Genomic DNA, 265782 nt, shown 5'->3' on the forward strand with positions numbered 1-265782 from the left:
GGTCAATATTGGATATATCGGCAGACTGGCTAATTAGATATACATGCTCACTTTACTTATTTTTACCTTTGTCAACTTCAAATGCACACTTAACATGAATCTTTAAAAACACCAATAATTTAATAACGCTGTTAAATGTAATTTTTTATCAGATCTCAAAATGAATGTTTTTCTTACTGTAATTTTAAAGTTTGGGATGCCTAAATTCACTTGTTGCATTTAAAATTTTCTATTTGACTTTTAAAGCTGCAGTCTGTACGTTTTGCCTCTTTGTCGCCATCTCTGTTCAAAGCCTGCAATTGCAGTTATTTGAGGAATCATCTTTACATGAGTTGCGCATCGGCACGACTCCTCAGCACGGATAAATCTAATGTTTTGAGGAGAATGTGTGGATACTTTGGAATCACAAATTGTAGTCTTGGAAGTATGACTGAAAAAAAAATTTTCACTGGAGAATGTCATCTGAGCAAGTAACAAATCTGCCACTTTTGTTCAGATCAACTGAGGAGAAAATGCATTACAATAAATCATGCTACCAATAGTGATTAAATCTAATGATCGCTTAGCTCATATCACATCAAACCGTGCAAATTATTATTATTGTTATACTTTGTTCTCAAATTGTTAATGTTAACAACATCAGTATTGCATGACTATGTGTAATTAGTGTGTATTAGTTATAATTTCTGTTCATATATCATCATACATGAACATACTCAAAACCAGATTCAAAAATAAATCTATATAAAAATATAAATAATTAGCGCTAGAAGTGATATTGAAATATTAGTTGCTAAACTTAAAAAATGTTCAGTTTTAATTTCAGAACTCTGAGGAAATCAACATATGATGTACTATAACACAATCCTGCACCAGATTAGCTTGGCACAAACAGTCATTACAGTGTTTGCAGCCTTCCAAGCTTGTCTTTACACTACCTTCAAATGTCAGTCATCAGGTTTAGATAGCACACTCTACTCAACACACTGATGGTATGACATACGGTGCATTCTACACATTTCCCTCACTTATATTTGTAGCTAATATGCCGTTAGCGCTCTTAAGATTGATGGGTGTGCTTATCTTGGAGTGGTGCCTGGTATAAAAATGGTTTGGGTGCGAGTCGAGAGAAGTGTGAATGGCGTGATAGAGAGAAAAATGAATCACGAGGGGTGACGATCGCTTTGGGATTTTTTTTTTTTTTTCCCCATCAGAACTGTTGGAACATTAATTAGAGCCCTTGTAAGTGGTGTGTTGAGCACTAGTGGAAAACATATTATAAATCAGCTATCTTCCATAATTTGGTTAGAAATGCTAGCAATTACTGCACAGATGTGCACAATATGGAAATTTTACATCAATTAACTGTTCAGTTGATGTGATTCACTCACCAAATTGAGTGAGAGAGTGTGTAATGTCAATGGCAATCTGGACGTCCTTTTAATAGTGTTAATAGCTGGGAGCAGCTTGTTGTTTCAGTACAAGCTGGAGAGGCTGTAGTGTACTTCATCACTCAATCCCGTTCTAGTCTGGAGCCAGAGACGTATGAATAAGAAACGAGAGCTGGCTGCTGCTGTCTTTCAGAGCTGTTGTGCATGGTAGGCGTGTGTATAATGTGCCTATAGTGTTTGTAGAGGGAAATCTGGACCCCTGAATTCTCATTTGAGCTAAAATATTGAGACTGTGCCAAGATCTGTTCTGTGCTTGACATATCCTATTCGCTTTGGATTTGATCGGATGTTGGGAAGACATTCAAAATGTTCAGAGACAATCTGGCTTTTTCATGAGACTTCTAACATCTGTTTGAATGTGTTTTTACATAATGCATCTGCGTGTCCACAGGGATTCCCCCTCGCTCGCATATTCGGCTCTCATTCAAGCTGTCAGACTTCTCTGAACAATTCAATGCGAGTACATTTAAGGACACCGTAACTATGTGGGAGCAACTGTTTGTGGATCAGAAATGGACTTGTTTTATTGACTGCCAGCCTTTCTGGTTCTGTCTGTCTGGTTGTAGTTTCTCTTAAATTAAGTTTATGGTCTGCCTGTCCCCGTAGGGTTTCCCAGGGAGTTGATGAAAAGCTAATAATTAATTACATCATAAATTGTAAATTAAAAATAAAAAGGCTGCACAATTAATTAGGATAACGCTGAAATTGCGATTTGGCTAAGCTGCTGCCTCTTTCATAGTGAAACATCGCACTGTGTTTATTTACACGGAAGCAACTCTGTAATTATTGAAACAGTTATTGAACTGAATTATTGCTGTAATTATTGCTCTCTGTATGGATCTTATAATGTGCATTTGAGAATGCAGCATGCATCAGGATCACTTTCTTTTTACATTTGCATGATTTTGAACATTTGTCTGGACATACTGTATGTTTTCAGCATTTTATCAGATTTGGAATGGAAAGCATTTATAAACCTGTTACACACTTGAAGGTCACCCTGCAGTTTTCGAACAAAAATAAAAATTTTGAACATCTGAGAGAAAAGAATTTTAGACATTAATATTGTAACTTGTAGTATACAATAAAATTATTATAATAATTATACATTTTTTATTTTAAAGTTCTATTGTATTATTACAATAGTAATATATTTGTCTTTACTTTTTAGAATTACAGTTAAAAAGTAATATTTTCTTATGACATAAAATCACAACATATGACAAAATGATCAAAATATCATTTTTGACTTGACAAATTGTGCATCATACACTGTAAATAAATAATTAAACAAACAAACAAAAACACTCCAAAATATGACAATTAATTTATTAAAATTATAATAGTAATATTATTTACTATACCACATTGGTGTTATTGTGTAAAAATAATATTAAATTACTTCACAGAACATAGTATGTTGCAACAATCCTTATCCTTTATAATATCTATCTATCTATCTATCTATCTATCTATCTATATATATATATATATATATATTTTTTTTTTTTTTTTTTTTCAAGCATGTTGTTTGTGCACTCAATGTAATAAACATTATACAACAGTGAAATAGGTTACAATTAGTCAAGACATCACGATAACAACTTTTGATCAGGCATTGCAGCCTGGTCCTAAAGAAGAACCAATTCCTGGGGGGGACTCGATTTCTCATGACACCAGCCCCCGGGAACACCGGCCATGCTGGGCTGCTTTAGAGAAGATGAAGAGTTGTTGTAGTAGAGTGTTGTTGCCATGCCGTCATTTTACGCCGAACTGCAAACGAGGGTCAATTCAATGCTGAATTTGCACAAAAGATTAACATGACAGCACATGCTAGTCGATGAGTTGAATCAACTCCACAGCAACTACATTAATTTATCCACTAACCATTCAGAAACATCCAGATGCATTCTTAAAGTTGTAACTTCTTCTTGAGTCTTTCCATCAGTGTCCGACTCCGGTTTGAACAATGTAAGGCTGAAAGCCGTTACTGACAATCATTATTTTGGCTGCGTGAGATTCTCCAGTTTTGTTGTTGTTGAGAAACCGAAGCGCGAGCTGTTAAAGCTTTGAAAATGGGACGGGAGCAGCAGCTCATTTGCATTTAAAGGGACACACACAAAAACAGTTTTTACTCATGTCCAAATAGGGGCAAATCTGACAGGCTATAATAAATGATCTGTGGGGTATTTTGGCTGAATCTTCACAGACTCATTCTGGGACACCAGAGACTTGTATTATACAGTATCTTGTAAAAAGGGGCATAATAGGTCCCCTTTAAAATCTCAGGGGTATTTAAAGAACTTGTTTTATTTTAAAGGAGTTCACCTGTCCATGTGTGTGTAGCCGGTGTGGGAGTACTGTATAAATGTTAAATGTAAACAGTCGCTGAGTGTCTATGTCGCTATTGTAAACAGCGTTTACTGTAATTAGAGATTACAATTAGAACACAAAGGCTCCAGCCCCATTACTACTGTTGAGCTACTAACAATTAAAAAAAACACACAACCTTTGCATCCACCTTCTGCTGATGAGGCAGCTAATGATGGAAGGCTAAATGTGCGCATGAATCACCAGCGGCAGGTGCACATTATAGGATTACCTCGCTCTATCTTTCTGACTCTAGGGTGTAATTATGTCAATCACCCTGCGGCTAACGAACATGGGGCTCATCTTAGAATGTCTCATCCTTGTGCTGATGATGCTTGTTTTGAGTGAGGATCCGTTTGACTGTTTGCTGTACCGGTGGGAGCGAAGATACAGATTCATTAGCATGTTTGTGATGAGAATGGTTGCTTTGCCATCGGGGGGGATGGGATCTAAGGTGCTGTAACAGATGGCATAGAAATGTAATGAGTGATGGGAAATGCGAGTGCTGGAATTTCTAAACCAATGCCTTAGCAACAGCTCTACCGATCGTTTTTATGTATTTTTGTGTGGCTTTGTTCAAAACGATGCTTTGCGTTGTGTGAAACGCATATGTGTGGGTGGGTGGCTGTGAGTGAGATATGGGGTCTGGCAGTGGGATCTGTACAAATGAGCTCCAGACACTCACAATCGACACTGCGATGTTTTAGTTGTAACCTAGCAACAACATATTTGGGGTTAAATGGCAAATATAACATAAACACACCTATCTTGCAACTCTTCCATTTCTAAATCAGTCACTTTCCCAGCTAAAGTGGACTTCATTTGTCCCCCTCTCTCTTTCCATTAGTCCCGAAGTACATCTCTTTCCCCGTCCACCCCATGACGGCACGTCACCTCCTCGGCACCCAGCGTGCCTCATCTTAGCACCATCGCTAGTCTTTTTCCTGCTCGTATATCACCATAAATCTCACTCTTGGCACAGAGAGGAGGCATGGGTCAGAAATCAGACTGAGAGAATCATGCCTAGAGGACAGATGAAATGGAAAAATCTTTCTACTTTCACGCTCCTCATGCACTTAGTGCTAGACTAGTTCTTCCTCCAGGCTGTATCTCAGAGTAAGCGTTCTAAGTCTTAATTTATGCCTGAAGATATTCAAGACAGTATATTCTTAAAACCCCTTTCTATCTGAAAATTTCCTGATTGAAACATAAAGGCTTCAACTTCACCCTCCGTCACAGAAAGCTTTTTGAGCCCTTACAATTATTAGGTCGGCTTTGCTGAGGCTATCACTACAGCTTTAGGGATAAGCTGCTTGCTTGTTTATAAAATATGGAGATCTAACAAAGAATTATAGAGCAGTGACATTGCTGTGTCTTTTAGTGCATGGTTTTTGTGGAAATTGATTTAGCTAAAGTCGAAAATGCATTTTTCGTCTAGTCAGTAGATAAAAACATGTTTAGAGGCGGTTCGAAGGTGTCACGGTTCACACTGCGGTTATTAATCACTGTCAACTTCAGGATCTTGCTTGTGCCAAATGTCAGGTGGTGCTGATTTCAACATAAAACATTTCTGGTGCCAAAAAGTCGCCCAATGGAAATATTCACCCAAAATCAATTGATAATGGAATTCATTTATGAACCGAAATATATGCAAAGTATGCATTGTCAGTGCCATGATTCATTTGTCACACAGTAATGCTGAAAGACTGCAGTTATACTATTTATATTGAAAAAACCTAGATGTTAAGTTGCTAGTTTATGGGCATGTCAAACTGTGTCGCATTGAGGCAGAGTTTTTCCAGGCTTAGGTTGTGTGTCACAAGCTGGGAGGAAATGGTCCAAGCAGAACCTGATAGCTCTCCGCTCAAGTTACGCAGCCCCTGTGTGCTGTCCCGGTGCACATTAGGAGCTCGGGGTTCAGAGGAGGCCAGTCGTTACAGATCTTGAGCTCGCTCCCTGGAGGAAAACAATGAGTGATACTGCCCTGAGGAGCGCCTCAAGCCCCAGCCAACAGAGAGATGGAGAGGAGAGAGAATAGACAGAGTGCCCAGAGGAAAATAATTTAGCTTAGAGGTTAGACATCTCTATGTTTCAGTTACGTATCATCTCCGATTTTTTTTTTTTTTTTCCAGGTATCATCTCAGATTTTTTTCCCCTGAAATTGCTTTCAATAAATAAAAAAGACAGTACATGTTGACTACTTTTATAAAGTAAAATTAGACAAGTGTTCACTAAGAGTAGAGAGCTAAAAAGTGGATGTAGTTAACAGGGTTTTTCCTGCATTGAAAATATTTTGGCAGCCGCAAAAATGAATCTTTGTCCTGCCAAACTTTTATTTGATCATTTAATTTATCTAAATGCCGTTCTGCAACTTGGCTGCTTTAAAATGCTCCTGTGACGGCGAATGTCTGCTACAATGGCAGAACTTTGCTCAGTGCTGCTGACAAGGCTGAAATGTCTATACACGGGCAAAATAATCATCAAAGATACAAGTGATTACAGTTGGAAAGAACGAAGCAAGCTTTGTTTCTGAATGCCCTAAGTAAAGATATGCAGCCAATTTCATAAACTTTTGTAAAAGTCATCAGTAGAGCTGCACGATTAATTGTTAAACACCCACGCGATCTCATTTCTAAATGACAATGTTTCACATGTGTCTATTAATCCTTTGACAAAATCACACTGGTACGTTCAAATCTGTGTTCGCGCTGCTGCAGAGCCAGAGAAAGCCGTTGTCATAGGTATGAAACAGCTTCACAAATAGTCTTTTCAACCACACGTATTGTTATTTCTGTGTTACAACAATTATGACAGAACAAAATAGAGCGAATATTCCTTTGGAAATAACTTCACGCTTCAAATAATGATTGTATCGATTACATTGTTATGCCACTAGGTCACGAGAAGTGACTGTTAAAAATTTTATTTCTCATTGAATCATTCAGTCAAGAGATTCATTCAAAATAACTGATTCATCCAGCAATGAAACAATGAAACATCATTTATTCAAACCGATTTTTTAAAATAATTTATTCAAATAATTAAACATTTAAAAAAAAATGCAGCAATTAACATTTTGTCAGAGCCTCTAGTAAATTACATGTTATTTTGTTTAGTTGTCGTGATCAAGAATTTATCCAGTACCTTCTATCTATCTATCTATCTATCTATCTATCTATCTATCTATCTCAGTTTTCATTTAAATTTTTGTTAGTTTTGGTATTTTTTTGTCAATTTTATTCATTTTTTTTTTATATGCCTATATAGCTTATATTATTTATTTATTTATTTTTGTAGTTTATTATTTTAGTAATATGACAATATTTACAGCGGTAATTGTCCAGAATTAGTATTGTTGCATTCCTAAAATATCAATAAATCAAAACCAGAGCATTGCCATAAGTAATTAGTTTACAGTGAGTCAGACTATACTATTTATAGGAGTCTACTTTCGTGCATATTCATCACTCTCTGTGTAGAGATGGCAGGCGAACGCTGTCGCACCAAGCGTTCTCTCATTTAACAGCTCCAGATCATTGCAAACCCTGTCAGTCAGTGAGATGGACATCATGGCCTCTCATTAAAGAAGGGATCTCTCCCACTCATCTCCGAGGCACAGTGCTTTCACACTGATTTAGCTGGCTTGTCATATGTGTTATTGCCATGGGACCGAAGTGCAGTGATCACCAGGCCGTTTTTGGTATCGTATGCATTTCAAGAAAGTCGCTAAAATGAATGTGGTTCTAAAGAGTGGGTTGAAGAAATGTTTAAGCTCATGCAGTTCAGGATTCATATTATTCGTATAGTGTCAGTTAATACTTGCTTTTTTCCATCGTATAAACCCAGAGGGCATTGGACTGTGAATTCCTAATAAACTTTAATGGTGTGACGTGAATATCCGGCAGTGCAAATTAATTCTACATCTGCTTCTCTTGCTAAACATCAAATAGGCAAGTGGGAGATAAAGTTTAAAACAAACATGAGACAGTGTCCACTGATCTAGTCATTTATCACCATGAGGGATCATTTCATTTCATAGCTGGAAGAGCAGAGCAAGAAACATAGCAACATCCCAAAGGCTTCGCTTTTTCACACAGAAACCTTTGCTGTTGTCAGGCGATAAATGAAAAGTATTACTTTTATTATGTTTGCAAAGCACTTCACAACCTGGGGGATGGATTTTTGCCACCTCTTTTAAGGGTTTAATAATCAATTGATAGCTCAAAGATCAGTAAATACCTGGAAACATATCTCCTGAGTGTCTGCGGGTGTGTGTATGCTTTTACTCGTGGCAGTGTGACCAATCTGTCCTTATTTGACTAAGCAAATATTGCAATGTGCTGTGGTGATAAAGATAAATGAAGACTGTGAATCAGAATGCAGCCTGGTTGGTCATTTGTATTCTTGCTCCCCTGACCTGAATTTAATCCCGACAGAGAGAGGAGAGAGAGAGAGGTCATTACAGAGGCTTCTTATTCAGCACTGTTCATATGGCTTAGCTTATCTCCTGCAGGCCTGCCACTGAGCCGCTGTGTACTGTATTTCTAAGAGAAATAAAGAAATAAGGTGCAAACACATCAAACAACTTCCTCTCTTGTGTCCTCACCTGAATTATACATGGCCAGTGTGGAGTATTAACCCAATTTTGAATGCAAATAATGGAAATTATTTAGTATTATAGGAAAGAAATGCTTTTTAGCCTTTTTGCCACTTTTATTGATACAAGAGAACAAGAGGGAACGGGAGAAAATGCAAGCTGGATTCAGACTTGATACAAATGAGCAGCACTTCTAAGGGGGTCAGGGTTTGGCTGGTTAGCTTTGGCAGCACTTGGTGCACATTTACCATTATGGAGGGAAAAGACATTGCAATTTAATCCATCGATGTCCTTGTCCATTCAAAAGTAGTGTTCTGATGAAATCAATGTATTTTTTTTTTTCCATGAAAAAAATATCAAGATAATGTTGTAGTAGATTTTGTGGAGGGCTCTTAAAAGCATGAAATTGATTTATGTATGGACCTAGGGAAAGCTATCCATTAGCATTCCATTCATCTCAAAAAACAGTTGCTTGACACTGTAGGATCACCAAAAAGTACTAACCAAACCTTCAACACTCAGTCTTGTGCAAGGTGGTTTTTGGTGATTTGATCATTCAATTTCTGTATTTCTTCTGTTACACTCAAAAAAGTCTGGTCCATTCCCTTGTTTCATTAAGATTTATACAAAATGTTTTAAACTCTTTTGACTCATTTAAAATTCTTAATTTATAATATGAATAATATGTAAGAATTATTCAATTCAATTTAATGGAATTTTACTATACACTCATAAATCTTAAAAAAAAAAAAAAAAAAAAAAAGGCTTATTTTTTTAGTGTAGATAGACCACCTGATAAACTTAAAGGGTTAGTTCACCCAAAAATTAAATTTCTGTCATTAATTACTCACCCTCATGTCATTCTACACCCGTAAGACCTTCGTTCATCTTCAGAACACAAATTAAGATATTTTTGATAAAATCCGATGGCTCAGTGAGGCCTGCATTGACAGCAAGATAATTAACACTTTCAAATGCCCAGAAAGCTACTAAAGTCATATTTAAAACAGTTCATGTGACTACAGTGGTTCAACCTTAATATTATAAAGTGACTAGAATACTTTTTGTTTGCCAAAAAAACTAAATAATGACTTCATTCAACAATATGATGGGCAATTTCAAAACACTGATTCATGAAGCTTCAAAGCTTTACGTATCTTTTGTTTCGAATCAGTGGTTCGGAGCGTGTATCAAACTGCCAGAGTCACGCCCCCCAGTGGTGAACCATTGAAATTTCGAAACACTTATGACATAACAAAGCCTTGTTTACCGAAATCACGTGACTTTGGCTAACCACTGATTTGAAACAAAAGATAAACGAAAGTCTTACGGGTGTGGAACGACATGAGGGTGAGTAATTAATGACAGAATTTTCATTTTTGGGTGAACTAACCCTTTAAAGCACTGTTTATTTCTATCTTTTTCTTGTTGTCTATTTTTGTTGTTGTTGTTCTTTTGCTTTTAATTAGTCTCTTTGTTCTTTTTTATTACTGGCTGTTTGTCTACAGTAAGCTTGAGAATGTTTTACTTATATTAGTGTGGCTAGTATTGTGTAGCATGATTAATTCTGAAATTTTCATGTAATCTAAAATGTTGACGTCATAACAACCTCATTCATTAGTTCGTTAGTTTGTTCCCATAGTTACTGATTTCATTCACCTGTTGTTTAATTAGTATCTTCATTACTTCCCATGTATTTCTCCTTAGTTCTTTGTCCTGTATCGTTTATGGAAGAGTGGTTGTGTTTCTCCATAATTTCTCCTGTGAACTCATACATGTTTGTTTTCTTTTATAATATAGTGTTTCTTTTGGGTTCTCCATAATCATGCGATCTGTATACAGCCACCGCGTGACAATAATGATACAGGCTATATCATTATTGTGAAATAAAATGACTTATATCGTGATATAAGAGTTTGGTCAAATCTAGTTTGAGGTTTGTCAGTTAAAAAGCATGTCATGGAAGCAAATTGATCATAAAATTTTGTATTTATGAATGTTAATGGTACGAATTAGTTTGTTTTCATTTTGTGTAGTGTTGCTAACGAATAGTGATAAAGCTTGCCAGAAAACATTGCTCATGTAGCTGGTTTATGAGGAGGCAGACTTGTGACGCAAGTCTAACAAATCTCCCATCATCCCATCATGAAAATGCATAGGTAAAGCATGAATTACTGCACACTTAATGCACATCTTTTTCTCTTCATTATGGATTTCATTATGCATTAAAAGAGCTAATGTGATTGACAGAAATGCAATATAATATACACAATATTCAGTGGTGTATAAAGACCTTATATAATGAACTGTTATGTTTTTATTACCTTAGAATGAGCCATTTCTATCTCATACACTGCGGGTCCCCTTACATGTTAAGTCACCATTTTGTGCCGGCATGTATCTACAGAAGCCCTAAATGGACAAAAACTGCACAGAGAGCGTTTGCTTGACTGGCTACTCTCTGCTGTCTCAGACGACAACATATTTGTCCTGTGTTCGCCACCGTAGCTTCTCTATTTTGCAATTTGCAACCTCACCGCTAGATGCCACTAAAATTTACATACTGCACCTTTAACAGCTTCCTGCTAGGAAAAGTTCAACAAGGCCACTTGAAGTTTAATGCTGCCTTCGCGAGCTATTAGAAATTTGATAAATCCCACTTCTGAAGTTGATTACGAGCTCATCGAAATGGAAGGGCGTTCATGTGCAATTTTTACCTAGGAAACTCGCATTTATGATAATTCCGAGAGCACATGAAGGCGGCATAACTTTCATCTTGGAAATCCCAACCCGACCTAATGAGAAAAATTATTCTATTCTATGTCTTGGTGAATTCTTGGCGAATTTGCATGAACTTATGTGATTTGAGTTATACAAAAACGCATGATTGTTAGGAAAACAAATATGCATTAAAGTCCACCCTTAAATTTAATCCTCATTGGGATATAAGCAGATTGCCCAAAAACATGCAACATTTCACCAAAAATATTTACTTATTGCAATGAGAGTGTGTTGGAAATCCACAAATCACCGCCTTGCGTCTAGGGAGATATACACAGAATGAGCATGTGCCATAGAGATGAATGGGGATGCTAACAGATTACTAATTCCTGGTTCATTATGATTCCTGGACCTCCTTGGCTCAGTGTGTGGCACTTGCGTGCTCACGCTTATCCCACAGCCCTGCCATATTTGGATGTTGAAATGTTCATTACTGACTCATTATTCTTTCGAATCCTAACTGGAATATAAAACATGTAGCCTACAGCTGATGCTATTGGGATGATAAAAAATCAAATGATTTGGTGCAGTGCTCTCTTGCCTGCAGTGTGCTCCACTCGCTCTTCTCAATACAGCACAATTCAGTTAGTGTGTAAAAACAATGCATTGTATCGATTCTTCAATGCAATAATACATCCGCCAACTATTATAAATCTCTTTTGTAATGGCTGAATGTAAGTGCTTTTTGGTGAAGGATTCTAACATCCGAATGTCCTTGATACCTCCTTCCTGTAAAGGATGTCCTATAGATTACTGCTAAGTTGAAATTTTCAACAGTCACTAATAAATCAATCCATTCTCCTTGAAAGATCGAAGCAGTCAAGAAGCTGATAAATCCATACACATTTATGTTTGCGTCTCAATGAATAATGAGGCCGTTATGAATATTCTCCACTGCATGATGTGAAATCAGATGAATCATAATTTGTGTCCTTGGGAATAAGACCTAAGTGCCTCTTCTAATCGTACACATTCATGTCAACTCAAACAGGAATGGTTTGTGTTGACATGAATGTGTACTATTACAATGTTCAATCTTGTATAAGGAGGACAGAACTGGCGCTTTGTTTTTTTTGTTTTTTATTATTACATTTTTTTTTTCAGAGTGAGGCCAAGTAAATATTGTCCTCAAGGCTCTTATTCCACATAAACGCTGCCCTTCAACTAGAAAGCCCTCATAACACAAATGTCTTTCATATCAGCCGGTTGTTGGGCGCCTGCATCAAATCAATGAGGCCATCAGAGGTGAAGCCTGCAGGAAGCCTCTGTTTAAAGGCCAAAATCGTGAGCACAGGCCTAGCATTTTTCAGACCCCCTCTTCCCCACTTTAAAGTAGTGGTCCATCATCCTCATTAAAGTATGCGAGTAATTGAGGATTTTGGCAAATTATCTGCTCCTGTGGTTTTCTTAAAGTCTGTTTTCGCTAATGGTTATATTTTATTCTGCTTGTTAGCAGCCTTTATAGCCTGCAAATCATGTAAATATTCTGCATTATGTATAACATTTTATCATATGCAAATGAAGTGATTAACTGTTAACTGCTTAATAAAGATAGTCAAATCTATTTTCTTTTGCACAATTTTTGAGGATTAGTATGGACATCATTTATGCACTTTTTGTCATGGCCCCACCACTTTAAAGTCCCCCTGTAGTCAATAATTTTATCCTTTAAAACTCATCTTTGATCACCAAAATTACATATAAATGTTTTTTCTTTTGAAAATGCCTTAAAATAGCTTGAATGTAACTCTACACCCTTGCTTCAATTAGTATACGCAAAAAAACAAAACAAAAATGAGCAAGCTGAAATACTGATTTTATTCAGCCATATATGTTTTAACCAGAAACTGATTCAGAAGAAGTCAAGTCACCTATATTTATACAGTGCTTTTTACAATGCAGATTGTGTCAAAGCAGCTTTACAGTGATAACTGGTATATAATTTTGGCTGCACAGCAGCTCTTAAAGAATGGTGTCAATGCAGGCAGATCAAAGCACTGTTGAATATCAAATGTCAAGTCAAATGTCAAGTGTCCCCAACTAAGCAAGCCAAAGGTGACAGCGGCAAGGAACCCAAACTCCAACAGGTGACATCAGGTGGCAAATAGGTGTTAAAATTTAGAAAAAAACCTTGGGAGAAACCAGGCTTAGTCGGGGGGCCAGTTCTCCTCTGGTGGAGTGGAAGTGGAAGTGGAAGAATGAATTATACAGGCTCGTCTACAAGTCGATGTATCAGAATGGTAATGCGTTTTATTGCTCTCTACAACGTCGGACACATAACGGTAATTAATAATAAGCTAATAATGTGTTGCTAATGTTACACAAACTATGTTCCCGTTCACCATCTCAGTCTGCCTTCTAAAAATTAGAATCCTTAGAAACGCTTTGAACACTCATATATGTAATTCACCCGTTATATTGCTAAATGTACCAGATTTTTCAGATCAACAGAAAAATATACAGAGATAACCTGGCCTCTTGAGACCCCCCTGTTTCGCAGCATACCCTGCGTTCCATTCGGAAGGGCTCATCCCTATGCCCTAATCTCTTCAAAGGGTTTACCCTCCGGAGTGAGAGCTTCGAAGGGATGAAGGGTGTAAGGGGACAAAAAAACTATTTTTTTGGAACGCACTTCTGCGTCATCTTAACAAGACAATCAAGGGCCCTGTCCCAAATGGCACACTTCATGTGCACTTTCGGTCTTGTGGACTTACCGTAGACTTACCACAAGACCGTAGGGTGTCCCATTCATCATTTAAGCTTAAAGAAGGCTGCTCGTGAGCGCCCCCTTTGCGGCTGCTATGCGCCCTCGATGCCCACTTCTGCTGAGCCCGCAAGACTGTGAGCTACGCAGAGGACTTTACCCTGGCAGTCAAAGCAGCATTACGTCGTGAAAGTGCGGACTCAGAGGAAGACCGTGAGGGTTTAGGGTGCCATTTGGGACAGGGCCAAGGAGGCGCCTTCGTCGCACATTTTGTACGCTCTCTGAGCGATTGTGCAAGCTACACCTTTTGTTTAACTTTCGTTTATTTATTTTTGGTTTATCGCACCATATTGTATATTGTGTCTATGTATTTGATTTTGAAATATTTGAATGGAATGATAAAGGTAGCTGTAAAGTATTTTTGTTGAAGTACAGTCATTTTGACCATAATAATGTACCAAATCTAAGTTGTATAAATTACAGTAGTATAGAAAAATACTATACATATATATATAGGTAAAATCGAACTCTGAGCATCCTGTACCCATTCTGTGACGCCAAACAACTCCTGTGCAAAGGATCTTTTGGGCCAGAAGTGTCCATCAGTTGTACCCTTCGAAATCCTTCATTCCAAAGGGCCCTTTGAAGTGGCCAGTTTTGAGCACTTCGGTTTGGAACGACCTTTCAATATGGCGACCATGATTGTTTTCACTCCGAAGTGCCCTACGGAGGGCGATAAATCCTGTTTGGAATGCACTGATAGTTATTGATATGCTAAAGCCTGCCCCCACATTGACGAGATTGGTTACAAAATATTTGTGACTTATTTTGAGAACAAGGGCGATTTTCAAACCTCGTTTTTGAGACTGTCTTTGGTTCACTGCAGTTTTAACAAGAAAATACTCAGCAATGGTGTTGACTTATGAATTTGCACATGGTTTGTCTTAAAGCATATTAAAAACACCACATAGACATATAAACAACTTTAAAAACTTGATTTTCACCACAATTTTGTTTTGTTTCTTCCCAATTCACTATTTAAACTGAAAACATTAGTACTAGACAAATGCATCATACTTAACAATCGATTGCCGCATATATTTATCCACTGACCTACAAAATATCAGAACTGAGAGTGACAGATATAGGAACAGTTTTCAAATTAAATATCATTTTGGCACACTAGGTCAGCAAGAATGACTGCTCCCTCAACTAACTGTCTAATGAAAACGTACAGTACAATAAAACTAACAACTAAGATTAAATTATTTTTGAAAATATCTAATCATAATGTTATAGTTGACCTTTTATTTTTGACTTAGAATTGTGCAATACTTGTAAGCGACATCTTATCCCACAGGTTATTTTCAAAACTGTTAAAAATCAAGACAAAGTGAAGCTCATGAGAGAGTCTACATGCACTTTCGTAATATAGTGTGAGAAGTCTCACATTCACAAAATCGTCTCCTCTGTTGAGCTGTTCCAGTGATTGCTTTTTAGCAGGCAATTGTAACACTAAATTTCTTCAATCACAAACAAGCTAGAGTGATGATACCTATTTAGCATATGCTCAGTAGAGTTTCCTTCTGCTGGAGGAAAAGTAGAATGGTCGTATAATTTTGTGTGAAATTCTCAACAAGAAAAACACTTGTGTTTTAAAAGTGATTTTTATGCAGAATATTTTTTTTTCTTTGTAAAGTTTTGATGCATTTGTATTCCAAGTAATATTTATTTTATCTGAAGTTGTTTAAGAAGTAATTTAAATGACAGAAGTAACAATAAAATATATTTTTTTAATACTGACATTTGAATAATGAGCATTATTGATTTAGGCTCAAACAGCATATTATTAGTAGTAGTAGTAGTAGTAGGTAGTAGTGGTACTGTATATTGCTTTAGGGTGTGCATTTATTTTAGATACAGTGGGTTAACATTCTTCTTATTATTATTTTTAACTGTTACAATTAGCTTCAACCAGTCTCCCCATAAATTAGAAATGTGGTCCAATCAACATTTCCTCAGTAGACTCTCTCCATGTAACAGCTGGCTTGTTATTTTTAACCAAGATTCAAACACCCCCCTGATCTAAATAGCCTGGACACGACGTATTGGAAACAGATTTGTTCAGCTGATAGGTCTCGCATAGATGAGCTGCCTCCACTCCCCTCAGCCATGAAAATGTTAGTAAATGTTTCATTAGCTTAGAATGCAGTTTTAGGGCTCCTGTCTCAGCAGTTTCTCAAGCAGTTTTCAGGTGAAAGCCCAATGCATGGAATAAAACCATGTTTGATTAATTTCTTTAAAGTTCAAGCAGTGTAATCGTAAGAAAAAGCTGCACCTTTTTAATGAGCTATGATATTTTAATATATTGAACAGAGAGATTTTTCATACAGCCCTAGCCTAGTGGTTTTTATGCATAAAGAATAATAGGAGAGGGACTTAGTTGCAGTTAATGCTTGTTTGACCCTATTGTGGTGCTCGATTCTGGATCTTGGGCTTGTAGGAGCCCAGTGCACAGTGCATATCATTGATTTTCAGGTTTTAAAGTGAGAATTCTTTTGATGAATCATAATTGCATAATTGAGGGAGTTGGACTCCTCCCTAGGTCGCATAAGTCCGCTTCTCAGCACATTTGCATTCACAATTGATTTAGTCATGCATAAATCTTACTCTCTTTCTCTTCTCACGGCCCTCTCTCTCCATCCGTCCTGCTGACACCTTGCCAACAGCCCAATAGCTTTTCCATTTTAATGATTTGTGGACGTAGAACAAACGTTGACCTTATTTGATCCTTTGGAAACATACGGCATCACTGGGGTTGGGTGTTTGCTCTATTTATGAGACTGAAGTTGCATATGTCACATAGTAATCTATAATCCCATTAAACGTATCACGCCAATCATTCCCCTCTCCGTGTGTCTGACTGACTCACAGGGAGCCCCTGGCAGAATTTAAGCTGCCTGCGGATTGGAGCAGGGTGGTGTTTTGAAGAGCCTTGCTGTTGCTGTGCAACTGTGTGGTCTCGACCTGAAAAGAGGGCAAAGGCTTATCACTCCACCCTTGTGATCCTAGTGCCGCCCCTATCTGTCTGAGAGTGGCTGCATTACTTCTCTCTCCACTGTGACCCTCTCTGAGCTGCCATCGATCACCTCTCTATGGTAGCACTCTGAAATTTTTCAGAATCTCAGCTGTGCTGAAACGTTTTCTTGCCGACCTCCTATCTCCTCGTTCCATCTTAAACACGTGTCATAAATTCCCTGACGGCGATAATGCGATTTAGAGTCCAAGATGGGTTTTTTTTTTCATCTACACCCTGGATGGAAAATAAAATAAAGTGTGTAATTGCATAGTCATGCCCACTCTCTTATCTCCGGCCCCACAATCTCTGAGCAGAGGTGAAAGCTCCCCAGATTGATGGACGCAGAATAGAGCTCATTCATAGGTAATCCGCTGATAAGGAAGAGCTGCGTTTCTGGCAAATGAAAACACAGTGTCGATTTAATGAAATTCCATGCGTGTGTGCTTCCGCTATCTCCTCTTCATCACAGTGCTCTCAAAGTTGAATTCCCCACATAGCCAAAGAGTGGGCAAATCAAAGCCTGCAAATTGCAGCAAGTTCAACAACAGCTCTTTACAGGAGGTATGTAGGCAAGTAATTCAGCTTCTCACTGGGTGCACTGCATTTAAAAAAAAGAAAGAAAAAGGACTATTGATCTTGGAGGAAAGTGCTAAACAGAAACTCAATGTCTAACGTATGATATTTCTTTATCCACTGCTGATAGCAACAGTTACAATCATGAATACCCAGTTCAATGACAAATAGTACTGAAGATAAAGAAAAGACAAAATCTTTTAAACATATGATGTAGAATGTACTTGTAATTTTGGTTTTATATTTCAAAAAAGTGGACCAAATTCTAGCAAAAAAATTAAAAATAATTCAATTTTCAGCAAAAGTTAAAATGTCATGTGGTTTATATAAGTTTATATATTGTGCTATATATATATATATATATATATATATATATATATATATGTGTGTGTGTACAGTGCTGCTTGAAAGTTTGTGAACCCCTTGCAGAATCTCTAAAAATGTGAATAATTTTAACAAAATAAGAGGGATCATGCAATATGCATGTTATTTTTTATTTAGTACTGTCCTGAGTAAGATATTTTACATAAAAAATGTTTACATATGGTCCACAAGACAAAAAAGATAGCTGAATTTATAAAAATGACCTGCTCAAAGGCCTTTGATTCTTAATACTGTGTTTCGTTACCTGGATGATCTACGACCGTTTTTTTTATTTTGTGATTGTTGTTCATGAGTCCCTTGTTTGTTCTGCCCAATATTCTTCAGAAAAATCCTCCAGGTCCTGAAAATTCTTCAGATTTCCTGCATCTTTTGCATATTTCTCAGTCCATCTTTTCACACTGAGGACAACTGAGGGACTCAAACACAACTATTAAAAAAGGTTCAAACATTCACTGATGCTCCAGAAGGAAACACAATGCATTAAGAGTCAGGGGTGAGAACTTTTGAACAAGATAAAGATGTCCAAATTTTTCTTATTTTGTTTAAATATCTTTTTTTTTCATTTAGTACTGCCCTTCGGAAGGAACAGAAGACACATAAATGTTTGCCAGAAGACAAATTAAGTACAATATTCCTTGATCTACAAATTCAGAAGGTTTTCACCTTTATTTATATATCTATATAAATTATATAATTAATTTAAAATCATGTTTTATGCATAGACTATTCCAAATATTTTTAATATTTTAAAAAAATTACAGTACTTTACTGCATTAGTAATTTACATTAGAAATAATGAAAGATTGTCAAACATTTTTTAAGCTTTTTCTTCATTTAAATATTTTGGGGGGCATAAAGTCATCTCATAATGATATATTTTTTTATTCTAAAATTAAAAACATTCATCATAGAATATGTGTATTCAAGTCTAGGTGTCTGAGTATGTATGAATTGCTTTTGTAAATGTATTTTTTAATTAGTAGAATTAATAGAAATATTTTTGCTATGTACTTATTGCCTCACAGTGTCCTTCTTTAGCTAGATCACATGACCTACATGGTGATAAGAAGGCCTTGTGTTGCTCTTAGCATGTCCAATCAGGAGACGGTCATATCTTTCTGCAGCTGTATTGATTATGATCATGATAATACACTCCTATTCTGAGCCCCTGTAGAAGGGTCAATACCATCTCTGGCAGCAGTCAGGAGAAAATGAGAGTCTACTGTATGTCCTAGGGTGTAAAGGTGTTAGGCTTCTCCTTCGTCTTGGCTACTTGATTGAAGACAGGATCAGAAGCTCTGGAAAGAGCCGTCTGTATTAGAGGCCTCTGATGTTTGATGTTATAGGTCTGCTGGGTTTTCATAAAAGAGGCTCTGCACATGTATTGTAACAAGTCCGCCTGGGCTCACTCATACAGTCCCAGTCATTGGCATTTCACTCTAAATAAACAGTTTAATTTAATCTCACATTTGAAGTTGCAGGTTGTGCTTCCCATCAAAATTTCCTCACCCTCTTGAATATAAATAGGCTTTTTAACTCGAGCTCAATACAAATATAATGCTTTGGGTGTTATCTTCATGCTGTGGTAGATATCAATTAGGTGAACCAGGCATGTAATTGATTTTCACCCCGTTAACTCTGCATCGGTAACCTTTGACGCAATGATGCCCGAGCTGTAGTCTGGTCCTTTTTGAGCCTAATTTATCTCAAACAGTGCACGGATTTACTACTTTCCCTCCAACTTTAGGGCACTTTACCTGGGGGAATGGACATAGTGCATTCTGAACTGTTCTTTAGTGTCAGGGGACAAACCAGCATGCAGTTTTCTTTTCCCTGCTAGCACGAAAGTAATTTTGGAAGGTGAGTTGCCAAATGGCCGCAGGGTCAGGAGAGTCGGACAGGGGAAGGAGAGTTCAGCTAGCATGATGAAAAGAGCCCCACAAAAATATTGGAACAAAGAAAACATCAACAATGCTGATATGCCCAACATTGACATTTACACAGCTATGTCATTTTACTTAGTTGCACAAGTGGTTTTCGAGCAATGGTCGGAGGTTGCAGAGGGGACTTCAGGCAGCCAGATGTATTTCTGACCAGTTAAGCACAGTGGTATTAGTAATAATAAGCTATGTGCACCGCTGGAAGGGTCAACTGTCAGGCAACCGCCAAAAGCTGGAGTTTTTATGACGCTAGGGATATCATATCATAAGCCCTACTGAGAGCAGTGTTTCAGCTTGGATGAATTTAATGTGTTTTATCAGCCTTTCGGAAAGCTGTTTATCAACTCTTGTTTTTCCCCATACAACTCTAAAATGCAGAAAATTAGATTTCACACAAGTTCACACAACAGCGATTCCAGACGTGCAAACGCGATAACAGGCAAAAGAAAGCACAGATAGTCTGCCTGATAAATGTGACAGCCTGCGACTCCCATTCGATCACATCAGGTGTCAGAGAGGAGGATACATACACACATAAACCTTATCCAGGTGCGGATCAATAAAAAGCCAATAAGCTTTATTAGCCTGCATACATGTCTAAGATGAAGACTATAAAAGAGAGAATCAAACCCGAGTAAAGAGGCCTGGGGAGAAAAGAGACAGGAGAGATAAATATGCCTTTTCCCTCCAGTCTCTCTCTTCCTCTGCCTTAATTTGCTGTCATTATAACCTATTGGGGGTTTGCTCTTGGCAATAAAGACAGAGAAGACAGACAATTTTGCTGTCAGCCCCCCAGCACAGTAATTTGATTTGTAGCTCCAGCAGATCGTGGAGTGTAGACTGAGTCAGTGGTGCTCGGTGTTTCAAGGTTACTGTGGGAGGCCTGCTTAATCTCCTACGGAGAGCTGCATCTCATCTTCCACTCTTCAAATGCTTGCATTCTGTCGTTCTAGTCTTACTCTCCACTTCTGCTTCTGTTTACACACACAATTCAACAGAGCCATCCTGAGTGGCACTTGCCTCCCTCTGAGATCTTCCAAATCACTACAATAAAGACAGACTGCTGCAAACAAAGCTACAGAAGCCGACTTTAAACAATTGGATAATGAATGCCAAGAACTCATTGCTCATTTCGTGCTTTCCAATTACTTTTTTAAAAAGGCCAGCTTTGAATTTCCAGGATGGTCCAGGCTAGTTCATGATGGTTTGGTGCTGGTCAAGCCATTGACAGGGTTGGGCAAAATTGTTTTACTATCTGTCTTTCTGTCTGTTGTTCCTTTCATCCATCCATCTTTACTTTTTCAAAGTTTTTAGACAAGGCTTTGTCAAGCCAACATTCAAAGTTTGTCTAAAGACAGGCTCACACTACACAATGTTTTGTTGGATTTTGCTGTCGCAGACAGATTTCCAAGGTCTGCGACAAAACCCCTGGGTCGTGGCCAAATCGGTGCTCTTTGCAGTCACCATTGCTTGTTAAGTATGAGCAGGTCATTGACGTGATCTGAGCCTGTCTCAGGCAGTCACAAGCCAGGTTTCCATTAATGATTTACGCAAAACTTTTACGATTTTTTCTAAACGCAAATAAAAAACTATTGCGAAATGACGGCGTTTCCATTAAATGGCTAGTTCTGTTATGAAACTCTAGATGGCGCAGGCTGATGAGCCCTTAACGCAAACTGATGATATTCTCAGCGTTAACTACTTGGCACAAGCTGATTGGTTCATGTCGCATTTGCAGCCAATGAGCTTGCTGCTCACAACATTTAAAGGGATAGTTCACCCAAAAATAAAAATTATCCCATGATTTACTCACCCTCAAGCCATCCTAGGTTTATATGACAATCTTCTTTCAGACGAACACAATCCGAGAAATATTTAAAAATATCCTTAGTCCTCCAAGGTTTATAATGGTTGTGAATGGTAACCCACATTCTGAAGACAGAAAAAATGCATCCATCCATAAAAAAAAGTAATCCATACGGCTCCAGGGGGTTAATAAAGGCCTTTTGAAGCGAAGGGATGTGTTTTTGTAAGACAAATATCCATATGTAAAACTTTATAAATTCGAATAACGAGCTTCCGGTGGACGACCGTACGCATATTGCGCACGTCAATTTGGGCGGAAGAGCAACCTTTGACCCGAATGCAATGACGCAATGACGAACATGGAGGCGAAAAGGAGAGAGCAAAACAAAACACTGGTCACAAATTAGAAGTTTAAAATTAGAAATTTTGAAGAGAAATGTCAGAGGATTTCGATATAAGAGAAGAGGAGCTTGAGTTGGTTGCCCAGCCATTTTTGTTTGAACCGTGAGAAGCTTACGATACTCCTACATCCTGCGTCATACATCGCGTCAGAGGATTACTCATTTGGCGCAAGTCAACTTGTGCATTCTGCGTGCGGTCGTCCACCGGAAGCTCGTTATTCGAATTTATAAAGTTTTACATATGGATATTTTTCTTACAAAAACACATCCCTTCGCTTCAAAAGGCCTTTATTAACCCCCTGGAGCCGTATGGATTACTTTTTTTTATGGATGGATGCATTTGTTCTGTCTTCAGAATGTGAGTTACCATTCACAACCATTATAAACCTTGGAGGACTAAGGATATTTTTTAAATATATCTCGGATTGTGTTCGTCTGAAAGAAGATTGTCATATAAACCTAGGATGGCTTGAGGGTGAGTAAATCATAGGATATTTGGATTTTTGGGTGAACTATCCCTTTAAATGGCTGTTTAGCATTCACTATAGCAGTTTGCAGCACACTTTCAGAGATCCTCTGAAACCCTCCACCTTCCCCAGCTCCACCTGTATAGATCGGCTATGGTAATTTTATATATGTTATTTGTGCAGCAGCAGCATGTCCTTGCATATGTTATCCAAGCATCAATGGCAAGGAAAGCCCCTTATACTTGGGAGCGGCCACGAATGAGGTGATTCTGGGGGTTTCTCCCTCATATCTGCTTCAAGGTCTTGATAAATTGTGGCATTTCTTTGTTGTTTAGAATGCAATATTCCCGTAATTCTTTTGTCTTTTATCAGTTTAATAAAGAACTCTGTCTTGTCTTCTGTCCAAACATACTGCACCATCTTTAAAGAATGATCGACTTTTACGTATGCCAGGTGACTTGTAAATGCGAAAAAACTGTTTCCATTGCAGTTTTGCAAAATATTCCTTTTTCAAATTGCCTGAAAAACCACCTCATGTGAGCAGAAAAACTTTTTTGCGATATATAGGAGTTTTTGCAAAATTGACGTCAGCAGGTGCTTTAACTGGTTTTTAGCTGTGTTACCAGGCCACACAGTCTGCACGGTGATATTGCAATATTGCAAGGCGAGCTGATATTTATCCAGACTGTGACTGAATCATATCTCATTGAAGCCATCAGCATGTTCAAGGAAGAACCTCCATTGTGCAAAATGTCAAAGTGTGGGAGGATCAGCACATGCACAATGCCACACAGACACACACACATTCTCAAAACGCATAGAAATGTCGCCCATATGTTTGCTAGCGTTGCCTGAGAAACTCGATGAATAAACGCACAGACCACAAGCAGGATTTTATGTTCAGGGGTTGCAGAAGGACGTCGTATAGCTTTATTCAAATTCCACACCCGACTCAGGCTTTTGAGCAATTCACACAAAAGAGAGTGAATCATCTGTCATAATAAATGGCTTAAAGCTCAAGCCGGAAATAAATAAATAAAGACATGAAAAGGAAAAAAAAAGAAGCTGTTTTTCCCCTTCTGTTCGTAATTGCCGACTGGCAATGCTCTGTATGAGCCAGGGAGTTTGTATGAATGTTGAACGTAGTGGTTGGCCAGGTGAAGGTTGAGTCGATCGAGGTGAATACAGCTCGGCTGGGGGGGCGAATGCAGTTCAAGCTGCTCTCTGTGGTGGCAGGGAGGGCTCTGATGAAGATGCCTAGATAAAGACTGTCTGCTGGTATGGCCGCTAATGTGAGTCATTACTCAGTGGCACTCTGCTCCTGTTCTCCTGTCTTATTGAGAAAATTACTTCTCGCGGCATGTGAAGAAACAGCTAGGAGGACAAAAGGGATACCTCATGCAAAACAGTGTTGTTTCTTTTGTAACGAGTTGAGAAAGTAATTTGCACATTGGCTAAAGGAATAAAACTTGTGGTTATTTCATGGCTGGTTATTTAAGTTTTAACCAATTTGTATAATGTAATGGTTTTGTAAGGTCTATAGGAATCTAATGGAGGTCTGAGCATTGTACTTGTCTGATCAGACAAGAGTGAAAATCAATTACTTTTTCATTCTCCTTCCAAACTTGTTATCAATTTGAGAAGGGTGAACTGGTGCAGAACTCTCATGGTTATCCAAGGACATGTCCTTTAGTACGTCTCTCTCTGTGTGTGTATATGTGTGTGTGTGTGTGGTGTTTGTTGTCAGCAAGTACACACATATGTGTAGAAAATGTGTATTTTATTATATGTTGGTCTTGACACTGACAGGGCAAAGAAGCTGTAAAATTGTGAAGAGATAATAAAGCAGCAGCTTTGGATTAAGATGAAGCTAGACATTACAACCAATGTGCACTCAGTATTTTTTTCCCTCATTCAAAATGTTTTTACACTATAAATGAACAGTACTTTTGAGAAACTCAACTGATCTTGGTAACCCCCCTGTCTGAAATAAATGAATAATGCGAAAAAAAAGATCTGTCAAAAATAGCTGCATTTCTGATTCTAAATTAAGATTAAAGATTGCAGCTATCAACAGCTTTAAGCACATGCTTAAGCTGATCATGTGATCACTGTTGTTTGGTAATGTTATTACCATAAATGAAGCTCTGTATGCTTTCGAATTGCTCGTGCGAAACTTTGATGTCATACACCGATCATTCTGCACAGCGGCGCTTCAAGTCAAACACACCTTAAATCTGCAGTGGTCAGGTTGTACAGGGTCCACAAGTCGTAGCTTTCAGAAAATTATGAATTTACATTATGTAATTACAAGTTCTACAAGCACGTGAAGGCTTTTTACAGTTCAGAAACGTTACTGAAATTATGACATGGCGTCAACGCACCTTTACACTCAAGGTCTGCTTATCAAAATAGAGATGCTTGAAAGTCAAGCCTACTTTGTTGTTTTGGAAGATAAACATTTAGGGGAAATATCCTCAGTGTCCCATAGTGCCCAACTACAAAACGAAGACATCTGTACTATCAAGGGTACCATATGGTTTAAATGACCCTCTAACTGAAAGGATGTGTTCACTCTGGAGAACAAGTCTCTACATCTAACCCTCCCCTTCATGCACGCATACAGACTATCGGAAGCTGCATTAGTGAGGAATTCTCATAGAAGCAATGATAGTCATACTAAGAGGGAAGTAGTACATCCTGATATTTCAAGTTAATATTTCAGTAATTTAACAACACATCTGCATGCTCATGGTTGTCCATTGTGGGTTAATGATCATGTGATTTGCTGGCAAGCAAATAGAATATTTAATGTTTTTTAGTGTTTTATTTTGATTTATTTCAAAATATTTTATGAAAACTTTATTTTACTTTTTTTTTTATTTTATGATTTAATTTATTAGCTTATCATTAGCTTTTCAGACTGCTGGTAATGCACTGGCGTGATCGAGTTGGGTTCTGTGGAAAAGTAGTAATGCCTCAAAATCAAAAGAAAAGACTTTCAGCAATTTAATTAATGTCAGTGTGAATGAAGCTTTAGATTTGAAGCAGAACATGATTTGGCAGATTTATGAGCATTTCCAATAGTTTACCACTTCAAATGCCCTCAAGTCATTTTTTGATATGTTTCATGTTGTTTGTGAGGGCATTTCTCAGTTTCGGCCCTTAAAAGCAGAGCCAAATGTGCACACATTTACTTATTGCGTGCGTGTGTGTTTGTGTGTGTGTATGTGTTTGCATATATATATATATATATATATATATATATATATGCACAATACCACTAATATATATATATATATATATATATAAGCTTTTTGGGGGCTACTGTAGCTTAAACATTTTTATTTATTGATTTAAAGAGTAGTAAAATAGGCATTATTCATTAAATTATTTATTTCATTGTAGTATTGGATGAGTGACCACAAGACTCTCTCTCTCTCTCTCTCTCTCTCTCTCTCTCTCTCTTTCTCTTACACACACACACACACACACACACACACAGTATTTTAAATATGAGGACTCATGAAATGTCCTCATATTTAATGTTTACGTCATAATACCAGTGTCATTATTCAAATTTGTGTCCGCATAAATCACAAAACGCACACACACACACACACACACACACACACACACACACACACACACACACACACACACAACACTCTTCCTAATGATTGTTTTTAATGTCAAAATGAGTGTTTTAATGTGTTTTTTAATCACCAATGTTATTATTTCCAGGATAAATGCAATTAGTATGATGATAAATAAAAAAACAGGAAATTAGAAAACTTGATTTTAAATGTTCTAGCAGCCTCAGATGAGAGAAAACTTAGATAAGTCAGTAATAAGCAGTGCTTGTAGTGCTCTGAAGATGGCAATGCATTTTATGAAAGCTTGCCTTTTTAAATAGTAGAAGCGAAAAGAGCGCTTCACCCTTGAAGAAAGTAAGGTCGATCAACTCCACATGAGTACTGAGGTATATCTGAAAGTGAGTGAATGATACAACATCATTCTCAGGGATTCTCTGTAAGCTAGCTTTTACATTTGGGAAAGGGAACTGGAATTGATTTAGTCGCTTGTTCTGCCGCATTGACCACCACCATGCTGTTTGTTTTTTTTCACCCCTCAACTACTCAAATCAATGTTAGCATATGTAAGAAATGTGCTGAGAGACCGATATGTGACTCTCTTTTTTTCATTGATAAACTAGTCTCTAGAAGAGACAGTTATCACTGCATTTGTGAACAGTAAACAAAATAACAAAGACAGCAGGCCTGCATACAGTGCGGGTAAAAACAAGCATTGTTTGTTCTCCCACAGGCTGTGTGTTGCACATGTTTGTGTGCTCTTGAGCTCTGAATAGCATGTGTATGTCTATGGATATGTGTGAGTCTATGCGTTCGTCTAGCTTGTGTGAAGGCCATGAAACTTTCAATGATATGACCATATCATTCAAGGGAATCTGAATAATCATACATTTAGACTTATAGATCCCATCAGTTTGTTTGTTGTCATTTGCAAAGGTCTGCTGAATGTGTTTGATTCGTTGTCTCTACCAATGTAAAGAGACTAATGAATAATCGCCAATTCTTCTGATCGCAGTTGTAATATTTGTATTGTATGCTATTGTACGCTTTGATAAAAATTAAAGCATGTAACTTCCTTTTATCAATCAAATGAACAGTTACTTCAGATAGCACAGCAAATTTTGCAAGCTTTGCCAGCAGTTTTAGAAATTTCTTTTCCTGTTCAAGTAGATAGAGGCTGTACTTACATTAGTATTGCATTTGGGTTGTAATACTTTTTATACCATTATAATAGTATACACTGTACCGTTCAAAAAAATTTGGGGTCAGTAAGCATTTTTTTTGGCATTAAATGAATTAAAAGTGACCATAAATACTTTTACATTGTTACAAAAAAAAATCATATTTAAAATAAATGCTGTAAAAATAAACTCTCTATTCATCACTGTCACAGTCCCCTCTGTCCCTGGACTCCATTTCCCATGATCCTCCTGTTTCAACACCTGCACTCACTTCCTCATCATCTCCCCATCATCACTCATCACCTGCACCTGGACTTGATCTTCTGCACTCCCTTTATAATGGACTCACTCCCTGCACTCCTTGTCTGATCTTATTGTTGGTATAGTGTGTAATGGTTGTGTTTTTCTCCTTCGTATCATTAAAATACCCTTTATTGTGGAAGTCCGTGTGTACCTCGTCTCTGCAGCAACCAACACCGTAACAATCACAGAATCCTGAATGAATGTATCAGTTTCCCCAAAAATATTAAGCAACACAACAGTTTTCAACATCGATAAAAATAAGAAATGTTGAATTGAGTTCTCTTTCGCATCTTGAGCTCAAATGATTACAAATCCTTTGAATGTTTAAACTGACAAGACCTAAAACATGTTCAAATGATAAACTTTAACTCTATGATGTTTAAACTTTGCAGTTAATCCATGAATTATGTGCGTTTTGAATTGTGGTGCTTGGTTCTTATGGATCACGGATTAATTACGATCCCTATATATCACACATCCTGCAATGTGACTATCGCGGATGCGCACATCATGATATTGATGCTAAAATGATATATTGTACAGTCCTAAAGACACAGAAGACTGGCGTAACAGCTTTAGCATCACAGGAATAAATTACATTTTAAAATATATTAAAATGTAAAACGATTTTATTGTTTTTTTTATCAAATAAATAAATAAATATCAGCTGCAATTAAAGTCTGATAAATCATTGATGCAACTTAAAACAATTACATTTTCTGAACGAGAAGTTTAGTTTTATTTTTTGTGTAGCTCAACATTTTTGAGTAAATTATTATTTTTAAGTTTACTGAGTGATATAAAGTGAAGTCATCCATGTTACGTCGTTGCTGATGTTATTAGCAATATTATTAGAAGAATCCATTCAACATTAAACTGAGTTGCAGCAGATTTCAAGTTCCCAGCATGCTTTGAGTCACACTCTGTGTTATTATTAACATTGCCAGTGTGTTATTGTTCTGTTATTTTGGTATTTAAAGGTGTTTCTGTGATATTGAAGTTTTGTAGGGTTATCATTGTGGTGAAGAGTAGTGCTGCAAATGGGCTGCAAAACTTCAAGGTTATAAATACTGCATGTTGATTAACAGTTCATGCAAGTAAATAGTCTCTTTGATGGTTACATTAGCGCATGCTGGTGCGCTGTTGCCAACTAAAACTTAAAGGGCACCTATTATGCCCATTTTTACAAGATGTAATTTAAGTCTGTCCCCAGAATGTGTCTGTTAAGTTTCAGCTTAAAATACCTCACAGATAATTTATAAATCCATGTTGTAAATACCCATTTCTGACTACAGTCAAGAACAGGCTGTTTTCGTGCATGTGCCTTTAAATGCAAATGAGCTGCTGTGCCCCGCCCCCTCTCTGCGATCACAGTTCCTGCCTCAATCGGATTCTCTGCCAAATATTAACAAGACATCTGCTTGGTTTTGATTATCATCTATATCGCGATCACTCTCACGGATAGCATAGTTCTTCTTTCATCATTGAAGTTTATTATTTCCACGCGTTTTAAAGCTATATCAGTTTAAACATCTAATGGTTCGTTTTCTGAGTGCACTTATCTGAAGCGCACATATACAGACAGCTGGCTGTCAGAAGTCAAGTCTCGTGAGTAACTTCTCTTTCACATTTTTTGTTTAGTTTGAACTGTCAAATACACACAAGGTTCTTTCAAAAACACACACATAACACACATAAACAGTCAGTTATGTCTGTGAACGTAAATAGCAGGCAACGTTACAGAAATCGTATGTGTATATTAGATCTGTGGTACATTCCCTTCAAAAATAAAACTAATCCACTGCGTTCAGCGTCTCAGATGTAGGTAAATGAAGACTGTTATGTTCACTCTTATATCCAACAACAAAACATCTCAATTACTTACCAGACATGTTGTCGCTACCATAGATATACATAATAAAGGCTAGATGTCTTACGGCGGAGTCTCTAACGTCATCACCGGCGGCCATCTTGTCACAGGCAAGCTTTCTGGCGGGCTCTGTGGTACCTGATGTAAGGTGAGTGATCTGCACGAACACAAATACTCTTATCTCGCTGAAATCTTGACGGATTTACAAATGGTTTTGTTTCTTACAAACGTTATTAACGTTGCTATAATTCTGGATGCTTGAACATGTTGAAATTGCAGCTTTTCTTTTCGAAAAACGACTTAATCTTGCACCATAGTTGTGTATCACGGCTACTTGCGCAAGTTATCAAGGCTGAGACCACAATCGAGCTGTTCAATTATATAGGTTTTACTGACACCAATAACGATTTTATGACAACTAATCTTTTGTCTAAATTACAATCTTTGTGGATGTGGTTGTAGTTATTAGCTGGCTAATAACAAGAAGATGTGAGTGTGGTTGTAGTTATTAGCTGGCTAATAACAAGAAGCTTTGAGTGAGACCTAGTAACATTAGTTAAAGTGCTGCTACCCAGCAATTTTACATCTGTGGGAGAGGCAGAATTGCTCTTTCTTTTCAATATAACTTAAGTTGCACATTGGTTTGTTAAAAACATCTTATATTATGATACAGGAAATTGCTGGCTTTATAGGAGAAGATGCCAGACTTTTGTGCAGCCTACGGATGCTCCAATTGCCATAGTCTCAAAAGGAGAGCCCGTGGGATCTCCTTTCACCTGTAAGATATGACAATATTATGATTATATTTGGGATAATCGTTAGTTACTTAGTGGATGTATATACAATACAAGTCCTGTTACACAGGAACAGCGGGGCTATGCCATTATTACAAGATTGATGTTGACCCAAAGCTTTTTACAAGTTTGTTTACACAATCGCAGAATGTTTCTTTTGGACACCTTTTTTTTTTTTGGAACAGTGATCTCTGAAGTAGGCACAATGCAATGTCGAGGGGAAAAGCCTATTAAATGGCCCAACCCTGAAGAAGTTAAAATAAACATGTAATAATTCAAATTATGTTATTATTATAGTAATATTCATATTATAAAAGTGTATATATATCTCATGTTGCCATTATGTACACTGAGTTTTAGTAGCCTATATATTGATTTAACATAAATACGTTGTGTGTGTGTATATTCATTGCACCTATCTGTTCTGTTCAATGTTATTTTCATATGGAAGTCCATGGTTATAATTATTCATAAGTATGCAGTGTCATAAGTACATCTCTGACGTTTATAACAAACCAAACAGTCGGTAGAAAATCGGTAGAAAATTGAGCAAGTTATGGTTATTTAAAAAGTACATGCACCATTAAAACACAATGTTACGAGTGAGCGAGCTGACTGTTACAAGATGGCCGCCAGGTGCGGACATCGACCTCCATTGGCCAGCAGCGTGGACGAGACATCTAGCCTTTATTATGTATATCTATGGTCACTACAGCTGCTCGAGTGCGGAGAAAATGGCGGACAGCGTACAGCTCGCTGAGGGCAAAGAATATACACTGACAAGAAGCGAAACTCAATAGAACGTTCCATTGCAACACCGGCGCCCCAGCAGCAGCCCTGCGTTTCCGCCATTTTGGGGTGAAAGCGACTCGGCATTCCACTAGTTTCTATCGCAATATCAGCTGCTTTGTTAAAACAAAAAAAACGTACATTAAAGCTAAAATCCAACTTGAATGATAACAACACAGAATAAAAATTGTAAGCAGAAGCCCAGATAGTAAGATCAGATTTCCAGATATCGGAATTCACTCACCTTCGGACCACCATCATATATTAAACTTGCCTGAGCACTGGGACCATTTTAGGGATTTCCGCCTGGATTTTGGCGTACCCAAACTGAAAAGCTTTCCATACCCACATACAATGTTCTAAATACAAAATCTTGGTGTCATTTTGCAGGAAGCCCTTTGAAGTTACATAAAACACTCCTAAAAGTGATTAAAAAAAAAATGATAGTATATATTGTATATAGTATACCTAAATAAAAAGTCTCCCCATACCATTTACAGTGGTATAAATCCAATATCGCAGTGTTATTTTACAGAAAACCCTTTGAAAATACATAAACACTGCTGAAAGTGATATATATATATATATATATATATATATATATATATATATATATATATATATATATATATATTATAGTATATTTTGTCTGTGCTATAATAAACAAACAAACAAACAAAAAAGAGACGTTTTATGATTTTGATCAGTTTTATTCTTTCAGGAGACACAAGACTCTATTACAATCTAGAACATCCTCCAGATTTGTATAATTCCTTATATGTGCATCATTTTTTGTCACCTGTGTTGAGCATCACCTCAGCATCACCTGTCTGCCTCCTGGAGATGTGATGCTGGCTGTGCCAGCTGCTGCTGCTACTCACTAATCTTCAACAGAAACTGAAACAAAGAAATTACTGTTTATACACAGTTTTTGCACTGTAATAATACCAATTTCACAATATCAACATGTAGATTTACTGAAATGGCAATTCTATTCAAGTTTGCATACTTGCAGACAGCTGTGCAGTGTGCAAGTAGCCTTGCCATATCCCAAACGTATAGTTTTGACATTTTTTTTTGGTCAAATAATAGTTTATCATATTGGTTGCTGTTCTTTCACATTTTAAAATAATAATAATTCAATCAAAAATGAGTATAAGCATTGTAAATGCAGTAATACAGTTTATACATACCAAACGCAGACGCTCTCATGCGTCCTCCCCATCCGATTGTTAAGTCGTGACGTAAGGAACGTCGTTTCTGGGTCCAAGCCTCGACTCGTTCACTTGAGAATAGCATCTCCACCGCCGTTTATGAGCGCTATTTATTCATATTAAACATTTAACATTTTAAAGTTAAACATTTAAAATACTTACAGTCTACACAACAGTCTCTGTGCTCACAGCGTCACAGACATTAATATTTTAACGATTTATAAAAGATGAATCACTGTCTGGCCATCTGGGATTTTGGTATGGAGATAAAGGTTATGATTATAATTTTTTGGAAGTATTACCACATCGTGTGTGTATATTAGCACCGTTTGTTGTTTTCTTGTGGTATGAGATAGAGCGTTTGGACCCAGAAGCGCTGCAGCGTGACGTCAGACTTAACAACCGAATTGTGTCGCTGGCCGAGGCAATAATCACTTTAGTTTCGCTTTCAAAGATCTCTTTTATATATGCCATCTATGCTTTTCCGTTGCTAGATGTGATTATCGAAATCAAAACAGTCCATAAACTATAAATCCTCACGAAAACTCGCAAATACTTCAGTCAAGCCAGCTCGCACGTCAACTGGAACTGAATGTGAGAGATCAGCCTGTGTCAAATTTCTCGGTTTCTGCATGGACGGTTGGCTTGATTGACATGTCCCCACGAACGCTAACTTTCGGGCATGATTTATATACCATCGACATGTCCTCAGAAAATGTTAGCACGCTTTGATCGATGGTTTGGAGATTGAGTTTCTTCGAGAGCGCATTTCCTGTTCTGCACATCCGCGACAAAACAGTTGATTATTTACTAACGAAAGCTCACAGAAACGTGAAAATGGTCTCATTTGAAAGAAAATATCCTAAGCTAGTTTGTAGCTTTTTTGATACTGTTTTAGTTTGATACTGACTTAAGCAGCCCTTATCAAAAGTGCGGGGGTCAATTTCTGTCTTTTTAAAACTGCAGGGGTCCTGACCCCCTGTCCCCCATGCCAATGGCGTGCCTGCCAACATATGAAATTAAATTAAGGACATGCATCAGAAAAATTGGGAATGTTGGACAATAAATATATAACAGAATATAACAGCTTGACAGTAAACTGTTTTTGCAGTGTTGTCTTATGTTAATGTCCGTTAAAGCAAGGCTATTTAAACAAAAAAACACAGCCACTGTGTGCACAAGTGGCAATTATGGGATAACAGACACAGCAATGCATCATGTTCTATAAGATCATTATGTTTGTAGCGTGATCCAGGGGATTAAAACGTATTTCAGACCTAGTGGAGTAATTTACTATTACTATATTACTCCACTAAGTCTGCCCATATGTTTTAATCCCCTGGATCATGCTACAAACATGATGATTTTCACCTTATTAATTATTAATTTATTATTAATAGTAAATATGTAAAGTTGCATAAAATGGAAATAAAGTAGGCTGACTACGTTACCTCAGATATGTAATGGTTGGATTCCACAACTGATCAACATATATAGGCTAAGACAATACATTTACTGTAGGTGTCATAAAATTTACTGAATTTGAGAAATTTTCTATTGCGTTTCTGATTTGGCTGTGAGATTCGCCGATTTTGGGTGCGTAAGATGTGATGGATTCTATTGTCCAGTTGGAATTTTCACCCCAAAATGGCTGCCGCGCTACCGAAGCGCCACCTCGTGGCTGTTACCCAAAAAGCATCAGAGTTTCGCCTCTTGGGTTCTATACTCTTTGCTGAGGGCGGAAACTATGGTAATACAGGACTGTCAGTCAGCGGTCGTGGATGGGGCCCACAATAGCACCATGGCTGAAAACAGGTCGTTGGGAGACACTGCTTATGATTTATAGGGATTAAAAAAAAAAGAGTGGGTGGATTTTTATCACTATAGGGTGGTTGTGTACACACACTGCCAATGCACATTTATGTCCAAACACCATGCGAAAGTGAATTTTGCATAATAGGTCCCTTATAACCGTAAAGATTAGGTGTTATTCAATATTTCAATTAAATTGTAATTACTGAATTTGTGTAGTATAAAATATTTTTTTTTAAGTTCTACTAAAATAATCTTTGAGTTGTTTACTTAAATGTTTTGAGTATTCTGAACTTATTGGGTTTTACAACCACTGCATCAAAATAATTGAAAAATAAGGAACATTACGTATGGTAAACAATAGTTTTAAGTACAGTGGACTTAAACATTAAATACAATTAAAATTAAATTTTTAAATTTTTTAGTTTGATTTAATTGTTATTTATAATTATTGTTTACTTTAAAAATTTGAGTTGCTTTACTTACATTTTTTGAGGTAATCAGTGTCTACAATAATTTTGAGTATTCTGAACTTATCAGGTTTTACAGTGCACTAGAGGCTTAGTAACTTCTAACTAGTTTGTAACGAACTCGGTACTTTATTCGGATGCACCATTTGTTCTTAAGGCAGGATGTAGCTAGTAGGTCATAAGCTTTCCATAAATTAATGTGTAGCATAATATGATGTTTACCCTCAATGATCTAATAGCAGCCTTCAAATACATGAGCAGAAGTTGTTGAAATGCTGAAACTTATTTTGCCTCACGTAACTAATGGTAAAAATAAGTTTCCATTAAATACAGTACTACTTAATCATGAATAACATAAGTGTTTTTATATATAAATAACATTCAGAAACTGTATTTGAAACAAAATTAATAAGGATCAATAAATAAATACTGATACAAAAAAAAAAAAACCCTTAGAAATGACATTGATTGATTAGTTTATACGTAGAGTTACGCTTCAACTAAGTTTAGTGCCCATTTACGTCAAAAATAGGCTACATTGTAACTTACGCACAGCTGGTGCAACCGGCCTCTAAAGTGTACACGTTAGTACCTAAACGTTACATATTTATAGTCTTGAATGGGTACTGCCCCAGTGACAGGTTTTGGCCTATTTTTTTTTCTGAGAGTGTACAAGAACCTATATAAATAATAATAATAATAATAATCAATAATAAGTGTGTAAAAGTAAGTTACGGTGGAAAAGACTATGCCAACTACTTATATCATATAAAAATATAAAACCTTTTTCTAAACGAGAACCAACTGCTACAGGCGGATTCACTGTGTAGGTGAAAACATGGTGTATCTGTATACTTTGATTTGATTTTAATATGTCCCTAACAATGTTAAAACCAAACCTACGCCTTTGTATACCACACAGGGCTTTGTTTCATGAGGCGAACGATTTTGTGTGGAGATCATTTGTATTCAGACTCTTTCATAAGGCTTTCTGTTTTTGTGGATTTTAAATTGAGAGTCACAATGGCTGAATGGGTTTCAAGTATATTCAGTGTTTGAGACTCATAATTTAGTCATTTCCAATGTGAGAATTTTCTGTAACACCAAAACACAGATGAAAGATGAATCCTCAATTTTCATTCAGCAGATGAAACACGAATTCTCAAGGGAAACCTTCATGCTTCTGTCCTACATTAATTCTGCATGTATGGCCGCTCTCATAGAGTGTAGGCAGTCTTTTATGATGCTAGAGAAAAATCTTCCTCATGTTCCCCAGCTGTAGCATGCTTGGTCTTATTGACTACTACTGCATTGACTATACAGTGCAAACATTAAGACTAAACATAAAAGATGAAACACTTTTTTGGGCTTTGGTTAGAAAGCAGCAGAAAGTGTAATGATTTAGCCATATTGCTAACTTGTGCCTATATGAATGCTAAATTACAGAAATCACTTATAAGTGGAGTTTGAAGTAAAGATTATTTCATGAATGACTGTTTTACTTTGTTATTGAGTTCAAAACTTATTAACATCAGTGTTATCACAGCTGGGACCACTCAGACACACACAGTATGCAATTAGCATAATATGTGCTGTGGAAAATTCAACCTCTGTATCGACTGCAGTTGTGCACGACTCTTTCTGCTATTAACACAGCACTCGTGGTAATAGTGGCGATTTTCAGTGAGGAGAGGAAAGCTAAATTAAACGAGAGACTGTTAATAAAACTCAAAAAGCCAGGTGACTCTGACTCATTTCAACCGATTTCTCATTTTGCTAATTCGTGTTTTTTTTTTTTTTTTTTTGTCTTTCATCTTTTTGATCGTTTAAATGTCTTTTGCTATATTGTCCGGGCTTTTAGTGAAATATTCTTAGAGTTCAGTTTGAAGTCTTTTTCAATTCAGCAATAGCCCGAAGGGGGCATTGGTTTTAGACAGTTTTGGACTCTCAGTTTTGAGCTGTCTATACCTGTCAGGCGTATCTGGCTAAGTTAGACACAAGAGCACAGTCTTTGCGCATAAATCTTTTGAAGAGATTCCTTTTATCCTCCCATTAGAGATATACAGATCAAGACCTCAGGAACTTCATGACCTCATTGCAAGTCAGTATTATTTCTTTGCACTTCATCTATATGTGTGAAGTATAAAGAGTTGTGCTCAAACACGCATTGTTTTGAATAGGCCTACACTCTCTGCTGTGTTCTGACATTTATGTTGCCACAGGGAGCCACTTTCCCTCAGGCCCTGAGATATCTGATGTTTGTTTGCAACTTTCTTTGAATAACTTAGAATATTTAAATAATAAAATATATTTTGCACTAGGGCTGAGTTGAAAATATTGATTTCTGTATATTAATCGATTCTCAATTGAACACTAAAGCTATTAAAATGGTTTTCATTAATTGAAATAAAGCTGAAATAAAATATATATGTAAGATATTGAATTTAAGCTTTGAATTTTTGTTTCAGTTAAATGCCAAGGCAGCATTTCAAAAAGTTAAATTGAAATTAAAATACTAAAATCAATAGTATATAAATAATGCCAAAATAACAATAATTATTTTCATAATTTAGGGTGCATTCACACTTGGTGTGATTGTTGAGAGTTTGATTGCCTCCCCTCCCTCTTCCCCGGCTGATCTCTGTTCACGTTATATTATTTGGGTCCGAACCACGGGTACTCTTGCGTCAGAAAGCTGCAACCGTGTACCAATATTGCTAGGTAACGGCTTTGAAGGAGAAGGCACCGAAATCTGCTGCGAATGTACTGCAAATGTTCTAAAGAACTTGGGAGTCCATTTCTGCTTAAGGCGAGCAGAAATGAAATCTAAATTCTCTCTGTTTTCCAGTCACGCTTGTCAGGAAAGTGAGTAAGAACACACATAAACACACAGTTTTATCGAATCATACGTGATTAGTAGCGGTTCACTTCTGCAATTTAAAATGATTACACAATCATACTAAATCGCAGAAGTGAACCGTATCATCAGCGAACCGTACCAGAGTTCACATGAACTGTACCCCAGACCAACTATTTTAGGCAGACTCTGATACGGTTTGTGAGTGCGCACTTAAGTTCAGAAAACAGTGTTTACATCATCCAAACGAACTAAACTCTGACGTCAATCGAATCCGGGTGCGCTCCAGAAGTGCTAGTTTGAGTGCACCATTAGTGGATTCTGATCCATTTAGACATCTTATTTAGGTTTTTAAATAGATATTTAGAAGTACAATTAAAGCATATGGTTAAGTGATTAAAACAGTTTTTTAACAGTAAATTTAAAGTCCCCCTGTAGTCAATAATTTTATCCCTTAAAACTCATCTTTGATTACCAAAATGAAACATTTAAACATTTTTTCCTGTGACGGAAAAAAAAAAAAAACTTCATGGCTTAAAATAGCTTGAATGTAACTCCACACCCTTGCTTCATTTATTATATGCGGATCTATGAATATGCTAATTAGCCCCGCCTCCACGCACTCGCACAAGCTCAGAGATCCACTCGGTCAACTTACACCGTGTCTACACCGGACGTGAGCAGTGCGATGTGACGAGTCAAAAGGCAGTAGAACCCATTATAATCAGTGATATTATCTAAACTGGATGCGGCGCGGTGAGATGTGATGCAACACAACAAATTTCCAACAGTAAATGGATTCCCTGTTCTATTTCTGACATAGTCCAAGTGTTTTGTAACGGTTGGTTTGTCACATTCAGTCTAGACAGCTTTTAGCTGTTGCGGCGCAGCGCAATGCGATGCGACAGCAGTTGCGTCTGGTGTAGACACGGTGTTACTGAGGTAAACGCTACGCAATGGTATCGCTTTTTACAATGTCGGACACATGACGGAAATTAAAATGATTAGCCTTTTGCTTGACTATATTATCAAACAGCTGCTAATAATGATTTGCTAATGTTACACAAACCATGTTCCCATTCGCGAGTCAGACAGCTGTCTTCTAAAAAAAGAGTATCCTTAGAAATGCTTTGAACACCTTAGAACGTCAGTGGAGAATGGCATATAGTTTATCATCACAAGGTTATATACATCATACACCCGCTATATTACTAAATCTACCTGATTTTTTTTATATCAACAGAAAAATATACTGGGATGGCTTCTTGAGACTATCGTTCTTCAGAGCGCTCATGGTTAATGATATGCTAAAGCCCGCCGGCACGTTGATGTGACTGGTCACAAGGTAGTTTGTGATGTCACAGACACCAGCGATTTCAAACTCGTGTTTTTTTCACTGCAGTTTTAAATAGAAAATACTCAGCAGTGGTGTTGACTTATGAATTTGCATGTGGTTTGTCTTAAAAACACCATATAGACATATAAACAACATTAAAAACTTAATTTTCACCACAGGGGGACTTAAAGTGCTTGATGAATCTATAATGAATAGTTTCATATTATGCACTTTTCATTTACAGTCTTAATAGTCAACTTAAAGCAAATATATTCATGTATAGTTAACATTGTATAAGTTTCTAAGTTAGACGAAACTGTGTCCATGTGCATCCAGGTGTGATGGTGGTCTAGTAGTCAGAGTTTCTCCAAATCTGGGACACAGGATAAATAACATACGCAGGGAGTTGACTCCTGAGGGAACTCAGTGGGAGCTGAGCAGGTCATGGATGTGGCATGCCGAGTTGTTCAGTGCTGCAGTTACTTTCTCAGGGACTCTAGTATTTCTCGTTGAAATCTCTTGCTCTATACTATAAGCCTCCATCACAGAGGTAAGCTGTGACTTTAAATCAGAGCTCTGCAGTGTCACACATTTGATGCCCTGTGAGTGTTTGGCTTCTAAGCTCCTGCGTCAGGATGGTGAAATTCTGGGACGTGGTTGAGCAATGGCTGAGTCAGAGGGGCTGGCGAACATGGTTTTTGGGAAGACTGACATTGGACAGTATGAGGCTGAGGACTTAGGAGACAAATAGTGCTGTGTGTTTCAGTCTGTTCTCTCAGTAACATGCAGATTTTATGTAAGGAATTAAAGTACCTTGATTTTCTGATTTTTGGTTTAGGAGAGTAGATTTCTCAGTAGCCTATTATTAGAATGGTCTATGCAATCAACAGAAAGTAGGATTTCAGGATTTCTCATTAACACTATTCGATGCCTCTCTTTATATTAACCATTCTGCCATTAATCATAAGATTCTTTTGTGTGTGTGTGTGTGTGTGTGTGTATGGTCCCTTTCTTTCTTAGGGCATCAGATATGCTTGGATTTGTTCTTTCCAAAGTATTTGTTGGATTACAGGCTTGTCAAATGGAACTGTTAATTTAGATGTTTTTTTCTATTTGGTTGTTATTGAAAAAGTTCATATTAATGCGGCTGATGTAAATGTGCAATCAATAAATTTGTTCTTGGTCAAAGAACAGATTTACAGTGAAAGGTTCTGCATAGTCATTTAATGCCATGATTTTATTGCACTCATTTAAGAACTGTATTGGTTTTATTGGTAACACATTACAATAAGGGTGCACTAATATGCATTAATTCATGCTTAACTAATGCACAGATAATCATGCGTTAATGTAAGAACTAAACCATTAATTAATGATTACTGCATCAGCAACTAATAAAGAGTCTATATGATTAATAGATTAAGTAATATGTGGATGTGACATTAGTAATTTTCAATACTATTTAGGGCAGATAGGGTGAATAGTATGCACATTGGGACACAGGGCTTTTTAGTTTCTATAGATACCCTTGTTTATCACCATGACAACTAATCACCATCACCTCTCTTTCATTACCCCCTTGCTATGACTGTGCATTTAAACAAAGCCACTGGAAGGCAAGCCTGCAACCTTTAGCCAAAAAAGCATAACGGCTAATGCTAACTGGCAGTGTGGGCGGTAGGAAGTTTTGAATGGCGACGCAATAAGCTGAGAGGTGCCGCATGTGATTAAGTTAGCCGTTACGCTTTCTCCAATGGTAAGAGATACAGACCCTCTCTCTGATTTAAACCTTTCAGTTATCTTCTGTTCATTGTCTTGTGTTGAAGTGATGTGCTGGTGCTCTCTGTATCGATCTTGGTGTTTATTAAATGTCATTTCATCGGTTTTCTGCATCAAGCATCTTTGTTGTGGATTATCAAGTCAAGCCAGTGTGTGACAGTTATATTGTTTACATCTTAGCAATAGAAATTTTACTAAGTACCTATTTAAACAAATGAAGACTTCAGATGCAAACGGCGCTAAATGCCACCACCGTTAAAAGTTAGATAACAATATTGAGTGAATGCTCTCCGCATATAGTATATGTTCATCAAATACTTTCACTTCAAACCCGCTTAATCCCAGCCTCAGCCCATTCAGAAATACCAGTTTGTTGGCAGAAACCTCTAAACGCCACTTCCCTTTACCAGCAAAAACCTCTAAGTTCATAGAACCAATCAGAAGACGCAAATCGAATCATATGATTTCAAGATGAATGATGGGGTGCGTATGAGCTGGCTTTCAATTATTGACCTGCAATTTTTTACCATGTTTAAAGAGATTTTTAATGATAAAAAATGCTCATTTAATAGGAAAATTTCAGACGGACTTCAGATATTTCCAGCATTATGCAAGTAACCAACTTTTTCCAGCTAGTATAAAATGAGATGATGCTGCCAGAATAAATCAGATCAGAAATCCTTAATAATTTAAGATTCATTTAAGATGAACTCTTGAGAGTAACTGCAGAGTTTAAATAAATCTAAATAAGTTGCTTTTAAATACTTAACATCCAAATGACAAGACCAAATTATAGCATCTGAGATTCTGTAAGATCTGTAAGAATCTTTGCAGAACTTAAAATGTGTTTAATTTAGTCCACATCTTTACAAAACAGCAACAACAAAAAACAATTCTAAAAACAATTCTGTCACAGCGTGAGCTTCTTCAGTGCCTAATACAGGCCATGTTTTGACTGAAACGTGCTGTGTTTTGCCATTTTTCAGGTAAAGCTGTGGTTATTCTGCATTTGGAGTAACCTTCTTTTATCCTTATAGTGTGCAGGCCTTTTTTTGCGATTTTGGGCCAGTGGTTTTAATGTGTAGCAAGTACTATATGTGTGCTAGAACAGTTTAGAATTGTTGTCTTATTTGCCAAGTGAGATGTTTTAATCACACTTTTTTTTGTCAAATTTGTCTATATGCCTCCTGGAAAAATCATGTCATATTTTAAGGTGATCAAGCATGTTTGTGGACTATGATAGCTCTACAAGTCATAACAAGCTTGATCAAGGTCTAGAGAAGGTCTATCTAATCTAGTCTAGCTAATCTATCATCTACAGTAGATCAAATTAGACCAGTTAAAGGTTTAGTTCACTTTGAAATGAAAATGACCCCAAGCTTTACTCACCCTCAAGCCATCCTAGGTGCATATGACTTTCTTCTTTCTGATGAACACAATTGGAGATATATTAATAAATATCCTGATGCATCCAAGCTTTATAATGCCAGTGAGCGTTACCAAACGAGTATGAACTGAAGAAAGTGCTTCCATCCACATCCATCACAGCTCCGGGGGGGTTAATAAAATCCTTCTGAAGAGAAGCGATGCGTTTGTGTAAAAAAAATATGAAGTAAAATATCTAGCTTCCGCCAGACCGTCTTCCGTATTCAACTTACGAAGAAAGTGTAAAATTTTTGCAGTTCAAAAAGCTTACACTACGTCCTACGCCTTCCCTATTCAACTTACGGAAAAAGCTTAACTGACACGACGCCAGTTTACACTTTCTTCGTAAGTTGAATACGGAAGGCTGTCTGGTGGAAGCTAGATATTTTACTTCATAATTTGTTAAATATGGATGGCTTGAGAGTGAGTAAAGCTTGGGGTAATTTTCTTTTGAAAGTGAACTAATCCTTTAACGACCATGAATGGTGCCATCAGAACGAGATGGTACAACTATTCTATACAGAGGCTGTTACAGAAGAGCATTTTCATTTTCCAGTGCGTTTGACAATATTTGGCATTTTAACCAGATCTAGATGAGAAGGAAAAAAATCAAAAACAAAAAACAAAAAATATGAATAAAATAAAAATTATTAAAAATAAATTTAAATTATTATTATTAGGGCCTGAGCACCGATGGTGTGAGGACCCTATTGTAATTGCTCAGTCAATTATTCTTCTTCTCCAAAATGAATCGCATTTTTGAGGGCCTAAACGTGCTCGAAAACTCATGAAACTTTGCACACGCATCAGAAGTGGTGAAAATTTACGTCAGATATGGGTTTCTGAATTAGGTGTGGCAAAATGGCTCAATAGCGCCACCTAAAAAAATTAAGTGCCTTTCACGCTATGTTTCACGTACAGGTATGAAATTCGGTAGACAGATGTAACAGCCCAATACCTACAAAAAAGTCCCGGGTGCAAAATCTGTAAACCCAACAGGAAGTGAGATATCTTGATTTTTCTCTGCACAATTTTTGCAGTTTTTGCCATTTCCAGATGTTGTACTTTACCAAACTCCTCCTAGAGCTTTAATCAGAAAAACGTCACATTTGGTCAGTCTAATCTAAAGGCCTTTGTGACGTTAAATTGCGAAGATCCTGAGTTTTGGCTGAAGGGCATGTCCGTGGTGGCCTGACAAATTTCGATGTTTCGTCATTCTGGCCTGAAGAAATCAGTTACAGTCATAGCACCACCTGCTGGCAACAGGAAATCATGCAACACTTGGCTAAGTGTTAATGTATGTGATTAACGCCACAAAACAGGAAGTTGTTGTAACTCAGGCATACAATGTTAGATCTGCTGCAAACTTCACATGTTTGATAATAGTCCTTGCCTTCCTTGCCACCTGCTGGCAGCAGGAACTGTGGTGCATCAAAATGACTTTGCCATATTTCTCCTCTATTTATCCGCTTAAATGAATATCGCCCACTGTTCAGTTTTCCTAAGGCCACCGGGTGGCGGTAAACCCGGGCGCGAGGGCCCTTTCATCGCTGCTTGCAGCTTTAATTAGTATTATTATATTAAAAACACAACAATTAGACTGCTAAGAGTGCTGTTAATAGTTAATGTTTGTCTTTTTGTCAGGCCTTTTCCACATTGGTGTAAATATGTGCAGCTGCTGTTGCCTAAACCGCTGGATGCAGTTTAGCACTACTGTGCTTCAGTGCTTCATTACAGGTGACAGATTTCACAGACACCACTCTGAGCACTCAGCATTGCATTTTATTCATTTATACAGTTCTCCCTCACAAGCTACTGTATTATTTAACACATTCATCTCACTGTGATACAAATTGTACCTCTCTCATCCAGGAGTGGCAGCCTCTCAAGGTAGCGTTTATGGTTCATTCTGGCAAACGCTTCTGTAGTCTTTATCTCACAGTTGTGAACAGAACTATGCCAAAAATCCTTTTCAAATCAGAAATCAAAAATCAAATCCCTATCAATGATGCTGGTGTGAAACTCTGTCTCATCTAGTCCAGTTCACAGTGGAGGCTGTATGTCCTATATCTCTTAGTAGTACAGCAGGGACAATGGTCGCCTTGTTAACATTAAGGATTTGAGATTTGTGACATATGTTTGTGTGTTTCTGTGTGTAATGGTGCTGCTGATGTGTGTGTGAATTTATGTTTGTGGTAGAAGTGTGACAAACACTAGGGATGCACACTCCTGTGGCTGTGTTGAGGGCCTGCAGGGACATGCATGTGTGAAATGCCACTTTGAATCACATTCTAATCTAATAACGCCAGCACGTTCAGTCACTAGGACGTCTACAGAGACAGATACAGTGAGAGAGAGAGACAAAGGAGATATATGAGCAGTGTTGTTGTGTTTGTGTGTGTACTGCACAACGTAGGACTGGTGTGTCCTCCCATGTCTTTTGGGTCTGTGTACTCAGTCTCAGAGGTTATGCTCATGGGTTTGCAAGAATATATCTATCTAAAGTTGTTTGTCAGGATTTTGTCTACACATTTTTTCTACACATTTGTGCCAGTGTAAATGGATCAGGGCACAAAGCATCCTCACCTGCAGTACATCATTTGGCACAGCGTTTCTCAACTGGTGGGTCACAAGTAGAGCTGTACAATTAATCGTTAAAAGATTGTGATCTCGATTCAAACACCCACAGGATCTCATTCCTAAATGACGATTCGTCTGGAGTATTCAAATATGTGTCACCACTGCTGCTGAGCCAGAGAGAGCAGTTGTCATGTACAACATGTACAAAACAGTTTCATAAGATTCCTAGACTGTTGGTCTGATTTTCACGAAAATCGGCTCAATCATCTTCAGACCATGCCAGCAAAAAGTTATTAAAAGTTTTTTTATTGACCTAACCGTTCTCGCATAACGAATCGTCAAATTTGATGGATTGGTGCCAAGCTGATTCTGAGGCTGTAACTCTACAACTCTTTGGCATATTGACACCAAACTTTGTATGTGTCATTGTTACCTCACACTGATTATTACACACCATAATAATTTGGTAACAGCGCCACCTATTGGTCAAGACTGATAATAAAATTAAATCATATTACTAGTGAATGTATTAATGATTTTTCATCCATTTTGCATAAAGTAATGAAGGTTCCAGCCATGCTTGTGTAATGTAGGCCAGCTAGTCTCTAGCATCCTTGTTAGTGTGCCCGCCTCCTATGCCAGCGACCCCGGTTTGAGTCCCCCTTGGAGCGGGGTGAGTAGGACCGGAGGGGTTACATTGGTGCCGTGACCCGGATGGGAGTTAGGTTTGGGGGGGTGAGTGTAACAGAAGCCAGCTGTGAGAACCGTTTTGAGCGAGGCAAGTAGGACTGGAGGGGTTACGCCTGCATAACTCGTTGTGCTTTTTTGTGCTTGGCCCCGATAATTGCTGCTTGCAGCTATATTTTTAATTGTTACTGTCCTACAGCTATGATGTTATTTCTACTACACCAAATAAAACAGCTTGTAAACAACATGTCACGTAATGTTACATTTACCTTAGGAAAGCCATTCAATGTCCATATCTCTTTTATTAGTTAGAAAATTAATTCTAGAAGGAAACATATTGCTAAATTAATGTTCTATATTATATATTCATATTCATTTTGACCTGTTAGTGATGTGTTAGTTATTTAATGTATGCTTTAATAAATCTGTCATCCAAACAAGTTTTTATGACAGCCACTGTTTAATGTTTATAGTTCAACAAATTAGAGTGGATACATAATTATATCATTGGAAAGTTGATATAAAAACTACATTATATGCAGTTTAAACGTTTGTATAGAACATTTTATATAAGGGTGTTTTCACACCTAGTTCGTTTGAGCCTTCCAAACGTTATCGGAGCAGTTCAGCGTGTATATGTGAACAAACCAAGTGATCTCAGACCCCCCTAAAAGGACACAAAAGCGAACTGTACTCAGACCACCTCCGGAGGTGGTCTGAGTACGGTTAGTTGTACCTGGAGGCTTGCCATACCCGTTGTTCCGTCTTTTCTGTCACTGCTGAAAACAAGGTCCATTCGCGGTCGCGTTCCAGGGGGAATGCTTAATATATTTGCAATATAATATAAAATATTGCATGTCTTTGCTACAATATAAACTAATATAAATCACTAGAAACATATAATCTTGGTTAATGTCAACATTTACTAAACCATTCTGTTTATATTTTTATATAGTAACAAGTTCCATAGTTTTTTTTTTTTTTTTGCATAGTAAAAGTTGTTTTAGCAATATTCAGCCACTGAATATTTTGTTTCAACTTCCATGTTCTCTAATCAGCTATTTACAGAGTCCAACTCTTATTTGAGTTTGTAGATGATTGTCCTGACATAACTGTACCCTAAGTCTGAGTTCTTATGAAGTTGTGGTGTGAACAAGAACGGGTCTGAGATCACTTCAGTTCTGAAGAGGACCAAAATAAGAACTTCCTTTCTGATTCACTCGAACAATGTAAAAACATGTAAAAACACACTGAGTGAGAGATATCTAAAAAAAAAAAAAAAAGAAAAAAAAAAGGAAATCAATTTAATCATTTGGGCTGTGTTGTTCAGTTTTCTCTGTATAGTTTACAGCTTATTCGAGGGAGATTGTCTTTCCTTAAGAAAAAATGTACATGTACCTGAATTATTTCTAAATAAATCGGTATACCAACACCCAGCCGTAGTATCCACATTTTTAGTAGACAAATTACACTGTGTTTTAACAATTTTCTTAAAGCTTACAGGGCTAAAAATGCAGAAACACGTATAAAATCAGTATATTAAATATATTTGATTTGCAAATATTATACTTGATATTATAAATCTTTTGCATCGCCTCTTCTTTTTTAGTGCCATCAGCACAGGCATATTTGATATCCTTTGTGTAAGTAGCACATATTTATTTCTCCTCCCATATAGCTACACTTTAAACAGGGGTTCTGCTCCATGGAGATTATTAAATGTGTATATTAAATTTCCTCCATGTATGTTAAATCTCATGACTATACATTTTTTTTTTTTTTTTAAATTTGCAGTTGCCCACCCCTAATAAGCATCACATAATTTCAAACGACATATCAAAAATTCCTTAAGTATGAGATCTACAGAGTAGAACACAAGTGGATGAATTTTAGTCTGCTCTTTGTGGAGATCAGCATGTGGCAAGTGTGTGGCAAAAAAAAAAAAAACTAAAAAAAAAAAAAATGAAATAAAATAAAATAAAAAATATTAAATGGTTGTTGACAGGTTAGAGGTCGAACCGGGAGTAGACTATTCATGAGAGGCTTGAGAATAGTGACACTATATTTAGGGAGACGCAGTGAAGTAAGTTGCAACTCACTGAACAGTTCTTGACAGCTCCTGCTTTCTGTTATTGCAGTACTTACAGTTGAGAATTTGTGATGTTTCCTTTTAAAGGTAAAATAAAAAACAGAGGCACTCAGACTTTTATATAGTAGGTGCTCTTTGATGCTTTTTTTTTTTTTTTTTTACAATTTGACTTTCAGTGTCTTTGCCTGCAGAACATTCAGCCTTCCAGAAGTCAGATGCATAGAGCAGTTTGTCATTCTTTCTCCCCAAATAGACCTATTTTTCTCCCTTTTGTCATTTGTTTAGTTATTTTATGGCAAGCAGGCCAACACTGCACTACAAAAACAAAACACTGTAACTATGCCAACAGTGGAACTGAGAAAATTTGACTTGATTGATTTTGTGAAATAAATTTTCACATTTAATTTTCTCAGAAACTGATCATTGCTAAGCCCGTCACAGAACTTATCATAAGTGACCTGATTTTGTTCATAATTCAGTTTTGACATTGTACATTGACATTTTTCCTTTGAGTACACTAATACCTACTTTTTGATAGTTATTTCTAAAATGACCTCTGCAAGAGGCTTTTTTTTCAGATTGCTGCTCTCTTCCTGTAGAGGTGTTGCTACAGCCAGTAGTTTAATAATTTCAAAGAACATAACATCATCAGAATTTCTGCAGAATATTGCACCGATAATGTCAAAGAGACACTTTTTAGCCAAAATCAATTTTGGCTATCAAGTTTGATCTCTTCCTGTGGATTCTAGGCTGAAAGGTTATATTCAGTGTTTGGCATTATAAAACAGTCTGTTAAACAGCCTGACAGTCTATTAAAACAAAAAAGAAGACATTTAAGATTCATTTTAATAGTTCAAGGTATACCAAAAATGCTTGAGCTAATTTAGTTGAATCTCTGTTCTTTTAACATGATTAAAGTATTGCTTATGCTTCTGATGTGTATGCAGGCTTATGTGGAATCATTAAGTTGTCCAGCTTGGATGGTTTCTACTTCGTAATCACATAATACGACATAAATTATTTCTGTTTAAGAGCGCAGCTGTTCTTCTTGTGATTTTCACTGCTTTTGTAATTGGTAAAATTCCTACATTTTTAAATTTCAACAACAACGCCTCACTACAAAGCCAATAAATACACAGCAACATAGAGGCCTAGTATGGAATGCATATGGTGTGAGTCAGGGTCATCTTAAAGAGGCTCAAAGTATAATACATTTTATTCATTATCGACCAGCGGTCAAGGTTTTTAACATGTTCCATTTTAACAATGTAACATAAAGCCTACTGTGAAATACATACTGCATTATGATTGGTAATTCAGGCCTCTTTAAATTTGACCCTAAATATAATACATTTCATTCAGTTAAAAGCATGAACCAGGGGTCAAGACTTCTAACATGTTCCCTTTTTTTTTTTTTTTTCTTCCCATACATACTCAAAGGAAAGTGAACCTTTTGATATCCTGTATGACTTTCTTTCTTCTGTGGAACACAATGCTTGAAGAAATCCTGGAACAATGTGATATCATGTATTGATGTTTAATTTGAAGTATATTAAGTATATTATAATTATATGTAAGTATATTGTTTACTTTTGCATGACGAACAAATTTGATCACGACTGTGTCTAAGAACCATCAATTTAGCTAGGGATGCACCGATATGAAAATTTTGGTCGATACCGATAACCGATAACTCTTTATATTTGAAAGCCGAAAACCGATATATTGGCTGATGAATCTAAATCCAAATTTTTATATAATATTTGAGAGCCTGATTACGAAGACACAAGTTTCACCATTAAAAGCCATGTCCCAAGCACACAATTATAATGTCCTCGTTATAATTTTATGTAGCCTGTATGACAGACTTGTGCTGCACATGTGGCACTTAACTGTATTTTCCTTTTTGAAGTGACTCCAATCATATTTCAAGCAATTCAAAATCATCATGGTGAACAGTGCGCATCTAAAATGTCTTAGCTGAAGGAAATAATCCATTATTTATCTGCTGTAATATATCGGCCAAATTTTCTTATTGGGCCGATAACAATAACAATAAAAATTAACATATATATCGGCCGATACCGATATGGTGGCCGATATATCGTGCATCCCTAAGTTTAGCCATTTAGAATTTAGTAAATTTTTGACTTATTGACTAAGTCTAGTCCACTTTGAACCACCTACTTTGACATCAAGAGTACATCTGACACTAGAGCGACCAACCACATTTGTTTTGTGCCATTGGGGGTGGGTGTTTCTGAAATATTAAATGCTGCAATAATTTTAAACTTATAACTGAACTGCAGAACACACAGTACAGAAAACAACAAATAAATTAGCAGCAAGTGTGTGTAGACTTTGTAATTAGATTTTTTTTTTTTTTTTGTCTAAAAGTGCACGACTCCTCAGACAGTAAATAAAGCAGAACATTCCGTTCTGCCTGTGTATGTACAGTTTACTTGCAACTAAGTGCTTCGAACTAAACCTTTTAAGTTTTAGCTCAAAATACCCCACAGATCATTTTTATAGCATGTTAAATTTGTCACTTTTTGAGGGTCAGCAAAAACGCTCAGTTTTTGTGTGTCCCTTTAAATGCAAATGATCTGCTGCTCCCAAGAAGAGGGCGGAGTTTCAAGAGCTCATGTTAGCAGCTCCAATTTTCTCATGCAGACTCACTGAAAATGTCAGAAACTGTTCAACCTTTTATGTTCAAACCGGAGTCGGAGATTGATGAGAGACTCAAGAAGTGACAACATGTAGAAAGCAACAGGACGTTTCTGACCGGTTAATTGGTGAATTTATGTAGCTGATGTGGAGTTAACTATCTTAAAGTCATTGATTAGCATATTCTGTCATGATAGTCTCTAAATTGGTCATGTGGGAACTGTTGTAAGATGCCTACAGAGCCAGAGAATATATTATACTGCATGGAGATAGAACAGGTATAATTTAGTTTAATTACGGTTATAACTTATGTTGTCATCTTGCTTTTATGACATACTATTGCATTTGTGTTACATACTGTATTGCAATAAAATGGCCTCACCCCTTTGTTGCGTGTTCTTGGGGGCAGGGTTTATGTAAATTTTAGGGTTAGTGATGTCACTAACCCGGGAAGAAGCTCGTTGTAGTCCCTACCAGCTGTTTGTTGTAGTCCTTAAACAGAGAATTCTTTAAAAGAAAATATCTCTTTGAATTGTAACTTTGCAGATGTTGTTTGCGCTCTAACAGCAACATTACACACTAACAAAAGTTTAAAATGTAAAATCACAATCAACCACCCCTTTAAATGTCTTAATTGAACTAAGGCCTAATCCTGGGTTAGTTTAAGCCCTGTCTGTGAAACCGGGCCTTAGTGTTTTTCAGAGATTTAATACCACTAACCTGGCAAGCTTTGGCAAATCCAGCATCTTGGTACATACGAATTTGTTTCCAGTGGACTTTTGCAGATGTGTATAATTTCTCATTCATAGTCTAAACCACATACATTAATTTACACCATGTACATACAAAAGTTTGGACTTTACTGCATTAACAGCAGATAAGCAGAACTACAAAAGCACATTCTGAAGTTTTCTCAGAGGTACAGTGCACGCCGAGAGTGTCAGTGTTGATTTCACGGGTCCATTAAGCTGTGCCTGTTCTGTTGGGGATGTCAGGGTACTCAGTATGCAGACTCATCCTGCTCTCCTCTTACATAAATCTTTGCTTTCTAGCTGTGCAGAATGGCTTCTGAGTAGAGAGATGATTTTTTTTGCTTCATCTTTGAATTCGTAAGAAAAATCAGTCACTGCTCTTCAAGAACGTTACTCATTTCCCTGTTGATTTTTATGATGTGCAAAGCTATATTTTCAAAATTACCTAGTCAGTGGGTTGCCTGAACAAATACTCAACTTATCAGTCTTTTAAAAGCCTTATAAAATTAGACAAATGATCACGAACCATCTGTAGTTCTGTATGTGTGTTCCCAAACAGCCTCTGTTTACCTTTTTGTTTACATCTTGATCTCATTCCAGTGAAAGCGGACATGCTACTGTAATGTTTGTTTGTGTTGACCGCAGCCATTGACTATTCAAACATGGTGCTTTGGTGCTGTTCACGAACCAACAGGTCTGCATTCAAAAGAATGCAAATTTCACCCGACGTCTGGTGGGAACCAGTCATTCAACAGACATTTAGTTATCAAAATGCCCTGCTTGCAATGAGGCTTTAAGTCATGAGAATAGCAATGACAAGATCTGCTGTAGTCATATGATACAGGCATATAGCCTGTGAAGCAACCTTGAGCCATATCTGCACTAAAAACACATTACAGCTATGATAAATAGATAATTACGTCTCTTTGAACATTGAATAAATGGCTTCTTTAAGGCACACGGAATGGCACCGATATTAAAGCACATTGCTCAGAGTATTACATCGGCTTTAGTCGATGATCACAAAAGAACAATTTACTAGCTCCGCAGAGAAATAACGAAACCAAAGCAATGCACACAGAAACATTCATAAAAGAGAACAATGGTCATTAGATTGCGAAACTGTCTTCCTGTTTATGAAATGATTCTCAAAGGCGTCTCATGAATAAAATTCTCTCTTGTTGCAGCTTTTTGAAAGATTGAGTTATAGCCTTTCCACTTTCAGATATAAGGTTCATTTATCCAAACATAACATCTATTCTTTTTGTATAGTGTCATTTAATGTCTTTATGAATGTTAATATAACATTGTTTGAACGTTACGACAATGTCTTTAAGTATAATTACATTCTATTAAGTTGTCTGCTGTTTGCACTTACACATACCATCCTTTCCAAGGCCTACATATTGTCATGCATGTATGGTGCAGAAGTGCCAGGACAGTGCAGGACATTTGCATTTCAAAAATTTTGCAACTGAGTCACAATTAATTATGCATTTAATTGGCATTGCAGGGACCTCTCTGTTAAACTGTGTAACTGTGCACTATTTTCATCCTTTCCTTCTCTTCTTCTTTTTTTTTTTTTTTTTTTTTTGATTGAATTCAGTCATCTTTAGGGAGTAAACCTGGAAACCAAAAGGAATAGTACATGCTGCAGCCCATCAAAGCTTTAGAGGACGCAGCCTTACAAATCCAATTGCTTTCTTTCGCATGGAGCTTGCAATTTTTCTCCCAAGCAAGATCTAATGAATTTTCAATAGATGAGTTGTTTGCCACAGTAGGATAATAAAACCGATACTGTAAAAGGGCTCAAAGTCATACAGTGCAAGATTTAGAGGAGCATCGGATGTGTCAGAGAGAGTGTCAGAGCTAAATCAAAGAGAATTCAACAAGAGGGTATGACCAACTGAGTCAACAGCATCTAAATGAAAATCAGTGTTGAGAGAAGATGAGAGATGGAATGAGAGGGAAAGGGAGGGGACAGAGGGAGGGATGGAAGAGACAAATGGACTTTCTCAACTTGGAAAGCGATAGAGCTGCCTTTCAGTGTAAGAGGGATTTATGGGCCAATGAACGAGTTCTCTAGGGAGGATCCATCCTCAGAACTATGCCCCAAAAAGACGGGTCAGCTGCATGCTGATGAGTCACTTGGGACCAGAGCCATGTGTGTGCAGGTCAAAGGAATATCTGTCTATCTATCTGTCTATCTATCTGTCCGTCCGTCTTTCCATCTCGTCTGTCTTTCCTTCTATCGCTCTGCATTTTTGTCAGTCTGTCTGTCTTTCCGTCTGTGTCTGTCTCCATCCAGTCTTTCCATCTATTGTTTCCATCTATCTTTTTGTCATTCTGTCTTTCCTTCTATTGCTCTGTATTTTTGTCAATCTGTCTTTCCGTCTGTCTTTCTGTCTGTCTGTCTGTCTGTCTCCATCCAGTCTTTCCATCTATTGTTTCCATCTATCTTTTTGTCATTCTGTCTTTCCTTCTATCGCTCTGCATTTTTGTCAGTCTGTCTTTCCGTCTATCGTTCTGTATTTTTGTCATTCTGTCTTTTCCTTCTATAGTTCTGTATATTTGTTATTCTGTTTTTCTTTCTATCGTTAACACTTTATAATAACTACACATTATGAATCATTAGTTAAGCATTAGTAAAAAAGTAAATTCATTATTTATAAAGCATTATCCCTACATTAATAGACATTAGTAAGCAGTTTATAAATACAACTATAAATGCTTTGTTCTTGATTTATAAGTATATCTATAATGTGTTTAATAATTGTATTTTCATACTTTATTAATGATCAATTCAAAAAATGTAACTGTACAACTGTACACTTGATATAACATGAAAAATAAAACTCTGCAATATCATATAAAAATCAAAAAGGAAAACAAGCAGGAAAATGAATATACGTCAACAAAATAAGCAAGAAAGTGAATATACTTTCTGAGAATATAATATAATATAAAGTGAATATAATTTGGCACTCCTGTAATCCAGTGTTGGCACTGGTAAATATTTATTCAGCAATGTTTGCACTTTTTGCAATTGCAAAGGCTCAGTTTCATTTTACTGCACAGTTATGTTTTCTGGAGGTGTACAGGAATTTTTTATTTTCTATGACATGACATTTCTATGCAGAGGTTTTTGTGTACAGGTACAGTTGTACAGTTTCATTTTTTGCATTTTGAAATATTTCTGTTATATATCACTTCTTTTTCCTCTTTAGAAGATAACTGAGCCTTTAAATCTCCTTTGTAAAAGCTTTACGAGGCATAAATAGTTCTCACTTCAGATGAGCTCACAAAAACAGTTAACTGACAACTACTAAATGTTTTATAACTGCCTGAATTAATCATGAATTACAGTAGGAATACAAGTTAATAAAGCATTTATTAACACGCTGAGTACTATGTCTAAATAAGATGTATAAATGCACATTTAAATAGTTTATTAATCATTTACTTACACTTTCTAAATGATCTTATGAACCACTGACAACTCTAATTACTGGTTTGTAAATAATTTAATAATTTAGAAACTATAAATTGATCAATTATTGAATAAAGCATTTACAGCTTATAAACTGCTTACTAATGTCTATTAATGTAGGGACAATGCTATATAAATGATGAATTAACTATTTACTAATGCTTAACTAATGATTCATAGAGTGAGTTATTATAAAGTGTTACCATCTGGCTATCCTTTTGTCACTGTGTTCTGTCAGTCTGTCTGTCTTTCTGTCATTCTATTCTATCTGTATTTTGTTCTTTTTTTTTTTTTTTAAGGATCAGTCTGTGTGAGAAATGATGATTAGATCTCAGATGAAAATGCCTGACCCCTGCTGGTTGTAAATGATCAGTGCTTGTTATAACCCTACAGCAGATTGTGTCCCCTCCTCCATAATGTCTTCCCTGGACATCTTTGCTTCACGCTGCTCTCGCCAACACCAGCTGGGCCTCTTAGACTCTCCATAGACCACAACTTGAGAGAACCCTTATCTGTTTCTGTTTGCTTCTGTGAATGTTCTGTACATCTGATTGTGTACACATTTTTGTGTGTTTATTCTGGACTGTGAGACACTCAGCAGGAATAGCCAGGCTTTTCAAGTCTGAGGTCTTGTTTCTAACATGTATGGAGTGCTCTCTCTCTCACACACACACTTGCTCTGATGCTGAAGGAGGAAAGCCCTCGAAAGGACTACTCTTCCTATCTCTCTTTCTTAATTCAGGAGAGTGGTAATCCTTAGTGACAGGCATCTATTACAGCTGCCGTGACAATGTGTCACTCACAGCCGTCATGGTAACTGCACTCTCCGAAGATGCGTTAGAGGACCTCCCCGCCTAAGCGGGTTCACTGTGACATCATTAACTAAGAGGACTCTTTGATTAAGAGGTTTTCAAGCAGAAGGGACAGAGTGAACTTGGGGAGAGATAGACTCATCATTTTGTATATGCAGTGATTTCAATAAAATCATTTTATATTGCAATCTGACACAAAATGTATGTAACTGTATTTAAAATTACATCCAACACCTGTCAAGCGTTTATTGCAATTGTAACTCACCACATAAATGTAATTTATAACTTAACCTATTACGATTCTTTTTCGTTTTGGTTTTTAAGACAATTTTGCAAGTCACTGAGCAGCACATTCAAACTAATGTCCCTATTTTAAAAATTTTGCCTTACAAGGTAACAAAAGAAAGAATGACAAATCTCATCTTAACTTACAAAAACTTGGCTCACTGTCTTATTAATTTCAAAGTCATCCATACAGCATACATAACCTCTTACAAGAGATTCAAAATGAAACTACAACTGACTTAACTGCCATGTCTGTAACATTGTATCATCAGGTACTTTTCTTCACATGTTTTGGGAGTGTCCAATTGTTGTCAACCTATGGACAACCTGTGAACTTTATTTTGTCCTCCTTACTATCAAATTGATTACATGTCTAATCCAGGTTTATGTCTTCTCAATGATGATTCTGACTCCTGTATAAGTTCATTACAAAAGAGAATGTTGTTTGCTGGTTTTACAGCTGCAAAGAAGACAATAATACAGAACTGGTTTACTCCGCACATGTGTGCAAAAATATATTGGATTCATAGCCTCCTTAAAATAGTGACTTGTGAATGTACAGCAGCACAAATTAATAAGGCTAACCCTAGTACCATTGATGCATGGCAATGTTTTTCTTCCAACATATTAGATTATACAGTTGCATGAAATAGTATGGGAACCACGTGCAGAATCTGTGAAAATGTGAATAATTTTAACAAAATAAGAGATCATACAAAATGCATGGTATTTTTTTATTTAGTACTGTCCCGAGTAAGATATTTTACATAAAAGATGTTTACATATAGTCCACATGACAAAAAATAGCTGAATTTATTAAAATAACCCTGTTCAAAAGTTTGGGAACTATTTTTCTCTCTTTTTCTCTTTTTTTTATTTTATTTATTTATTTTTTTTTTGTTTTGTGATGGTTATTCACGAGTCCCTTGTTTGTTCTGAGCAGTTAAACTGACCAATGTTATTCAGAAAAATCCTCCAGGTCCTGCAAATTCTTCAGTTTTCAAGGATTTTTTGCATATTTGAATCCTTCCCAGCAGTGACTGTATGATTTTGAGATCCATCTTTTCACAATGAAGACAACTGAGGGACTCAAACACAACTATTTAAAAAGGTTCAAACATTCACTGATGCTCCAGAAGGAAACACAATGCATTAAGAGTCAGGGGTGAAAACTTTTGAACAGAATGAAGATGTCCAAATTTTTCTTATTTTGTTGAAATATCTTCTTTTTTTTTCTATTTAGTACTGCCTTTTGGAAGCAACGGGCGATACTTGCATGTTTCCCGGAAGACAAATTAAAGGGTTAGTTCACCCCAAAATGAAAATAATGTCATTTATTACTCACCCTCATTTCGTTCTACACTTGTAAGACCTTCGTTCATCTCCGGAACACAAATTAAGATATTTTTGATTAAATCCGATGGCTCAGCGAGGCTTGCATAGACCGCAATGGTACTTCCTCTCTCAAGATCCATAAAGGGACTAAAAACATATTTAAATCAGTTCATGTGAGTTCAGTGGTTCTACCTTAATTTTATATAGCGAAGAGAATATTTTGTGTGCCAAAAAAAAAAAAACTTTTTAACAATATCTAGTGATGGCCAATTTCAGAACGCTGCTTCAGATCATTATGAATCTTTTGAGTCGAATCAGTGATTGGGATCGCGTATCAACCCGCTACACTGCTGAAATCAAGTGACTTTGGCGCGCCGAACCACTGATTTGATTCGTAAAGCTCTGAAGCTTCATGAAGCAGTGTTTTGAAATCGGCCATCATTAGATATTGTTAAAAAGTTATTTTGTTTTTTTTGGCGCACAAAAAATATTCTTGTCGCTTTATAATATTAAGGTAGAACCACTGTACTCACATTAACTGATTTAAATATGTTTTTAGTACCACTGCTGTCTATGCAGGCCTCGCTGAGCCATCGGATTTAATCAGAAATACCTTAATTTGTGTTCCGAAGATGAACAAAGGTCTTAGGGGTGGAGAATGACATGAGGGTGAGTAATAATGACATTATTTTCATTTTTTGGTGAACTAACCCTTTAAGTACAATTTACCTTGATCTTCAAATTCAAAAAGGTTTTCACCCCCCAGTCTTAAAGGGACTTTGGTATGTGGCTGCGTCTGTCTTAGCAACCACTCTTAGCCATGTAAACATATGTTTGTTTTCAATTGATTTTATTCATTGAAGCTTTAGCTTACTGCATTATGTAGAAGAGTATTGTGAGAGAGATATTGAGTGTATTGCCTGCATTCAGATTTAGCATTTTTCTTCAGGTCAGTCCTATGTTCATAATAAAAAATCCATTTGAATGTCCGCTGCGTTCTTGTCCTTTTAACATTTAATGGGTTTTCCCGTGCCCTGCTGACACTGACAGTGCTAGTCAAAGCATTTGTCATTTGCATCTTGTTCCGTTTTCACAACAAGTTTCAATATAAAAGTCTTTGCGACTGAGTGACTAGCTCATAAAGACAATCTTTGCCGCCATCTAATGGCGTAATAATGTAACTTCTGTTGCTGTTCACGGTCAGGGACTACTTTTTCCAGTGGAAGGAAGGCTTTTAATGATTTTACTTCATGAAAGTTGCATTGATACATATTTTTGGCTTTAATATTTGTATTGTGTGGTAACCGTTTTATAAAAGCAATAAGCCCCGTGAAGCCGTGGTTTACAGTGAATTTATAACAGCTAAGGGGCGTTGTTAGGCACGACGCGGAGCAGAGCTTCACGGGGCTTATTGCTTTAATCTATAATTTCTTTTTTTGACTTTTGCTTGCTTTTATGTTTCATTGCTCCTTGTTTATGTTTTGCTGTTCCTTTTTTATGTTTTTATATTTTGAAGCATTTTGAGATGCATTTTATGTGTGAAAGGTGTAATACAGGTCACTTTTTATTATTATTTTATTATTTCCCAGCCTGGGCATTTTAAACCTTGTGCATTATGTTGTATTTACAATTTCTAAAGCTTTTACAAAGCTTTTCTCACCAGTGTGCTACAGAAAATGCATTCTGTTTTCTGGTGTGTATATGGAATTGTGTGGGTATGTGTGAATGTGGGTGGATCTCAGTCCAGTCTCAAGTGCAATGGCAAAAAAGACTCTTCCCTTTGAACAGACGGAATCTCTTCCAATCTCCTAAATGCAATTATGTTATTCTGGCAAGGCTCATAGTAAACGATGGATCCGGTTCAATTTAAGGTCAACTGCACCCAAAGATTAAGAAATGACCAGTAAGAAAACGATTACTCCATTGCACAGACTAATAAGACATTAACCCAACAAAGCAGTGCCTTTCTTTTAATGACACAGTCTCTTTCATTTTATTATCAGTGGGTTCAATAATTCTCTTATGAGACCTGTTTGCTATTTAAATCCATGCGGTAACTCACAAATAAATGTTTAGATGTATACTGACAGTCCTGTCATTTACAATGTCTATTCCAGTGGTATGAGTTTCATTTGCTCTGCAGAGGAAAAGAGATCCAATACATTGAGAATATTGTGCTCATGATGTTACACAGTCCATGTCCCTTTTACTGAGGCCCAATATCATTCAGTATTATGCTGTGAACAATATTTTTCCATCTCCAAAATGATGCTGAGTGAAGAATTTCTGTGTTCTTGAATGTGTTATTGACATGACATCCAGTGTTGAAGATGATGGCATGTCTTATATAAGGTGTAAGTATTTGCATCCTCCGCGCAAGGAATTGCACCGCTGGTGGTATCTTGTTCTCATCTGATGTACTTGCTTTTCTCTTCTTCTCTCATTCTCCCCCTGTCAATCACTCGTTTGTTTCCCTTGGTTCTCCGGTTGACAAACAAAGGCATCCAAGTGCCCTGTTTTCTTAGTTTCACACCATGTTCTCCCTCATCCTCACCTATCTTATTAGAAGGAGGTCCTATGTGAGGTCACCGCACATTTAATTGTCCCTGCTTCTGCAGAGACATCCTCCTCTGTCAATCAAGTGCTGTCAGAGCGTAAAAGTGTCCAAATCCACCCCAGGTCACACTCGCGGTGGGTGTGCGTTCACAGTCTAGAGCCCCCCAGAGGAATAGGTTTTTATAAAGGTTGTATTGATTGTTTGCAGAGGGATCTGCTTGAATGAGGGCTTTAACCTTCTTCTGTATTGTGTGGCAAGTGATCTGTGTTTGTGTGGTTACGTGTGTGTGTTCAGTATTTTGTGATTATGAAATTTCGTAGGGTGGCAATGTGTCATGAGGTGTGTTTTGACATGTAAAAAAGTCATGGTTTCTGTTCTCTAAATTAATACGGAGATGCTTCATTTTCAGTCTAGCTACTGTCTCTATTGTTTGTGGTTCTCAATAGGATGACACTGCAGAGAAGGGAGGTTTTTCTTCGGTATTGCAGGTTAATTTGCAGATACTTCATTGTAGAATGCATTTAAGCAAATAATATATCTGGGTGCCGTGACAATAACCTCATGATTGTTTCTGCTCTCTACAGTTTCCCAAAGCAGCTTTGACGAAATAAAAAACAAAATACTGTGTTTCAACAAGCTGAAAGAAGCTTTCTTTGCACAACACTTGAAAATGCAAGTAAGGTGTTTTACTTCCACTGTTAAAGTTAAATTTCCATCACTGATATTAGATGTGAAATAACATTTTTGGTGACAACATCATTTTGTGCATTCCATAGTCCTTTGTAGATAAAACCTTTTTATATATATAATTTTACCTTGTAATTTCAATCTTAACTTGATCCTCCAATGAAAATGACAGACTTCGTGGCGTATGCTGCACTTCTGCAATCATTTAAGGCCTGTTCATACCCACATGAATGTTTGGCACAAAAATTTGGTTCGATTTTTGCATGCAATTTGTCTGTTTAGACCAATGCGTTAAAAACGGCAGACAGACTGAATGAAAATGCAGTTTCATTCTCTGACAGTAGGTGGTGCTTAAAGAAAAACAGAAATATAATATACAGTATATGTATAAAAATTTGCATAGATTTCTTCCTTAAAGTGTGCGTACACACAAAAGCCAGATTTTGTATGCCAGAACCTGTGCAAAATTCCCTTTAGAAATCCTAATCTGCAGAAGATTGTGTGTAAATTCCCACCATCTTCTCACAATGCCTAGTTTTATGCATATCCTCATCCGTATATAATTTCCATATGTATATTTTAATCCATGTGATAGCCTACTGCTGTGTTTGAAGGTACAGGACACTAGGACAATATGAGATACGTGGACTGTAAATACTGTTTGTGCAGTCACATTACACGGCTAAAATTTGAGTATCCTTATCTTCTTTAAAATAAAAAATTTAAAATATCCGTAAAACAAAACACATTTGCCAAAAATTTTTGCAGAGAAGAATTATTCTCATTATTCCTATTGGCAACTGTAATTTTTTTAGTAACTGTAACGAAATTTTTAACCCACTTTGTATTGTTGGTACTAATATATGTAAAACTCATTCACCATGTGACCTGGACCAAGAAATTCCCATGTATTTGTCACCAAAAGTCTTTTTATAGCTCTAGGGCTTTCATGAAAAAATATTCCACATTTTTGTATCCCCGCCTACGGACAGTCAGATCGACAGGGTTAAGGATTAACAAAACAATTATTTGTCTAAATACTTTGTCTAAACAGCATTATGATAAAAATGGAACACTATGGCAACAGCTTTATAACCTGTACACAGAACTGACAGAGCGGTAGTTTCTTTCTCTTACGTTTAGCCTAAAATCCATCTATAACACTGTGTTCGTAGTCATCCCGTTTGAAATGAGACTACAAACACAGAGGTTTTTCCCATTTTCTGTTTGGGTTGATACCATTATGAAAAAAAGTTTGCTACGAAGTATTTCCTATAAAGCAAGGCACTATTTGACTCTGGTCAAGTGTATCCATAGCAGACTGGTGGGAGTGGCCTTGGAAGGCAACATTCCCAGCACATTATGGGTGTTGAATATTTCCTAGCTATTTTGAAAAAGGAAGACAACAGCCTTTTTTTCCTCTGTTTTCTCAGGTTAAGTTTTAACGATTTCATTTTTTTTTTTTTTTCACCTTTATACTGCATAGGCATCCAGGTTTTATTGAAAGCCCATTTTGCCACCAGTGAAATACCCTTTAAACTTGAAATTCACATGCAAATATAAAATATAATGCTATTATTGCTATTATTATTTTGTAATTTTTTTTTAATCTTATTTGCATTTGATTCTGAGATATTGTGGAAACTAAATTTAACTAGAGGAGGGGCCAGGGGTGGAGCTTGCCCTTTTGGTATGTGGTCGTATTTGGTAAACTATGCTGCAGAGTGGAAATAGATGGAAAGTGACTGGATGTTGGATAAAGTTATTCCTGTCAGTGTTTCAGGCTGGGTAGATTCTTCCCACAAAAACATCAGACTTTACCCACTGAGTGTCCTGGTTTGAGACTTTAAAATCAAGTCTCCCTACTTTGGCACCAAGACTGTATGTCCCTATCTGTCTTCCAGAAGCCTCTCCTCATGCAGTCCCTCAAGCACTCAGGGGTGTGTCTGAGAGACGGGCGTCTGTAGGGGATTTGAACTACTTTACATGTGCTTCTCTTTCTCTTCAACTACTGCAGGATTTAATACTGCAGCAAATCTTTCTTTCTTTTTTCCTTCCATTGTTCATTCATTCCTTTCTTTCTTTCTTTCTTTCTCTCCATTGTTCGTTTATTCCTTTCTTTCTTCTCTTTTCTGCTTTCCTTTCTTTCTTTCCTTTCTTTCCCTCTTTATTTTCTTCCCTTTCATTCCTTACATCTTAATTTCTTTCGTTTTTATTAGGGATGCACCGATACTAGTATCGGTATCGGGCCGATACCAAGCTCATGTACTTGTACTCGTACTTCGTAAAATACCCCCGATACCAAAGACCGATACCTCACATGACATAACTGACAGAATTTTCCGTGCACAGAGACACCGACGGCAGCAGCAGAAACAATGTCAGCCTCAGAGGTGTGGAAATACTTCAAAATTAATCATGACAACCCACACATTGCGAACTGCATGCTTTCAATCACAATTCGTTATCAATTAGTGAAGGCGGGATAGGCGGAATCGCGCTGAATGACACAGACCAGAAGCACGCTCTCTCTCTCTCTCTCTCTCTCTCGCACGCGCTCTCTCTCTTTCTTGCGCGCGATCCCAGTTCTCTCAGACAGCACGCGATCAGTTCTCCTTGCGCCTGAATGGTCAAATGCACACATAGTTGTCAAAATGTCCATCGTGTGGAGTATCTCACGTAAATACAGCCGGTTATGGCTTAAGTGGACGTAAACATTTGGGTGAAAACAGGATATGTGTCAGTATCCATGGATTCGGTCTTAAAGGGACCGTAGCCTATATTTGTCATTAATGTTAATAAAACAACAAAATATGTTAAATAAATTTATACATGGTAAATAAACCTACTGTATCTGAAAAACAAGTTTATTTTAATTTGTTGTATTGTTTGTAATTTGTTTGTAAATTTCTTTTTATATAACAACAATTATATATATATATATATAATATATATATATATATATATTGGTAATTATGCCCTTTGAAGGTTTATGCACTGCACTGTGAAATTTTTGTTCAAGTTTGTGACAAGCACATACAAATTATTACTTTTTTGATTAGAGTAATAATAAAGAAGCTGTCCTACATTCATTATGTGTTGTGCTTGGAAAACTGCAACATCAACCAAAAAAAAAAAAAGAGAGAAATTAATAAATGTATAGGCATCGGTATCGGCAAGTACTAGAAAAAAAAGTATCGGTACTCGTACTCGGTCCTTAAAAAATGGTAACGGTGCATCCCTAGTTTTTATGTCCTTTCCTTTCCCTCTGCCTCCCTCACTTTCTTTCCTTCATTCCTTTCTTCCTTCCTTCCTTCCTTCCTTCCTTCTTATATTTTCTTTCCTCTTCCTCCCCTCTTTTTCTCCCCTTGTTCCTTCCTTCTCTATTTCCTTCCCTCAGTCCCTCCCTCCTTCCGTTCCCCTTTCTTTCCCTTATTTCTTTCTTTCTTCCTTCCTGTTTTCTTTCCCTTGTTCCTTTCCTTTCCTGAACTTCCTTCCATTCTTCATTCTTTTTCTTCAAAACCCTCCTTGCTCTTCCATGTCTGGTCACAAACAAGCTGAAGTATAGTCATTGGGCAGTTCATGTTTGTCAATCTGGACATAAGCAGTCAACAAAGATGGAAGGGCCAGGAAGGGAAAAGAGTGGCTGCTTCAGAAATTTATAACTAGCATCATTCACACACCCCCCACCCCTCTCTGAGACACACACACCAGAAAACACACATGCAGACACACTCACTGCAGCCTCTAAGAAAAGCAGCCGCATCAGTTTTCAGAGCAGCGCTCTCTCCTTTTCCCCCCTCCCTTCTCTATCTCACTCTCTCCCAGTCTCATGCTCACCCACTCACTCTCCCTCCTTTTCTGCTTTCTCTCCATCGCGCATTCTATCGCTCTCTCTCTTGTTTCCGCTCTCTCTCCCTCTGCTTGCTTCTCTCACACTCCGTGTGCCTGTGTTTCTGCCAAGGTCTGAGTCTTTCAGTGTGGGAATGTAGCAAGCTCAGAGACAGGACTGCCTTTGAATTCTGGTGCAATGACGGATGCAGGGCAGAGGCTCGGATGTGCACTGACAGAACGGGAGAACTAAGGGCAGGGATTGGGAAAAGGATCTGATGGATTTAACCCTAGCAGTCGTCTCTGCCTGATCACAGTACATCATTCTCCCCCGCTCCGCTGTTTGCTCCTGTGGGGTGGATTACCGGCTGCCTGTGACCACTGATGCACCGCTGTAGAGACTAGAGGGAAGATCCAAGCTGTGTAGCCAGAGACGAAGTGCCGTGTCAGGGGAGAGAGAGAGCTGTCCCTTGAGTGGAGCTGTGCTTCTGCCGCTACCTGAGCTTCTCCACACACTCAGACACTCGCACACACATACAGAGGCAGGGCTGCGCCAGCCGCGACGACCGATGCGTTAATGCAGCTGTGAGAAAAGATCTGCAGCAGGGAGCTGCCCTCGCTCAAACACTCACGGATTTACAAGGAAAATTTGACTACGGGCAGAACACCCGACGGATCCGCAAAACTTAATTTTTGTTCTATTTTTCGTCGCTATATATGGAGCATCTTGGGAATTACCTTCGGTTCTACGGAAGCTGAACTAAACAGAGGCTTGTTCCCAAAACCCACTCTTCTCCCAAACCCAGTCCTGTTTAGTTCCTTATTGAGTGTGTGTGTGTATGTGTGCGTGTGTACGTGACTATTGGTGTCTTTGGGCTTTAAGGTTTGTTTACTGTATTGTATAGAATTTATATATTTATGTATTCATATATAGATGTATATAGGCTGATGTTTGCTGTTCTATTCATGTGAGTAGTCAGTATTGCATGTATCTGTAGCTGTGGAAGAGTGTTAAATGAATATTAATGAGATGCCCAGTTTTGGCTCCCTCCCTAGCCCCCTCCGCTGCTTGCACTACTTCCTGGCTGGGCCCTGAACCCCAGAAGCATGAGTGAGAGAACGGCACTAGGGGCCACCATGGAGACCATGACCCTGGAAGAGCCCGGGGCTGAACAAGCCTCTCCCCGGGCCCCAGGGCCCCTCCGTTGTGGCCCCTGTGCGGTGTGGCCCCGCCAGCAGACCTGGCTTTGTGTTGTGCCCCTGCTGATGGGCTTTGTGGGCCTGGGCCTTAGCCTGATGCTTCTAAAATGGATTGTGGTGGGCTCAGTGCAGGATTACGTCCCGACTGACCTGGTGGACGCCAATCGCATCGGACAGGACCCCATTTTCCTATCTAAACCCAGTGCTCTGCCGAAGGGCTCAGACGGCTCCACGTCTACCACTTCCACCACACCCTCAGTGGCTCCGGGTTCAGCGACCCGAGCAGCTGAGGGCACAGGTACAGTTCAAAGGACTCGAATTGGGCAGTCCTCAAACCACACGGCCAGTAGCAGTAGCAGCAGTGGAGGCGGCAACGGGGTGTTAGGGGGAGCTCCACACCTGCATAACCGAGTAGGAACGCGAGTGGCCAACACCACCACCGCCACCCGGGCCACCAATCCTGTCCCACCGGGAGCAAAGGAGGTCACCCCTCGCAGCACCACTGTCCGAAAACCCAACGGGGAGGTTGGGAGCAGAAACGCATCGCCTTCTGCACGGGCTGGGCCACCGAGTACGACCACCACGAGCACGACAACCATGACGAGTACGACGAGCCCAACCACCACCCAAGCGGCCCAACCGACCTCCACCCTTGCATCCCCTTCCAAGCCCAGTCCACGCTGGAACCATGGACGCTCCTCCAAGGGCCCTTCTACCAAGCCTACTCGCCCACACCATCGCTTCAGGACACGTAAGTGCCATCTTCTAAACATTTAGATATGTGCACATGTATGAATGTGGATGTGCAGATATGCTCGTGTGCGTAAGATTGCCCCACTGTCTGTGATAACATGATTTCATGAAACACCTTTTTTAGCCATATAGCCACATTGTTTGTTCAGGCCTCATTATTTTTATTTCCTCTAATAAAATCCCTTCCCAAATTCATGTGCATCAAGATAGATACATATTCCAGCTCTCTTCTCTGCATTACAAAAGAGGCAGTCAAGCAGTCTAATAGTGTTCGTGCTTGCTGCTGAGTTCATTAGTTCTGCATGTTAATGAGGGAGCACATAGGCGACTGTTTTTCATCTGTCTTTATCCTCTCTATATCATGTGGACTAAGATCTGCCCACTTGCTCTGTTTGTTTCATATCAATTTTCAAGAATAATGACTCCCAGTGTTGCAGCTTCCGTTTTTTCCCCCAAAAGCATAAGCATGTTCGCCCATTTAAAGCAGGTCTATTGTTAGAGATTTGCCTGATCTAAAGCAGATGCTCAAGGTGAGAGGAGGAGAGACGGATAGAAGGCAAAAGAGGAAGTGTAGTGCTGGAGAAGGTGCTGGCTGCTCTCGTCCTGTCAGTGGAGATCAGGTCTTAGGGTGGAGATTCCATTTAGATAAGTAAAGATATGAGTACTGCAGTAGGTTTGGTAGGTAGACTTGAGGCACTGGATACACGCTAAGACACTCACGCAGGGAGTGTACACACACACACACTAGAGAGAACTGAAGAAAGAGATATGAGAGCACTGCAAATGGGAAATAGTATTTACATTGTAATCTGTGTTTGTATGTCTCCTTGTATGTCCTCATACATCTGTATTGTAACACCGTCAATACCAGTGTTAGGGTTGCTGTTTTGAAATTATAGCTGTAAGGCTACAAGCTACTCATAATTCAGTCAAGCTCTAGTAGTTTGCTACATTGAGGCTACTTATCAGGCTGCTTATTCTTTTGAATGCATACCTATTATATAGGTTATTTATATATTTTATAATTTAATTAACCTTATTTGTCTGGAACGAAAACAGTGGGGTTTTTTGAATGAGCAATGTCAATTAGACTTACTATAATAATGCTAACAGTACAGTAAGACTGTAATACTGGGAAATATTATTTCAATTATTGCAGCTGTCTTCTTTTTAAATATATTTTAAAACATAATTTATTCATGTGATGGCAAAGCTGAATTTTCAGTCTTCAATGCCACATGATCCTTTTAGAAATCATTATAATATGTTCATTTGGTGCATTTCTTTTGATCATTTTAATGCTTCCTTGCTGAATAAAATTAATTTCTTAAATATTTTATTGACTCCAAATTTGTAAATACAGTATATCTAATTTATAGAATTGAAACAGAAACAAAGTAATGAACAGCATAATTTAATTAAATATTCTACTATAAATGGAACTCTAAAATGCAGCATAGGAATTCAAACTGCTGAGTTTTTTTTTTCTTTTCTTTTTTTTTCTCCAGTCTGTTCATTCACATGAACCCTGAACAAAATAGTTTAGTAAAAGGAACATTTGCAATGCTACATATGAGATATGCATATCAGGAGGGAGCATGTTTGATTGTTCCAAAGTTTTTTTCACACTACATGGTACTCATTGGAAAAACTAGCTTGTTACTGGGAAAGCTATGCTAATTTGAAAGAAGCCGATCTGTTGTCACACTACTGAGTTAGTGAGTTTGAGTTAGTTACTCTATAACATTGCTCAATTCATTCATAAATACTAAAAGAATGTGCTATCCAAACAAAATACAGGCTTGTTTTCAACAACTGCAAAATATTTTGTTTTACTAGGGAATGGGGAATTAGCATTAGTCTGCATGCTAATTTGATGTACTTCTGTAATCAAATCTGCAATATTGTTTATTTATAAAGCAAGGTGGTAAAAACAGGCCATCAATTTTGTGTGTCAGCACCAATTAGCCAGCATGGAGTTTGAATGTTATCCAGTCTTGGGACTTTAAACAGCCCCGAACAATGAGAAGACAATTACAGAGGTAACTTAAATGACATTTCACATTACTGCTCCCACTTCTTCCTTGATAATCGTATCTTGGAGATCACGGAGAGGTTTATAGCATATACAAATCTAAGCAGTGAACCCTGGTTTGTGTTTTTTATAAGGAAAACAAATCAAGATCTGCATCTTTATGCCCCTGGGTGACATTCGCATGGCTGAGTTTTATTGGGGGGGGGAATTATTATATATATATATATATATATATATATATATATATATATATATATATATATATATATATATATTTTTTTCTTTCTTTCTTTCGTTATTTGTGAACTGGATCCAGCACCCTAGTCAACAGTGAGAACATGGCAAACTGCTTGTATAAAGAGAAGCTTATGTATAATTTAATACCACACATTCTCTCTTTCACAGTGCAGTGAATTTTCTCTTGAGCTGAAAGTGCCCTGGGGCGAATACTGATAAGGAAGGGGTGAGGGGCAAAAGAAGGCCCTGACTCTAGGGCCAGAGAAGGACGAGAAACCATGCTTTTGGCCAGGGTTCTTGCAGACCACATGGCTGTCTTTTTCTTTTATTAATACTTTGACAATTTCTGTGCCAGGGTCATTGCTAAAATTCACAGGACCTGGGAAAAGTTTTTATGGGTGGGCTCCTTTCGCAGTTTATATACCTAATAAAGCAGTGTTTCAAAAATGATGGGTCCTGACACAAAAATGCAAATATTAAAATGCCTAATGAAAAAAAACAAACAAACAAATTATATATTAGTTTGGGTTAGGAACAATTCTCTTATGCTCACCAAGGCTGCATTTCTTTGATTAAAAAATACAATAAAAACATGAATATTGTGAAATATTATTACAATTTAAACTGTAATTTATTCCTGTGATGACACCTCTGAATTATCAGCAGCCATTACTCCAATCTTCAGTGTCACATGATCCTTCAGAGGTTATTTCAATATGCTGATTTGGTGTTCAGGAAAAAACTACTTATTCTACTTAATATCACATGAATTCTTATTGAAAACAGTTGTGGTGCATAATATTGTTGTGAAAACCGTGATCCATTTTTCCCCCCTCAGGATTTTTTGATGAATAGAAGTTCAAAAGCACAGAATTTAGTCTTAATATAATATGTTTATATACAGTAGGTTAATCCATCCTTGCCGAATTAAAGTAAATAAAGCTGAGTGTGTATATGTTTTATTAGCATTTTTTTAAAAATAAATATTAATATTATATTTAATTCAATATTTAACTTGAAGAAAAACTCATTACAGGCTGCATACATTCATGACAATGTACCTGCTTTTCCTGCACGATAACAGTGGACAGAACGCATAGGTCTATATGACACATTGGAATTTCTTTATATATTGAGAAATATGAGATGGATGGAGAACAGATTTGGTTCTTGGAATAGATCTGCATCAAGTAAGGGAGGTGTTATTGTTGGGCCAAGCTGTTTTATGAACAGAATTGGCAACTGGAAAAAGAGTAGTGGACTGCAAGTTGGATTTTGAATGTGCGATATTGTGTCGGGTAATGCATCACTGTATAATATAATACAAGCCCGTTCCGCCCCTGCTTGGACTTTCTCTCTGAGGATCGTCTGAGAAGGAACATGATGAAATGCACTGGTAGCGGCCATGTGCAAACGCATTCATCTTTACGACTGCAAAATGATCTCATGTTTTGGTGGGACTAGTATGGTAATGCACCGGGAGAGAGTATGTTGTATATTCCATAGGAGTCCAATTGAATAAGCGATACACTAACATCATTTTAAAATCGGCCCAATGAGAGTGCATCTCTCATTCATATCTGTATTATAATCCCATTGTTCTAAAGGATGACATGCAGCCGTCCATTAGCCGCAGCTCTGAAACCTGAGCCGCTCATCTTCTTCCCTGCCTTCTGACTCCATTTCTTTCACCCTGATGCACATTACATTTCCTACTCTAATATTATCCTTTATACTCTCCTCCTCCTCCTCCTCCTTTTCCTTATTTCCTTTTCCCTCGCCCTCATTGTCTTCATGCCTGAGTTTCCTGTATGTGTTATGTTTGTCTCTGTGTCCTATCTATGTTTGGGGTTGATTTGGCTCAGGGGCCAAGCCTCATTACTTCCTGTGTAAGGAGGCAGTGGGCGGCTGGCACTCTAAATGCAGCTGGCTATCTGCCTTTGGGGGGCGGGGATGCTTCTTCACTGACACATCATTGTGATTCCACGCACACCTTCCGCGGCACAGTCGGAAGCCGGCGTGGTTGAGCGGATTTTGTCAGGTATGAAAGCGCAGCCGCATCAGAGAGAGACACCGAGAACATGTCAGGCTAAAGCCTGGGGAAAAACATAGCCAGTAAATCACATTCTAGCTGCTAAAATAGAGGGCTCGAGCTCTGACGTGGTGATTAATATTTTTGACGTGCTAACACATAGCATGCACTCAAGTACGCATACGCCACAACCCCTGCAGCTCCTGTGGGGAAGGTGCACCATAAAATCATACACATGGATTAAAGACAGAAATCCATTTAGCGCCGTCTCATGGGAGGTCAGTGAGGCTTTTGCCCGGGCCAAGAGGAGCGTAGTTCCAGCTGCTGCTACCACACTGCTCTCCCCAGATACCAGCAACAGGATAGCCACGTGATGCTAGACCACCAATCACAACCTTAGAGGCTCAGAGAGTGAGAGACGAACTTCTCACTCCACCTGATGTTTCCCAGGCCGTTCTAAAATGAAGTACCATACTTGGTCGCTTTTATCTTGCAGATTAGCTGACTTTTATCGGCGAAAAGTGACGTGACATTTTCAGCAGACTTCCAAGTTGTCCTCATGGTCTTTGTGTAACTGTGCACTTACAGACAGTTCTCCCCGGAACGGCCTTGTTTGTTAGTGACATTTTAGTGCGCCGTAAGCGCCGGGTTCTCTCCTCTGTCTGGAGAGAGGGTGAGATTAATGCGCCCCCATGTGTACTTGTGGTAAGTGGCAGTGAAGGCCATCTTAGGCTTCTTTAATGTCACTGGGTGATTTATGTGGACAAAATGTCCGCTAGGAAGCCAAGAGTTTGTCGCAGAGTAGGCTGAAATATTAATGCACAGAAAGAGAAACATGTAGAACACATGTGGCGGGAAGTGTAAATAATTGATGGCATCTTTTTTTAAAAGTGCTGGGGATGTCCCATTCCGAGCACTGGGAAATAGAGTCATGTGTGCATGTTTTTTTCACCGCAACATAGTCTTTCAACGCAGGTGAAAACCAAACCGATATGATACCCTTTTACCCATTTACTGTGATGTTGAGGCAGCCAGAACTACTCATAACCTATAGTAATACACAGATAAATAGGAATTACAAAGTGATCCAGTGCAGCAAAAAACTGTGTTTTAAGGAAGTGAATGTGAATTGAATTATTGGTAATGGCGCACTCAAGATTTTGACTTTTTTTGCTGGTCAAGGCTGATTTGGTGGCCAAACCAGAGGTGTTTCTAGCATCTTGTCAGTACTGGGGCACAAGCCCCCCATCAAATTATTATTATTTTTTTTTTATGTAGTTATGGATATATGGATAACTTGTCATTGCCTGGCTGGAGTAGAGAGTTGTTCACAAGCTACACACTCAATAAAGAGCTGCTTCAACATTGACTACACTGGATTTTAAATATAAACCACATCCAGTGTTTTTTTTTTTAAGTATCCATAACTATTTCAGTTTGAGAAATGGCTGCAAACGATTCAGTGCCTCATTGAACTGTCCAAATGAATCAATCTGAATTACAAACAATTTCAGACCTTTTGCAAACCTCTTTGGCTTTGTCCCAAATGGCACACTTTATATGCACTTTCAGTCTTGCGGACTTACAATGGCTGCCATGTGCGCATGTTAAGCCCAGGAGACCGTAGGGTGTCCCATATGTCATTTTAGGTGTCAGAAGGGCTCCCTTTGCAATCGATATGCGCCCTCGATGCACACTTTTGCCGAGCCCGCACTGTTGCAAAGCTCCGCAGCAGACTTAAAAGTGGCGTTACGTCACGAAAGTGCAGACTCGTAGGAAGATCACGAGTGTTTAGGGTGCCATTTGGGACAGGGCCTTTGTCCGATGTTTGACCAATTAGACCAATAGTGATTCACTTGTGAATCTATCATTGCCAGTCCTGACGGCTGATAGAAAACACATGACTTGATTTCTGAAATGTTATCAAGGAAATTAATTCTCAAGTTTTTATTATAATCTCTATTCTCAGAAAAGGATTTATCAGTAATATTTCAACGGGGTCATGCCCCAGTAAAAAGGCAATGCCCCTTTTCAAACCTGTACTTTTTTCTGTAAAATCACTAAAGGAGGTTTTTTTAAAGAAGGTCCTAGTTGCTTTCAAGCTTCAAATAAGCATAATAAAGTGGTCCGTATGACTTTTAGCGCTTTATACCAAGCCTTCTGAAGCCATACTATAGCTTTGTGAAAGAAAAGGACCTCTTGTTCTTTGGTCTCTTATTGCCTTCTTACCACCTACCCATTCGTTCATAGGCTGAAACTCACATCTTGTTCTATAACAAGATATGACATGACATTATTGCATACTGCTGTGGCAGAGTAAAGGGGATTACAGTTCAGTTATTGCATATCCTCTGTATTGAATTACGCAAGTTATCAGCTCGCCTCTGAATGGATAGATAAGCATAGATGGAAGTGACATTTGGGCTTTTCTGCACCTGGTACATTGGAATGCTTATAAGAGGCTAAAGTACTTAGAGAATAATAGTACTGTATGTTTTTGTTGATGGAGACTCCATTTTAACACTTCTCCCAAGCTAGTGTTGGCAACACTGGCCTGTGGGGAGAGCAGGTGCTGTTTAATGACTGCATTGAGATGCTTTAAAGGCTTGCCCTGGTGTGCTGAATCATCCACCTGGAATGGAGAAATGGCTTGAAAAATTATGAAATAATCATTTAAAAACATTGTTACGTAGTATAGTTTATATGACGACAATTACAAATCATTTTAATATAATTTTAACAAAATAAGTGATCATACAAAATGCATGTTATTTTTTTTAGTACTGTCCTGAGTAAGATATTTTACATAAAAGATGTTTACATGTAGTCCACAAGACAAAAAAAATAGCTGAATTTATTAAAATAACCCCGTTCAAACATTCTGAGCAGTTAAACTGCCCAATATTCTTCTGAAAAATCCTCCAGGTCCTGCAAATTCTTCAGTTTTCAAGGATTTTTTTTTTGCATATTTGAACCCTTTCCAGCAGTGACTGTATGATTTTGAGATCCATCTTTTCACACTGAGGACAACTGAGGGACTCAAACACAACTATTAAAAAAGGTTCAAACATTCGTTGATGCTCCAGAAGGAAATATGATGCATTAAGAGCAGGGGGGTGAGAACTTTTGAACAGGATGAAGATGTCCAAATTTTTCTTATTTTGTTGAAATATCTTTTTTTTTTTTTTTTTTCTTTTTTTTTTTTCATTTAGTACTGCTCTTCGGAAGCAACAAAAGATACTTGCATGTTTCCCGGAAGACAAATTAAGTACAATTTACCTTGAAAACTGAAGAATCTGCAGGACCTGGAGGATTTTTCTGAAGAACATTGGGCAATTTAACTGTTCAGGACAAACAAGGGACTCATGAACAACCATCACAAAAAAACCCAAAAAAAAAACAGGATCATCCAGGTATCCACTCACAGTATTAAGAACCAATGGTTCCCAAACTTTTGAACAGGGTTATTTTAATAAATTCAGCTATTTTTTTTGTCTTGTGGACTATATGTAAACATCTTTTATGTAAAATATCTCACTCAGGACAGTACTAAATAAAAAATAACATGCATTTTATATGATCTCTCTTATTTTTCCACAGATTCTGCAAGGGGTTCCCATACTTTTTCATGCAACTAGTCTTGCATTCTTTGACTTTCATTTTCAAAATTTGATCTCATTTTGATCTTTGTCTATTTTAACTGAATAGTATAAATTGCTCAAAAAGTGCTATCAAAAGGTAAATCAAAATGTTTTAGCAAAGATTTATTTGCTCATTTTGACAGGTTCAGAATGTTGCATTTTGACAAATTTGTAGATGATCTGCTGATGCAGCAGTGAAATAAGTTGGTCTTTGTTGTAACCTTGTGTATTTGTCTGTTAAAGCAAAAAGCTATTTTTAAAGAAAAGTCAATCACAAACAGCCACATCCCCCTCCCCCAATATCATTTTCATGGTGAAAGGATTATACAAACAAATGATCAAAACCGAGCATCTCTGGAGAAGTGGCACATTTGTTGTCTTTTATAACAATCTTTTATAAGCATCTGGAGAAGTGGTACATTTTGTTGTCTCTTTTCCTAACATGTGCGGTAACTTTACTTGTCAGTTACTCATTTGTTTGATAAAGTCACCTTTCTTATAAAACAATTATTTTGTGTTGTGATGTGAAATGCATTGTATTAATTGTAATGGATCCTACATCAGTCCTACTCTAACTGTTATGAACCCCCAATTTGACATGTTGTCCTCTAGAATCATCCACATTTTCACCCCATCTGTGACTGTGACAGCCATTAATATTGTTCTGTAAATGGGCTCATTTGCTCTTTGTGCCCCTTTTCCAGTTATTCTGCACTGAAAACCTCAAAAGGTCTTGCTTACAACAAATTACACATCATTTCTGACTTCGGTCTAAATCAAAAAGGGCACAAGGAACGTTTTCATCAAATGCTTTCAGACTTTATTAATGAAGCAGAATATATTTCCCTGTGTGCCTCATTTGTGTATAATTTAAATAAAAATATGAGGCCGGTAATACTGAGCGTTAATTTATGAATAGGCCTAATTGAAATAAGCTTGAAGAATGATTTTAAAAGCAACCTACAGACCATGAGTGCTAAAAAACATTTTCTTTTCTTTTCTTAGGTGAAAATGAAATGGATTCTGAATGCATCAGAAATTGAGACTGTAAACTTTATAATTAGAAAATGGTTATTATTGCTACATGATACACATTGTTTGGAAAATGAGCTGAGCGTATGTTTATGTTTAGAAAATGGAGCGAGTAGCTTTGTTTTTTCATGTATTTGCAGGGATTTGTATTCTGTGTATATATACAGTATGTGTGTGAATGAGTGTGTGTGGCCGGCAAAAGTGAGCAGAGCCATCCAGAGCAGTAGTGTTGGTCTCATTGGTGTAATCCTGGCATGGTAAAAGCTTCGGAGGGATCATGTAAACGACTCCAATCTCAATGCTGTGCTCACCCCCAAACTCTGGCTCTTCTCTAGTCTCCCATCTTCCATGTTTATCTCCCTTCCTCATTCCCTTATGTTTCCCAGTAACGATCCGTGACCCTGGTGCGCCGCGTTGTGCCCCAAAACAAACTTTGCACATCTACTGAATAATGAGAGGGAGAAATGCGGGGGAATCTCAGGGACTCATTGACTCGAGCTACACGAAGTGCTTCTCAACCTGTCAGGCAACAGTGTGAATTATAAAAAAGGATGCTCTGCTGAGGATCTTCTCTCCACAACATCTCTCGCTTTCCATTTGAAGTGAAATATTAAATCATTGATAGTTGAGTTACACACCAACAATACCAAGCATCTCTTAAAGCACCTGTCACAGGCAGATAGAAAGGAACTCCTGCGTTTGATCTGCTCAGCATGCAACAAAGCACATAAAAATAGCCTGCTGAAAAAAAAAACAAAACAAAACAAAAAAAAACGGGAAGATGCACTTTGACGCCAGCGGTTTTTGGAGTGATGCCTTACTTGCAGTCATTTGCCGAGCATGACATGTAGTTTGTTCCTTTTACCTGAATTGTTGTTCGAATCACACTCAGGTACAAATTCAGGTGTCGGGTACGATTTGTTCTTCCAAGTATGCCAAATATTCCCGGATTTATTCTCTACTGTATTGTTATTTTGCTTTTTTTAGAACAGTCTTTTTTTCTCATCGTGTTCCACATTTGGCCTGCATTTTCCCCAGTCTCTTCGTCTTTGAAAAAAGTAAAGTGAAATGTTTATAGAAAAGGAGTGGCATGGTTTTGGGGTTCTTCTGGCAGCCGTTGTTAATTCGACATGCTTGCTAATCTTTATTGGGTAGTGTGCTGCAGAAATGTCTGCAATTGCATTTGGCTTCGACTGTGGTGTTGACCCAGATGTCGTTACTTAAGAATTTCAGAAGGCAGATTTATTGTGCTGCCATCAGGTTTTTGAAAGTGCCGTATGTGTGTTTTAGGTGGTGCCTATGGACGTGTAGTATATCCAGGTCTCTGTTAGTGTTGTCAAAAGAAATTTTAAAAATGTGATGATACCAGCATTTCCCCCTAGCATTTTGAGTGCTGTTGAGTGGATTCATAAACACCTCTGATTGGCCATTGTGTTCACGCGCTCAACAGATACGTCTGTGATTGGCTCAATGATCAACGCTTCAGAAACATGTTGTAAATAGACATCTATGATGCTCTTCACCAAACACTTGTGTGTACACAGATAAAATTTCAGTTTCTGTTTTCAAACGCTCCCGTGCGTTGATCATTGTAGCCAATCACAGACATATCTGTTGAGCGTGTGAACACAATGGCCAATCAGAGATGTATATGAATCCGCTCAACAGCGCTCAAAATGCTAGGGGGAAATGCTGGTATCATCACATTTATTAAATTTCAGTACCGACTTGGTATCGAAGTTGGTACTTTTGACAACACTAGTCTATTATAGGGGCCAGTTGCATAAACTTAGCCACTATGTCTTAAGAACTAGTTTGACCAGCTAGCAAATTAGACCAATCTACCTTTTTATGTAACTGATTTTAAAACGTTAGGACCAGTCTTTAAGAAAAAAATTATATGACTAACTTAACTAGTCTAAACAGACCACCACAGGTGTATCTAAAGGGTATAGTCCTGGTATTGTCACTGGTAAGAGCAAGAAGCTAACTCGCATACCGACTTGGGCTTGCACGACTAATAATTTTCCAGAAAAGTAGCCAGCTAGTAGGGTATTCACGGGTCAGTGTTTACCTTATGAAACTGACTCATACGCCTTGCAGCATCGGCGGTCTTAGCTGTTTTTGGCAAGTCCATCACTGTGTTTACGGAAAGCGTGTGAGGGGAGAGAATGTCCACGCAGCTGAGATGACGCAGGTGAGAAACAAAAGCGTGCTTCGTCTCTGTTGCCAGATTCGTGCTGCTTGCATTGTCATGCACAAACAGTCATGTCTCAGTCGTGCCATTTCTGTCAGCCACTGCGTGACACATGATTAGCTTCAGGGTGGCTTGTAAGACTTTTTGACATGTTTGTGAAAACTTATATTGAACACAGAGCATCCCAGCTGCCAGTTTGGTTTACTTATAACATATTTGTCTGTCTGTCTCTATCTATCTATCTATCTATCTATCTATCTATCTGTCTGTCTGTCTGTCTGTCTGTCTGTTGTTTTATCATTCTACCTATTGTTCCCTGTCTGTCCTCTATATATATATATATATATATATATATATATATATATATATATATATATATATATATATATATATATATATATATATATATATATATATATATGAAACAAAACCTTGTACATTTTAGGGCTTTTCAGACTGCGCATAACCTCGGGTTATCGTCATTCTAAACACCACTTTTAACCCCAGGTAAAGGAGCGTTTCGCGCTTATTGTAATTTAGATGCGGGGTTAGCACCACTTTCGCGGTGTTAACTCCACATTGCGGTGCCAAACTTGTACAGTGTGAAACGATGTGGTGTTAGAATGTTACAACTAGATGCTTAGCAACAGACAACCAATCACATGCCTTATATTCACAGGCTTTGGGCAGTCATGGAAACACAGCGCGATGTATAAACAGTCGTTTCTGCGTATGATAGGAAAAATGTTAAACGGCGATGGAAAACGTTACAACTGGAGTGAAAACGAGACCGTCATTCTTACCTTTATAGTTAAAAAAATTCACTCTTATTACAGGCAACAATGTGTAATATGAGGACGCGCAATGCTAGAGCCTTTATGTCAACAGGTCACATGCTGCGTTTGTCCAGTCTGTGACACTGACACCGCAAATATGCAGATAAGGAAACGATATCTTATGAATACCCGGGATTAACTGTTAACCCCGGGTATAGTATGAGCAATGTGAAAGTCTGCTTCAATAGATGCAGTGTGTGGATTGAAGAAGATTGCTCCTGCTGTCACCAACTATTGCAACTCAGCTCATGTGATCCAAAATTAGTAGACACAGGCCCAACATGTCGACTCTGGCCGAACTAAATGAGTCCGTGCAACCCCTAATGCTTACAAGTATACCCGGAGTTCATGGAGCACTTAGGCTGTAAAGTTCAAAGACTCCCCTTTTCACCTTGTCAAACATGCACATCTCTGCAAATATTTTGCGGTCCGCTTTCCAGCTCTCTCTCTCTCTCCGTGTCTTGGCTGTTGGCGTGCTGTGCATACAGGCCCTTCAACATTAAATATGAGCACTTTGATCCCAGCGTGGCATACTACTCTGCAGGAATATGATAAGATGTGCTGGAGCATGCCGTCTCAAGTAAAATTAAGGCTAGTGGCCTTTCCCACACCTGTCTTATCTTTCTCTCTGTGTGTGTGTGTGTGTGTGTGTGTGTGTGTCCCGGCTCTCCCCTCTGGAACTCATTCAGCCATCTGGACGGAAGGACTGTTAATGTATCCTTTGTGAGTGGCTCCCCTCCCTCCTTAGTGATGGCAAACATCACAGTGTGTTTGCCATCCATCCTTCCATCCAGCCAGGCCAGTGAGCTTCAGAGGAATAATAAAGATTAAGGAAAGATATAGCTTGAAGATTTGAGAGTCACGGTAAATGGATGGATTTCCCTTTCTGGCCTACAGCCTCTCTTTTTTATTATTATTTTTCCTGTTTAAGAGCACTGCACGTCTCTTCAAGGTGCACCGTGACAGCTATAGATGTGCGTGTGAGATGATGATTTCAGCGTGGCCGTCAGCTACTGAAAGTGTTCTGTGTTATGCTGGTTGTGGCGATTAATGTGTTTTATGTATTTATAAACTATTTGGGTTCAGAAAGTTTTTTTCTGTCTTTGAAAGAAGTCTTTTAGGCTCACCAAAGCTCCATATAGTAAAACAGGAATGTAGTGAAATATTGTTACAATTTGAAATAACCGTTTTCTATTTTTATATATTTTAATATATGTTGATTCTTGTGATGGCAAAGCTGACGGCAAAGTCATTACTCCAGTCATCAGTGTCACGTGATCCTTCAGAAATCATTCTGATATGCTGATGTGGTGCTCAAGAAACATTTTTTCTCATTATTATCAATGTTGAAAACAATTGTGATGCATATTGTTTTTGTGGAAACATTTTTTTTCAGGATTCTTTGATGAATAGAAAGTCTTTACTGTTGCTTTTAATAAATGTAATGCATCTGCTGAATTAAAAAGGTCTTACTGACCTCAAACTGTTGAACGTTTGTGTGTGTGTGTGTATGTATGTATGTATGTATGTATATATATACACATCTCTTCAAGGTGTACAGTGACAGCTATAGATGTATGTGTGAGTTCATGTTTTCAGCATGAGTCTGCTGAGAACAATCTGTGTGACACGGTTGTGGCGAAGGATGATTTTTTTTGTTCTGTCAGGGATCTCAGTTTGTTCTGAGAGCAGCGAAACAGCCTCAAGGCAGTGTGTTTTATAATAGAGCATTGGAGAGGTAAGGGCTCTGATGCCTGCCTCTCAGTGCTCAATGTCAAAGGCCAGGCAGAGACACTTGTTGTGGTAGATTGCTTGAAGATTGGTTAGATTGGCAATACTTTTTGTGTATGACTGTTTGAGGGAGAGAGAGAAAGAGGGAAAGAGAGAGAGAGAGAGGGTTTGTATGTTTGTGAGAGGTGTGCGTTTTACATGTTTGGGTGCAGTGCAGGGAGCGTTTGGTGCTAAATATATTCATGACGTGGGACGGGAACTCTCTGGTTCAGGCAAGCGCGATCTTGCTTCAGGTCAAACCCAGGGCGAACCCATCACAAGCTGGGTGTGCATGGGGAAAAAAATCAGCACTTGGGTTTTGTAATCCACAACAGCTGCGTGGTTTGCGTACTGTTCAAATAATAGTGTGTGCGTGTGTGTGTTTGGGTGGGTGGGTTTTCTAGATTAATTTCATTTGCATTTGAATGTGTGTGCGTGTATGTCGGTGATGCCTGTTTGTCCAGATGTGGCCAGCTGTGGATCTGGTGTCCTAGATAAGCATGTGCTCGACTCCTCCAGGGTTACATCAGTGAGCTCTGCTTTGGACCATAGCTTTGGGCTCTCATTGTCATCTCTCATTACAGATGCAGAGATACACTTCCCACACACGGGAGAGAAGCATGTTCTCTGATTATTAATCAGACAGATATTACAGACAATCTGCTTGTGGTCACAATAAGGCATTTGATTGGGGTAATGAGAAGCACACCTGCAAAGTGCAAACCCAACCTTTGAAGAGTGAAGGTGAAATTTTGCTTGGTTTGCCCTTGCTGACATATGCCGTAACTTACTAACAAAACTACCTATTTGTTTATTGATTGATTTATTTAGGATACATATTATCTGATATTGTATATTTAATTGTTCATATTTATTATTATTATTATTATTATTTTTTTTTTACATTTAGATTACCTTTGACATGCTCTTGAAATCAAAATAAAAAAAAATATTTTTATAATAATTTTTATTATGATTAAAATGTATTATTTTTTATTTTATTTTAAGAGCATGTTCTGTAAATGTAAAAATAAAGGAAACAAGAATTAACAATTAAATATACAATATCAGCTGATATGTATCCTAAATAAATAAAAAAAAATTAGGCTCTTAAAATAAAAACGCAAGTAATTTTATATATTTATTTATTTTGGATGCATGCTGATATTGTATATTTAATTATAATTTATTTATTATTTTATTATAATTGTTCATACTTGTTTACTTTATTTTTACATTCAGACTGTTTGACATGCTCTTAAAATTAAAAATTAAAAAATAAAAACACTAATAATTTTATAACACTTTTAACTGTAATCTTTTAAAAATTAAATCTCAAAATAAATATCCATTTTTTTTGTATTGTTTATTGATAAAATAGTTTGAATTTTTAATTTTGCCCATTCATCATATCTTTATCGTATCTGCAGCATATATATATAACCACCTTCTCACAGTAAAATGCTTTTTTGATTTGTTTTTGCACGGCTCTAAAAAGTGTGAATTTTTAAATATTATTTTAATCATTTAGCAGATGCTTTTATCAAAAAGTACTTACATTAATAAAGGTACACATTTTTCATCAGTTTTTGTATTCACTGAGAGTTGAAAACCGTGACCTTGGCATTGTTAGCGCAGTGCTCTACTGTTTGAGCTACCGAAAGAAAATGCACTTGTATTTTTCCACTCAGCTTGGGATCAGCCAATCAGCATCAAGGCTCTAGAGTGACTAGGCACTTTTATTTGCTTACATGTTAAAAAATGTGTGTTACCCATGAGAAAATATTTAAATATCTGAAATCGCATATACTTACAGTACAGAAGACCTGCGTCAGCTGAGCAACTGTCATTGACATTTGCTTGAAATGCTATCCATACCGAAGCTTTCTCCAGGTATTATAAACCCGCTTGGTAGAGGCAGGTGAGATTCTCCATTTTTGTCCTCTGTCAGGACTGCACAGGACAAACATTGCTCTAAGGGCCTGAGGGAAAGGCAGATTAATGCAACGGGCTTGAATATTTTATATCAAATGTATTAAAGCCTCATACCGCCTCGCTCTTTTTCCATCAGCCTGTAGTCACAGGTCCTGCAGGGTGACTTTGACTCGAGCAGAGGGAGGGATGCCCCATCCCAGGACTCACACTCTTGTTTGTCACATTTTCTTACCACGTTATTTGATCACTCCGCCCTACACGTTGTGTTTGATTTATTTGTGTTTTCAATTTATGATAAGAAATAGCTCCCTGGCAGTGTGTTGTTCTTTGTCATCTCACACTCAGGTTCGTGAGCTGTCTGCGAATGTGCAAAGAAATATTCATCTGTTTTGTTTCAGTGTTATTTCTGACTGTTCTCTCATTCACCTACAGCGGAGGCTTACATCTTGCCTACACAATCGACATGTGTTGAATTTGTGCTATATGATATGTTTGCACCATGCCTGCAGTTTGTAAATCTAGTTTAAGAGGATTAGGCCTGACAGCGTCTGCCTCTGTGAGGTCTGCTTAGCAGCGGATGACGCCTGAATGATGCATGTTGTGAATTTGATGGCACTGTGATACTATGCTGCCTGCTATCGCCCCCTGCTGGCCGGGAGGAACATTTTGGGCTCTTCTGATTGACACTGGGTCCTCTCATAGACAATGAGGCCCGGATCACAAAACGCACTCTCGCACTCATGTGTAATGAGAGCACTTCAGCTCCTGTTGTGCTTGATGCTCCGATTTGACCAGCGATCAGCCTTAGACATAAAGGAATGCCAGAGTCCACATTTCTCTTAGTGCCCAGATCAAAGTGATATCTTCTCTCTAATGCAGTGAATTAAATCTCGGAACACTGTGCACAGCGCACCTTGCCAACGGTAAGGGTGTATTTAAGTCTGGCCACACACTCTCATTCGATCACTGGCTGAGGTGGCAGCTGCTATGCCTTGGTTGTGTTTTTCTTCTCGCTCTGGCTTATTCATTATGCATACTGTTTAAAATGTCACTCTCCATTTACTGCTGGTCCTAAAACCCTGGGGCTTTGTGCTGAGTAAAGTGTATCCTCCGAGTTCCCATGCGTCTGCTGTTTCTCTTTGTTGTTCTTTCTTACTTGTCTCTTGATGGGGACGGAATGCTACCCATTCTGCTTTCTGTCCCCTCTTGTATGTCTCTCTCGGTTTATCTTCATCCCAGTTTACTGCATATGGCTGTCTCTTTTGTGCTTTCTGTGGTGTTATGGTTTTCATTTCGTCTGTTATTTCTCTTGCTTTTCATACCCTCTGCTGCTTCTCGCTCGGTTTGGTACATCAGCTGCTGGCTGTCATCTCTGGCTCAGTGTTTTATTAAAAATTATTGTATTTTGTCAAGGCTGCTTGATAACAATTAGCTGTTGGACTATGCAGCAAGGTAAAGCAGAGCTTCAAATAAATATCGCATTAATCAATATGGTTACAAGGATGTTTCCAGTGAACAAGATACATTGTAAAGTTAATCACTACTGTTCAAAAGTTTTAGGTCGGTAAGATTTTTTTATGCTTTTAAAATAAGTCTCTTATGCTCTCCAGGGTTGCATTTATTTCGAATCTAGTTTTATCCAATGTCTTTAATGTCACATTTGATCAATTTAACTCGTCCTTGCTGAATAAAAGTATGTATTTCTTCTGAAAAAAAAAAAAAAAACGGTAAGTGTGCAGTTGTTAAAGGGATAGTTCATCCAAAAATGAAAATTATCCCATGATTTACTCACCCTCAAGCCATCCTAGGTGTATATGACTATCTTCTTTCAGACGAACACAATCGGAGATATATTTAAAAATGGTTGTGAATGGCTGTCCAGATTTTGAAGAAAAAAAATGAATCCATACGACTACTAAAGGCCTTCTGAAGTGAATCGATGCATTTGTATAAGACCAATGTCCTTATTTAAAACTTTATAAAGTAAAATAACGAGCTTCCAGCGTGACAGCCATACGCATTCGACGTACATCCAAAAAGCGTTAACTTCCGTGACGTAGTACAAATTGCCATGACGTTCTACACAATGACATGATGTACTATGCGTTTTAGTGTATTGGCATTGGAGCCATTATAAACCTTGGAGGACTAAGGATATTTTTAAATATATCTCCAATTGTGTTCGTCTGAAAGAAGATAATCATATACACCTAGGATGACTTGAGGGTGAGTAAAGCTTGGGATAATTTTTTATTTTTGGGTGAACTATCAATTTAACAACTGCACACAAAAGATTTTTTTTTTTTTCCAAAGAAATACATCCTTTTATTCAGCAAGGACAAGTTAAATAGATCAAATGTGACATTAAAGACAATGTTACAAAAGATAAAATGGATAAAACTAGATTTGAAATAAATGCAGCCCTGGAGAGCATAAGAGACTTATTTTAAAAGCATAAAAACATCTTAGCGACCTCATACTTTTGAACAGTAGTGATTAACTTTACAATGTATCTTGTTCACTGGAAGCATCCTTGTAACCATATTGATTAATGCGATATTTATTTGAAGCTCTGCTTTACCGTGCTGCATAGTCCAACAGCTAATTGTTGTCATGCAGCCTTGACAAAATACAATAATTTTTAATAAAACACTGAGCCAGAGATGACAGCCAGCAGCTGATGTACCAAACCGAGCGAGAAGCAGCAGAGGGTATGAAAAGCAAGAGAAATAACAAAATAACCATAACACCACAGAAAGCATGAAAGAGTGGTAAATCATGGAATAAATGTTTGATTTTTGGGTGAACTATCTCTTTAAAATATTATTTAAAAAAAAAAAAAATTGATAGTTTTGTAATTATTTACTCACATCCTTTGAAACTTGTATGATTTCTTTTGTGTACCAAAAAATGTATGATTTGAAGAGATGTTCCCAGGCTGTTCATAGTGACCATGGTTTTTAAGTTCCAAATATGAAAAGAAAAAAAAAACACCTAGGGCTAGGTTTCGATTTCCTGAGTTTGATTGCAATTAACAAGCTCTTTATACAGTTCTGATTCATTTGGGTATATTTCAGTTATATTGTTCATTTTGCTTATTTATTAAAAACTCTCTCAGCATGCTGCAAATTATACTGTGGATCTTCTAATATGGTGCATTATGGAAATATTAATGTTAAAATTTAACAGCAGGGACCGCTAAAAATCAGTTCAATTGCTATTTATTTAACAGACAATAATAGTAACACAACCAAAACTGCTCTGTGGATACCAACTGACGTGAACAAGTAAAATACACACACAACTTTTGGTGTTAGCGATCTAGTTGTATTAAGCCGGCGCTCTTTTGTAGTGAAGATAGGATCAAAAAGTGAAACAGTGTACTTACAGCAGCTGTCAGTTTCCTGGGTAAATGAATGTGTATATAAGAAAGAAGGATTCTCTCTTCAGGTGACACAAATACTTAAAGACATTTCTTTCTTCTGCAGCGCACAAAAGATGATGTTTTCAAGAATGTTGCTAACAAAATGGTTTTAGTTACCATTGCCTTCCATTGTATGGACAAAAAACACAGACTTTTCTCAGAACATCATCTTTTATGTTCCACAGAAGTGCCATACAGGTTTAGAACAACTTGAGGGTGAGTAAAAAAATTTGGGTTACGCACTAAGAAAAATCTGGCTTGTGCACATACACAGAGTAAAGTTAGGGTTTTAAGAATTACTATGAGGATTGTGATTCATCTGAAAAATCAATGTTCACTCAGTCTTAAAAACACTAAAAAGCACCATATCAGTAGTCCATATGACTTGTGCACTATAATCCAAGTCTTTTAAGTAACATGATAGCTTTATGTGAGCAACAGACAGATTTAACACATTATTCATTGATAATCTTTCCCTCCAGTGAGCTGTTAATTGAGAACCACTGTGAGCGGATCACTGAGTTGAACTCAATGCCTGAATTAGTGAACAAATCATTCTTTTAAGCTGGTGAGCTTGATTCAGTTTACAAATCAGACTGAAGGATTCATGAGTAAATATAGACAAAATTTTGATTTTTGGGTAAACTGTTTCTTTAAGGAACGGTTTCTAGCTGATCTGACCTTTAACCAATGTTTGTCATATTGATTCAGTTATATTAAGTATAGGGATGTCAAGCAATTAAAATGTTTAATCTAATTAATTACACGGTGTGGCAATTAATCAAATTAATCGCACATCCCCCCAAAATGTAATTTAAAGTCATTATTGTGTTAAATGAGAAAAGCAACAAACAGACATTACTATATATATATATATATATATATATATATATATATATATATATATATATATATATATATATATATATATATATATATTGTAGGGGACCAAACAGTTCAGTTCAATTGCTATTTATTTAACAGATAATAATAGTAACAACCAAAACTGCTCTGTGGATACCAACTGATGTGAATAAGTAAAATACACACAACTTTTGGTGTTAGCGATCTAGTTGTATTGAGTCGGCGCTCAATACAAATTCAAAAAGTGAAATGACAGTGTACTTACAGCAGCTGTCAGTTTCCTGGGGATTCTCTCCTCAGGTGACACAAATTCTTAAAGACATTTGGATTCGTGTGGCGGGGCAGGTGCATTAAATGCGTTAATAATTTTAACACATTATTTTTTTTTCATAACTAATTAAATTAATGCTTTAAATCGACAGCCCTAATTAAGTAATATTTTGAATAAAACTATTTAGATGACATCAATTTAGATGACTGCTCACATTTTTAAAGCACATTTGAAGCACATTTTTAGGTTACCTAACAAAACATTCTCACAGCATAGCTGGAATTTCTTAATATGCTTAGTGCCAAGACTTCAGCGTCAGCTAAAAAGTGTGCAGAATGTGACGGTGAAGCCCTGTGCCCTGCCCTCTCTCTGCTCAGAGCTTTACATAAAAAATACAAGAAGTCTGCAGTTTGAGTAAGCAAAAACATCTGTTCCAGCCCACTATATTCATTTCCTATCTATCTCTCTCTCTCTCTCTCTGACCTGTTCTCACTTACCACAGTATGTAAACATAAGGCCTGTCAGCAATAGAAAAGAGGACAAAGAGGAAAAGATCTTCTTTGCCAATAGCTGTTAACATGAGGAGAGCTGTCTAATGGTGGTGGTGCTGAAACAATGCAACTCTGGAGTGCTTTGGCAGACAGGGAGCTGTCCAGTGCTGAAATCTGAGGCCTCAAATGCAGTGGCACAGCGGAAGCTGCGGTGTTTGTGTTTCTGTATGTGTGTGTGGAGAGAGTGCAGAAGAGAGGTCAATTGGAGTTGCATTGTTTCACATGACCGGGCTCTGCTTTAGAAACCAATTATGCTGTAATTCTACAGCCTGAGCAGGTGATTTCTCCTCTCTCTACCGTCTGTGATAGCTGTACTGAAGAGTTGCTCCAGTGTGAACAGTTCCAATAAGCGCTCCACCATTCCATCAGAACAAAAACAGCTCAGGGATTGCTGCCAGGAGGTATGTTTGTGTGCTGTATGCGAGTGTTTGCGTGTGCTCAAAATGAGACTTGGGGTGGTTCTGCGTGTGAAAGTGCCATTTGTTGCAATTTCTGTGATGTATATCTTGAAGTCTGTGTGTGGTTGAAAGTTCATGGCACTGAGTGTGGTAGCAGGGAGCGCCCCTGCAGTTTGAACAATGTACAAAAATATCTTGGAGACAGGCAGTAAGGTTAAAAGTTAAAAGTGATACAGTATTTCATGGAAAAAAAAAAATCTGTCATCTTTTCCTCAGCCCTTATATCGTTCCAAACCTTGATTTGGTTCAGTGATACATTTCTTGTAAAGATAGTCTATGTGACTCATTTGCTGTATTTGAAGTCTTCTAAAGCCATATGATACCGATATGTATTTCACAATAATTGGTGAAAATCTTCCCCATCACTCTAGATTTTAAATGAAATGTGCTGCATCAAGTTACACAGGACATACAAGTAAACATTTGGCATTTGCTGACTTGTCATTTTGTAGTCCATATGACTCAATGAGGTATAAAAACTTAATTCAGAAGACATGTAGTGCATGAGTCATATAAATCACAATTTTGGGTATTTTTATGATGATTTACGCTGCTTTTTGTCATTTTGTAGCTTGATAGACCTAGTCCCCATTCACTTCCATTATATTGTATGGAAAAAAGCAGAAAGGATGTTCTTCAAAAATCAACCTTTTATTTTATTCCACAGAGGAAAGAAAGACATAGTGTTTTGAAACAACATGAAAGTACAGTAAATAGATTTTCTTTTCTCATTTTTTGGTGAACCTATCCCTTTAAATCTGAGATTTTTTTTGTCTTAGAAAGGTAAACAATAAAAGCTCAGCATCATAGTCTTTGATTATTTAGGTTTTGACTGTTATGAATAAGATATGACTGTTCTGAATTTTTAATATGGTTGCTTCCTATGGGAGAGACTGAATATATTTGTCCATATATTCAGTATGCAAATGACACATTATGTCAAATGCATTACTGAGCCCTACCCTCTGCAGTCACAGTTCTGTGCTTAGCCTTTTCAGGTCTCTAATGACTCAAAGATGAAGGCTTTTATGTTGCATGTGGGGGTCACTGAGCTTTGATCTTGCTTGATTGACAGCTCAGGTGAAGGGCAACACCTCCCAACAGGGTTCCCTATAGAATCAATTATCAATTGTGCATGTCTGGACCTGACGCTTTCTCTAAAAGCTCGATGTCGAGGCCAGGGGTCATTGAATTCTGTGCTTTTCATGTTTTACCCTTCATCCTTGTGTTTTTTATTGGTTTTAGCGGTTTAAGTTCTTCAAAGGGCATGCAGGCTGAGTATGATGAGCAGCATCGTGGGTCCATTTTTCTCCTAAGATGGCCTCACTAAGATGAACAGCGCTAGAACTGCTTGGAAAAGCTAATGGCTGTCCATGAATCTTTAAACAGACTGAAGGAGTTTCAATGAGTATGACTTCATCCTGCGCTATGGGTTATCTTTTTGCCTGGACTAATGACTCGTGAATGAAGCCATCATAAAATCTGCTATTTTAATGGGAAATTTTAGGAGTTCTTTGGATTTAAGAGAATGTAATAAACAGGATACTGGTGTGTGTTTGGCTGTTTGGGGTGAGGAGGAGGGGCTGGCTACTACACAGTAAGAAAAAATGTGCAAAAATACTTCTTAAGTAGTAGCTTGTCACTGACATAGTACCCTTAAATGTACACTTTTGTACCTTATCAACCCCTAGTGTGCGTATTGCTACCTTAAATGACTAATATGCCCCTTCATGGTAATAATATGCATTGCAGGTAATGAATATGCACCTTTTAAGGCACTAATATTCACACAATGTACTAATATGCAGTCTTAAATGTGCATATTAGTACATTAATTTTTATTGTATTAATATGCAACGTTAATTTACTAAGCAGAACTCTTAAGGTTCTAGCACCTGTAAGGTACTAATATTGTGCTTTAAAGTACTAATATGCACCTTTAAGGTATTAATATACCACTTTAAGTTAATAAGGTGCACTATTAAGGTACTAATATGACCATTTAAGGTACTAAAATATCACTTTAAATTACTAAGATGCAACCTTAAAGGACACCTATTATGCCCCTTTTCACAAGATGAAATATAAGTCTCTGGTGTCCCCAGAATGTGTCTGTGAAGTTTCAGTTCAAAATACCCCAGAGATAATATATTATAGCTTGTCAAATTTGCCCCTATTTGGGTATGAGCAAAAACACGTCGTTTTTGTGTGTGTCCCTTTAAATGCAAATGAGCTGCTGCTCCCGGCCTGCTTTCCAAAAGAGGGCAGAGGTTTAACAACTCGCGCTTCAGATAGTCAGCAACAACAAAACTGGAGAATCTCACGCAGCCAAAATGACAATTGTGCATTTCCTGTCTCCCAGATTCAACTGTGTATGAATAGAAGTCAGTGGAACGAAAAGTGTAGTGAGACCACCCCTTTACGGTGCTAATAGGATCAATTAAAGGATCATTTTTGCCCTCTCTTACTGACAGCAAGCGGACAAGTCATGGACTCAATTCTCAGGGACCACATATACTGATAAAATGTACTATAATAATAAACCGTGTAGTCACTTGGGATAAACAAACATACATGAATAAATGTAAATGTGTGTAGATTTTTGAGATCATACAAGTTTGGTGTTAACAGTGTAAGTAAATAGAAATAAATTAACATGCAGTGCTATCACTCTGAAGCCCATGATGACGAATAAGCTAGTAAACATCTGTCTTGAATAGAAAGAAGGTGTTCTATTGCTAATAGAACATGTCAAACCTTGTGTTGCTGTTTGGTTTATACCATCAAAGTGTGACTTTTTGAGTGCTTCCAAGAATTAGGTTATACTGAAGAGTTGACATGAAATAGCAAAGAGCAGCAGGTAATGACTTTTATGAAAGCCTGCTTAGAGGAATATCTTATAAGTACAAACTTAACTGGAAAAGAATCAGACAGCTCTCTGAATCTCAGGCTCCTCCAGGCCCACTAAGAGCCAATAATATTCCACTCACTTGCAGCAAATGCAAAACAAATCATGTCAATTTAAGTGCTGAGATTGGGTGCCTTTACTCAGTCTAAATTCAATCTCTCTGTCCGAGAATCTCTGGGCGGTTCTGCTCGGTAAACAAACATGGCCAACCATTTAATCTAATCTAGGATTAGCCCCACCTGCCGGTCTGATTGTTTGGAGGCACTAACTGCTAAAATTGCTTTAGAATGAGAGGTTGGATTGTTACGAAAGGGTCAGTTAAAGCACAAAGCGGGGATTCAAACTACATCTGCGATTCGTGTACCATGAAATCCGCCGAAACGAAGGGGCGTTAATTGGAATTTAGCACATTCAAATGACACATTTTACTTTTTAAAAGCAGCTCAACTCTAGAAAAAAGCATGGCTTTGCTTCTCACTCAATCAAATCAGCTTGACAATGTTTGGAGTTAGCACTCAGGAATATAAAGTTGAACAAAAGGGAATAGTGAACCATCAGAAATGACGTTAGGGCAGCCTGCTAATGACACTCGTGCTGCTGTAATGGCAGTGTGAGTAATGATAATCAGTGTGCAATTATAGCAGGTACTTGCAGAGGTTATGAGCCCATTCCAGCCGCTGCAATGCTGAACGCTTTAAACTTTAGGGCTGGAAGCATTGACAGGTGGAGACAGGGCCGTTTGCTATGGACCACTAATACAGAGCCATTTAATCAGGGAGTCCGGGCACAGCTGTGCATTGTGCATTGTAATACTTAATCCACAAAGCTACACATATGTGCATTCGAAAGCCCCGCTGACGCATGTACAAACACACTGGCGGGAATGACAAATGCCACAGCCTTTATGATTACGGCTTGTCACATTATCGCATCTACCTTTATTGCTCGCGTAACAACTAAAACCGTCACTACCAATTCCTCCTCGCACAAGTCAAAGTCACTCGCTCGTATGACTGATAATACCTGCTATTGTGTGCTGGTAATGGCGGAACATAATAGGGGCTTTGCACTGGCTGATTGCAGTGTGTCGCTGTGCTGCAGTGGGCAGATGCGTGAAGGGTCCGGCGGATCGTCCAACAAATCACATCACTCACGGCTCATTTCCATCCTCAATTCCCCCAAGCCTGGCGAGCCGATGGGGCCACGTGCTCGAATTCATCCTCTGCGTTGTGGGAGCAGCGTATACATTATCTTAGTGCCGGGCCGTACTTGATTTCACAGAGTCATTATGGCATAGTGGCAGTTAAAAGCTAGACACAATCACAGTCTGTGATCCATTGTTGCATTAGAAGCAGAGCTGTGTAATTAGAATAATATCCAGAGATACAATTCATTGGCAGACAAGTGGAAGTAAGCGGCACAATTCAGCTGGTTGGCACTACGTTTTTGATCTCTTGATTGACAAGTTAATGTCTTCCTCACACGGCTTTGTAGTTTTCCAGAAATGCCTGTTTTCTCGTAACATGTTGTTTCATTGCTCCCTGTGGAGGCTGTTAGCTCTGTTGTCCATAAAATAGATCTGAAAGTATTCTTATAAAGTTACAGCAGTGCAGGATTACACTCATGCATAGACAATGAATTTATGAAATACATATTTTATTTACATATATTTACATATATTTTGTCTTTTATGGCCATAAATGTATCAAATATATAGTGTAAATAGATTTAATGCAATGCCACTGTATTGCTTTACAAGTTTTCAGGTCATCCAAATGAAAGCGCATTGTGGCAAAGTTTGTGTTTGTTCTAGATAACCAGTACAGGCGTATAAAACACAAAGCTTATGATGACAGTATACTACATCAGTGATTAACACAAGAAAGAAAGACACGAACGGAGAGAGAAACACCTTTCTGAGGGCAGAAGAGTGCATTAATCAATTATAGTAAAGGCTGATGCCACATAATATCGTATTCATGATGTAGACTGTGACATTTACAACCAAGGTTTACTCTAGTGCTGTGTAGTGATGAGAAACGTAAGGACTTAGCAAAGTACGAATCGTAAGGATTCCGGTTCCGATTCCACTTTGTTTCTGGTTTCTTCATGATTCCATTTAATTAACAATTCTCTTAGTACTTTTCAGGAAGCACCAGTCGGATATTACCGAAAGCGATTGAGTCAAATGTGAATCCAGTAACTGCCCCGACTGATTCAGTGAGCAAGTGTGCCATTTGAGACTCATCTGTGAGTCATTAAAAAGTGAGTCATTTAAAAAGAACTGGCTTATAAGAGTCATTCGTATGCTAAATGGACCTCACTGGTTGCACTGTGAAAGATTTAGAAAGTTATGTTGCCTGTTTATTTATTTGTTTGCTTTAGTTTTAGTTTTTTGTTATTCAGTTGGTATGGTGTCTGGTGTCATGAACAATGGACTCTATGCTCAAGGCCACAGCAACTACTCCTGCAGTACAGTGTATGGAAATTGTAAGCATATTATTTACAAAATTAAAAACTTGAGGAAGTATAACATGACAGGACAAAGTAAAACTGATATATGATCTACTTCCACACTAAAGGTATTTAAAGCTTCTGGAACCCATTACTAAAACTGTAAGGTTTAATACAATATATAAAATGTTATGTTTACTATGAATAATAAAGTATACAGTATAATGTACTACATTGTAATATATCGACACTTATTATAAATATGATAGGAGAATACTACCGTAAGCTAGCATGCATAGATTAGGATCTAAACAATTTTGTACTGTAATCTATCTTTGCTTATACTGTATACTATTGTACTATTAAAACTAGAGATGCACCGATACTAAATTTCTCTGCTGATACCGATAGCCGATTATTCAGAATGATATCAGCCGATACCGATAGTTTGGTTTTTCTTAAGGAAAAAAAAAATCTCTCCCAAATAATGTTGCAAACTATACAGGGAACCCTCTCATTTGGTACACTACAATATTAGAGGTTACAATTAACAGCAGAGGTATTATATTCAGCTGCTGTTTATTTTCAGATATAATAATTACACTCAAATAAAAACTGAAATGTATAAAACTTAGTATCACATAAGGTAGTTTTCATAAACACTTATTTTCATGGCAAATTTGCACAAACATATAATTAACAGTAAATAAGCTTCTCTCTAGTTTTTTTTATATGTAGATAGCTAAGGAACTGTGAACATTGGAAAACATTCCTGAGGTAAAAGTGACATGATGTGACATATTGTTCACAAGCTGTTTTATTGACATCTTTCCGCGGTTGAAACACAAATAAAGTGATTACATGAGACATTCTGGTAAGTTTTACAATATATTTCAACATAACTTTGATGTTCATTCATGTTTTTTGAGATATAGCTATTGAAGAGGAAGAAAAGACTCGCGCTCCGAGCTGCAGCCTGAACTGAGGCATTACAGCGATCTGACACATCACTTTTAAGAGCATCAAAACGCCATTTATTGTTTGAATTTCATGATAAAATGGACAGAATTTGAAAACGGAAACTTTAATTCTTATCAGAAGTAATAAAGCACAAATCATTTTGTGATTATTGGATGGGAGGCGCTACAAATAATATTTGATGTAGGAAAAAAAACGCAGACCTGTGAACCCTGGCTTTAACTACTGGTGATTCATAGGGTCAAAAAGAGCCTGCTTTAACGTCACTATTTTTAAACTGTTGCGTCAGTTAATGCGTTAAAATTCAACACGAGTGATTTTCTTCACACACAGTATGTATGAGTTGCAGTTTGAACACGTCTTTCAGCACCCTTTTGATTGACAGGATATAATCGGCCCTGACCATCGCCAGTTTTTAAACAATCGGCCAATGGCTGATAGTGATAATAATAGCTTTTATCGGCCGATACCGATTGTTAGCCGATACATCGGTGCATCTCTAATTAAAACACATTGATGTTCGTGATTAGTAGTTACTATATGTCATATATCATAAAGCAATTTTGTTGGATTTCAAATCAAGGACTGACTTGACTACCCATTCACTGCAAAAAAGAATTGTTGGTTTAACTTAAAAAAGTAAGTTACCTGGTTGCCTTAAAATTTTGAGTTCATTAAAATTGAAAATTTGAGTTAATACAATGAAGGCGATTGATTTCATAAACAGAAACTCAAAATATTATGTCATCTGAACCACATTAATTATCTTAGTTGATTTGACAAAAGAAAAAAATGTTGCGATAACAAATCATGATTTTTTTTTTTTTTTTTTTTTTTCAGTGTTGGAATTGCTTTGGGGTCTTAGGCCAAAAGTATACTCTGGCCATCTATGTTAGGCGACAGTCCACGTACTGTATGTGTGATGTCATTTTTGTGGTCAGGAGCGTCCGTGGACATCAGCGCACATTGTCCGCGTTCAGCCCAATTTTTGTGTCTGTGCGGACAGTGCGCATTCAGCAGTGCATATGCAAGTGACTTGAGCTCTTGAAAACAAAGTCCACTAGATGCGCAAGTGCCGAACATGTCTTTCCACGCTCACGGCCAAAGAAAAGCTCGCACACGAGATGATATGGAGCGAAAGAAGTATACCCGGGCCTTTAGACTTTCCACTCAACAGGGGGACCGAATTGTTCATGACAATGAATGTATGCATTGATGAATTCCTACATATCTACTAACTCTCATTAGGGTGTTAGTAGAGTATTAGTAGACTGGTAGGGTTAGGGTTAGAATAAGTTGACATGTACTTGCAAATTTACTTATAGTTAATAGAATGTCTGTTGGGGGACCATCACAATAAAGAGTTAGCAGATATGAAGCAGACGTGAGTCTACTAATTCTCTATTGAAAGTTAGATTACTTGTAGTTGCTAATGGTCAACAGAATGTTCAAAAGGGACCATCAAAATAAAGTGTTACCAAATAATTAGGTTCCAGTATTTTTTTGTTTATTTTAATGAACTTGTTCTGAATAAGAATTGGTTCTTGTTTCTCAACCTTGAGCTTGTATTTATTTTACTCTCCTGTTCTCTGCAGAATATTTGATAGTGTTAAGACTTACTATAATCTTCCAACACTCAGACTTGAAAAGAGGTTGCAGACAAATTACGTTATAAGAAATAACATGCTCAAGTTGTATTTTGTACAAAGTGGAAAGAAATGAAGCATCTTCCTCTCAAGGTTGCCGGCTATGAACACAGGCAGCTAAGAGATGAAAAGAGAGAGAGATAGAGCGTGGATTGCCAAGCAACGGAGTTTGATAGAGTTTACTCGGGTCCTCTTGCTCTGTCCTTCCGGTGATAACCTGACCTTTAGCCGGGGATCTATAATGCCCATCACGGACAGGGAGGAGAGATGTCTCAATTCTCCATGCTGCCATTTCTGTGGCCAAGTTCTCAGCCATAATGACATTCCCCTGTTAGGGGTCATTGGCACTTTGGTTTTTCTGACTTTGAGTGGAATACAGACTCACCACCTGGAGAAGGATCTTATAGAACAGCCGTAATTTATCTCTGCTCAGTGTTTTTTTATTATTTATACATGTGTGTAATAATTTATGTTGCATTTTGTTAGTCTGTTACAAAGCCAAAGAGCCTCTGTTGTTTCATTTTTCAGAGCTTCACAGTTAACACTGATGACACAATATGCCAGGAGCATCATATATCTCATCAATGGGAACCGCTCTTGCGTGCACATGCACTTATTTGTACGTCACAGGGACAGCCTTGGGCGTTTGACGATTTAAAGAGATTACTCTCTCGGACTTCTGCATGCCTGGTGATGTCGCAAAGAATAAACTCTGATGCAGTGGGTAAGCTCTCACACAGACAGGTTGCTGCTGTGAGGGGAAGCAACCAGATCATAATCCTGACAACCGTGCACATACTGCAATACTTATAAATGAGGTAAAAAGGTGAATCATCCTTGCAAAATGCATATTTCATCAAAAAATATACCCACCACCGTTAACAAGGGAAGAAGTGTTTCTCTGACAGAATTATTCATATTGCTGACAACTCCCTGCAGTCTGACCGGGGCCCGCATTTGACCCAGAGTGTGCTCGGGGTTATCAAGGGTAAACCAGATTTGAAGTGCTTTTCCATGTCTGCTTTCTCAGAACTTAGAGAGCTACAGTTTGCACTGGCATGACCTCTATGACACTTGGAATGCCCCTGAGTGAAGAGTAGGAGTGGACCGTGGGGAATCGGGAAATATGAAAGACACAGCTGAGTAGCAGGCAAACTTCCAAATTATAACTGCTTTTGCAATGATCTTATCCAAGGAAATCTTTAATACCTGGAGAGAGCTAGCCGTTAGCATTTCCCATTTCTCTCAAATCTCAGTGGCGCTTACTCGGCTATGCTTATCTTTGTTCATAATTTATAATAACTGTTTTCTATTTCAATATATTTTAAAATGTTATTTATTCCTGTGATAGGAAAGCTGTATTTTCAGCAGCCATTACTTCAGCGTTCAGTGCCACTCAAGAAGCATTTCCTATTATCAATTTTGAAAACAGTTTTACTGCTTGAAATTGATACATCCGTGATACATTGTTTTCAGGATTCTTTGATAAATAGAAAGTTCAAAAGAACAGCAACAGTCTTTACTGTCGCTTGTGATCAATGTAATAATTAGAAATTTTTCTTGAGTGGCACTGAACGCTGATGTAATGGCTGCTGAAAATACAGCTTTTCTATCACAGGAATAAATAACATTTTAAAATATATTGAAATAGAAAACAGTTGTTATAAATTATCAGCAAAGATAAGCATAGCCGAAGAAGCGCCACTGAGATTTGAGAGAAATGGGAAATGCTAATGGCTAGCTCTCTCAAGGTAAATCACTGATATAGTGAACAATTTTACTGATATGCATCCGGTTTACCCAATAGTTTACTTTCAATGGAGACATAACCAGCTGTGTTTACATGAATACTTCACACGATGGGCATTTCGACATAATTGCATGTGTATTCGAACATTCAAGCACAATAAGACGTGAAAGAGAACTGAATTCGCGATCGCTTGCTGAGACGCTGCTTTCTGTGCACATGCTTAAGCTGTGTCAGTCAGTGCGTGCACCACATTGAGTTATTTTTCACTGCTTATTGTGCTTAACACTTTTTAACATCGAGCACGTCCCAAATTCACCTTCTGAGAGGCAGCTTTCTGTGCGCGCACTTTGGCAGTATGCCAATCAGCGCGAGCACTGCACCAACTTCCTTTTGAGGATATAGTGCGTAATTGCGCTTATAATTCTATTTAACATCTAGGACTTCCCGCTCTTTATTGTCTCATTCATGCATTTTATCACTCTAAAGTAGAGATACATTGATATATCGGCCGATAATCGGTATTGGCTGATTGCCGATAATGTGAAAATTTGCTTTTATCGGCCGATACCGATTATTGGCCGATATATCGGTGCATCTCTACTTTAGAGGGATAAAATGCATGAATGGGAATATAAAGAGCAGGACATCCTTGATGGTTTAAACACAGACGATAGTCAGGGCCTATATATCCTGTCAATCAAAAGAGGGCATGAAAATGCACTGAATTTGTGCTTTGTGTAAAGAAAATGCTAAGAAACCAGTTTGATATTCAATATTAATAGTAATTATATGAATTAATAACATTCAGAAAGTTAAGAAATATTAATTTAATCTTCAGAATTTAGTTAATGTGTGTTAATAGTAATGAATTTGTTTATTACTGACACCAGTTACTCTGAAACAAGTTGATGAAATGGAGAGAATAAAGTTTTTATTTCTTTATTTCTTTCAAGATATATATTAATTAAAAATATAATGATTAATTATTAATTATAATAAAATTATAATTAATTTAAAAGACGGTATGAAAGGCAGAACCCCCAAACTATCGGTATCGGCAGATATCACACTGAATAATCGGCTATCGGTATCGGTTAGTATCGGTGCATCTCTATTCTAAAGTGTCAGTAGTGCTATATACAGTATTTGCACACCGCAATATACATGATGTATCAAAATCTCTAACCATAGACATTTTATACCGTGGTAACGATATATATTGCCATACCGCCCAGCCCTGTTATAGATTGTGAAGCACAGGAGCTTATATAAATAGATATTTTATTGAAATATACAGTAGTCAACATTTGAAGTGGATCAAAACCTTCTTTTTAGGACAACTTAGTTCTTAGGACAACTTTTTTGATCCACTTCAAATGTTGACTACTATATATTATATGTTGCTTACTAAAAGGGGTTTTGTCAGAATGCACAGCCAATTATGAATGGCTTTCAATTGAGATAGATGTGTTTTGGTCTGGATGATTTAGTTTTGGCATCTTCCAGCCAGGGTTTTTTATGTGTGTGTGTGTGTGTGTGTGTGTACATCTGTGTCTATAGATTGCAAGGAATGAGCATGAGTCATGGTGATCTTCTGATGCGCACCTCTTTTTAATTCGCTCTCCTACACATCTCTTGCCAGCAATCGAGTTAAAGCTCACAGGGGCAGGAAGGAACAGTCAGGGTGCATGAGCCTCACAATCTTACCTTCTTCAGATTCTGAGGGCTCTGGTGTCAACAGAGATCACAGGATGCAGCTCTGGAAATGATTTAAAAAGAATTTGAAAGGTGACATTAATGTTACATCTGCAATTCATGACCTTCTGAGGCAAGAAATTACATTTGACATCCTGAAACAGTCGCAAAGCCATTGTGTGTGAGTCAGGAGGTTCCATTTTCATACCCCAAGGTGAACAGTCTGACTATCATCATCTGCATAGCTAATCATGTTTGTGCAATTTTGTTTCCTGTGCAGTGAAGGGCCATTTTTCTCCTGTAGATTTTTGAGCGCCATCTACAAAGTGGATAGTATTTCATGTCTTAGTAATATGTCAGTGTAGCTGTTGAATTTGAGAGCTCCAAAAGTCTTAGACCATTTTACTGATTTAATAGAAAGATTTTTATTATATTATCAGCATAACAGTTTTAGTGAAAAGCTGCATTGAAAAATGTAAATGAATTTCAGAATTTAATGACAGCAGCACTTGAGCTGCATAAACTCCAAATGTTTCTGTAAAACCTGAAGATCATGTTCTCCAGCATGATTTGAGAATGGTCCAAAGAGCATCTTTGCTTGAATTCATTTTCAGTTGATAAATATGTAAGAAATAGTGCAAAATCTTAAATATATAAATCAATTTTACATCATAACTTTAGATTTTTTTTTTTTTTTTAAGTGGTAACTTTACAATATTTTTTACAGCATTTATTAATCTAAGTTATTTATTAATACTAGGTTAACATACTAAAACATGTTTATACTTAAGGTATTAGAACAAACATCAATGAACAATAGTATATTTATAAATTTACATTACCCTGTAAAAAATACAAACCCGATTCCAAAAAAGTTGGGACACTGTACAAATTGTGAATAAAAACGGAATGCAATGATGTGGAAGTTTCAAATTTCAGTATTTTATTCAGAATACAACATAGATGACATATCAAATGTTTAAACTGAGAAAATGTATCATTTTAAGGGAAAAATAAGTTGATTTTAAATTTCATGGCATCAACACATCTCAAAAAAGTTGGGACAAGGCCATGTTTACCACTGTGTGGCATCCCCTCTTCTATCTGCAAACGTCTGGGGACTGAGGAGACAAGTTGCTCAAGTTTAGGAATAGGAATGTTGTCCCATTCTTGTCTAATACAGGCTTCTAGTTGCTCAACTGTCTTAGGTCTTCTTTGTCGCATCTTCCTCTTTATGATGCGCCAAATGTTTTCTATGGGTGAAAGATCTGGACTGCAGGCTGGCCATTTCAGTACCCGGATCCTTCTTCTACGCAGCCATGATGTTGTAATTGATGCAGTATGTGGTCTGGCATTGTCATGTTGGAAAATGCAAGGTCTTCCCTGAAAGAGACGTCCTGATGGGAGCATATGTTGTTCTAGAACTTGGATATACCTTTCAGCATTGATGGTGCCTTTCCAAATGTGTAAGCTGCCCATGCCACACGCACTCATGCAACCCCATACCATCAGAGATGCAGGCTTCTGAACTGAGCGCTTATAACAACTTGGGTTGTCCTTGTCCTCTTTAGTCCGGATGACATGGCGTCCCAGTTTTCCAAAAAGAATTTCAAATTTTGATTCGTCTGACCACAGAACAGTTTTCCACTTTGCCACAGTCCATTTTAAATGAGCCTTGGCCCAGAGAAAATGCCTGCGCTTCTGGATCATGTTTAGATATTGCTTCTTTTTTGACCTATAGAGTTTTAGCCAGCAACGGCGAATGGCACGGTGGATTGTGTTCACCGACAATGTTTTCTGGAAGTATTCCTGAGCCCATGTTGTGATTTCCATTACAGTAGCATTCCTGTATGTGATGCAGTGCCGTCTAAGGGCCCGAAGACCATGGGCATCCAGTATGGTTTTCCGGCCTTGACCCTTACGCACAGAGATTGTTCCAGATTCTCTGAATCTTTGGATGATATTATGCACTGTAGATGATGATAACTTCAAACTCTTTGCAATTTTTTTCTGAGAAACTCCTTTCTGATATTGCTCCACTATTTTTCGCCGCAGCATTGGGGGAATTGGTGATCCTCTGCCCATCTTGACTTCTGAGAGACACTGCCACTCTGAGAGGCTCTTTTTATACCTAATCATGTTGCCAATTGACCTAATAAGTTGCAAATTGGTCCTCCAGCTGTTCCTTATATGTACATTTAACTTTTCTGGCCTCTTATTGCTACCTGTCCCAACTTTTTTGGAATGTGTAGCTCTCATGAAATCCAAAATGAGCCAATATTTAGCATGACATTTCAAAATGTCTCACTTTCAACATTTGATATGTTATCTATATTCTATTGTGAATAAAATATAAGTTTATGAGATTTATAAATTATTGCATTCCTTTTTTATTCACAATTTGTACAGTGTCCCAACTTTTTTGGAATCGGGTTTGTAATTGTTGGTTCAACTTAAAGTAAGTTACTTGGTTGCCTTAAAATTTTGAGTTTATTGAAATTAAAAATGTGAGTTAATGCAATAAAGGCAATTGGTTTAATCAACAGAAACTCAAAATATTATGTTATCTGAACTACAATAATTATCTAAGTTGATTTGACAAAAAAAAAAATGTTATGATAACAAATTATGAAAATATTTTTTTACAGAGTAGTTTAATGAATGCTGTAAAAAAAAAAAAAAAAAAAAAAAATAGATTTTTAATTTTCTGATAACCAGCATTAACTAATGTTAATGATTAAAAAAAAAAAAAAAAAATAAATAAGTGTCATCTCAGGCTTTTGGACCTCGCAGTAGTTCCGAAAACTTGCCATTTGTTTTATATGCACTTCAGGCTAATGCCTGTTTCAACATCCATGGAGAATGTTAAATGCAGTTGTTGATAGTATAATGGAACAGTCTACAGTAAGTTAACTCCTTTAGCCTGATTAAAAGCATTTCATTTCATGGCTGGGAACACATTTCATCTGAAAGAAAAGGCCAATTAAAAGCTTGTTAGTCTGCAAGATTAGTTGCGTATGAGAGTATTGAGTGTTGGTAGCTATATACTCTCTTCAATCCAATAATGAATTTGCATGGTAACGCAGGATGCGCTGCAGCTTGTTTCCGAGCGAGCGGCGTGGGGGCACGGCCATTTAATGTCACGTATTTACGCCATTCTTTTGCCCTCTGCTCCTGCTCCTGCTCCTCTTGTTTTGGTCTAGCTAGAGCACTTAATGTGAACTCAACCTTACATGCTTTAAGTAAGCATGTGGCCCTTTAAAAGGTTATATAACTCTGATTTTTGGAGTTTAATGGAGTCCCTGTAGGGTATAACCTCTGGAATTGCTCGGTAGACCTTCAGCACACTAAAGAAGTAATCCATATGACAGTGTAGTCAGCCATTTAAGAGAAAAAAGAGTGAGTGTGTGTTTTTATGGGAGTACTTACGGGCTGGATTGTAGGGTATGTCAGTGTATGTCAGCAGACTGCTCATTTGGGTATCTATATGGTAAAGTACAGCTGAATAATGCATTTTTGTCCACTCAGAGAGATATTTTTCGACTGCAAGGAAAAATACTGCATATACGTAAGATTCACTTACACAAACACACACACTGATTGACCGCAGTGACGGCAATGAACTGAACACTTTCAGGTGTTTATTACTCCTGCTCATCTTTAATGAATAGTTCAGCCTGAGTACACGTGTACGGCTGCACTGTACACTATGGAGTAGCAATTAATGTCAGTATGAAGAGGAGAGTGCTGCCCTTCAGCATGTCAGTGCGGCTTTTTAATGTCACATTTCACAGGCACACAATCCATAATTTATATCTCAGTGAGGAGGGACTGCAGGTATTAGAACATCTAGGTGAAGATGGTCTCCTAGAAAACATGCAGTCCCTGAATTAAACTGTTCGTAAGTGCATACTAAGATTTTCCTCATAGCGAGCATTAACAGCAGGCTGAACGATCTGAGTAAACATTGTCACTATACTTTAGTATTCATTTAGAGGCTAAAATGAGGTTTATTTTTAGAGTGCCATTTGAACCGTCTGAACAGATGTTGTGTCTTATACATACACTAATTTATTGCTTTATTTATTTAATTACAGTGCTTGTGAGGCGATTGATAATCCTGTACTTTTTATTCTCTACAAATGTCTGCAATTAATTCAGCTTGAACTATTTAACATGCAAACTCATTTCAAATATTTAATTATTTAAATGTTGCAATGATTTCTGAAGTCTTAGCTGTTTTTTTTTTCTTTTAATAAATTATGCTTTCTAAAAAAATTATGTTGAAGTTCTCCCATTGACTCACACGATTTTTTTTGTTTGTTTATTAATTTATTTTTTGCAAATAAAAAGAACATTAAAGAGAAAAGGCACAATATTCTAAGAGGGTTACAATATATAGAATTCTGAAATGAAATTAAAGGTGCAGTAGGTGATCTGGGAAAATGCTAACTTTAGCCTGCTAGCATTGAAAGTGTACGTCCCCACCCTCCCTGCAAATCGCCGTCCAAAGCCAAGCCTACAAAACACATGAACGCGCACAGACCAGAAGCGAGACGACAACATTATTGATTTACATTATGTGTCATTCACCGGTGAGAAAACTTTACAGTACAGTGAGTAACAGTACTACAATAACGAACGTAAACAACTTTTTAAAATCGAATTAGTTTCAGCAAATGGATATGCTGGACATTTCTAACGTGACAGCTGATGAAGAACTAGCAGCACTGAGCACAAAATAAACCACGTCACTGTCTTTATAACCAAAAAGGTGATAGTATTTCAGCAAAAATACAATATAAGTTAAACATTGTCAGAATATCAAGCGAAGAAACTATCTTTCATGCCAAGGACGGCATGCACAATACACGCAGGGACGCTGAGGGTATTTTCATTGAAGGAGGAAACAAGACGTTTTACTAATTGTTTGTAGCAAGACTCAAAAACAAATGATCGAAACATCTGGTGGTGGTGGCCTTACGAATCCATGCACCAAAGATGTGGATGTTGTAGTTTGCTTGTAACTTTGACAACATAAAAATAGCTCCCGATTAGACGCTGGTGCTGCTGTTGTTGAGCTTATTAGTAAAGGTACACAAACTGCAGATGCTACATTATGCGCTACTATCAAAACACATCAAAATCAAATCACACCATGTACCTACTTGTCCAAAAGAAATACTGCAACCATGGCATCATCTTTCAGACCCTTTGACTAACCCAGTTGTCTCCAGCATGGAAAAGCAACACCAATATTAATTCTGGGTTTTAGCTCTTTTATGATCCAACCTTTTTTTTCATTGTAGACTGTCTTTCTTTTGGTTGATACTTTTCCAGTGCCACTTGTTGTCGGTTCAGAAGGAAGGTTGGGTCGTTGCTGTTTGCCTGTCATTCTCGGTCTGACTCTCCAGAGTGTACAAGAAATGCGCTGATGGCGTATGATGCCTGCGTGAACAGGCTGTGCAGTAGTATGCAAACACTTGTTGACCGACAGGGAACAGATGCTATCGGACCGTTCGGATGGAACGCAATAATTGTAATAAATTATTGTAATAAACATTTTATGTTCCTACGCCTTCCACAGTTGATAAATATTTATAAAAATACATTTAGACCACCTAACATAGTGATTGTTATCAGGATATGAGGAGACTTTCAACCAGCATAACAAAAAAATGTTTCTGAAGAGAATCTCCTATTCCAACTTTAAGCATATATGACCCTGGACCACAAAACTAGTCATATGGGTCAATTTTTTGAAATTGAGATTTATTCATAATCTGAATAAATAATTTTTCCATTGATGTATGGTTTGTTAAGATAGGACAATATTTGGCCGAGATACAACTATTTGAATATCTGGAATCTGAGGGTGCAAAAATTCAAAATATTGAGAAAATCGCCTTTAAAGTTGTCCAAATGAATTCCTTAGCAATGCATATCCACTCACAAAAATAAATTTTTGATATATTTACGGTAAGAAGTTTACAAAATATCTTCATGGAACCTGATCTTTACTTAATATACTAATGATTTTTGGCATAAAAGAAAAATCGATAATTTTGACCCATACAGTGGCTATTGTTACAAATATACCCATGCTACTTATGACTGGTTTTGTGGTCCAGGGTCACATATTATATTATCTTATAAGTATTACATCATAGAAGAGTCTTACAAGCAATTGAATTTTAAGTGTTCTTTAAATAATTGAATTATCAACATGTTTCTTTAAAATAAAACATGAAGGTATTTACTTTATGCATTAACTAATGAAATCAATGTCATCTCAGGCGTTTTGACCCCGAAAATTAATTACGAAAAAAAAATGCCATTTGTTCTATATGCACTTCAGGCTAAAGCCTGGTTCAACATCCACAGACAATAAAATATTACAAGGAATAGTAATAAAATGATTATACACGTAATTTGAAAATGGTTCACATCACAGTGTCAAAGAGTCACAAAAAATGTTTAGTGATAGAGTCCTTTTTACAAAATTCAAAACAAAATTCAAAACACTTTGCAAAACACAATTTCAAAATAAGTCGATAATTGTTTCTTCAAAGTGATGGCAAAATCAGCAATTATGTGAAATACTGTTAGTAAACTTTGCATATTGTTTTATTAATAATTTTAAAATGTAACTTTATGAATTATTTTAAAAGAAAGTCTTACAGCGCTGTCATCAGTAATATTTGCAAAAGGAATTGTAATTTTGTGCATTTATTTGTATACTGAAATGTGATCGACCTGTTCTTTCAGCTCCCTTTTGCACAGTTTCTGTATCTAAAGCAGAATGCATTTGCTTCGCCACCCAGGTAGTCATTGACTTATCAGATAGCTTTTTAAGGCACCTTTTAAGAAAACTGATTTCTGGCTTCCTTCCAAGCATGCATAAATTCACATCTGATTATAACAAATTCAAGTGTGCTTTAATCTTAATGAAATATTTCATGTGATTGTATTTCTACCAAGAAATGTTTAAAAATGAAAGATAAAATGGTCGTGAATTAATTAAATTTTTTAGTTTCATGCAGCAGGCACCATTTTTATTCTTTTGACCAACCACTGAACAATTGTGGGATCCCAAAATCTTAACTGAAACTTCAACATTATTCTTTTGCTTTCTTACCAGCACTGCTGTTGGAAGTGTACGTCAAGAAGTGCAAATCTATTTTTTTTATTTCATATTGCAGTAATAAAACAAGCAGATATGGTATTTTGAAGACATGTCTGGATGGAGATATCATATTTTCATCTATTCATCATATTGCTGTTTTTTTAGAGCCTTTCATAAAATGAGACTCCCTGGAGTTTTCTCCCTTCTCATCTGGTTCTTATTCTGTCAAGAGACCCAAATAGTCAATATGAAGTTATCGGAATGTGTCACGGTGTATGTTTGCCTGTGGACAAGCTTAAATGAATGGACAGACCACTCACCCCAACAAAGAAGAGACTTCATCCGTCAATCAAGTGGAAAGGGCAGGCAAAGAAAGGGGCTCCTAAAGGACCGGGGGGTAAATCTTTGAAGTGATTCTGTGTTCAAAAATTTTTTGTTTTGGGGGGACTAAATCAAATCGGCTGTTGAGACTTGAGGCTCCCTGAGTTCGAGTGGCAGACATGTTGCCTGGCGTGTTAGTTGGCACTCACCATCATCTCTTCATTTTACACTGATGGAGTGTCTATTCTTCATCATAACCGGAGAGGGGACAACACAGCTGAGCCTTCTGTTTCTCAAACATCAGGGGAGTGAAGGCCTGATGGATTTCTGCCAGATTACTTAACCCTGATATAGTAGGCAATACCAAATTCTGCACTAAGCTTTCAGTAGTGATGGAAAATACAAATAATTTCTGCTCTTTCGAAAATGTATATTAATTAATTATTACATTTAAATAGAATTATATATTAAAATAGAATATATATTTTAATATAATAATTTATAATATTGATAATATTTTAATATATTAATTATATATTAAAATAGAAAAGAGTTATTTTAAATGGTAATATTTAACAATATAATTCACAATGTATTTAAAATAAATATCTTTTAAAATAAATATTATAAATGTTTTACAGTCATTTTTGATCAATTGAATGTGTCCTTGCTGTGTAAAAGTAATAATTTCTTTCAACAAAATAAATAAACAAATAAATCTTACCTCTGACAACAAAATTTTGAACAGAAATATATGTCCCAGTTTAGTTAGTTACAGCCATGATTGAGCTCAAACAAAGTAGCCTAATTTAAAAGCTAAATATCATTTGCATTTACATAATACAATTTCATTTACTTTTACATTCAGTTAGCTAGGAATAAAAAAAAAACTCAGAAGAGCTTTTTGCTAAATATATGCACTGTATTACATATTATGTTATGTATGAATAAATCTGTCATGAAAACAAATTATTACAGTTAATTGTCCTTTAAATGTTTATATTTCAGCAATGAACTTAAGTAGAAACAATTCTGTTATTAAAAAGTTCATATAAAAACTGCCTTATGTGCAATTTAATTGTTTGTACAACTCAGTTATTAACTATTTGAGTGTTGATTATTAAATAAGTTTGATTAATTAATTTATTTTTGGTTTTGGTTTTCGACCAAGTGTATCCTGAAGTTTTGGCTTTGGCCCAGAATTTTAATTTCAGTGCATCCCTAGGTTTAACATACTATTTATGCCAAGTTGCCAACACTGTTTGACAATTTTATCATTGTGGAATGCACATACAGAAAAATCAAGTAAGAAACATTCCAGTAGCATAGTTTTGTTTGTGACAATTGCTAGCAATTCAGCTAGTAACTTTTAGCCCCATCTGTCAAATACCAAATTAACCTGCTTCATTGCGAATCACACGTTTAAAAGAGATAGTCTGTGAGTGAGCCATTGAATTGAATCACTCTGATTTGAAGATGTCCTGAAAGAGACTGTCCAGTGAGTCACTGAGTTGTTAAACCAGATCATTAACTGAATGTTCTGCTTGATTACATGTCTGAGAGAAAAAAAAAAAAAAAAAAATCTGGTCTTTGTTCACGGAGTTTGTGAGCTGTTAACATGCCTCTTTAGGAGTCCAACATGTCCAAAAGAAATGGTTGTGAGTGAGTTGTTCCATGTTACAAGTCTGAAAGATGCTGTCCTCAGTTCAGTGATCCTTACATCTATACTACAATACAATATATTGTTAGTCTCGAGAGTATTTGCATCAGTCAGTAAATACGTAGATCCACATCAATAGTTAGCTTGTCCTGATGGACTAGTGGTAGAATTTTTGTTAAAGGATTAGTTCACTTTCCAATTAAAAATTTCAGGATAATTTACTCACCCCCATGTCATCCAAGATGTTTATGTATTTCTTTCTTCAGTTGAAAAGAAATGAAGGTTTTTGAGGAAAACATTCGAGGATTTTTCTCCATATAGTGGACTTCAATGGTCTCCAAACGGTTGAAGGTAAAAATTGCAGTTTCAGTGCAGCTTCAAAGGGCTTTAAACGATACCAGACGAGGAATAAGGGTCTTATCTAGCGAAACGATCGGTCATTTTCTAAAAATGTTTTAAATGTATGCGCTTTATATAAACAAATGATTTCCTTCAAGTGGTTCCGCCAAAACCGCACTTCCGTATTCTTCAAAAAGCTTACGCTGTATGTCCTACGCCTTCCCTATTCAACTTACGGAAAAAACGGAACTGCCGCCACGTTCGTTCCGTAAGTTGAATAGGGAAGGTGTTTTTAGAAAATGACCGATCGTTTCTCTAGATAAAACCCTTATTCCTTGTCTGGGATCGTTTAAAGCCCTTTGAAGCTGCACTGTAATTTTTACCTTCAACCATTTGGAGACCATTGAAGTCCACTATATGGAGAAAAATCCTTGAATGTTTTCCTCAAAAACCTTCATTTCTTTTCGACTGAAGAAAGAAGGACATGGACATCTTAGATGACATGGGGGTGAGTAAATTATCAGGAAATTTTAATTTAAAAGTGGACTAATCCTTTAAGCGTGCCAGAGGTTCTGGGTTCTAATTCGCCCTTGTATGGTTTATTTTGCTTTGCAAATTACTAATCAACTGGATGTTTCTTTTGTTTTAGATACATTCATGCCACAAGATGTTTCAAAACTTGATGGGATAATATCGACCCTGGCAAAAAGTGGTGGGGACATGTCCCACCCACTAATTACGCCTATGCAGTAAGTTGTTGATTTGAGAATCACTATTTGTGAACGATTCACTGAAAAGATCGAACTCAAAAGAATCCTTCATTTATGTATTAAAAATGCGCAAGTCCAACAGGTTTCCTCAATTAAGTGTTATGTGCGTGTCAGCGGCCTTAACTGTCTGACCATTGACTACCCGCGTGTGACTAATGATGACATTTCCTGCAGAGAAGTACTGACGGAAGCAGATCTTATCTGACTCTCCCACCCACACAAATACACTCATACATATATACACATGCACGGAGGCAAGCAGCCCACATTCGTCATATGTATCACCCACATTCAATTAAAGTGGCTAGCTGACGGTATTGTCAATGTGCTGTGGGCAGCTTTGAAATGCGTAACTGCCTGACAGCGTCTTAGGTGTGCTTGGATAAGCAGATGTGTGTGAATTGTTGTGACTCTGTTCATGGGTGGAGTGTGGCGAAGCTGTCGCGAGCTCTGCCTTGCATAAGACATGACAAATGTGGTTATATGGACACCCAGGTGTGTGTATGTTTGTCTCGAAACACCGCACTGACTCCTGAAGTGTGTCAGGCGAAGTCTGCTGGATGCCATCAGATTAGTGTTCTCCTCCTTCCTCATGTTCATGGTGAGATAAGAGAATCGGCAGACTTTAAAGTTTGAACATGAATAGATGCACACGCACATACTTTTGACATATCTGCTACCCCACACAGCAAAAGGGTTTGTTAATAGTTTACAATTACAGCTAGCATTTCAATTAATTTTCCTTCACACAACATCGTCCTTCATATTAAGCTTCAGTTATTGTTACGTGTTTGTGTGCGAGATTCTTTCAGGCTTTTTAATATCGGTGATATCTGAACATTTCAGAGGAGAGTTGTAATTCATTAATGTTCAAGGTTTCATCGCTTTATTTCTGAGAACCTGTATTTATTTGGCCCTTACGTAATGCTAATTAGTAATAGCCTGCTCCCTCGAGCGTGGTGCATTCCATCTGTAGGGGGTGGATTTCTGCACTGTGCTGCGAACACCATCTCATTAACAAACACTGAGCACATCCAGCATTGACTGGCTTCATTTGCCTGCATGTCTCTTGCAGTCAGTTGGTTTCATTCCCATTAAAACTGTAGTCCTCCTCCCAATCACACTGTGAAGTGTTAATATGAGCAGTTATTTAAAGGGATGGTTCACCCCAAAATGAAGATTCTGTCATTAGTGCTCATCCTCATGTCTTTTTTTAAACCTGTATGACTTGCTTTCTTTTGTGGAACACAAAAGGGAATATTTATAGTAGAATGTCCAAGCTGCTTTCCACCACCACAGCTGTCAAGCAAGATTGCTAAAGGGGACATATCATGAAAATTGGACTTTTTCCATGTTTAAGTGCTATAATCGAGTCCCCGGTGCATCTACCAACCCAGAAAACGTAAAAAGGACAACCCAGTAACTTTGTTTTGGCAAGCCTTTCACTGCAAGCATGTGAAAAAACAGATTTCGCTCCCCTTGTGATGTAGGAAGGTGATCTTATTATAATATTACCGCCCCTTAATCTACACGTTTTACCCACGGCGCTGTCATTTTGTTTTCGCAAGCGACAATGGTGTACCAGTTCTATCGCTATGACAAAAGTTCAAGCAAAGCATGCTAACTGTTCTGTTGTTGGCTGCACAAACGAGCACACAACACTATTTAGAGTGTCGTTAGCTTGGATAGCCTGCAAGTTGACCCTGGCAAGCTTGATTGCTAAAAAAGGAGCATTTCTGTCCGAGAGATATTTTGGAAAAAATAGTAGACCATTCACAGCATTTGATAGCAATCAGAATTGTTAGCCTGGTGTGTATGGCTCTGTTTGGCAAACAGGTACGCTATGTATAGTGGGCGTCCATACGGGTTTTGCACAAAAGATTAACATGACGGCGCATGCTAGTCAATGAGTTGAATCAACTCCACAGCAACTACATTAATTTATCCACTAACTGTTCAGAAACGTCTAGTTGCATTCTAAAAGTTGTAACTTCTTCCTGAGTCTCTTCTTGAGTGTCCAACTCCGGTTTGAACAAATATAAGGCTGAACGCCGTTACTGACAATCGTCATTTTGGCTGCGTGAGATTCTCCAGCTTTGTTGTTGTTGAGCAACCAAAGCACGAGCTGTTAAAGCTCCACCCTCTTCTGGAAAGGGGGCCGGGAGCAGCAGCTCATTTGCATTTAATTGGACACAAAAATGGCGTGTTTTTGCTCACACCCAAATGGGGCAAATTTGACAAGCTATAATAAATGATCTGTGGGGTATTTTGAGCTGAAACTTCACAGACACATTCTGGGGACAGCAGAGGCTAATATTACATCTTGTGAAAAGGGGCATAATAGGTCACCTTTAAAGCAAGATTTTTGGTGAATAATGGCTTTAATTTCAGTGTGTTTAAATATTTGAACATAGATTACTGTTCAAAGTTTGGAGTCTGTAAGATTTTTTAAAAAGTTTTTGAAAGACACTTCTTAAGTTCACCAATATTTATGTATTTTTTCTTTACAAAAATGCAGGGGAAAAAACAGTAAGATTATTACAATTATAATTGTAATAAGAAATAAATATTACTACAATTTAAAATAACTGTTTTCTATTTTAGTATATTTAAAAAATAATAATAAATAAATAAATAAATAAATATTAACATTTCTGTGACGGCGAAGTGGAATTTTCAGCCACCATCATGTTCCATGATCATCCATAAATCATTATAATATACTGATTCTAGTTTCTGCCTACTATTTTTGTGGAAATTGTGATACATTTTTTGTTCAGGGTTCTTTGATGATTAGAAAGTTCAAAAGAACAGCATTTATATGAAATATGACTATTTTGTAACAATGTAAAAATCTTTACTGTCAATTTATTATGTGTTTATTTTGTGATATGACAAGTCACTTACTTGATTTTTATCTTAAAGGGATAGTTCCTCACTGTTCCAAACCTGTTTGGATTTCTTTTTTTCTGCTGAACACAAAAGAAGATTGAATTTTGAAGAATGTCTGTATCCAAACATTTGATGAGCCCCATTGACTTCCATAGTATTATAGTATTTTTTTTCGATACTGTGGAAGTCAATGAACTTGCGGGCGAGTAAATTAATACATTTAATTAAGATATACCAAAATGTAAGTTATTTGAGGACATTTTTCAATGCATTTAAAAATGGAATCAGACTGTCAGCTGATGTGAAATTCAAGAGAAGAACCGGTGCACAGAGTCAGAGAATCTCATTCATCCTGACATGGGAGGACCAAATGCTGTAATGGCCGCCGTGGGGCGGTGGGAGGGTGTGAACAGTCGGAGTTGATGAAGAAAAAGAGTCAGGGTGTGGGAGTGGGGGATAGATGATAATGACAGTGGGATCAAAGAGTGTTATTTCCCCTTAGGCCTTGCAGTGTTGGAGAAGGATGGTTGATGCCCATTTCTGATAATGAACTCCACTGGTTGGAGTCCTGTAGGAGTGGGAGCCCCCGCGTTCGTACATGACAACAAGAGATCCGCTTGGCGGCAATGACCCATGGGTCAAGCCTATTAAATTATACAGCTGTGCTGTGAATTATCGTCTCTGAGCTGTCTAACACAATCGCAATTAGCTTAGACTGATTACAGCTGTATTTAAAAGCAATAAACATTTGTGTAGACGTTCCAGAAGATGGGTGTCTTTTATTGAGCACAGACAATCTGCCATATAGACTTGCTTAACACAAAACAAATGCGCATTTCTTTTTATTGACACGGCTACATGCTTGTGCTTTACTTTATTTATCCACCACATTCAACCCCTGGAGTAAAGCTCTTCCAAAATGTGGATCTTTGATTTAAGCTGCTGTTGTCCCTCCCATGCCCGCCTTATTAGTCTGTGCCGACTACCCACACATTTAAATATTTCCAAGAACCAAGGGTATTCCGCCAAAGCACAAAATGAAAGGGGCGTATAGTGCTTTGGTATTCTGTGCGCACCATGGGCAACCAGTTCTGCTGACAAATGAGGCTGCTTTAGATTTCCATGGCTTTGGAGGAATAGTCGTCGCCTTTTTGAAGACCCACACAGAAAATGAGAATAAAGTTTCTGTGAATGCATATATAAATATATTTATATGGGATATATATATATTTATGATTGAACAGCATGAATATTTTACCCTCTTTCAGAACATGCACAGTTGGTGACTGAAGAGTTTTTCTCAAATTAATAGTCTCTTTGAAAGCAAAGACTTTTGGGAGTGGCAGTGGGATTTGATAGCATGTAGCATTTAAGGCTCGCAGCACACAGAGAGGATTCAAAGCTTGCAGAGACAAGGCGATATAGTTCTAGACATTGTTACCATGCACAGGCTGTCAGAGTGGCACTGACAAAGTGAATAGCTGGACTGAGGGAGAAAATTAAGAGTCATTTTCTCCCCAAATGAGATCTCTCACTCTTGCAAGTCATTTCCGTGCAGCAATTTCAAATGATTACAGTACCTCAAACAAAACATGAAATGTTGGATGACAGTCTTGCCTGGCAATAGATAATGGTGTCGTTATTAATTAACGATTATCATGGTATGGGCTTGAGGTTCATTGGGGTGATGGAATGTTGCACACATCACTTTGTAATTATGTGGGCGTTCACAATCAGAACGAATGAGGTTTATGCATCTTTGTCTTTGATATTATAACAGAAACATTCTTCATCGTTATGATTATACATACAATGTTAGTCTAGAATCTGGATCAGAAGCAGTTTTGTCCCACAGCACAAATACAAACCATTTTGTTTCCTTATTAAATATTGCATCACTGATGTGGGCAGGATGCATGTGTGTAATTTCATTTCATTTTCCATTCACAGTCCCATTTGCTGTTAACGCCATTTAAGCATCAAAATCGATGAGGAACTTGTCCAGTGTGCTATTACATATAGCAGGAAGTGCTAAGGGGAAGTAGTTCAGTGTCACACAGAGGTCTGACCTGGCATGAAATATGATATTTTTATCTAATCTGGAGAGAATGCACTGTGGCGCACTGCTTAGGCAGTACTGTATTCTGCACTTGAGCTTGTTATATTTGTCTTTTTAATAAGAGATGCAGACAATTATATGTCTCATGTGGCAGGTGAGTTAAGAAGGGTAATTATTGTGTCCATTTGGTAAATTGAAAGGAAGAGCATTGGGTTCAACACTGGAGAAAAGTTTTTTTTTTTTTTTTTTTGTACACTCCAGTGTGCTATGTTAAATAGTACATTTTATGGGGTACACAGCGTACTCACGGTGTGCTTGGGAGTCCAATAAAAGAAAATTATTGACTTTCTCTATAATTTCACAGCATATGTCTTGTCGAGTACACTTAACACAGAGTGAGTTCTCTGTAGACGAACTGCTGCTCTCTAGCCGTAGTGAGAAGGATGTGTCTGCAGCCCTTATGCTAGACTAAACTCAAACAGTAGCTGACAAAAGTGTTTCCAATTCAGATTCAAAAGAACACCCCACGCAACCGCAGACAATCAGAAGATAATGAGGAGGACAGACAGTAATGGTGTGTGGTGCCATGTTCTTATTCCCATCCCCCTATATCATTCTCTACTTCTTTTCCTCCCACTGCTCTTTTTTTTTTTTTTTTTTTTTTTTTTTTGAGCCTATTCTTTCCATCTGCAAGAGCGTGGGTCTGTTGTCAGCTGGAGGATTGAGCTGTGACGGGTTATGAAAAGCAACCTGTTTAAAAATGTTGGCTCGGCTACATAGCTGTGGGGTCCTACTAACGGGCATGAGAGAACACGTGCTTGCTCACACTTGCCATACCTGTCTTGGCCAAAGTGGTCAATGTTTGGCTGGTTAGCATGGGCCTGTTAGCCTCAGCTGGTAAATGCTGTGACTACACTCTCTAGACCCAAAAACATCTTTCAATTTATTTAGTGAAATGCTCCCCTCTAGAGTTAATTTTTCTCTAGTGAACTAACATGGTGTGGACAGTAAATGACTTGCCTGAGGTAAATGTAATGCTATGTGAGATATTATTCTCAATTATTCTTTTTCCGTGGTTAAAACACTAGTTTACACGCATATCTACATCGTCTGTTCTTCTTCTTCTGTGCTTTATCCTGTTGTGGTGATTAGCAAACAGCGTTGCATTACCATACACGCCCCCTTCTGGATTGTAATGTGGATCGCTTGTAACTGACTGTATTCATCGTCTAATTGCATTAGTCGAACTGTGACGTCTGTACTGTACAATTCGGATGAATACATGTATTGTTACACCCCTATTTTATATATATATATATATATATATATATATATATATATATATATAATATATATTCCTTTAGCTTGAGAGTTATTAGTCACATGTCATTTACTGCTTAGGTGATTGGCTCAAAATCCTCCCATGGGCAAATATGACAAATTTCAAATCGCACATTTCTAGGGGGTTCTGTGCCAGCCGAGCAACTGTCAGATGAATGGGAATGCTACAAGATAGTTTCTCCAGATATTATAGACCACCTTGGTCTGCAATATCTTATAGTTGTCTTTGTCTGTCACTTCCTCCTTTATCTTTCTCTGTGATCAGCACTGCACTACAGACTGGAGCATGTCATCTGACTGGGCATCGCTACTGGCCAGATGACCTCAGAGACTAGAGCAGCACTAAAAGAGAGAAAATGAGAATTCTGAGTGAAAAAGTGAGGGGGTGGTGGGTTATGAAAGACAGAGAGGGAGACCGTGGAAGAAAAATGAATAACAGAATCAGTTCCAGGGATCAAAGATTAAGCCCGTGGCCTTGGAGTTGAGGCCAGGGTAAGCTATGCCAGCTGCCACGAATACAGGCGTATAGGGAGGAATCCATTTTCATGACAGGCAGGTCTGGATCCACCATTTCACCCTTCCTGATCTGGAAACTATCCATCCTATGGTGAAAAGTATTCCCACAAGGAGGTCTCCACAGGAGGAGTCCAGCTGTGGCCTCAGTTGGAGAAAGCACTTGTTGAACGTAAATAATAATAATAAACGTTAATAAATGCGACTAAAAACATAATGTCATTCATATGACAATTAAATAGAATAGAATCAAGATATTAATGCCACAATTTTAATTTTCATAAATATGGATTTGTACACATTTGTACATCGGTAAAGTTTTAACATAAATCATTACTGTTTTAATGCTATTAGTATGTCAATTTTGTACGTTTCGGTGTCTATGGAAACGTAAGTAAATGTACGTGTGGCAGAATACATACGAAATGAGATCACATTGTGAGTTCTCATTTTCAGCTGTCTGCCTGGACCTTTTTGTATTTCTGGGTTTGGTATACATGGAAGTAAACAACAGCAGGGTAAATAAGAGTTACCATAGCAGAGTATAGAGAACAGCACATGTCAATACAACATTCCCTTTTGCACAAAAAGCATAAGAAATAGTACTTTGCTGTACAAAACGGGGAATTTAAGAGAGATGGATTGCAGCAGTCAGAAGAGGAAGGTGCCAAATTTACTGTCACTCTCTCAACAGCTGCATATGAATCTGTTTGTAAAGGCAGTAGAGTTGAAAGCAATATAATCATTTATACAATCCAGTTAATTCTTGTCAACACTACTAAACAATTTAATGTTACAATTACTGTAGCATTTCTCACACAACATTAAATAAGATTATGGACTCATTCATCCAGTAAACTAGCTGGCTTTCTAACAAATAAAACAAGAGCCTAATCACACTCACTCTTGTAATGGAAGCGATATCCCATACAGTATAGCTGATTTGGGGAAGATTTGTTTATTAATGCTGTAAAATCCATCACAGCAGTGATGGTTAGTTTTCCAGAATTCTATTTTAATTCTATTTTATTTAAATTTAAATAATTAATGGCAACTTAATGCATTCAAAAAGCAGTCGAAGAAAGTTCTCTCATGTGAGCACTTAGTTCACCCAAAAATGAAAATTCTGTCATTAATTACTCACCCTCATGTCGTTCCAAACCCGGAAGACCTTTATTTGGAACACAAGTTAAGATATTTTTGATGAAATCCGAGAGCTATCTGACTCCTCCATAGACAGCAATTTAATTACCACTGTCAAGGCCCAGAAAGTTGCTAAAGACATCGTTAAAATAATCCACGTGACTACAGTGGTTTAACCTTAATTTTATGAAACGACGAGAATACATTTGTGTGCAAAAACCAAACAAAAATAACAACTTTATTCAACAATTTCTTCTCTTCCCTGTCAGTCTCCTATGTAGATGACGTAGTAAACACAGTGCAGTGCTTCCGTGTTCTAAGGCAGAATGCCGACTCAATTGGCCAATACTAAGCCGCCGTTCGGATGTAAACACGGAAGCGCTGCACTGCGTTCACTACGTCAACTGTTTGGAGACTGACAGGGAAGAGAAGAGATTGTTGAATAAAGTCGTCATTTTTGTTTGTTTTTTGCACACAAAAAGTATTCTTGTTGCTTCATAACATTAAGGTTGAACCACTGTAGTCACGTGGACTATTTTATCGATGTCTTTAGTACCTTTCTGGGCCTTGAAAGTGGTAATTAAATTGCTGTCTATGGAGAAGTCAGAGAGCTCTTGGATTTCATCAGAAATATCTTAATTTGAGTTCCAAAGGCGAACGAAGGTCTTACAGGTTTGGAACGACATGAGGGTGAGTAATTAATGACAGAATTTTTCATTTTTGGGTGAACTAACCCTTTAACTAAACCACAACCTTGAACAAAGGCATTTTCTATAACATCTGTTCTTCTTACTTTCTCCACTTTTCTGCCGTAGCTTCTGTACTCTAGTGTACTGTTGAAACTTGGCATTTTGTACTGCAAATATTGTTGGGTCTTATTATGAATTGCTTGCAATGTTCCTCATTTGTCTTTAGATTAAAATGTAATGTAATATAACATTTTCACAGACAAGGCTTAAGCCTAGTACTAGACTAAAATGCATTTTTGAGCTGTTTTAACTGAAACAACTTGCACTGAGATATCTTTTGTCTTAATATGCACACCAGTAATATTTTTCTAAGGCACGTTTATAAAAGCTACTTAAATGTCCTAATTTAAATAAGGCCTACTCCTGCTTAAACACTGTGTGTGAATCCAGCCAAAATACACTTAAGTCTGGATTAATCAATCTACATTAAAAGAGAAAAGAAAAGTTTGCTAGATTTATCCTGCTGAATTAAAGCAGAAATACGTCACTGAGCTCAGTAGGGCCATTGTGACATCTCAAAGAGAATTACAATGTTGCCAGCTGATGTGCTTAGCCATCCCTAAAGTGGGGGGCAGATGAGCGCTGATCCACCGGATTAACATGGTTTGTGGCGATGAGAAATATTTCACTCACATTTCAAGTGCTTTATGCCGGCTGAGCGGCCTCCTGCTTGTTGCTGACGACATGTTGGACACCACACTCTCACCTTCACTCCTGATCTAAATTAAGAATCCTACTCATCCTACACGTTCATTAATAACGCCCCCTCACACTGCTTCCCTTGGGAATTTTGCCATGTTATGACAGTTAGCCTGTCTCTTTTTCTCACTCTCTCTGCACTTCCTATTCACTGACAGGCAGCCATCTTAATATCTAAACAGTTGCCATTTCAAGTAAGTTTTCACAGCATAAATTTAAGTAGAAATTTAAGTAAACTTGCCAGCATTACTTATCCACTAGTTTATTTTTTCGATGACTAGTCGACCAGCATGACTCATCCCTAGATGTTATACGTTATTCCTGTATTTCTCTGTCTCCATTTTCATCACTCTCTCTCCTCGCTTTGAACTGTCACCTAATTTGCTTTGGCTGTGTGGTTATGTTAGGTGAAAGTCGTGGATTTGAAGCTCCACAGGGGTTGTGGAGGTCTTTAATGAGTGTGTGGACTAGGGAGGGCGGCAGTTGTAAGTCCACAAGGGTATTTATGAAGCTCATCTGCAGTCTGAGCTGGGTTCACAGGGACAAGGCAATGACGTCCTCATCAGCCCTGTCGGATTTAATTCCACCATGCTATGTTTCGTGCGTCTTATTTCCATAACTGGATATAGATAGACAACAGGTCTTACTCACTAATCGTGTGTATGCATATGTGTTTGTGTGTCTCTTTGCGTACAGAAATGATTAATCATTAACTTTATTTTTAAAAGAAAATTATGTTTTTAATCCTAAACAATTAGAATCAAATTGAGAACCAACTGAATCCACTTACACGCCAAAAAAAAACAAAAAAAAAAAAACACCTCCAGTTGCCTTAGAAACATAGAAACATGAATGTGTTAAGATAAAATGTTGTTTTTGTGTGTATTAGTATTAGAGACTGAATAATTAAGAGATCCTACAGTAAGTCTTGTTTTAATGTTAACAAAAATGATATGCATTATAGATTAATCTGTGATACGGGTTTATAAAAAAGGTTTATATAATCGTGCTCTCTGACATGAGCATGTTTTTAGAGGGAGTAAGTAAATGTTTGCAGAGAATAATGATTGGCTGTATGGGTCAGGTTGTGAAGAAAGCCCATGGACGTTGGGTGTGTATTATGGTATGGCTCTTTATTTAGAGTTATCATTAGAATGAGGCTAAGAACAAATGTATGTGTGTATACACACCAGTTGTGAATGTGGCTCACATAAGTGGGTCAGTTTCAGGCACTTTTATGTCTCAGGGGTTGATTTCTAATAAAACTTGGAAGTCTTGAAAATATTTTATCACCATGTATTTTTGATACTTTTGTTTTCTTGTCACAGACCCAGACTTTCAACCTTAAAATATGAAAATCCATTATAAAAAAAATATCATTGCATATTTAAAAGTGGAATAATCTAAAGAAATAGTGAGATTTTTAATATTTATTGTGTAATTTTTTTTTTAAACAAAATTATGACTGTGCCTCAAGTTGTGCTGTCATTTTGTATGCAAGAAATGTGAAAATATTATTTAATTGTGTGCATTTAGGATACATAACATTCTAGCTTTAGCAAGAAAATGATTCAGAAAATGATTTTATTCCAATTTAAAACTAAAAATTGGAACCACAGAATGCTATTAAACATAACACCTCATTTGAGGTGTTTCAAATGGCACAATGGTGGAAATTTTCATTACATTGTGATGCATGTCCGCTGTTGGACATTGTTGGTTGTCAAATTACTAGTGAGAGTGTGAAAAGTATATTTTTGAAAAGTCTACAGGGCCAAAAGTGCCCGTAGTTCAAGAAACAAGAATACTTGCTCATTAGTGAATAAGACCCAGTGTACCTTCAAGTATTATAATAGGCAAATTTCAATAAGCCTGCATACTTGTTAAGAAGCACAGTAGTTTCTTCTTACAGCAGTCTCTTAGTCAAAACTCTAGCAGACCCAGTTTGCCACGTGTTGTGGGAATCTGTGATCATTGCTCAATTATAGACTTGAACTGACTTGCAGTCATTTACAAATAATGTATTGCATGTGAAATGATGCACCTTGGAGACCAAGGACAAAATGCTCCATTATGAAGCCTGGCTGGTTTGGTTTTCCCATGGTTCACTGATTTGGCAGACAAGTTCATCCAGCATTACTTGTCTAATTATTCTCTTGTTAAGTCAGAATGTGGCAGAAGGCCGCATCCCTTGCATAGGTTCTGCAACAACATTGCTTGGCCTTTTTCCGAGTGGCTCTGTAATGAATTCAGGAAGTAGCTCACAAAATGGGCTTTGTCTATGTGATGTGTTTATTTGGGAAAAGAACAGAAATGCAGACAGCAAGTGTGTTTGATGAGATTATTGGTGCAGCTGAAGACAAAGCACCCCCTATAAGCTAGCATGTTTGTTTGTATCAGTATACGAGTGAGTCTGTTTGCGTCGAAAGAAGTTCTTTCGTTTCCTTTTTCATGCAACCCTGCTGCGGTTTATGCATGCTGTTCTTAGTTTACAGAGCCACGCAAAATCTCTTTAGTCTGTCAGTGTGTCTAAATCTCCTCTTTCCTTCCCGCTTTTCAGGAATAATTGTTTTTGCTTAGTGCAAGGTGAGATGTCACAGAATTTACAGCTGCTCCAGAGATAAACGTTCACTGAAAATGGAGGGTAAAGCGTTGTATTTCCGTGCTTTCGTTGATGCGTCTCTCTGGCAGGTTGAAGGTCATTTGAATTGTTCAGAGGAGTCTGTCAATCGCAGTGTCACTGGCCTCTGTCTGAACGGCTCATTGAAATGCAGAGCAGTATGTATCAGTACTCATGCTTGAATCCGTGATAAATTTTTCTCTGTGACACGTTTCCGTGATCGGCCATCGATCTCCACGTCAGTCCGTGGTATTCGTCAGCCTCGGGGCAGACTGCGCTCGCATTTTCCTCTAATCGCTCATGCATAAAGGAGCACCACTTTTGGGGACAGGGACTGGGAAAGTGTACATCTACATCACAAATTTATAGCCTTTATGGAACCAAGTTATATTCGGAAGAACTGTTTTTTTTTTTTTTTTTTTTCATTTTAATAGGTGGCAGAAGATTTGGCAGAGCCAGGTTGAGAGAACACAGGAAGTGAGACAAAGTTGCGTACTTCATAATGAAGGAGGAAAAATGTCACGTTTGTCCATACATAATTACATTCTCATACACATTCATCTGCTGTGTATGAGTATATGTCAAAACATGTAGATGTGGTCTACAAATACAACCAGGCCATAGTTATTTGTGTTATTTTTATACATAAAAAAATGCAAAGCTTACAAACAGACTTGGTTTACTGCAAACTCTGTTCGCCGACTTTCAACCCACTTTGTATTGTTACAATGTCGGTAGTATGTGTAAATGGATAATGTTTACTCTTTCTCTGTGTTACCTGGACCGAGGAATTCCCGTTTATGCATCATCCAGTGGTCTTTTAACAGCTTCAGAGCTTTTGTGAAAACTACAGATTTGTACTTCCGCATTTTTGTATACCCGCCCATACAATTTTATTGTACTTTTTCTAATCTTTAAACAGCATTATGATAAAAATACTATAGCAACAGTTTTTCTGTAATGGTTTTCTCTTCATATTTTCTCTGGTGTTACTCCATATTCATAAATGCAGCTTTTAGCCACTGTGTACAATGCTCTGGGTCCTTTACTGGAATCCAAACTCCCTCCTGCTAAACGTTTGCTCTTTGAATTTTTGCTTCCGGGAACAAGAAGTAGACATCATTGTGACTAAAAGTTTGCTAAGAAGTATTTCCTACTCAAGCAAGACAGTATTTGACTCTGATCAAGCCTATTCAGTAGGAACAGACTAGAAGTGTCCTTGAATGGCAACATACCCAGTGCATTATGTGTGTTGAAATTTTTCTATCTCTTTGGCAAAAGAGAAGACAAATGCCCTTTTTCTCCATTTTATCTTGTCAGGTAGTTTAATTGAAAGCCCATTTTGCCAGCGGTGCATTACCCCTTTAACATACTTTGTGTCGTATTACCCTGTTATTAAATTACAAAACAATAGTCACCACTGCTCTGATGGGGTTTAGAGTACAGTTTCTGAGGAAGTAACTGTGAAAAGGTGACATTTTTTCATTCTTCATTAAAAATGTCACGTTTGTCCATAAAGAAACACTCAAGGGCTTGTCTTTACACATTCATCTGCTGCGTATAGATGTCAATATTGCATGTAGATGTTGTCCACTTCAAATGTTTACACTCTGTACTGAATGTAAAGTAGCACTTTGCCTCTAAACAATGCTACTATATTTCCCAGACAGTTAATATTCTCCCAGGAGCTCTTTCATGGCTTGTCTACTCAGTCAATGAACTCTGAAAGACATGAAATGAATTGATTTGTATGCAGGGGGTTCAACCAAAACATAATGGGAAATATAATGGTGGCATGTTTTATGTTTTTCCCTCATTGCTGGAGGTTAAAGATTACCTGACATTTCTGTCTGAGAGTTTCTTTATTTGTCAAGTGTCTCGGCTATGCTGGCGGTCACATATTCAAACGTACAATGTATCAGCAGTAGTTGTAGGCCTCAGTGGTTTGTCTGGGCCAAACAACAAAGGTGCCTAAATAAGCAGTTGCAAAAAACAACAAGCAATCTCAAAATGACATTTGTGTCAAGAGTCTCTCAGGTGAGCGGAGACAAGTGAAGTTTAAACAGCCCACTTCACCCAGAGTGCTGATTTTACTGGCAGTGAATATACATGAAAATGTGAGTGATACCAGTGATATAAATGAGTGTTTCATGCCCCTTGACACAGCAAAGTTTTTCATGCTCTGTGTTTGGCACTGAAGAGCTATGGGTCTACAGCTCCATGAATGGATGGATGAATTGATACTAGTAACATTTCACAACATTGCATTACGGTTGAGGTTAGGTTAAGACAACATAAGATTTTAAAAAATGTTACGGAAACACCAAATTTTAAGTTGTTTTTTACTAATATTGTTTTATGTTATTGGTAACACTTTGATAGATTAAAGCAAAAATGTTTTGACAATGGCATACTGTATGTAGTATCAAGTTAGATGTGTTAATGAGGTTCCTTAAACGTCACAAGGGGGATGTGCTAATGTCATAACATATCTGCAATGAGATCGTACATATCATGTACATCATAATATCTGTGGTGTTAAGTGAAACCTTATCAAAACCCTTTATGACTTAAATGGTTTTACAACATAGTTACGGATGGATGGATGTGTTTAGAATGTCTGTTTGCGTGTATCTTGTGAACACTGTTGAGCAATGACCATGCTCTGTTTTGCTTGTGACATAGTTCCCCAATTGTAATAGTTCCCCGATTGTAAGCCCTCTCTGTATGCTCATGTTAGATATGTGTTTGTATTTGAGGTTGGCAGTGTTGACAATGTGTGTGTATGCATGTGTCGACTGACGTGTGTGCTAAGAGGGTTGCGTCAGCCTCTGCTCTCTGATTCTTGGCATACGGCCTGTCTGATCTCAGGGAGAGGTACTGACAGTGGTCAAACGGCCCAGTGTACACATATTCCTCTAAGCCACCAGCACTCTCTATGAAAATCACACTGTGTCTTCCTCATTATAAACTAACACTGTTTATTTTCTACTAATTGTGCTTTTTCCCTCCACCCTTCTCTCTGCAGTATGACATGTTTGGTCTAATCTGTGCCATCTTTATTAGGCCCTAAGATATTCCCAATTGAAGCAACCAGTATTGTCAGTAATAAGCATATGTTGTGTTTTGGATGGAATACTGATATCCCTACAAGGCTTTTTAACTACAAAAAAAAATGTATTTTCAAATATATTAGTTGGTGAGTTGCCTTACAACGTTTCGAGGGGTTTTCAAACTAGGGCCTGGGGACTCTCTGGGATTACAAAGTGGGGCTAGGGGAGTCCTAATTACTAAGTGAGTAAGTGAGTATTTTTTTTTTAAAGTCTGTTAAAGTTCATGTTAAAGGGATAGTTCACCGAAAAATTTGATGTTTATCTGCTTACCCCCAGGGCATCCAAGATGTAGGTGACTTTGTTTCTTCAGTAGAACACAAATGATGATTTTTAACTTCAACCGTTGCGGTCTGTCAGTCGTATAATGCATGTCGAAGCTTTACGAATCTTTTGTTTCGAGTCTGTGGTTCGGAGCGCATGTCAAACTGCCAAAGTCACATGAACCATTGAACTTTCGAAACACTTATGACGTAATGAATCCTTGTTTACTGAAATCACGTGACTTTGGCGCTCCGAACCACTGATTCGAAACAAAAGATTCATAAAGCCTTCGAATATTGCACTAGATATTGTTGAATAAAGTCGTTATTTTGTTTTTTTGGCACACAAAAAGTATTCTCGTCACTTCATAACATTAAGGTTGAACCACTGTAGTCATATGAACTGTTTTAAATATAACTTTAGTAGCTTTCTGGGTGTTTGAAAGTGTAAATTAACTTGCTGTCAATGCAGGCCTCACTGAGCCATTGGATTTTATCAAAAATATCTTAATTTGTGTTCCGAAGATGAACGAAGGTCTTACGGGTGTGGAATGACATGAGGGTGAGTAATTAATGACAGAATTAAAATTTTTGGGTGAACTAACCCTTTAATCTAAAAAAGATACACTGAAAATGTATGCATATTTTCCAGATATCATTTATTTGGCTTCAGCACACTGACATTGTAAAAGGCAGATATTTCATTTTGGAAACATGTTGTCTATATCACTTTTTTCTCATATATTTATGTTTTTGATGCCACAGATCCCCTTCCTAAAATATAAAGGCTATAAATTATATATTTTCATTTCATATTTTCATGTTTAAAGACCCATGTATACAGTATATATTTTATAATATAAGATGACACAGTATCTTTTTTTATACCTACAATGAGAGTACTGTCTGGTGTATAAACCTGAAGACAAACCTAAACTATGGCTGTCAGTTTAAAATAATTAATAATTAAATTATTAATCTCATGTTGTCCAACCAGAAGCAGAATGAAACTGTAATCTGAAATTCTGAAATGTAATGTTTTTTTTTTACTGTTTTTCTATGTATTTACACACAGTTTTTGCAGACCCCTGAACTAGTCACTTGTTTCTCACATAATACTAACTCTGTCCTATTTTCAAAGAAAGAGATTGAAAGCAAAGCATAAAGCCATTTTGATTATTCACGTGTCACGGTTGCTGCATCGTCAACAGTGAATTTCCCCTCCATCATTGTATAAATCATGTCATAAAACATCTTATCTTGGGTAGATAAGATGTTTTATGCCCTTCACTGACTTTGCATCAAAATCTTTATTTCTGGCCACCCGTTGTCTCAGCCAAACAGAAAACACTTGACACCTGCATTCAACATCACAAAGTTGCTCTCCATGGCAACAGCTCCTTTGCATCTAGTGCTCGAGAATCCCATCCATCTTCATAATTTAACCACGATGGAATGGTTTAGGTAGCATTATCTTGTTAGTGGGGAAGTGCTGGGCTGCTTAAGCGTACTGTGTGATCGTATGCCATAATTCAACACTGTAATCACAAAGATTACTCAGTGCTGTTTCATAAGCTAAACTAACACTGAGGCGAGCTGATAGGGAGATTGGCACTTTTGTAGCCGGTATCCATCAGATAGCCTCTAGATGCTGTTTCGCAAGGAGATCCCCTCAGAATGATAGGGTCGACTGAGCCACTCATGATCCCTGTCCCGACATAGTTAGGCTTTATCTGAAGCAAATTGAAGTGACTGTACCCGCCATTCCATTCTTGCAAGTTTACACTAGAGAAGATAAAAGAGAGACAGAGTGGAAAGCCCAGTAGAGACCTGGGGTCTGAATAGACATTGTGTCTGTTCACACACGGATATGGCCGGACAAAGGGCAACTCCATCCAGAACACTAGATTGGGCACAGCGCAGTACATTATGCCATTCAGCACCAAACAGAGACGCTGTGCCTCCATTCAGCTCGACAAACCTCTTGCCATTCTTGCCTCCACCACTGTCAGAGCAACAAAGCCATCACACGCCAATCTTCATAAACCGTTCTGCTCAATTGCGGTTTATTTCGAATGAATAAGAAAGCAATGAATGTTTATGGTTTATTATAAGTAACGGTATATTGTTTTATGGAGCATCGACAGCGCTTTTTATTAGATACTTGTTAAAAACTCACAAAGTCAGCGTTGTGTTTTCCTTTGCGTTCGCTTGATTGGCACATTGATAACTTGCATCATTAATTTCACCATTGGAAGCCAAATGAGTTCCAAGTTGTGTCACGGGTCCTGGAGGACCATGCGCCTGGCATTCGCACTTCGCCACTGGCTGTCAATGTAAAATAAACACGTAGGCACTTCTGCAACTGCGCGGTGCCCGAAGCTAGATAGATGTGTAAGGGAGAAGACAAACATGGCATGCTGGGATATTGGTGGCAGGGAAACCAGTGCCCAAATGCTAATTGGAAACTCACCCTGAGCCGGCGGAGTGGTGATTAATGATGATTGTTTCTGTATTCAGCGTACTTTCCTGATTGAGCCTGAGTTTCACATGAGTAACTCTGCACATTGGAGAAAAGGAGCCAGGCTGCCAGATCTGCCTATAAGTCATCAGCCACCCGCTGCTTTGCATCTGCAGTGTGAGTGTACATTTATATATCTATCTCCTGCTGGAGGCCTGGGCCTGTTCCTGGCCCTAAGGGAGACAGAAGAACCGGAGCTGGGAAAGGCTGGCCGATTAGCCTTCTCTGCAGCTCGCTCTTGCTCACAGTCTGTCACCTTCCATTTTGAAACCCAGTGCAGAGAACGCAAGGGCAGGCAGAGGTGGCACGGGAAATGGATTAAGAGGCTCTCACCTTCCAACTCTAGCTCTGGCAGACTGGCGGGATTCATTTTCACTTTCATTTCTAGCCTTCAACCCCCCACCTCCTGCTTCTCTGTCGCTCCCATCCTGCCCGCAGGCCTTTAACCCACCACCGACTTCCTGCCCAAACATTGTATCTTGACCTCAGAACACGGATCACTTAACTCAAATGGGTACGAAAGGCCTTGTAAAATGGGGACGAGAGACCTTGCTGCATGTGAATAATAGAGTGAGTTCCTGTCAGTCCTCTTTGATCAGAGAGGTAAAATGGCGCATCCATGGAGATTGGGCTTCATATGTTATTGAGTACATGCTCATTCAATGGTCATAGGGGTTCACTTGAACCCGCCATTAGAATTAAGCTCAAAGGAGAAGTAAAAAAAGGTTTCTGAAAAACAGACAGAGAGATGGCAAACACAAGCATGTGCGAGCGCTGAAGACGAGCACAATGTGGCCAGACGTTTTCTATAGCTATTTATATTCAAGCGAGTGCTCCAATCAAACAACCATGTGCAGGGAATAACATGGTGATTTAACGGCATGCTTTGTGCTCCATTCTTCAGTCTCAGCGGGATTTTGTGCTACCTCTGAGCAGATTTAGGGAGGCCCTGACTGTGCTTTACATAGATTGCCTCATTCCCCCATTGCCAGAAAAATGTTCTCGAAACCTGTTCTAGCACTGACTCTTCAGAAGTTCTAGGCAAGGGTCACCCCAAAGAGCGAATCCAAAAATAAGCTTTGGGTGCCGTTCCATCAAATGTGCCCTTCATTCTGTCTGAAAGCAGAGATGATTCTAAACCCTTTTTTTTTTTTTTTTGTCTTTTTGATACACCCACTATAAGGCTCAAATTAGTCCTTCAAGTGAGAAATATGTTCCTTTTGAACTTGTATCATCATTTAGCATCATTAATATTATTGAAATTACCATCACTATATTGACTCACTTTTAAACTTAGTCAATAATGTGGGTGAAAAAGTTACAAAGTAGCTTTCTCTCAAACTGAAAAAAAGCAGCTTGAGAGATTTTGTATTTCTTAACAACATTTAGTTTGTTTGATTGGCTGAGTCATCTGGTGAGGCAAAAATAGAAAAGAGTGTTGTTTTGTTATGGAGAAGTGTGAGCGAGATGCGTAAAGAGCACTGCTGCAGAAATCCACCTCTGTATTGAGTCTTTATATATGCATGTTCTGCTACAAACATGTTCTGTTTTCTTTTCTTTTCTTAAAAAAAATAACTGAATGTGTTAAATATATATATACTGTATATACAGTGCTCAGCGTAAATGAGTACACCCCCTTTGAAAAGTAACATTTTAAACAATATCTCAGTGAACAAAAACAATTTACAAAATGTTGACAAGACTAAGTTTTATATATCTGTGTAACTTATAACATGAAAGTAAGGTTAATAATATAACTTAGAGAACAAAAATTTCAGTTTTACTCAAATTAGGGTGATGCAAAAATGAGTACACCCCACTGAAAGTCTCTGGAGCAAAGCTAAATTTTAGACTTCAAATGTCTAATTTAACAAGAATTCAACCACAGGTGAGTCTAATTATTCATTACACAGGTGTCCAGCAGACAGTTGACTATAAAAGGGTGTTAAAAGCCCTTCCCATTTCATGCTGTCAGCAATGGCACCACATGGAAGAGAAATGTCACAAGACCTGAGAAAGAAAATAATTTCTTTACACCAGAAAGGTGAAGGCTACAAGAAGATCAGAAAAGCTTTACTTATCAGTCAGAATACTGTAGCAAAATTGGTTCAAAAATTTAAAAAAGATGGAACTGCAACCATCTCACAGAGACGTCCAGGTCATCCACGGAAGTTAACACCTCGACAGGAGCGTCTTCTGATGAGAAGGGTTGAAGAAAATCGGCATGCAAGTTCACTGCAGTTATCTAAAGAAGTAGAAAGCCAAACTGGGGTGACTATTTCCCGTGACACAATACGGCGTACACTGCAGAGGAATGGCATGCATGGATGCCGTCCACAAAAGAAGCCTTTCCTAAAGCCCAGGCACAAAAAAGCCCACCTAGAGTTTGCCAGGGCCCATGCTGACAAAGATGAGGACTACTTGGACTCTATACTCTGGAGTGATGAGACCAAGATATGTTTTTGGAACTGATGGCTTCAAAACTGTATGGCGTCGCAAAGGTGAGAAATACAAAGAAAAATGCATGGTGCCTACAGTGAAACATGGTGGTGGCAGTGTCCTTATGTGGGGCTGCATGAGTGCTGCTGGTGTCGGGGAGCTGCATTTCATTGATGGCATCATGAATTCACAGATCTACTACTCTATACTGAAAGAGAAGATGCTACCATCACTCCATGCCCTTGGTCGTCGTGCCCTTTTCCAACATGACGATCCTAAACACACATCTAAGGCCACTGTTGGATTTCTGAAGAAGAACAGGGTTAAAGTGATACAGTGGCTCCTGATCTGAACCCAATCGAACACCTATGGGGAATTCTGAAGCGACAAGTTGAGCATCACTCTCCATCCAGCATTCAGTCTCTAAAAGAGGTCATTCTTGAAGAATGGAAAAAGATAGATGTTGCAAAATGTCGCCAACTTGTTCATTCCATGCCTAGAAGACTTGGTGCTGTCATTAAAAATCATGGAGGCCAGACAAACTACTAGATGTAGTAGTTTTTGTTGTGGGGTGTATTCATTTTTGCATCACCCTAATTTGAGTAAAACTGAGAATGTGTAATGTAAGTTATATTCAAGTTCACGTTCATTTATTTATAGAGCACATTTAAAACAGCCACAAGACTGACCAAAGTGCTGTACATTAAAATCAAACCATAAACAAATAAAACAATAAAAAGAAACATGAATTTAAAACCAGAGGGATAACAGATAAGCAAGACCATAATACAATGTAATAAGAATAGGATATTAGAAGGCCAGAACAAAGAAGTGTGTTTTTAGAAGAGACTTAAAAATGGATATGGATGGTGCCACTCTAATCTTAAGCGGCAGATTGTTCCATAGTCGAGGTCCAACCACAAAAAAAGCTTGATTCCCTCTACGTTTTAGTCTGGACTGAGGAACAAAAAGTAGATTCTGATCACTGGATCGTAGGCTTCTAGTGGGAGTATAAAAATGCAACAGCTCTGAGAGATAACTAGGGGCTTGGTTATGTAAAGATTTATACACCAGTAAGAGAACTTTAAAATCGATTCTCACTTGAATAGGCAGCCAATGAAGGTCCCTCAGTATAGGGGTGATGTGGTCACATTTGCGGCTATTTTGAAGAAATCTAGCAGCAGCGTTTTGGACCAATTGTAGGCGAGAGATTTGTGAGTATAGTGTATAGTGAGTTGCAGTAATCTAATCATGAAGTAATAAAAGCATGGACAGCCATCTGTAATGTTGTAGCATTTAAAAAGTGTTTGATTTTAGACAGCAGGCAGAGCTGGTAAAAACTTACAGACGAGATATGTTTGTCCAGTTTTAATGACTCATCAAGAAGGACACCGAGATTTTATTAACCTTAGTTTCATGTTATAAGTTAAACAGATGTTATATTAAACTTAGTCTTGTCAACATTTTGGAAATTGTTTTTGTGTTCATTGAGATATTGTTTAAAATGTTACTTTTCAAAGGGGGGTGTACTCATTTACGCTGAGCACTGTATATATCTGATAGATTTCATTTTTTTTTAATGAATTACATGATTCGGCAATTAGTTAAACTAATTAATCGCAAATTAATCGCACATCAAATTTGGCTGAGAAATTACCAAAAGATAATTTAAAGTCATTATTGTGTAAAGAACCAAATAGCTTCAGAAAGAAATATTGTATTTGATTTAACATAGAATTTATTACACATAAACATGAGGTTGAGTAAATGATGACTGAATCATTTTTTAGTGTACTATAGGCTACCTTTAATAGTTTATTTTTTATTAATATGGAAATATGAAATTATTATTATTATGATTTTTAATGAAATTAGACTCAAAATAAGAAACAAAAAAATGCCAGTAGGTGGCGGTAAATGTCTTAATGATTCATTCATTCATTCGATTCATTCAAATGGCTGATTCATTCAGGAGTGTAGTAAATGGTTCTCTTCAGGCTTGTTCATCTCAAAGTGGCGCTGCATAGACCGATCGGTGTATGGCATCAAAGTACCGCAAGTGTGATTAGAGAGAAGACTGCTGCGTATGCTTTTGCATCGCTCTCGCTGTACTTTGGTGTCATACACCGATAGGTCTATGCAGCGCTGTTCAAGTCAAACAAGCCTTTTATGAATGGTCAGTTGAATCATTGGTTCACCCGAATCGTTCAAAACGCGGATTCAGAAATGAAACGCCACTTTATATTGCTCGGAGACAAACAGTTCTGCTTTGTCTTTATATTTTCGTTGGAAAATTGAGCAAATCAGACAATCTTGTATCTAAAATAACACAATATTAACTTCTTATTTATTGAACTGTTGTATAAAATCAGTATCGCATAGCACTCATATTATTCTGGACAGAAAAACAACACTCATGTGATATTGTGCTCGTTACTCATGTGTTAGCTATATCATTTGATGGAAATATGAAACAAAAACTCAGACAGGGGCATTGGGCACAGGGGCACAGTGAGTTGTTTCCCTGCATCATATTCATCATCAATCAACTGTACGAAAGGGACAAGTGCATTAAATGCGTTAATTTTAATGCATTATATTTTACTGTAATCTAATTAATGTGTTAAATCGACATGTTATATATATATATATATATATATATATATATATATATATATATATATATATATATATATATATATATATTGCTTTCAGGAATATAACTCTCTATTTGAAAGTAAAGTGCAAGGTTTGCTGGGGAGGCTGTTTGTTCTTTTATTAAAGAGATCGTAGATGGGTGATTATGGGTTTTACGCTAATGTGTCCAGGTGGTTCTGGAGTAGCTGACTCTGATAAAAGCTCGTTTCTCATTAACACACTGACAGACTATCTAACTGTGCAATCACATTCTCCTCAGTTTATTAAAGTGGTTAGGAAGTCACTCGTGCCCTGCAGTGACTGGTTGTAATTTTTCACCCAAAGGTCTGGTGAGAGATTCAGCAAATGTGAGCCGTTCTCTCTGTCTCTCTCCTTATCTCTCCCTCTCACTCAGCCTTTGATTCTTCCCTTATCTCTCTCTATTTCTGTCTTTCGTCTTCCTCACTCTCTCTCTCTCTCTTTCCTCTCCTCTGACTCACTCATCTTCAGTCTTCTCCACACACAATGAAATTTAATCTTGTTTTTTCCTTCCTTTTTGGATTATTTTTCCTTGGAAACCCAAAATAGCAACCCTTGCAGTAAGTGCAGTTTCCCCCTCTGATACATCACCGTACCAAACAGCAGCTCCAAACTGATTGGCTGAGATAGCTTGTGGTAGCAGTCTGGAAGCACTTGGCTTGATTGGCGTTTAGCCAGAGGCTATAATCACAGTTTACAGCAGTGTTACAAAAGACCCAAACACACTCATATCAGGCCCCTGAATACCAGTTGCCACACAAAATACATACCAACAAAAGCATCAGATCATCAACACCTCAGACCCTCGGCTAGATACCTTATGATTGAGACGGGCTGTTGATTGAACGCTTGTCGTGAGCATCGACAGACTTTTTCTGTGAAATCAGGTAGGCACATTAGAAACATTTGACAGCTCTGTGTGATTATTTATCACTAGAATTGCTAATGTCAAATGTCATGGAAAAAATCCATAGTTTGTCAACGGATAAAGTGAGTTACTCTGAGGCATATGGAAATGATGCCTAGTGACTTTTCTTTGCCAGGTAGAAATTATTTTCCCCTCCTGCTGAGTCCAAGATGGCACTCAAAGAAAGCCACCTCTGGGCTCGGATAAAAATGTCATTTACACACATATACGCAAACAGCTTCTCCTCCCCATTACCCTCAAATACACATATAATGTAAGTGCTTTAAAATACTTATTTTCCTTACCCAAGAGGGGAGGAGATACACAATTCCTGCCAGTGATATAATTATGGTTGGGATTTTTTTCAAGTGGATGATACTAGGTCACAGATATGCTGTGAACAAGATATTTTGCTGTATATTGCACTATTTAAAATCCATATTTGATTGCATACACACAGTTCGAGATCATAGACCAAAGAATCTCATTGGGTAACTGGTTAAAAATAATGTTGGAGTTAATTTTTGAAATAATGAAGCTACTGAGGCATGGAGTTTCCCTGATGGATAGGGAGCCCATACAATGCGCAGTTGTGAGAGAGTCAAGAAAATTGTCACTGTATTTGTCAGAAGGAAAGGGAGGCAGTGGCTCATCAAAATTTGATATTCAGAAAATGATATTCACTATAAAAATAAAATAGTGTGTAAACCGCCTAGTTTTCTCTAAAGCAACAATCAGAGGGAAGCCTCTTTTTGCAATACCATGTATTCTTGCTGAGGTCCTGAAGCATGAATGTGAGAGGAAAACAGAAAAATAGAGGTGAAAACTCATGTGACAGGAGGCAGTGCCACCATGTTGTTATGACTGGCTGATTACCCTGTCAGTGAGATATTGCCTGTCTTGTTGGTCTATGAATAGGCCTGAATGGGTCAAGCCGGTGGAGGACTGAATAATTAGAAAGCAAACAACTCAACCTCTTTTTTTGTGACACAGATTAAATTTACACATCTTATCCGGATGGTACTTAGGGTGACAATTAAAAATAATAGCCAAACAGCAGTTGGTAGTGATAAATAGAGCCTACATGCACTCACTGGCCACTTTATTAGGTACACCTTGCTAGTACCGGGTCGGACCCCCTTTTGCCGTCAGAACTGCCTTAATTCTTTGTAGCATAGATTTAGCAAGGTGCTGGAAACATTCCTCAGATATTTTGGTTCATATTGACACGATAGCATCACGCAGTTGCTGCAGTCAATTGCAAATGCTCAGTTGGTACTAAGGCTCAAAGTGTGCTAAGAAAATATCTCCCACACCATTACACCACCACCACCAGCCTGAACCCTTACAAGGCAATTTTGGTGAGGCCATGCGAACTGTAGCCTCAGTTTCCTGTTCTTAGCTGACAGGAGTGGCACCCGATGTGGTCTTCTGCTGCTGTATCCCATCTGCTTCAAGGTTCGACATGTTCTCGGGTGTAACAAGTGGTTATTTGAGTTACTGTTGCCTTTCTATCAGCTCGAACCAGTCTGGCCATTCTCTTCTGATCTCTGGCATCAACAAGGCATTTTTGCCCACAGAACTGCTGCTCATTGGATGCTTTCTCTTTTTTGGACCATTCTCTTTAAACCTTTCAGATGTTTGTGTGTGAAAATCCCAGTATCAGCAGTTTCTGAAATACTTAGACCAGCCCGTCTAGCACCATCAACCATGCTACGTTCAAAGTCACATAAATCACCTTTCTTGCACAGTTTGAACTTCAGCAGATCGTCTTGACCATGTCTATATGCCTAAATGCATTCAGTTAATGTCATGTGATTGGCCTGCAGATATTTGTGTTAGTTGAACAGGTGTACCTAATAAAGTTGAGTGTATATGAAACATTACTATATATATTAGGGCTGAATTGTATCATCTCTCATGTAAGATTTACCTCAGGAAAGCCATTCTGAGTCTAAATTTATATACTATATTATATATTCATAATATTTTGACCTCTAGGTGATTTCTTATTTGATGTATCTTTAAATAAATTTGTCATGAAAAGAGGTTTTTATGACAGCCATCATGTAAATGTTCATATTTCAACAACAAAATGAAGTAGAAACCTAATTATATAATTAGAAAGCTGGTACGAGAGGAGTACCTGCAACCCCTTCAGTCGTGACTTATTCATGATACAGCACTAGCATTGAGTACCTTATTGCTTTTATAAAATGGTTACCACACAATACAAATATTAAAGACAAAAATATGTATCAATGCAACTTTCATGAAGTAAACTTTTACTAAAAGCCTTCCTTCCGCCGGAAAAAAATAGTCCCTGACTGTGAACAGCAACAGAAGTTACATTATTACGCCATTAGATGGCGGCAAAGACTGTCTTTATGAGCGTGTCAGTCAGTAGCGTAAACTTTTACATTGAAAAGACTGAATTGTTGTGAACCCGGAACAAGACGCAACTGACAAATGCTTTGACTAGTGCTGTCAGTCATGGGAAAACCCCTTAATTGTTAAAAGGACAAGATAATACATAGGACATTTAACCATATTTTTTATTATGAACATAGGACTGACCTGAAGGAAAATGCTAAATCTGAATGCAGGTAATAAACTCACTCAATCGATCTCTTTCTCACAATACTCTTCTACATAATACAGTAAGCTTCAATGAACAATATCAACTGAGAACAAACAGTTTACGTTGCTAAGAGTGGTTGCTAAGGGTGTTGTGTAGTGATACACAGAACCGTTGGGTGAAGCGGTCATAGCCGTGTTTTATCGTGAATAAACCACAGCTATTGACCAATCAGAATCAAGGACAGGAACTAACTGTTTTATAAATAATTATTTACAACTCATTTGTTTTTATTTGTGTTGATAATTATATGTAAAAATGAATGGAATTGAAACGAATGCAGTTGTTTGGTTATGTTGTTAATTTTAAACTTTAATATTATAGTAATGTACCCAGTTAGAGGGTTCCTTGTATGGTTTACGTAATTTAGAGATTTTTTTTCTTTAAGAAAAACATGTCTAAATGATCTAAATTACCTCTAAATTAAACTCACAACTCACAAATTAAATCCAGCACTATATAAGCAACAAATACTGTCATATTTTTCTGTAAAAATTATTTTTACTTTATCGTTCCGCACTGGGATTTGTGTTTGTAAGTCAAACATGAACTGGAATAACATTGAGACTTCAGGGCTGCTTTCTGTTAACTGAACTTTTTGTCCAACATTCAAGGTGAAATAGATTAAAAGTTCATAAAATATGTTCTCTTTATAAATTGCTGTACTTAATACTGTTCACAGCTGCAGGCAGAACAAATAACAGAATGAACAATGGGTCAAAAGAATGTTACTGCAAAATAACTGAAATATATACTTATGTATCTGCTGTGACGCCAATGAAAAGTATTTTGTCCCGTCAGACTTAATTTTTCTTGTTTTTGTCTTGCAATAATATAATCTGTAAGCCAGATAGATTAATATTACAATTTTAATGTGTTTTTGTGAAATCTCATAAACTTTAATTTAATTCACTTATAGTAGCAGTATGAGAGAACTATGTTAGAAGGACTTAAAGTATGACTCAGCAATGGCAGGCAGCATGTTGTTTCGTCTGCTGTGCACTGCAAGAGGAATTGGTGAAGAGATGAGTACATATTGTATTGTCCTGAAAATCCAGTGAGGATTTGATGCGTTCTCATACAAAGCCTCAAATCCGCACCTTTGGGATGCAAAGTAATCCAGTGTAGTAAGCAGTTTTATTCCGTGGCTCAAGCAGTGCGTTCCTGCTCATCTGGGAACTGTCCATAGGGGTGCTCCAGTTGGCTTAGACAGTGTGTCACTGCTGTGTGTCTTTGATCTTTGACAGTCTTTGATTCAGCAAACTCACGCGCCGACACTGGTCAGCCTGCATACGTCATGCATTGTCCCACGTGTGCATTGGTCACGAACCTATCTGCTCTGGCCCCTAAAGGTGTGTTTGACTGGGAACATGTTACAGCTGCCTGATCCGTTATGGTTCAGAGTAGGACCGCTGTGACTGGAGGCATGTCTGTGTCAGTTTGGTTGTCACTTCATTCCTGTTCTCACATCATTGGTGCCAGTCTGTAGTGAGAGCACAGTTTAAAAGCATTCGAAATCTATCTATCTATCTATCTATCTATCTATCTATCTATCTATCGTTCTATCGTTCTATCTATCTATCGTTCTATTGTTCTATCATTCTATCATTTTTTCTATCTATCCATCTATCTATCTATCGTTCTATTGTTCTATCATTCTATCATTTTTTCTATCTATCTATCTATCTATCTATCTATCTATCTATCGTTCTGTCATTCTATCTATCTATCTATCTATCGTTCTATCGTTCTATCTATTTTTTCTGTCAGTCCATCTGTCCATCCATCCATCCATCCATCGTTCTATTGTTCTATTGTTCTATTTATTGTTCTATCTATCTATCTATCTATCTATCTATCGTTCTATCTATCGTTCTATCGTTCTATCTATTTTTTCTGTCAGTCCATCCATCCATCCATCCATCCATCATTCTATCTATCTATCTATCTATCTATCTATCTATCTATCTATTTTTTCTGTCAGTCCATCCATCCATCCATCCATCCATCGTTCTATTGTTCTATCATTCTATCATTTTATCTATCTATCTATCTATCTATCTATCTATCTATCTATCTATCTATCTATCTATCGTTCTATCTATCGTTCTGTCATTCTATCTATCTATCTATCGTGGTATCATTCTATCATTCTATCTATCTATCTATCTATATTTGTCTATCTATCTATCGTTCTGTCGTTCTATCTATCTATCTATCGTTCTTTCTATCGTTCTATCGTTCTATTGTTCTATCATTCTATCATTTTATCTATCTATCTATATCATTCTGTCGTTCTATCTTTCTATCTATCTATCTATCTATCATTCTGTCGTTCTATCTATCGTTCTGTCGTTCTATCTATCTATTGTTCTATCATTCTATCTATCATTCTATTTTTCTGTCAGTCCATTCATCCATCCATCCATCCATCGTTCTATTGTTCTATCATTCTATCATTTTATCTATCTATCTATCTATCTATCTATCTATCTATCTATCGTTCTATCTATCGTTCTATCGTTCTATCATTCTATATCATTCTATCTATCTATCTATCTATCTATCGTTGTATCATTCTATCATTCTATCTATCTATCTATCTATTGTTCTGTCTATCTATCTATCTATCTATCTATCTATCTATCATTGTATCATTCTATCATTCTTTCTATCTATCTATCTATCTATCTATCTATCTATCTATCTATCTATTTATCTATTGTTCTGTCTATCTGTCTTTCTATCTATCTGTCAATCATTCTGTCTATCAGTCAATCTATCCAAGTGTCCGTCCCTCCATTTGTCCTAAAATAGATGGAATTTTGCACCAAATGGCAGCATTTGGAATTTTAAAAAAAAAAAACAAAACAAAAAAAAACACCAGAGTTCTTTGAGAGAGACGTGGTTAAAGTCTGTCATAGCACATTTACTTAAGTATGCATAATTGTGTCTTTTGCCTAGTGCCATTTGTAAATATTGAGATAATAAGAATACAGTTCTGAGTTGTCAATTGTTTTCATTAAGTAATTTAACTGTTAGTTTGAGAAGCTTTTAGGAGCAACATTACAGACATCAAAATGAACTAGATCTGAGTACACATTTTGCCAGTGATAAGTGACATCTGTGCTTTGGCACTTTTAAAAAGCACCAGCCGTCACTGAATCTCTTTAACTGTCAATGTTAGTCACTGCTGAGGTGTCTGACTGTGAAGGACTCTGGTACTGCACAAGCCTTATGGTTGTTTTTGTCCTCTTTTTTGAGCCGGGTCACAAAACTGTCATGATGTGATTTAGCAAAGTAGAACATCTGCAGGATCAACATCCTTTTGGTCATGGAGGGCATTTCAATAACTTTCCCCTAAAATCATTGAGAAATAGGTTGATGATAATGTTGTTCATGCCCCTAACCTCAGCTATGAACCCAACCTTAACCCTGTAATCTGAATAGAACATACTATATTGACTTTCAAAATCATGTTTTTATAATGTCTATTCAGTTATTTGCCCGTCTAATTTTTTTAAAAACAAATATTGATATGCATTTAGTTCGATTAATCTGCATATCATATCATATCATTTTCTTCAGTTGACAGTCCTATAGTAATGTTGGACCATCAAGGATGTTTAAGGAACATATGCTATTTGAGTAAATCACAAAAAGGGGTTGTTCCGTCCCCTTTAGGCCAGAAGAGGCTGAGTGATAGTGAAGATGTTGTTCACACAAGCAATGTACACACACATGCACATGTCATATGGCATGAACAACCAGCCTATCATCGTGTCTGCCATTTGTCATCGACCTGCCAGACTGACGGCCTCCTGGAAATGACGGATAGGCTCCAGACAGAGATGCGTTCCCCAAATATTCAAGCAAAGAGAATGTGCTCATGTATCTTTTGTGTGTATTTGTGCTTGTCTGTCTGTTTGTGTGAACAGGAGAAAAGTGGAGGATAAAAAAAGGATGGTGCAAAGAGAAAAATGAAAGATTAAGAGGCACCAATTTCTTGTGTCTGGAGGTGGAAGTAAAAATTTGTACAGAAAGCAACAATAGTTACAGCGGTTAACCAAACTCCCTGTGGATGTAATTAAAACAAGTACCACGTTTCTCCCCCCATTTGCCCCTAAAGGTTAGAGCAATCATAACTGTGATGATGATGATGATGATGATATGGAAGATATAAATTGCCTCCAGCTTTGCATTGTTTGTGTTGAGAGCTTCCTCGCTGTCAGCCTCATAATCATGACTGCGACGTGTAATAGCCAATCAGTAGCAATAAATGAGCGGAATGTGTGGCAGAAAGTGCATGTGATTATGTACATAAGTGCATAGACATGCATTTTTCCTTCTTTAGAGATCAGTTTTGATTGCACGATTGCCTGCGCATTTATGCGCGTTCACTCGTGTTTACAGCCGCAGTTATGTTGCATCTCCCCCGTGAGTGCTATTACACAGAAAACCCTCATGTACATTAGCCGTCCCTGTTGAAGATTCAATGGGGACGGCTTCTCATAACTATCTACCGTCAGAGCAAACATGGTTGCCAAACAAACACATTTGTGCTTTGTCCCTACAGAGGCTCATTCCTGTTTTTCCCCTGTCTGCCTGTCGGGCATCTCATTCATTCGTCCTCCTGGGCCCCGGGGCCTCGTGACTGAAGTTAGGCTGAGGAAGAGCTTCATTTACTGCCAACGAATGAGAGGAGAGGCTCCTTCATGCCTCATTGGATCTGTTTTCATTCGCTAATTTCCCGCCTCTGTTGGCTGTCCCATACACGTCTGGGCCGTGCCATGTCCCCTGACGCCTGTCACTCTTTCGCTCTCCATTCTTAAGTAATGCCATCCTTCCGCTCACATAGGTGCCCCTGTACGCTTCACAGCACACTGTTCCCATTACAAACCCATCCCATATTGCAATTTGAGTTTGCCGGCATGCATTGTGATCTTGCACTGGTCCAGTGCGGGAGGCTGCAGCAACTCATCGATAAAATTCTGAATAATTGATAATGAAAATAGTCAATAACAACTTATTTGCATTTATGGTGTAAGTGACGCAGTGTTATTTTATGCTATTATAAATATTTTAAATTATGTTTTAGTAATTTTGTTTTGATCACCAAAATGACATATTTAAACATGTTTCATGTGAAAAAAATATTCATGCCTTAAAGGGGTGGTTCACTGTTTTTTTTTTCTAGGCTTGATTGTGTTTATGGGGCGCAGTTTAACATGTCTTAATGCTTCGTTTAAAAAAAAAAAAAAAGCCATATTTTTCATATATTTTACCTTTATTCTACACCGCTGTTTCCCTTCTCCTAAAAACGCTCTGTTGAGTTCCTGGTTCTATGAAGCCTCTCCCTCAAAAATACGCAATGGACTGAGATTGGTTAGCTGGCCCTGTATTGTGATTCACTGTCCGGAATACGTTGTCACCAGAGCTGTTGAAAAACAGAGTTGCGACACTCCCATAGACTTCCATAGGAACTATGGAATGCGGAAGTAACACGTATCCAAACACTGATAGTTCCAGCGCTGAACCCCATTCATTTTCAGCGATTCCGAAGTTCGCTCGCTGGTAAGTTGATGAAATTACTGCATTTTTGACATTTGAATGCATTACCTGACCTCTCATGAATCTAGTCAATAGTTGTATTTTATGTAACCAGCTTTAGTTAATGTTTATTGGAAGATAATAACGTTAGTTAGACTCTAATTGCAGCTAGCTTAAGTGACACTTCACTAACGTTAGCTACCATAACCTGACGTCAGTTGGGCTACATTTACCTTTACATTTACAAGTTCGTTGTCATACAACGTTTATCTTCGGTTATTAGATGTCACCAAGCTTGTTGTAATCCAAACCGGTCGTTTTTGTAGGCATTAAACTGCCATAACTTTAAAAGACAATATCTCTGTTTGCAACTTTCAGCGATGTAACTTTGCAGATACTGTTTATGCTCAAGCAGCAACATTACACTAACTAAAGTTAAAAAAGTGAAATCGCAATGAACCACCCCTTTAAAATAGCTTGAATGTAACTCTACACCCTTGCTTCATTTAGTATGTGAATATGCTAATTAGCCCCGCCTCCACTCACTCGCACAAGCTCAGAGATCCACTCGGTCAACTTACTGAGGAAAATGCTGCACAATGGTATCACTTTTTACAACGTCGGACACATAATGGTAATTAATACGACTAGCCTTTTGCTTGACTACATTATCAAACAGCTAATAATGTGTTGCTAATGTTACACAAACCAGGTTCTTGTTCGCCATTTGAGTCAGAAAGCTGCCTTCTAAAAATCAGTATCCTTAGAAATGCTTTGAACATCTCAGAATGTCGGTGGAGAAAGGCATATAGTTCATCATAACATTGTAAGTTTGTGATGTCACAAACACCAGTGATTTCAAACAGCATTTTTGAAACTGTCTCTGCAGTTTTAATCAGAAAATACTCAGCAATGGTGTTGACTTATGAATTTGCACATGGTTTGTCTTAAAGCATATTAAAAAAATACAGATAGACCTATAAACAACAACTTGATTTTCACCACAGGAGGACTTTGTTTTTCATCTAATATTTATATTTTACTTTATTTTATTTTAGCATTATTGTAATTAACAAAAATTAGTTTTAGTTCACAATAACAACACTGAAGTGATGTATTTATGTGGAATAAACACATTTGAATAATGGCTAATTATCACAAAATGTACTGCTGTGGAAAAAGTGCATGACACAAGCTGTCAAAAGCATGAGAGAACTTTGTTTAATGCTTTAAAGGCACTCATAAGAAGTTTCTTGCTAGTTGTAGTTGAGGAGCGTGTGCTGTTGAGAGGTGTTTTTCTCTAGTGCAATGTTACACGTTCACACGATTATTTCCATTTTGCATAAAGGCTCATCCAGACAGTAGTATGTCTCAGTTAAACTTCACAGACTTCATGAAGCTAGCAAGCATGCACGTTGGCGTCTAACAGAGAAAGGCAGTGCAGTTCGCTAAAATATTAATTTTAATTAAATATTTGTTGTTAGGTGTTAAATTTAGCTTTTAAATTGACAAATCCTGAGTGTACTGTAATGCAAATAATATTTTTATGAGATAAGTAACTATAATGGGATTTACATGTAAGACGTCTCTTACATTTATAGGAAAAAGAAATGAGCATCTATGCTATATGCTTGTAGATTCACATGTGATTAAGAATGACAGTAAAGACATTTATAATGTTTAAACTAAACTAGTTTAGTAGTTTTACACTGCAAGTATACTTGAAAGTTTTCTTTAAGTTAACATAACATCATAATTACAGTTTAGTATAATTACAGTTATCAACATTTGAATGTGGGTGTTTCATTAAAAAAAAAAAAAAAAAAATCAATTTTAAACAAAAAGCTGAGAAAATCACATTTTTTGTCAAAGACTTCAGATGGGATTCTAAACGATGATCAAAACACAGATGGAGTAGATCGAGTCCATCAACACCACCAAAGCTTTACATTCGTTTCCTCTTCATGTCTTCAACATTTCATTTGGTAACATTAGGCAGTTTTGATTTCTGTATAATGTTGATGATCGCGTTATTTTAAATTTGCGTTAGTAATCTTACAACACTTGTTTCTGTTTCTTCTTTGCCTGTGTTTGGATCAGGAGATTCAGCCCTCTTTCAGAAGAAGTGTAATAGTGCCCCCCTACTTTATAAAAAATGGATAGCCAGGAAATTCAGTCTGTGGCAGGGAAAGAGTAAAGTACAGTAGATTTTAAGTAAATTACTATGTGGACTAGCCTACACAAAAATACAGATACTCAGAATTATGAACATCTGTTTTCTTTATAAATCAATATTTTCGAACAATGTAAGTTTATAAGACAGTATGTAAAACTATGTGAAAAAGTATTTAATAGGCTACTCAATCAAGAGATTAAACACAACTAAGCCAAGTATACTTAAAAATACTGTAAGTATAATTATACTTAATTAATTACGTCAAATGAACTTACACTTTTCTGTGAGTACAAGTCAAGTATACTTAAGTGTAATTTTAAGTATGTTTCTGATAAGTACATTAAGTATATTTCTGTGAAGTACATCAAAAGTCGACTGAAAGTATACCTTCTTATTTTTAGTTTAAAAGAAGTATACTAATAGCACACTTGAATAAACTTCTTTTTTGTAAGGGTACTCACTTTACATTTAACCTCTGAAACAGCAGAGCTGGAGTCTGTAATTCTAAATATAAAGAGAGTGTTTGACCAATTGTAACTGATCGATTTTTATCTTATTTCAGCCTATTACCTAGCAGAATTTATCATTTAATTTAATTTCATTTCATTTCTTTATTTATAAAGCACTTTCACACAACTACCAGTTGATCCAAAGTGCTCTACAATACAGCTAGAATAGAACGAATAAGAGACAACAAAACATCGAAATACAGCATAACAATACAATTTACATGGCTAGATAAATGCTATTGACAGAGGCAAAGAGGGCGCAGCTCTAATAGAAGTTGGTAAATTGTTCCATAGACTAGGACCAGCAACAGCGAAGGCTCGATCACCTCTGCAATTGAACCTAGATCTAGGAACAGAGAGGAGACCAAGATTACTGGATCTTAGGGACCTATTTGGTTTATATATCGATCACTTACGAAGGGAATGAGTAAAATGAACACCAAAGATGGTGTCCAGAGTTCCAAAGAAGATAAAGAGTGACCAATACTAATAGATTATTGGATTATTGACTAATAGATTAATTGCCGCATGCACCTGCAGAGCAAAGAGAAGAGCAGGTCAGGGATGGTCTTTGAAATTAAAGTGTCTTTCTCTGGTTGGATGAAGCTGTGAGAATGTTTTGGTTCAATATGAGATTGGACAGCAAAGTCTAACCCAGGTTGATCCTGCTGACAGGTTAATTATATGAACTGGCTGCGGTGGAGTGTAGCCTATCAGATAGAGGCAGAAATGAAAGCGGGATCATGGACGGCTGCTGCAGTGAGTTCAGCTGTGAACTGATGGCTGCAGTAAAGGCTGCTGGCACCTGGCTTCACCCTGATTTTCTGCTAGAAACAGATAAAAAGCTTGAATTAGAGAGAGTAAAGAGAGCCATAGAGAGTGTGTGTGTGTTTCCAAGAGAAAACGAGACAGTGCTAGTTTTATTTGGTGATTATCACCTCTTGTCCCCACTCAGATGAAGGAGGAACACAAAATTGCACAATGTAGGAAAAACATGTCCTCCTTCATTAACTAATGCTAGAACAAATCAAGTCCGATGCTTCAAGCACGACTCTCGAAATTCACAAAGCTCCAAGTAGAGTTAATAGTGGACATTTACCCACAATTCAATTGGATTTCACTTTCTCCACAAGCAAGCAAACGGAAATAATAAAAAGACACAATATCAGAGTTTAGCGTAACAGTGATGAGAACAAAAATTGAAGAGAACTATCAGATCATGTGAATAAAGGGCTCCAAAAGCTGCCGTCCTTGTATGAATATGAAAAATATGAAAAGGAAAGCAATTACCAATGGCGGCAGATTGAAGGGGGGCGGATATGTAATTGAGGAACAGATCTCATTTTTCCCCCAAATAATTTGTTTGCTCGCAAACATGGTTTTGGTGCAGCTATTTCATCTCAGCTCTGAGTGAACATACAGACCTCTGAGCTCAGGTGGAATAGGAATGCTCCATGCAGAGCAAGATTAAGGGAACAGGGAGGACTGTTTGTGTTGCTCCCCATGCAAACTCATAGCCGGCTCTATGCAGAACAAAAGCAAACACCTACTTCAGGTGCGAGGTTCGAAAAAGCTGAAGCTAATTAACTCGATTTGTCTCCTCAGAGCTGGCGGGGTGATGCAGACACAAAATCTCCCGGCGTATCTGCCTGTGTCACTCACACACTCCACCCCTGAATGGCTGTTTTTGTTAGAGTGTGGAGCTGGCTTTGCGAAAATCACAACATGCCTCAGAGCAGAACATTTTTGATAAATATGTCTAGTAGGAGTGCTGCGCTCTGGTGGAAACCATTTTGAAAAACAGGTCCATCAGTCTGAAGCTACATTTTGTGTGTCAGGGCTAACGCTTTTAAATGTCCTTCCAGGAAGTGGTCTGTTTTTCACTAGCACTCTTTCATTAAATTGTGCCTGTTTCTCTGCTCTTTATAAGTAACTATTTCTCTCTCACTATCTGCTAGAAGTTATAATAGTAGCAAATAGTTGATCCAATGCTTATATCTGGAACCTGTGAATATATCTATATCTACACACACACACACACACACACACACAAACACACAGTTGTATATATTGTTATTTTGAGAATATATCTCCATATTTTACATTAAATTTGAATGCCATTAATATGGAATGTGAAGTATGCACATATTAAATATTATATTAACTAGTGATTTTATTACTCATTTATCATGAAAACTAATGCATAAAATACACTTCAAAGTAAATAAAATGAAGAGGCCCTTAATTTTAAACTGAGAGAGCTGACGGACTACATTATTTATGCTGAATAAAGGCAAAGCCTAAATGTGATATCAATTATACAGGGTTTATGTGATGATTGTTGTAAGTTTATTTAAATTAAAAGTTGTAAGATTGATCATGTTCTGTAATTGTTACTAATTAATGATAAACAAAAACAGCAGTCTGATCATTTAAATATTAAAGAGTTAGCTCACCCCAAAATGAAAATTCTGACATTAATTAATCACCCTTATGTTGTTCCAAACTCGTAAGACTTTCGGTCATCTTCGCAACACAAATTAAGATTTTTTTATGAAATCTGAGAGATGTCTGTCTATCCATTGACTGCCTTTGCAACGACCACTTTGACATTTCAAAAAGTTCATAGTATATATTAATAGTGGTATTGGTACTGCCCTGCGTAGTTGTAGGTAAAACCATACAATGAAACTAATTTTATTTAAAAGTCTATAGTAATATACATCTTGTATAATGTAAATAAAATAAGATGTCATTTAATGCATCGACAAATAAATGTCGAAGTTTAAATATTTCAAAACAGGAAATGTCAGTCTTAAATCTTAGACTGGATATCCAGCAGACGCCAGTGAATGCTTGTAATCTCTAAAATATCCAAATGTCTGCCAACTAATCAGCTTGGCCTACTCTGCTGTATCAGTCAGTACTTTCTGCCAGGTTTATATTTTGTTAAAGCAACTCTGTGTTTTTGTATAAGTACAGTTCAAATGTGATTAAACAGGTTTGATGTTGGCTGAAAACATGTAAGATGGGCTTCACAATTCTGAGTACATAATTTGCTCTCTCACTGAAATGATTGCAGCATAAAGGTGAAGTGTGTAATTTGTGTGGCACTAGTGGCACCAAACAGAATTGCAATTGGCTGAACATAACAGCAGTGGCTCAACTGGTAGTGTGATTTTGAGCTGGGACTACCCAACCTAAAAATGGAAGATGTTGGAAGCCATTTTTTGTTTAAAAAGTCCAAAGTATTCCAAAGTTCTGATTGTTTCTGCTAGAATGACACACTTCACCTTTAAATTTGTGTGAAGTGAGCCACTCAGAGACAGATTGTTTCATCAAATTTGTGTACTCTCAATTAAATCTTATCTTCAGTTCTTCATCAAAAAATGAAGTGAAGATAATTGCAGCTGCCCACTGCGAAAAGAGCCATTTTACGAACACAACTCATGCAAATCTGTTGCAGTATATATTGTTAATGTGTGTGTGTGTTTCAGGGTATGTTTTTAGCAGCACATCTGCTTGCGTTTGAGCAGAGGTGTCTGTGTGTGTTTGCTGAAGTGCATATGCACACAGGCTATACTCCCCCACCTTCAGCTGGGCTCCTGCTCATAAATCACAGGGCTGTTGGTTAATGAAAATCTCAGGCAGGAGGGAAGAGGAGCGATACTAAGAGAGAAAGTGAGCACAGCAACAAGGGCTATTCCATTTTTCTCCTCTCATAGGCTGGTCTGTTCTGCTCTCGTCCTATCTTGTCTCTTTTCCTTTTGTCACCTCCCCTCTCATCTGTTCTCATCTTGTCTCCTCTCACATTGCCTAATCTCTGGCCCTCATCTGCTCCCTTTTCTGCCCCTTTCTTCTTCTGTTGTCTCCTTTTGTCTAATCCCCTCCACTCGCAACTCTCCTCTCCTCCCCTCTCCTCTCCTCCTGTTCTCTCCTCTCCTCTCCTCTCCTCCTGGTATCTTTGACCACCACCTCTCATCTTGTCTCTTCTCCACTTTCCTCTCCTCTCTCTTCTCTTCTCTTCTCTTCTCTTCTCTTCTCTTCTCTTCTCTTCTCTTCTCTTCTCTTCTCTTCTCTTCTCCTATCCTATCCTATCCTATCCTATCCTCCTGGTCTCTCCTTTCCTCCTGTTATCTTTGACTACCTCCTCTCATCTTGTCTCTCCTCTCCTCTCCTCTCCTATCGTATCGTATCCTATCCTCCTGGTATCTTTGACCACCTCCGCTCATCTTGTCTCCTCTCCTCTCCCCACCTCCTGGTCTCTCCTCTCCTCCTGGTATCTTTGACTACCTCCTCTCATCTTGTCTCTCCTATCCTATCCTATCCTATCCTATCCTATCCTATCCTATCCTATCCTATCCTCCTGGTATCTTTGACCACCTCCGCTCATCTTGTCTCTTCTCCACTTTCCTCTCCTCTCCTCCTGGTCTTTTCGAGCACCTCCTCTCATCTTGTCTCTTCTCCAATCTCTTCTCCTCTCCTCTATTCTCCTCTCCCCACCTCCTGGTCTCTTGTCCCACCTCCTTTCATCTTGTCTCTTCTCCACTTTTCTCTCCTCTCCTCATGTCTTGTTTTGTCTTATATCTCTACCCCCCTCCACCCAGTCCTCTGTTGTCCTTATGTCTCCATTCCTTCCATCTTCTCTTGACTTGTCTCATCCCCTCTCCTCCTGTCTCCTTTGATTTTTTTTTCCTCCTCTCCTCTCATCTCCTTGTTGTCTCCCCTCTCCTCTCTTCTAGGCTCCTCTCTTCTTCTCTACTATTCTCCCCTCTCCTCATGTCCCTCCACCCTCTCCTCATGTCCCTCCACCCTCTCCTCTTCTCTTGACTTGCCTCATCCTCTCTAATCCTATCTCCTTTTCTCCTCTCCGCTCACCTCTCCTCTTGCCTCCTACTAGTCTCTCCCAGTCTCTCCTCCCATCTTGACTCCCTCGCATTCTACCTCCTTTTATCTTTTCTCTTCTTGCCTCCTCCAAATCTCTCCCTCCACTTCCTGTCATTTAGTGTCCTCTACTTTTCTCCACTTGTCTTTCCTCTCCTCATGTCTTATTTTATCTCATCTCTTCTCTCATCCCTCTACCTATTCTGTTCTCCTCTCTTGAGTCGTTTCACCCCTTTCCCCCATTTCTCCTCTCACCTCCACCTATATTCTCTCCTCCCATCTAGTCTCTTCTCCTCTTCTCCGTTTTCTCTCCTCTCATCCCCTTCCTCTGTTATCCTCTTGTCTCCTCTCTTTCCCTCTCCTCATCTCATTCCCTCTCCTCCCTTCTTGTTTCCTCCTCTTCTCTAACCTCCTCATCTCCTTTCCTCTCATCTCAACCCCTCTCCTCTTATCTCACCTCCTTTCCTCTCCTCTTTTGTTCCCTCTCCTTCCCTCTCTTCTATTGTCTCTTCTCCTCCTCTCCTCTCCTCTCCTCTCCTCTCCTCTCCTCTCCTCTCCTCTCCTCTGTGTTGCCTGGCAGCAGTCCATCTCTCATTCTCTGTGGTTGGATGAATGTCACAGGTCTGCATACTAAATAGGCAGGGAGCCTGACACTTGGCAGGGCACAGAGGTTAAACAGGATCACACACATTCAGAGTCTGTGTCACTCAAATGCACCCGCACCCAGGGGCCCCATGATAGACACTCCAAGGAGGCAGGGAGCGTGACCCCTCACTTGTTTAGAGTGTGTCAGGATGATTGGATCTGCCCAGCCCATGCAGGAAACGGGTGGAGGGTGTGCTGAGTTTCAGCCTTGTAATCCTCTTTTCTGGAATCCAGAGAGCTGGCACTTCATATGTTTGTTTGGACGAATTCAAGTGAACCACAGTTCGGATGAGCATACTAACATGGAGATTAGATTGCGGCCAAATCTTAATACTATCCTCATCCCAACAGCAGTGGCCTATTGCAAAAAATACTCAGCAGATGGCATGATATGTAATGTTATGTCTTAAATAATGGGCTTTTCTCTGCAAATATCGTTATAGGTGCGATTAATTGTGATTCAATTGATTAATTAACATTAATATTATCACCTCGCCCACATGAATGGCCTGTGCGCTGATGCTAATGCTCACAAGCAAACAAACAGCAAGGACTGGACACAGTCATCTGGAGCAAAAAAAGGTCAGTGTGGTCTGTTGGTTTATGTGTCAGTGGGTCCTAATGCGTGCCCTGTGGATGCCCATCTTTGAGCCATATGCTGGGAGCAGAGCCAAGGGAAAGGGAGCAAAGAGACAGGAAGAGAGAGACTTTGAGACTGGCATGCACATACTCCGCTCTCCATCCTTTCGTGCATACTAAAACCAGGCCACCTGCTAGCAGTACATCACACCCTGCTTGCTGCTTCTCTCACGCACATACACTGCTGAGAATATACACTACCTCACTGCCCACTGCTGAATCACATTTCACTCCAGAGGGTAGTGGAGGAATCACTCTTCTGATTTGTCTGGTACTCTAAGAGAAAATGAAAAGAGACAGATACAGATACAGGGAGAAAGAATAAATAACCATAGCGCACCTATACTTGTAACTCACTGCTATCTTTCCACTCCAGTATGTCTCATCCATTTTTTTTTTTTTTTTTTGTAGGCCAGTAGAGGAGTGCTGCCTTTATCCTAGCTTCCCAATGACAGCAAACAGGAGAGGGTTTGAGCTTTCATAATTCAGACAGTCCTTTCCGTTTCATTTTCCTGGTTTCAGATATATTGCTCATCTGAGACTTGAGATCTAGGTCATGTTGTTTGTTGATACGCTGTGAATGTTACTCATCTTAAACCTGATTTTCTGAATGCAAAAGGATGTGTTTCATTGAGCTTAACGTGATTTAGCCAAGTAGGACATGTTCCTGTTGAACAACAATGCGACCAACCAATCAGATTTCAGGGAGGGGGTGATATTTAGGGCTAGGTGTAAGGTTAGGATTAGGGTAAAGTGTATTTTTCCAGGACCAACAAAGGATTTTGATCCAGTAATTCATGTTGTGTGTTTAATCAAGACACTTGATTCTATCGAAAGATGAATTTGAATTCACAATTGGGTGTTTCTTCTACTACAGGCAAATTCTGTCTCAGGGAATATTTTTAATTTTAAGTCGTTGTAAAATCATAAGAATAGCCCGTAGCCATGGTAAATTAGCTGTAACACACACTCTCTAGTGGCTTATTTTTTTAATTATGATATTTTAAATGATTACTTTAGTGTGAAATAATCATGTAATTTTATCAAAAACCTTAAGTGAAAAAGTAAAAAAAGTAAGTGTACTTTGTTACCAAGGAGACAACAGTGTCAGTGAAGAGCTTGTAAGACTAATAAGTTTTGAAGGAAAACAAAATTCACAGTTAATCACTAATTTTTTGTGCATTATTTACAATCAAGCTATAATTTTGTCACATTATGCTAAAGGTGTGTTTTTAGGAAATGCTAATTCTTAGCAAGACAAAGGAAGTGGGCCATTTAATTTCTTCTCTTTTTTTCATCACAGAATTCAATATATAGTTTGAAATGTTGGACATTGTTGCTGGGTGAATTAAATGAGTGTGAAAAGAGTGTTACAATTCTGAAAAGGAGAAAGTACAGCAAGTGCAGCAAATCAAATAGCTACATACACAGTTGTCAGTTCTGCTTTTGTGCATTGACATGTTTTTTGTGCAGGCGATCCAGACCCCTCATCCCAGCACTTCCTCACCCTGTCTCTTTTTCACTCTCTTGTCTCTCAGTCCCCTCCCATTTATGCTGGCTCTGCACATCCTCCTGTGTCTCAGCTTGAGGATAAATATTTCATTGGGCGTTAAATATAGCTGTGCTCACAGTGAAGCTGACGGAGCTACACTTCCTCTCCAGGACATGAGTTAAGGGGGAAGGGGAGGCCATATAAGACAGGAGATTTGAGAGGACATCCAGCTCAAAGGAGACTCCCCTCCATCCTGGATCATCCCTGCAGCTGTTCTCTTATCGCCAAGGTTACTCTGGTCAAACATCCAGTGAAGTCTGTGGAACATGTGCTTCCCTTCTGCAGCATGCTAGCTCTACCCAAGATGCATGTGAAAAGCAGTAGATCGCCTTTGATAAGGCTACAGTAGCTGGTTAAGCTTATCGGTTACGTTCGCAGGGAAAGTCTGTTATCTACTACGTCTTCAGAGACATGGCTCATTATAACTCTTCCTCTTATGGAGAAACATGAGACCAAGCAGAAACATAAAGCAGCTGCGTGTGAGCCAGGGAGAACAAGAGACAGAGGGAGATAAGGAGGAGGAAGAAGACGAATAAGAATAGCGAGATATAGGGACCGGGAGAGAAAGAGAGTGTACGAGCTTAGGCATGCATCCTCGGCACTGGATAATGAATACATGAATCAGTTTGACGTTTTGAGAGTGTGGGAGGCAGAGCGATTTGAGCAGATCAAATGATGAATAACTGGCCAAATCTGCAGTACATCAGGAGTCTCGGGGAGGCTAAAGGGTCCTGGGTTTGTTGCCTTGTGCAAAGAGACCTCATAAAAGACAATAGTGTGTAATCTGGATCTCCAGTGTTGGGGATTTTACTGCTCGTGCTCCTGCCGCAGGATATCAGCACATTGCTAGGATAATATGCTATAAAATATCAATTAATGGCCTTTCTTTGACAAGTACAGAGAATCTTGTACCACTTGGTTTTCCAAAATCAATCAGATCGATCGATCTATATATCTATCTATCTATCGATCTATCTATCCTTTTGGCCATACATTTACTTTTTTTTTAATAAAACATGGAGATAGAAGTCTTTAGATCAGTGGCTGCTTTCTGTTTATATCATTTGTTTTCTTTCAGTCAGGGAAGATGAGGACCCTTTTGGTGGCATTTGGAATGTTTGTGAGATGTTTCCTGCTTATGAATGAAAGGCTTAATAATTCATGCCATTTCCTTTTCTTTTTTTTTCTTTTTTTTTTTTTAAGTTGTGCGGTTCAAACTAATTTATGGACTATCATAGTGGAGGTTGTGAAAGCACATCATTTGCCTTTTATATTCTACTAATGCATGTGAGACATTTCGCTTAATTAAGGATGTTTGCTTTTAGTACACTAAAACCACTTAGATTCGTTCCCTGTCCAGTTCATCATGATTTCATATTTTGATTGTTTTTGCAGAGGCAGAAAAAAGCTAGACTCACATGTAACTCCTCCAGGTCGCTAGTTTTGTCTTAATTGTCACTTGCATTTAGTCAGGCACACTTTGTTCAGTCATGGCTGTCATCATTTGCAGAAGAAGTGCTGAGATGAGTCCATTCACCTTTCTAGATACTACCCTTTTCTTAGAGTTATTCTGTCAGATTTTTTTTTTTTCTTCTTTTTTTTCCCCCTGTTCAGAGTGGTAATGGGTCTTGTTTCTGGCATTAATCTGTCTTAAGTTATCCCTGTCTTCGCCTCGCAGTGGGATTTAATGAGTCAGTCTCCTTTTCCTCTGAGGGGGAGTCATCTGTCTAGACACTTTCAACTCTTCTTAACAGAGCAACAAATTGTCTTCCCTCAGTTTTCTCCTGTTCAATTATGGTTATTTTAGGTAGCTGTAATAAAACTTTGCAGCATCTTAATTAGCTGGTTTAGTTGTGTTGGAACTGAACTTTGCAGGAAGGTCGATCTCCAGGAACAGGATTGCGCACCCCTGCCTTAGAGTAAGTGAGCTTTATGCCATTTAATCCTGTATTTCTTACTTACTTAAAGGATTAGTTCACTTCAGAATTCAAATTTCCCAATAATTTACTCACCTCCATGTCATCCAAGATGTTTATGTCTTTCTTTCTTCAGTTGAAAACAAATTAAGGTTTCTGAGGAAAACATTCCAGGATTTTTCTCCATATAGTGAACTTCAATTGCTATCAATAGGTTGAAGGTCCAAATTGCAGTTTCACACGATCCCAGACGAGGAATAATGTTCTTATCTAGCGAAACGATAAGTCATTTTCTAAAAAAAAAAATTATACACTTTTGTAACCACAAATGCTCGTCTTGCACTGCTCTGTGATGCGCCACGCATTACATAATCACGTTGGAAAGGTCATGCGTGACGTAGGCGGAAGTATCGAGCAAGTGTCTACAAAGCGAATGTGCAAAGACAAGTCAAATGGCCTTTAGGTAAACAACGATGTCGGACAATTTCAAAGTTGGAGGAGAAAATGAGATGGAGTTCACCTTTCCAACGTGATTACATAATGCGTGGCACATCACAGAGCTAGTGCAAGATGAGCATATGTGGTTAAAAAGTATATACATTTTTATTTTTTTCCAGAAAATGACTTATCGTTTCGCTAGATAAGACCATTATTCCCCGTCTGGGATTGTGCAGAACCCTTTGAAACTGCAATTTGGACCTTCAACCCATTGGTAGCCATTGAAGTCCACTATATGGAGAAATATCCTGGAATGTTTTCCTCAAAAACTGTAAATTCTTTTCGACTGAAGAAAGAAAGACATAAACATCTTGGATGACATGGGGGTGAGTAAATTATCAGGAAATTTTAATTCTGAAGTGAACTAATTCTTTAACGTTTAACTTAAATCGTCCTTCTACTTAAGGAAATATGCTACTTCAAACCTCTTACATTGGGACCGGCCAGGAGATCCATTGTGATGATGTAGATGCAAGCACAGCTCGAAAATCACTGTTTACTCAGAAACTTCTACTGTCTGATATGTAAAGGTGCCGTGCTGGCGCAGCGATCCATTATACGAGTTTGTTGCAGTTTTGCTTGCCTCATACATGCTGTCACCTGAGCTTTCTAAACTGCAGGAATATCTAAATGAAAAATGGACAGGGTACTCAACTTAAAAAAGGGAAAGGAAGATAGAAAATGTTCATTTCATGGTTGGCTCTGTGAACAGATTAAGACGTCCTATATTCATGTCCAAAAATGACTTTCTGTAGCATCATATCTTACAAAAGTAGGCCCTGTAGCACTCTCTATCTCTGTCATTTTTCTAAGTAAATCATCTTTTCATCTTCACTGTAATTCAGAGGTGAAAGCTTTTAATATACTTAGCATAATGAAAATGCTCAAAGGACAGAGTAAAAATGCTCTTGCAAGACTGAAGACATTAGCAGATCTGTATACTTAATCTGTAACCTCAATGTGTTTCAGGCAATCACTGGTAGTCTTCATTTATCTCCATTTGTTAAAGTAGCCTATTGTGAGTTTGGCTTTCTGCAGGTTTTCTGACAGAAACGGAACCTCTAGATTAAAGGGTTAGTTCACCCAAAAATGAAAATTCTGTCATTAATTACTCACCCTCATGTCGTTCCACACCCTTAAGACCTTCGTTCATCTTCGGAACACAAATGATGATATTTTTGATAAAATCCGATGGCTCAGTGAGGCCTCCATTGCCAGCAAGATAATTAACACTTTCAGATGCCCAGAAAGCTACTAAAGACATATTTAAAACAGTTCATGTGCCTACAGTTTACAAATCTTTTGTTTCGAATCAGTGGTTCAGAGCATGTGTCAAACTGCCAAAGTCGTGCCCCCCAGTGGTGAACCATTGACATTTCTAAACACTTATGACGTAACAAAGCCTCGTTTTCTGAAATCACGTGACTTTGGCAGTTTGATACACGCTCCGAACCACTGATTCGAAACAAAAGATTTGTAAAGCTTCTAAGCTTCATGAAGCAGTGTTTTGAAATTGCCCATCAGATATTGTCGAAAAAAGTCATTTTTTGGCGCACAAAAAGTATTCTCGTCGCTTCATAACATTAAGGTTGAACCACTGTAGTCATATGAACTGTTTTAAATATGCCTTTAGTAGCTTTCTGGGCATCTGAAAGTGTTAATTATCTTGCTGTCAATGCAGGCCTCACTGAGCCATCGGATTTTATCAAAAATATCTTCATTTGTCTTCCGAAGATGAATGAAGGTCTTACGGGTGTGGAACAACATGAGGGTGAGTAATTAATGACAGAATTTTCATTTTTGGGTGAACTAACCCTTTAATGGTGAACGTAATTTCAGCAAGTACATGTTCCTGGATCAACATCTTTGTTGGAACAACATTCCAATCAACCAATCAGATTTGAGGGACTACAACCATGGTTTGGTGCTTCTACATCAGTGTTATTCACCTATTATTTCCTTCTGATTAGGTGGGATTAGGTTTAGGGGTAGGGATAGGGTTAGGACTAAATTTTCAGACAGTAATGTTAATCCAGGATAAACAAAATATGTTGATCAACAAACATGTCTTACATGGCAAAATCACAGTGACCGTAGGTTAAGTAGAGATGAAAATTTTAATTGTAAGCTTCTGCTTCTTTTAAAGCTGCAGTGTAGAGTTTATGCTTAATTTAACCATAAAATCACAAAAAAAAAATTAAAGTTTTTTATGAATATTCCCCCATCTCCCATCAGGTGACGAAACACATACGCTGCATCCGAAATCGAAAACCTCCCTACTGTATAGCATGCAAAAAACAGTACGCCAAAAGAGTAGTATGTCTGAAAAACAGATTCTGTAGTGCGCATTCGATGGGCACTTTACTATCCCATGAGGCCACAGAAGTTCTGCCCCAAACCTCATGCCATTATTTGAGCCAATATTGCTCACAGAGCAAACAGAGCAATCTTTACGTATAGTGTCACAGTGGCTGACTTATAGTTCTAGCTGTTTATTAAGCTAGGAATATTTTAACATGTTAAAAAAAAACTACACACTTCACAATTGCATTAACAGTTCTGTTAGTACATGAAGTAATACTCTTCATCACATTCAATTTAGACTGAAATCCACAACTCGGCTAAAACATGATTTCTTTTGCTGTAGATTCGGCATCGGCAGATCCCTGCTGTGCAGGAAACGCTGTCTAAAGATAAAATGGAGCCATTCAGGAGCCATTAACAAAACCGAATGTCATGAAGACTATTAAGTACTAGTATTTTATTTATTTATTTTTTCAAAAATGCAACCAGTTCTCACTCCACAACACTAGGTGTAATTTAAGTAAAGGATTATTGCAGAAAGTTGCCCCAAGGGCCTGTCATCTTGACCGGTGAAGGACAGGGCATGCTGTTACCATGTGACAGATGTCTGTGTGTACAGCCATCATGAGCTGTCAGTGAGCAAAAGTGCTCGTAGCCCACCATCCCTCTGACAGTAAAGGCATACGCTTTTACGTACAAGTCCCACCACTAACCTCCATTTGTCCATGACAGGTGGCCCCACTGGGTAGGTGTGAGAGGGAAAGGCAAGGTGGAAGCTGTCAAAAGGTGACCACGTGCGTAGATGACTTGTATCATGGCCTGTACATAGTGAAATGTGTACAAGAGATAAATCAACTCGTACAGAGAGTTCAAGTTCATTGAATTTATCTCCGAGTAACCACATGGCAACAGTAATCCCTTAATTAAACAATATATTCCACAGCTATTTCTGGTTCTCAAATTTGATGAATTACACAAATTTGCCTGAATCGCATTCCAAGAGAGCTATAAGAGCCCAACAGCACTTTTTCAGTGATTCTTTCTGCAGGTTGTTACTGTTACGCCAGTAGGCAGCCACAAGTGAGTCACTGAATTATTTGCTCTAAAACGATTAGTTCACAAACAGATTCATTCAGGAATGAAACAAGTGACTGTCTGTTAGTCACTAAGTCATTTACTGGACCAATTTGAATCATTAGAAACACTGATTCATTCAGGAATTAAGCAAATGACTGGCCTTAATTGAGTAATTGAGTCATTTACTCAACTAATTTGTTTAAACAATGATTCATTCATGAATGAAACAAATGACTGTCTTTGAGAGTGTCATGGAGTCATTTACTCAACCAGTTTGTTCAAAGAACTGATTCATTCATGAATGAAATGTACTTTTCTTTATGAAGGAGTCATTGAATCATTTATATTTGAATCATTTGAACGTTCTTATTAGAGCAAAAATACACACAGTCACTGCCAGTACTGTGTCAAAATTAAAGGGTTATTTCACCCAAAAATGAAATTTCTGTCATTAAGTACCCTCACCCTCATGTCGTTTCAAACCTGTAGGACCTCCGTTCATCTTCAGGAACACAAATTAATATATTTTTGATGAAATCTAAGAAGTATCTGAACCACACATAGGCAGCAACGTCATTGCACCTTTCAATGCCCAGAAAGGTAGCAAATACATCATTAAAATAGTCCATGTGACTATGTGGTTCAGATTTTAATGTTATGAAGTGACAGGAATACGTTTTGTGTGCAAAAACAAAACAAAAATAATGAATTCAACAATTTCATCTCTTCCCTGTCATTCTCCTACACTGTTTACGTTGTAGACGGAGTGCAGTGCTTCCGGGTTCTACGTCAAAATGGCGGCTCAGTATTGGCTGCGTCAGCATCACACGCATGTGTTGTGCTAAGTCAGCGTTCTGACGTAGAACTAGGAAGTATTCCCATCACTTCATAACATTAAGGTTGAACCACTGTAGTCACGTTGACTATTTTAACAATGTCTTTAATACCTTTCTGGGCCTTGAAAAGGGCAATGACGTTGCTGCCTATGTGTGGTTGAGATACCTCTCGGATTTCATCAAAAACATCTTAATTTGTGTTCCGAAGATGAACGAATGTCTTACAGATTTGGAGCGACATGAGGGTGAGTACTTAATGACAGAAATTTCATTTTTGGGTGAACTATCCCTTTAACTTGCAGGGCTCAACGCAAAGGATTTTCACATTTTTACTTGCCCCGCCAAAATTTTCACTTGCCCCACAACAAAAAATTAATAAAGTAACAGAAAAGAAAATGAGCCTATAAAATAAGCCAAGTTATTGTTTTCGTTGTTTTTGATACATGTATCCTTAATAAATAAGGTTATGACACCAAAAGCTACTAGATTAACTCACTTAAATTTTAAATATCGTTAGATAAATAAACAGCAAGTAATAAAATAGTAATAAATAATAAAATTACGAGTGCTAGCACAAATGAATACAACAGAACAAACATATAAATAAAATAAACAATGCTTTTCAAGTTTTTCATGTAGGTTTAAACAAGAGATAGTAATATCTATATAACTATAGATATATAATATAACTATATAACTATAGATTAAACTTTATTAATCAGTCAAGAGCAGTTACAGATGTATAAATAATGTTTTGAAATGTTGAAAATATAAAACGTTAAATACTGTTATTTGAAATTATTTTAAAAATGAAAAGACACCTGGAATTAAACCCACCAGTAGGTGGCAGCAAGTCCCTGCTAATGAGCGAGTCATTGAGATTCAACCGGATTCAACCGATTCATTCAAATGGCTGATTCATTCAGGAAGTGTTGCTCAGAGGCGCAAAACAATTCTGTGGACTTTGTTTGGAACTATTTTCGTTGGCGAAATAGAGTGAAATGTAAGTCACTTGATATTAAGTTCTTTATCCGTTCATATCTGTTCATTAAAGTCTACGCTTTATAAAATCAATATCACATTTGTAATTGCTGATATTTGGAGAAAAACGGCGCTGTGTAATATTGGTTAACTATATTAAATTATATAAATATAAAAAATATACTGGGGCATTTTTGCCCCTTATCTTGAATTCTGGGGCATTCTAAATGCATTTTAATAGACTAAATCACGCAGTGAAAGCGTACACTCTAAACATGCACGCGCACTAGTCTAACATACTAGACTACGTCACGTATTGCATGCGTGCACTCAATGGGTGTGTTTTTGTTTGGTTTTTGTAAAGTGAGGGACATACTCGATAATTTCAGATCGTTAAATCAACAATTACGATATCATAGACATAGACGATATATATGGCACACCCTACAGCACTGGCCCGATCGGGCAAGTGACCGTTCCGTCTACTGTCCCGAGCGTCGTTCACACTGGCCCCGGGCCATCGGGCAGTCCTTATTGTCGAGCCCTGAACTTGTTTATTGGACCATCAGATAATAGCAAAATCACACTTATAGTCATACTGTTAGTCCAAAAACTACATGGATGTTGCCACTTCTACTCCACACCTCTTACATTCTCTTTGAAACACCATCAACAAGTGGACAAATGGACTGATAAAAACAGTGAAACGTAGTGCTGAGCCATCAAAGTAGAGGACCGGACTTAATTTTATAATCCAGGATCTTGACCCATAAATATGCTCTTAATAACTATTTTTGTTAGTGAAGACCGGGTCCAGTTTACTACTTAATTAATTCTAATGTATTGACATACATTATTCAAAATATGCAAAACACCACAGAATTGCCTGGGCTTATATGTGGTGCTTTGCGTCCCAGAAGCTCTGTACGCTCAGCGGTCAGACACAGGCTCCCTGCCTCACTACACCACTCAGGAGAGAGCAGCAGGGCAGTGGGCAGCGGTGCATGATGGGAAAGCTAAGTCCAGGTTCCCAGAAGACCTTCCAGCTCTGTGTGTGTGCAGTGTTTGATGTGCAGTGCAGTAAACAGCATAGAAGAACTCTGCTCATTCTGGTGTCTCCCCAGAGATATGCAAGCGCATAAGCACACTAATGAGCAGGGTGATTACGGGAAGGCTTTCAGGAAAATGTTACAAATGTAAATGTGCATGGCAGTCTCTGCTGTGACAGAAAGCATGTGTGTTTTTACACATGGATGTGCATGGTTTGCCCGCTATATGGAGGTGATTAATAGTGATGTGTTTTTAATATTTTAAATCCTTTTTCCTTTCATCTGTTCATTTTGTGTTCTGGGACTAGAAACCGAAAGAGAACACTAGGGAATTATAAATTAGAGTTAGGAATGCTATGATTTCTAAATTGGTTGATTATTTTCACAGCTGAGTTGTTGAACTGCTACATTACATACAGTACATTACATAATACTCAACATTGTGTGCAGAGCTGGCTAGTGGAACATCCGCCTGTGATTTGCTCTTATATTCAAAGCTATTTGAATATATTTTAATCTTCTGTAATTAGGCAATTGCATTTCCTTCATAACTTACTGGGTTTTACAAAATTATCAGCTGTCTTTCAGTGTGTCTATATGATGTTTTATTAATAAAGTTTGGGAGGAGCACATTCAGATAATTAACCTATAAGTAACACAGGAGGAGCATATTCAGTTAATCAACTCAATTAACAAGATAAGAGGTATATACAGCAGACATATCTCTGTTCCAGTTTTTCAGCATCCCTCCTCCACCCCATCTCCTCAATTCTAACTATTCCTATCCCAACCTGGGACGGGAGAGTTCTTTGGGTTTGGGCCCAAATTCCAAGCTCGGAGCCCTCCCCTCGGACAGCACGCCAAATACGCTTAACCTTTACTCTATTTAATTATATGTAAGTGTGAAATATATATATGAAGTCAGAGTGTAACAATTGTCTGTCACAGTGGTTGTCCACTTTACCTCACATGAGCATAGCTGAAAGTAATAATATTATACTGATTTAATACTTAACTTAAATACTTACTAATACTGAGTAGTTTTCTCTTTTATTCTCTTTTAGCTGTCAGATTTTTAAAGTCTTAGTTGGACCTAGGTAATTATTATGTAAAATCGATTAAATCTTTTTTTACTAAAATAAATGTATTAGGTAAGCAGAACAGCATTCATCTTCATAGTTTTAATAAAACAATGTTCTGTTATCTGTTAACTAGTATTGTTGCAATTGCCCTGACACCATTGTAGCTACCAGCTGCATCTTTTAACCAACAAACTAGCAGTAAAGAAGTTATATGTTTAAATTCAAAGGCATTAAAATTTTATACAGCAGAAGAAAAATATTGGACATCAGATTTTTATGTGCAGTGAAAAAAAAAAAAAAAAAAAATCTGCCAGAGAGAGAACACTACTGAATACAGTATGTGCTGAAAAGTGTCATCACTCTATAGCTTGTTTGTGACTGAAGAAATTTTGTGTGTTACAATTGCCCGGGTCTCCCTGACTACATTGGAGAAATATTGTTGCTCTTCTGGCTCAGATTATATATTCGCTCGTACATATATGCAGTATTTTTTTATTAGGGTCCGATCACTGATGGTGTGAGGACCCTATTGTAATTGCTCGGTCAATTATTCTTCTTCTCCGAAATGAATCGCATTTTTGAGGACCTAAACATGCTCAAAATCTCATGAAACTTTGCACACATGTCAGAAGTGGTTAAAATTTACATCTGATATGAGTTTCAGAATTAGGTGTGGCAAATTGGCCCGATAGCGCCACCTACAAAATTTCAATTAAGTGCCCTTCGCGCTACGTTTCACGTACAGGTATGAAATTGGGTAGACAGATGTAACAGCCCAATACCTACAAAAAAGTCCTACAGGAACCCAACAGGAAGTGAGATATTTTGAGTTTTCTCTGCAAATTTTTTGCAGTTTTTGCCATTTCCAGACGTTGTACTTTAATGAACTCCTCCTAGAGCTTTAATCAGATCAGTGTCATATTTGGTCAGTCTAATCTAAAGGCCTTAGCAACGTTAAATTGTGAAGATCTTGACTGTTCATCGAAGGGCGTGTTCTTGGCGACCTGATAAATTCTAACTCAGACATATATTGTCTGATCTACCCCAAACTTCACGTTTTATTAGAGTCCTGGCCTGAAGACATCTACATGCCAATATTCAGTTACAGTCATAGCGCCACCTGCGGGCAACAGGAAAAAAATCTTGAGTTTTCATTGAGCGGCTTGTCCGTCGCGGTCTGACAAAGTCTGATGTTTCGCCATGAAACAGGAAGTTGTTGTAACTCAGGCATACAATGTCCAACCTGCCTTAAACTTCACATCTTTGAAAAGAGTCCTGGCCTGAAGACATCTACATGACAATATTCAGTTATAGTAATAGCACCACCCACTGGCAACAGGAAGTGTCGTGTTTAAGACTGTGATGCAACACTAAAAGCCTACTAAACCTACTAAAATATGCAATTGAGTGCTAAACATGCTACAAACATTCTAAAACATGCTAACACTTAGCTGAGTGCTAAAGCATGCTATTATCATCATGAAACATCGCGGTCTGACAAAGTCTGATGTTTCGCCATGAAACAGGAAGTTGTTGTAACTCAGGCATACAATGTCCAATCTGCCCCAGACTTCACATATTTGATAAGTGCCCTGGCCTGAAGACATCTACATGCCAAAATTGAGCTATAGCCATATCATCACCAGCTGGTAGCAGGAAGTGTGGCAAATACAAATGAAAGATATAGTCCTTCTATATTTTTATACTTAAAAGCATATTGCCCACCTGTGCTCTGTTTTCCTAAAGCCACTGGGTAGCGGCGGCAAGGGTGCAAAGGCCCTTTCATCGCTGCTTGCAGCTTTAATTTTATTTTATTTTTGTAGTGTTTTGTAGCAATACCTGCCTGCCTCTTTCTCTCTTTCATATGAATCATTGGAAAGTCTGATTTTTAGTGATTCATTTTAGTGATATGGTTATTGGAACTCTTCATTTAAATGAACCAGTTCAGAAAACAAGTCATTTCAAACTAGTCTTTCAAGTTAGTATGCATTTTACTTTCTTGTAATGATATATTTATATAATAATTTGGGTAAATTAATGTGTTTTCTTGTTTCAAAAAATACCACCACTAGATCCAAATTGTTTTCCTGCCCTTATTGCAAATAAATTATCTGATGGTTATGATGGTCTGATATTGACTCCCTTAAATAGCTTTAGTGTTTTTAGCCAACTGTATCTTGACTGTAATTGAACTACATCTGCCGTTTCACATTAGTTTCCCCAACACTGCAGGGTTTACACATAACATTTTCAGTGTGCTTGAAGAGTGGACATGTTGTTTTTTTGTCCATTAGCTCATCACATATTCTGATGAATAACCCACTGGGTTTACTGATTCAATTTTGAGCTGTGGTAAGACTATTTCATGGAACTTACCAGGGGACTTACTTGTGTAGATTGCCTTCCAGAAAAAAGGGGTAATTTTAAAGCAACTGGGATGAATCAAATGTTATGACAAACCATTTTGGGAATAACAAGAGGGGAGGATTTATCACTAAATAACCAGAAGCTGAGCAATTATCATGTCATGCATGAGCTGGCCGCCCATGGAAGCGCAGTGTCTGATGTGCAGAGAGCGCTCTTGAGTCCCACAGTGCAGGTGCACAGTGTGAATGCAGTCGTTTTTCCTCTGATGGCCTAAACTGGTGATGGCAAACTTAGAGAATGAGATCCGCATAGTCATCTTTATTCATTTCTTTGTATTATTTCTGTTGCCGTTAGGTTTGTAAAAGTTTGTCTTTATAACAAAGCCCATTGCGGGTAGAGGAAATCATTACCTCCCTGCAGAATTAATTAGGCTGGATGGTGGGGTTCGTCGCCCACATGCTCTCAGTTTCCGTTCTGTTTCAATAACCTGTCAATAGAAAGCAAAAGAATAAAGCAGGCATTGTGGGTGCTATGCCTCAGTTCTGTCTCTGCAGGCGTTCAGCACCTTTGATTTAATAAACTCATCAATGATCTCTCCTAAAATGAAGCTGATTGCAAATAGCTCCTTTGAATCCCAAAGCATCGATTGCAATGTTCATTAATTCGCTGAGTACTTCCGCCACCCCCCTTGAGAGATCATGTATTTATTAAACAGGATTTTTTTTTTCCTTTTAATATAGTCCTTTGCAATGATTATTGCAGTCCTCGCCTGCGGATAGGCTCAGTATGGTTTTATGAGCACCTATATTAGAGCCTTAGTGGTGAGAGATCAGTCCATAAGTAGCCCTGGGTTACACAGTAAACACTGCTGATTGCTGATCGAATAGCCAGTCAGCAGCAGTATACAAGTCAGGTTTGAAACGCCACTCTGGAGAAAAATGAGACTAATAATCTACCCAACAGAATCCTCCGTTTTAACAACGAAATGTGCAGATCAATGGTCATTTGATCGATGTTTCTCAGATGATTTATACTGAGTCATAAAACCCACCGTTTCTATGGACACTTGAACAAGAGGATATGAAAAATCCAGTCGGATGCTGTCTGAGGGCTAGGATAAGGCATTTGGCGCTGTTATTGTATTGTTTATGGTGCAAAGCAGTTGCTGTTGGCTACCGTGTGACTCCGTGTAATGGAGTCATCCATCGCAGCTTTCTCAAACGAACGAAGCATCTTTTATTCTCTTTTTCTTGTTTCAACAATTTTCTAATCCGTCATCGTCTTCTGCACCAGTGACCCGAGATTTATCCATCAATACGTGAGAACAACAGATTGATTTGACCTTTCCTGTGTGACTGCAGGTGTCTGGTGCTATTTGGATTGCCTTGTTTTTGAACAGGGCACATGCTTTCACTGAAACTGCCTTCTCTGCTGGCAGCTGCAGACTACAGATGTAGATTTCGAGTGGGCAACGGCATCTTTGCCATGCTTATGAATGTTTCTGCTTTATTTCATCCCGTGGCAGATGTCTGGGAGATTATATGTGTGCATGCTTTCAGTGCATTGTTTTCTGCTTATGGACATGGTTGGTGGCGGTATGACTGTGTAAATATGTACCAGGTGCCTCAGGCCTTGGTTTTGTATTCAGAGTGACTGCTAACAACACAGCAGATGTTGATGTACATGTTGAAGTCAGGCAAGTAAAGAAGGGTCAGAGGAACCGGATTAATTGGACTTGCCCTGTTCTGATCCAGATTAAAAGGTGCAGGTGGTCTTTTATAAGCAGCAGTCCTACCTGAGATTAACTGTTTTTTGTGAATCATCACAGCAGCACTGTATAGAGAGTAACAGGAAGGTGCTAATGCAGGCTTTGACCAGCATGCTGATTTATTACGCTTCAGTCTTGATTAAGCATGTTATTTTTTGGTCATAAACTGCACTAATTAAATATAATAAAAAGCCAGTGCATTATGTGTTAAGTGCTACATATTTTCTGTGATAAAGCAGGCAAATATATGTATGATTTGTCCCTATTTTTTAACCATCTCATTTAAAAGAACAATCAGATCTAAAAGAACAATCCATCTTTTTCTCTAAAATGATAAATTAAATCACAAAGCTTCATATAGGAGAGAGAGTGGACATTGTTTGAGCGGTAACTCTTTAGTATAGGAAACACATATAAACTATTAACTATGACTTTTCCCTCAATAAACTCCTGATTTATTGCTTATTAATAGTTAGTAAAGTAGTTGTTAAGTTTAGGTATTGGGTAGGATTAAGAATGTATAATAAGGTCATGCAGAATAAGGCATTAATATGTGCTTAATAAGTACTAATAAATAGCCAATATTTTATTAATATGCATGCTAATAAGCAACTAGTTAAAAAACCCTAAAATAAAGTGTTACCGTTTGAGCTTGTTTGATTATTGCTTTGTTTAATTATTGGGAACTCGATCATAATTAAGCACATTTATTATTATTAATTATTTTATAATTAATTTTATTGTAAGAACAGCAATTGTTTTTGTAGGTTACCACATTTAACAGTACCTAATGTTGGGTAGAAAAAAATATTATCAACCTAACATAATATTTTAATAATTTGTATTATTGTTCGTATTATTTAAATGTTTAATACTTATTTATAATATTTAAAGGGGTGGTTGATTATGATTTAACTTTTTTAACTTTAGTTAGTCTGTAATGTTGCTGTTAGAGCATAAACAACATCTGCAAAGTTACAACGCTCAAAGTTCAATGCAAAGGAAGATATTTTCTTTTAAAGAAATGGCTTTTTAAGGACTACAACAAACAGCTGGTAGGGACTACAGTGAGCTTCTTCTGGGTTGGTGACATCACTAACCCTAAAATTGACATAAACCCCGCCCCCTACGCAACAAAGGGGTGAGGCCATGTTATTGCAATACAGCAAGATGACAACATAAGTTATAACCATAATTATCTATCTTCATGCAGCATATATTCTCTGGCTCTGTAGGCATATTACAACAGTTCCCACACGAGCGATTTATAGATTATCATGACAGAATATGCTCATCAAAGACTTTAAGATAGTTAACTCCACATTAGCTACATAAATTCATCATCTAACCATTTAGAAACGTCCTTTTGCTTTCTACATGTTGTCACTTCTTCTTGAGTCTCTCTATCATTGTCCGACTCCAGTTTGAACATAAAAGGCTGAACAGTTTCTGACATTTTCAGTGAGTCTGAGGTAATCGGAGCTGCTAACACAGGCTCTTGAAACTCCGCCCTCTTCTTGGGACCACCAGCTCATTTGCATTTAAAGGGACACGCACAAAAATGGAGCATTTTTGCGCACCCTCAAAAAGTGACAAATTTAACATGCTATAAAAAAATGATCTGTGGGGTATTTTGTGCTAAAACTTCACATACACACACTGGGGACATCAGAGACTTGTTTTACATCTTGTAAAAGTGACATTATATGACCCCTTTAATAGCTAGTAATAAATATATATTTTATTTTTTCCCCCACAATATAACATACTAAAAGGTCTAACTACCTAGTTTATTTAAAGGGGTTCCCTCACAACATTTGGTGAGAAAGCGCTTTAAAAATCCCTGTTGTAGCTTATTACATGAGGTTTATTATCTCTGATGGCCTGTGCCATAAAACCCTCATACCCCATATACTGTAAGCTCTATAATAGATTCTATAACATTTTCTAGTCTTTACATGGGCTCATTTGTAATCAGTGAAGTGATTGTGAAACCATTATACATTATGTGTGATTCAATTAGCACCATTCATGTCATAATATTGAGAACTCATTCACATGCAATTTTATCACTGGAATGGACATTATAAATGGATGGATTATTAGTGTTTGATTCATTTGATTAAACTTATTTAATCTTGATTAATCTCTTTCTGTCCCCCCTCATCTCTCTTGTACCCTCCCTGTGTCTCTTTCACACACAGTTGCCCCCACAACCTCCACCGTACGTTCGGAGTTCTTCAAGCCATGCCAAGACAGTCAGGAGATGGCCTTCTGTTTGAATGAGGGAGAGTGCTTCATCATCGAAACAGTGGCAGGTGTACACAGACACTGCAGGTAAGTCTATGTGTGAGGTTTTTCTTTTTTCTTTTTTTTGGTCAGAGTATCTATTACCATTTTTTTTTTTTTTTTTTTTTACTAATCCATGTGCTTATGCAAAGAAAACGAAGACTGTGGTGACTGTCTGCACTGGATTTGCTGAATATATGCTAAAAATCACTAAAATACAGAGCACAAATTACTCCAGTGATGTGAGATGAAAGGAGGAGTCATGCTGAACGATGTGGTCTATTTTGGACATCTTGGCACATGCGATAGCAGTTTGAAAAGCCAACATTTCAAGAGTATAATTAGAATGCTGATCCGCCTCGTTGGAACAGCTGAATGACTTAACCTGAAGAATTTAATGCGTCCAGCTTGTTCAAAGATGAGTGGCTTTGCTTGGAACGAATAATTGCAGGGTTTTTTTTTTTTTTTTTGCTGTGTGATCATGCTGTTTAGTACAGGGTGGTGCTGCAAATAAAAGAGTCTGTCATTAATTTTGATACGCTCTGAACTGCTGAATGGTTTTAAGTCTCTTAGCGCCGAATTCCTTAAGGAAAGGGCTGTAAATAAGGTTTATAGCCAGTTCCATTTTTCAAAATAGTGCCAGATCCATACCACACTAAAATACTCTTGACTAAGCATCCATTCACACTGTTATGAAGGGTAGTACATGTTTACATAAAAAAGCAAATGGAAAATCAGTGATAAGTGGAATGCAGAAACTTGTGAACGACCTCTAAGTATTCCTGCAATACATGTGCAACGGCACCGCCACTGAATCTACAATGCAATCAGCATGTTCATTCACAGAAGAACATCTCTGATAAGCCAATTTTTTTTATAAATCAAAAACATACAGTTCAGCCTGTGTAGTCAGATTTCTGAATGAATTACTGTATTGAAAATGATTCTTTTGAGTGAATCAAAGACTTTTAGTGCAACCAATGTTGTCAGATCCCCAAATGAATGATTCTGACTTTATTTTTATTAGCAGTGTTGAGGAAAGTTACTTTTGAAAGTAATGCATTACTGTGTTACTCCCCTAAAAAAGTAACTAATTGCTGTTACTTAGTTACTTTTTATGGAAAGTTACATTACTTTTGCATTACTTTTTCATCTGGGCTGGCCTTGCTTGTTTGTTTTTCAAATATAAAGGCCCACCAAAAGTGAAATGAATAAGCCTCAGGTTGAGGGAAATGCTAATTCACACCTGTACTGTAGAGGGCGCAACTCAAACAAACCTTTCAGGATTGGATTGCAGAAGAATAGGACAAAGCAGAAGAAAGTTCAACACTTACTTCAGCAAAAAATGAAAAGCAAATGTGTTTTTTTATCTTAGTCATTTTTGCTTATTAGTATGGTTGAATTAGATCATCGAAGGTCAGCAGCAAAGAAATTGGTCAATAAAGTGATGTTAAAAACATGAAGTATATTTAGCATATTAATTATTGCAGGTTTGCATAATATTCTGAGTTTTTATTCATTTTGATGCATACTGAATCTGGTTTTGTGTAAGTGTGTAAGATGAGTGAATGCATGCGTACATTTAGTCTAGACCTACCATCATGTTTACACAGTGCACACAACACCTTTGCACCTCACTCCTGATTTCTCTCAACATGGGGACAGGAGAGCTGTCAGTAAATAAATTATATTTTCTTGTAAATTTAAAAGTAATGCTTACTTCACTAGGTACTTAAAAAGTAATCTGATTACATAAATCATGTTACTTGTAATGCTTTACCCCCAACACTGTTTATTATTAAATCAAATGCATACAGCTTACAACTATCTGTGAGGTTTAAATGGGAGTTATTGACTGGTTGTTCATATGACAATATGTAGCTGATGCACATTATGAAATAAATGTTTTTCTCCAAAACACTTTGGCCACAATTATTGGCACCCTTTTATTCAATACTTTTTGCAAACTCCTTTTGCCAAGATAACAGCTCTGAGTCTTCACCTATAATGCCTGATGAGTTTGGAGAACACCTGACAAAAGATCAGAGACCATTCCTTCATGCAGAATCTCTAAAGATCTTTCAGATTCCCAGCTCCATGTTGGTGCTTCTTCTCTTCAGTTCACTCTGGGACGACCATATTTTGTGTTGGTTTTGATGTTTGTTTTGGATCATTGTCCTGATGGACGATCCAACCACGGCCCATTATTGGATTTCTAGCAGAAGTCGTCAGGTTTTGATTTTTTATCTGTTGGTATTTGCTAGAATCCATGATACCATGTATCTGAACAAGATTGGACCTCCAGCAGAAAAATAGAACATTAAAGATCCAGCAGTATATTTAACCGTGGGCATGGGGTACTTTTTATCCATGTGTGCACCAAACCCATCTGGTGGGTTTGCTGCCAAAAAGCTCTTTTTTTAGTTTCATCTGACCATAAAAGCCGGTCCCTTTTGAAGTTCCAGTCTTGTCTAACAACTGAATATGCTGGAGATTGTTTCTGGATGAGAGCAGAGGATTTTTCTTGAAACCCTCCCGAACAACTTGTGGTGATGTAGGTGCAGTTTGATTATTTTTTTTTAGGCTTTCTGAGACTCAAGACTCAACTAATCTCTGCAATTCTCCAGCTGTGGTCCTTGGAGAGTCTTTGGCCACTCAAACTTTCCTCCTCACCGCGCATTAGGAGGATTTAGACACACGTCCTCTTTCAGGGAGATTTGTAACATCTTTGATTGGAACTTCTTAATTATTGCCCTGATAGTGGAAATAGGGATTTTCAATGCTTTAGCTATTTTCTTACAGCCACTTTCTATTTTGTGAAGCTCAACAATCTTTTGCTGCACATCAGAACTATATTCTTTGGTTTTACTCATTGTGATGAATGATTAAGGGAATTTGGCCTTTGTGTTTCCTCATGTTTATACTCCTGTGAAACAGGAAGTCATGGCTGGACAATTTCATGTTCATGATCACCCTAAAAAAAATGTAAATATGAATGGGAATATACTTCAGAGATATTTTACTCATAAAAAATTCTAGGGGTGCCAATAATTGTGGCCAATGTGTTTTGGAGAAAAAATATTTTTCATAATGTGATTTTCCCCCCACTTTCAATTCTTTTCCTTCAATGAAAGGTTACATTTTTGCTAATTTTATGAATTAAAGATCAAAAGGATAAACAATGCAGATTTATTTTTATAGTCATCTTTGATTATATTTACCAAGGGTGCCAGTAATTCTGACCACAACTGTATGTCTTTCTTGTTTCAGACGAATACAAGCGGAGTTATATTAATAATCACTCTGATGCTCCTAAGCTTTATAATCGCCATGCACGGAAACCACCTGTTTGAAACTAGTTATTTTACTTTATAACGTTTTAATTTTGGATATTTTTCTTACACAAACGTATCGCTTCACTTCAGAAGGCCTTTATTAACCCCCCAGAGTCGTGTGGAGTACGTTTATGATGGATTGATGCACTTTTTTCAAGCTTCAAACAGGTGGTTTCCATGTACTGCCATTATAAAGCTTGGGAGCATCAGGCTGTTTATTAATATAACTCTGATTATATTTGTCTGAAAGTAGAAAGTCTTATACACCTAGGATGGCTTGAGGGTGAGTAAATCATGGGGTAATTTTCATTTTAAAGTGAACTAATCCTTTAAAATCAATTATTGTATTGCAACTATGGTGGCTCTAAAAATCATGAAGTCATGTCACATTTATTTATACAATAATTTGTATAACCTGTATTGTATTAATGTACAATACAGATTGTATCAAAGCTGCTTCACATTAATAAAACAGGAAAATAACTGTTAATGTTGTAAAATTCATCACTTATGTAACAAATTCAGTTTAAACTGTAAAGCGACTCTACAGAAGATAATAGTGTTTTTATTTAGTTCAATTTAGTTCAGTGTTGTTTCAATTCAGTTCAGCTGTCTATGTTGCAAAGTTCGTCAATTACAAAAGATGTTCAATTTAGCTATAAGCAGCTCTACAGAAGGCAATAGTTATTCAGCTCAATTCAGTTCAAATTTTGTTCTCATCCTATAGAGGGTATGCATAGACGTCACTTTCCCGCCGGAACGCGCTCCCTCAGCTGGACTGAGTGGCAAAAGAACCTGCTTCATGACTGGATTTAATAGGGGAAACTGCGAAAAAGCGAGTAAAACAAACGATTACACTAAAGGTTGGGCTCGAAAATGTTCCTTATGACATGTCAAAGAAACCTAATCCATGGATATTGGCATGCAGCCAGGAATCGTGTTTCCTGACATTTATATGTGCCTGATTTTGACGCTGGGGAAACACATAAAGCAAATCTGCCTGTGAATGCTTTATATAAATACAATATAGCTAGGTCTAAATCAGAGTGATCACTTATATCAAGTGTTATATATTTCGTCATATCGTCCAGCCCTAAAACTTGTATAGTTTTTGTCAGTGTTTATTTAAAAACACCCAATTATGCAGAATATAAGATGGTAAATATTTATTTGATGAGTTGTCAACACAATATATAACAATACAATATATAGGGTATGATTTTACCCCAAAATCCAACATTTTGACACAAAATGATAACTGCAAAAGATGTTTCTTTGCCTGGAGTCCAGCTGTTTTTGTGAATTGCAGCGATCTATTTGCTTATTTTTTCTGTAGCTTTCAGCAGTCTGTATAAATATACCTCAGATTTTGTGTCAAAGCTATTTGTACAGTCAGTCGCAAAGCTCTTTCCCATTTTGGATGCGTTTTGTGTGTTTTTCACGGCATTCACGCTGAAAACCAATGCTGCCACTCAGTCTTTTGCCACTCAGAACCTCATTCATAACGGTCGACGGTGACGTCACGTGCATACCCTCTATAGTGTGGGTGCAGTTAAATCAATAATTAATTCTGTATAAACAAACATTTAGCAAGAATTGTTTTAAATGAATACCATTATTGATATTACCTTATCGTTTGGCCTTGGAACTGCATTTCTTTCTTCTTTTTTTTTTTTTTCAAATATTTATTCCTTAAAAGTGCTCGAATAATCATTAGTATAACCATTAAGGAACCCAAATCAGAGGCAGAAACATGTGACAATTTCCATCTCTAGCTGTAAATCTAAGGGTGCTTTGCCATGAGCCATGCTACAGAACTTGCAGATGTTTAGGTATATCCTTTAAGTGTTACGTCCTATCAATGTTTCTGTTTACTGCTCCCCGAGCCCCTTTTCATCTGACAGACCTGCCTGCTTCTCCTCCTTATTCAAATGTAATAATGTTTTTAAGTGTTTTTCTTTTTTTAAATAACCACCACTACCTCAGGCCCTAACGCAGGCTAATGTTCAGTACAGCAGCATTCGGTAAATGTAATCAGAGGTTTTACCCATATTATTGCAGTTATTTCTCTCCTTCATTTTCTCTTTTTTCCTTTTTTTTTTCATTTGGCCTTTTATCAATCCCACTAATGGGATTGTTTTTCCCAGTCATTGCCATGGTAACAGATCTTTGGTGTTTATTATATGCACACAGATAATATAGAGCTGTGTCCAAGTACTGCTATAATAAAAACTATTTATAATTTAATTTTCACAGCACAGAGAGGGTGCGTCCAATATCAGTCGTTTTTGCAATTGGAAATTGTTTTCCATAACCTTTATTACACTTATAAAGTGAACAGAGGTAATTTAAAATCTTGTTTTCTCATAATATTAGCTGTGGACGTTCATAATAAGTAAATGTGATATATTGTTGTATCTATTAATTAAAAGTTACATTTTAAGGACGCTGTATTATATTATCACAGTTATTTGCCTGTAAATGTCTAGAATGATGGCAGAAAGAGAGCTAGAGCAGAGAATTGTGGTGTTAGGATTAATAAACAGAATGTGTCTATTTCACACCCAGGAAAATCTGACAGGAGGGATTGTTCGATGCACTTCACTGAAGACAAATGATAAAGACGTACATGTATAATGCAGGAGTAGGATCTTGGAAACCCTGGTAGGGGTATTAAGGGATGTGACTTGACAAAATGAATCATATTAATGATGACGATATCCTCTTTTTCAAGTTTCTTATCAAGCGCCCTCTCTTTTCAGAGGAAGCAGTCGCGATTAAGCTGTCAGATCTCGACACACAGTGTTAATCCAGGAAGCTGTCTCCCCTCCTTTTTGCTGGCCTTAGGGAGGACTCGTTGCACTCGTTCCCTCTTTAACGCCCAAATAACATCTTAAAGAACAGGAACTAAGTAAGACTATATAATTATGGTGTGCATAAATACACCAATCTTCTCTCATGAATACAAACATCCTACGAAAACGACCTTAGCATTGTCTCGGCTACAGCAGAGACTGTGTAAAGAAGAAGATACTGACCACACATAGAAAAATGAATGGGAAAAAAGACGTTTTAAAATATGTTTATTGTAGGCATGTGATGGTATCAAATTACGGTATTGAATTAAATAAGGAGTTTGAAAAGATAAAGAAACTTCAGTGTTGCCCTCTAATAAAAAAAAAAATACATTGTAAAATGTATTATGTAAAAAAAAATTTTCAAACAGCTGAAACTCCAAAAGAACATAACTACACTGAACAAAATTTTAAACGCAACACTTTTGTTTTTGCCCCCAATTTTCATGAGCTGAACTCAAAGATCTAAGACTTTTTCTATGTACACAAAAGGCCTATTTCTCTCAAATATTGTTCACAAATCTGTCTAAATCTGTGTTAGTGAGCACTTCTCCTTTGCCGAGATAATCCATCCACCTCACAGGTGTGGCATATCAAGATGCTGATTAGACAGCATGATTATTGCACAGGTGTGCCTTAGGCTGGCCACAATAAAAGGCCACTCTAAAATGTGCAGTTTTATCACACAGCACAATGCCACAGATGACGCAAGTTTTGAGGGAGCGTGCAATTGGCATGCTGACTGGGGGGGTGGGTCCGAAAACCAGTCAGTATCTGGTATGACCACCATTTGCCTCACACAGTGAAACACATCTCCTTCGCATAGAGTTGATCGGGTTGTTGATTGTGGCCTGTGGAATGTTGGTCCACTCCTCTTCAATGGCTGTGCGAAGTTGCTGGATATTGGCAGGAACTGGAACACGCTGTCGTAAATGCCAATCCAGAGCATCCCAAACATGCTCAATGGGTGACATGTCCGGTGAGTATGCTGGCCATTCAAGAACTGGGATGTTTTCAGCTTCCAGGAATTGTGTACAGATCCTTGCAACATGGGGCCGTGCATTATCATGCTGCAACATGAGGTGATGGTCGTAGATGAATGGCAGAACAGTAAGCCTCAGGATCTTGTCACGGTATCTCTGTGCATTCAAAATGCCATCAATAAAATGCACCTGTGTTCGTTGTCCATAACATATGCCTGCCCATACCATAACCCCACCGCCACCATGGGCAACTCGATCCACAACATTGACATCAGCAAACCGCTCACCCACACAATGCCATACACGCTGTCTGCCATCTGCCCTGTACAGTGAAAACCGGGATTCATCCCTGAAGAGAACACCTCTCCAAAGTGCCAGACACCATCAAATGCGAGCATGTGTAAATGTGGGAAAATGGCATCTTTAACCCTCTGGTGCTCTTCGTGTGTCAGTCAAAAAATGACAGATTTTTATTTATTTATTTTTTCAATGAAGTTAATGTACTATATTTTAGTTCAATAATGTTTTTTTATTTAATATTTTGTATTTTTAGGGGATTTTATGGTACTACATTATATTTACGCTGTAGTTATAATCCATTTATTCACTTTTTGAGCATGAACCTGACAATTTCCAACTTAAACTAAATTTTGAATGCTTTAGAGCACTCAGAATTAATTAGACTTAATTTTGGTCTCTTTTTAAGGAGGACACTTGGCAAACTATTGCTGAAATGAATGTTAACTATTAAAAAGTAAAAGGTTACAGAATGTTATGTTTATTGTTATGAAAAATGCACAAAAATACTATTTTCAATGTATATATATTCAAAAACACATTTTACTCTAAAACGGCAAGAAAATCAAAGCCATAAATCTAAAAACAAGTTGTGTTCCAAATTTGAGCTTGATATCTCAAAAAATGGGCCGTGGCCATGAGGAGCACAAGTGTGACTATTTTTTTTCAGGACCATTTAACCTTTTCGAATCATGTCCATGATTTTTTTTTTTTTTTGTGTGTGTTCACATATAAAGTGCCAAAACCTTTACCAAGTTTAGTACCATTCTGATGAAGTAAAAAATTCTAAAAAAAAAAACAAATGTAAAATTTTTCGGTCAAATATGACTGAAGAGCACCAGAGGGTTAAGTATTTGGTGGTGTTTAATGAAAAGTATACACTCTTCGAAGAAAAGGTTCTTCTAGGCACTTCATATAAGGAACCTATTAGGAGTTCCCATCATGGGATCATTTTATGGACTTAGTTTTAATTAATTAATTTTTATTTTAATTAAATGTATGAATTAAACAGCTCATAAACATACTGTTTACATGGAAAAACAATGGAAAAGCAATGATGAGTGGAATGCAAAAACAGCAAAAGTATTCCTGCAATACATGTGCAATTTCTCCGCTACTGAATCTAAAGTGCAATCAGCGTGATCATTCACAGAAGAACATCTCTGATAAGCCATTTTCGTTATAAATCAAAAACATACAGCTCAGCCTGTGTAGTCAGATTTCTGAATGAATTACTCTATTGAGATGATTCTTTTGAGTGAATCAAAGACGTTTAGTGCAACCAGTGTTTTCAGATTCTCGAATGATTCTGAGTTCATTTTTATTAGCAGTGTTGGGGAAAGTTACTTTTAAAAGTAATGCATTACAATACTGCGTTACTATCTAAAAAAAAGTAACTAATTGTGTTAGTTACTTTTTATGGAAAGTAATATGTTGCATTATTTTTGCGTTACTACTACTTCTCATCTGGGCTGGGCTTGCTTTTTTTTTTTTTTTTTTTCTTCCAAATGTAAAGGTCCTTTTACACCAAAAGTGAAATGAATACTCAGGCTGAAGGAAATGCAAATTCACACCTGTACAGTAGAGGGCGCAGCTCAATGAAACACAAATATAATGTTTAATAAAGACATCCTTTATGACATATCTGACAAATGCAACTTCCAAAGGACGCAGCATTCGAAGCAAGACATAAGCGGCACCTACTGTCAGAGAATTAATTTGCATTTTTATTCAGTCCGTCTGCTGTTTTTGCTCAGACAAATCCGAAAATTGGACAGAGTTTTAACCAGTTGATGGAAAAGAAGCTAATCCATTCAGAAAATGTAAACAGTTCAGGTAATAAACCGGCACATCTTTAGTTTATGGGTAAGCGGTTAAATTTGTCAAGATAATGAAACATATCACAAACAAATTCTGTTGGCTCGTGAACAGCATGTCAGGTTGTAACAACTCTGGTGGCTAAATCTGAATGCAGACAGCTCGCCTGCTGGTATTGTCTTTCCTTTTGGCTGCTCAGCTGGTATAAAGGATGAACATCTGTGGGAGCTTCATTCTGGGTGTTTAAGTGGATTACATAGTGGACAGACAGTTTAGAGCTTGTTAACTGAAACATGCATGTTTAAACACAGACAGACATCTATTTAAATAAAAGTGCTTTCCTGTGTCAAGAATTTCACTCTGCAGATGTAGGAGGTGAGTGGTGGTCTGGTGATTTGATACCCCTCTAAATGTCAAACTCAGCAGCTTTGGAATAGAACGAGGAAGCTGAGACAAAAACGGAGGGATGGGAAAAGAGATGGACGTAGGTGTATAGAAAGAGACAAGAAGGTTATGAAGTGCTGCTCACATAAAATCTTATTATGTTTCACTGAGTACTCTGGGTTAAAGCGTACTTTAACTATTCCTTCAATTTATTGGCAATCTTATTTATTTGTTGTCTGTTTTACCATAGCTGTAGTTGTTATTGTATAGTGGCCATAATGGCAGATGGAGTGCTCTCTGAATTGAATTTGATTTGAATGGAGAGGACTGAGGGAGCGAGTGATAGAAAGAGACAGGGGGAAGGAGCATGGAGAGCGTGTTTTTTCCCCCGAGTGAGACGAGATGTCACCAAGAGAGCTTGGCGTAATTAATCATTCTAAGTGCACTAACAATGAGAGAAAAGGGGAATAAACATTCAATAATCACATCAGATGTGCGCCGTCGAGTAGGCCTTTAAGAACCCCAGGGTGAAAGAGGTCAGCTTTTATGATGCAGAGTGCTAAGACACCCAACACAGCCACCTCTCCAGACCAAGCAAGGACACGTCCCTCACCTCTGCATTTATTTTACAACTCACTATAAAGCAGAATTCAATGTCGTGCTTTATCCATGGGTGGCCCATAAAGTGGACACTTCTGCCTTGTGAGGTTCAGTCTGATTATCTGTACAGAAATGGTTGAACTGAGATTTTTAGCTTTAGGTATCTTGACATTACAGGACATAACACCATTTTTTAAAATTATTTTATTATTGTGTTTTAAAGGTGCCCTTGAATGAAAAACTGTATTTACCTTGGAATAATTGAATAATTAGAGTTCTGTACAAGGAAATGACATACAGTGAGCCTCAAACACCATTGTTTCCTCCTTCTTATGTAAATCTTGTTCGTGCAAAAGACCACTGAAAAACAGGCGAATCTCAACATAACACCGACTGTGACGCAATAGTCGGGATCATTATTATTTACGCCCCCAACTTTTGCATATGCCAGCCCATGTTCTAGGTAGTATTAACGTTGTGAAGCTGCACAGCCGAATTGTCAGACGTTCTGCAGGTAGGCTATTGTGAAGCATGCAAGCAAGGACAATAGCGAAAATGGCAGATGGATCGATAATAACTGTTCATGATCCATGATATCATGATGTAGTTAGTGATATTTGTAAATTGTCTTTCTAAATGTTTCGTTAGCATGTTGCTAATGTACTGTTAAATGTGATTAAAGTTACCATTGTTTCTTACTGTATTCACGGAGCCCAGAGCCATGTCGTTATTTTCATTTTTAACCCGAAAACGCATGTAGTCTGTGTAATTCATAAAACTTCTTATGGGAGTCTCTCTAACTGTGTGTAGCTTTAGCCACGTTAGCCGTGCAGCACACTATCAAACTCATTCAGAATTGAATTTTAACAAACATCCACAAAATACATGCCATACTTACGTGATCTGATTTGCTACATCACGAACAGTTTGTAAAGATCCATTTTGAGAGTTATATTGTGAACTTCTGTAGTATTTATGCAATGTTTAATGGAGTCACGAGCTTGGGGGTGGGGAGCACGGGCATTTAAAGGTGTACACACACCAAATTAGAGCATTTTTCCTCCCATCCCAAAATAGGCAGTTAAAACATGGTATAATAGAAAATCTATGGGGTATTTTGAGCTAAAACTTCACAGATACATTTTGGGGACACCTTAGACTTATATTACATCTTGTGAAATTGACATTCTAGGGCACCTTTAATGTTTTATTTAGAAAGTAAATGGTATGAAAATTTCATTTTATAATTATAGTGACCAAAATGATCACGGTTATCGATATTATTACGGTATTGTTAAAATGATGGAAATGTTCAAAAAGTACTCATACACACACCAAAATCATTTCACTGAGTTTTATGTTGAAAACCAACATACAACAAATAAAATTGTTTGCATAAACATTGAAATATTAGGCTAACATTAAGAAAGACGGACAGATTTTAAATGAACTCAATCAAACTGGTTGAGTTACAATATAACATGTTATCTAACATGTACTACTAATATAAAATGATAAACCTCACATTTCAGCCTTTAATTGATTTTTATGAAAAGGATGTCAAAATGATAAATTATAGGTATTTTATGCGATTCATAAACAATTCTACATAGGCTACCTTATTATCCTAAGTCTTGAGACTTTTAGAACGCATATTAGCTTATTTTCTATTCACTGGTTAAAATTTACTTCAAAACTTTGTTCCGATTTTCGCATTGGTCTGAACAGAAACGGAAGACAGGCTGAATGAAAATGTAAATCCACTCTCTGACAGTAGGTGGCGCTTATGGAACAGCAGAAATAGAGCTGTTTCCCTGGTAACCTCTGTAAACAAAGCAGGTATTACATGGATGGAAGATGAAAAGCAAATGCCATCGAAACTTTTCTGAAGACAATTAATAGAATTCGTTCATTCTTCACTCTGCTTTCCGTCATGTTTTCACACAAAACCATACGCTGCATGCTGCGCCTGCGTGAGACTGTTGCTAACTTTTCTTAATGCTGAACAGTATTTACCATGAGTGTTTCAAATCACAATAATCAAATACGGTTTTAATAATAATTAAAATATGAAACGGTAATACTAACTAACTGAGTCTGACCTTGGAGAGAACGAAATTTTAGTCTTTTATGTTGTTGTGTTTGTATTGTCTTTGTTTGGTTTTGTTGATTGCTTTGTACAGCACTTTGGGCTGAACTTCTGGCTGTACAAATGTGCTTTATAAGAAAATAAACTAAACTAAACTAACTGTAAGGAATTTGTATCATGGTTTATAGTTAAATTGGTAATGGCTTCGCCCCTAGTTTTAATTAAATTAAATGCATTTTTTTCTTTTTCTTGACAGACCAATGGCAGTTGTTCCAGATGCTTGCTAGAAAAGAAACTTAAAGGGATAGTTCGCCCAAAAATGAAAATTCTGTCATCATTTACTCACCCTCAAGTAGGTCCAAACCTGTATGAATTTCTTTGCTCTGCTGACCAAAGAGATCTCACCCCCCATTTACTGCCATAGTAGGAAAAATAAATACTGTGGAAGTCAATGGGGGGCGAGATCTGTTTGGTTACAGACATTCTTCAAAATATCTTCCTTTGTGTTCAGCAGAACAAAGAAATTCATAAAGGTTTGGAACAACTGGTGAGGGTGAGTAAATGATGACAGAATTTTCATTTTGGGTGAACTATCCCTTTAACAGAGTCACTTTGGTAATAAAATATATCTGCCCAACCCATTTTCCCTACAAACAACGTGTGTCTATTTAAACTCGATTTATACTGAGATGGACATTGTAGGAAAACTGAGATTGACATTTTATGCTCCATAAAACCACAGCCCACAATAAAACAAACACTATTAAAAAAGAAAAGTGAGCTTCATGGGGGTTGGCGACCTCAGGCACACGTGCTGACGGGATTATCACTGGAAGGCGAGCAATATAAGAGCAAGAGAGATTAATAATAAATGTATGGTGAATGTAATCGCAATGCAGCTGTTTGTTTTAAATATGAAATTTATGGGAAGACGAATGTCCCAAGTAATCCACTCGGCGTCAGTATAGTATGGTTTTTTGCTCTGCAGACTAATATGACAGCTTGGGATATGCATATACTGTAATAATCAAGGTTTCATATTTACATTTATGTATTTGACTGACGCATTTATTGCAAAGCCTCTTACATTTTGCGTCAGTGTTGAGGAGACTAGAGAAGATTGTAACTCTTCAACGTCTGTATTTTTTGTGCTATTTATCTCAGACTTAGGCTATGTGATCTATTTTTCCCACATTTACACTACCATTTAAAAGTTTGGAAGTTAAACATTATTACAATTTAAAATACCTGTTTTCTTTTTTAAAATATTTTAAAGTTTTATTTATTCCTATGTTTAGTTTTCAGTGTTTCTAGTGTTTTTCAAGTCAAGTCACAATACATATTGTTTCAAAGCAACTTTATAGAAAATCGTGATGTTAATGTGTGTAATATCTTAATATCTTTATGCCACATTTAGCATATTAGAGCTGGCTGATAGTACAGTTTACATTTTGTGATGATGTAAAAGTAATTTGCTATATATATGTTCATGTATAATAACTTTTTTATCATTATAGCTATTTTCTAAGTAGTTAAACTGGCGGTTTACTCACTTGTTAAAGTCATACATATCAGCTCATGCAATCCTTGGTGTTGGTAAAGCTATGCTCTAGCATTTGAGCTACAAAAACACTTTCAATCTGCCTTACATGATCCTTAACATTCCATATACAATTATGTGACACTCACAATCACGTTATTACGGGAAACATGGGAAGTAGGCTGATGTGTCACAGTGATTTACTAGAAAAAATACAGACCTGTGAGCTACATAATGGAGGGCTGTTTCTAAAACTGTGTTTGCACACACTAAAAGTTCTGCAAATGACTGCAAGTTCATTAATTGTTTAGGCACTTGTTTTATGGCTCAGTGCATGTTTGCTTGTGACTCAAAGGCTTGACTGATGCGTGTTGACATCATCGTTCACTCTAATTAATGCAATTCACTGAGTCAATGGTATTGTCTCATCATCTCAGTGACTTTCATAATTGGTGAAAAGTCAACAATCAGCAAATACAACAGAAGCAAAGTGAACTTTGAGATGTTTGTACACACACACTCAGTCGATTGTGAGAATTTCCTCTTGTATACAAAGTCACAGTAACAAATATCCAAACTTTGGTATAATTCCCAAGGTTCAGAGAGGTTTAACTTATATAATTGTTCTTCTAATCACACATTCAGAATAGAGGCTAAGATTGAGAAGCAGAAGAGAGAGCGAGAGAGATAGTGAGAGAGGAAGAGAGAGAGGTGGAGAGGAGAGGGAGATGCAAAATACTTTTTGACAAGGCGTCCCTTTCAAGTCTGAAGGTTTGATGTGCTAATTACATGCAAATATATGCAAACGAGACTGCTTGGTGCCCAAACCCTGGCAGAATGTGTGAGGCAGAATTGCAGTCTGAGGAGCGGAGTGTGTTGGCTATAAATAAAGTAAAGAGGAAGTTGTGATTTCACATTAGCCTATTTGAACAAATACCACAAAATTTAGATACAAGGGCAGACAAGGGGACCGATAAAGAGCGCATCCTCTGTGATTCCTCCCCTCCACCTATTCCATTTCTTGTAGCAACTGCCTGTCTTGCTGTGGTAAATACAAGTACTGTATGTGTCTCGTATAAGCTGCCAGCTTTATGGGGAAGATCGTCATATCAGATAGGGTTGTGCAGTGAAGCCATTATTTGGATGTGTATCTGTAGCTGTTTCAATGACAACTATCTGTGTATTAGGATACAACCGGGGAGGAGGGCTTAAACCTACAATGTAAAACAAAAATGAAAAGCCTCTTTAAAAAAACAAACAAAAAACTCTATTTCATTTCCATATGGCAAATATGCCTTGTATAACTCATAAAATTACTTTTTATTACAATCTTTATGTAAAATAATTATTAATATTATTAAAATAGATTTTAGATATTAATATATAAAAAATGTTTCATATTATTTTATGCTTGTTAAATAATCAGTTTACGAAATATGTTTTTCTCTAATAGTTTCCATATGGTAAATATGCCTTGTATATTTCATAAAATTATTTTTTTTATTATAACCTTTATGTAAAATAAATTTTAAAAAACCCTAATAATAATAATAATAATTTTTAAAATAGTTATTTTTTGTCCAAAGGCCTTAATAATATTAAAAAACAAAGATATGACATCCAAAGTATGTAAGCTAGTACAACTAGATATCTTTTATTGAATCCAAAAGGATTTAATTATATTTTGCTACATATAAAGGTATTTAAAAGATTAAAAAAAAGTGTCAAAAGGTATTTCGGTTTAACCATCCAAAGGCCAATACAGCCATTTTATTTGTGATTAAAATATCTTAAAATGTAAAAAATTTATATATATATTTTTTTATTATTCTAGGATGATTGTATATCATATATCAACATAGTTCAAAATTGTATTAAAATTATGTGTAGAAGTTGTTTTGTCATGAGAAAGAATGTCCAGAAAAATTATTTTAATTGATGTCATTCGGAGTAACCAATATACCATTCTGGATCAAGTCATACGGTTAGTATCTTGTGACAGGATGTGACATCATCTGCAAAGGACCACATGGTCGAGAAGCAAAGTAATTAACTCTCTCTTAACTATTTGAAAAATTCATGTTTTCACTTGCTCATACGCATGTCCCGAAACATCAGGTCATTTGGTACAACCGCTATAAAACATAGAAAATGTTGTAATATTTTAAAAACTTGTACTAAATATAAAATGCTTGATTGTCCTTTTGCTAGATAGCTAGCAAGCTAACCAGCTAGCTTGCTAGATATCAGCCTGTTGGCATTGTTTGGAAAAATCATCATTCGGTATAACTAAAAGTGTCATTCAGTAAAACCGAAATTTTGGTTAAACCGCATGATTTTTTTGGTGACAAATTTTGTCCATCTTGTAAAAAATGACAAAAGCCATGCTAATTGATTATAAAAACCACATAATCTCATTGTTAACACTTAATAAAACTTCAAAAGTAATTATACCTCCATTATGTTTTTTTTTTTACACTTTTAAAAACCTTATTCGTCAATGACCCGTCTACAGAGTTATGTTGGTCTATTATTTGGTAAAAGTCATTATTCATATTTGAAGTCATTATTCGTGCCTTTCTGAATAAGTTATTTGGCTTCACGCACATCCCACATATCAAAGTTATAATACTGTAAATTATTGTGTGATCTTTACGAAATTTGTTTTGTGCCAGATTGTACATCATCTGTGTTTATGAATGAAACCTTGTGTATATTTACAGTGCAATATGATCTCACGTCACATGATTGGCTGATTTGTCACTGCCAGCACAGTGTGTTTTGTTTTTAGAAATGTTGAAGAGAGAGAGATGCTCGTGAATAAGACTGAGGAGTGACACGTCGAGCCTCGCAATGTCTATGAGACCAGATTGGACTTGTTTCTCATTTCCTCTTGCAAATCAAAATATGCAAGAGAGACAAGTAGAGAGGCAATCTTATTTTGCCTGAATTATCACTTGTGATTGTTACATCGATGTAGCTCTTGCAGAACGCACCCGTACGGTCTCCCTACTAAACCTGACAGAGTCTGAAGTCCAGACAGCCTCTGAAGTATCAGGTTTGAGGACAGTGTATTCCTGAAACAAATGAGTCTCATCAAAATTCTGCGGCAAACCATATGTTTTCTGTTTCTCATCCCATTCTCTTCTCTTTTTTCTCCTCTCCTGCCAGAGAGAAGAATGTTATGGCCTTTTTTTTTTTTTCTCCGTGAAAGCTTTGCTGCAAGTGACAGAGGCAGCATCAATTTCCATTTGGTAATGAACTGTTCAGCCTAATGTGTGCTTTGGAGCAAGAAGGGCTCAAATTTCTGAGTAGCTCAATGAGTTTTGCAGTGAGGTGAGAGAGAGGAGACATTAGGTTTGTGATACTCTGGTGGTCATAGTCAAAGAGAGAGAGAAAGAGGCCATATTCCTACTGGCAATGAACCTGGAAACAACCATTTCATTGAGAGCAAATGGACTGTTTGTTTCTGTGTTTGCTCTGCCGAAGCAGGTGGGTAAATTACGGTCTTTTGAAAAATCACTGTTTATTCCCAAAATCCTTGAATGCATGTTTTGTTTATTCCTCTCATTGGCCTAGTTAAAATAGACAAATGCAATAGACATGTAAAATCTTTGTGTCTAAGACAGCAGCGCCACTTGTACATGAGCGATTCGTTGATCAGAAGCTGGAGGCTTGTAAAAAAAGTTTCCATATTCCCATGCATTCGCAATTCGAACAGAGAAAAACAGCCGTTGGCACGCCGAGACCATAATTGAACATGTTACATTAATCTAGAACAAGAGAAGGTTATAGATAGCACAAGAAAATGCTAATTATTTTTTTTTTTCCCATAGCCATCTACTAAAAATTCTCCGGGGGACGCAATAAACAAACGACGCCGGTGATTTTCCCTCACTGTTTTTTCCGAGATGTGAAATATTTAACGCTTTAGCCCAAGTAAAATCATGGATCATCTTATGCTTAAAATCCCAGCTTTGGAAAAGGGAGGGGAGCGAACGGTTGCACTTTTCACTCACTTGGGAAATTTTTACCCCTTTAATGGCTTGTCACGGCTAATATGCGCTTGTAAAAGGACCGCATATTTATGTTGGCCTTAAAGTCAGTAGCTCTTGTTTTCACAGGTCTTGATCCACAGGCAGCCATTAATGCTGAATTATATCGAGACGCCGAATCGACGCGGCAAGGCTAAATGTGGAGATTTTAGTAGTGCCACGAGTTACTTTATTACAGCCTATTAGCAACAGTGTCTCCCATTATGGAGAGGTAAGGCCAGGATCGATTCAGGATAGGGAGTGTGTCTTGAACACAGAAGCCTGTTATTCTCACAATAAATCTGTGTGGGCCTGTGTGCTCCGTAAACATTTATGGGTAAGCATTCTTCCTATGACAGAAGTCGCAGAGGTAATATTTCCAGTTCAGTACAGTAGAGCTTCTCTGAAATCTTCCATCCAACATATAAATGTCATCCCAGTCTGTAAAACCCAGATAGGTGTGTGTTTGTGGAAATGCCTGCGCCACTCTATTGATCTTTGCTGAGGCTTTGCAGCCACGCTAGTCTTGATTTCCTCTGTTAGCTGAAACCTGTAATTTCTGCCATCGTTCAAAGAAAGGGACAACGAATAAAGAATAAAAGATGATCAATTTAAGAACTTACTGATTCTAGGGAGAGTGTAGCATTCGCAGTGTGGGGCCGAGATCTCGTTTCATCAAAAAGAAGAGACAGGAAAGCCCTGGTAGTAAGACACTTACTAAATTGTCAATTGAATTTTAATGGAGGGTTAAGGTCAGAACAATATTTCACAGCGGGAAAGAGGCCGAGGCAAAGTAAGAGGGACCGGTTCTCGGATTTCAGTCTGAATATGAGATGCTGAGGTTTTTTCAACTTTTGCAGTTCCATTTGGTGACGCTAGCTGTGCAGATATCGCACATCTTTAATTTAAGTTTTAAGCTTTTAAGCGACTGATAAGAGGCAGATTCAGAGTGAAATAACCTGATATGTTTGCGCAGCTGCTGTTTTCAGCAAACATGAAGAGAGATATCATAATCACAGATTTTTAAGTGGGCTGACAGTTAATCGCAGATGGTTGGGGGGCTGATAGGAAAGAGGGGGCTGAAACCTAGGGTCTAGACATGCTTGTTTGTGTGGGAAGATATGAAGCAGAACACAACTGGTAACCCTGTTATCATCTCCTAATAGATAATGCAAGTTTTAGTCAAACTCTGACTCTATCCAGGTTACCTCTGGGGAGCTTCTTTGCATCTTTTCAAAACCGTGTCCTTGGCGTACCAGGGGGTGCAGAGCAACGGGATGACAGACGAGGAGAGAGTGTCTCTGTGGTATGTCACAATTGCGGGACATGCTCAGTTTCTCATGCTTAAGCAGAGGGTAAATCCTCCTTCATCCTGGATCCATCAGATTATATAAAGTCTCATCTTTTCCTGTCAACTATGGTTATGCAATAAAGTGCTTTGGATGGCTTTGGCTCTCCACGTGTCCCTGTCTCTTTTTGCTGCTCCCTGTCTCATTTTGTCGCTCTCTGACTCTTCTCCTCTGTCTCAGTATCCCCCCCGTGTGTCTGGCATCTGGATGGCTGGAGTAATGCGGCTGTGATGAATGGTGATGTAATGTCTAATGCATGACTGTTGTCAGAACTCCTGTGTGGCATTATTAAATTAAAGACACAGTAACGCCAGGAGCGCAATGCTCGTAAGTAAAACCGCTCCATTGCTCACGGTACCTTATTCCTGATTGGCATTTCATTACTATTGCCACAAGTCACAGCTTAACTGGACAGCTGTCATATATCTGAGCGTGAGCCGGGTTAATTATTTGGCCTTTTAGTAAGGAATGAATCAAGGCCGTTTTTCTTCAATGAGAAAATAGTCTACAGTACAAAAATGAAACAGATTATTACTACATATGAGCTCAAATAATGTTCGAAACCAATAACATCAGCAAATAAGGTGTTAGAGGGAGGTTTTTTATACCTCTTTGAGCTAGTGTTCTCATCGAGGCATTGAGGAAACAGCGAATTACAAGTGAGAAGTTGAACTGGAAAGAGTTGATTCGGTTGATTTGACAAGTCTTTGACTTGTTCATTCATTCATTCTTTGATTTGTTCTTCCATTAATTAGAATTATGTGAATTTCTTTGAATATCAAATTTTAATACTATTCCTTACATTCTCAGTTCACACCAAATTCAGAAATTTAAAAGGCATTTTCAGTTCAGCTCTGAATGACGCACAGCCTGGACTAATAACAAAACAACTCACGCACTTGTACATCACCATTTTCAGTCATGTCCAAATTGAAATGAACTCAGAATGAACTGTGAATTTAAAGGTTATAGGATAGGATAGGATCAGATTGGATCGGATAGGATAGGATGGTACTGTATTAATCCCCTCTGGGAAATTGAAGCATGAAAGCAACGAACATAAACAAATATGAATGAAATAGAAAAATAGCAATAAATGCAATACAGTATCATACAATATACTGTAATATAAAAACAAAAAAATAGAGAGAATACAAAGATGTGCAATATATATATATATTACTGAATAATATTTTCTTGTGCGAATGTGAAAAGGTGCTTGTGCAAAATATAGACATAACATGAGGGTAAGTAAATAAATGTAAAATTTTGGATGAACTATTCATTTAAAGTGTTCCGGTCTCTATATTTCCTTCCCAGGGGAGGTCTGGACAGGGGCGCGGGGATAACGGGATAAAAAAATTACTATATTTCTGATATAATTTTCTGAAGCGTTTTAGCAAAAGTTAGCAATTTCTATGTGATTTTGTTTTAGTCAACCATTCCATCTTCAACTTCTTACAGAGCATACAAAACACTGACCGTAAAGTGTAGTAAAATATAGAGGCTCCACTACATCAGACACGTCATTCTGTATGCACATTAGGGATGGGACAATAAATCACTGAATCGCGAATCAAGAAATGATTCTGGATCGATTCAGAGATTTTCCGAATCCATCGCGATTCTCTCTCGAATCGATTCTGAGCTTAGTTTTTAACAGCAGACGGCACTGTGTGCTTTATAAACAGCCGTACTCTGTTCTCTTTCAATTCCTTACACACACCACTTGAAACTTCTATAAAATAATCATTCATAAAGTTCGAAAAGGTTGAAGTGAATTACAAGATTGTTTGCAAGGGCTGTTGACATTAATCTCGCATCATAAAAGCGTTCTGAGGAGCTAGTACATAGCCAAATGCGCGAGCGCTCTTCTTCGTCAGTATGCGTGCGGTTAAAAACTAGCCTAGAGCGCCATCTGCTGTTAAAAACTAAGCTCAGAATCAATTCAAGAGAGAATCGCGATGCATTCGGAACATCTCAGAATCTACAAATCGAGATGAATCGATTTATTCTCCCAGCCCTAATGCACATGCTCAGGTTAAGCTATCAAATGGCTTCAGAAGACTTGGAATATAGTGAACAAAATCTTTTATGGTGCTTTTTTGTGGAGCTTAACATTAACAACCTTAAGTATGCAAAGAATCGCATTTGGATCGGTCCTATCTGACTGATGCCCGATGCAAAAAACGCAGTATCGAAACCAATCCAGATACTGAATATCGAATTGTTGCATCCCTACTTTAAACTGTAGAAATGGTAAAATGGTGCTACCGTTGTCATTTTGTCTCATGGTTCTGTTGGAAGCAAACCAGGGTCCGGACCATAGTCCAGTATTTGAGGATGCCTGAACTATACCTTTAATGCATCATGACAGTGTTTACAGGAGATTTGTTGACTAATGGTTCTTTAAGTCTTTCAATTGAAAATCATGGAAACATTAAATGTGTCTGTAACATGTATATACATTGGACTAAAAAGAGAAGGGACATTACCTCCTCATTTTTCTAAGTCCACCACACACCACGGAGCTGGAAAGGTTTGATGGTGACGGATCAGGTTGCGTAGAATGAATGGAACTTTGCAGTGAGTCCTTAAATCAATAAAGTACTTAGGATTGCCTTGCTTTCCCCTGCAGAGGATTTGCACTATCACACACAAGTCATTCTAGGCTATCTCTTTAAGCAAATCTTCCTCTCGCCGGCCATCCAGCAGTTTACCCGTAATACAGCTTGCAAAATAATAGGTTTGAATCATGAGAAAAGTGTCTGTTTACTTGTGTGTGTATATCTGAAGGAGATGTACAGAGGATGCTACAGAAGACAGCATGATGAAAAAAGAAAAAGAAAAAGAAAATTGGCAGATGGAGCTGAACAGAGGATCAGGATTCATCTTTTCAAAAGATGGCATGCTGAACAATTCCTCTCTCTCTCTTTGAGTGATGTTCAAAATGTTTAACTGCTCTCCAAAGGAACAATGAATGAGTCTTAGAAGAGCAATGAGATGTTTCCTGTAAAATTCATACGGTGCACTGTGCTGTTGTCTTACCCGGCGGTGACAACAGCTCTCCTCGAAAATTAGACCTAATGGATGCTCCAGACACAATGATGTTCAGTGGCATGTTTTTAAACATTGATGTGTTCTCCAACAATATCTCAGCCTGATCTGGAAATGCTGCAGCTGTAAATAACTCAGTTTGCCCATCTTGCGCTGAAGCAGAGGGTCAGGAGCGGCGACGGAGAGACGGCCAGGATTGGCGTTCCTGACTCAGCTCCATTCGTGCAGGCTCCTTCCATCTGTGCCCAAGACCCAAATCACTGAAAGCCAGTCGTTTTTAATGAGACTGAGCCTGCGAGGCAACATGCCCATTAATCAATAACTCAAGCTGAATAGGTGCAGCTCCAGAAGCTGTGTTAGTGTATAAACAGGAAATTACTATCAGAGGGAAGTTGTGGGTGTCTGGTCTTTTAGCAAATGTGACAAAGCTATTACAAACCAGGCCTGCTTTACGAAAGATTACACGATGGTGTTGTTTGCCGTATAATTAGATGTTATAGGCACAGGAAACTGTTACCGGATCTTGTCGTGAAAAAGCGCGCCTGGAAGGCCTTGTTTTTGTTTGGGGAGCGATATGTCTTGCAGCTTTGGCTTGTTTTTGTAATTTAGCATCATTTTTATTATGATAACTGAATACGCATAATTTCTTCAGATAGTGAGGAGGATTTCCATCTTGATTTGTTTGTTTGTTTTGCTCCAACAGCGCTGTGTATCCATGGTAATGCTGGCCTATTTAACTTCACTCTCACTGTACATGCTTGTGGGCAGAATGATATTTTAGGCTGACAGAATTAGCCGTAGCATTAGCTTGATTTGCTTGCGTTCCATTAAGCTAAGTTCACTCATAAATAATAGCCCCAATGCCTAAACAAGGCTTAATCCACTTTCATGGGCCCAATCTGCAGGTCTGCAACTGTGCTGAAAGTCCATAGTTTGTGGCTAATAATCTGATCATTAGCAAAGCCAACACAGCTAATTTTCTTAAAGCTAATCTCTGCTACAAGATAATCGGGGGATTATTCCTATCGTTCGCTGCCTTGACCGTCCCTCACCCATGAGGAGTTATCAATAATCATCCTGCCACATTAAGCCTCCTTATTTCCACTCCATAGTGCCAAATAAAGCTCTTGGTAATCACAACAGTTAATTGTTGTAATTACAAGAGTGGATGAGCGCTGTACAAGCTTTAATATCGCGTACACCCGGCATCCATACATCCGCTCGGCTCTGCTCCACAGCCCTGTCAATCTCGTCAGCTAACGACCTTAAACTTTAAACAGCATGTGTAATTAGTGCCTTGTCGCCTTTCTTGCCTGTGTCTTTCAGGATAGTTTCAGGGTGAACAGGATGCTGGAAGGCCAAAGGAGGCTGGAGACAGAGTAACTGGAGACATTTTGTCAATACTTCATATCCTGTATAGCAGTTCAGCAGTGTATCATCTAGGAAACCGGGTAGAAGAATGCACAGTATCAACTTTTGGCTTCTCTCAACACAAATAGCAATGAGAGCAGTGTAACTTCGAAGTTGAAGGGAGGTCTATAGTGACATATGTTAACAAAATCAAAGAAGAATCTGCAATGAATTTGTGGCTCAAGAGACTTTAAAGAACGAGACAGTCTGTAGAAAATATGAAATATTGGATGGACGTGCAGGAGATGCGTGACTCAGGAGCTGTGAAGGCAATTTTCTTTCGAGGACTCGCCCAAGGCAGTTTGGAGTCAGTATTATTGAACTACTAATGTTAAACCCAGAAACAGCAGTGCTGTATCTATCAATAAGTTACTAGGAGGTTTGTTACATTTCAAATGTTAAAATGGTTATATTATAGGGGTTTTTTTTATCTTTTGAAATTGCGTAAAATATTTTACATTTCGAGTTCTTCCTCCTCAGTCAAAAATGGCCATCTATTGAAACAAAGCTAAAAAACATACTTTATTCCAATCTTCTTTAACATCCTGACATCAAAAAAAAAAAGAAAAAAAAAAAAGAATTTTGTTACATCGGATACCAATTTTTAAAACAGAGTAGGTTTTTATTGATTTTACTATTACAAAGCAATCCACCGTTTTCCTGAATATAGAAGTTTACCGTGATTCCCATTAGAAAACTGTTTGGTTTACATTTTATCAGCCAATAGAAGAGAAAGTGGGCCATTTGTATAAATTTGCTAAGTATGCCTATAAGTGACAAGTCTTTTATTGAACACTTTTAAAGGTGGTTCATTGTCATCAGTCACCTGAGGTAAGTTTGCAGAAATACAGTGTGCACAAGAGCAGTACTGAAGAGAAAATAAAAATTTTTCATTACAAAAACCGAACATTGTGTCATTTTAACGCAGGAAATAATACATACAAGATACTTAAATTAGATTTGAATTTCAAAATAAGTATAAAGACGTTAAACAAAAGCTCCTGTCTGACTGTTTCAACCTTTTGCATGCTATTTTGGTATAGGCCACCAATTGAAAGGTTTTGGTTCTGTAGCTTTGTTACAAAAAAAAAAAAATAGAAATGACACACAAATGTTCTATTTCAATGATGTTTTCGGCATACAGTAAGTGTAATGCACAGGCCGCTTTGCACGTACATTCTTCTCTAATTTATGGGTCGTCGATATGAATATTTTCATTTTAAAAGTCATATTTTTGTAGCAATTAACAACAGCGCATATTGGATCTGAGCTTGTATTTCGTATTCAATTTGTCTTGCTTCACAAATGTTTCTGGCTCGCTGTGTACGGTACTTGTAGCTTCTGGTGGCGCTTCAATACATTAATATACAGTAACAAATTAAAACTGGATGAGTAAACAAGAAGTTAATGTTGAGGAACGTATATTGTAGAAACAGTTACTTTTGTATATTTTTGCTCTGCCAACGAAAATAGTTTCAAACAAAGCCACAGAATAATCACTGCGCATCGGTGTCGCATCGAATCGGTTGAGTAAATGATTCAATGACTCACGCATATAGAGTGTCATTTTTTATGAATGAATTGGTGTTTTAATGAATCGTTTGAATGAATAAAGCAGTGACCTGCAGAAAGAATATCTGAAAAATCCCCATCACTAATGCATAGACTGACAGTATGTCTTATTTTATTAATTCTTATATATATATATATAAAACAGTATAATTTTTTTTATATTATAATTTAATCAATTAAATTTGGCTATTGAAATTATTTACTACACTAAATAATAAAAACATGCAGATTGTGTTTAAATGTATTCCTATATCTTCAATGCCTTTTTGTTGAAAAGAATATTGATCTATAGCTGGAGGTCATATAATAAATAATTTTTTGGTGGTGTTGTTGAGAAATTGGTTGATTCACATAAATGTGTTTCGTTTATTTTCCTTTATTTAAGTTCCTTTTGTCACATGACTAAAATATATACTGTCACAACCTGGAAATCCTGAAAAATGGGGTATCCTTATCAGGAACAAAGATTTATGTGTTGTTTGTATAGATGCAGAATATGAAGGCCTAAGGCATGAATTGGTATTCTGCGGCTGTCCATCAAAAGATCCTCATTCATCACATGCACGGATCAGCAATGATACAGTGGTGCTAAACAAAGGGCTAAGACACGTATGAACAGAGTTACTGTTCTGTTCGATTGTGTGTGTGTATGTGTGTGTTTGTGTGTTTTGGTGAGAGACCTTGCAGGTTTCAAACCATTGATACATTTATTATTCCATTAAACCTAGCTGAGGTCAGAGCACCTCATTAGACCGGGACTTTGAGCAGAGGCTCGCAGATGAATTAATCTGCAGAGAAAGTCATGCCGAATTATTCCTTTTTCTATGCTTTGTATTTCACATGCCTCTTTCCCTTGCTCTCAGCAGAAGGACCAATAGCACAAGCATCTCAGACTGATCCGCTGTAGCTTGCCATGTATCCGTCTGTTTTTAATCAATCAGTCAGAGATCCTCTGTGGCGATACCAGAACGTGACCTTTCCCCTGCTTTAAATGAATGCCTGAAAGGATCTGGAAATGTCTTGGAGGAATTGGGTGAGGGCACGTCTGTAAGAGCATGTCTGAGTCACCGTCGCCTCTTTTCCGTTAATGAGCAGCCTCTGTGTCACTTCTGTCAGTGTTTGTGTGTACCTATGTGTGCGAGTTAAGCAATACAAGCAAACAGAACCAAACCAACGCTCGTTCCAAAGAGAGTCTTTTGCAAACTCTAGACTGTGGGCACCGGCTAATGGCTTTCTTGTGTTTGTTTACCCCTGTTTATCAAGAATCTGCACCAGGGACTTTGGGGTAAAGCCTTGCATTGTCAGCAACTTGGCAATCAAAGAAAGTCTAGGCAAGAAAGGTTATTAAAACAGAGAAGAGGAAGAGAATTAACACAAAACAGAGATAAAGGAAGAGAATCAGGGAAGCAGTGTTAAGGAAACTCAGAGAAAGGAATATTCTGGGTTCAATATAAGTTAAGCTCAATCGACAGCATTTGTGCCACAAGGTGAGGCACTTATAATGGATGGATATAATGTGAAAGTGGCTTTTTTTCAGCATTTAAAAGCAGAACTGTGATACCTCTTATAAAAGCACTTACACTACATTCATTCATCTGTAAAACCTTTATTATTTGATCTTTAAAGGTGTTTTGGTCATTTTATGGTTGTTTTGGGTTTTAGGTGTTATGTGGTCATGGCAACAAAGTTTTATATAACTTCACACAGAAAAGGTCAGTAAGAGTTTTTTCTTTAACAATTCATATTATCACATTTTATTTTTGTCTTGTGGTTCAACTATTTAAACACTGAGTATTTTAACATTGATGAATTGTCCCTATTCACGTCCATTCTAAGTGCCTCACTGTAGCCCAGATGTTTGCGCTGTATTTTTAATAGTCAAAATTCACTTTTGTGGTAATCAACATTATGCAACATGTGCTGTCGATTGAGCTTAACTTGTACTAAAACTGGAATATTACTTTAAACAGTCAAGATTTAATTGCTGTGCGCTTTCTGGAATAATAGAGGAGCCTGTAGATATGATCCTACTTTCAGTGTTATGCGTTCTGCTCAGTAATTATCTATTAACACTTCTTTTTGCTAATTCTGATAAGGCATTTTGATTGTATGGTAATAAGCAGAATAGGTTGGAGCAATTTGGCCGACCGACATTTCTCACTTCTCTTTCAAGGCAAAAAAAAAAGCTGTGCTTTTGGGTGGTTGCACAGGGGAAAAAACCCTCTGAAATAGAAAGAGGGCAATGGGGATTTCCTTTATCTTTATACCTTGTTGTGATCAGATTATCTTCCCCACTTCACGTGGAAATTGGTTACTACTAGAAGGAGGTCACCTATCTATCACTTGATATTCCGGTGGCACAGAGATTTAATGCTCAAATCACACGCGCAAACATGCCCGCAGAAGCGAGTCACGTATTCTAGCTAATCTTGATTATGTTCCGTACTCATGATATGTATTTGTTTGCTGAGTGCAATCAGATTTGATTTTCACAGACTGCTTCTCATTTTCAGAAGGGCGTCAGTGATTAGGATTCTAGCGCGTGCACTTATCAGGTTTATAAGCAAGCCCTGAAAGGAGAGACCTGATTGGTAATGCATACTTGAGCAGTATGGGATCAAACAAAGTTATTAGGTGGAACAGCGTTGCCCCCAGCCTGTAAAGCCTGCAATTTGGGGGTGGTGGGAGAGGAACATATTCTACTTCCGCCACACATGAGTCCAGTACTTTGGTGTACCTCACACATATGTGTCACTAAGTGCATTTCCATTACCCTTTAAATTGCACAAATTGAAATTGCGAATTGAAACATATCAATTTCGCAAAAACTCCCATATATCACAAAAAAGATTTTATGCTCACATGAGGTGGTTTTTCAGGCAATTCAAAAAAGGAATATTTTGCAAAACTGCAATGAAAACAGGTTTTTTTTTTTTTTTCGCATTTACAGGTCACCTGCCGTATGTAAAAAGAGGGTATGTTTGGATAAAAGACGAGAGTTCTTCATTAAACTCAAACAAGCCAAAAGTATTACGGGACTACTGGATTCTAAACAACAGAAATGCTACAATTTGAATATATCAAGACCTCGAAGCAGATAGGAGGGAGAAACACCCAGAAACACCTCATACATGGCCGCTCCCAAGTATAAGGAGCTTTCCTTGACATAAATGCTTGGATAATGTGCCTACGTCTCCTTTAATTAAAAATAATGGCTAGTGCAGTGGCTGGGATATATGTGAACCTATTGATATCCGTTGCCATGATTTTTGTAATGACTTATCGCGCATGGAAAAAAAAACGTTTTAGATGCTTAACATTGGTTAAAGGCATAATATGTAAGATTTTTATATTAAAATATCTAAAAACCACTTGCACAGTGTTATATATTTCATTCAGCTGTGTACTTACATTATCCTAAATGTTTCCAAGAATTTGTAAATTCAGAGAAATTCACAATTTTAAATAGTGCCCGTCTTTCCCTTGTCACTTGTTGTCTGTCAATGACGTAATATCTGGGTTATCCCTGGTTTCCTTGTACTGCATAGTAACCATGGCAACAGACGCGGACAGCTGGGTAACGTCTAGCGACACGCTGTTGTTGTTTCGTTGAAACATCATGGACTATGGCAAGCAAACTTTGGGACAAAAGGAGAAATAAAATGAGGATCAATATCGGCGTGGTGTTTCCGAGATGGTGAGAGCTTTGCAACAACTTTGACTTGACAGAGCTCGACGCCGCTCTTGCACGTTATTAGACAAGGTAAGCAAATAGGCTACATAAGACTAATCAATATTATATCGCTCAACAAGATGAAATATTAGAATGTACATTACCTCACAATTTTAATTCGTCAAATAAACTGACCTGTATTAGTAGTATTTCAGCTTTGCGAGTAGTTCGGTAGAATGAAATGTCCTCATTCCTTTATATCCCCTGGGACTCACGTGTGGCACTGATATCTGTCTCTTATTAGCAATCGCGCCCGCGATTCTCGGCCACGCCCTGCTTTATACCACAGTCTTGTTAAAAACATGAATGCATTCACTCATCCAAAAACATTATTTCGCCATTAACATTATTAGATCCATCGGAATGACGACAAGCTCCATGAGTCCATGCTCATTCACTGCGTCATCAATCTACGCCTTTGTTACTGTTTTGAAGAGTTTAGCGACCCCTAGTGGCGAAAAAAAACATACAGTGCCTTTAATGGAAACGCTGTCGTTTCGCAATAGTTTTTTATTGATATTTAGAAAATATCGCAAAAGTTTTGCGCAAATGTGTAATGGAAACGGGACTACTGTCACTTGTCAGCTTTGTCACCTGGCCAATGGTATAGTGGCTAGATTTACTTAAGCTCTCATTCATATTGAGAAAAGTTAAATTGATTTAATAAAATAAGGGCATTTAGTTGTTTGGGGTGGAGTTGCCAATGCACTTAGTCTGGAAAATACAAGTTAAAACAAGGGAGAAAGTTATTGAGAGCTACTTCAGAGAAGCTCATTTAAGGAGCACTGACCCGATACATTGTTGAAACTCGATTTGGTTTAATAGAGGAATGGCACACTTTGAATTAAAAGCACTGGCCATTGAACTTGTGGTAAATTAACATAATGTTTTCACTAGAACTTAAAAGGATGGTTTAATTATGTTTTAATGAAACGCAAAGTTGCCTGTCTGTCTGATTGCCAGTGGCCAGATGCTCTAATCAGTCTCTTTTTTTCCCCCAATCAGACAAAAATTCTTCTTTTGGCAATGACCTACTGAGAGTCTGTATACGGGTGTTAAACCCCTCATAGCAGATATTAAACTCTCCACTTGCAATAAGTCTTTAAATTAAATGTGTACTCGACGGTAAGCCCTTGTGTGTGCGATTAATTCTATTACCTGTGTTCAAGACCTAGACCTAGAATTCCGGAGGACCTCATTAATGAGGTTTTTAATAAGGATTAGGATGTCAGGGTTTCAGTGCCTTTCAGACAACGCTTACCTACCACACAAACAAATCTTATTATTCCTTCGTTTGTTATTTTCTGTGGTGCAATAGCAGTGTGGAGGAGACAAAGTGCTCCCTGTGGAGCTGGAATGAGTTTTCACTGTGAAGGGGCGTTACCTCTCTGTCACAGCAAGCACAGGAAATGCGAAGGTAATGAACAGTGACAATGACACGCCATGTCACCAAGCCCACAAACCAAATGCTAACAAGAAAAGTGGCCATAGTCAGAGAATGATAAGATGGCCAGAGACTTGCATGATGTAAGTGTAATTAAAATATATTTTATTTTTAAAAATATGTGAAATAACTTTTTTATCCACACAAAAACGAAAGTCATACAGGTTTGGAACAACTTGAGGGTAAAAAAAAATAATGACAGAATTTTCATTTTTGGGTGAACTATCCCTGTAACAAGGATAACATTGACATTGATCTTCATCTCACCTCATTTCTTTGAAAAGACTGACGAAGCACATTTATATAATATGGCATCTGATCTTATTATTCACAGACAGAATTCTTATTATTAGAACAAAATTTTGAGGTGTAAGCTAACATCATGAATATAGCCTCAAGAAGAACATTCCAAAATGTGAAGATAACAATGTGATGAGAAGCAAAATGTAAACACAAATAAACAGCACTTTGGCTGGGGGACTAAAGGCTTCTAGACAATTGTGAGAATACACAGCACATTTACAAATGAAAAATGGGTCACTGAGGCAAATTTATGGAAGAAAAGCTCATTAGAGCAGAAGTGTGCTTGAAAAACTACCTCCTAAAGTGCTCTTTTTTGCAACCTTATAGATTTATGCTTGTCCACAGCTGACAGTGATGCATACGTACCAAATTTTCTTGTAAACACACCAATATTTTCTTATTTATTCACCGGTGAGTTCCTAGAATAAAAAGTTATTTGTTAAACTTGATATTGATTGGATTCTGATTTAATTCTCTCAGAAGCGAGCCAAACCAGAGATGTACATTCCATGCTCTCAATATGCTTTGCGCACAAATATATATGACCCGTGACGCCTATTACCTCTCATATTGTATCGTGAGAATTTTGCAGTGAATTATGGCTTGCCCACAGACAGGTTATGGATTTTAGCAACTCCTTGAGCTCTTTAAGCCTGCTCTTCCTCTTCCCAAAAGCCTGTCCTTGACACATGGAGCTTGGTAGAGATTGGCGACAAGCCTTTCACTTTAGTCTTAGCTGTAGCTGTGGCTCAGACGGGTTTAAGATGGCTGCCCTTTACCTCCAGTCCTGAGAGGTGGTGGAGAGTGAGACAGGAGAAACTGGCACATCTCTGTAAGAGAGGAACTTAATCCATCCTCATCAAATCCAGCTAGTGTCCTAAATCTGGTGAACGGCTACTCGCATATTAGGGTATGGGCAAATTCCAAACTATGTTTTTGTACCCTTCAATGGCACTTCGAGAAGGGGATGCCATTTGTAGGGGAGTTCCAAAAGAAAGTGAATCCTGAATCCATTCACAAAGCGCTTTTACACAAGTCTGTTAGCGAAGGGTACATGCAATGGTCACTTCAAGAAAGTAATTTAATCGTTTATTGTCATGTGACCCTGGGTGAGGTGTCCTCGCAGTTCATTTTAAAGCTAGATAGCGTGTGTGTTCGATACAATGCAAATCTTGAGGTGATCATAATTAAAAAATCAATCCACAGACTCCAGTTCAACTCTATCTGGAAAAAAAAAAAAAAAATAATGATAATGGGAACAATGACATTTTGATAAGAGATCAAAATCCTCATTTAAACCCCAAAGAGACAGTCTGTAAATAAAACATCCAAAATGCCTCTCTTTGTACAAGTTTTTTTTTATCAATATCTCCACCACGGTGGGAATTAATCACTTTTTCAATACCTTTACATTTAAGTTGTTCAATACCAAATTTATAATCAATAAAGTGTCTAGCTATCGGAGAGGTAACATCATGTCTACGAATGGCTGATTTATGTTCACTCACTCTGATCCTCAGTGATCTCTATATTTTCAATAAATGGATATTATAGTATACTATAATATACTTTTTTGTGGAAAAACAAAAGTTTTTGCATTGTTGTACAGAAGAACATGATGTGCAATTCTGACATGAATAACAACCTTGTATGTACGCTTTTTTGTCATCACTTATGACATCTGATCTAACTAGAAAATTCGCCAAATTTTGAAATCTTTGGTAGGGAAACATCGGAGGATATTTAAAAACATCTTTTAAGGAAGAATCTGAAGCTAATATAAACCAATGTTTATTGACAATGGATTTAATCTGATGATTATTCTTCGTATAAGTATGCATATAATTAACTGAAAAAATTTTTTTTTATCGTTATTTAATAATTGAATTCTCTCAGATGTTTTCACTTTATCAAACGCTGATTGAAACCAAGTCCGTGGGTGTCCTCTTGGACTAAAGCGGTTGCTGAGAATTTCAGACAGTTTGTCAATTTTCTCTTCTGAATCGCATACATGTCTCAATCTATGAAGCTGGCTTAAGGGTAGACCTTTTTTCAGAGGTAGCAGGTGATTACTATTGGCAGAGAATAATGTGTTCTTGTCTGTTGGTTTTTGAAACACCATAGTGGAAACAATGTTATTAATCTTAGATATCAACACATCTAAAAAATGAATGGATGACAAATCTTTTTCAAATGAAAATGTAATAGAATCCAGTCTTGAGTTCAAAAACACAAATTCATGTAGTTCCTCTTCACTTCCTTTCCAAATGAGAAAACAATCATCAGTATATCTCAGTACTTAATGTAATGTCCAAAAATGATTATTGTTATAAATGATTCAAATTTACCCATTAAAATATTTGCATAACTAGGTGCTAAGGGAGTACCCATAGCAGTACCTTGAACTTGAAGATATTAATTTTTATCAAAAAAAAAAAAAAATGTTAGTATAAATTTGGTCAAATGTAAGATAAATTGTGTGGGTATTGTAGAATTTTGGAGTTTTTAGAAAAAGGTCCAAAGATTCAAAGCCTTCCTTATGTGGAATCAAAGTATATAAAGATGTTACATCCAATGTTACCAACCAGTCTCGGTCATCTAAACTAGAATATGACTGTAATTTATTATTATTATTATTTTAAATCTGTTCTGTCTCTTAATTAAGAAGGCAATTGTTTCACCAATGGTTGTAAATGAGAATCTGTAAATTCAGATAACTTTTCAGTGAGTGAACCATAGGTCGATAAGGTGGATCTAGATTTATGTATTTATTAATATTCAACAATATTATTGATTTGACTGCACTGACACTTATTGGATGAGAACTGAACTGAGCTGGACAACAACATCACTGTTTTTATGCAGAACTGCTTTATTGATTAAATGAACTAATTTAATAATTGATGATCTTTACAATGGAACTGAATCAACACTGAACTGACTTCAGCTGAACAATGACACTATTTTCTTATAGAGCTGCTGTACAGCTGAAATAAACTCTGTTTGCATCACTGAATCATTTTCCTGTTATCACTGTAAAGCTGCTTTGATACAATCTGTATTGTATAAAGCGCTATATAAATAAAGGTCAGTTGACTTGACTATTGTGGGTAATGCAAAAGTACTGGTATAATTGGATGGTGATTTGTTAAACATTTGAATTCATCCCTTTTTCTTCAAGACCTCTATTTAACATCTTGTCTAGCATTAGTCTTTTATAACATGAAGAATCACTAAGCATTGTTTTTACTTTAATTAATTTAATTTTATTTTTCTGTGTTTTGTATAACTATTGCTCCCCCTTTATCTGCTCTTTGAATCATGATCGATTTTTCATTCTTTGAATCCTCTAAAGCCATCTTTTAGACTTGTGCAATGGAAAGGTTCCATAGACATTAAAAGTTCTTCATGGAACCATCGATGCCAATAAAGAATCTTTATTTTTAAGAGTGTATGAAATGTATTTGATAGTAGTACGTACGTACAGACTACATGTAGTTTCCAAAGAAGTGACGGCGAATTTTATAGTTATAAAGCAGAGAGGAAACACACACACATATTTATAAAATATTTAAAAACTTCATTATAAAATGTATATTTATTGGCAACAATTATATTAACAGCAATAAGAAGAAATTCATATTGTTGATGCTTTTTCTAGGTGTAAAAATTACATTGTCTTTCATTGCTCCCTTTGCCAAGTGCCCTTCAGAGTGAGTAGGCATAGGGATGCTCACTTCCAATTGGAATTTGACCTATGACTTAAAATTAGTATGCCTGGTTTAATTTGTGTGTGTGTGGTTGTTGTGGGACATGCTAGTGAGATCCTGTCCCTCTGAGCACACTCTCATCTTCAATTATTTTAGCTCAGTCATCCTGAATGCCGCTGACAGGATTAACATTGCTCAAGCAAATGTCAGAATCACAAATGTCGCTCATAAAGGCAACATTGTCTTTATTTACGCAAAACAATTTTAAAACGCCAGAGAGCATCTGTTTTTTTGGCAGCGAGGTCACTTGTAAAAACCAAGTAGTTGGCCGGATGAATAGAAGCGTAGAAACGTGGGGCCAGCGATGGAAAATGTGGGGATTGTTTGATCAGGCAAAGATGCGAGAGCTGATGGCTGCCAAAATCCAGCGGCCAAAGCGCTTGTGTTCCGTCACGCAAGAGGAAACACAATGCCTCTGAACGCCAGGTTTGTTAACGGTGCCTGAGAAATGCTTTCTGATGTGATCGAGAGCCTTGCCTTGTTGCTACTTAAAAATCAGATGTTTTCTATTATCATATGCCTTGATGAATTGGCAAATACTCAGCTTTATCCTCAAATATGTTTGTTTGGTCTTCAAACTTTCATAAGAGCCGATAATTAATGTGCCAGATGCTTAAAAAAGCCGCTTTGGCCTGTCTAATTGGCTAACATATTTTCCCAGCCAAGCAAAGAGGGAATACCTATAGTAAACTTCTAGGAAGAATACAAAAAAAACGACTCAAAACTCAGCTCAGATAGACGGGTTTCCCCTGAGTGATCTTCTGCTTGTCTTACTCTGCACAGGCTTTATCAGCCAAGCAGCAGTCGCATAAAAGAATACCAGCATTTCCATTCCGTTAATGTTCCTGACTGAACCGAGATCCGTCTCATCCAGCCTCAGGACATTTCCCAGCCTTCTGCATATTCTGAAACATTGCAAGCTGTGCAATGGCGGGGAAGTTTAAGTTGAAACCATCTCCCCTGAACTTTAGCTCTCTGCCACCCCAGGTTAAAGCATGTCACTTTTGTTCATGTGCCGGAGCGGCAGTTTTGCCTGTGTGAACATCACTCGCGGGGATGTGAAGACGCCCAGTTGTGCCTTGTGAGGGGGGAACTGTCACTAAACGTAGGCAAACTTTCTGAGGATACTTCAGGGAGACACAGAGACCCAAAATGGCAGCGTTCTTGTTGACACAGTAAGCATATGCCATGCACTTGAAAATTAAATGATGGTTGTGGCATGTTAAAGCCCTTAGCTTTAACAAGCTAAATATGATTAAATAACAACTCGGCTTGTGTCATCAACGCTAGAAACAGCTTGACACTATGAATTAACAGCCACCTGTGAATTTCTAGCCTTGTTAGCACTCTGTGATGCCTACAAGAGGTTAGTGTAATGTTAGCATATACTCTATAAAACCTGTCATTACATTGAAAGCTTCTTTAGGGATGCATGGCATGCTTGAAGATATTGTCTCGTCCTTGTGTAATGAGAGAAAATAGTGAAAAACAATATTGACTCAGAGCAAATGTAATTTTATAATTCCAGTTTCAAGTAAAACTCCAAGAGACGTCCGTCACACTGATAAGGTGTCTGCTGATAAAGCATTTGTGTTTATCTTGAAGAAAAAAAGATAAGAAATGCATTTAATTAGGACCTCAATATGGTCAATACAGCCTCCGGCACTAAAATTTCTATGAAATCTTGATTAGAGTCCTCCGATAACAACAGCTTTAATAACAAGATTGAATTAATAGAAATTTCACTCTGTTCCCATGGGGAAAAATAGTGTATTCAGAAGCAAGCTAACCTGTTATGAGTTGTCAATCAAATGCATTGATTTTTTTTTTAGAGAGATGCACATAAAATCTTTGATTCCATGGTACGATTTTCACAGTGTTAATAGACTCTGAGGCTTCAGAGATTCTTCGCAACAGTCACCATCTCATTGCCAACAATGCCCATCTCTCTTATTTTCACATGCGTTTCCTTGGTTGCATCGAATCCGGTGGGCACTAAGCCCACAAACAAGCCAAGTTACCATGGTGAATGTCACCACAGAGATGCAGAACCTATGCACATCTCTTCGGCATGTTGATTCCATCAGTGTCTGTCCACCTCTATCCTCCCCTGCAGGGGAATAGCAAATTAAATAAAATGGCATGATGAATACATCAAAGCGGCTTGATTAAAAAGGAAAGGATTAACCAGACTCTATATATAAAGACTGAGAGACTGAAGAATGATGGGAAAGACAATATCGCAATTTAACGGAATTACACTTATTGCCCTGACTGCAGAAGGGCCATGTAAATGATATTAAGGAGGATAAGCTTTTAAACACCTCTGAGACAGACTGCCGCTCTCACAGCTTCATTGGATTATCTCACCATATCTGATGAAAAATTAGATATTCATGCTTTTGTTGTAAAGAGACATTGGTTCGGTTTCAGTGTCTGTTGCACGTGTATGTTGTATAGCGTGTAAGTAAGATGGTCTTTGTGAACATATGCGCACTTTCACAAAGGATCACATCGACACCTACTTGAACAATCCATCGTTATTGACCTAAAAACAGTCTCAGAATAAGATGTGTGACAAAAACATTTATTTCCCGTTGACACCTGTGTGTGATCTTTAGTCTGACAAGAACAGTTTAGTGTTGTGTGAGCAATGGGAACAGCTTTATTTAGCCAACTGTGATCACCCTTTTATCAGAGCCTCACGGAATAGTCTGCGTCAGAGCTGTGAAACCCTGTCATATGTGAAGATGGCCATTAAGGTTTCTAACTCACTTCTTGCCCTCCTTCCATATGCCCTTCAGACATTTGCTGATCCTCATGCTGGTGGATAGACTCCACACAAACTGTTTTGAGACATAGCGCTGTGCTTCCTCTTATCTAAAACCAGTGCTCTGCCATGACAATGCCGTCGTCAGGAGAACTCCCGGTTGAGTATTTGTACTTCCGCAAGTAAAAGCTTAGGGGGACTTATCTACTCATGCGTGATTACCATTTTAATAGGTTTATTTTAAAGTCAGGCCTTTGTGGTTTTAAAAAGCATGTGGAAGGTAGAAAACTCTTTGACAAAGCTCAGAGTAAATGTATGGCTCCTAAATGAAGATACTTTTATTCTTTGCTGTCTTGCTTGATTCTGTACAGTATTTCATATGAGGGTATTTATTCAACTTGTGGGCACTTTTGACCAAGTAGAATACTAGAATATTAAAAACACACTTTTTTTACACTGTCACTAGTTATTTTTCTTCTTTTTGTCCCCCTGAAATCTTGGATGTATTGAATGTTTGAAAAATTCTTTGAAATATTAGAATAATTCACTTTTGCACAATAATGAATGTGGTTTGTTTTTTTCAATATTGATGTACAGTAAAATAATAATAATAATATTATATATAATAGTATGTTTTAATACTTTTATTATAATATTATATATTATTTATGCACAATTAAATATTAGAATATATAATATGTATAATATATTTTTGAACAATGTTTTATTGTGCATATGTAATGTATATAATATTATAATACAAACATTTCTCATATTTTCTGTATACTAACTTTAAAAAAGCTTTAAGGATAGAACTGTTCAGGTGGTGGAAATGATGCTACTGCTGTGGAAGAGTTGTAATATTTTAATTCTTTTTTCTTTTTAAATATTAGAATAATTGATTTCAACATAAAAATTGGTGTGGTTTATGTTTGTTTGCTTAGATTATCATTGTTTAATATTAAATAATTCATATTTTTATGATAGTTTAATAATTTAATATTGAAAGTCGGGGTCTGGGACAAGGGTACACGCGGTCCTAACTACACGCGACACGACGCCGTGACGCGATAAAAGGTGTCTTTTTTCCATGTTAATCAGAGTTTTTGTCCTAACTAGCCGCGACGGCTACAACACAAAGTATAGCAATGATAATCTCAGGTACTGTTTATGTGCTTTATTTATTGTTGAAAGCATCTAATGTCTGTTTGAATATTATTTTGTGTTCTCAGCTTAGTAGCCATACTGAAAGTAACCATGGATAATTCACCTCAGATTGTGAAAATAAATAAATTGTCACAAGAACATTCAAACTGTCAACTCTTTGTGAACAAACAAGTGTATTTTATGACAAAGATTGTTTCAGTCACTTAGTATGTACTTCAAATAATGTTTAAATGGTGTAATATTTATGAATTTGATTATGTACTCATTCATTTCATTGTGACTGCTGTGCGCTTCCCAAGAACAGAGCCCGCCCTCACACTCTTCTGATTGGCTGTGGTTTTTGATTAGTTTTGTCACGTGTCGTAGTTTGGTGTGGACAGACCAACTGCTTGTCGCTAGAATCCAGTGTTGGCAAGTCTGCGGTTTTTCCCGCAGAATTGGGCTACTTTTACACGGTTGCCGCGGGTTGTTTTTCATGTCCGTGGGTTGAAATGAACCCAAATAACATATTTAGCCCCTGGATTGTGAATTTTACCAGGGGAACCCCGCCAAAAACGCGGATTTTACCCCCCTGAAACGTCATTGGGCTAGTTTTGAGCTAGTTTTGAGTAGCAATTGGGCAGGTTTTGTTGTGAAAACCTGGCAACCCTGCTAGAATCTCATCGCATCGCGTTTGGTTAGGACACGGTGTAAGACCATTTTTATGCACAATTCATATATATATATAATATATATATATATATATATATATATATATATTAGGTTGAAATCTGTTCATTTGAATAGAAGTCAACCCCTAGGACATTTATATGCCCAGAACTGAAGAAACACTTGTTGAATTGGTAGGGATCCGGTCCTTGTTTGTGTGCTGAATTTGATCAGTGAGGTTGTCTCGCAAACAAACATCTTGAATAGTGAAGTGGGCATCAGTCAATGTCATTCAACAAATAAAATCATTCTGTTGCAATGCTCACTCTCCTCTCCCCATCCGCAAACTCAGACAGATACATATGAATATGTATTGGCTGTATGATAATAGAGTAGCCAGGTTTCTTAAACAGCACTTTTGTGACAAGGCTGGGTAAGAAACAATTGAACAGAGATTGTTTCCAATACTGGCCTTATCTCAGCCTCCAAATCCATCAATAATAGTAAAGGATGCCAGGATCAGATTGGGCCTTATTTATGGAGAAAAGTTGTCACAGGATCTTGAGAAGGGATGACAGTATCTTTGTGTAAATGTGTGTTTGTACAGTATGTGGGTGTGTGAATGTGGGTAGTATATGCAGCACCCACATGCAAGCCACAAGCTCAGTCTGTTATGTGGGAGCTGTTTGACAGGGAGGAAAAGAATACCACCACGCACATCCCACTCGCAGACACGCTTTCCTTCACAAACAAGCTCTCCTGTTTATTCCAACTTACATCCACATACCTTGAAAGCTGAAGTGTAGTTTCTGCGCAACCAGAATCACCACATGCTACAGCAAATGTAATGACTGATTGATTTCAAACAGGTTTCCCTCCAAACACTCTGCACTCAGGCAAGCAGAGTGCCCCGCCCCAGAACTCATGCCATTGGCTGAGCTGCTGTTGCCGTGCGAGGCAGGTCGTAATTCTCAAACAAACAGAGCTATGTTTTGATAGGGCCACAGAGACACAGTGTTTATGCTTTTCGGGGAAATCTTCCCGCTAATGGTTTACTTTTAGTTGTCTCTGCATATTAAGCTAGAACAGGAGTATTTTAACATCAGAAAAATTACACACTTCAGCTTTAAATAACAAGCTGGGCGGTAGTCAAATGCGAGTTCTGCTCATTGCCTTGGCCTCCTTCTGGGGAAATATATCCTTTCTCTCCTTTTCTCTCTAGCTGTAATTTAACCAACGGGGGCACGATCATTGATGCCAAGCAACATGTCCTTGAATGATAATGAAAAGCCATGAAGCAGATGCAGAAATTCTAGTTTACAATGTTGTTTACTCTGTAGGCACTTCAGATGTCATAAACGCATGCACACACATTGATTTTCCTTTCCTCCGATACCTAGTAAACAATGATGCATGAAATCATTTGTTGGTTTGTTTTCTCGGCATACCCCTAAAAGCTCTACTGTATCGTCTACCAGAAAAGGGGAGAAAGGGGAAAACATACAAATAGGCTGCCAACAGTCACAGCCATCATTCTGCCGTCAACACGTGAGTCAGTGTTAACCAGGCGGTGAGCTAACAGAGCGCGAGGCAGAGAGAGATGAGACCGCACGACGTGCTCCTCACCTGCTTCCGTGACTGTAATTACAGCCTAACCATGTTTTTTCCCTCTTTGCAGTCAGTTTTCAGTCTTGTTTCTGTTTCTTTCAGCAAACCTCAGTCATGCTTCCTCAAGCCAGACACATAGACAGGATTGAGTCTAGGCAGCTGTCGCAACGAAGCCAGATGAAACAACTTCAAGATCATTCTGTTGAGGGTTTTTTGATGCTTCTCGGCCTGAATGCTTGTTGTTTCCTTTTGTGAACTGTCATTATCATTGTACACCTCTTCAAAATTATGTTAGCGTTGCACAGGAAAGAGAAGTGATCACAGAGGCAGATCTCAGAATTGGGCAATTTTCTGGTAAACATGTGCGAATAAAAGGTGCGATGTTGCTGGAAAATAGAAACGAGTCTGTTTGCAGCATTGGAGGTGTGTTGTATATGTGTTTGCACATGGGAAGACAACAGTTGTTGGGTTAAGATGTAAAAAAACGCAAAGAAAGGGCAAATAAGATGGAGAGAGAGATTAGAAGATGTCTGAAATGCTTTTTCTGGAGGGCAGCTGGTGTTCTCTGTGGTTCTTCTACACACAGATTCAGAGCACATTGCTACTTTTGGAAGAAGTCCCCTGTTTCACATTGATCTCACACTAAGAGTCTTGTCAAATGCCTTCGTCTTTTCCATACGGTCCCATAGCTCAGTGGGGATGTGACATAAATGTCAAGACTGTGTTATCTGTGCGAGTGCAGGCACCACTGAGCTCTGGACAGACCCGCCCTGTTATCCCTATTTTTCTTCTTCTTTTCTTCTCCATATCACAACTCCCTCCTTTACTTCCTCATATTTTTCTGCATGAGGCTAATTTATAACATTTCTGGGTATTCTGATTTCTAATGTTGAGTCAATCTCTCTGTGAAAATGACATAATGATGGATGGACACATGGATGCAGATCTGTACTCTAAATGGGTTGGCATGACATGTCAAGCAGTGACAGTGGTGCCCTGCATTGTCATATGCGCCATCTAGAACTATTTTAAACATTTTTTTATGCTTCTTGTATAATTAAAAAAATGCACTTTTTATGACTTGATATTAGTTGAGAAATTGCATGGAATATTTGTACTCTTAAAATATATTTGTCAGACTACATGATTATTTAAACAGGTAGTTCACCCCAAAATGAAAATTCTGTCATCATTTACCCATTTACTCGATTCATTTTTCCAAAATATCTTCTTTTGTGTGTGTGTAAATGATGATTTTTAATATTTTGGGTAAGCTATGCCTTCAGGTGAGCTGCAGAAACCACTAAAAGGTGATTAAAAATGAAAGGGTGACTAAAAGATAGCATATTAAAAGTATAAACTACCCCTGAAATAAGAAAAGAAAGTCTTTTATGCTCATTTTAAGACTGCATTAAAAGTTAATGCGTTAAAGGCACAATTTTTGGATTAAAATATCAAAAAACCACTAGAACAGTGTTATATATTTTGTTTGCAGTGTTATATGTTTTGTTGTTCCACATGTTTCCAAGAATGATTAAATCCAGAGAAAATAAGCAAATTTTAACCAGGACATGGACCGTGTCTATGCGTCGCATATCATTATCGATTTCCAGTTTTATGTTGTAGAAACCATGGAAACACCAAAGACGCTTTAATATATTACGTTTTATTAGGCAAGGGAAAAACTGTTTGGTTACATTTATTGACAGAAAACTAATTATTGTTATATAGCTCAACACGTTTAGTCTTATTGTTTGAATCTCGTTTTCTTGATTTTCCGCGACTGCGTGTTTTCACCATGTCTGAGAAAAACGCTATTTTGTCGAGTGGCTAACATAGCATAATCAGATGCAGCTTTATTTTTAGTAACAGTAATACAGCATTTTCTCCATCATACAATATGTTTTAAAATTAATTGCATGCCATTTATCAATACAAGCCATCCAGTATTTCTTAATATGATATTCTAATATCGATCTAGCTTACTGTGTGTGCAACAAGTGTCTCAGCAGCTGCCCAGCAAATGCACAGTAATGTTATAACATCATTTTCAACACAGTCAAATGTATCTAATATGATAAAACAGCACTGCGTTACCCCACATACGCTTGACTGGAAGAAGCGAAAGCGGCAACTGTGGCATAATAAAAGTTATGCTGCTTTAAAGGCATGTGTCGTGCTCGTCTCTCATTAGCAATTGCTCCAGCGGCCTCATTCAGCTCCCAAATAAATTACAGAAGCACGTGAAATTCCATCATTAACATAATTTACGTCACAAAGTTAGATGATCTTGGAAGTCGAGAGTTTGTCACACTGAGCATCTACAATGGTGCAAGCACCTGTAACACTGGTAGGCGGACGTTTCTATTCTAACCCTTTAATTTTGCTCCTCTGTTTGCGATCAGATCATTCAAACAAACCGTGTATGTGTGCTCTCGATGCACTGATTGCCCATTGTATTTATGCACAGATACATTTTAGTACCTTCACATTGTTTCCAAACACATTCAGGATAATGTTTATATCTGTCATGTGTATGTTGCTGTGTTTAGTAATTTTGAATGGATATGTACTGTAGTAGTTAGCCTGATGCAGTCAGGTCAAGGCGATTGGTGGTTTAGGTTTTCTTTTGGCATCTCCATGTGTTCGGTATTGCAATTTGTCTAAAATGTAAACAAGCTCTTTGCTGTTGCTTTATGCTTTATGAATTATGGACTCCTTATATCAGTGATGAAATTGATGAAAATAATCAAAGTGTAATTTATATTTCTGTATTCTTCTTCTTTTGCAGGTGTAAAGAGGGTTACCGTGGACTTCGTTGTGACCAATTTGTGCCGAAGACAGACTCCATCTTATCTGACCCAAGTATGTACTTTTGCCACTGTATGTTTTCTTTGAGGGAAAATATGAGGGAATCTTTTTATTTTGTGTGCTTCATACAGGGATACATGAAAAATGAATGTGGTTTGGATAAACACAATGTTATTGAGTTATTTCCATTCCTACTAGAATGAACAACACAAAGCCCTTTGGTGACAAAATGCTTCATGATACAGCAAAAAAAAATGAGAGAACATAATTTACTGGTTGTTTGCTTGCTTTCCAGTCTTAGTTTTCGAAGTTTCAGCCTCTCTAGCATCAGGTGAGTCTCTTAGCCTCCAGGGCTGAGAGTTCTCCACCGACTTCTCAGAACCATGTATTGCTTAAGTAGTTAATTATACCTCTCTCTCTAAGTGCTGAAATTGCCATCACCCTACAATGCCACACTCTCATGAAAATCAGAAAGCATTTGCATATGCTATTTTCTCTATAGGAAAGCTGATCTCTAACTCAGCAAGAGCAGAAATTTTTTTAGTGTGATAAATATAGTGCGTAACCCGTTCACCTTTGTTGTGTGATTCTAACCAGTCTCGGAGTGTAACGAAATGTGATCAAGTGACCATTTTTCATGAAGAGTACATTTCCCCTGTCATTAGGAAAGTCCCTGAATGAAAGTAATTGCTTTGCTAATTTTAGGTCGATGCTAAAGTCATTAGCCATTTCTGTGCTAGATGAGATAGGAAAGTGTCTCACAGGTTAAAAAAGGACAGTGAAGTACAAGTAGCCAAAGGGAAGTTCATAGTCACTGAAAAGGCTGCCAAAGAGAGATGTTTGCTTTCTTACAGGTTAGGATTGGAAAGATTTGTGAGACCTCAGAAAGCCTTGACTCATAAACCCTTCTTCCTGTGACTCAACTTTCAGAGAGCTATTATACCGATATGAAAGGAACTACAAGCCTTGGAAGGAGAAAGCGGTGAAAAGAGCTGTCCAGCGCACAGATGAATCTGCAACGAGGCTGTTTCTCTGAATGCCTTGTGTCGTATGAATTGTCTAGCTTTTGGGGGGTGATCTTTTCCAGCGAGTGATACGGCAACCTAAACTCCCATTTAGTGCACTTTGAGTTGCTGACCCTACTGAGTGGCTGGTAATGGGATCTTTCTGTAGCTTTTCTGCCAGGGTTCACTTTGTGTCCCTGATACTTCTCTTTCCTATCTGATTTTCTCAATGAAAGCATTCATATCCCTGCTATCCATCAAGCCCTCGGAGACGGAGCCCTCATCTCTAGCAGTGCCATCATCTCCTTCACGGATACACCTACACAGTCCTGCTGGTATTGCCTCCTCCACCCTCCTGTTGACACCGTTTAGCATTGAAGCAATTTTAGGCCAGTGCTGTTGCAAATCTGCTAAATGGGTGAAGCTTTTAGCATCTATAGTTTTTGTTTTTTGTTGTATCCACCTATCCAGCATTGATAGAGATGAGCCAGTTAATCCAGATTATGTGCTTGAATTACTATTCATTCCTGCCATGAAAACAAACACAACAGGCTTTGGAGCGGCCCGCATGAGGAGCAATCACAGTTCTCAATATCTTATGTCAAATTACAGCCTTTACTATTTTTTCATAGCCCATTATGCTTTCAATGTATCTTTATTCCACCCTGTTGAGGCCAGTGTTTATTTTTCCCCATTCCTAGTTTGAGCCTGATGTGTTTGGTCCAGTGCATCTTTATTCACTTAACCCACCAAATGAGCCACAAATCACCCCCTGGGGGCGGCTTGGCGTTATCTGCCACCTAGTCTTTTGTCCCCTGAGCTTTTTCACAATCTATCTCTGCTCAACACACTAGCACAAATCATCCGTCGACTCTTTTTTGTCTCCATATCGACTACCACATAAGAGATGCGAAAAGAGCCTCGCTTGTGCTTGGCCCCTCCCTCCCCCCAGCTCCCTGGCAAAGGAAAGCACCGCGGGTCAGCGACTGCAAGAACCCTAGTGCTTAATATAAGAAATGCTGTTGACTTTCTTTCAACTATTTTGCCTGCACTGTATGAGCAATGGTGTTAGAGGAGTAGTTCACCCAAAATTGAAACCCATTTTCTCACCCTCATGTTTTTTTTTTTTCCCCAAAGCTGTACAACTTTCCTTCTTCCACAGAACACAAAAGGAAAAAAATTGTTTTTATGTTTTTTAGGGACTGATATTTTCAAGCTATAAAAAGTATCACAAAGTGATCCATATAAATCGCACACTATAGACCTTAGTCGGGGAAGACGCCATATTGATTTTTACATGGAGAAAAACAAGCCTGTGAGGGATAGACTTCCATTTTGTTTATAAAGGTATAGATCACATGTAATTTTTAAAACTATGTTTTATGGAGTTTTTGTATAACAATTGGCATTGGCATGTACAATACATTGAACTCACTGTATCCCTCACAGCCTCATTTTCAGTCCTGTCAAAATTAAATATGGCACTACCCTGATTAAGGTCTATATTCCAAGACTTTTTAAAGCCAAACATAGCTTTTTGCAAAAAAAGACAGACCTAAATTTAGTTTCATGTGAATAGTGTTGTCCGATTCATGAACTAATCAGTCTTTTTAATTAAATATTTTGTTTACTTGATAATGGCATTAAGCTTTCCAAATGAGTATGAGCTGAAGAGAGTGTCTCCATCCACATCCATCCATCATAAACATAATCCACACAACTCCGGAGGGTTAATAAAGACCTTCTGAAGTGAAGCGATGCATTTGTGTAAAAAAAAATATCCATATTTGAAGTAAAGTAAAGTTATGAAGTAAAATATCTAGCTTCCACCAGACCGCCTTCCGTATTCTACTTCTACGAAGATAGTGTAAAACTCTCGCAGTTCAAAAAGCTTACGCTACATCCTACGCCTTCCCTATTCAAATTATGGAAAAAGTGTAACTGACGTGATGCGAGTTTACACTTTCTTCGTAACTTGAATATACAAGTTACTTCATAACTTGTTAAATATGATTTTTTTTTTACACAAAAGCATCATTTCGCTTCAGAAGGCCTTTATTAACCCCCCCGGAGCCGTGTGGAATATGTTTATGATGGATGGATGTGGATGGAGACACTTCCTTCAGCTCATACTCATTTGGTAACACTTACTGCCATTATAAACCTCGGATGCGTCAGGATATTTATTAATATTTCTCCGATTGTGTTCATCAGAAAGAAGAAAGTCATATACACCTAGGATGGCTTGAGGGTGAGTAAAGCTTGGGGTAATTTTCATTTTGAAAGTGAACTAATCCTTTAAAAGCTCACATGAAGGGAATATTCAAAAATTATGTTTTTTACAAAAATCTATTGTACGTCTTCAGAAAACGTGAAATATAGTGCGTATGTTGTATGCACCACTTTTATGATACTTTTATGAAGATGTTTTGAAGCATTACAGTTGCTTCATTACAACTGTACAAACAAGAGTGACTAGAAACTTTTTTTGGTGAGAAAATTATGACTTTTTTTTTGGACCATCCCCCTTATGAACAAGGAATTTGGTTAGTGAAGCCATTTTCAGAGCAATAGAAAAAACTTTCAGCCGGTGACTCAAGGGAGACGGATTTCACAACTGGCTTGCTCAGGGGACAGCGGCCCCACTCATTTAGGTATTTATCTCTCGAGCATTAGGCTATGTAAGTAAGCCGCACAAAGGAGCTTTCGCCTATTGCTCCAACTATCGGAAGGATTAAGGATTTGATTCATTTTTGTAGCTCTTCCACTGAGTCTCTGAGCGAATGACGTTGATTCAGTGCACTGGGTGCCATTCCTCTTCGACGGCGTAAATGTCTCCCAAGGGTGACGGGACAACGGATGGGAGCCTGTGGTTTATGGGAGCAGTACATCAGGAGCTTGCTGCCAGGATTCGAGGAATGCATGCATATCCGTGCTTAATGACTTTGTGTGTGTGGCTCATGACAGCACAGCGATTATGAGGGGATGAATGTGGCAGTTATTGTGGGCAATCAGAGGCAGCCACAGCATGAATGGTCCAAGCAATGCTGGCAGCAGGGATACGACAGAACCGCTGGATCATCGCCTGGGCCTTTTGTCTCACAGAGCTGTGTTGTGTTTTTTAAAAATCTCACCCGATCCCACAACACACAGTGAATTCAATAGGCCCAGAGGAGAGACACTGTGCAAAAATCTCGGGTAGGAGTATTACCAACAATTCTGCTTACATTAGCATTTAAAACAACCTTTAAGCGATTCCACATACTTCATTGTGCCTGCGCTGTGGTGCGGCTGCCAGTAAACAAGGGTTCTGTCCTTATTCACCGTGAATTTAAATCACAAGCAGGAATTGTTTAGGCTAAAACAACCATTCCTTGCATTCTCATTAAGAACTGCAGCACGGCCTCTTTGAGAGGAAAAAAAAAGATATTTCAGCTCATTATTTTCCCACAGATCATGTTTAAATTGCCGCATGAATATATGCAAAAACATGTGGCGTTGAAAAATTGAGGCTGCTATGTGGCGATTCATCATTTGACAGAAGGTTTTCTGTCACTGTTTGATTTCTGTTTTTTCCCCTTTAAGTATGTCCACTAAAATAATCTTTCTTGGGCAAGCTGCAGTCTATTTAAAAACCTTAGACCACCTCTGTCAGAAAAGCAATTAAGTGTGAGGGTTTCATTTTAATTTAAATGAGATTATATTACAGTGGCGTGAAAAAGGGGACTATTCAAATGAAAAGAGCATGAGTGTTCTTCTCTTTATCAGGACCAGCAGTTTTGAGGCTTCAGTGGGATAGAGAAGGGAGAGAGAGAGAGAGAGAGAGAGAGAGAGAGAGAGAGAGAGAGACTGTATTTAGAAAGGAGATTTGCTTGTGCAGTGCTCTGCTGGAGAAGACTCCCTTAAAGAGGAGGCATATTGGTTTGAAGCCTTTGGATGAATTAATAAAATTTTTCAACTAGAAAAGACAATTATAAGCATCTCCTGGGCATTACAGTTGACATTGAGGCATTTCTAAAGCCCGTCCCTGACAAAATCCAGCTTCTCTTGGGAAGCGTATCTATTCTACAGGCAGCTAACAGGCCTTTATGTGCTTTATATTATAAACAGCTTCACCCTCTTCAATATTGTGGCTGCTCGTATCTTGGGTAATCAAGAGAAAGCTATTTTTGTTGCCGAAACGATGCCGCTACAGAATCTTTTCTCCTTCTGAACAATGAACAGTTTTAGTTGACAAAACTCGCTTGCTTTTTATTCACGGTTATTATCTGGGTGATTTAATATGTCTTTGTTTGTGGAAATCTGTATGATAACATCTTTCTCCCTGTTTCTATCTTTCTCTCCGTCTATTTAACCACTTGTCTCTTTCTCTCCCTGAAGCAGCAGATGAGCTGGGAATTGAGTTTATGGGTAAGGAAATGTATTATTTCTTTAACATTATTTTTGCCTCCCGATATGAAATTTTTTAGGAAAATCTTGCAGTTTGACATGCTGTGCTTTATTTATTTGTTGGTTTTTATATATATATATATATATATATATATATACACACATTAGTCAACATTTGAAGTAGATCAAAGTTTTGATCCACTTCAAATGTTGACTACTGTGTATATATATATATATATATATATATTAGGGGTGTGACAAGATCTCGCAAGATTAAAATGCGACGAGATTTCTCGTCGAAGTGAAAAGTTGTCTCACGATATTGCCATTAAGGAGTGTGAGGGTGAAATTAGGATAGAATATGCCACCGCTACGTTTACATTACACCTTCACTGTCATTTTGCTTTTTATAGAAATAAAAACCATTTAATTCAGTTGGATAATGGTCGCTTCAATCCCATCCAGCTCATCAAACACGAGCTGCAGAGTCGTATGTAGTACAGCAGGAATTAGTGTTCACTGATCACATGAGAGTAAGATGAGCTGACAAGACCATGGAGGGGGATTCGTTGCGCAACAGAGTCTAAGCATCTGGTAAATGTCTTGTCTTGTAGAATGCGGGCTCAGCAATGCTGCTCCCTATAGTATGCATGATCTCAAAATCGAAAGCGAAAGTAAAACGCGAGCGCGCATTCAAACGCGATTTCAATACCCCGCATTTTGATAGCGGTTCCCTGATGCCCGCAAATATCCCCCAATATGAAAGCTATTTTAATCTGGTCTGTGTAGTTGTAACAATCTCTTAGCTCTGTATCATGCTTGAAGAAAAATTTGGTCTCTGGAATTTTGAGAGAGTACTTTGATTATGGTTGCACTTATTGTTTGCACTTAATAAGAGATTACTGTTTTTTTCATAATTGTTTACACTATTTTTAATTCTATGATCAATTAGTGGAAAGCGGTTCAGTTAGGAGGTCAAAAGTTGTAGAAGCTCATAATTCATGTACAGTTCTAAGGTCTGAAGAAACTCATATGAAACCATACAGGAGAGTAGCTAGTCAGTTGAGTTTGTGGCAAAACCTTTTATAGTGCTTGAGTATTGTTGTCTTTTACTGCATATGATAATTCATACTCAGAAAGTAGAACTGAAGTGACATAAATTACAAGATGATTAATTAAAACATATTTTAAATGCACCTGCAGACTATTTTTCTTGTCATGTATTTCATCATTGAGGATTTCTTAAAAATACTGTGTAAAAATCTAGTCTTGTCTCGTTCTCGTGAACCCAATCTTGTGTCTCGTCTCGTGAGCTGTCTCGTCACACCCCTAATATATATATATGTATATATATATATATATATATATATATATATAATTAATTTTTGACCCCATTTTATTTGAGATACTACATGACATATATAGTTTTTTTAAAATGCATTCATCACACCACAGAACCATTTAAATTGGTTACAAACTGTTATTATAAATGATTTTTTTTTTTTTAAATAGCGAATCTAAAGCTCTTTCCCATATACATTTATAAATTGTATCCTTGGATCTTGATTATGTTAGAAAAAAATAACACCCACAGGCTTCTCCTCCCATTCTTGACCAGCATTAATGTATACAAACACACATGATGCTCTCTGTTTCTCATAGAAGCCTAATGTTCTTGAGTTGCCATGGAAACAGAGCAAAAGAAATGTATTGTAAAGGCACAGGGCAGCATCTGTATGGGCGATGCGGTCTGTGTGGCTTGTGCGTATACATGTGTGTGTCTGCTTGTGCTCGCCTTTGTATGTTGCTGTGTATGTTGCTGTTAATTACTGCAAAGCCCCGAGGTGTGCACCTTGCTGAGGTGGCGTGTTGCATAGCAAGTCTCTGGGGATGAGAAATATCACACAGCCAAGGGCTAAATACATGCCTTTATACACCCTAACAAACCACAGTATCCACAGACTTAAAGCAGTGTCAACAAAAAGGACCCCAAAAACTGCTGTGAAAATGGATTTTCTGCAGGCTTTCTCCCTTTCTGCATCCACATACCCTGCCCTCTCTCATGTGCCTGACAACTGAAAGCATCTTTAAGTGAACGAGTGAATCCTGTGAAGTTTTCCATTAGTCGTGCTTCACACACTCGCCTCAAGATTTCCTCAAAAACTGTCAGAGAAGGAGAGATAGTTAAAGTGGAACTGATATGCATTTCTGCTTCTCGGAAATGACTGCCTCAGTGATTTTAATCTGGATGGTGAGCGAGTCAAGTTGTGGCCATTACGGAGCATGTTTTCCGTGAGAGAGAGAGAGGGGTGGAGGTGGGGGGTGTTGAGTGCACGTGTGCATGAATGGTCAGCTCTGTGCATTTGTGGCATGAGAGAGCATTTCAGTCATGGGTGTGTGTTTGTGAGGGAAGTCTAGCCATCTGCTTGCAGAGACTCTCCACCAAACTGTGAGGACCAGTCTTTCAGTCCCTGCTATCCCACTGGCTGCTCTTGGTTTTCCACAGACTTAGTTTTGACAGTTTTGGACGGCTTATTTCTGCTCCTGGGCACAAAGATTGATCCATATAGATTATTTACATATAGTCTGGTGTAGTAGAACTACCTTTGAAGAACAAAGCTCAGACCTGAACCCCTTTGCGATGCATTGGATCAGCAGATAGAAGTCACACAGCAAATCTCAACACCAATGTTCTGACATCTAGTCGAACTTCTCCCAGAAGAGTTGAAGTTGTTAGGGAGGATCAACTCCCTATTATTCAGGGTTATCATCATTTAGATTTGAATTGAAAATGCTTTTTAAAATCCAACACATGAATTTGGTTCTAGGCTTGACAAAGCCTATTTTGAAAGTTTAAAATGTCTTTTATAGACCTTATTTAGAGCAGCACTATGACAGGTATGAAAGTAAGGCTTGAGGGATAGACTTAACGTGTTTTTAATGGCATCTGCTGTAAAAAGCTGTATAAAGCTCCTAGATCACTTATAATTTTTCACAGCTCATATTGTCGGGTGTTTTTTGTCTACTGAAATTTCTTGGAAAGATATTTTTTACAGTATTTCGACAGCAGGACGATCCAAAAACACATTAAATAAGAGTACAATACACTGAAGAGATGTATGTCTATCCCTCACAATATCAAAGATGGCACTGCTGTGAATAAGGTCTATTGGCCCTAGAGAAAGACAAGTAGGGCTAGGCGAATATAAGTGATATTATCGCTATATCTAAGCCCATTTCACTTTCATTTTTCTTCTCACAACTATGACAGCTGATGGGTGCTACTTTCAGATGCTCCTGTACATATTTGTCTGAGCTTTCTGTGAAGAAAGTCACAGAAAGTCAGTTTTTGCATTCTAACCAATCATAAATGTGTTGAATGTCTGAACAAAATGGCGAAACTGAGGCCTTTAAGTTAATCAGTGGCGCATCCATTCAATCCACTCAAAACGCTGAAGCTTTTATTCATCATGCTCGCTTATTGTGTTCTACATGCTTGTGAATTATTGCATTATAACCACCAAAGTGTAAACACAATTTAAATAAGAGATTCATATTTAGCTATATCGCCCAGCCCTACAGACAACCATTAATTTTTTATTTTATTGACCAAGCATTTCCCAGCATGCCATTACCCCCTTTTTTTTTTAATCAAATCTGTAAATTCCACTTTGTGTAATTCCAATTCAAATACCAGTTAAGCTTCCTGTCAGGTGTGGGCAGTACAATAGTGCTGGTTTCCAATAAGCCAATCATTAGGCAGAGTATTACAGAAAGCGCATTTCAAGCCTGCCTGACCCCTGACACACATGAATGTTTAGCTGACGGCTCCCTGCATGTTTCTCTGCTGTCTGTCCCCCATCATCAAATCAAATGTGATTGTGTGCACATGTTCGCATGCTAGTTAAATATGCAGAAATGGTAGAACCAGCCGATTAGTTCTGAAACAGTCCCTTTCCAATCATCTCTCAAATTTATATTCTTTTGCACTGGGAATGTTTCCATTACTGTGGCATTGAATTTTCCTTACAACCTATAAGAACCGATTAGCTACACAAGATTCTTTTGTTCAATCTATACTTGCATGACTGTGAATAAAGCCTGAAGATGAGCGTGTGCTGTCCTTGTCTGTCTTTTCAGAGAGTGCAGAAACTTATCAGAGACAGATTCTGTCCATCTTCAGCATAGCCATGGGGATCAGCCTGCTGGGAGTGGCTTGCATGGCTCTTTACTGCAAAAACAAGTGAGTCCAAAGTCCAAACCATCATCGGAAGCTAGAATAACATTGTTTCAACACAATAACAAGTTTGAGAGTTCATCAATTCATAATGACTTATACTGTACCTCTTCTATGATGAACGTTGATGACGTTGGTTTTTAATTTCCTATTTTTAAAAAAAATCTTGAAAAGAAAACAGTATTATTAAAGGGTTAGTTCACCCAAAAATGAAAATTATGTCATTTATTACTCACCCTCATGTCGTTCCACACCCGTAAGACCTTCGTTCATCTTCAGAACACAAATTAAGATATTTTTGGCCTCAGTGAGGCCTGCATCGCCAGCAATAACACTCCCTTTTTCCATGCCCAGAAAGCTACTAAAAACATATTTAAAACAGTTCATGTGACTACAGTGGTTCAACTTTAATATTATAAAGTGATGAGAATTGTGCGGCAAAAATAACAAAATAGCGACTTTATTCAACAATATTTGGTGATGGGCGATTTCAAAACACTGCTTCATGAAGCTTCGAAGCTTTACGAATCATTTGTTTCAAATCAGTGGTTCGGAGCGTGTATCAAACTGCCAAAGTCACATGAACAATTGAAGTTTCAAAACACTTACGACGTAACAAAGCCTCGTTTACTGAAATCATGTGATTTTGGCCTTCTGAACCACTGATTCGAAACAAATGATTCGTAAGCTTTGAAGCTTCATGAAGCAGTGTTTTGAAATCGCCCATCACTAGATATTGTGGAATAAAGTCATTATTTTGTTATTTTTGGGGCACAAAAAGTATTCTCGTCACTTTATAATATTAAGGTTGAACCACTGTAGTCACGTGAACTGTTTTAATTATGTTTTTAGTAGCTTTCTGGACATTGAAAAAGGGAGTGTTATTGCAGGCGATGCAGGCCTCACTGAGCCATCGGATTTTATCAAAAATATCTTAATTTGTGTTCCGAAGATGAACAAAGGTCTCACGGGTGTGGAACGACAGGAGGGTGAGTAATTAATGACCTAATTTTCATTTTTGGGTGAACTAACCCTTTAAGTAGTTTGGCATAATCTTTTATCATAATTTCTTAAAATATCTTTTAACAAAACTAATTATCTGCTTATTTATTGCTTTTTTACATAAATGTCATTTGTCAAGGTCTGTAAAATCACAACAACAACAAAAAAATATGGAATAATTTGGTCTTTTTATGACAAGGCAAGGGTAGTTCAGGTTGTAAAATGTAATATAATGCAACCCCCATAGAACATAATAACATTTTTGAATTAAAAATTCATGATATTTGTTGTAATAAAATAACTTTTTATTAAAAACTTTTTTTTTTTTTTAAATGTAATAATTAAGATTATATATTTTTATTATATGTTTTTAAATCATACGAAATCAACATGAATACAAAAGGTATTCATGTTGAACTACATTATTAAAAGATTTTTGCTTTCCTCTTTTCTGTCATTGGTATTTCTCATTGCACAAAATAAAATTGAGTGTTTTAAAAATGTATTAACACTTTGCAGGAGACAAAGAGAGAAGCATCGAGCCCATCTGACCGAAATTCGCAACTTGAGGGACTGTACTGTCAACGCCTCGGGTCTCATGTCTAAATCCAGCCCCAGACTCGAGAGCACCCTCCAGCTTCAAAAGGTGACATCTTGCAGCTGCCGTTAGTTTGTTTCAGAGAGAAAATTTGCATGATGTCCACATATGTGCTGACAGTGCGCATAATGATCACTTATCCAAAAAAAAGCCTACATCTCCACACCCATGTGTATACCAAATTTATACATGTACGGTCAGAAATCAAGCCACCCACGTGTGCTGTTATGGAGATTCAAATAAAGTCCCCTGTGCATAACAGTCACCAGTAATGAATACAATTGGCCAGCAGGCAGCTGGAGGAATGATGCCCTCCACGGCTTTACTGCTTTCCCACCTGCTCCGAAGATCCCTCAAGCTGACAGAAATAACATTGCATGCAGCTCAGGGAGTAAACACTGCATCTATCTGTTGCAACAGTCAAAGGCAGCCAGCCACCTAGCTGATGAAGAACTGGATTAATAGAGTTGCATTATCCAAACTGGAAGATCAGTCTCTCTCTGGTGCCACTTGGCGGTTCATTCTCATCCTGTACACAAATGTTGACGGCTCACGTTCCCATGTGCACTGTCAGGTCCAATGAGAGTGAAGAATCAAGCCTCGATTATTCCCAATGGTTTAACATTTCCTTGCAGATGCCTTTATACCAAAGTAATTTGTACAAAATTGCATATAGTGCATAAATGACACAGGGTGTAGCGTATCAGATCAGCGTCACTCTTGCTAATCCAAGCATGCACGGAAAACCTTTAATTGGACTGGTTATATAATCGTCACAAAAATCTGCTGAGCTAGCAGCAGACGACTATAAAATTAATTTAAGAAAAGGTTGAGCTCCAATCTTTTCTTCTGACTTCACTTGAATTCTGCATGTTTCATACCCCCACCCCTCCGGAAAGTTTTTTTTTTTTTTTACAATTACAGCAGCAAGTAGTTCTGTTCTGCTTCTCTTGCTCTGAGTTTTCTCACTCTGCTAAGGCGATGAAAGGGTGGTCAGAAATCATCCAATTTTCTTGTTGGAGAGAAGAACAATGCTAACAGGTCCCCAAGGAAGCAGCAGTGTTAGAACGACATGGTTTTTCAGCTGTAAGGCCCCAAACTAGTTTAAAGTCAAACTCAATCGTTTTAATGATGTTCCACAGGACAGGCAGTGGAAGGGAGATTTCACTAACTGAAATAACTGCATTATCGACTGTCTTTTCCTGATCGGGCGACATTTGGGGGGCATGGGATACTTATTGCTGGGTTGTAGTAAGATAATGGCTTTAATTTTAAGAGGGTACAGAAAAAAAAAACTTTAGGAATTAATTAATGTAATCTTGTCTGGGATTAATTCCTGGCTGGGGTAGCCGAAAAGGGAGAATAATCAGAGTGTGTCTCGCTTAATCTGCAGTTTAAATGTGAAGTCTAATTAAAGTGGCTTTCCCTCACTGAGGGGCCTGTATATTGCAGAGTGAACATCTAAAAACGGCCTCTCTTCAGAGTTCATGATCCCTTTATTTCGTCTTTTGCCTGTGCATGTGTGTTCCTACATTTAACTGTCTGTACAAGTGAGGGGAAGTGAGATAAGATGCTGTACAACACAAGAGTAATCATATACGTGACTTTACTGGTTGGTTGTGTCCACACCACTTCATGAAATAGCTTGTGGCAGGGATGTGGATAATACAGAGGAAGCATCTCTAATTGCTGAGCCGGAGTTTTCATTTTGTTAGTGTGTGTTATAACGAGTGGCAATCCGGCGCTGGAATTAGATTTTAATGTTTTGCTGAGTGGTTGTTGCAGTTGTCATCATTGGTGGAAAGCCAGTCTGTTCTAGTTAAGCCATGAAACAAAATGCAAACAAATGCATTGCCATTTCTCATATAACTACCGTTCAAAAGAGAAAGAAAGAAATTAATGTTTTTATTCAGCTAGGATGCATTAAATTGAAAATAACAGTAAAGACATTTATACTGTTGCAGATTTCCATTTTTAAATCAATGCATTTCCTTTCAACTTTCTAATAATCAAAGAATCCTGAAAAAAACAGGTTTCCACAAAAATATTAAGCAGCACAACTATACCAACATTGATAATGATAAGAAATGTTTCTTTGAGCACTAAATCAGCATATTAGAATGATTTCTGTAGGATCATGATGATTCAAAACTGACATTTTTAAAAAAATATTAAAATTTAATAATGTTTCACATATCTCTTTTTACTGTTTTTTTTTTTTTTTTTTTTTCCATCAAATAAATTCAGCTTTGGTGAGAATAAAATACGTAAAGTCCCCCTGTAGCCAGTAATTTTACTTTAAAAAAAATAAAATAATAATTAACTCATCTTTGATCACCAAAATGATGTATTTAAAAAAAATTCCTGTGGAAAAAAAAAAATTAAAATCTTCATGCCTACATTATCAAACAGCTGCTAATAATGTGTTGCTAATGTTACACAAACCACGTTCCCATTCACCATTCCGTTCATCAGATAACTGCCTTCTAAAAGTCAGCATCCTTACAAACGCTTTGAACGTCAATGGAGAATGGCATATAGTTCATCATAACGTTGTAATATACATCAAACACCCGCTATATTGCTAAATCTACCCGATTTTTCATATCAACAGAAAAATATACCGGGATAACCTGGCTTCTCTTGAGACCCCCCTGCTTCGCAGCATAGTAATGATATGCTAAAGCCCACCCACACTTTGACGTGATTGGTTACAAGGTAGTTTGTGATGTCACAAACACCAGCGATTTCAAACTGCGTTTGTGAAACTGTCTTTAGATCCCTGCAGTCTTAAAGAGAAAATACTCAGCAATGGTGTTTACTTATGAATTTGCACATGGTTTGTTTTAAAGCATATTAAAAACACCACATAACATGATTTTCACCACAGGGGGACTTTAAAAATTGTATTGACCCCAAACATTTAAACTGTAGTGTACATTTACTGCAGTTCAGCTGCAATTTGGAGTTAAAATAAGTTATATTAGGACGAACCCCGAACCAAATGTGAAAAACCTTACTGCTGGACTAACAAGTCATATTTAAGCCCCAGTCGCTGATCCATGCATTCATCCACTGACCTACAAAATCCTGGCCAGACACTGGTAGATACAAGAATGAAGTTGTCAAATTAAATGTCACAAAATTATTCAGGCATGTGAACTTGGTTAGAAAAAAGTGATTGCTCTCTCAACCCTTTGTGTAATATCATTACACACAGGGTTGAGAGAGCAATCACTTTTTTACAGTTTATCAAGTCTGTGTGCTATTGAAATTGTTTTAAAATGATTCTGTGGTCATTTCTAATTGCTAATGTTACGTTTACATTTCATGTTTGACTAGGGTATGAACAAATGCTCTACAGACCTGGTCTGTTTAATCAAAACCAAAATTATTTTTGCACAACCTAATTAATATTCATGGACTGAGCCTTTAACATTTCACGACATCACAGTCAGCACTTCTGTGCATCCACTCATCCAACTTTCTCACTTTCTAACTCTCGCTTTGTTGACACCCATGAAACATTCACACATGGATAGAGGGTCATGAGTCATACATGCATAGAAGTGAGGTCATCCATTAAATAGTTCTGTTCGCTTGCAATAATATCTTTTATTTCCTGTTCGTTTTACAGACCAGAAGAGCCCATGGTTTCTCCTCTCCGCAGGCGGCCAGCATAGTTCTCAGCAGCTCTAAAGTCTCCCTACCAAATCATAATCGCAGTCTCTCCATGGGGAAGCGCTGCAGGTACTTTCCCAGAGTTTCACATCTATTGTAAAACTTCTGACACTCTGTCCCTCTCCACAGAAGAGAAAGCGACGGAGGGAGAAATTTAATCAGCTCTCAATATGGCACCATATGTTAACGTCAAAAATGCACCACTTAAAAGAATTATAATAATTGTAATTGGTAACAACCATAATTAGCATTTCTGAATTATGGTGGAATCATTTTTTTTCCACAGTAATAATTTACAGGCATTGAATTATAGAAAGAATCTAACAACAGGGCCTGAATTATTTCTCTTGAATTCTAGCGTTTGAGCCATGTGCTAACCTAAGACTGTCTTGTATAAAATCTTTGAAATAATGTGTGATTTTTGTCTTCTCACTTTGGAAGCTTTTATATGTTTCTACAGAAGCTGCTCATTCTCCTCAAGCCCTGCCCTAAAACATAAGGTAACCAATTATCGAGCTGTCTCAAAGTGGACCCCGCCCATCTCTAGAGCGGGCCATCATCTCAGTGGAGGATCTCGAGATTCTCTTCATTCCTATAAACATCTGCAGGAGGTGGAGGTCAATGAGGTGATGCCACAATCTTTGAGAAGGTGAGCAATAAAATGCAAAAAAATGTCAGTGTAATCATATGACAAACACACTTGCAATGATTGATTTTTTTAATCTCTAACTGCAACACTTCTAAGCACAGTGTTAATTATTTTTATCAGATACTTATAGGGTTCACAAACGTCACAGGTGTTTAACTACTGCCACTTTTATGTTCCAAGGTTTATATATATATATATATATATATATATATATATATATAATTGCATTGTTAAAACTTAGATTATCTAAACGATGGATGAAATAAACCAATCAGGCTGTACTATTGTCAAATTATGCAAAAAAGGAATTGTGTGCATTAATGATACATAAAAGGTTTGTGTGTGTGTGTGTGTGTGTGTGTGTGTGTGTGTGTGTGTGTGTGTGTGTGTGTGTGTGTGTTTTTGATGGAAATGAAATGTGATGGAAATGACATTTGTCAGAAAAAGGGTTTTGGAGGAAAAATGACAATTCTCCTTTGATGCATGTACAGTTCAAAAGTTTGTGGTCATTGAGATTGTTTTTTTTTTGTTTGTTTGTTTTTTTTTGTTTTTGGAAAGAAATAAATTCAGCAAGTGTGCATTAAATTGATCAAAATTGACAGTAAAAATATATTCTTTTTTTTTTTTTAAATCTTGGAGAAATGGCTGCTGAAAATTCAACATTGCCATCAAGGGAAATAAATTACATTTTAAAAGATTAAAATTTAAATTGTAATAATATATCACAGTAGTACTGTTATACTGTATTTTAATCAAATAAACTCAGCATTGATGAGCATAAGTGACTTCTTTCAAAAACATTTAAAAAATCTCACCGACCACAAATGTTTGGACATTTTGACATTGTTAGTAGAGAAGAATAAGGTTCACAGGACCAAAGGTCCCCATAATTGAAGAAACACCCATTTATGTTAAGGATAAAGACTATAAACACTGAATTACTTCATATAGAACTGGTCCAGAACTAGATCCTGAGACAAGTGAGATTTCTATGGAGCATACAATATAATATTCAGAGAGTGAAATTGGATTTCATTGACAGAGCCCATGGCAGGAATAATGTCCTTCAGTTAAGTATGTGCACAAGTAGCACTTAAAGGGTTAGTTCACCCAAAAATGAATATTCTTTCATAATTTACTCACCCTCATGTCGTTCCAAACCATTAGACTTTTTTTCATCTTCAGAACACAAATGAAGACATTTTTGAAAAAATCTGAGCAATTTCTGTACCTGCGTTGACAGCTACGCAACTACCACTTTGCTCCTTCAAACAGTTTGTAAAGAGATCATAAAACTAATTCATATTATTGAGTGGTTTAATCCAAATTTTCTGAAGAGACACGATCACTTTATATGATTGAATTTAGGCTTTTCATCATCATTTATCAACACATATCAGTTATGTTAAACGGAAGCTCAAGCATGTTCGCTTGATGTGCAAGAACCAATGAGGTTCATTCTCGTGTGTTACGCAGCACATTTGAACTTCCACAAGAACCAATGAGGTTTGTTCTCGCGCGTCAAGCAAGTACGGTTGAGCTGATCAATGTTTATGTGAATAAAAGCCTAAATTCAATCTGTTCATCATATAAAGCGAAAGTCTCTTCAGAAAATTTCGACTAAACTGCTCAATTCATATGGATTACTTTTACAATCTCTTTATGAATTTTTAAAGCGACAAAGTGGTAGTTGCGTGGACTGTCAGCGAAGTCTAAGATTTCATTTAAATTATCTTAATTTGTGTTTTGAAGATGAACAAAAGTCTTATGGGTTTCGAATGACTTGAGGGTGCGTAACTGATGACAATTTTTTATTTTTGGGTGAACTATTCCTTTAAGGCCTGTTCATGCCAAAAACAATAACTATAAAGATAATTATAATGATAATTATATTAGCATTCACACCAATGGATGATAATGTCCTGTTTATTTTATGCACATGCTGCAGTTCTGTCATCTGTCGCTTTAAATGCTTGAGTTCTTTAAAGCAGGATGGATTCTGATTGGCTGTCATTGTTTTTATCATTCATCAGCTAGAAAAAAAAATTTTCTGAATATGATTCCAACTATATAGTTTCTTTGTGCCATTATCATTATAGTTGTGGTGTAGACTCTGCTATTCTTTTATTTTTAGAACCATTTTTAGAACTATATCTTTATCGTTATAGTTATCGTCCTTGATGTGAACAGGCCTTTGCTCTTGAATTTCCAAGCAATGTTCTCATTACCATGCCAACTTGATCCAGCTTCACACTGACTTGTAAACTCTGCTCACTGCCAAACTCTCTCTATTTGACCTATTTCCATAATTTACATTCTTAAACAGTGTAGCTTTGAGCTTGGAGACTCATTTAAGGGCTGTGATCAAGCACATACGTACTAACACGCTTACAGAAGGGGGGTTTTCTTTTTCCCAGTGTGTCAGCAGCAGGGAACTCTGTGTTTTTTTTTTTAAGGTCTGCTGGGTTAGCTCGACTTTTGCTTAATTAATTTAAGCTTGTGTCTGAAAGCACAACCAGTGGGTAACCCCTCTACAAGGGTCCAAAGTATTCAGCTATTGTTATTATTGTTCTTGGTTAATTAAATATTGATAAGCCTTTCTGAACCTTTCTCAGGCCAGTCTTGGCCGGCCCAGAGAGAGACAGGCTGGGGCTGAACTGACCTATTTCTAGACTTAACAGCTTTAAAACACCAACACCATCCCCGAACCTCTCTCTTGTTGCCATGGAGACACCCTCCAGTCTAATGGAGAAAAAAAAAAAGAAGTGAGGAGAGGGGGGAAAAGAGAGAGAGAGAGAGAGAGAGAGAGAGAGAGAGAGAGATGGGCACGCAGAGCTTGCTTATACCTTTCACTATGACAGCAGGACCCCCACAGAATGTTGTCAGTTTTATAAAAAAAAAAAAAAAACCTCTGCAAAGACACATATTTACCTGTCAGAGATGAAATATGGATTGAAACTGTGTGTGCCATCGGTGCAGTTATATTTAGATATTGTTTTGATTTGCTGAGATCTGCCGGATTAACCTGCAGCTAGAATACACTTTTAATACCCGTGCATTGTGTTATAGGGCTCAATTATTTAAGCCCTGTTATTTAACAGTCTTTGATGTTAGACAATAACTCTGTGGTTAGATGAGCTGGGGTTTCTGGGAAGTGACAAAACATACCATTTTTATGTGTCTGATTTGGTGTTATGCAAAACTGTATTTAAATGTCATCATGTCAAGGTTTAGAGGAGAGGGTGATAATTGTGCCAGTTTGAACCTCAACATTGAGAAAGCCACAGTATTTCCTATGATTTTACATCTGACAAACCCTAGATAAACCACTTAGGTCGCGACGCAAGATCTAAGTGTTACTCCACAACAGTCTCCCAGCAAAAAAGCAAAAGATGTTTTGGTTTTTCACCACAAGGTGTGCTGGATTCGATAAGAAGTCCCCTCCCGCAGATCAAAACCACAGCCAAATGAAGTTGCGTGGTCTTCGTAAACTCATAGGTCTGGGTGATACACAGGCTTTGATAAGAATGGCTTAAATCTATGATAAAGCCATCTAAATAGAGATAGTGCTCAGCGTTAAAGTCAGCATTAAATTCAATCTATTTTCTAAATGCATGTTATAGATGTTTTTTGTGAACAATTCATCCATACATTTCTTTTTTTTTTTTTTTTTTTATAATGTTTAATCAAAATGTTATATCTGAACCTTTCATTTAAAAAGACAGAGTTCTCTCTCATGACGTATGCAGGACATCTACAATAATTTTAAACCTGGAAGCTTGCATTCATCTGCCTCCATTTTGAGTGCCACGCCCATATTTCAAAATCCATTCAACAGCAGACGCATAGAACCAAGTTCCTGTCCTACTTTTCTGATTTGATAACCCCTTACACTCAGATGTACGTCACAAAATGGAACAGAAGATCTGTTGCTACTTTTGTTTCATATTTTATCATATCATATTTTAAATATTTTATTTATATTTAATATTTTAATTTTGACTCATCCCTTTTCCCTGTAGTCAATAATTTTATCCTTTAAAACTCATCTTTGATCACCAAAGTGACATTTTTCCTGTGACAAAAAAAACTTAATTCCTTAAAATAGCCTGAATATAGCTCTAAACCCTTGCTTAATTTAATAGACGCAGATCTATGAATATGCTAATTAGCCCCACCTCCACTCACTTGCATGAGCTCAGAGATCCACTTGGTTCACTTACCGAGGTAAACGCTGCACAATAGTATCGCTCTTTACATTGCTCATCGGACATATAACGGTAATTAAATATGATTAGTCTTTTGTTTGACTACATTATCAAAAAGCTGCTAATAATGTGTTGCTAATGTTTCAAACCATGTTCACGTTCAGACAGCTGTCTTCTAGGGGTGTGACGGTGAGAAAATTTTCCCACCGGTTAATCGACATGTCACCGGGGGGCGGGGCCTCTACATCTTTTTTTTTTTTTTTTTTTTTTAAAACAGCTTATGGGGCCGTTCACATATCGTGTCTAGAAACGCGTGGAAAGCGCGGCCACGTCGCTTTCTCCTTGATCCAAAGTGCTTGCACTCCCGTGGTGTCTGTCATTGCTATGCAACCATGAACTGCGCTCTCCGCGACGAGGAATGTTTTTGATATGAAAAATAAAAACCCGCCTTGTACAGCTATGATCAGCTGTTCGGCTGAGCTTTCGATGTTTTGTTACGGAAAGGCAGACTTTCACTTTCAAATTAACAGCAATTTCTTGAATGGTGGGTTACTCTTACTGAAAAACACTCGACAAAACGGACATTTTGGCATAATTTGTGTGTTATGGTTCTTAAAGAGGAGAAGAGAACTCGATACTGGCGTGCGCGCGGTGTGTGTGTGTGTGTGTGTCACATAGGCAGGACATGCACAGACAGTGCTTTCTCTTTTGCCTTGTTGCGCTTGAATGGTTTAAAGGCTTTAGCATGAATAAGAGCTTGATCATATAATGCAGAAAACGGATACTCCGTTAATTGCATTAAATGCAAATATTTTTAACGTGTTAAAGTGGGAAAAAAAATTAACCTCGGTGCCACGGTGGACAAGTGATGAAACCGGTGTTGCGACTGAACACCGGTAACACCGACTACCGTAGCAAGCCTACTGTCTTCTAAAGATTAGCATCCTTAAAAAACGCTTTGAACAACTCAGACCGTCAGTGGAGAAAGGCATATAGTTCATCATAACATCGTAATGCACATCATACACCCGCTATATTGCTAAATCTACCCGATTTCTCATATCAACAGAAAAATATACCGGGATATATTCCCTTGAGAACCCGCTACTTCAGTGCGGTCATGGTTAATGATATGCTGAAGCCCGCTGGCACTTTGACGTGATTGGTTACAAGGTAGTTTGTGACGTCACAAACACCAGCGATTTCAAAACCTCTTTTTTTCACTGCATTTTTAAGGAGAAAATACTCCGCAATGGTGTTGACTTATGAATTTGCACATGGTTTGTCTTAAAGCATAATAAAAACACCACATAGACAAATAAACAACATTAAAAACTTGATTTTCACCACAGGGGGACTTTAAAAAACTGTTTAAAGGCTAAAATGTGAGCTTTATCATTTTATAAAACTTATTGTTTTCGTCAGAACCTGTTATTTGAACTATAAAGTTGTTTAAATTGTCGTTTTTACAGTCATTTTATGGTTTGCATGTTGCCAAAGATCTTTGTCTACCCAACCCATATGATATTAATTTGATTTGCACAGGTCTTAAAAAAGGTCTTAAAATTCAATTTGATTTTAAAAACCCTGCAGATACCCTGCCACAGGCACACAGCCCAAGCTGCAGATTATACATAATTACACTGAGATTCAAAATTCCCACCACCAAATAATTTGATCTCTGTTGTGATTGTTTGTTTGTTTTTTTTGTTAGGCTATAAAATTATTTTCACTATGTTCTCAGTGGCCAAACACTTTCTTTCATGTGTAACGGACAAAATCAATGTAATGGATAAAGAGATGTTAAGTACTAATTCCCTCGGTTTCTCGCTCTCTAGGTGCCAGTCTCACTCGGACAGCAATCAACAAAGCCGTTGCAATTTGAATATGCAAATAATGCTTTCCGCCCATTCGAAAGGAAAGATGGGCTACACCGATGTTCCGTGCACACGTCTTGACCAGGGAACGACCTTTCCTCCCCCTTCTTTCCGAGCCCACTCCGTACCCATTATCCCCTCCGTTCAGGGACCTGATTTTGGGGATGGGGGCGGGAACAAGCTGCACAGTAGGGGTAGGGGAGCTTCCAACTACAACCTAATCAATCCTGAGGCTGTGGCAAATTCCAGCCGATCACTTGCCAGCTCTTCTGCGATGGTGCAGGATCCACAGACACTTACCTGCTCCGAGTCTGCACTGATGTCAAGGGGCCAAATCAAACACAAAAGCCTTGTTACCTACACAACGGCCTTGGGATCAGGCACAAGCTCTAGAAGAGCAAAGACTGTCATTTCTATGACCGTACTGGGATCAGGGGCGAAAACCACGCAGTTCGCCGCCAACCTGCTGTCTAAGGCTACCGGAGGAGAGGAGGATCGGTCCGCCTTCGGGGAAGCGCAGCAGGGGGACGGTTTTCAAACCCCATTTATGGGGGACGAAAAAGACAGCTCCTTTTCCAACGGGGTTAGAGGTGTGGCCTGCCTCACATATCCCAAAAGCTGATTGGATAAATGAAATGATTGCTTTGGAAACTCCATGTTGGCGTGGATGGGGCTGCGACGTCCCCTGCTTGTGCAAGACACTTACTTTTGGAACTATTTTACTGCATTGTGAAGTACTACAACTACTGACAACTGAATTTGAAACACTGCATTACTGACGACACAATGTGAATAGATGCGAGGGAATGAAGACTTTGGTGGGATGTTGATCTAAAAAGGTACTGAGAAGGATTTATATGCCACTATTTAACAAAAGCTTCAATTTAGAAACCAAATAGTGTGTCATCTCAATGTTGTTTCTCTACTGTAAAGAAGAAAAAATATAATAGATGTCAAAGCTATATGTATGTCATATATTCCATGTATATGACATACCGAGTGACGAAAATAAAGATGCAAAACATGGTAATGCAGAAGCTTTTTTTCCAATAACTGCTGTTCTATAATCTCAGCCCAGCTCTGTCTTTTTGTCTGTTTTGCTTGAGGTCTTGAGAAGAAAACGGCAGTTTCTGAATAAAATCTGAATGTCACCCTGTCATTTGATCAGAGAGTATCTGCCTGTAACCGTACGATCGATGTTGTGTATCTCACACCTTCTGTTTTTAGCAGAGAGCTCGCTGAGCGCCGCAGCCATGTATCTGCAACTATCCCCTGAAACGATCCAACGAACGTGCTGAACAGAGAGAAACCGGCAGAGTCACCGTCTGTCTCCATGGCAACAGAGATCGGCGGAGTCGGATGCGGCAGACTCTCTATCCAACAAGACCATCAACGGATTTAATCATTTACTTGTTTATCTCCTGTGAAAGTAGCTCTTGCTAATTAAGCCTAGACTCATTATTTTGCATCAGCTATTTTGAAACCGCAAAAGGGGAGGAAAAAAAAGTTTCCTTAACTAGCTCATTTCTTTTTTCAGGTGAGGGTGGAATTAATCAGCAGAAAGATTAAAGCACGGTGTCATTGATGTCTCTCGTCGTGTTTACCTCAAACGAGGGCAACACGGGCGAGTCGCACCCCGAACGCTTTATGAATTATCGGGCTAATTTCCTGAGCGTGAGCCACAGCGTGAGTTGACATTATAATCCAAACAAGAAGAAAAAAACGCAACCGCTGGCTGTCTGCGCCAACAATTCCTTCCACTAGAGCCCCACAGAAGCAACATTTGGCAGTTTTTTAATTAATTCGCAGACAAACACATTTGTTTTCTTCTCATACACCGTGTCTCTCCGCAGATCTTGTGTGAGCCATTGGCTTTGAAACTCATAATGAGCGATCCTTTCATTTTGTGAGAACATTACACATGTTCATCCAACAGCTTAAAATTCAATCTCAAATCAATCTTCGCTCCAGTGGGAGAAAGCCACGAAAACACTGATTAATGTACAAATAGCTGAAGTCCTGTGTGCATCATATGTTTTTTTTGGTAGACCAAACACCTGCAGCCCTGTGCTATTACATATGTTTGAGTTTCTGAAGAGCAGGCCTATTTCTCCTCTATGCTGATATATTAATAAAGGCAGGATGTTTCTTCAGGCAGGCTGCTAACATTAGAGAGAGTACAACAGCACAGAGCAACAGGGGTAGACCAACAGATGCTGGTGGGAAATGAGTGCAGAGCTGAACACAAAGCACAGAGAATGTAGACGCAATGAGGGCAGTGGCAAGAAGTGAAACGTATCTGTCACCTGGAATGAGCTGCAGTAACTTCTAAATTACACTTTCTGCAGCACTGTACCTTTGGTTTGTCTAGTTATATATATATATTTTGATTTGTCTGAAGAATTCACTCTCTCTAGACTGTTCGCACTGGCCCAGAATAAACCTTGTGGGTAAAACGTATACATCCCCCATTTCATAGACAAGACTTAAGCCTTGTCTGTGAAATGCATGTTTGAGCTTTTTTAATGAAAGCAACTTGCACTGACATATCTTAAAATATATTACTGCCACTGTTTTGTCTCAAGATGCACACCAGGAATGTTTTCTAGGGCATGTTTATAAAAGCTACTTAAATGTCCTAATTGAACTAAGGCCTAATCCTAGCTTAGTCCAAGTCTTGTCTGCGAAACCGGGCCATAGTTTTCTAATAACTTAAACACTCACAATTCTACTCACAGCCCAAACCAAAACAAAAGACGCTTTCTGATGGATGACTAGTTTTTTTCATTATTCAATAGATAAAAGATAATGAACAATGAGTGCATTCAGTGATATGGTAGATAAACAGATTGCTTATTTTAAATAGCTGTGAAGGATGTGAAGAACTTCTCATGTTTAGAAACAAACACATTTTATATTACAAATGGGATGCTTAAGAAATATCACTTGCAAATCAGTGCAATCTATGGTGAAATGGAAGTCATTTGCACTGTATTTTTATCATATGAAAAATGACACAAAATGTGATTATTGCTACACATATTAAACTTTTGGTAACACTTTAGAATAGGGAACATGTATTCACTATTAACTACAACTTTTCCCTCAATAAACTCAGCAGTAAACTAATTTACTGCTTATTAATAGTTAGTAAGGTAGTTGTTAAGTTTAGGTATTGGGTAGGATTAAGAATGTAGAATAAGGTCATGTAGAATAAGGCATTAATATGTGCTTAATATGTACTAATAAACAGCCAATATTCTGGTAAAATACAGGCTAATAAGCAACTAGTTAAAAGACCCTAAAATAAAGTGTTACCAACCTTTTATATAAAAGGCACATTCGGTATATATTTAGCTAGCCCTGTTCTTTGTTTACTTTAAGTATCGATACCATAATGGTGTTAGACGCTGCACTGTCATCTATTGATATGGTTCAGCATGATCGTCTCTTGAGTTTTATGTAAATTACACTGATACTAGTGAATTTTACACAGTGGTCTACACAATGATTATGTGCAGGTCGGAGTAATGGGCGTTCAGAAAGGTCTTTACAGTTGGTCGCGAAAGCTGCCTGTTAGGGTGTGGGGTATTTTGACCTGCAGCTGTCGCTGTCTCATTAACTCCCTTACCTGTCCAACAACAAAAAAGGAGCAACTTTTTTCAGAAAAATAGAAATAATTTTTTTGTATACTTATTGATTTTAATGAGGGAAAGAACAACATTCACATGAAGCATTGCGAATGACAATTGAATTAAAATGGATAAATATAAAACTATTCATTTAAAGTTGTTGAATGAATATATATGCATGACATCACCATTTTCTTAAATTTGTGTTTTTGTAGTTTACATGGAGACCATAACGGTATATTTTTCAAAAACTTGCACTTTGAAACACGTTTTCAAAAGCTTGCATTTTCAGGCCAACAAAACGCCATTGCCGTATAAATTAATGGTCGAAACGCATAAAAAGTTTTCTGTTTTTAGTTAAAAACGGTGTCATGTAAACAGCACCTAAAACTAAAACCATAAAAAAAAACCTAAAATAAAATAAACTTTACCTAAAATTAAATTTTAAAATATATATATATTTCAACTGGTTGCAAAAGCAGCACTTCTCATTTTTATTTAGTTTAAGCTGATGTACTAAAATAACTAAAACTGAAATAAAAAAAATATAAAAAACTATATAGACATTTTAAAAAAAAATTACTGAAACTTTGAATAAAATTAAAATGAAAACAGAAAAAAAGTAATTAATTGAAAATATTAACTCTTTTTCCCACCAGCAGTTTCTAAAAAAAAGTTGCCAGCCAGCACCGTCACAAAACTTTCATGGCCAACTTTTCATTTCAACTTTCAGTATATCAAAAGAAATAACAGCCTCTGCATTTAAAGAATATATATATAGTGAGAAGTAAACACACACACACACCTGGAGCAGTGGGCAGCCATTTTTGCTGCAGCACCCAGGGAGCAATTGGAGGTTAGGTGCCTTGCTCAAGGGCACGTCAGTCATTTCCTGCCAGTATTGAGACTCAAACCCACAACCTTCAGGTTACCAGTCTGACTCTCTAACCATTAGGCCTCAACTGCTTCATATTCTAGCTTCATTCTTATTTTATCAGCATTTGAATCTGGGTGTTTCATATTTAATAATAAAAAATAAAAAAAACCCTGAGAAAATTGCATTTTTGTGAAAGACTTTGATTGGATCAGATTCAGACCATTGATTGTGTAGATCGATCCCATCAACGCCCCCATACCATTTTGTGGATTGAACATTTCATTCGGTAACGCTGTTAATTATTTGATGATCAAGTTAGCTTATAATTGCGTAAGCAATCTTCTGTCCACTCCTTCTGGTTTATACAGATCTTCTTCACTTGTTTTTGAATCCAGAGATTCTGTACTATTTCAGAAGTACCCCTGCCATAAAACAGTGAAAACAGGGATTGCCGGAAAACCTGTCAATTGCGGGGAAGCGATGTTATAAATGACAGAAAATCTTGTCAATTCCGGGAAAGAGTTAATAAAAACTATAATAGTATCTCAATGATACTAGAATAAAACTAATATTTATAAATATTTAAGTAGCCTAAGAGTGCATGGACATTGACTAGATTATGTCCTTTGCAGTGCTTTATGAGAGTGGGCACTAAACAGCTCTTTTGTTGGATTTTGCTTGTCACGATTTTCTGATTTCTGGAGATTTCTTTGTTGAATCATGGGTAATGTCTGCTGTTAAACATGATTGTTTAAAATATATGTTATAAAATAGTGCTAGCTCATGGCCTCAGCCATTGATTAACAACCTTGTAGCTCACAGAAGGTCTGTCTTGTGTAAAACTTTTTAAATGAGCACCAAAGGGCTCTTCATACAGCAGATGAAAGGTGTATATGTGCACAACAGACTGACTCCGAGTTCCTCCCAGGTGAGACAGAGCTTGATGTGAAGTTGACAGTGAGGTTGATTACATAGAGAGGGAACTTCACATTCATAGATCAGGGAAACATATGTGACTACTTTAATATACTTGATCATAACTCTAGTGTCACTGTTCACAAGAAAATGCTAATTTTCATATTTGTTGTTATTGTCAAAGGAACGTGCACCAGTGTAGAATTAAATGATTTAAGACATGTTTTATATCCGACTAACACTCACAAAATGACAAACACATTTTATGTCTAACCATAACAATGCAGAAAAGGTCTCAATAAAATACAGTGAAATTACTTCATATCACGGAGTTGATTAAAAATTGTTCCGGTGAGTATACAAAGTAAGTATGTGACAGATAAAATTTAAAAATATTCAAATTTATTTCATGGTAAATAAAACCCATCAAATTGGATTTTCACAATGAAATTCACAGTGAATAGACTGTTTTCAATAAACCAGGATTAGTGATGTGACATAAAGCCTAGGCTGTCAATATCATAATGAGATACATATGATTTAAAAATGGTTTACTCTAAGCCTTTCCTCTGGCAACACAGAATTAACAAACAACAGATGCAACTAATTTGTTGCATCTGTGTTACTCTCCATTCCAAACTGACTTTGTGCCACACCTAGCGCCAATACACCCAGACAGTGATAGACGCTTCCCTGACCAATGCCTGCATCACTCCAGCTGACAAATACTACAATTACTAACACATTAACTCATTTATTAAACAATCGTGACCAATTACTGCATATGTAACTAACTTTGCTTATGCATACTTATTTAAAGTGCCCCTATTATGGTATTTTAAAAGTTCTTAATTTTGTTTTGGAGGTTTCCTACAACAGGTTTACATGCATCCAAGCTCAAACATACTTTAATTTTTGTACATACATTACATCTTTATTTCACAGGGTTTTAAATGGTTTGATAAATGATCAGGTCTCTCTAAACCCCTCCTTTCCGTGAGCCTACTCTGCTCTGATTGGTCAGATGGCCCAGTCTGTTGTGATTGGTCAACCGCTTACAGCGCATCAGAAATGAAACGCCCATTACCATATCTGAATTTCAGCACAGGAGGCTTCCTCTTGTATACATAGTGATATGAAGGAGACTGATAATGACTGTTTCAAGCAGTTGAGAATTGGTTCTTTCTTTTGGAAGACAACAACTCCATTTGTTGTGCACTTTGGTCTTTAAAATTTTGCAGATATTTTACTTTCACATTCACAAACAGCTATTACACACTACATGAAAGGTATTATCTAAAAAAAAAAGCATAATAAGGGCACTTTAAATCTGAGCCTGAGGAGGTGGGATCCACCTGCTGAGTCTGTAAGTTCCTCCTAGGGTTTCTTCCTCACCCCCCTAAAAACATCTTACAGTTTTTGCAGTCTTGCTCACTGGGGGCCTTTGAGACACTATTTTCCATAAAATGAAAAGCGGCAAAACTCAAGTAGCAACTGCTCTGTTAGTAACCACACACATTTTCCATTTCTCATGCACATATCCACATTATCAGATGAAAGATAAGCATTATGTGTTTTGGCTTTGTGATGCCTCTCCCCACTGATGTTAGTGTGCTTTTTGAACTCGTGTACAGCAGAATTGATAAGAGCAATGAGATTATGCTTATGAGCTTAATTAGAAAGATGGTATCTAATTTCTGATGCAAATACCATTACAGGAAATCATGAGCTGAGGAGAGAAGGGGCTCTATGCATGAGTGCAGCGAGGCTAAATAACATATGAACCGAGTCTCAGTGGGTGTCTCCAAGAAATTAGAGGCAGAAATACACAATTATTTCTAAATTAATAGATGTGATCATTTGCCAAGGCTTGGGATGTGAGAATACTGGCCACCATATGATAAATATCAAATTGCAAAATAAAGGTGGAGTACTTGCCAAGGCATTTGAAATTGGAAATTGAATGTAGATTTTTTTTTTTTTTTTACATTTGCTCAACAAATATAATGTGTAATAAAAAATTATAATTACAAAAAATATTTTAACGAAATAGACAACAATACAAATTTGTATAATTAAATTATTTTATTATTTAATTGTTTATTGGGCTATTTAAAGGTACACTATGAAATATTTGGCAATATTTTGCATGCATTTTGCAGACAAACATGGTTTTGGTTGTTCTTGGGCTCTGCGTGACTGTGAATGAATATATAGTTTGTGGCAACTGTGTTTAGATGGAAAGGATCTCAATCTGACTAGCTGAATGACGTTACTGTAGCTTTACCCATTAATAGACATGGTACTTCCTTGAAAATAAATTCCCTTGACCCTTCACAATAGATAATGCTTTACAATGAACTCTGTTAGAGAGCTACATATGGCAATTTATCTGTTCAATAAAATAACATACTTACCTGTGGAGTAACACCATGTCTACTAGGGATGCAACAATACAGTTAGCCCAGGGTTCAATACATACCTCAGTTTTTTAACAAAGGTTTTAGGTTCAGTTCAGTTCTGTTGGTGTTTTTTGTTCTGCTTACAGGCAACAGGAACAATACTATTTTTTATTGCAATACTCTTTCTTTATTTTACTTAAAAGCAAAAAAAGATTCCACTTGTACACATTCCTAGTGTATTGTATAATATAAAATAAATATATAAAAATGAACACTGGCAGCTCACAAATTTATAAATTGTAAGAAATCTGAGACCAGAAGCACAACTGTAAGAGTAAAGAAAAAAACTATGTGCTCGTTTGTAAGGAAGATTGGGAATTATTAACTAATTTCTGTATCCAATACGTCTGCCACGTCACATGACAGAAGAACGAATGGCTCAGACCCAAAGATTCGAGAGGTGAACTCATTTCTGTTTCCGGTACAGACTGCATAGCCTAGCCTATGGGCTGTCACAGGATGACCGAAATGACTCAGACCCAAAGACTCGAGAGGTGAACTCATCATTTCTGCTTCCTTGAGGTGAATGGCTTTTAAAGTTTAACTCTATTGAAGTGCTGATCAAATCGGTGTAAAAGGTAAAATTGGCGTTATACAGCATTATTAGCTAGATTTGCTAGTAGACAATCATTTCATTTATTTATAAAGCACAAATAAACACAACAAAAGTTGACCACTGTGCTGTACAGAGAAAAGAATAAAATAAAAGACACAGTAATAATAAAAAGACATCACTAAATTTAAGAAATCAAAAGTTATAATGAATGAAATGCAAGAGTAAGAAGACAAGACTGTAACTTCAATTTAAAATCATATACAGACAAAGCAGATCTTACAGATAAAGGAAGACTGCTCCATAACTTAGGACCGGCCACTGCAAACGCACGGTCACCTCTCAACTTAAATCTTGATCTTGGATAAGACAGAGTAATACTGTCTGAGGATCGCAAGCATCTAACTGACTTATTCACGTTTAAAAGGTCTGACAAATAGGAAGGTGCCAGACCATTTAAAGACTTAAAAACAAACAGCAAAATCTTAAATTCAATTCTATAACGCACTGGCAACCAATTAAGAGACACTAAAATCAGAGTAATGTGTTCTCGTTTACGAACCCCAGTTAAAAAACCTGGCTGCGGCATTTTGGACCATCTGAAGCCGTGACATGGAGGATTGAGGTAATCCAACATACAATGAGTTACAGTAGTCCAATCGAGATAAAACAAAAGCATGTGTGACTCTTTCAATATCCTTAAAAGACAGGAAAGTTTTAACTTTTGACAAAAGTTTAAGATGAAAAAAACATGACTTAACTACTTAATTTATATGTTGGTCAAACTTAAGGGAAGAATCAAAAAGAACTCCCAAATTTTTCACAGTTGGTTTGATATAAGAATTTAAATGACCACAATTAATATTTGGTTTTCCTTTTCCCACTGAGGGCCCAAAGACAATTACTTCAGTCTTACCCTCATTTAAATGCAAAAAGTTCAAAGATCGTACATCAGCTAAGCATGCAAGGTTTCTAGGCCTTGCTTGTCATTATGTTTTAAAGGTAAATAGATTTGGGTGTCATCTGCATAAAAATGAAAAGACACTCCACACTTCCTAAAAATTTAACCTAGTGGAAGCATGTAAAATGAAAACAAAATGGGAGCCAGAATAGATCCTTGGGGAACACCACAGGTAAGGGGTGCTACAGATGAAACAGCATGACCAATACCTACTGAAAAGGTTTTATTACTAAGATAAAATCTGAACCAGCTAAGGGCAGTTCCTTCCCAGACAGCAACATAATGTGGCCCAGATCCGGCCCACATCTGATACATGTGGATTACACATGGACCAGATGTGGGCCGACATTATGTTGCTGTCAGGGTTGGATGCCCAGACACTTTTCAAGGCGGGATAAAAGAATATCATGATCAACTGTATCAAAAGCTGCACTCAAATCTAAGAGCACTAAAATTACTGAGTTCCCAGAGTCAACAAATAAAAAAAATGTCATTTAATACTTTTAGAAGTGCAGACTCAGTACTATGATTTTTCATAAATCCAGACTGGAATTTTTCAAAAATAGCATAATACTCACCCTCAAAGTTGTTGACTAGAAACATTTAATGCCCTTCTCCATTTTACTGGACAGTGTGGCAGCTGACAGCCTCACAATGCGATGGATATCATTTACAGTAATCTGTGGTTTTTGTAAGCAGCAACACTAAAAATTAATCTTCTCCTCAGTCATTTTGACAGCTCTAGGTAAGGAACAATGGCTTAGGACGCAACACTGGATATAAATATGTGCCCTGAGGAAAAACATGGAAGTAACTGTGCATAGAGGAAAAACTAAAGAAAAAAAAAAAAAAAAATTGCAATTCACAAGCACGTATTGGACCATGGATGTCATATCAAACGTTTCAATATAATATTGAGAATTGTGGCATCCCTAGTGTCTACACCGGACGAAAGCGACACGATGCAGTGCAACAAATGATGTTTTATTAACAAGATTCGGGAGGAGCAGGTTCAGATAATTAACCTGATTAGCACAGGTGGAGAGCACTCAGTTAATCAACTCTACCATAACAAGAAGTATAAATACAGCAGACTTACCTCTGTTCTTCTGAGAGTTTATCAGCATCCCTTCTCCACCCCATCTCCTCACTTCGAGTTCTATCTATTTTTACCACACCGGGGGGAGTACTTTGGGTTCGGGCCAATATTCTGAGCTCGGAGCCCTCCCCCAGTACAGCACGCCAAATACGTATAACTTTTATTCTTGAATTAAATACATGTGAACTCGTGAAAAGACAATAGAACCCATTATCATCAGTGATGCTGTCTACACTAGATACACAGTTACAAATCCTCGACAGTAAACTGATGCCTCGTTCTATTTATGATTACGTACTCCAAGCACTTGAGATACTTCTCATATGAAGGACAAATGTATTTGCAACGCAACTTTGTTCCGTCCATTGTATACAGCTTCTAGCTGTTGCGGCACGATGCTACAAATATGATTCGTAATGTAGTCACGGTGTAAGAAAACTCTTCTCATCTCTGCGTCGCTTTTACAACATTTTAAATCCCTTAGTTCTTGCTATCTCCAAAAAGCTAAGCCAATGTTGGTTCTCATTTTATTATGTGTTCTGTCACATTCTCTTTTTGCCAGCAGACTCTCCTCTGTTCGGCATTTGTTTTGAACAGGTGATTCCCTTGTTATTTAGCCTGCTCTATGTCAACCTTTCTCGCTCGTTGTAAGAACTAACCTATGCTACTCCCATACCATACACGCATCAAAGTAGCTGGAGCAACTTTTCTGACAAGTGACCCATGTACGCAATTTCCTGCCAAAACTTGCTGTTTAAACATGCACAGTGCGGTTTTGCAACTAGAGATTGAAACAAGGCATGTGATCACGCTATGCCGAAAGCTCGGTCCACCAGGGATCGTTCTGCTGCAGCTCTGCAGATAAACTGATCTAAATGTGGTTTCACCAAAGAACTTTGAAAGCAACCAGAGGCATCACCTCTGGCTAAACCATATTGACTTTGCATCTTTTAAACTGCCTCATGAAACTTTCATATGGAGCGAATAATTATCACAATTACATTCACTTGATCTTGGACTCTATGCACATGCTTGTACCCTGAGGATTACTCAAACAAAACTAACCCCCGTTTTCTTGTTGGTCTAGCCGAGAAAGCACATCTTTGCAATGAGGACAAGAAAAGAGGATGCAGCTTGTTAAGGAAGCTCTGCATGATCTCTGGCAAATAAACACATTTTTGTAAGCTATTTCTGGTGTGTGTGAATAAGAAAAAAAAAAAAAAGGCGAACCGAAGGAAGAGACGGAGAACAAGAGTATCAGACACAGAAAGGCACAAGAGACAAAATATAACACAACAAAATGATGCCCTTCATGTTGTACTACACTGTCAGTTCAAATCACAGAGGCTTATTACTCTAAAATTAATAGTTAAAATGCCATTATAGTTTCAAATACAGATATAGCGCTATGCTGATTAATCAAACTGAGCTCTTTTAGTGTTGTTTTTTACTACATTTCGTCTTTTAGAATGATCTAGTGTTCGGTAGCCTACATCTCATTAACAAGGAGAGGTATTCAAATTAGCCTAATTGAGTTTCAGATATCTCCTGCACATATTTCTCTTCTGTTTTGTGTTTTGGTATTGTTCTTTTATTCTCATGCTGCTAAACAAGCAAGCAAGCAAGCAAAGGACAAAGAGAGAGAAAAAGACAATGACACATGGAAGAGGCTGGGGATTGGAGAGACAAAGGTTGAGGAAAAAGAGAATGAGAAAGAAAGAGACTGTAAGAAACAATGAATGGAATAAGATAGAATAGCGTTTCGGTGTGAGTCAGCCATTTGGAAGATTTCCCATGGTGGGGTCACGGGGTCAGCACAGCTTAAACTAGATCTGTTGACCTCTTGGTCTCCTGACCGTGGAAGTGTTTGTTAGGTACTCTGGCCTTAAGGTCACTGTTTTATTTGGACATGCTCCATCCTCGCCTTGAAAAATTGTTTCTTTGACTGGAAATAATCCATCATTCCCTATTCACTGTGAGGAATAAACAGTTATAGATTTACCGGTTACAACAGTGTTTTAAGAGTCATTCCTGTTATGCAGTACATTTTCATGTCTTCAACCTATTTTGACCAGTGTATTAAGACATTAATGAACATAGGGAGAATTTTAAAATATTTTACTAGGCCCTTTTTTTTTTTGTCCTGAGTGCTGTTTATGATCTTTCAAACATTTTTCACATTGGATAATCACTTTTATTATAAGGTGTTTATATTTATTATCACTATTTATTATAAGGGGTTTATGTGAAGATTGTTTTATGTTCACTTAAATTAAAAGTTGCTATTTCTTAAAGCATAATAAATGTTGAAATTGATAGCTTTTAGTTATACTGTAATGTTGAATGTCTATAATTAATGTTTAAAAAAAAAAAAAAAAACATCAATTTCATAGAGACATCAGCACCAGTAAAAACTCCAATGTTTTTAACCGTGATTAATTACAGAAAAAATGTGATTAAATAGTAATTATGTAAATTATGAGATCAAATGTAATATGTCACATATGAGAGATTGAGTAACACTGAGATTCTCAATTATGAGAAATAATGATGCAATTATATAAAACAAAGTTTACAAATGAGAAATAGTCACAATTTTACAATTATGACAATTATGAGGTCACATTGTGAGATAAAGTCAGAATTATGAGGGGAAAATCTGAAACTGCCAAACAATCACATTGTGAGATTTAAACTCAATCAAAAATTTGAAATTGCAACATAAAAATCACAATTACACGAAACAAATTTGCAATTGTGATGTAAAGTCATATTGTTAGGTAGGCCTATTATGAGAAACAAATCTGAAATTTTATGATAAAATCACAAATACAAAACAAATTGCTAATTGCGAGATATGAAGTCACATTGTGAGATATGTCGCAATTATGAGGGGAAAAATGTGAAACTGCGAAATTTAATCACATTGTGAGATATAAACTCGCAATTATGAGATAAACATTCAAAATTGCAACATAAAATCCCAATTACAAAAATAAATAAATAAATAAAAATAAATAAAAATACATAAAACAGCTGCAAGTACCTTACCATTTTTTACAGGCTTGAAACAGGCTTCCATAGGTTTGGAATCACATGAGGTGAGTAAACGCATTTCATTTTTGGGTGAACTAATCATTTAAAATACAACAGTCATACATTTTTCTCATATTGACAAGGCTCAAAAGTTAGCATACTACATATCAGGAATGACCCTTAAATCACACCCACTCATTCACTGCCATCCATACTAACAGGATGAATTCATGTGTAATGTATTAAAGAGTCATCTAAAACAGTGTTGTGTAGGGTGGAGTACTGTTATCAGTGCTCGAGTGTGCGTTATACGCAGCTACTTATTATAGGACGGAGAGCTAGTACTACATCACCATTAGTAACCTCTGATACCTAAAAGAGGATTCCACCCCCACTAATGCTTTATAGCCGGCAATGCTGGCAAGCTTGATAAATATCCACATGGCTGTTATTCCAAGCAGCTCCATTCTCACAATGAAAAAATGTGCGCTAAGCAAGCTCTGATAAAGTCTTTACTAATGCAATAATTCAACATCTCCCACTGTTAAAAAAAAAACACACACACGCAAGACTGATAATTTTGTTTCAACACAGAAAGATTCCCAGGTGGAAGTTGTTTGTTTACTGTTAGTTTTCCCTCCCAAACCTTTTCAAAACATGCCAAGAATCCAGTGTGTGGACAGCAAGCTTTGTGCCTCTGTAGTCTGAGGTTTAATACAACAGTAATTTGTCATGAATGGCAGTTTGTGTGGCCCCAGCAGGCTTTGGATCTTCTCTGCAGTCTAGACAGCACTCTAAGATGGCTGCCCAGCCCCACGACGAGCGTACAAATTACTCTCAGTGTAGTCTACGACTCTGACCCTGCCGTGGCCCAAACTCTCGTTCACTCGCTCTGGCGATGAGCCAGTTTTCAGGTACTGCCATTTCCACTTCAATCAGAAGCCAGCTTCGCTCTCTCTCATTCGCACACGCATCAAGACACTTGCTTAATTTATTCTAATTAACGTCAACACAAAAACAACAACAAAGCATTCTTGTCCAAACCATAACCGTGCTGAGACAACAGAGAGAGGTTTAAGCAAATCAGACATTAGATCTGCTACAATTAGCAGTCTACCAGAGCACAATGGGGGAAAAGTCTTACCATCAGTCTTACATCACAGATTGTATTTTAGGAAAACACTCTTAGATTTATGGTATCACGTAAAACACAAATGTATTCACGGATGCACTGATAAAAAGATAGGCTTGTTGATCAAGAAAAAAATTACATGATATGTGCTCAATAATTCCTCAAATGAATGATTTTTTTTTTTTTTTTTTACAATCCCAACACAAAATCGTAAATATAAAGATCATTATCAAGATAATTTAAAACTTTTACAGTATTAACACTTTGAAAAACACTGTATTAACACATCTCAAGAGCCTTAAAGGCATAGTTAAACTAAAAATGAAAATTAAACATTCAAGAAAAGCTACAGTAAAACTGTGGCGAAGGCCATTATTTTTCTGTGCTTCACACTCCAGTCAAGGTGGTGGAAATGTGCTATTCTTGATCTGGCTTTTTAATGGAAGTTAGTTAAACTAGCTAACTGGCTTTTTTGTCTTTGAAAGACGTATCTTATGCTCACCAAGGCTGCAGTAATATTGTGAAAAATATTGAAACTGTTCTCTATGTTAATATCTCTTAAAATGTAATTTATTCCTGTGATGGCAAAGCTGAATTTTCAGCAGCCATTACTCCAGTCTTTAGTGTCACATGAACCTTCAGAAATTGTTCTAAAATGATGATTTGTTGCTCAAGAAACATTTATTATTATTGATATCGAAAACAATTGTGTTGCTTAAAATTTTTGTGGAAACCGTGGTACTTTTCAAGATTCTTCGATAAATAGAGGCCCTGTTTCACAGACAGGACTTAGCCTAAGCCAGGATTAGGCCTTAGTTTAATTAGGGCATTTAAGTAGCTTCCATAAACGTTCACTAGAAAAAAACATTACTGGTGTGCATCTTGAGACAATGGCTCTGACATATTTTAAGATATGTCGATCCAAGTTACTTTCAGTTCAAACAGCTCAAACATGAATTTTAGTCTAGGACTGGCTTAAACCTTGTCTGTGAAACCGGGGGAGAAAGTTCAGAAAAACAGCATTTATTTGAAAGAGAATATTTTTGTAACAATTAAAGTTTTTATTGTCACTTTTGATCCATTTAATGTGTCCTTGCTGAATAAAAGTATTAAAGGGTTAGTTCACCCAAAAATGAAAAAAATGTCATTTATTACTCACTCTCATGCCGTTCCACACCCGTAAGACCTTTGTTAATCTTTGGAACACAAATTAAGATATTTTTGTTGAAATCCGATGACTCAGTGAGGCCTGCATAGCCAGCAATGACATTTCCTCTCTCAAGATCCATTAATGTACTAAAAACATATGTAAATCAGTTCATGTGAGTACAGTGCTTCAATATTAATATTATAAAGCGACGAGAATATTTTTGGTGCGCCAAAAAAACAAAATAACGACTTATATAGTCATGGCCGATTTCAAAACACTGCTTCAGGAAGCTTCGGAGCGTTATGAATCAGCGTGTCGAATCATGATTCGGATCGCGTGTCAAACCGCCAAACTGCTGAATTCACGTGACTATGGCGCTCCGAACCGCTGATTCGACATGCTGATTCATAACGCTCCGAAGCTTCCTGAAGCAGTGTTTTGAAATAAATTACATTATTTTCATTTTTCTGTGATCTCTTCCATTCTGTTCTATTCTGATGCACTATGTCCAGCATTTTTAAATGCATGAAAGCAGCTAGAGTGCAGATTACATACAGATCAGTGGGCATAATTGATCACTTTTGTTATAATTAACTGCGCTTAATTAACATGTTAAATTGATGGTCCTAACAAACAGCAGAACAAAGGTGCAGCTCAGAATCAGACAAACAGACAACAGTAATCATCTAGCCAGAGTCATACATGTTTTATCATTTCTTTATCGGCCTCGGGGGGAGCAGTGAAAATCAGCCCTATTTCAGCAATGGATGCATGCAGATGAAGAAGAATGTGAAAAGCAGCCTAAACATCATCAGCATTGCATTCAATCCACAGAATAAATACAACACAAGATCAAAGCTTTCTTAGCTCTCTCTCTCTCTCTTTCTTTCTCAGACCATAAATCAAAGGTTTGGAAATTGAGAGCTGGATGGTAAATGAGAGAGGAAAGGAATAGCGTTTGAGTGACAGCAGTAAAAGGCTGCCGTGAGTTGCTCCCTTGGCCTGTCCACTCTGATGAGAGCCGTTTGCCTTCTCAGCAGTGTGGGGTGACGTGTGTATCCGCTGAGAGACATCCCAGGAGAGGTCATTGCTAGGGTTATGTTTGCATTGTCACACATTAACAGACATACACACAGTGTTTTTGTCATTTCGTGTCAGTGTCAGTGTCAGTACAGTCGGGATGATGCTGGCAGAGGACACAGGGTCATCCATAGGAGTTAGACGGCAGAAGCCCATCAAAAAGTAACACCGCAACTCAAAAAGCGGTTTGAGAAAACACTCTGCGTGAATGACAGAAGAGCAGCAAGAGCTTGTCACATCTTAGTGCCTTTGTTCAAGAACAGCGTTTCATCTAAACTGATTCTTCTCAGTTTTTGCTGTTTCAATCTGGGAGCTTCTGTATTTCTATATTGTCTGTGACAGACGATTAAAAGGAGTGGGGTAGACTTGACTGAGTAGGGCTGGTGAATTTTTTTGCTCCATAATCCATTAAAACAAACACCCAACATAATCAAATTTGTTTTATGATGTTGAAGTTCATCATTTAATTAAATTCATACTCCGAAGGTACGGGAATTCAGACCCAGGAATTGCATAATTAACCTAAAAAATGAACAATGATATGTTAATATTTAATGTAATTTATTTTATAATTTAATTTATTCCTGTGATGGCAATGCTGAATTTTCAGCCGCCATTACTCCAGTCTGTAGCGTCACATGATCCTTCAGAAATTGTTCTACAATGATGATTTGGAGCTCAAGAAACATTTATTGATTATTGAATTGATTTATGAATTAACATTATTGATATTGAAAACAGTTGTGCTGCTAATATTTTTGTGGAATCCGTGATATTTTTTTGTAATCAGGAAAGTTCAGAAAAACAGCATTAACTCACCTGCATACATAGAACGCACTCCATCAACGGCCTTGAAGTTCATCATCGAATTCAATTCATACTCCGAAGCTACGGGAATTCAGACACAGCTAAACTCTGTATTGCATTGTCCACACTAGTTGCATGCAACGAACACAAGCAATAGTGCAGTTTGTGAATGAATGACTAAATGCGGTTCTTTTCAATGAATTGCCCAACGAGCCACAGATGAACTCACTCACAGAATCAGTAAAGATAGTTACTTAACATCTGGCTTGCTAACTTTCTAAACTTCAAATCATTACTTTGACAGGCTTAGGATCTCAAAAATGTTTTATTTTGAACATAAGGTTACTGAAACTTAAACCATTGTAAGGAAATGCAGTTAAAATACACATGACCAATCAGCTTGAGCCATGTAGTTAATGCTGTAATTTTCATCAGCTTGCGTTAAGGACCCATCAGCCTGCACCATCTAGAGTTTCATGACTAAACTATGTGTATATTTATGTAATGGCCAGCTAGTAGTTGCTGTGCAAGTAAACCTCACTCCTCTGATCTCAAGAGATGCTCCAGCAACTGACGCTCAGTGCTCATTTGTAGGTGAACACAAGCAAAATCCATAGAGAAATAAGTGAGCATATGTGTATGACCTCGATTACTGAGTGATGTTAAAAAACTGGCTTCTCTACCTCCATCTCATGGGTCTCAATCAAAATAGGGCAAATCAATAAATAATAAAATACAACTCACAATCATAAACATGAAGGGCACCATCACAACCTTCCCAGCAGTCACATAAAAACATTTATCAGTGTCACATTTTCCTTCTTGTTTGCTTTGGTCAGGATGACAGCATCTCCTGTCAAATTCGTGTTGACAGCACAGCACAAGGGATGTTTTAACTGGTGCTGTCAATCGATTGAAAATTTTAATTGACTTAATGACATCACATGGTGATTAGTTAATCCGACTAATTACATATCCCAATAATTGCAGAGAAATTCGCCCAAATGAAGGCAATTCAGACATTAACCTATGAGTTAAGCATTAAATACACATTACTAAAAGAGGCTTTAGAAAGTCAATATATTGATCATCTACAGCAATCTGTCCAGTGTATACTTTCACACAAATCACACAGATCAATTGCACTATTTTTATCACATTAAAAAAAATAATTAACAAAAATTGTATGTATTGAATTGCTACCATTTCTATCTTTCCCCAAAGATAGCTTGACAAGCTGCAAATAAAAATGCCTATCTATATGCTGGATCCACTAAGGCACAGCTGGCGCTGATGACAGACTCTGACAGAGGCTTCCTCTGGAGAATGACCTGCAGGAGGCAAAAGGGGATGTGTCCTTTGCGGTGGCGAGGAGAAAAGCAGCAGGGTTCTTCTGCGACGCCAAAAAACTGATTCACACAGTGTGAAAAGGTGGTTTAGTTTCAGACACTTACAGGCTCCTTCATTTTATGTAGAAATGAGGCATGTGTGACCTTTGCAGTGTAAATGAGATCTGAATATGGAATTAGAGGCATCAAGCCAAGCACAGTGTGACTGCTGCGTATGTGTATATGATTGCCTCCCTGTCTTCTCTGTCAGTTTCATCCCCAGGTCAAATTGACATGCCATGTCAACCCGTCTGTGTCACTATTGTCTCTCATTTTCCTCCTCTTTCATTTCCTGAGCCGTCTGAGCTGTTCTCATTAGCACTCACAGGAAGAGTCTAACGGATGGGGCTTGGGCCGGTTGGACCAATTCTGGCTGAAGTAATTATGTTTTGAAAGGAAGGCAAGGGCACAGACTTACTACTGATGATGGGTTACAGCACCCCACTGTGGTTGCACTAAAAAAACAGCGGCCTCTAGTGGACACTGCTGGTCACAGCAACCCACAATTCCACAGTTCCTAGCAGTAGACAGCTGTCAATGCAGATCTTCTCCACTCCATCTTTCACTTTATAACAAGTGACTATTTTTTATGCTCAAGCCTGCATTAAAAACATTCTATGACAGCAAAGATCAAACAAGTGCAGCGTATGTGACTGCGCCACATTAAACACAACCAAGTATCAATCTAGATCAGATGGAGTAAATAATCATTATTTATTGGCCTCGCATGGAAACCTGCTCCTCCCAGTCCTCTACTGTCTATAAGGGCCAATTTGGCTTGACAGGTCATCAGATGAAGATGAAAAGTGCTCCTGTTTTATTAAGCAGCACTGACATGAACATCCAGTGCACATCTTTGATAATGTTGTGTACTGTAGTAGGATTTTAAAAGCCACTGCTTTCTGCATAATAGAAGCGAGGCCCTCTCAGGTCGCAAGTCTGCGGGTATGAGCTGAAAGCCGCGGTGGGTTTGAAAGGAAAGTAAATACGCAGAGTGCTGGCTGCACATTGCGAAAGGCTAAATGACATAATTAGTCTCGATCTTTTGCCCAAATTCGCCCACCACGAATTAGCTGCGTTAGTGTAAACACTGAGCTTTGGACAGGCATGACAGGGTTTTGTTTTTGATTAATTGCATTTGATAACGAGTCTCACTGTTAGACATGATTATTACATCAATGGCGCAATTAGCATTTGTGTTGGAGTTCTCCCATGAACGCAGGAGCCTCTTTGACAGGTTTCAGTAGATGTGAAAATATTATCGCTGTAATGTTTCTGAATGTAAATCGTTTCAGTTTAACAATTTCCAAATGCATTAATTTACTCTTACTGTCACATTCTCTTTCTTTCTCTGTTCCTCTCATTCTTTATTCTGTTTCTCTTGCTCTCGTTCCCTGTTCCCTTTGGCTAATAGTGACCACGATGAATAAGTGACAGTAGAATAATAGTCAGGAGAGAGAAGAGTAATTATGAGGTCATGGGGGTTTTATGCAGAACATGAAAAGCCCCTTGTAGAAATCAGGTCCAAAGGGCGGCAGGGGACGAGAGGTGAAGAGAGGCATGAAGATGAAAATACTGACGTCAGAAAGACAATTACACAGAACCAGTGCTGGGGAAGCTACTTTGGGTCTTCTTATTTGCTCAAGCAAAAAAACTTCAGGTGAAACTACACTTTTGTACGATTAACATTGTACTGATTCATAAAAACATTGCCACCTTGTTACATTGTTATGTTTTCCCCTTGAGATTAAGGTGGTAGCCTACTAATGTTGTGGGGGAAAAAAAATGAAACTGCAAAATTTTTCTATATTTGTAATGTGCCTTTTTATAAATATATATCATAATAATTTTATTCTTCGCTTGGCTCTTGAGAGTCATTGTGTGACAATTAGCATTGTAGCGCAACGATTGCTGTTTTCAATGTCATGTTTGTTACCTTACTGCCAAGGTAGCCTAAACACTATGGCTGTTTTTTTTCCGTTTTTTTTATGCCCTTCCCTCGCTTGACGGATGTACGTCATTGCATACGCTGCATGAGTGCCCACTATTGGTGGAACCCTTGCAATGGGCTGAATTGGAACATCCTAAATCCTTGATCACTTGGAATCCGCTCGGTCAAAATCGAGGGAGCGAGGGTCTGTCTATATAAACTTCCCTTGTCCACTTCACAAAGTGGAACGCACTTCAAAATGGCGGCAGGGATTCCCCCCAGGGAAAGTGCTTAGGGAAGTTTGCGAGTGCGTGTCAAAAGTGGAGTGGAACGCAGCCTAGTTCTTCAACCCTGCTCCAGGGGAGCCTGGCTGTATCCGAAATTGCATACTTCCCCACTATATAGTAGGTGATAAATAGTATGTGGTCAGAATTCACAGTATTCATAAAGGAGTAGGCAAAAAGTACCTGGATGACCTACTTCTTCCTGTGAGATTCTGAAGTGTGCATATTATGGACACTTTACTATCCCATGAGGCCACGGGAGATGATTTGTGAATGGCAGTGACGTAACGTAACTGACGCTTGTAGGTCATATGATAATGACAACATGGAGAATATAGTATGCCCAGGTTACATTCTACTACACACACTCACACTATATAGAACATATTTTTTTAGTGGTCACAAAGTAAGTACTTATTCAAAATAAGTACCTCTTCAAGGGAGTATACGATGTTGGACGCAGCCTCCATCTCCTGCAAAGTTTATTTCCAACCTGCTTCAGCACACCTGCCTGTGATTTTTCAAGCCATCCTGAAGAACTTGATTGGCTGGTTCAGGTGTTTGATTATAGGGTTGTAGCTAAACTCTGCAGGACAGTGGGTCCTCAGGAGCAGGTTTGAAGACTTCTGGCCTAAACAGCCCCACTGTTGGCTCGCTCTTGTATGTAGTGCTGTTAGGTTCAATTCATTCTAGTTAATCGGTTTGTCTTAAACCAGGGGTGTCCAAACTCGTTCCTGCAGGGCCAATGTCCTGCAGAATTTAACTTGCCTGAACACACCTGCCTGGAAGTTCCTAGTATGCCTAGTAAGACCTTGATTAGCTGGTTCAGGTGTGTTTAATTGGGGTTGGAGCTGAACTCTGCTGGACAGTGGCCCTCCAGGAGCAGGGTTGGACACCCCTGATTTAAGGCCTGTTCACACTAAGAACGGTAATAAATGTATCTATAATGATAACCACACCATCGCATGATATCATTCTGTTTAAATTCCAAGAGTGTGCTGCAGTTTTGTTGTATAACTATCGTTATAGTTATCGTCCTCTGTGTGAGCGGGCCTTTATTCCAGTAAATCAATTCATCCTAAACAACCCCATGTTCCAAACATATTTCGAGTCCCTACGTGGCATTTCAAATCTGTGTATTTGTATTAGAATGAGACTGTTCATTCATTTAAAAACATATTTATAAAATTTAAAAATAATAATTTGATAGAAGTACAGAATAACAATCCACTCTATTCCACAAAGATCCACCTACTTGGAGAATTCTGTTCTCGCCACTGACGGGGGCATTATTTTTTAAACATATAATAATCAACATAATCAGATGCAATCAGAGCAGTATTTATCAAGCACAAAAATAATGAGGATGTCAATTAAACTGATTGCATTAAACAGCATGTGAACAGATAAATGAAACCAATAAAACTGAAAATGACAAACGTTCCTTTTGAGGAAGTCAGAGCGTTATCGTCTTCTCACAGACTACCTGATGTCCAGGGTTAAAAGAGGGGGGTGTGGGTGGGTTAACGCCATCTGCTAGTGCAGAGCTATGGCAATATGAGTCGCAGATGTAAGATTACACCATGAAAAGGTAGGGAGAAAGGGACAGGTCAGATAACATGCCTATTCTCACACAAGCACATACATACTACGGTGTATACAAATTAATCTCAAATTTTCCTATTGCATCCATAATTACATACAAATTTTTCTCTCGTAATAATATGTCTGTTTAACAATTTGACCTCACGGAGTAATTGCTTGCATATAGCTGATTTCAATCTGTTATTTTAAGCAGTTATTGTGACAGAGTTGTAGCCTATTTTTGTATGAGGCAATTAATCCACATCCGTAGATATATTTTAACCTGAAAATAAGCTGGAAAAAACATGTAGAGCTGTCACACACAGGTAGTAGTGTCAGACACACCTGGCCTGTAGGGTCACTGCAAGAGACAGATAGAGGGCGGAGAAGGTGAAATTAAACCCCATAAAGGATCTAAACGTAAGAACAAAACACCACTGCAGGATGTGAGTAGTGGAGAGACAGAGACCATACTTGGGTCAAGATTAAAGGAAGGGATGCATTTGTGTTCAACCGTTGTTGAACAGAGAGGTATATAAAAAGGAGGGTGAAAGGAAAGAAAAGGCTTACAGTAGTAATGACACACTCAAAAAGAGCCTTAGATCAGCTGTGCATTACACTGGACAAACCCTGGGACTTCCTCAGCCAGTGAAGACTGATCCTAAGAGACAGACAGACAGTTGGACTTACAGTCTGCAGTGACTAGAGACAAAGGTCAAACGATTTCGAGAGGGACATATACTTGGCAATCTGTCAGGATGATGCAGCAGATTCTTCAGGATATGTATATCGAGCCTGACCTGTTGGCTGAACTCAATGAAGAGCAGAAGCAGATCCTTTTTTATAAGATTCGGGAGGAGCAGGTGAGGCGCTGGAACGAGAGGGAGAGAAGAGACCCCAGCCAGGCTGTAAACAAGAAGAGTGAGTCCAGGGTTCATTTTGTACCTTTATTTGATGATGTCTGTATGAGTTATACAAATGAAACATGAGTGTTTTTTAATAAATGGTGTTTCTAAGAAGTATTTTGACATTTAAGCCACATCTGAAAATGTATGATGTTGTCTTTGCATCTAATGATTAGATAAATGATCAAACAAAGTAGCATTTATTAACTTAAAGAAAAATTACACAAGCACACTTTTCAAACCAAATATTGGAAAAGAAATTTAGTTCTGAAAAAAACCCTTGCACTATTTGGTATTTTGCACATGTGGTAACACTTTAGTAGGGAACACAAATTCACTATTGACTTTTTCCTCAATAAACTCCTAATTTACTGCTTATTAATAGTTAGTCAGGCAGTTGTTAAGTTTAGGTAGGATTAAGAATGTATAATATGGTCATGCAGAATAAGGCATTAATATGTGCTTAATAAGTATTAATAAACAGCCAATATTCTAGTAATATGCATGCTATTAAGCAACTAGTTAAAAGACCCTAAAATAAAGTGTAACCGAACATTTGTTATCTGTGATCATTTGTAATGCAAAATTCTGAAATAATTCCATATAAAATATTATTCAATTCTAGATTAAGACATGATCACATAAGCATTTCCCTCGTAATGTTATGTTTGTTATGTAATTGCTGTCACATCGGGTTAATATATTTATATATATATTTAAGTGGTAACACTTTACAACAAGGTTTCATTAGTTAACTACTTTAATTAACATGAAATATGGATTTTATTAACAGCTGGATTTTTATTAACTAACATTAATAAAGATTAATAATATTGCTCATTGTTAGTTCACATCAGTTAATACATTAACTAAACAGTAATATTGAGAAATATTAAAAGAAATGTTTTCTATTTTATTATAGAGTATTTATACAAAGTTCAAAATAATGCATTTTTTGTCACTTGTGGCCAGTTTAATGCATCCTTCCAAGAAAAAAATTGATCGTCATAAATTAACTTAATTGTTCATATTGTTTTGCCCTTTGAAGCTAAGTATTTAAAAAATGTTCTACTAAGAAATAGAAAACTATTTCTTTATAGATTGTTAAAATGTGTAATTTTTTGCTCCGTCAGCATCACCAAATGAAATTGCAAAAATAATGATTGTTTTAAAACAGGTTTGAACACTTGCCCATCTTCCCTTGTTCTGACAAACAGACAGTCCCGCCTCAAACCAGTGTTGCTGCGGGATGCTGAAAGACAGCACTGTGTTGAAAGCACGACAGAGCCATATAGTATAAAAACTTTTTGGGGAAATCAGTCTACAAATGACTTACTCGCAGAATCTTTGCATATTAAAGGGGATAGGAGAAAGTACATCTAAAAAATTATACACTTCCACTTTAAGGCAGTGGTGCAAATGAGCTGGATTAGATTTACATTTTTTAGCAAGTGCAATCTCACTGGGTCGAAGAACGTCACATATTGTGTCTGTGCACTGACAGCTAATGTCTCCTTGTTTTCAGAAGTTCTTACATTATCTTGTTCAGTTGTCATGTTCCCGCAACGTACAAAGGATCCCAGTAGGATAATCTCTTCCAGCTTTGTCGCGCCGTCTGTGTTATTTTGTCTTTATCTTATCTGAATTCGGTCTGATGGGTCTGGAAAGTGTTTTTTTATGCCATTATTTCACTGTTTGCTGTGTGGTGTCTCTTCCCAGGCGACCTCAGAGGCATTCAGTGGCTTCTGGGCTCAGATGGCGAGGTATGGGTATGGGTAATGGGGGAGGCCCCGGGGGACAAGCCCTTTGAAGCCATTGTGGAAGAGCTGATGGAGGAGAGAGCCAGGAAGCAGGCCCAACGAGAGGCACAGGAACTCCGGTGAGAGAACCATGGGACAGGGTCAAGGGATGGGAGCAATGGGACTCAGAGGGTGGGTGAAGATTGACAGATGTGATTCAAGGGGGGTAATAATGATAAAAGTACAGGGGGATAGAAAGCGCATCACTCAAGTTCTGCTGAATTTCCTGAGGCGTGTGAAGGAGGCAGAGATTGAAAAGAAGTTTCGAGATGCCATGGCGAAGGAAAAGGCTCGCTTCGTGGCAGAAAAATGGAAGGAGGAGACAGATGACAGAAAGGCAGCCAAGCAGGAAGAAGAGGAAGATCGCATTAGAGAGGAACTCAAGGTGGGTTTGGCTGGAGTATGTTCCTTTGAATATATGACAAAAACACAGAATATTTTATGCAATTTTTGAGAGGGTGACACAGTTCTAAAAAAAGCATCATGCCTCGTGTCCTCTAGCCAAGTGGATTTTTAAAGTTTTAAAACTAACTAATTTTTAAACTAAGTAATTTTGTTCTCATTAAAGGGGTGGTTGATTATGATTTCACTTTTTTAACTTTAGTTAGTGTGTAATGTTGCTGTTAGAGCATAAACAACATCTGCAAAGTTACGGCACTCAAAGTTCAAAGCAAAGAGAGAAGTTTTCTTTTAAAGAATTCTCTGTTTAAGGACTACAACAAATGGCTGGTAGGGACTACAACAAGCTTCTTCCCAGGTTAGTGACATAACTAACCCTAAAATTTACATAAACCCTGCCCCCGATAACATGCAACAAAGGGGTGATGCCATGTTTAGTTGTTGTAGTAGTGTTGTTGCCATGCCGTCATTTTCCGCTGGAGTGCTTCACAAATGAGGGTCAATTCAATGCTGGATTTGCACAGAAGATTAACATGACGGCACATGCTAGTCGATGAGTTGAATCAACTCCACATTCAGAAATATCCAGATGCATTCTATAAGTTGTAACTTCTTCCCGAGTCTCTCCATCAGTGTCCGACTCCGGTTTGAACAATGTAAGGCTGAATGCCGTTACTGACAATTGTCATTTTGGCTGCGTGAGATTCTCCAGCTTTGCTGTTGTTGAGCAACCGAAGCGCAAGCTGTTAAAGCTCCACCCTCTTCTGGAAAGCAGGCCAGGAGCAGCAGCACATTTGCATTTAAAGAAACACACACAAAAATGGCGTGTTTTTGCTCACACCCAAATAGGGGCAAATTTCACACGCTATAATAAATGATCCATGGTTTATTTTGAGCAGAAATTTCACAGACACATCCTGGGGACACCAGACACTTATTTTACATCTTATGAAAGAGGCATTATAGGTCCCCTTTATAAAGTTTTCAAATGAATAGTGCTTTTTAAAAAGAATATGTTTATATATATATATATATATATATATTTTTGATGTCTTATGTCTCTATATTTTTTGTCTCATCTTATTAAAACTCTTATAAAGCACCCTTTATAATACATTTATAACCCCCTACAAAAGCTTAATCTTGATCTCAATGGCTCAGTTGTGACAAAAGATCCAATAGTTAAGGGTCCTTGCATTTATTCTTCAACCAGTCCTTTAATTATGGTCTCATAATAAAGATTGAGGTTAATTAGGCTTAATTACTATGTGTTCCATGTTCTGAGAATGAATTATTTAAAGGTTGGCAACCTCTCAGAATGTAGATAGTGATCTCTGAGACACAAGGCCAACATTTGTACGCCTGATCTATAATAGAGTTGAAAGCACTGATGTTTGGGTTAATGACATTGTCCACCGAATTAATCATTTATATTCCCAGCTTAATGGCACCAGAAATGAGAAAACTAAAGCAAGCCGCAGTGAAACTTCTGTGCCTTTGTGTTATCTAGGGCTGATTCTTTCTCCTTTTCTCACAGAAATGTGAGGAGGAAGAGAGACAGAGAGGCGAGGAAGAAATCCGCCAAACGGAGGAGAGGAGAGCAAAGGAACTGTACATCTCTCTGAAGCAGGAGGAAAAGAGGAGTGAGAGAGATGACAAAGAATGGCAGGAACAATGTGAGAGAACAAACGGACTGGGAAAGAAAATGGGTAGTTTGGCTGCTCTAATATAAAGTAGCTTATTTCTATTCAAATTTCTCTCTGCTTCCCGCAGTGCAACGCTCCAAGGCAGCGGATGAGGAGATGAAGTGCAAGGCACGACGGGCTAGAGATGAATACAAGCGCCAGTCTCTGCGGGCTATCGAGAAGGGCCTGGTGGCTGGACTCAGCGGCCTGTTCCATAAGACACACCTGAACGGATCGGGTCACAACCGACGGCACGTCACGGTCGTTGAACATCCGACCCCTCCAGCTGAGGCCAGCCATTCACCCGCAACTAGTGCTGGCCAACTTGCTTCAGGCCATTACAGGCGCAGACAACACCGTCGTTACAGCAATCCAGTCACACAGTCTCTCACAGAATGGTAAAATCAATAAACGAATCAATGATAATTTATCACAACCATACCTCATGTATTTGTTTACGAGTGTGATATTGTTTTTATGCACCAATAATTTGAGTAGTGTAACTTGCGTTCCAGACAAAACATACCACTCGCATACTCTGGTCTGTATGCCACACAATTAAGTGAAACAAACAATGAAACATTTAAAGGCTAACCACACATAACAAAACTGTCTTCCACTGCCTTTCAGCCCAGTTTGGATTCGTCCACCTAGGCCAAACTCTCGCGAATCCATCATTCGCTGGTTTAAAGAGGAACAGAGACCGAGACGAGCGGGCTATGAGCGAAGCAGCAACACCATCGCCCCCTGGTTCCACGGTAAAGACAGCTAAAGCGATTTTAAGGACCTTTCATAGCTCACGTCAGGGCTTCAGCACAAAAATCATCCAGCGCTTTGACCTTCACACAAAAAAAAAGTACATGGAGGGGCGATTTCACAAGATAGTAAACTAGAATTTGTTCTCATGACTCAATTCATTCCCTCGTTTTAGTAAATCGTGGCGACATTGAATAGTTCCCTCATTTTGATTTAACTAAAACAAAGGGAATGAATTATTACAATGTGGCCATGATTTAGTAAAACGAGGGAACAAATTATTATATATCAAGCACACAATTTACTTAAAATGATGGGGCGAATTAGTAAAACTTGCTGAAATATTAGTAAGTTGTGGGAACATTAATTTATGGCCATGATATACATATTTTTTCCCACAAGAAATGTTTCCTGAGCAGAAAATCAGCATATTAGAATGATTTCTGAAGGATCATGTGACTGAAGTAATGGCTGCCGAAATTTCAGCTTTGCCATAACAGGAATAAATTACATTTAAGATATATGAAAATATAAATAGTTACATTACATTGTAATAATATTTTATAATATTAGCCTACTGTTTTACTGTATTTTTAATCAAATAAACGCAGCCTTGGTGAGACCTCTTTAAAAACATTTAAAAAAAATCTTACCAACCCCAAACTTTTGAACAGTAGTGAATAGATGAAAAACAACTCAAGAGCCAAAATCATGTAGGCCTGTGAAAAATTACAAGCAAACGTGCAAAGCTAGCAAAAGCTTTGCAAAGATAGACACATCATGAGAACTGTCCGTTAACCATTGACTGCACTTCAAAAGGTCAGTAGCAAACGGGTCATTTGAAGTTGAAATAGTTTGAACTTTAAGTGGCACATTACAACGCTTGACCGGCGATAGGGTATCGCTGACGCTGCACTCCACAGAGTTCAAACGCATTGGGGCAACGTTGACAGAAGTCATGTAAAAAACAGCCACTGCTGTATTTCTTAGAAATGGACTCACCAGTTTAGTGGGAACGAGCAGTCGTTCAGTGGTGGTGGTAATGAAGAAAACATCGATTAAATTGAGAAGATAATAATGAAAGAGACAGAAAGAAGAGGAAATAGGCAGATAGAAAAACTCAATAATTCAAAGCTTGTGCCAGGATTAGTGGAGCCACAGTGTGTGGCCTCTGATTGGACAATGATAAGATTAACGACCATCTGAGTGACGCTATTCGACCAGGAAACAAGAGAGAGCTGCCAGCGTCACTTCAAGATCAGAGCACAACACCTGCACTTCCAGCTGCACTCTCACTCAACATCGCTCCATATCTGCCTCCTCCTGTCTATCACTCTGCCTCATCCTGTTTACGGCTCTCCATCTGTCTTTCTCACTGTCACCCATCTCCTACCTCTGCAGGAATAATATCACGGCAGGAGTCAGAGGCTTTGCTGACGAATGCTGCAGAGGGCTGTTTCTTGGTCAGAGTGAGTGAACGAATCTGGGGCTACACGCTGTCCTACCGCACCACCTCTGGCTTTAAGCACTTCCTTATTGACGCCTCGGGTGATTATTACAGCTTCCTAGGTGTTGACCAGAACCGTCACGCCACCTTAGCTGACCTCATTGACTTCCATAAGGTAAGCTCTCTTTTCTGGAGTACATAAAGTCTGATTTAAGAGATTGCTAGCTAGCAAGAAATCGAACACAATATGTCTGTGAAAGCAAAGGTCTCGCCATATGTGGGTTAAAAATATTACTGTTTGAAATTCTCCTAAGTAAAATGAATTTTTTTTTTTTAATTAATGTGAACATATTTTGTCATACAAAGAAAAAGAATTGCCAAACAAACATTGGATAACATAATATTGGATAAAAATGTATAATGTACACACTATAATTAAAGGGATAGTTCACCCAAAAATGAAAATTTGATCTTTATCTGCTTACCCCCAGGGCATCCAAGATGTAGGTGACTTTGTTTCTTCAGTAGAACACAAATGCTGATTTTTAACTCCAACCGTTGCGGTCTGTCAGTCGTATAATGCATGTCAATGGGAACTCCATCTATAAGAGTCAAAAAAAAACATGCAGAGACAAATCCAAATTAAACCCTGCGGCTCGTGACGACACATTGATGTCCTAAGACACAAAATGATAGGTTTGTGCAAGAAACCGAACAGTATTTATATCATTTTTTTACCTCTAATACACCACTATGTCCAACTGCCTTGAGCACACGTACGGCATCCGGTGCGTGAGGTCTGAATGCACTCTGATGCCGGAAGTGATCGCTCGCACTCATTGACATATACACACGAGACATCACTTCCGTCATTAGAGCCCATTTTTAGACCTTACCAACCGGATGCTCAAGGCAGTTGGACATAGTGGTGTATTAGAGGTAAAAAAAAAAAAAAAAAAAATGATATAAATACTGTTCGGTTTCGCTCACAAACCGATCGTTTCGTGTCTTAGGACATCAGTGTGTCGTCACGAGCCGCAAGGTTTAATTTGGATTTGTTTTTTTGACTGTTATAGATGGAGTTCCCATTGACATGCATTATATGACTGACAGGCTGCAACGGTTGGAGTTAAAAATCATTATTTGTGTTCTACTGAAGAAACAAAGTCACCTACATCTTGGATGCCCTGGGGGTAGGCAGATAAACATCAAATTTTCATTTTTGGGTTAACTATCCCTTTAATATATACACATATATATATATATATGTGTGTATGTATGTATGTATGTATGTATGTATGGAGAGAGAGAGAGAGAGAGAGAAGCCCAACAGTTTTCAACATTGATAAAAAGAAATGTTTCTTGATCTGAAGGATCACATGCCACTGAAGACTGCTATAAAGACTGCAGTCTCTGAACTTTTTCTGCATACTGAATAATACTACCGTCGTAGCACGACTGACAAACACGCTCACAGGGCGATCAAAGACCCCATGGGGCATTAGGAACATAAACGTGGCGAGCACACCTGTCCTTCCATCTGTGCGTTGGATGCAGAGAATTAATAGTGTTGCTATGCCTAGCTGTCCTAGGACTGATGTTGATTTCGTTGGCTGATGGTCTGCTTTTCCTCCAGGAGGAAGTGATCACCACGTCTGGAGGAGAACTACTCCAGGAGCCCTGCAGACCGAAAAGCTCCACAGCGGACTACGGCGGGCTTTTTCTGTGATGTTTTCCCTGAAACTCAGAAGGCATCAAAGCTCAATTTGGCTATACCATATTACTTGCATTTAATTCCTTTCAATAGCACTGCACAGCTTTTACTTGTTGTCTGCCAAGCTTCTTCTGTCAAATGTACATAAACACTTTTTATTTGCATTAATTTGCTTATTCGGTTTCAAATTTGGGTGATAATAAAGGTACAGTCACATCAGACTTTAACCATGCAGATTGCACTTCTTTGTCTCTGCTGGAAAATCCAGCTTAAGATAGAATATGGTAACTGGTCTAAACTGGTGATCCAATCTAGTAATTCATTTTGGACCAGCAGCAAACCAGTCATACCTACTTATGGTTGTCCAGACAGGTTTTAGAACATAATGACCAGTCAAAGATCAGCTTGGACCAGCATATCACTAGCTTCGATCAGCTACTTCATTGTAAAACCCATCTAAACCAGCCTAAGCTGGTTTACTGGTCCTAGCTAGTCTCCCAGACTGGTGAGGCTGATCTGTTGGCTGGTTTTAGAAAAGTTTTTGGCATTTTTTTTTTTTTTATCTGCTAAGACTTAGGAGACCATCTTAAACCTTAAATTTTTATCTAATTTTTAAAAGCTTAATTAAATTAAAAAAAAATTAACCAGTCTAGGCTGGTTTAAGCAATGTTTCAACTGTGCGGGTCTTCTACTAGTCAAATATTGGTCACAAATATAAATGAACCAAATGGAAACATTGGTTTGCAACCAAAAAAATGAAACGCACGTTCATATTCAAAGTGTATTGTGACCACCTCAGCCTTGTAATGTTTCAAGTGCTAGTCCTTCCACCAATTTTCCAGCCTACACAAGTGTCCCTCTATGATTCCGCATGTCCCTGAGCATCAACAGTTACTGACTACAGTCTGACTTCCAGCACACTCACACAGAGGCATAAAGGAGTATCAGGTTTCTGTGAAGTGCATGGCTGACCTTGCCAATCTACACATTGTTCAAGGGGAAGGAGCGATTTCAGCTAGCAGCACTGACAAAGACCTAACAAACACACTGTACAGTGAAGTAGGGGTGCAGGGTGACAAACTGTGATGAAAGACAACGGAAAAAATAATGGGAAAGAGTTTCAGTTTACCCATATATTTCCAGTCAAGCGGGTGTTTTTCCGATGGCCATCAGCAATTGATAAGACTGTTGTGTTGTGGGGGGTGGAGGAAAATGATATACTTATTGATATACCAGGCAGCCGATGACAGTCAGAAAATGGTAACAAACCCATTGCCCTGGACACAAATGTTTCCTGTCAAGCCCCAACCAATGTAACATGATGCTGTCAGGCAATAAACTGACCCAATGATCTACACAGAACCTGCTACCAAAATTTGTCCAGTAGATTTATAAAAAAAAAAAAAAAAAAAAATCTAATTCAGCATTGTAATATAAGGGGAAGAAAATACAAGAAAAACTTTTGCAATTACAATTGCAGAGCTTGTGGCCAAAAAATAATAAAATAAAAAAGAATGTGCATTGCAAAACTATATTATGTTTCATGAGGGTTCGAAACAACAACCTTTTGCTCACCAGCATAGATCAGTAGCTACCAAACCACACTGTAATAACTTGACTTGCTAAAGAGAACACAAAAAAA

At 37.7% G+C, this 265782-nt stretch overlaps 2 protein-coding genes across 4 annotated transcripts; both read left to right on the forward strand.

The window, feature by feature from the left end:
• Window positions 1-63660: 63660 nt before the first annotated feature.
• Window positions 63661-233704, forward strand: nrg3b (neuregulin 3b). 3 transcript variants are annotated; one of them, XM_051915129.1, is made up of 9 exons: window positions 63661-65699; window positions 167239-167371; window positions 210881-210954; window positions 216285-216314; window positions 220434-220536; window positions 222052-222178; window positions 225768-225880; window positions 226272-226460; window positions 232507-233704. In XM_051915129.1, exons 1-9 carry the CDS (start codon window positions 64856-64858, stop codon window positions 233165-233167), a joined length of 2274 nt encoding a protein of 757 aa, XP_051771089.1. In that variant the 5' UTR covers window positions 63661-64855; the 3' UTR covers window positions 233168-233704. The 3 variants fall into 3 exon arrangements, with proteins under 3 accessions (XP_051771089.1, XP_051771090.1, XP_051771091.1); XM_051915130.1 differs by having other exon boundaries at window positions 216288-216314; XM_051915131.1 differs by lacking the exon at window positions 216285-216314 and having other exon boundaries at window positions 63664-65699.
• Window positions 233705-255868: 22164 nt separating this feature from the next.
• On the forward strand, window positions 255869-264361 carry sh2d4bb (SH2 domain containing 4Bb). Its single transcript, XM_051913900.1, has 8 exons — window positions 255869-256356; window positions 258060-258219; window positions 258371-258524; window positions 260076-260214; window positions 260312-260621; window positions 260854-260981; window positions 262381-262601; window positions 264063-264361. Exons 1-8 carry the CDS (start codon window positions 256194-256196, stop codon window positions 264153-264155), a joined length of 1368 nt encoding a protein of 455 aa, XP_051769860.1. The 5' UTR covers window positions 255869-256193; the 3' UTR covers window positions 264156-264361.
• The last annotated feature ends 1421 nt before the right edge of the window (window positions 264362-265782 follow it).

Source organism: Ctenopharyngodon idella, chromosome 12 (assembly GCF_019924925.1).
Source record: "Ctenopharyngodon idella isolate HZGC_01 chromosome 12, HZGC01, whole genome shotgun sequence".
NCBI lineage: Eukaryota > Metazoa > Chordata > Actinopteri > Cypriniformes > Xenocyprididae > Ctenopharyngodon > Ctenopharyngodon idella.

Coding starts and splice junctions, on each gene's coding strand:
- sh2d4bb (XM_051913900.1), top strand. CDS start 256,194: ATGATGCAGCAGATTCTTCAGGATATGTATATCGAGCCTGACCTGTTG. Junction 256,357..258,059: donor CCAGGCTGTAAACAAGAAGA/GTGAGTCCAGGG, acceptor GTCTCTTCCCAG/GCGACCTCAGAGGCATTCAG. Junction 260,982..262,380: donor CATCGCCCCCTGGTTCCACG/GTAAAGACAGCT, acceptor CTACCTCTGCAG/GAATAATATCACGGCAGGAG.
- nrg3b (XM_051915129.1), top strand. CDS start 64,856: ATGAGTGAGAGAACGGCACTAGGGGCCACCATGGAGACCATGACCCTG. Junction 220,537..222,051: donor GCTCTTTACTGCAAAAACAA/GTGAGTCCAAAG, acceptor AACACTTTGCAG/GAGACAAAGAGAGAAGCATC. Junction 222,179..225,767: donor GCACCCTCCAGCTTCAAAAG/GTGACATCTTGC, acceptor TTCGTTTTACAG/ACCAGAAGAGCCCATGGTTT.